At 43.0% G+C, this 243793-nt stretch overlaps 4 protein-coding genes across 4 annotated transcripts in view; all 4 read left to right on the top strand.

Annotated features, from left to right (window-relative positions):
- The first annotated feature begins 383 nt into the window (after positions 1-383).
- On the top strand, positions 384-83701 carry LOC137380766 (band 4.1-like protein 4B). The gene is made up of 8 exons (XM_068053096.1): positions 384-515; positions 2405-2706; positions 4273-4451; positions 33495-33616; positions 49502-49627; positions 71859-71926; positions 79974-80075; positions 83614-83701. The coding sequence occupies exons 1-8, from the start codon at positions 384-386 to the stop codon at positions 83699-83701; spliced, it is 1119 nt and encodes a 372-aa protein (XP_067909197.1).
- Positions 83702-83819: 118 nt separating this feature from the next.
- On the top strand, positions 83820-129585 carry LOC137380761 (band 4.1-like protein 4B). Its single transcript, XM_068053082.1, has 6 exons — positions 83820-83887; positions 84512-84635; positions 90018-90095; positions 96639-96686; positions 121230-121741; positions 129484-129585. Exons 1-6 carry the CDS (start codon positions 83820-83822, stop codon positions 129551-129553), a joined length of 900 nt encoding a protein of 299 aa, XP_067909183.1. The 3' UTR covers positions 129554-129585.
- Positions 129586-147399: 17814 nt separating this feature from the next.
- Positions 147400-204315, top strand: LOC137346777 (DOMON domain-containing protein FRRS1L). The gene is made up of 5 exons (XM_068010612.1): positions 147400-147699; positions 154690-154776; positions 200644-200804; positions 202948-203194; positions 204143-204315. The coding sequence occupies exons 1-5, from the start codon at positions 147462-147464 to the stop codon at positions 204313-204315; spliced, it is 906 nt and encodes a 301-aa protein (XP_067866713.1). The 5' UTR covers positions 147400-147461.
- A 28091-nt stretch (positions 204316-232406) lies between these two features.
- Positions 232407-243793, top strand: part of tmem245 (transmembrane protein 245) — a 238093-nt gene continuing 226706 nt past the window's right edge. Inside the window, exon 1 of the mRNA XM_068053069.1 lies at positions 232407-233001. Within this exon, the coding sequence (XP_067909170.1) occupies positions 232417-233001 (585 nt within the window). The 5' untranslated portion in view covers positions 232407-232416. The remainder of the gene's footprint in view (positions 233002-243793) is intronic.

Raw genomic sequence — 243793 nt, 5'->3', positions numbered from 1 at the left:
GGTGCCAAATTTTGTCTGATAATGGTCCTGTGAAGCACTTTGGGATCTTTTTATAATGCGAATGGCAGTATATTCAAGTACTAGTTGTATTTCCAGCATTTTTCAGTTTTCTTTTTGTAATTGCAAAGGGTTACTAATGTTTTAAACCTAGCATCTAAGGCTAGAGGGCCCTGGATGACTACTAAAGATATAGAGATTAAAATGAAACAGAAAAAGGAGGCTATGATATATGTCAGGTTCATAATTCAGGAGCGAAGCAAGCATACAATAGTACGGGAAAGAAGTGAAAAGGAAATGAGAGGCAAACAGAGTACATGAGAATAGGTTAACAGGTAACAAAAGGAAACACAAAACTCTTGTATAAATATATAAATAGTAAAAGGATGGTCAATGGAAGGGTGGGGATGATTAGGGAACTGAAAGGAGATCTTCTGGAGGTGAAGGGTATGCCTGAGGTAGTAAATGATTATTTTAGATCTGTCTTCAGTAAAGAGGAGGATGTTGCCAATGGCACAGTAAAGGAGGAGGCAATAGAGAAATCGGGTAGGATTAAAAATAGGCTGAGAGGATGTACTTAAAAGGTTGGCAGTGCTCAAAGTAGAAAAGTCGCCTGAATCACAGAATCATAGAATTGTTACAGCACAGAAGGAGGCCATTTGGCCCATCATGTCTGCACCGGCTCTCCTAATGAGTGTTTCACCCAATGCCACTCCCCTACCTTTGCCCTATAACCCTGCACATTCTTCCTTTTCATATAGCAGTCTAATTCCCTTTTGAATGGCTTCAATTGAACCTGCCACCACCACACTCTTCGGCAGTGCATTCCAGACCTTAACCACTCGCTGCGTGAAAAAGTTTTTCCTCATGTCGCTTTTGCTTCTTTTGCCAATTACTTTAAATCTGTGCCATCTCGTTCTCGATCCTTTCACAAATGGGAACAGTTTCTCCCTATCTACTCTGTCCAGACCCCTCATGATACCTCTATCAATTCTCCTGTCAGCCTTCTCTTCAAGGAAAACAGTCCCAACTTTTCTAATCTGTCTTCATAACTGAAGTTCCTCATCCCTGGAACCATTCTCGTGAATCTTTTCTGCACCCTCTCTACACAACACATCCTTCCTAAAGCCCAGAACTGGATGCAATAATCCAGCTGAGGCTGAACTAGTGTCTTATACATGTTCAGCATAACCTCCTTGCTCTTTTACTCTATGCCCCTATTAATAAAGCACTCAATACTGTATGCTTTATTAACCGCTCTCTCAACCTGTCCTGCCACCTTCAATGACGTATGCACATATACACCCAGGTTCCTCTACTCCTACACCCCCTTTAGAATTGTACCCTTTACTTTATGTTGTCTCTCCATTTTCTTCCTAGCAAAATGTATTTATCCGCGTTGAACTTGATTTGCCACCTGTCCATTCATTCCACCAACTTGTCTATGTCCTTTTGAAGTTCTACACTATCCTCCTCACAGTTCACAGTGCTTCCAAGTTTCATATCATCCGCTAACTTTGAAATTGTGCCCTGTGCACCAAGGTCTAGGTCATTAATATATATCAGGAATAGCAGGGATCCCAACACTGACCCCTGGGGAACTCCACTACATACCTTCCTCCAGCCTGAAAAACATCCATTAACCACTACTCTTTATTTCCTGTCCCTCAACCAATTCCGAATCCACGTTGCTACTGACTCTTTTATTCCATGAGCTATAACTTTGCTTACAAGTCTGTTGTGTGGGACTGTATCAAATGCCTTTTGGAAGTCCTTGTACACCACATCATCTGCATTGCCTTCATCGAACCTCTCTGGTACCTCTTCAAAATACTCCAGCAAATTAGTTAAACATGATTTTCTCTAAAATCCACGCTGGCTTTCTTTAATTAACCCACATTTGTCCATATGACTATTAATTTTGTCCTGAATTATTATTATGAGAAGTTTCCCCACCACCAATGTTACACTGACTGACCTGTAGTTGCTGGGCTTATCTTTACATCGTTTTTTGAAGAAGGGTGTAATGTTTGCAATTCTCCAGTCCTTTGGCACCACCCCTGAGTATAAGGAAGACTGAAAAATTATGGCCAGTGACTCCACAATTTCCACCCTCACTTCCCTGAGTATCCTTGGATGCATCTCATCCTAGTGTCTTATCCACTTTAAGTGCAGATAGCCTATCCAATACCACCACCTTCTCAATTTTAAACCCTTCCTGTGTCTGAATTACCTCCTCTTTTACCATTGCCTGGATTGTATCTTCTTCCTTAGTAAAGACAGGTGCCAAATATTCATTTAATACCTCAGCAATGCTCTCTGCCTCCATGCGCAAATCCCCTTTATGGTCCCTAATCGGCTCCATTCTTTCTTTTATTACCCGTTTACTATTTATATGTCTATGCAGCAGTGGCCACTGCAGTTACTACAGGAGCAGGCTCAGCGCTGGCAAGTGGGACAAGAGCTAAATGAGATGGGTCACCAGGGACAGTCCGGCAGGCCCCAGCGATTGGTTTGGGGAGGTTGGTGTTTGGGAGTTGTGTTGTTTGCTGGCAGGGGCCCCTCCGTGGGCCACAGATTGCCCACGGAGGAGGCCCCAAAAGCCCGTAGGGAGGTCGCCTCGTTTCACTGGGCGATCTCCCCGTGTGGTGAGACCACCCCTGCTGCTGGCAGCAGTGGCGTCGGTGGAAAGACGGCCTTAAGTGGCTAGTAATAGGCCACTTAAGGGTCTCAATTGGCCTCTGGGCAGGAAGGCCGTCGTCCTTTCCCACCCTCGACTTAATCGCCTTGCGATGAGAAGGTGACGGGGCCCCCTCCTCTCCTGTCACAATTCTATGGGCACCCCTGCCTCCTAGCCTGTCTCCTGGGAGTTTATTAAATCCACCCCGAAGTGTGCAGTGGTGTCTCCCAAGGTTTCTAAGTGGCTGTGTCAAGTAGGATACTTATTTACAAATCGCAGATAAATGCATGCTTTGGTAGGTTTACCAAGAAGTGTGGAGATGCCTGAAAAGGATGGACTCCTACTCCTGGAAATGAGAACTGTTGCACAAGAGAGCTTCAGTCAATGAAAATTGCTGGAAGGTGGGGGAGGAATTATGATCATAACAAATCTGATTAGGTTTGGCTACGTGGACTCGCATGAAATATCTAAACTTTACCACAGTATTACACCAGTCAGGGAGATAGATGTTTAAGGCAGCAGAGCATAGGTGAGCAGTAGTCCTAGTACTAGTGCTGAGTTCAAGGTACTTTTGTCACATTCAGATACTCAGCAGTCAAATACTGCAGAGAACATTTTGTCATCATATATTTCAGTCACCCCTGGCTCAGTGCTAGCACTCTCACATTGAGTCAGAAGGTTGTGGGTTCAAGTCCAACTACAGAGAGTTGAGCACATTATCCAGGTTGACACTACGGTGCAGTACTGAGGGAGCACTGCACTTTTGGAGATGCCATCTTTTGGGTGAGACATTAAACCATCTGCCCGCTAGGTGGACATAAAAGATCCCATAGTGCTATTCAAAGAAGAGCATGGGAGTTCTCCTGAGTGCCCTGGCCAAAATGTTGCCCTCAATCAACAACATTTTTTAAAAAAATACTTATTTGGTCATTATCTCATTGCTGTGCACAAATTGGCTACAGTGGGTCCTACGTTACAACAGTGACTACACTTCAAAAGTACTTCATTGGCTATAAAATACTTTGGGATGTCCTAAGGTTGTAAAAGGTGCTATATAAATAGAATTTTTTTTCTATGTGCAATATCATTGTTCAAAAGGAAGCATTATGGTTCAATTGTTGAGTAATGTAGGAGGAGGGATTTTAATGCATATGCCAAGTACAATCTTGAATGTTTTAGTAATACTAATTTTTTTTATAATACTTTGCAATTTACATTGATCAAATCTGCACATGACTTTGAAACCTGCCACCGCCATTTCAAATCTTATGACTAGTTGCATTTTCGTACCATGCTTTTCTAGAAATGTTCCTTGGTGATGTTGGAGTGACTCAGCTCTAGGTGCTGTGCAATTTGGGCTTGTTTCCACCTTATGAATGCATTTGATTGAGTAAGTACTGCTTACTGGAAGTGAAATAAAAACAAATTGGGATAAACTGAAAGGCTTGGTTCATAGGTTTGCAAAGGATATCTCGTTTAACTTTATATATGGCTATTGCCAGCTTTTAAAAAAAAAAAAATTTGGGCAAATAACCAACAAGTTCTATTTTATTTTTCATGATGTTTTCTTGACTTTAATGTACATAAAATTGCAGCCATCCTTTGGTAGCACCATTATTAAACAGCACCGATCTACAACAGTTCAATATAGAAGAGAATGGTGGGACACCATTTACTGGGGCAGCTGCAGGAAGGCGTCATCTCCCGAACCGTGGTCTGATCACTTTGGAGTTGGAAGACACTGACACTTACCCTGGGATGCCAAGTCCGAGCAGTAAGTTTCAAATACCATCTTAGAGTTAAGTTGAAAGATGAATGGAGAAGATAGTTTTAATTTGTCTTTAAATAATACTATCATCATAAGCATCATAACTGTGGAAATATTGTTCACTGCAAGTTCCCTGCTTGTACTAGAAGTTTGCTGCTGATGGCACTGCTGAAGCTGGCAACAGATTAGTATAAAACCATTGGTGGAAGTTAAAGGCAGTGAGCAGCAGTACCTCTGGGGCATTCAAGTTTGTTCCTTAAAACTAAAAGATAGACATCAATTTTTGGGGGGGTGGGCTGGGGAAGGGGGAAGATGTGGCTGCTGCTTTCTCATGGTGACCCCACTTTCCTATATATCTCCCATTGCTTAACTGTGACATAAATTAGCCAGCAGCATGGTGAGCAGTATCCATGAATTGGTTCTTGCTCACACATTGCTGCTACAGATGTGTAAATGGGCATGAGGCTTGCAAAATATTTAACAAGCAGCTCAACTCTTAGAAAAATGGAGATAGGAGCTGACTCATCCTTTTACACCCTGCTAAGGTTTTTATTTGGACCTTTGAGCAGTTACGAAGTGCAGCTGTACCCATCTATTTAATGTGAAAGTGTTGTCAAGACTACCCCAAAACTAAGCTGCTGTTATCAGAACTTTAGGGTCACTTGTTTGTTCAGATTTTATGAAGTGGGTGATTTAATTCATTTATATTTTGGACACATCAATTCCTATGGTACTTGCAGAGTTCTGTTGCAATAGTTTCTTCAATCACTAATTTTGGTTCAAGACTGATTAATGTCCTATTTGTGAGAAAAACTGTTGTACATAAAGGTGAAATTTTTGCTCTCCTGATGAAAACTATATGTCCTAGTACCCTCATTAACAAGATTCAAATCCAGTCAATTTATCCAAAATACAAGCAATTCATGCAATCATATAAATAAAACAGCACCATTCACAGATCCAAGATGCTGTAATTTTTGGCTTTCAAGAACAGGATCTGATATGATTTCATATGGTAGTGATATAGTTTGGAGATTTATAGACATTCCCATAATTCAGTAAGTGCCGTGTTCCACATTGATTTGAGAATGCAATTTGGAAATGTTTGCTTCAGAATCAGTAGCTAAAAGTCTTTCAAGAATGCAGCTAGTTTTTGATCCAGATTTCCACCAAAGGTCTCCAAGATGGAATATTTCAAAGACTGAGTTGCTGACCGTTACTGTATATTATTCCATTATTGATTACAAAGAACCCTTAAAGAATGTCCAAGGATTACCTGTGCAAATATAATAACATAGGACATTTTGGGAACAGGTCATTTGGCCAAACAAGTCTGTATAATTTCAGTTGATCTCAACACCTTCCTCCTTCTCACTATATCCTTCAATTTACTGCTTCTCCAGTTCAACATCTAGTTGTTTCTTGAACCCATTTATATTGTTCGTAGCAGTGATCTTTTCGAATAACTTACTTAATACGTATGCCTTCTGCCATTTGTCTGCAATGGTTCTGCTTGAATTCCCATTTATTTCATATTTTAAATCGTGTCTTCTAGGTTCAGAATCTTGGTCATCTCAAAGTCTTGTCTATTATGCATCAAGAATAATCCCAAGTTAATCTTTTCTTCTGATTTAGATTCTTAATACCTTGTATCATCATTTCCTCATACCATACCTTAAGGCCAATAGAATATGGTGTGGTGACAAGTACTCCACAGACTATGAACTTCTTGGAGAGGACGTTTAAAGGAAATTGATAAAATGTGTTCTGACTCGAGATTCTATCACCAGCACTTTTGACAAAAAGACAGGGTTTAACAAGTTATTGGCAATTTTGGTTAATTTAGAATGCTTCTACAGTGCTTCATTTTAATTTAAGCTTTAGCATAGCATTGTCATATGTAGTAATTTTAGTAATATTGATACCCAGTCAACCCTTGAAACCTTATCCCTCAGTAGATAAACTCTCCCATCTTGTTATCTAATTGTTTTTTGAAGAGTCGACAATTTTTTGCATCGTATTAACTTTCTGTAGGCTGTTCAAAATTTTTATCATTCTTCGAGTAAAGTAGTTTGAGTTCTAAATTTACTTATCACTGGTTTTATTACATTCTCTGGCTCTACATTTTAATACGATTCCATATGAACCACCACCTTTCTACACGGTGAAGAAAGAATTTGCATTTATATAGAGCCATTCCCATCCTTAGGATATCTTGAAGCACTTTATAGTCAACAAATTACTTTTGAAGTGTTGTTAGAAGGCAAACACTGCTGCCGATTGGCACAGAAGGTCCCACAATTGGTAAATAAGGTAAGTGACCAAATTATCTCTCTTTGGTAGTTGAAAGTTAAATATTAGACAGGAGAAGCTGAATCTCTCCTTTATATTTTACATCCATGTGAACAAGCAAATGAGGCCTAAGTTTAGCATTATTTTTGAAAGCCAGTACTCCTAACAATGCAGCATTGCAACATCGCACTACAACAGTTCAGTACTACAATGAAGTATTAACCGATATTAACTGAACTGACCTGATACTAAGGTTAAGGCTCCCCATTGTTTACTCAAAGCTCATGCTTTTTACATTTGGGATTAGCTGCTTTTAATTACAAATGGTTTATTGGCTGGATGTTGAAATTATTTCCAGGTGCTTTTCTAAATCTCCATGGTAATGCATTCCTATTTGTTGTATAATTATGCCCCATATTTTTTCAGTCTTTTTTTCAGAAATCAAAGTCAAGAACCAGAAGAGGCCATTTGGCCCACTGACATTTGTCTTTGTGTTCTAACTGTTCCAGCCGAGCAACAACTGTGTTGTGAGCACCCTTAAAGTGCGTGTTACATTTTTGTTTGTAATGTGTTTGACCAATTGCATAAGTAATCTAAATATTGCTTGTACAACTTAAGTGCCTATCTGACCTGAGTCTGCCCTTACTCCACTTCCCTCGTTCTGTTACACAGTATTAGATCTGGGCCTCCTGCTTACAGCTGGCTGGCCACCAGAATTCTGCTGCTTTATCTCACCTTTTCTTGTAACCAAGCATAATGTGTGTGGAAAGGGTAGCTGTATACTGTTCGACAGATAATTGAATGGATAAGGTGGAGTTAGGATTCTATCTGAATATCAGTCAGTCAATAGATTCTTTACTGCATGTTAAATTACCATAACAATCAACTTAACAATAAAACCTCTGCCCACATCACCAAATAGGTTTTAATTTTTCAAAGGGCTAACCTTGAAAGTAACAGCATTAGGTAAACTTTAGTTCAATGACGAGAGATGAAGATAAGAATCAATGGGTGCATTGCAATGTGTTAATAACAAAGGGCTTTAGCAGTACACAGTAAAGCTTTCCAGTTTAAATTGAATTTTGAGTGATAGAAGAATAGTAAGAGATGATGGAAACAGCAAAATAACATCAAATGTGAAAAATTAAATCCACAATTTAAAATATAATCAAAAACCCAAGGCAAAGAGTTCCTGAGGAGGTAAAGCATGAGAATGCAGATGCGCAGTTGTATCTCATTAGTTATTTAATGCTTGGCTTTGCCACATATTAAAACATTCACAGCATATTTAACACTCAATATATGCGCAACTTGTTTATTATGCTCAATACCTTCCATATTTGTTTATTACTATGTAAGTAAAAATCAGTTTTCTGAAACTCAAATTTTTAATGTCCTAACCTTACAGTTGCAGAGCTAAATGTTTTGTGAGGTATAAACGTGATGCTGGACAGAATCTTTATGCTGAAATTTTAAATTAAGGCAATAAAGGACTCAATTAAAACTTTAAAGGTCAGAGTGAGTATACCAGGAGTTTCACTGTGTTGTTAATTTGACAGTTTTAACATGTGGTGATGTTTATAACAATTTAGTGATGCAGGGTTGTGTTGACTTTTCTGCTCATCCATTGTCAGTACATACATCCCATCCTTTGGATAATAGATTGAACTGAGCTTCAGCTGCCTATTCAGGGGATGTTAAAGATCCTGAGCGACTATTCTGCTGTTTTAAACAACAGTCTTCCCTTGACCAACATCTCCAGCAAAATTGGTTCTTCATAGTTTGTAGGATGTTGCTGGTACAGAAAAGCTGCCCCTTTTGCCTGCATGTCAGTCATGACTTCAAAAGTAATTATGTGAAGATCTTTTAAGATGTTTTGATTTGATAAGTAATTTGTTTTACAAATCTTATACCCAGCTTAAGCAAGGCTGGCCAAGTATAACTTGCAGACACTCCCAACTGCTGTATAATTAAGCATCAACAGGTGTGCTTGCAGCAAACTGATACGGCACAGTACCTGCTTCCCTGTCGCTGACCTGATATTTTCCAGAGATTGGTCAAATTCCTTGGAATTGAAGCTGACAATGATAACAGCAGGATGGTTTATGACTTGACTCTGCCCAGTCTGGAATGTAAAGTGAGGTGGCTTACTGTTAAACTGCTAAGTTACCTGATCTCTAAACATTTAATGAGGTTGTGTAATGCTTTAATCCTCAGCTTTGCTTGTCAGTGGTAGAGTCAATTGTTTAAGAATATTCCAAGAAGTCAGTTAGGTGAACAGTGGCATCAGTCCTTCATGGTATAAACATCATTGGTGCTCATTATGCCAGCTGAAAGCCAATTGCTGAAATGTGGGTGAGAACAAATGATGGACACACAAGGAATGGAATATATAAAATAATATTGGAGACTTAGATATTAGTTGACGGTATAGCTTTACTTCGTAATGTAGATTTAAAACCTAGGTAAAATAATACCATAAATGTACAGAAATGGAGTGCATATTTTAAACAATTCCTTTTTTTTTAATACAGATTTTGTGCCTCTTGTTGGTTAAGTGCTTATTGTGCTGCTTCATTTAAAGTCTGTTAGTGCTGCAGATTTGATCCTCCTCCTCACTGACATTTCCTACCACTCTTCTAACAGCTGTTGTATAATGGGACTGTCAGGGATTTCTAGTTGGCCTTTTAAAATCAAATCTATATTATTTGAGAGAGGCTTTGTACTTCTCACTTATGGGCAATGACTCATCAGAAAATATCAGGTGCTCGCCATCTCTCATACCTTGTTTTAATCCTTTTTGTTTGCTAATGTGTGTGTTACATGGCAAATACTTATCCCACTTGTGGTTGAGATTTTTTATTTGATTAAGGAAGCCAGTGTGTATTCTTCGTCTCTGCTACATTCATTCACTGAAGATTAGGGGAATTAAAACAAAGGTGTTTGGGAGGAAAAAAATCAATTTTCTGACATTGCTATCAGAGTGATTGATCCATTTCAGGGTGATTATGAAGCCTTCTGCTATTTCTCTCCCATCTCAACCAAGTTGTTGCTGTTTCCCATCTATCACAATCTCACTTTGTCAAGACCTCGCACACCACACCACCCACCCATTTCCCCAACCACCACCCCCAGCCTCCAAAAACTTGCAATTACCCTCTGGGGCCTGAACAGCAGAGAAGGAGCTAGGTTTGCCTTTTATTTTAGAGTCACTTACAGAACAGAAGGCGACCATTTGGCCCATCGAGTCCATGCCCACTTTCCGTGGAGCAATCCAGTGAGCCCCACTCCCCCGCTTGATCCCCGTAGCCCTGCAAGTTTATTTCCTTCAAATGCCCATCCAATTTCCGTTTGAAATCGTTGATTGTTTCTGCTTCCACCACCCTCATGGGCAGCCAGATCATTACCACTTGCTGTGTAAAAAAAAGTTCTTCCTCACATTCCCCCTGCATCTCTTGCCCAAAACCGTCAATCTGTGTCTCCTAGTCCTTGTACCATCAGTTAATTGCTTCTGGGAAGTTTTGGAACTAAAGCAGCCAATTACAGAAGTGTAGCCTGAAAGACAGGCATACCAGGAACAAAGCAGGGTAGAAATTGGAGCAAGAACCAAGAACAGAGATCAAAACAGCTGAAGAGAGAAGTTTGTTCTAAAGAATATGGTTGTTAGTCAGGCAGTATAGCTTGTGTTATAGCAGAGGTACAGTAAGTAGACAGAAAAAATGCTGTTACCGATTGTTGAGCACTGGAATTAGTGTTACAGGCAAATGCTCACACAGAATTTTCTCCATTGTTAATCAACAGGGGGTGTGTACTGGAAGTGCACGCCATATGCAAAATGTTTTTGTTATAAATATATAGAACATAGAACAGTACAGCACAGTACAGGCCCTTCGGTCCACGATGTTGTGCCGACCCTTTAACCTACTCTAAGATCAAACTACCTACATACTCTTCATTCTACTATCATCCATGTACCTATCCAAGAGTCGCTTAAATGTCCCTAATGTATCTGCTTCTACTACCACCGCTGGCAGTGCATTCTACGCACCCACCACACTCTGTGTAAAGAACCTACCTCTGACATCTCCCATAAACCTTCCTCCAATCACCTTAAAATTATGCCCCCTGGTGATAGCCCTTTCCGCCCTCGGAAAAAGTCTCTGGCTATCCACTCTATCTATGCCTCTCATCATCTTGTACATCTCTATCAAGTCACCTCTCATCCTTCTTCGCTCCAATGAGAAAAGCCCTAGCTCCCTCAACCTTTCTTCATAAGACATGCCCTCCAGTCCAGGCAGCATCCTGGTAAATCTCCTCTGCACCCTCTCTAAAGCTTCCACATCCTTCCTATAATGAGGCGGCCAGAACTGAACACAATATTCCAAGCGTGGTCTAACCAGGGCTTTATAGAGCTGCAGCATAACCTCGCGGCTCTTAAACTCAATCCCCCTGTTAATGAAAGCCAACACCCCATACGCCTTCTTAACAACCCTATCAACTTGGGTGGCAACTTTGAGGGATCTATGGACATGGACCCCAAGATCCCTCTGTTCCTCCACACTGCCAAGAATCCTGTCTTTAAGCCTGTGTTCTGCATTCAAATTTGACCTTCCAAAATGAATCACTTCACACTTTCCCAGGTTGAACTCCATCTGCCACTTCTCAGCCCAGCTCTGCATCCTGTCAATGTCCCGTTGCAACCTACAACAGCCCTCCACACTATCCACAACTCCAGCAACCTTTGTGTCATCGGCAAACTTACTAACCCAGCCTTCCACTTCCTCATCCAAGTCATTTATAAAAATCACAAAGAGCAGAGGTCCCAGAACAGATCCCTGCGGAACACCACTGGTCACCGAGCTCCAGGCTGAATACTTTCCATCTACTACCACCCTCTGTCTTCTATGGGCCAGCCAATTCTGTATCCAGACAGCCAAATTTCCCTGTATCCCATGCCTCCTTACTTGCTGAATGAGCCTACCATGGGGAACCTTATCAAACGCCTTGCTAAAATCCATATACACCACATCCACTGCTCTTCCTTCATCAATGTGTTTTGTCACATCCTCAAAGAATTCAATACGGCTTGTGTGGCATGACCTGCCCCTCACAAAGCCATGCTGACTATCTCTAATCAAACTATGCTTTTCCAAATAATCATAAATCCTGTCTCTCAGAATCCTCTCCAATAATTTTCCCACCACCGACGTAAGACTGACTGGTCTGTAATTCCCAGGGTTATCCCTATTCCCTTTCTTGAACAAGGGAATAACATTTGCCACCCTCCAATCATCTGGTACTACTCCAGTGGACAGTGAGGACGCAAAGATCATCGCCAAAGGCGCAGCAATCTCTTCCCTCGCTTCCGGGAATAACCTTGGGTATATCCCGTCTGGCCCCGGGGACTTATCTATCCTCATGTCTTTCAAAATTTCCAGCACATCCTCCTTCTTAACATCAACCTGTTCGAGCATATCAGCCTGTTTCACGCTGTCCTCACAAACGACCAGGTCCCTCTCACTAGTGAATACTGAAGCAAAGTATTCATTAAGGACCTCCCCTACCTCCTCCGACTCCAGGCACAAGTTCCCTCCACTATCCCTGATCAGCCCTACCCTCACTCTGACCATCCTCTTGTTCCTCACATAAGTGTAGAACGCCATGGGATTTTCCTTAATCCTACCCGCCAAGACTTTTTCATGTCCCCTTCTAGCTCTCCTAAGTCCATTCTTCGGTTCCTTCCTGGCTACCTTGTAACCCTCTAGAGCCCTGTCTGATCCTTGCTTCCTCAACCTTAAGTAAGCTTCCTTCTTCCTCTTGACTAGCTGTTCCACATCTCTTGTCATCCTACCATCCCTTCCTTGCCTCATCGGGACAAACCTATCCAGCAGTCGCAGCAAGTGCTCCCTAAACAACCTCCACATATCTGTCATGCATTTCCCTGAGAACATCTGTTCCCAATTTAAGCTCCCCAGTTCCTGCCTAATAGCATTGTAATTCCTCCTCCCCCAATTAAATATTTTCCCATCCCGTCTGCTCCTATCCCTCTCCATGACTATAGTAAAGGTCAGGGAGTTATGATCACTATCACCGAAATGCTCTCCCACCGAGAGATCTGCCACCTGGCCTGGTTCGTTGCCAAGCACCAAATCCAATACATAAATGTGTAAAATACATAAATAAATTTATAGTGTGTGCATGCGTATCTGGATCTCCCATGATGTGCCCCAGTAAGTTGGAAGCGAGATGCAGTTCTTACCCATATGTGCCATGTTTGTGTTCATGTATCATTCTCTGTATATGTCCTCTTTTGGTTTTCCATTTGTTTCTGATGGTTGTTGCTTGGATTGGTGACAAAGGGAGTTATTGAGTTTCGTCATTTTTAGTGGTAGATGTGGAGAAGATATGATTGTAATTCTTGCTTCTTGCTTTGCATTGTCTGGTGTGTCATCACTTGATGCTTGACATGCTGCTATATTGTTCCCCTGTCTTTTCCTTGTGTGCTTTTATGTATGATATTGACCTGGATTTGATGCATCAGTACAAGTGTGTGTCTGATTTTACTGTTTTTCTGTGTGTTGATGAGAACAAAGATAATCCCTGGTTTCTTTTCTCTATAGCCAACACTAATTGTCTCCTTAAATGTCTCTTCCCTGGCGCCTCCACCCTCTTCTCCAATAACTTCTGAGGAGCTGATGGGCTTGTTTGCCACCAAAATTAAGACTGTCCATCTGCTGCTACCCCGTTCCCTTTACCCACCAAGCCAAACCTCCCTCCCTCCCTCAGCCCCATCCCCGCAGGTTGTCCCTGTTCTAGCCTTCAACAAGTGTCTCTCTCTAGTCCCCCCCATGACCTTTCCAGAGGATATCCATGAAAATAGATTGACTTGAACTTATATAGCTCCTTTCAATACCTGAGCATGTCCCAAAGTTCTTTGCAGCTAATGAAGTCCTTTTGAAGTAGTTAATGTTATGTTGGAAATACGGCAGCCAATTTGTGCCCAGGAAAGTCCTGTAAAGAGCAATGAAATAATGACCAAATAATCTGCGTTGGTGATGTTAGTTGAGGCATGTAGGATTAGTATAAATGGGTGGTTGATGGTCGGCACAGACTCGGTGGGCCGAAGGGCCTGTTTCAGTGCTGCATCTCTAAATAAAATAAAAAATAAATAAATATTGACCAAACACCTGCACTTCGAAATAGAGCCATGGGATCTTTAATGCCCAAGAAGGCAAATGGGGCCTCGGTTTAATGTCTCACCCAAAAGATGGCTGTCTCAGTACTTCACTGGAATGTCAGTCTAAATTGTTTCAAGTTTCTGGAGCAGGACTTGAATCCATATCATTCTGACTCATTGGTGCGAGTGCTACCACTAAAGCATGGCTGACACCTCCTGCTCTCTTGACGCAATTCCCTGTTGCGCATGTATTTTTTGATTTCAGAAATAGAAGTGGGAACAGTTCTGGAGAAGCCATTACAGCAAATGGTGGAGTTTCAGTTCCATGTCCGGTGTTTTTTTTCCCTACAACACGATTTCTGTGTTTCAACTTTTGTGCTGGTAAAGAAGACTTGGGAGACATTTGTTCAGGCCTGAGAGACAATGGAGGGCAGGAAGTTGTTGAGAAGGTAGAATCTGGGAAGAGGGTTGATGGTGCCACAATAAGAGCATCACAGTGATTACAGGGTCACAGAAGAATCCTGGGAATGACTGTGGGTTACCTGAAAAGGGATTAGAGGGGCTAGAGGTGGCAAAGTAAAAAGCTCAGGAGACATGTGCTGGAAAGGCACAGAGAGAAGAAGGATCCTAAGAAGGGAAATTTATTTAGTCACAGTACAAAGCAGGCTGGATGAGAACAGGATTAAACGGAGCAGTGGCAGATATGCTAAAATAGGCAGCAGGCAGGTGCAACAGGCATAAAAAAATTAAAAACATTGATAAAATGAATGATTGAAGAAGAGCAGCAGACACCAAAAGATGGCAGAAAAAATGTGAAAAATTTGTTTAATTATAAAGGAAGCAGGCTGGATAGAAATGGGAAGCCAAATGGAACTGAAAAAAACAGGGCAAACAGACAAGTGAACACAAGAACACAAGAAATAGGAGCAGGAGTTGACCATTGGGCCCATCAAGCGTGCTCTGCCATTCAAAACGAGCATGGCTGATCTTAAGATTCAATTCCACTTTCCTACCTGCTCGCCATATCCTTTGATTCCCTGAGAGACGAAAAAATCGGTCTATCCCAGCCTTAAATGTATTCAACGATGGAGCATCCACAACCCTCTGGGGTAGAGAATTCAAAGGTTCACAACCCTTTGAGTGAAGTAATTTCTCCTCAGTCCTAAATGATCGGCCTCTTATCCTGAGATCGTGCCCCCCTTGTTTTAGATTCCCCGACCAGCGGAAATAATCTCTGTGTCTACCCTATCCAGCCCCTTTAGGATTTTATATGTTTCAATGAGATCACTCCTCATTCTTCTGAACTCTAGAGAATACAGGCCCAATTTACTTAGTCTTTCATCATAGGACAACCCCCTCATCAGCGCATCGACTATATCTGCAGCAATCTCTTTTAGAACCCTAGGTCTTGGAGATTTGTCAGATTTTAGTCCCTTAAGTTTCTCCAGTACTTTTTCCCTGCCGATATGAATTTCCTTAATTTCCTCACTTTTTAGCTCCTGGGTTGCTGTCTCTTTCTGGTATGAAAGTTGTGTCTTCGACTGTTTTTGTTCAATGCCTCTGCCATTTCCTCATTCCCCATGATAATTTCCCCTATCTCTGCTTCTAAGGGACCAATGTTTACTTTAGCTACTCTCTTCCTTTTGAAATACCTATTAAAGCTCTTGCAATCTGCTTTTCTATTTTTAAAAAGCATTAAAATAACAGACAGGCGCATGGAAACAGTGGCGGGGGTGGGGGATTATTAATAAAGTACAAAAGAGCTAGGGTAGCAGAAGGTGCTACCGAGCTGCCTTGTGTCCAGAACTGTATCTATATTGTGACATAAAATGGTTTACATACAGATCCTCATCATATGTGTTTTCATTGAGATTCTGAGTGTTAAATGCTACCAAAAATTGTTATGACAGGAAATAAAGTTTCTGGGCATAAAAAGCACACATGTATAATACTTCAATATATATTTTGCATTTTTATTAAACGTGAGCAGTGGTTTAATTTCTACCAGTTTAATTCTACTGAAGCGTCTGCTCTATGAATTTGACCAACAAAATGACCACATGAGGACTTTCCAAGTACTAATTGCACAGTATCCGCACACTGACTATGAATAGATGGAAATATAGATGTTTTCCAGTGAAGTAATAATTTATTCACTCCCCTACCAAGAAGCATTTTGTCACGCTGAATCACATATCAGTACACCTCCTGACCTACAGTGGATTCATGATGATGCAATTCCATATGAACAGTTCTTTTATCAGCTAAAAACACTTAAAATTTGATTATGAATGACTTTAACAACAACATATATTCACCTAGCGCCTTTAACACAATTAAATGTCCCAAGGCTTTTCACGGAGGCATTATAAAACAAAACATAACACCGAACCATGTAAGGAGATTTTAGATCAGATGACCGAAAGCTTGGTCAAAGAGATAGATTTTAAGGAGTATCTTAAAGCTGGAAAGTGAAGTAAAGGTAGAAAGGTGGAGAGGCGGAGTGGTGTAGGGAGGGTATTCCAGAGCTTAACTCCTAGGCAACTGAAGGTGTGGCGACTAAAATTGGGGATGCTCAAGAGGCCAGAATTAGAGGAGTGCAGATATCTCAGACGGTTGTAGGGCTGGAGGAGATTACAGAGATAGGGAGGGGTGAGGCCGTGGAGGGTTGTGAAAACAAGGATGCAAATTTTAAAATCAAGACGTTGCTTGACCGGGAGCCAGTGTAGGTCGATGAGCATAGGGATGAAAGGGGAACGGGACTTGGTGCGAGCTTCTGGGCGTTACTCGCTTTACCGGCCTCTGAACTAGGAAAACATGCTCCATGCTGACTCCACCTGATGTACGTCATCGTTATCCCACCATGGGATCTCTGACTTTAACTCTGGACTCCTTTCTATTATTTTCTATTTCCTGTTTACTATCAGGATTTTGTGTATCTAATCTTTATCTAACCATGCGTATGTAATGTGAGCTTTCCCTGAGTTCATTTGCACATGCATTTTGTTGTAGCTCTGGACCCGAGTCCATCACTCTATTCCCATTTCTTTTTTTTTTAAACTTCTTTTCTCTTTACCCCTCCTAGACCCCTCTCGTCTATTATGCCTCCATCCACTTCTCCCCTCTCAGGTACTCTCCCCTCCCAATTCCCTACCCCAACCCTTTAGTGCATCTCTACCTTCCTGCTCTCTTGTTACTGTCCCAGACTTGACTTCCTCTTAAATAAGCCTACAGCTTCTCTCTGTGCCTCTGTTGGCATCTTCCAAAGGACTAATCGAGGCACTCGGCGCTGGCTCATTATGAGCAAAAAACCCTAATTGTCCCATCCTGAACTCTTGTCGCCCTTCCTGCCCTGTGGACTCTTGCAGCAGATCAGCTCACACTGCCCCTCTATTCATTTCCCTGCAGAATGTACATTCATTTGTGAACAAGACCCTTGCCATCCATTGTGGATGATTGCATTGAAATTTAGCCTTAATGGAAACCTGGCTGAGGGGCGATGACACCTTCCCTTAAATGAAGCCTCCCCACCTGGCTATATCTTCTACCACTTGTCCCGTCAAGACCATCACAGTGGCGGTGTGGTGCTTATGACCAGGTCACAGCTTGGATTGACCCCCTACTTCTCTGGCAGTTTCTCCTCCTTTGAGCATCTCACCTTGTTCCACCCCTCTCAACTCTCATTCAAAATCATTGTTCTCTACCACACTCCCAAGTACAGTAGAAAATGTTTTCATCGACTTATCACTGCTTTACTCCCTCAGCCTCCGCAACAAACAAGTTCTCACTCTCGGTGATTTCAACCTCCATCTCAACTCATCGTGTTCTCTCTCCTGAGTTCTCTGCCCTCCTGTCCTCCTTTAATCTCTCCATCCATGTAAACTCCCCAATCCATATTCACAGCTACCCACTGACCTTACCATCTCGTGATCTTGGTAGCCCCATCGTATAAATCACAGATAAGGCCATCTCTGATCACTTCCTTGTATCATTCTCCACCAACGTCCTCCTTTCTTATCCAACCCTGTTCCCTTCTGTATCAGCCCTTGGAGAAAACTATTCCCTAATTCACTTACAACTGCACTTCCAAAATTCCAACTGGGGTTTAAACTTTGCCCCTCCATTTGCCGCAACATTTCTGAAGCTACTGATTTGCTCAACTGCACCCTGACCTCCACCTTCGATGCCCTAGTCCCCAATAAAATCATAACTCTCTCTCACTCTGGCCGTTCCCACTAGCACCACCCTTATCTCTGCTCTTTTAAGTCCAAGGGACGCAGACTTGAAAGGATATGGCAGACAACTGATTTGGCCATCCACTACTTGATCTGGCTGGATCACATAAAACAATATCAGGTCCTGCTCTCATCTGCTAAAACTGCTCACAATACCACGGTCTCCTGGAGTGCAAAGATAACCCCCAGCTTCTTTTCTCTACTGCAAACCATCTTCTTAAATCCCCTGTCCCGTCTAGCAAAAAGTGCGAGGAGCTCATGGACTTCTTTGTTTCTAAGATTGAGAGAATCCGATCAGCTGCCTCTGCTGCATCCCTTCCTTCCACCAGCCCACCTGGCCAAACTTCCTCTAAAGTGTCTCCTGCCCTAGCCCTGAACTTGTATCTTTCTCTAGTTTCTCTCCTATTTCCCCTCATTCCTTCTCTGAGCTCATCTTGTCCATGAGACCCACTTCCTGCTCTCTTGACCCTCTTCCCACTAAACAACTGATCACCCAACTTCCCCTCCTGCTCCCCACGTTAGTTGATATTGTTAACGGTTCTATCTATTCAGATGTTGTCCTGCTTTCCTTTAAATCTCCCATCATCCTCAAAAAACCAACCCTTGATCCCTTCGTTTTGGCAAACTACCACCCCATCTCCAACCTCCCTTTCCTTTATAAAGTCCTTGATCATGTTGTCGCTTCCCAAATCCATGCCTATCCTTCCTGGAACTCATGTTTCAATCCCTTCAATCAGGTTTCTGCCCCTGTCGCAGTACCAAAATGGTTCTTGTCAATGTCACAAATGGCATCCTATGTGACAGTCAGAGGTGAACATCCTCCTGCATCCTTCTTGACCTGACTGCAGCGTTTGACACCGTTGACCACACCATCCTTCTCCAATGCCTCTGCACTGTCTTCCAGCTGGGTGAGACTGCTCTCCCCTGGTTCCATTCTTATTTATCTAATCACATCCAGAGTATCATTTGCAATGGCTTCTCTTCCTGCTGCTGCGCCATTACCTTTGGTATCCAAGAACAACAACAACTTATATTTATATAGTACCTTTAAAATAATAAAACGTCTCAAAGTGCTTTACAGGAGCGTTATAATACAAAGTGTGACACCAAGGCACAAAAGGAGATATTAGGTCAGATGACCAAAAGCTTGGCCAAAAAGGTAGGTTTTAAAGAATGTGTTAAAGGAGGAAAGTGTGGTGGAGAGGCAGAGAGGTGTAGGGAAGGTTTTCCAGAGCTTGGGGCCAAGGCAACTGAAGACGCAGCCACCAATGGTGGAACAATCAAAATTAGGGATGCACAACAGGCCAGAATTAAAGCAGACATCTTCAAGGGTTGTGGGGCCAGAGGAGATTACTGAGAAGGGGAAGACGAGGTCATAGAGGGATTTGAAAACAAGGATGAGAATTTTAAAATCAAGATCTTGCTTGACTGGGAGCCAATGTCAGTCAGCGAGCAGAGGGGTGATAAGGGAACAGGACTTGATGCGAGTAAAGTCACGGGCAGCAGAGTATTGTATGACTGCAAGTTTACAGAGAGTAGAATGTGGGAGACCAGCCAGGAGCACATTGGAATAGTCAAGTCTAGAGGTAGCGAAAGCATGGCTGAGGGTTTCAGCAGCAGATGTGCTGAGACAGGGGTGAAGGATGGAGTCAATGGCCAAGGATTTGAAGTTTGTGGCAGGTACCAAAGACCATGGCTTCAGTCTTCCTAGTATTTAGTTGAGGAAATTTCTGCTGATCCAGTACTAGATATCAGACAAGCAGTGTAACAATTTAGTGACAGTGAAGAGGTCGAGGGAGGTGGTGGTGAGGTAAAGCTGGGTGTTGTCAGGGCATATGTGGAAACTGATATGTTTTCGGATGGTGTTGTCAATGGGCAGCGTGCAGATGAGAAATAGATGGGGAACAAGGATAGATCTTTGGGGGACACCAGAGGTAATGGTGTGGGAGCAAGGAGAGAAGCCATTGCAGGCAATTCTTTGCCATGATTGGATAAATATGCGTGGAACCAGACCAGGGCTGTCCCACCCAGTTGGACTGTAGTAGAGAGGCAGGACGGTATGGTCAACCTTGTCAAAGACTGCAGACAGATTGAGAAGGACCAGGAAGGATAGTGTCATGCTAGACCCCCACCTGCCAAGAATGTGGCACAATAATTTTGTCATGAACATTGATTTTAAACTGTTACTAGAGTGAAGAAGACTTGTTAAACAGATCAGCCATGGCTGGAAAAGACATTTGCATATTAACAGACAGTGTTTGGAAGGACAAAGCAGCCATTCCCTGACATTCAATCCACAATGGACTTTTCATCACCAGATGTTGAAGGTGAGGGAACCCGCATTCCAGGTTGACTGCTAAGATGGCCGAATACACAAACGGACATGATCAAACCAGCTAGTCACATGACTAGCCTGCTGGACAACTTCAGTTTTTTGAATTTGTGCAAACCGTTTGGGCAGAAAGCTGTTTGCTCCTGGACTGAGAAGATCGCTCTCCTGTCTGCTCCCATCTCTTTCTCACAAGCCTCTAAATCCACTGAAGACACATGAACCCCCAAGAGAGAAAAGTCTCCTATAGTAAACAAGGTTTAAGAAGAATACTGGGCCCCAACGAAAAGCAAGATCTACCTACAATCAAGGATTCTACAGTGAGCTCGAAGACCCGTAACAAAACTCTTCAGATATTGCCTCAAACCTTTCCACTTTATTTTTCTTCTGCTCTTTTTGCATGTGTGTATTGCATATGCGTGCTAGCGTGGGGCGCCGCGTGTATCCATAGGTATTGACCGAATTAGAATTTAAGTTTAATAAATTTCTACTTTTCTTCTTTAAACCTAAGGAAGCCTGTTTGTGCTGGTTTCTTTGCCTTATAATTGGAAAGCGGTGAACAAGGATTCACCAAGGGGGAGCTAAACACACGGTGTGTTTAAAGTTAAACCTGTTACAGTAAGACCAGGTGAAGGCTGAAAGGGACCCCTAGACCTTTTTCTCACCTGGTCATAACAATAGTTTACCATGGTCACAGTCACATAGGATGCCTTTTATGACTTGGGTAAGGCCATTTCAGTACTGTGACAGGGCTGGAATTTGTTAAGAAATGAAACATAGAGTTGTGGGAAAGATGTGCATAGATTTGGGTGGTGACAACATGTTCAAGGGCTTTGGAGAGGAAAACGAGGTTGGAGGTGGGGCGGTAGTTTGCAAGAGCAGACTGGGCCAAGGGTGCGTTTTTTGAGGAGGGGGTGATAATGGCAGATTTGAAGGCAAAGGGGGACAGTACTCCTCTTTCTCCTATTTCTTATCTGGCACTGAACCATGCATGACAGGAAGGAGTAATTCCACATTGTCAAATAGTGCTTTCTGTATTTTATCGCCATCGTATCGTACATGATGGGATTCTGATTTCAGTCATCCCGTTCGGGATGTAAGGATATAATGAAGTGCTTTGCCATGTGGACAGAACAAAGAATCAGAAGGTCGAGTCACCCTATGCTCCTCCCCCGAGCTTCCCAGCAGCTGAGTAGGCAGCAAAGGAAAAGGTTCAAGAGACAGATTACGTGCTTGACCTCACATTTGGTGATTAATGCGAAGGGTAGATCTCATGACAGTCGACTCTTAATTTAAAGTTGCTTAATTAAAATGTTCTGGTTATTCAAATTTTTTGAGCATTAACTTCCCATTGTCCCATGTTATGTACTTGCTTAAATTTGAATTGTTGGATAATTCAAATTTTAATGAAAATTTAAACATAGAATTATCAGGAAAATTTCACTGTTATTTTCAATAAACAATAATAACCAGGAATAGAGAATGCAAAGGGCAAAGTTTAAAAATTAACAATGTACTTTCTAACTTTCTGTTATTATTTGATTTTAGGAATAGGCGTTAAGAGCTTCAGCATTTCATTCATTTTTCATACCAAGTGCTATTCTGAAGGTTTTCACCCTATAATGCAGTAGATTGTGCCATTGATAAATCAGCTAAGTAGATTTATATTCCTGAACTGTAGTTTTTCAAACGACAGTAGTAACATTTTCTGATTATTTCCATTAAAATGCTCACTTATTGTCCTATCGGTTCTGGGGTGAGCACAGTAACGATACCATAAACTAATCACAAATAATGGACCTGTACTGGTGATGATATGATGTGTTCTGACTGACAATATTCACCTGGCCTCGAAGTTGCCTGGAAAAAGCATGAAATTCTAATCCTCTAAGTAAAACAAATAAAAGCACTGAGTTTTGAAAAATGAAGAATGAGCATTGACGAGCACTGGTTTAAATAATAGCTCTAAAATGGACACCACTGACCTTGTTGCAGCAAAAATATGTCATACAACTGTCAGACTAGAAGAATGGAAACAAGTGATTGGTCCATCACTTCAGACAAGATTGACCTTCAGTACTGCAAAAGTCAACTCTCTTACAGAATGACATGTTTTTCTGAGGCATTGGATGCAATAACACAATTTTTATTTGGCTTCATGTTTTACCCTACAAAGCTTCCTAGCCCATGAAGACGACAAGCAAACTATGCCACCTATTGCTGAACACCATCTCTCTTGACTCCTCCACTGCCTCTGAAATGTCACATTGCTTGTCTGACCGAGTATTGGATAAGCAGGCATTTACTCCAGTCCAATGTTGGGAAAACTGAACCCATTGTCTTTGATCCTCACCACAATCTCTGTTCCCTAGCTACAGACTCCATCCTATTCCCTGGCCACTGTCAGGTTGAACTGGACTGTTTGCAACCTTGGTGTCCTTTTTGACCCTGAGCTGAGCTTCTGACCCCGTATGTCCATTACCAAGACCACCTACTTTAACCTCGGTAACATGCCCATCTGCACCCCTGTGACAGCTCATCTGCTGAAACCCTTACCCATGCCTTTATCTCTAGACTCAACAATTCCAATGCTCTCCTAGTTGGCCTCCCACCTTGCACCATCTGTAAACTTAAGCTTATCCAAAACTCTGCTGCCAGTATCCTAACTTGCACCAAGTCTCATTCACCCATCACCAGAACTGAGAGTTATACCTCTCAGAAAATGTTGAACAGGGTGGGGTTCTTTTCATAGAATCATAGAAATTTACAGCACAGAAGAAGGCCATTCAGCCTATTGTGCCCGTGCCAGCTGAAAAAGAGCTATTCAGCCTAATCCCACTTTCCAGCTCTTGGTCCATACCCTTGTAGGTTACGACACTTGCAAATGCATATCCAGTGCCTTTTAAATGCGATGAGAGTTTCTGCCTCTACCACCCTTTCAGACAGTGAGCTCCAGACCCCCACCACCTTCTGGGTGAAAAATGTTTGTCCTCAGCTCCCTGCTAATCCTTCTACCAATTACTTTAAATCTATGCCACCCTGCTTATTGATCCCTCAACTAATGGAAAGGATCCTTCCTATCCACTCTAGGCCCCTCATAATCCTATACACCTCAATTAAATCTCCACTCAGTCTCCTCTGGTGCAAAGAAAACAACAGCAGCTTATATCTTTCCTCATAGCTTAAATTTTCCCCGTAACTCTCATCTGTATCCTCTCTAGTGCAATCACATCCTACCTGCAATGTGGTGACCTGTAGACAGTATTCTAGCTGTGGCCTAACTAGTGTTTTATATAGTTCTCGTGTAACCTCCCTGCTTTTATATTCTAGGCCTCAGCTAATGAAGAAAATTATTTTGTATGGCCATCAGGGATCAGTGGACATGCACGCCCTATCTCCCTCTACATTTCTCAGTATCCTACCATTTATTGTCTATTCCCTTATCTTGTTTGCTCTCCCCAAATGCACGAACTCACACTTCTCCGGATTGAATCCATTTGCCACTTTTCAGTCCACCTGATCAGTCCATTGATATCTTCCTGCCATCTCCAGCTTTCTTCCTCATTATCAACCACACAGCCAATTTTTAAATCATCTGCAAACTACTTAATCATGCCCCCTACATTTAAGTCTAAATCATTGATATATACCACGATAAGCATGGGACCTAGTACTGAGCCCTGTGGAATCCCGCTGGAAAAGAGAAAAATACCTGTTGACCATTACCCTCTGAATCCTGCTACTGAACCAGTTTTGGATCCAACAAGCTCCTTTCCTTTGGATCCCATGGGTGTTTACTTTTCTGATTAGTCTGTCATGTGGGCCCTTGTCAAAAGCCTTGTTAAAATCCATGTAGACTACATCAAACAGATGACCTTCATCAACTCTCCTTGTTACTTTTTTGAAACATTCAATCTAGTCAATCAGCCACCATATTCCCTTAACTGCCCTTTCTAAATGACAATTAATACTATCCCTCAGAATTTTTTCCAATAAATTGCTCTCCACCTGACTGGCCTGCAGTCACTCAGTCTATCCTTTTCTCCTTTTTTAAACACCAGTGTACAACATTAGCAGTCCTCCAGCATCAGGGAGGATTGGAAAATGATGCTCAGACCCTCCACTATTTCCTCCCTTGCTTCTGTTAACAGCCTGGGATACATTTCATCCAGGCTTAGTGATTTATCCACTTTCAAAGATGCTAAAACCTTAATATTTCCCCTCCTAATTTTTATCCCATCCAATATTTCATATTCCTCCTCCTTAACTACAATGTTTCCATTGTCCTTCTGTAGTGAAGACGGCCGCAAAGTATTCATTAAGAACCACGCCCACATCTGCCTCCACACACAGGTTAGCTTTTTGGCCCTACTCTTCCTTTAGTCAGAGGACTGAGGGGTGACCTGATAGGAGTGTTTGATATTATGAAAGGTTTTGATTGGGTGGATGTACAAATGAGACCAAAGCTAGGGGCCATAACTATAAGATAGTCATTAATAAACCTAATAGGGAACTCAGGACAAATTTCTTTACCCAGAGAGTGTTTAGAATATGGAACTTGCTATATGTGGAGTGGTTGAAGCGAATAGCATAGATGCATTTAAGGAGAAACGACCTAAGCAGATGAGGCAGAAAAGAATAGAAAGATACGTTGATGGGATTAGCTGAAGAAGGATGGCAGGAGACTCATGTAGAGCATAAGCATGACCCTGTTGGGCTGAATAGCATATTACTGTGCTGTGAATACCTTATTCTGTAAATTCCTCAATTTAAAAATTCTTATCCTTGTTTCAAATCCCTCTGTGGACTTACCCCTTCCTATCTCTGTAATGTCATCCAGCCCTAGAACCGTTCGAAGTCTTTGCACTCCTCCAATTCTGGCCTCTTGCACATCTCTGATTTTCTTTACTTGAATATTGGTGGCCGTGCCTTCAGCAGCCCTGGCATTAAACTCTGGAATTCCCTCCTAAACCTCTCTCTACCCCTCTCTTCTACTTTAAACACTCTTTGACCAAGTCTTTGGTTACCTGTCCTAATATCTCCTTGTGGCTCAGTGTCCAATTATGTTTGATGATCGCACCTATGAGGTGCCTTCGGACATTTTACTACGTTGAAGGTGTTTAAGTACAAGTTGTTGTTGTTACCCTCTACTTGTGGGGTATTTCTCGGTGCCACCACACATTAATACCTGACAACCGAAAAGAGATCAGGATCACGTGAAGACTCGGGGACACCTAGCCACTGCTTCCTAAATATTAAGTTTAAAATTTGTATCTATACTATTGGAGTTCATGTGGTATTGATCATATAAAGTCTCAAGATATGCTCACTATTATCTGTGTCTCTCCTTTTATTCATTCTCGGATGTGGGCATGGCTGGCTATTGTCAATCCCTCGTTGTCCTGAGAAGATAGTGGTGGACCACCTCCTCCTCGAGCCATTTTGGTCCATGTGGTGAAGGTGCTCCCACAGTACTCTTTGGCAGGACTGCTATCATTTTAACCCAGTGATGATGAAGGAACAGCGATCTGTGTCCAAGTCAAGATGGTGTTTCCACACTTCTGCTGCCCCTGTCCCACTAGGTGGCAGATAACACAGATTTGGGAGGTGCTGCTGAAGAAACCTTGGAGAGTTGCCGCAGTGGGCCTGTAGATGGTGCATAATGCAGTCATGGAATGTTGATAGTGGAGCAGATGGACATTTAGATTAAAAAATGAGGTGTCAATCAAATGGACTGTTTTGTCCTGGATGGTATCGAGTTTCTTGAATATTACTGCCACTGCCTTAATCCAAACAAGCAGACCCTATTCCATCAGAATGCTGATGTATGTCTTGTAGACAATGGAAAGGCTTTGGGGCATCAGAAGGTGAGCCACTCATGCACAATACCCAGTCTTTGATTTGTCCTAGTAGCCATGGTGTTTATATGGCTAGTGTGGTTGAGTTTCTGGTTAATGGTTACCCCTTCCACCCCCACGATGTTGATAATGTAGTCTTGGCAATGATATTGCCAGTGAATGTCAGGGGATGTGGTTAAGCTCTTTTATTGGAGGTGGTCATCATTTGGCACTTACTTGCTACTTATCAACTCAAGCCTGGGTATTGTCCAGGTCTTGCTGCATGTGTATATGTGTATGGACTATTTAATTATATAGGTAATTGCAAATGGAGCTGAACACTGCAATCTTCAGCAAACATCCTAACTTTGGAGTTTGTGATTGAGAGAAGGTAATTGATGAAGTAGCTGATGCTCGTTGAGCCTTGGACCCTGCCTTGAGGAACTCCTGCAGCAATGTCCTAGGTCCGAGATGTTTGTCCTCCAATAACCACAACCATCTTCCTTTGTGCTCGGTATTACAGAATCACAGAATTGTTACAGCGCAGAAGGATGCCATTTGGCCCATCATGTCTGCACCGGCTCTCCGAAAGAGCAATTCATTTAGTGCCATTCCCCTGCCTTCTCCCCGAAACCCTGTACACACTTCCTTTTCATATAACAGTCATATAGTACCCTTTTGAATGCTTCAATTAAACCTGCCTCCACCACACACTCAGGCAGCGCATTCCAGAACTTAACCATTCACTGCGTGAAAAGGTTTTCCTTCATGTCGCTTTTGTTTCTCTTTACCCATTATTTTAAATCTGTGCCCTCTTGTTCTCGATCCTTTCATGATTGGCAACACTTTCTTCCTATCTACTCTGTCCAGACCCCTCATGATTTTGAATACCTCTAACAAATTACCTCTCAGCCTTCTCTTCTCTAAGGAAACCAGTCCTAACTTCTCCAGTCTATCTTCATAACTGAAGCTCATCATCCCTGGAACCATTCTCGTGAATCTTTTCTGCAATCTCTCCAATGCCCTCACAGTTTTCCTAAAGTGTGTTGCCCACAACATGCCTTCCTTGCTGTTGTACTCTTCGCCCATATTAATAAAGCCCAGGATACTGTATACTTTATTAACCGCTCTCTCAACCTGTCCTGCCACCTTCAATGACTTATGCACATATGCTCCTGCACCCCTTTAGAATTGTACCCTTTTGTCTCCATGCTTCTCCTACCAAAATGAACCACTTCACATTTCTCTGCATTGAACTTCATCTGCCACCAGTCTGCCCATTCCACCAACTTGTCTTTGTCCTTTTGCAATTCTACACCACCTCCTCACAGGTCACAATGCTTCATATCATCTGCAAACTTTGAAATTATGCCCTGTACACCAAGGTCTAGGTCATTAATATATACCAGGTAGAGCAAGGGTCCCAACACTGATCCCTGGGAACTCCATTACAAACCTTCCTCCAGCCCGAAAAACATGCACTAACCACTACTCTTTGTTTCCTGTCACTCAGCCAATACCGTATCCATGTCCCTTTTATTCCATGAGCTATAACTGTGCTTGCAGGTCTGTTGTGTGGCACTGTATCAAATGTCTTTTGGAAGTCCATGTACACCACATCCACTGCATTGCCCTCAACCCTCTCTTTTACGTATGCAAAAAAACTCCAAGTTAGTCAAACATGATTTTCCCTTAAATCCATTCTTTAACTAACCCCCATTTGTCCATGTGACTATTAATTTTGTCCCAAATTATTCTTTCTAGAAATTTCCCTATTACTGAAGTTAAACTGACTGGCCTGTAGTTGCTGGGCTTATCATTACACCCTTTTTTGAACAAGGGTGTAACGTTTACATTGTCCAGTCCTCTGGCACCACCCTCAAGTCTAAGGAAGACTGAAAAGTTATTGTCAGTGCCTGCGTGATTTCCACCCTCACTTCCCTCAGTATCCTTAGATGCAGCTTGTCCAGTCCTGGTGTTTTATCCACGTTAAGTACTGATAGCGTATCTAATATGTCCTCCTTATCAATTTTAAACCCTTCTAGTGTCTGAATTACCTCCCCTTTCACCATTGCCTGGGTTGCATCTTCTTCCACGGCAAAGACAGAGGCAAAGTATTCATTTAATACCTCAACTACGCCCTCTGCCTCCATGTGTAAATCCCCTTTATGGTCCCTAATCGGCCCTGCTCCTCCTTTTACCACCCTTTTACTATTTATATATCCATAGAAAACTTTGGGATTCCCTTTAATGTGAGCTGCCAATCTCTCTTTGCTTCTCTTATTTGCTTTTTCACTTTTCCTCTGGATCTTCTATATTCAGCCAGGTTCTCAATAGTATTTTCTACCTGGCATCTGTCACAAGCACACTTTTTCTTCTTTATCTTAATCTGTACCTCTTTTGTCATCCAGGGAGCTCTGGATTTCTTTGCCCTACCTTTCCCCTTCGAGGGAGCATAGCTTGACTGTGCCCGAACTATCTCTTCTTTGAAGGTAGCCCATTGGTCAGCTACCGTTTTTCTTGCCAACCTTTGACTCCAATTTATTTGCCCCAGCTCTGTTCTTAACCCGTTGAAGTTGGCTTTCCCCCAGTTAATTATTCTTACTCAGGATCATTCTTTGTCCTTTTACACAATCAGTCTGAACCTTATGATACAATGATCGCTGTCCCCTAAATGATCTCCTACTGATACCTGATCCACTTGGCCCACCTCATTCCCAAGAACCAGGTCTAGCAGTGCCTCCTTTCTTGTTGGACTAGAAACATACTGCTGTAGAAAATCTTCCTGAACACACTCTAGGAACTCTTGTCCCTCACTGCCTTTTACACTACTACTATCCCAGTCTATGTTTGGATAATTAAAGTGCCCCATTATAACTACTCTATCATTTTTTCACCTCTCTGTAATTTCCTTGCAAATTTGTTCCTCCAAGTCCTTCCCACTAGCTGGTGGCCTATAGACAACACCAAGCAATGTAACTACACCTTTTTTGTTCCTGAGCTCTAGCCGAATTGATTCTGTCCTTGACCCCTATGGGACATCCTTTTTCTCCAGCACTATAATGCTCTCCTTAATCAACCCCTTCCCCTTTTTTCCCTTTCCTATCTTTCCTGAACACTTTGCATCTGGGAATATTCAGTACCCAGTCTTGCCCTTCTTTGAGCCAGGTCTGTGTTACAGCCACAACATTATATTCCCACATGGCAATCTGCGCCTGTAACTCACCAATCTTATTAACAACACTCCATGCATTCACATATATGCCACTGGATAATTCACATTATCCAGTGAAGAGTTTTCCCCCGATCCCCATTGACTTCAGTTTTTCTATGGTGTCACATTCAGTTGAATGCTCCCTTGAAATTAAGTGCAGTCACTCTCACCTCACCATCTCTAATTCAGCTCTTGTATTCATCTTTGGACCAAGGATGTAATAAGGTCTGGGGCTGTGTGGTCTTGACTGAACCTAAATTGAGCATCAGTAAGTTAGTGCTGCTTGATAGCATTGTGGACAACTCCTTCCATCATTCTGCTTATGATTGGGGGGTGGCAGTAATTGCCGGGGTTGGATTTCTTCTGCTTTGTGAGGACAAACGTACCTGGGCATCTTTCCATATCGTCGTGTAGATGTCAGCATTGTAGTTGTACAGTTTAGCAAGGGATGAGGCTAGTTCTGAAGCAAAGGTCAATACTGTATCTCTCTTGTATTTGTAGCACTTTCCTCCCCCCACCCCCTCTGCCTCTCTCTGTCTCACTCTCCCTCTTCTGCTTCTTTCTCTCCTGCTTCGCTCTCTGTTCTGTGTTGATTCTCTGTTCTTTTTCAGATTGTTTTCACTGGAACGACGGAGGTGGAGGGGCGACATGATAGAGGTTTACAAAGTTATGAGTGGCATGGACAGAGTGGATAGTCAGAAGCTTTTTCCCAGGGTGGAAGAGTCAGTTACTAGGGGACATAGGTTTAAGGTGCGAGGGGCAAAGTTTAGAAGGGATGTGCGAGGCAAGTTCTTTACACAGAGGGTGGTGAGTGCCTGGAACTTGCTGCCGGGGGAGGTGGTGGAAGCAGGTACGATAGCGACGTTTAAGAGGCATCTTGACAAATACATGAATAGGATGGGAATAGAGGGATACGGTCCCCGGAAGTGCAGAAGGTTTTAGTTTAGGCAGGCATCAAGATCAGCGCAGGCTTGGAGGGCCGAATGGCCTGTTCCTGTGCTGTACTGTTCTTTGTTCTTTGTTCTTTACTGGTCTTTTTCTGTCCTATTTATCAGTGGGCGAGATACTGTCAATGATTAGAGAAGGGATCTAATCAAGATAGCAGGCAGCGTGCTATTTGCAGGTAGGGTAGGAGGGACGAATTGGGCTCACAGACTGTGTTTAGTGTGTGAGAGGAGGGATTCTGCCCTGGTGGGTGCATCAGGTTTGCCTTTAGGGCTGTAGCTGGAGAGCCAGGGAGGTAAAGGACCTGGAGGCTATATTTTCAGGTGACCGTTGGGGGCACCAGTGTGGAGAAAGTATACAGCAATTGGTAGATACAGTTGTTTGGGGGAAGCAAAGGAATGTGAAGAGGATGGAACATAGCATCAGCAGCACATTCCTTGAAGGCACTAATCTCAGGTGCTGGGAGGACTTGAACCTCACCAGCTTAAACCTAATGTCCAGGCATGACGCCCAGGGATAATGGAAATGGTTTGACACATCCTTCCTGTGCGGTGTGGTGTGGTGCTCAGAACTGCTCACAGCACTAAACAGGGCTTTGTTTCATGAAGCATGACTTCTACCCCTTTGTATTTATTCCTCTTGATATAAAGGCAAGCATTCTATTAGTCTTTAGATTTTTTTCTGTGTGCATTCATGACATTTTAATGATGCATGTACTTGGACCCATTGTTCCCTGTAACTTCTGTTTTCTGTGCACAACCTTCTTGTTGCACTGTGTGGGCCCTTTAACATTGATGCACAGTCATACATGCTTGCATCTTGAAGGGACTGTTGCTTGTGTGCGGCTTGTTTGTTCCCTGTGGAGCACATTTCTGATTGCTGTGCGGCCATGCACCCTCACAGGTTAGAGGAAATATTGCCTGGACCCCCTAGTCTCTTTGGACCTCCACTGTTTCTAGCTATTTACCATTTAAAAAGTACCTTGTTCAATCCTTTTTAGGTCCAAAGTGGATGACCTCACTTTTGGCTACATTGAAATCCAGTTTTGCCCATTCATTTAATCTGTCAGTATCTCTTTGTAATTTGATGCTCCTGTATACATTGCTTACAATTCTGCTCATCTTTGTGTCATCGGCAAATTTGGATGTGTGGCTTTCTATCCCATAATTTTTTTCATTCGTTCTTGGGATGTGAGCATCACTGCCAAGGCCAGCATTTATTGCCCTTCACTAATTGCCCTTGAAATTGAGTGGCTTATTAAGCCATTTCAGAGGGCAGCTAAGAGTCAACCACATGGCTATGGGTTTGGAGTCACAGGGAGGCCAGATCGAATAAGGACGGCAGATTTCCTCTCTGACGGACCTTTAATAAACCAGATGGGTTTTTACAACAATCTGGCAGTTGCACGATCATTAGTAATGAGACAAGCATTTAATTCAAAATTTATTAATTAGTTGAATTCAAATTCCCCAGCTGCTGTGGTGGGTCTTGAATTCATGTTTCCGGAGCATTAGTCTGAGCCTCTGAATTACTAATCCAGTAACATTACTAAAATGCTACTGTCCCCCATCTAAGTCATTAATAAATACGGTGAATAGTTGAGGCCCCAACATAGACCCTGGCAGGACACCACTAGTTACGCTAAAATAAAAGCAAAATACTGCGGATGCTGGAAATCTGAAATAAAAACAAGAAATGCTGGAACCACTCAGCAGGTCTGGCAGCATCTGTGAAAAGAGAAGCAGAGTTAACGTTTCAGGTCAGTGAAGAAGGGTCACTGACCCGAAACGTTAACTCTGCTTCTCTTTTCACAGATGCTGCCAGACCTGCTGAGTGGTTCCAGCATTTCTTGTTTTTACACCACTAGTTATATCCTGCCAATTAGAGTACCTGCCTCTGCCTATTATTCCTACATTCTGTTTCCTACCCCTCAACCAAGCAAAATACTGCGGATGCTGGAAATCTGAAATAAAAACAAGAAATGCTGGAACCACTCAGCAGGTCTGGCAGCATCTGTGAAAAGAGAAGCAGAGTTAACGTTTCGGGTCAGTGACCCTTCTTCAGAACTGACAAATATTAAAAATGTCACAGGTTATAAGGTCATGCATCTTCCTGTCTCTCAATCAGGAGAAGGCATTCAACAGAGCGGATCCTGCTTCAGGCACTCAGTATTTTAATTAGAGGCATTCCTGACTCTACATAAAAGGATGCAAGGAGTGGCTGCATCCTTGCTGGATGTGAAGCTAGGGCTTTCAGCTTACACTAGGGACATATTTCTCTTGATAGGAGATGTGGTGGACGTGAACATTTCAATGAATGTATTCAATGGCATTATGGACCGTCTGGCTCTGCAGTTTAAGCTGGTCCTTCACCAACTCCTTGCTGGTGAAGCTGTAGCAATTCATCTGAACAGCTGGCCATATCTTTGGGAAAGTCTACCTCAGTCCCACAGAAGAATTTTGGCTGGCAAACTCTGACTGCAATTGGAGGAGAGCAACTTATCAGCTGGTCAAGCCTGCTGTGTTGATTTCCTACCTGGGAGGATCTGACGGTCTCTCTGCTTTGATATTGGCTAGTCATTTTGGTATCTCTCTCAGGGTTGGTCGTTAAATCCAATGGAAGTAATTTGACTTATTCTAGGCCTGCAGATGGCATTGAGTTTCTAAAGGTTACGTAACCCATAAGGAGAGCAAACAATAAGTTATCCTAGAAAGTTACTTTTCGCCTCTAGATCTTGCAATTACATTATTACATAATGATTTTTAATCAGTATCTTTCTTTTCCGTTATCAAATTAACTTTAATTTCCCGAGTGTCGCATCAAAATGACTCCCCAGATTTTTTTTCAAAAAGTGGTCACTGCTCTTAAACTTGTTTTCCCTGACTCAGGTTTTTTCAGAGCCAACGTTATTAACCGGTGTCAGAATGTTTTATTATTATTCCTGTGATATTTACAAAGCTTGTCCAATATAGTCTGCTGTCATTGTGTACTTGTTTATTTATTTTTGTTTTTTTTTGTAGAACTGAGCTCAGCTGTTCTTCCACACTATGAGGAGATTGGCATGTGTTTTAAGCAGTTGGAAGTTGAATCCAGTAAGATGGCTGGGCAGTGGCCCTCATTGCACATCAACATGAATAATAAGGTAATTCCTTTTATTCCTTAATAATAAGGTTATATTACCTATAAGGAAACAAAAAAAGCTGTAACTTTAGTTACTTTTATTGATTTCTTGCTCTCAGCATATATCAACAGTTTTTTTGTTTCCTTATAGGTAATATAACATGGCCATACCTCAGTTGATCAACTGAACAGTTTATTCATTAGCTTCCTACACCCACCTGAGGATGTGGATGCTCTGTGATTGATTTGGCCTTTATATTGTCATTAGTCATGATTTGAGTAGTATTACTGTGCATAATGTAATTAAATTGCACAAGTCTAAACTTTCAGAAGAGTGATTACATTTTTGAACAAATTTTGTTCTTGTAGGTTTGAGATGAAAAGCACATAGTATAATGGAGATGAATAATATTTAAAGCAACCACATTAATTTGATGGACTGAGAAATAACAAATGGATATTAATGTAGATGAATGGAATCTCATGATATACACAGAGTGCCCATAAACAAAGATAGAAAAGAATTTAGGTGTACTTATCGATAATTCACTGAAGATATCCAGTCAATGTGAGGCTGTTGTTGTGGATAACTAAATATTAGGATGCATGTGGAAGACAATAGAATATTTTAAACTTGTACAAAGGGTTAGTATACCATATTTGGAATATTGTGTGCAATTCTATGCAGTTTTCATACCTTCAGAAAGATACTGAGGATGAAACAGAGGTGACGGGAAACATTCTCAGAGTGAGAGTTGGATTAATGGAGGATTATAGCTGAGAGGGGAAAGATCATAAAATTAGGCCATAATGATGTGAGAAAGGGACTTAAAGGTGATAATGAACATTTTAAAGTTAACACACTGGGGCACAAGGAGCTAGTGGAGGCCAATAAAGAGGTTGGGTGGTGGCATTTGCAGCATAGGCAATAGGTTGCAGAGATCTGAGTAAGTTTAAGTTTGTGTAGGGCGGAGTTGTGGAGGAAAGTAAAGATTGTGTTGGAGAAATCAAGCCTTGAGGTGATGAATGTGTTATGACCAGGTGAGAAAGAGGTCTAGGGTTCCCTTTCAGCCTTCACCTGGTCTTATTGTAACAGGGTTTTATTTTTAAAGACACTGTTTTTAGCTCCCCCTTGGTGAATCCTTGTTCAGCACTTTCCAATTATAAAGTAAAGAAATGAGCACAAACAGTCTTTCCTAGGTTTAAAGAAGAAAGGTGAAATTTTATTAAACTTAAATTTAAAACTTTAATTCAATTAACGCCTACAGATACACGCCCAGCCCACGCTATCATGCATACGTATACACACATGCAAATAGAGACAGAAAAGAGCAGAAGAAATAAAGTGGAAAAGTTTGCGACAATATCTAAAGAGTTTTTTGTTACAGGTCTTCGAGCTCACTGTAGAGTTCTTGATTGTAGGTAGTTCTTGCTTTTCGTTGGGGCCCAGTATTCTTCTTAAACCTTGTTCACTACAGGAGACTTTTCTCTCTTGGGGTTCATGTGTCTTCAGTCGGTTTTTGGAGTTCCATGAGAAAGAGATGGGACCAGACAGGAGAGAAGGTTTGCTTCAGTCCAGGAGCAAAGAGCTTTCTGCCAGTTCAAACTCTGTCTCTACAATTTAAAACTCCCAAGTTGGCCAGCAGGGTAGTCACGTGACTGGTATAACCACTTCTGGCTTTGTGTATTGGGTGGGTCAGGGAATGGTCCTTTGTTCCAAGCAGTGTCTGTTAATATACAAAAATGTCCTTCCAGCCAGCGGCTTGGCAACCCCTTGTAATAGGCCCTCTCTTCTTCCCAGCAACAATTTGAAATTTAATGTCCATGTGGCTAAATTAATATGCCTCATTCTTAGCATGTAGGGGCCTGCATGACAAATGCATGAGTTTGAGTAGAGAAGGGAAAAGAATAGGACTTAAACGTTGATTTTTTTTCTGGAGATGAAAGTAAGTGGTCTTGGTGATGGGCTGGATGTTGATTTTAAGCTCAGCTGAAGCTGGAACAGGGTACCAAAGTTTTGCACCTGCAACTTCAGTCTGAGTCAGCAACCACAAAGCAAAATGGAATCACTAAGTGAGGTATTAAGTTTCTGGTGGAAGTTGAACATGGCAGCTTTGGCATTGCTGATGTTGACGTGGAGAAAGTTCTGACTTATTCAGGAGTTTGATATCAGTCAAGCATGGTATGGTCATGGAACCAATGGCAAATATGGAGAGGCAGAGCTGTGTGTCAATAGGGTTTTATGGGAGCTAATTGTTAATGGTGTCACCAAGATTTATTCTAGGTTTCAAAACTTAGCAAAGTGGAAAGCAGCAAACATTGACCCCTTCTTTGGAACTGGTGAAAATCAGACCATAGCAAGACAGAGCAGTGTCCACACTGCCAATAGTGTCATGCACTATGGATTGCATGAGCATTGCAAAGCTGTTACAATATTTCAATCACTGTTACCGGTCTCATTACCAATTTGACATCAGGTCAGATCAGTTCACTGTTGAAAGTTTCATTTTTATTGTCCAGAAATATTTCTAGTGCCCATAATGAAGTTAGAAATTAAAATTCACCCACCTCTACAATAAAAGCTGCAAACTCTTCCTTTACCCATAGCTGCCTGACTTGTTAATTATATATGACCAACACTCAAGACTTGACGATAATTGGGGAAAATTAGTAGAAGACTGGGAACTTTCAGTCAAATTGGATGTGGTTCTTCTAAGTTTATGTCAATGCTGTGATGAACATAAGGGTTAATTTATGATTCCAGGAGCCATGTTCTTGGGAAGCACAGGTTGGAGATGGGCTACAACGCAGCAACATCAGTTCTCTGACCTGTACTCCATTTGAGCATAGCCCCCTCGTCACTGGATTGGAACATAGGATTAGACAATTTAACTTATAAATAATAGCCCTATTTTGCAGACCATCTCTGATTGCTCCTGAACTCTTAACCCTTCAACATCATGCAGGGCACTGGACTTGATGAGCCATATTCCAGTTTTAAAGAGATGAGGCCAAGAATCAGGACTAAAGTGGTGCCATAAGTGTTTTATGATGCTTAAATCAGATCTTCATCTTAATTCTAAGAATGCAAGAGCTTCTATCTGCATCTCAACATTCTGCATCGAGCAAAACAAAAATCAAGATGTGCCAGCACATAATTATAGACAGCTCTTCTCCTGCTTGTAGCTGTCTACTTGATACTATCATTACCTGGAACTCTCTCCTTGTGTGAGTAGAAATTTAACTCCAAAGTATCATTAGCCTCTGGAAATCTCTTGGGTACCACATTATGGCTTCTGTCTTTCTGTGTTCTCAACAAGCACTAGGGTCATTTTGTGAGATGTTTGATCCTGTTCCAGTTGTCCCTGGTTCCACCCTTCCATGGTTCCACCCTTCCTACTTTACAAAAAAAAAGAGGCTTGTAGAACTCAAGTTTGCTTACTTGTGATCTCCTGGACTCCTTTTGATTGCCTAAGGTGATCTGAGAGGAACTTTTTATCCTCCCCCATTCCTGCAGTTAGCCAGGGTTTAAATCTGGCTTTTCACTTCTCCAAGGAGATTACATGGCTCCGAGTGAGTAGGAAGTGCATATATTGGCCAGGATTTTATCTGGGTGACAGGGGTTTCAACCTCCAGCAGAAGTGCTGCTGAGAATCCTGCGTCGCCCCTTCTGTGGGAGGCTCACTGAGTCAAGTGCCAATGAGGCACTTAAGTGGACAGTCACGGAGCTTCCACAAGATCAAGGACCCAGGTGACTGATGTCCCGCCCTCTTTAGCTGTGCAGCACCATTACAGAGGCAATGGCTGCTGCCGGTGGAGCAAGGGCAGGGCTAGCTGTCAGCGGGTTCTTCCCTTCCCGATGCCAGGTTCCTCATTTAGGCACTAAATGCCTTTTAACGAAGGACACCCCCACCCCCGTCACACCCCCACCCTGGAGCTGGCAAGCAACGCACATGGTTTTTCTTGCTGTGTTCCCCGTGCAACGACACGCCTGCCCACCGCTCGGCTAATTGCAGCGGCAGCAGTGGCATTAGACCCTTAATTGGGCATTGTTCCCCACTTCACAGGCCTTCCTGTCCCAGACTTAATTTTGGCGGAGATGAGAGGGTGGCAGGGACTCCGCCACCATCCCACCCAATTACATGCTCTCTCCGCCTCCAAACCCACCTCGGGGGAGAACATAAAATTCTGCCCATTGTGAAGCATAAGGCATAATAGGTTGGATGAGTCAGTAGGTGTTTACCCGTCTGTCATTTTTTTAATGTTTGTAATTGCCAAAAAGATCGAAAGGGGGCAAAGTAAATGCTAGCTAATTTAATTTGAGCTGTAATTGCAGCAGTCTTCGACCAGTAGATACCCATAAGTGTGTGGTTCAAATCGGCCATTCAATTGAACTGAAATCTCCATTCCTCTTTTCTATTAAAACATATATTTGTATTCAGATGGTATGACCATTAAATATTCTTGGCATTTGCATACTGTTCTTAATGGAAACCATAACCAAAACCCCGACTAAATGATGACTATTGGTTGTTTTGAATTCTTGTGTATTTTAATATGTAATGCTAAAATTAACAAGCAGTTGCATGTTCTTTGCTGTTACATTTCCCTACAGCAATCCAGATTAACTTGTGATAAAAATGACTTGCCTGCTTTGTAGGATAAAACAAAAGATGTCCACCATGTTTCTGTTTTTTTTCCTTTCAGTTTAAAAGGTAAATAATGAGTTATGAGTTTGATCAATGTTTTTATGTTAATTGTAAAAATAATTTTAATCTTTTCTGCTTCCTTGATTCATCTGGAGAGGATGAGCAGTGACATGCTTTCAGGCCTAATAAGGGAAACTGGGGTTTAACTTCCCCCTCCTCCCGCACCACTGACAGCCTTCCCTTGAGGAAATGGTTGATGGGGGAAGTCTGTGGGAGAAATCCCAGGTGGGAACTTGTACCCAGTGACCTTTAGGCACAGAACTGCTTTCAACTTTAAAGGCAAATTTGACCTTCATACTAGTTTTTGATTAAATCAAACATGATTTTATGATTAATTTCATCAGAAACTATGATTGTTTATGGCATGGCCTCTTCCCTTTTGGAAAATAAAAGTATTGTAATACTGGAGTGCTTACCATTCTTTCAACTAATTTCAATCAGGCAACCAGATTTATTTTATTTTATTTTAACAAGTGAGGTCGGTTAATTACAATATTGTATATTTAAAATTGTTGGTAGTTCACAACATTCCATTTCAAAATGCATTGAAAACTCCAATGCCAACTTAGTCCGATAGGTAATCCCTTTCATAAAAGTGACCATGTTTACCTGAAATACTTGTTATACTTCTACAGGGTGTTGTGATAAGAGAGTTTTACTGTTAAGCTTTGCTAATTTTAGCAACATCATGGCTTATCTCAGGAACAGGCCTGGAGAAGTTAGTTCCATATTCAGAATAGAAGAAATTCTGTCAGTATAGTTAGGCATCCCTCTACTAACTAAAAGAAAGTGGGGCCTCTACAAACTTGAAATATTGGAATAAACTCACTGAAAAAATCAGGATCTGTTTATTTAAGAACAGTAGGGACCCCTGTTAAAATTATTAAAATCATGAGCTGTATAGTTTTAAAACAAAGTTAGGATCACTGCTGAGAAAGCTTTCTTCTTCTTTCTTTGGCTTCCTTGTCTCGAGAGACAATGCGTAAGCGCCTGGAGGTGGTCAGTGGTTTGTGAAGCAGCGCCTGGAGTGGCTATAAAGGACAATTCTAGAGTGACAGACTGTACCACAGGTGCTGCAGAAAAATTTGTTTGTCGGGGCTGTTACACAGTTGGCTCTCCCCTTGCGCTTCTGTCTTTTTTCCTGCCAACTGCTAAGTCTCTTCGACTCGCCACACTTTAGCCCCGCCTTTATGGCTGCCCGCCAGCTCTGGCGATCGCTGGCAACTGACTCCCACGACTTGTGATCAATGTCACAGGACTTCATGTCACCTTTGCAGACGTCTTTAAAGCGGAGACATGGACAGCCGGTGGGTCTGATACCAGTGGCGAGCTCGCTGTACAATGTGTCTTTGGGGATCCTGCCATCTTCCATGCGGCTCACATGGCCAAGCCATCTCAAGCACCGCTGACTCAGTAGTGTGTATAAGCTGGGGATGTTGGCCGCCTCGAGGACTTCTGTGTTGGACATACGGTCCTGCCACCTGATGCCAAGTATTCTCCGGAGGCAGCGAAGATGGAATGAATTGAGACGTCGCTCTTGGCTGACATACATTGTCCAGGCCTCGCTGCCATAGAACAAGGCACTGAGGACACAGGCTTGATACACTCGGACTTTTGTGTTCCGTGTCAGTGCGCCATTTTCCCACACTCTCTTGGCCAGTCTGGACATAGCAGTGGAAGCCTTTCCCATGCGCTTGTTGATTTCTGCATCTAGAGACAGGTTACTGGTGATAGTTGAGCCTAGGTAGGTGAACTCTTGAACCACTTCCAGAGCGTGCTCGCCGATATTGATGGATGGAGCATTTCTGACATCCTGTCCCATGATGTTGTTTTCTTGAGGCTGATAGTTAGGCCAAATTCGTTGCAGGCAGCCGCAAACCTGTCGATGAGACTCTGCAGACACTCTTCAGTGTGAGATGTTAATGCAGCATTGTCAGCAAAGAGGAGTTCCCTGATGAGGACTTTCCGTACTTTGGTCTTTGCTCTTAGACGGGCAAGGTTGAACAACCTGCCACCTGATCTTGTGTGGAGGAAAATTCCTTCTTCTGAAGACTTGAACGCATGTGAGAGCAGCAGGGAGAAGAAAATCCCAAACAGTGTAGGTGCGAGAACACAGCCCTGTTTCACGCCACTCAGGATAGGAAAGGGGTCTGATGAGGTGCCGCTACGCTTTACTGCCCTTGTAACTAAGGTAGTCTCCACCCCCTCCCATGAGGTGGTGCTCCTACCCACCCCACCCCTACTCTCCGCATGCCCTGTTTAGGTAATTTTCCAATATCCAACTGAGGTATGTTTCCTAATTCCCCCATTCCACCATGACTGAAGTTGTCTTTGCCACCCTGACTCCACCTTGCCTGCCTCTCTTCCTCTGTCTTTCATCTCCTTCATCCTCCATCTCCCTACATACATACATACATATGAATTAGGAACGGGAGTAGGCCATTCGACCCTTCGAGCTTACTCCGCTATTCAATAAGTTCATGGCTGAACTGATTACTCCACATTTCCACCTACCCCCGATAACCTTCCACCCCCTTGCTTATCAAGAATCTATCTACCTTTGCCTTAAAAATATTCAAAGAATCTGCTTCCACTGCTTTTTGAGGAAGACAATTCCAAAGGCTCACAACCATCTGAGAGAAAAAAATTCTCCTCATCTCTGTCTTAAATGGGCGACCCCTTATTTCTAAACAGTGACCCCTAGTTTGAGATTCTCCCCCAAGGGGAAACATCCTTTCCACATCCACCCTGTCAAGACCCCTCAGGACCTTATATGTTTCAATCAAATCGCCTCTTATTCTTCTAAATTCCAGCAGCTACAAGCCTAACCTGTCCAATCTTTCCTCGTAAGGCAGCCCGCCCATTCCAGGTATTAGTTGAGTAAACCTTCTCTGTACGGCCTCCGACGCATTTACATCCTTCCTTAAATAAGGAGTCGAATACTGTATACATTACTCCAGATGTGGTTGCACCAATGCCCTGGATAACTGAAGCATAACCTCTCTACTTTTGTATTCAATTCCCCTCGCAATAAATAAGGGGAATTACGTGTTGTACCTGCATGCTAACCTTTTGCGATTCATGCAGTAGGGGACCCAGATCCCTCTGCATCTCGGAGCTCCGCAGTGTCTCACCATTTAGATTATATGCTTTTTTATTCTTCCTGCCAAAGTGGACAATTTCACACTTTCTGCCTATCCTTTGCTTCTACCCTCCTTTCCTTTCTTTCACCTTGATCCAATTATCCCCCCACACTATAACTCTACTTGAAGCTGAAGATAGCACTTAGTCATGCTTCAGTGCAGAGGGATCTGGGTGGTCCTCGTGCATGAATCGCAGAAAGCTAGTATGCAGGTACAGCAGGTAATAAGGAAGACAAATGGAATTTTGGCATTAATTGCTAAAGGAATAAAATATGAAAGTGGGAAAGTGTTGCTGCAACTGTACAAGGCATTAGTGAGACCGCATCTGGAGTATTGCGTACGGTTTTGGTCCCTTTACTTGAGGAGGGATGTAGTTGCATTGGAGGCAGTTCGGAGGAGGATCATTAGATTGATTCCAGAGATGGGGGGCTTGTCTTATGAAGAGAGATTGAGCAGTTTAGGCCTTTACTGTCTAGAGTTTAGAAGAATGAGAGGAGATCTAATTGAGGTATATAAGATGATTAAGGGGATTGACAAAGTTGACGTAGAGAGGATGTTTCCTCTTGTGGGGCAATCTAGAACGAGAGGTCATAGTTTTAGGATAAGGGGTAGCAGATTTAAAACAGAGGTGAGGATAAATTACTCCTCTCAAAGGGTCGTGTGTCTGTGGAATTCACTATCCCAGAGTGCGGTGGATGCCGGGACATTGAGTAAATTTAAGGAGGAGATAAATAGATTTTAAATTAGTATCGGGTTGAAGGGTTATGGAGAACGGGCAGGAAAGTGGAGTTGAGGCTGAGATGAGATCAGCCATGATCGTGTTGAATGGTAGAGCAGGTTCGAGGAGCTGATTTGCCTACTCCTGCTCCTAGTTCTTATGACCTTATGACCCATGTGCAATGCTATGGGAGTTTGACTAGTGATTACAATTCTCATTGATATTCAGAGAAAGAAGAGCCATGACTAAAAAGTAATAATGCCAGTCTGGAAAAGGTTCACATAACAGTAATGGAAAATAAAACTCAGCAATGTCGTTGAGTAGAGACATTAGACAGTTGGAGGTATTAGTTCATCTACCTTGTACGTTACTATTCCTGGCTGTCAGTTATTTTATTTCATGTTTAGGCTTTTTTCCTGGGAATTTTGTTGAGATTTGAGCTGAGTACATTCACATCAAATTGAAATATCTACCTCTGTTTAGAGAGGCCTGAGCCAAAGGGCAGCAAGCACTACGCAATTTAGATGCAGAATAATTTTAACACAGGATTTATTTTTTCATGATAAATGGCAGAACAGTGTCAGACTATTTGTACTATATCTGAAGAATTCTCATCACTGTTATGTTAATATTGAAAGCAGTAAGGGGAACCCAAAAAAAAATACTGCTTGAAAGAGCAGGAGCAGGTCAGAGGCTGGGAATTCTGCAGTGAGTAACTCACCTCCTGACTCTCCATAGCCTGTCCATCATCTACATGGCACAAGTCAGGAGTGTGATGGAATACTGTCCACTTGCCTGGAGTGCAGCTCCAACAACACTCGCCTAACACCATCCAGGACAAAGCAGCCTGCTTGAATGGCACTCCATCTACCACCTTAAATATTCATTCCCTCCACCACTGGTGCACAGTGGCAGCGGTGTGTACCATCTACAAGATGTACCGCAGCAATTTGCCAAGGCTGCTTTGGCAGAACCTTTCAAACCTGCAAGCTCTACCACCCAGAAGAACAAAAGAACACCACTTCCTGCAAGGCTCCTCCAAGTCACACACCATCCTGACTTGGAACTATATTGCTGTTCCTTCACTGCTACTGGGTCAAAATCCTGGAACTCACTCCCTAATAGCATTGTCGGTATACCTACACCACACGACTGCAGCAGTTTAAGAACAGATGAACATATGAATTAGGAGCAGGAGTTTGCCACTTAGCCCCTCGAGCCTGCTTCCATTCAATAAGATCATGGCTGATCTGATTGTAACCTTGTCTCCACATTCCCGCCTATCTCGATAACCTTTCACCCGCTTGCTTATCAAGAATCTATCTACCTCTGCCTTAAAAAAATATTTAAAGACTCTGCTTCCACTATCTTTTGAGGAAGAGAGTTCTAAAGATTCACGACTCCATGAGAGAAAACATTTCTCCTCATCTGTTTTAAATGGGCAACCCCTTATTTTTAAATAGTGACCCCTGGTTCTAGATGCTCCCACAAGGGAAAACATTCTTTCCACATCCACCCTATCAAGACCCCTCAGGATCTTGTATGTTTCAATCAAGTCGCCTCTTAGTGTCCTAAACTCCAGTGGATACAAGCCTAGCCTGTGCAAATTGTCCTCATAAGACAACCCGCCCATTCCAGGTATTAGTCTAGTAAACGTTCTCTGAACTGCTTCCAACGCATTTACATCCTTCCTTAAATAAGGAGACGAACAGCACTCCAGATGTGGTCTCACCAATGCCCTGTGTAACTGAAGTATATCCTCCCTACTTTTGTACTCAATTCCCATCGCAAAAAATATAACATTCTATTAGCTTTCCTAATTACTTGCTGAACCTGCATACTAACCTTTTGCGATTCATGCACTAGGACAGCCAGATCCCTCTGCATCTCAGAGCTCTGTAATCTCTCACCATTTAGTTAATATGCTTCTTTATTCTTCCTGCCAAACTGGACAATTTCACATTTTCCGATACTATACTCCATTTGCCAGGTCTTTGCCCAGTCACTTAACCCATCTATATCCCTTTGTAGCCTCCTTATGTCCTCTTCGCAACTTGCTTTCCTACCTATCTTTGTGTCATCAGCAAATTTAGCAACCATACCTTCGGTTCCTTCATCCAAATCATTTACTTAAATTATGAAAAGTTGAGGCCACAGCACAGATCCCTGTAGCATATCAGTCGTTAAATCTTGCCAACCAGAAAATGACCCATTTATGCCTACTCTCTGTTTCCTGTTAGCTAGCCAATTTTCTATCCATGCCAATATGTTGCCCTCTACACCATGAGCTTTTATTTTCCACAATAACTTTTGATGTGGTACCTTATGAAATGCCTTCTGGAAATCTAAGTACAGTACAACCACTGGTTCCCCTTTATCCACAGCACCATATTACTTCTTCAAAGAACTCCCATAAATTGGTTAAACGTAATTTCCTTTTCACAAAACCATGTTGACGCTGCCTGGTTCCTTGAATTTTAACAAGTGCCCTGCTATAACGTCTTTAATAATAGCTTCTAACATTTCCCCTCTAACAGATGTTAAGCTAACTGTCCTGTAGGTTCCTGCTTTCTGTCTCTCTCCCTTTTTGAATAAAGGCTATTTTCCAAGAATCTAGGGAATTTTGGAAAATTAAAACCAACGCATTAACGATCTCACTAGCAACTTCTTTAAAGACCCCAAGATGAAGTCCAGCAGGACCCAGGAACTTGTCAGCCTGCAGCTCCGACAATTTGCTCAGTACCACTTCCCTGGTGATTGTAATTTTCTTGAGTTCCTCCGTCTCTTCCATTTTCTGATTTACAGCTATTTCTGGGCTGTTACTTGCATCCTCTATGGCAGGGTTGTCCAACCCTTTTGCGTAGGGGGCCACATTACAAATTTCGTCTTACATCAGGGACCGGTGAGACAATTTCGGAATGATAAAGGCATGAAAAATTTGTCTTACTATTGATAAAAATAACTAATGTACATTTTTGTGAAGAAGCTTCCAATGAGAAGATTAATATATTGACTTACTTTCGTGTCACTATGTTGGACACTGATTTAGTGAGATACCTGGAATTTTATGCTTGCACAAGTAGTCAATGTTTACCCGCACACTAGTTGTGGAGATGTGGAATATTCCGGATAGACATCCATCTTTCAGGAGTGGTCTTGATCATTCTCTCTGTCTTTCTGTCTCTCTCTCTCTGTGTCTCAGTGTGTCTCTCTGCGTTCCCCCCCTCTCTGCATTCCCCCCCTCTCTGCGCTCCCCCCCCGCGTTCTCCCCCCCGCGTTCTCCCCCCCGCGTTCTCCCCCCCGCGTTCTCCCCCCTGCGTTCCCCCCCCGCGTTCCCCCCCCCTGCGTTCCCCCCCTGCGTTCCACCCCCCTGTGTTCCCCCCCCTGCGTTCCCCCCCCTGCGTTCCCCCCCCTGCGTTTCCCCCCCGCGTTTCCCCCCCTGCGTTCCCCACCCGAGTTCCCCCCGCGTTTCCCCCCCCGCGTTTCCCCCCCCGCGTTTCCCCCCCGCGTTCCCCCCCCCGCGTTCCCCCCCACTGCGTTCCCCCCCACCGCGTTCCCCCCCACCGCGTTCCCCCCACCCTGCGTTCCCCCCCTGCGTTTCCCCCCCCTGCGTTCCCCCCCCTGCGTTCCCCCCCCTGCGTTCCCCCCCCTGCGTTTCCCCCCCGTGCGTTGCCCCCCTGCGTTGCCCCCCCTGCGTTCCCCCCCACCAGCATTCCCCCCCCCCGCATTTTCCCCCCTCCCGCGTTTTCCCCCTTCGCGTTCCACTCCCTCTGCGTTCCACCCCCCCCCTGCGGTTCCCCCTCTCTGCGGTCCACCCCCGCGTTTTTCCCCCCCCACCGTGTCCCCCCCCCGCGTTGCCCCCCTGCATGCCCCCTCTTCTGTTGTTGCCCCACCCTTCAGTTGTTGCCCCCCCCCCCCCACTTGCTGTTCCCACTCTCTGTGTACCCTCTCTTTCCCTCTCTCTGGCCCCCTTCTTTCTCTCTCTGTCCCCCCGCTCTCTTTCCACACCCCTGCTGTCTTTCCCCACCCCCGCTCTCTTTCCCCACCCTCTGCTGCTCTCTGTGTTGTTCCCGCTCTCTGTGTACCCCCTCTTTCCCTATCTGCCCCCCTCATTCTCTGTCTGTTCTCCCCTTGTTCTCTGTCTCTGTCTCCCCTTGTTCTCTCTCTCTGGCCCCCCTCGTTCTCTCTCTCTGTCCCCTCTCTGTTTCCCCCTCTCTGTTTCCCCCTCTCTCTGCTCCCCCCTCTCTCTGCTCCCCCGCCCTTCCCTCTGCTCTCCCACCCTTCCCTCTCTCTCTGTCCCCCCTCTCTCTCTCTGTTCCCCCTTCTCTCTCTCTCTGTCCCCCCTTCTCTCTCTCTCTCTCTCTCTCTCCCCCACTCCCCCTCTTCTCTGTCCCCCTCTCTCTTTCCCTATGCCCCCCCACTCCCCCTCCCTGTCACCCCTTCTCTCTGTCCTACCCCCCACTCTCTCTGTCCCCACTTTTCTCTCTCTGTCCCCCTCCCACTCTCTGTCATCCCCCCCCCCCCTCCACATTTCTGTCAGTCTGAAAGAAGAAGCAAATGGGTAATTTCTTTTCTCTGATGTACATATGCAGGCTAGCTGGAAACCTTTTGCAGGCCAGATCCTGGCCCATTGGCCGTATGATGGACAACCCTGCTCTCTAGTGAAGACCGATGCAAAATACCTGTTCATTCCATCTGTCATCTTCTTATTTTTCCTTATTAATTCTCCAGACTCACTTTCTGTAGGACCAATGCTCATTTTGTTAACACTTTTCTTTTTCAAGTATCTATAGAAATTCTTAATATCTGTTTTTATAATTCTAGCTAACTTTCTCTCATACTCTAATTTTTCCCTCCATATCAAATTTTTAGTGATTCTTTGCTGTTTTTTATATTCTGTACAGTCTTCTGACCTGCCACCCTGCGTTGCACAATTATAGGCTTTTTCTTTAAGTTTGATGCTATCTTTAGCTTTTTTAGTTCACCACAGATAGTGGGTCCTCCCCTTGGAATTTTACTTTCTCATTGGAATGTTTCCAATCTGTGTATTCTGAAATATCCCCTTAAATGTCTGCCACTGCATCTCTATTGACCTATCCCTTAACCTAATATAAAAGCAAAATACTGCGGATGCTGGAAATCTGAAATAAAAACAAGAAATGCTGGAACCACTCAGCAGGTCTGGCAGCATCTGTGAAAAGAGAAGCAGAAGGGTCACTGACCCGCAACGTTAACTCTGCCTTAACCTAATTTGCCAGTTCACTTTTGCTAGCTCTGCTTTCACGCCCTCATAATTGTCCTTATTTAAGTTTAAAATGCTAGGCTTGGACCCATTCTTCTTTCCCTCAAACTGAATGTAAAATTCAATCATATTATGATTGCTGCTACCTAGGGGCATCTTCACTATGAGGCCATTAATTTAATCCTATCTCGTTGCACAACACCAGGTCTAGTATAGCCTGCTCTCTGGTTAGCTCCAGAACCTGCTGTTCTAAGAAACTATCCCAAAAACATTCTATGAACTCCTCATCTAGGCTACCTTTGCCCAACTGATTTTTCCAGTCTATATGTAGATTAAAATCCCCCATGAATCTCACCATACCTTTCTGACAAGCTCCTATTATTTCTTCCTTTGTACTCTGTCCTACCATGTGGTTACTGTTAGAGGGCCTGTCCATCACTCCCATGAGTGACTTCTTGCCTTTATGATTTTGCATCTCTACCCAAACCGCTTCTACATCCTGGTTTCATAAACTTAGGTCATCGCTCTCTAATGTGCTAATATCATCATTAATTAACAGAGTCATCCCTCCATCTTTGCCAACTTACTGTTCTTCAATCAGTTCATCTGTTTTGTTTCGAATGCTATGTGCATTCAGATACAGAGCCTTTAGTTTTGTCCTTTTATTATTTTTGTAATGTCTTGCCTTGTCTGCTGATTTACGCTTAGATTTGTAGTCTCTATCCCTTCCCGTCACAGTCTATTATTTCCTATATTAATACCTTTCTCTCTTGCCTTGTCTTTACTCTTTGATTTACCACATCTTCCCAAACTTGATCCCTTGCCCTCGCTATTCAGTTTAAAACCCTCTCAACTTCCCTAGTTATGCGGCTCGCTAGAACACTGGCCCCAGAACAGTTCAGGTGTCGACCGTCCCAACGGTACAGCCACCACTTTCCCCAGTACTAGTGCCAGTGTCCCATGAACCAGAACCCACTTCTATCACACCAGGCTTTGAGCCGCACATTCATTTCTCTCATCTTGTTTGCCCTATGCCAATTTGCACGTGGTTCAGGTAGTAATCCAGCGATTATTACCTTTGAGGTTCTGCTTCATAGTTTGGTACCTCTTTCCTGTCCTGCCTATGTACGTACATGGATCACGACGACTGGATCCTCCTCCTCCCACTGTAAGTTCCTCTCTAGCCCTGAGCAGATTTCCCGAATTCTGGCACTGCGAACAAGGCAGTCTTCTGGACTCTCACTCTTTGCTGCAGAGAACAATGTCAATCACCCTCACTATACTGTCCCCTACTACCACTAGATTCCTTTTTGCTCCCCCCACTTGAATGGCTTCCTGTACCATGCTGCCATGGTCAGTCTGCTCATCAACCCTGCAGCCCCCAGTCTCATCCAAACAAGCTGAAAGAACCTCAGACCTTTTGGACAATCGCAAAGGCTGAGGCGCCTACACTCCTGCCCTCTGGGTCCCCTTACCTGCCTCAGCTGCAGCCACACTCTCCTGTCCCCGACCACTGACCAAATCAGAAGACCCTATCCTAATGCGTGTGAACACTTCCTGGTACAAAATGTCCAGGTAACTTTCTTCCTCCCTGATGTGTCGCAGTGTCTGCAGCTTGGCCTCCAGCTCAATGACTCTGAGTTGAAGCTCCTTGAGCCGCAAACACTGACTGCTGATGATGGATCACACTGGCATCCAGGAGCTCCCAAAAGCTGCAGTCGTGACAAATCACCTGTCCTGCCATACTTAATGAGTTTTAATTAACTACTTACTACTTTTATTCAATTATTTATTTTCCTTTTTATGTATTTTATTAAGCTTACCACTAGTTTCTGTACTATTTTAAACCTTAGCAATAGAATAGACCTGAATCACTTACCAGAAGGTGGCTCACCAGTACCACCTCACAGACAATTAGGGATGGGCAATAAATGCTGGCCTTGTCAGTGATACCCACATCCCTTGAACAAATAAAAAAGAAATTTGATTTATAAAAATCTATGGAACAAATAGTGAAAATGATGATTCTGTTTTTAATGGAATTAATATTCAAATGCCAACTTATAAATTAATGGGATATGTTTGTAACCACCAGGGTGAGGAAAAGAAGCTGTTAGAAAAGGGGCTGCATTCTCCTGCTTCACCCTCTTCTCTCCCTGATCAGATGAAGAGCAACATCATTAAAGCTCAGATGGATGCTGCACTGAAGGTGGGAGCCCAGGTGAAGTATTACATTCTGTGGGAAATATATTCCTATTATTGATTTTCTGTAATTGTCTATGGTGCAAAAGCAGTAGCTTGGTGATGTCAGACTCTTAGAACCAAGCATCTGAGATATTTACCACTGATTTATACACAAAAATAAAGTCTTGCATATCACACACATCCCTTCAAAACCATCACACTTGAAAGTATCACAGTAAAGGACATCACACGCGAAGGTAAAATGAAATGTAGGTTTATCTGTTAATTTACCAATCCAACATCTGAAATATTAATTGTGAAAAATATCAAAAGCTACTAAACAGTAGCTACTAATATTTAATTAAACACAAAAATAAGCAATCAAATGCTCGATTTTTTTTTTTCTCTTCTTTCAAAGGCTTAAGTCCCAAACTGGTAAGTAGCTGAAGCAGACCAGCCAATTGCACAAAGCATCAGAGTCCATGGCCTCAATATGAATCATTTCCCCACCCTACCCCATCCCCCTACCCCACCCGCGATGGATGGGGGGAGTTAAAACATTAGGATCAGAAAACTCAACCCCATTCCCCTTCACATTATAAAATGAAGAAATCAGGCTATGGATGAGACTCCAATAAAAAAATAACATGTGGGAGCTTAAGTAACATACCAAAGTTGTGGCCTAATGCACCAACGGCATGTGACTTAAATTTAATACTACGTGACTGGGAGGCCCGACCTGTGAGATTCCCAGAGCTGATCTGAGGCAGGACCTACCAGCTCCCCAGGGTAAGTGGTTCATTTAGCACTCGTTGCAAGGTAGAGCAGGCATACTTCACCAGGACCCCTCGAGGAAGTCTTTGGCCTCCACCAGCCCCAATCTCCAGTCATATTCTAGCCTGTGTGATCATAGGCCTCCCCATTTCCCCCTCTGATTAGCAGCCTCGCCACCACCACAACCCGCCACCCCCACCCCCAGCGTTCCCATACGCTAATTTCTCTGGCCTTCCTGACACCAACTGGGGCTGATGCTACCTTTCCAGTGCCAGGTCCTGAACCCATGCGTCCCTGGCTGTGGTCTCCTGTGTTTTCTTCTGCTTACTGACCAGGCTGTCCATTCGGCCAGCTGCAGATAGGAGGCAGCCCTACAATATGTTAATGAAGCACAGTCATTAAGATCAGCAGGCCTCCATGACCCTGACCTTGTCGGGCTCTTTGGCCAGTTTTGACCTCCAATGCACTCTCCCCAAGCTGGCTGGCTGTCAGTTAGGTAGGCTTACAACTCCAGGCCGCAGTCGGGGAACTGCTATTAGGAGGGGGAGTTGGCTGATCATGGGTCTGATCGTGGGTGGTTTACAAGTAGGCTTAAATAAAAACAAAGTGCTGGAAATCTCAGGTTAGGCAGCATCTATGGAGAGAGAAAAAGCGTTAACATTTCAAGTCGATGATCTTTCATCAGAACTGGAAAAAGTTAGAGATATTACAGGTTTTAAGCAAGTACAGAGACAGGAAAAGGAAGGGTGAGGAATCAAGTGAAGGTAAGAGGGATTAAATGACAGAAGGGATAATGATGCAAGGCGAAAGAGTATGGTAATTGACAAGTAGAGAAACAAAAAGATGGATCTAGAGGAGGTTTAAATGGGAAAAGCAGAATCATCAACAGCTGCTGTCCACAAAAAAAATATGGGCAGAGGTTATGATCTGAAATTGTTGAACTCAATATTGAGTCCGGAAGGCTGTAAAGTGCCTAATCGAGAAGTGCTGTTCCTCGAGCTTAGGTTGAATTTTGTTGGAACAGTGTAGGAGGCCGAGGGCAGAGAGGTCAGAGTGGAGTGGGGCTGAGAATTAAAATGACAGGTGACAACGTTACAGTATTTAAATTTAGTAACTGCCTCTGGAGGGCAGGTTAGTCACCTGCCTCTCTATTGGAGGCAGCTGGGGTCAGGTTTCCAATTTTTTTTTAACACTGCCTTCCCCCATCCCTGTCCTGTCCAGGGGAAGGGGGTTAACTAATTTTTGTTGGCAACAATTTGTTGGATTTCCTATTTTCCCCTCTGATTTGTAGCCTCACCAACCAGCCTGCTGCCCTCTCATCCCAAGTGTTTCCCAACCCAACCAGAGTGCATTGCATCCTGCCTGCTCTCCTGTCCCAGTTGTTTGCAACTGTTTTCTCACCCACTAGCCCAACTGCTTTTCCACTGGCCGAGTTGGTTGCTTGCGCTAAGTGCTACTTGACTGGCTGAGAGGTGAAAGAGGAGAATGGGATGCTAATAAGTGAAGAGGAAGAGCTATAAATGAAGGAGAATGAGAAGAGTGAAGAAGAGATTAAAGTTAAAAATAAATTGATAAGAGTTAGAAGTGAAGTCGAAGAGTGTGAATGAAACAAGTGGCATGGAGTGGAGAGAGATAAAAATGGTGCAAAAAAGTGAGTGTGTGCAGACAGCAACATGATCACAATGAGGCCACATATATCCATTCCACCCCATCCCCAAATAAAATACCAATCCTTCCACACAGTAGATTACACGGAAAGGATGATCATAATCCTAGCCATCAATCAGACTACCAGGGATCATATGGTCAGTAGGAATACATGCCTGCCACGTGGGCATGTAATTGCCTTTCTCTTGGGCAGTAAAAGATAAATATATTTTTAAGTTTTAAAAAAATGATAAATTCCTATTGCATCACAACAATCAAACATGACCAAGTCAAAATTTTGCAATTTGAAATTTATAGAAATTTAGAAAAATGATGCTATGCAGAGAAGGACTTTCATAACAAAAACAAGAAATGCTGGAATCACTCAGCAGGTCTGGCAGCATCTGTGGAAAGAGAAGCAGAGTTAACGTTTCGGGTCAGTGACCCTTCATCGGAACTGACAAATATTAGAAAAGTCACAGATTATAAGCAAGTGAGGTGGGGGTGGGGCAAGAGATAACAAAGGAGAAGGTGCAGATTGGACCAGGCCACATAGCTGACCAAAAGGTCACGAAGCAAAGGCAAACAATATGTTAATAGTGTGTTGAAAGACAAAGCATTAGTACAGATTAGGTGTGAATACACTGAATATTGAACAGCAGCAAGTGCAAACCTGAAAAAAAACCTGAAAAAAAACAGTGGGTAAGCAAACTGAACAAACTAAGATGAAATGAAATAAATGCAAAAAAAGATAGTAAAAAATGTAAAAAAGAATGTAAAAAAAAGGAAGAAAAAATAACTAAAAATGAAAGTAAAATGGGGGGCTGTCATCCTCTGAAATTGTTGAACTCAATGTTCAGTCCGGCAGGCTGTAGTGTGCCTAATCGGTAGATGAGATGCTGTTCCTCGAGCTTGCGTTGATGTTCACTGGAACACTGCAGCAATCCCAGGACAGAGATGTGAGCATGAGAGCAGGGGGGAGTGTTGAAATGGCAAGCAACCGGAAGCTCAGGGTCCTGCTTGCGGACTGAGCGGAGATGTTCCGCAAAGCGGTCACCCAGTTATAAGGCCAGTTTGGTTCACAATTTAGTTTAGTGATCCTCCCCGATATCCACCAAATAGCATCAATTCAAAATAATTCTTAAGAATCAAGCCTACTGGTGATCTCTGTTGATGAAAATATGCAAAATATAAACTCTGCACCTCATTTTCTGTAGTGGTTTGTCTCTTAATCAGAACAACCATCATTCATGATATTTCTGAGACTGAAATAGTGAAACCAAAGTTCCTTCACTCAGCCTGCTACTTCCTTCCACTTCAAGGTAACAAGAGGTGGTGTTGGAAGCAAATTGTATCCCTAAGTTATCAAAGTTCTTATTTGTATGGATAAGCTTATCGTGAACAAAGTGACTCCTGACCATGCAGCCCAGCATCGACGTCATCAGAGCGCTCCCAGCTTCACACATGTGCAGAATGGACTCTTGCTATCAATATGGTGCTGTGCATGTGCAGCCTACCTCAGCACCTGGCTTGCCAGGACTAATTCACACATGCATATGAAACCGTCATTCGCGTACTGCAATGTCTGCTCGCCGCTTGCCACTTCTCCTCCCTCGGCCGCTTGCTCCCTGCTTCATCCCACCCCAACCTACCAGTGGGCCACTCGCTTCCTGCCTCGCCTTTCTCCCTTGGCCACTCGATCTCTGCTTCATCGTGCCCGCCCCCCACCCCCCCACCCGACCTGTCAGCGACTCGCTCCCGGTCTCACCACTTCTCCCCCCTCGGCTGTTTGCTCCCTGCTTCACCCCAGCACCTACCAGTGGGTCACTTGCTCCCCGCCATGCGGCAATTTCCCCCTCTGCTCTACCTCTGCACCCTGCTGCCTCCTGCGATCGCTGTCTCTCTTCCTTGCATGGAGGAAGCGGGGGAGAGAGAGAGTGACCAGATAAGGAGGGGAGGGAGACTGTGAGCGGGAGGGAACGGGGACCAGAGCGGAGGGGAGGAAGTGGCGAGGCAAGTGGGGGAGAAGTGGAGAGTGGCTGAGATGGGAAGGGGGGAGCACGCGGCGAGCAGCAGCGAAGAAAAGTGTGGGAGCGGGGTACTTTTGGGGATGGGATGGAGGCGGCATTCACAGTCACTGGGGATTTGAGTTTCAGTTGTTTTTGTGATAAATTGAGCAGCACCATCTTTACTACTGGCGGCTGCCACAAACATCGCAGGCAGTGATGTTTCAGTGCATGACGCTGCATTTGCACATGTGCAAGTACTATGCCACCTAGTGGGTGCGTTGTCAGCAAATGCAGCCTATCTTGAAATGCTGTTTTAAATTGTACGAAAGTAAAAGTGCATCTTGTGTGGCACAATTTTATCTACCATACGTACTGACATTTTCAGTATTTCTTGATTATTCATTTTGACAGTCCTTTGAAAATAGATACATTTCAGCAAAGGTGTATTGCTAAGTACATGTTTACTGCAAACTGAAAAGCAAATTCTGTGAGTTTTCACTCATGAAAAAGAAGTTCACGACTTTGTAATTGTTAGAATGTGTTGGTATGTGCGTAGGTGTAAGTTAACTTTGTTTTGGTATCACCATACAGGTTGATAATTTTAGGTGAAATGCTGCTTCATTCACAACTCGGACAATATTTCACCCTTGAAATATGGGCAGTCTTGTTGATGAGGTGACATCGCTGATCTGTTATGAAAGATATCAGAACTGCTAATCATGACTTTTTAAAAGCAAAGTGATTATCAGAGGTGTTGTTATCTGTTGAAAGTGTGACAAAACAGTGGCCCGGAAAGTATGGCCACTCTATGATCTTGCTCACTGTGAGTTAGAAACCTAATTAGAACAGGGGTGTATTCCAAGTGTTATAACCAGGGATGCTGATCCAACGGCAATAAGGGTGTTTCTGGGATAACGGGGAAGGGGGCCCAAGATCTGACTATACAGGGCTGGGTCACAACGTCACTCAGTACTTTGAGAGAGGGCCCCAAAGTGTGAGAACATTGGGGAAGGAGTTCTTGGGTTTCAAAAACACTGTAAAAGACGTTCTGGGAATTCTGGAGCAATTCCTATGGTCTGGCTGTATTGGAGAAGGAGATCTCTGGGTCTGGGAGCATTTGGGATGGCCTTGTGATTAGACAATGCTGAGGAAATTTGAGAACATTGAGAGAGGAAGAAAGTTCTGAAGGTAAGTCCAGAAGTCAGCAGGACTTGGAAGGAAGTTTTGAAACTTTGGGAGGTCAGACTCCAGCCGTATTGAGGGGTTGCTAACATTTGGCAGTGTTGATAGAACAGTGTCTAGCAGCCTTATGGGGGAAGTGCCCAAGAGAATAAGACCTGAACAGACTTCAGCCCCTTGCAGACGATTAGGCTCCATGGCTTCCACTTAAAGCATTTATTGTACTATTACTGAGTTTGCTATCTTGTGGATTCTTTAATAAGCATAAATTTTGATAAACACATGCTTCATAAAATGCTCATGTAATTGTTTATGCAGTTTCCACATTTTTGCATTAAGATAATTTTCTCGCAAAAATTATGCAGAATTGGAAAGAGTTCTTTAACAGAAATTTTAACCATTTTGGAGGAATAGCTTGTGTTTGACATGGACAGTAGGCAATCAGGAGGAATATTGTCATTGAAACATCTAACCACTGAGTTAAATCATTTGGAAAAGCCAGCCTAAATCCTTTATTGCCTTTCAATTGGAAAAAGTACCTTTTTGATAAGGAGTCTTCTTTCTTTTCCATCAAAAAAGAAGCCGAGCTGCTTTAATTGCAGGTGTTCATAATAGAAAAGGAGCAATTGTTAGTACTTTTAAATTATCACCTTTCTTAAATGACAGCTTTGAGATTTCAATCTCCAGTTTGTCTCAGTCTTTTGGAAAAAAACAAAGGAACTGTCAAATCTGCATAGGATGAGCTTCATGCCCTTCTGTATCAACTCGTTGATACACAGATGCTAAGAAATTCTGAAATGACATTTGCTTGCAATGCATAGATATAGTTGGAAGCTTTGTCCAGATATCTATGGTAAACATAAATGGCTCAGAGTTTGCAATCATCCACTTACAGCTGTTCACAAACTTTTAGTGGGCATTTTTGTGGCAACCTGCAGTAATTAGAGATCCATTTCAGTGCTGCATCCTGTACAGGGGATCTGGGACCTGTGTGAACAGGGCAAGCCACAGCACGTTTCTTCAACCAATCAGATTGAAGAATCAGGAAGTGTAAGTTAGATTAAATAATCTAAATGTAAAATCATGTACAAAAGGCAAAATAAAAAGAGGGAAAGAAAAATGGCAATAAGATAAATATAGAAAGAAAAAGTAAAAAAAAGTTTAATTTTTAAAAATCTCCAACAGTGAGTAAAATTGGAAAGAATGAGACTCCACACTTGTAAAAGTAAGCTTCCAGTACCAGAGGGGTTGTTTGGTAATAATTAAGATTTACCACGCTATTAAAAATTCATTTGCACTTGATGGACGAGGCCTAACTTTTTCTGGAGTGTTTAGTGGCTATCTACTGGGTAAGGTCAGCAACTTGATGTCCTTCATGTATTTGAATATCAAATCTCTCAGCAAGGTATTGGTGTAGCAAAGCTTGTGGAGGGTAGAGTAAATCGAACAGCAGCTTCCTGGTTTCTGTTTTTAAATGCATATGTGTGGACACCAGAAATTGTTGAAATTTTTAAATGGTTTTTGATGAGGTGCCACACAAAAGGTTGTTAGACAAGATTAGGGCATCATTAGCTTGGATTGAGGATTGGTTAATTGACAGAAAACAGCGAGTAAGAATAAATGGGACATTTTCAGGTTGGCAGGTAATAAGCGGAGTGCCGCAAGGACAATGCCTGGGCCTCAGATATTTAAAATCTACGTTAATGACTTAGATGAGGGGACGGAATGTAATGGATCCAAGTTTGCTGACGATACATGGGAATGTAAGCTGTGAGGAGGACGCAAAGAGGCTGCAAAGGGATCGAGACAGTAGACAAGAAGGTGGCAATTGTACTATAATGTGGGGAAACATGAAATTATCCGCTTTGGTAGGAAGAATGGAAAGGCAGAATATTTTTAAAATATGAGTGTTACGGCCAGGTGAGGAGAGGGTCTCAGGCTCCCCTCTTGCCCCTTCCTCTTATTTGACTGCAACAGGATTTATTCCTTTTAAACAGTGGTGTGCTTACCACCTCTGTGAGTATTTTATCTTTACTACTGTGATTGTGCAAGAACCAATTGGACAGGTTTTCTTGAGCTTAAACAAGAAAGAGGTAAGATTATTACTCTTAACACTGTAACCCCAATTTAAAAATACTAAAAAATACGCTACACGTCCACGCACACATTCACATGAGAATCAAAGACACACAGATAGATTACAGAGGGAAAAATAGATTTGGTGATTGGATTAAAGTCCAGAATAAATGGAACTGAAGTATACAGTTTGTGAAATGGATGATCCGGTATTTCTCGGCTGAAGCTGTATACTTGAAGTCCTCACTGGTCAAAAAAAAAGGCAGAACTGTAGATGACTCTCTTCCCCTGGTTGCTGGCTGTAAGTCTGTAGGTTTGGTTGGTCCACAGTCACAGATGGTTTTCAAACTTGATGTTTTCTGAAGAGAGAGAAAGTGAAGCCCACAGCTTTCTGGCTTGCTGCAGTCTCAGTTTCTGCTTGTCTTCTTTGTCCAAAGGAAACAAAACCAACTCCCACCCCCACCCCCACCCCCCGCCCGAAATGGACAGACAGTCACATGGCTGCTTCAGGTTTCCTGGAACCTTCGAATAAAGTTCAAGGTTAGGAATTGGCTCCACATGCCCCAGGATGCCAATTTACATTTGGAGGGGGTTTGCTTTTACAAAGTCGGTATGTTAGGATTGCTGTGCTAATGAAGTTATTTTAGGTAATTCAGTCACTTAGAGCAAGCCGTTGTTCTGGGTCCATGCTGCTCAAACTTCTGGCTCCAGGTGGATCTTTTGAATATGAAAAGGTGTTTCAGATGCAAATTGCGGTGGCCATCTTGGCTGCCAGTTTTTTTCAAAAGTTACTGTAGGATTTTTCCATTAAAAGTCTATTGTAAGTTTCTAACTGATAAAATTAATCTTTCTCATTTGGCATATGGGGTTATCTTGACAGTAAGAACTGGTAAATGTTAGTATTCAGAGGGAGTTGAGTTTCCTTGCACACAAATCAAAAAGTTACATGCAGGTACAGCAGGCTGTTAGGAAGACAGGGGATTGGAGTGTAAGAGTGAGAAAGTCTTGCTGCAATTATATAGGGCTTTGGTGAGACTACACCTGGAGTGTTGTGTATGGTTTTGGTGTCCTTACCTAACGAGGGATTTACTTGCCTTAGAGGGGATGCAATGAATGTTCAGTAGATTGAATCCTTGGATGAAAAGGTTCCACTATCAGAAGAGATTGAGCCTGTGTGCTCTGGCATTTAGAAGAATGTGGGATGATCTCATTGAAATGTGTACATTTTTAGAAGGCTTGACAGATGCTGAGGTAGATGCTGAGAGGCTGTTTCCTCTGGCTCGAGAATTTACAACTAAGAGCCATAGTCTCAGAATAAAGAGTCAGCCATTTAGGACTGAGATGAGGAGAAATTTCTTTTCTGAGGGTTATGAATCTTTGGAATTCTCTACCCCAAAGAGCAGTGGACACTCAGTCACTGAGTAGATTCAAGATGGAGATCAATAGATTTTTGGACACCAGGAATGTGAGGATAGAACAAAAAAGTGGAGTTGAGGTGAAAGATTGACTATGATCTTACTGAATAGCAAAGCAGGCTCAAGATGCACTCCTTAATAACAGCAAGCACTGATTGCCTCACTGTTATTCCTACTGCAAAATCTGGGCCATCCAGTCAAAGCCCAGGCTTTTGCGAATGTCTGAGCCTTAACTTAAAAACTAAGCAAGGCATTAAAAGATGTGAAGTTAATTCAATGGGTAAGTAATGGCCCAGAATATGCTGGAGTGGGGTGGCTTGTGGTGGGTCAGATTTCTTTTTCCTTACCCTTCAGCTCAAAAATATTTTGTGGAATTGCGGAAAGTGCAAAATAATAACCTAGTGAGGTCATTGGGGCATTTAGAATCTTGCTGAGCAATGGAACCAACTGCATCTCCTGAAGCAATGTGATTTATAGACAGGGATAAAAATGGAGGAATAACAGAGAAGGAAATGGGGTGGATTAGAGTCAAATTAGATACAGAAAGAGAAATCAAGAGGAAAAGAAGGATTGGATTAAGAGAGGGAAAGAAAAGACAGAAGGAAAAGTAAGAAAAAAAAAATTTAAATTTTAAAACCTCTAGGAACAATTTACTACCTACAGAATTGAGACTACAAAATTTCAATTCCAGATCATAACAATTTGCTGCATTTAAAATAAATCTTCTCATCTCCCATTCTGGTTCTTTTGCCAGTTACCTTAAATCTGTGTCCTACGGTTACTCACCCTCCTGCCAGTGGAAACAGTTTCTCCCCATAATTTTGAATTTCTTGAACTTACCTTATTTTAGACTTTAGAAATTTTAGTTAATAAGAAAAAGAATGGCAGATTTCGTCAGTAGCCATTTTTCAGTTAGTTCATCAACAATGTGTGATAATGAAATGCTCACATGTTGATGTAGGGTTTTTCATAATGTTTGCATTATGTGTTTCCATTGTGACGTTAATACAAAGGTTTTCCATTTTAATAGTGTGACAAAAGACGTAAGGGTGCTACGTACAGGAAGTGCATCCCATATTCAGCACTTTTCATGATGATGTTAAGACCAGATGAGAAAGGTCTAGGGATTCCCTCTCAGCCTTCACCTGGTCTTAACGTAACAGGGTTTAATTTTAAACACACCGTGTTTTTAGCTCTCCCTTGGTGAATCCTTGTTCACTGCTTTCCAATTGTAAGGCAAAGAAACCAGCCAAACAGGTTTTCTTAGGTTTAAAGAAGAAAGATTGAACTTTATTAAACTTAAACTCTAATTCCGTTAACACCTACGGATGCACAACGCGCCCACATTAGCATGCATACGTGATACACACATGCAGATAGAGACTGGAAAGAGCAGAAGAAATAAAGTGGAAAAGTTTGAGGCAATATCTGAAGATGGTTTTGGTTGCTGTTCTTCGAGCTCGTTGTAGAGTCTTGATTGTAGGTAGGTCTTGCTTTTCATTGGAGCCCAGTATTCTTCTTAAACCTTGTTCAATGTAGGAGACTTTTCTCTCTCAGGGTTCATGTGTCTTCAGTGGGCGTAGAGGCTTATGAGAAAGAGATGGGAGCAGACAGGAGCGGTCTTCTCAGTCCAGCAGCAAACAGTTGGGGGTCAGAGGGTTAGATAGGGTGGATAGTGAGCGTCTTTTTCCTCGGATGGTGATGGCAAACACGAGGGGACATAGCTTCAAGTTGAGGGGTGATAGATATAGGACAGATGTGAGAGGTAGTTTCTTTACTCAGAGAGTAGTAAGGGCGTGGAACGCCCTGCCTGCAGCAGTAGTAGATTCGCCAACTTTAAGGGCATTTAAGTGGACATTGGATAGACACATGGATGAAAATGGAATAGTGTAGGTCAGATGGTTTCACAGGTCGGCGCAACATCGAGGGCCGAAGGGCCTGTACTGCGCTGTAATGTTCTAAAAAAAAAAGTCTCTCTGAGTTCAAACTGTCTGTACAATTCAAAAAAACTCCTGAAGCTGGCAGTAGGTTAGTCACATGACCAACTGTGTAACCACTTCTGCGTTTGTGGATTCTCTTGTCCTAGTAGACCCTGGAATGTCTCCTCTTGCACACAATGCCTGGTGATCAAAGTCTATTTTAGGATAAGTCGTTAAGGGAAGTAACCTCTCTTGTCCCTCTTGGTATGCAAATATCCTCCAGCCAAGTATCTGGCAGCTCTTGTAACAGGCCTTCTCTTCTTCCCAGCAACAATTTGAAATTTAATGTCCATATGGCGAAATTTATATGCTTCATTCTTGGCAGGTGGGGGCCCAGCATGACACCTCCACACCCAGCAGAATGAAATGCGAATTGTAAAAAAGCGCATTTCATTAAAAAGGGTCGAGAGAGAAAATATGATACAGGGAAAAAAAACACGCATCTCTCCCTCTCATTCATTCATAATCCTAAAATTTATTACAGCTTGTCTTTTCTTGGTTGCAGTCCTGCTTCAACTACCCCCCTTTTGGCACCCCAATAAACTTGTGGTTCTTTGGGAAGTTTTTCTTCAGTTTGCCTATTTGCATAACTGCTGAGGGTCTTTGTTGCTGTTGAGGTTGGCAAAGGGAGAAAGTTAGATTAAATTGGAATTTTTTTTCAGGAGAGTCTGTGTTGGGTGGGTCTATCCTGAACACTCTTTCAGTGCTTTGTTGAGTCATGCAAAGGCTTTTGACTTTAGTGGATGGGTGGGTCTGTTTTTCTCTGACTGTGGGGAGGATTCTTTGCTAATTTCCCTTTTGTCCTCTGGGACACGCTTGCCTGCAGGTATTTGTGCAGACTCTACTGCACTCCCCTGTGCACTTCGACATAGTTTCTCTGCCCCCTAGAGGTCTTTCTTTGTCTCTGCAGGTTCCTGTAAATGCTGTTAGCAACTCTGGTGGGGTGCTTCTAGTGTCTGTATTTACATAGGAGGATGTGTGGTCGAACATTTCAAATTTTTCAAGACTGTATCAGTGCCGTTTCCTGCTCCCACCCGGAACTGGAAAACTTTATCAACTTTGCTTCTAATTTCCACCCTTCTTTCACCTTTACATGGTCCATCTCTGACACTTCCCTTCCCTTCCTCCACTTCTCTGTCTCCATCTCTGGGGATAGGCTGTCTACTAATATTCATTATAAGCTCACCGACTCCCACAGCTACCGCGACAACACTTCTTCACACCCTGCCTCCTGTAAGGACTCCATTCCATTCTCTCAGTGTCTGTGTCTCCGACGCATCTGCTCTGATGATGCAACCTTCCATGACATCGCTTCTGATATGTCTTCCTTTTTCCTCAACCGAGGATTTCCCCCCACTGTGGTTGACAGGGCCCTGAACCGTGTCCGACCCATTTCCCGCACCTCTACCCTCACCCCTTCCCCTCCCTCCCAGAACTGCGACAGGGTTCTCCTGGTCCTCAATTTCCAGTCCACCAGCCTCCACATCCAAAGGATCATCCTCCGCCATTTCCGCCACCTCCAGCGTGATGCCACTACTAAACGCATCTTCCCCTCCCTTCCCCTGTCAGCATTCCAAAGGTATCATTCATTCCACGACACCCTGGTCCACTCCTCCATTACCCCCACCACCTCGTCCCCTTCCCACTGCACCTGCCCCTGCAATCGCAGGAGGTGTAATACCTGCCCATTTACCTCCTCTCTCCTCACTATCCAAGGCTCCAAACACTCCTTTCAGGTGAAGCAGGGATTTACTTGTACTTCTTTCAATTTAGTATACTGTATTCGCTGCTCACAATATGTTCTCCTCTACACTGGGGAGACCAAACACAGACTGGGTGACCACTTTGCGGAACACCTCCCCTCAGTGCGAAAGCATAACCCCGAGTTTCCGGTTGCTTGCCATTTCAACACTTCTCCCAGTTCTCATGCCCACATTTCTGTCCTGATGTTGCTGCAGTGAAAATCAATGCAAGCTCGAGGAACAGCATCTCATTTACCGATTAGGCACGCTACAGCCTGCCGGACCGAACATTGAGTTCAGTAATTTCAGAGCATGATGGGCCCACTTTTTATTTTTAGTTATTTTTTATGTGTTTATTTTATTTTAGTTTGTTTAGTTTTTTTTACTGTGCCTACCATGTTTTTTCATGTTTGTGCTTGGGGCCAGGCTGTTCTGTTTTCTGTCAATTAACACCCTTTCTGTACTAACACTTTGTCTTTCAGCACACCATTAACATACCGTTTCCCTTTGCTCCATGACCTTTTGGTCAGTTATTCTCTGTGACCTTGTCCTATCAACACCTCTTTTGTTATCTCTTGCCCCACCCCCACTTTACTTGCTTAAAACCTATTACATTTCTAGCCTCTGCCAGTTCTGATGAAGGGTCACTGACCTGAAACGTTAACTCTGTTTCTCTCTCCACAGATGCTGCCAGACCTGCTGAGTATTTCCAGCATTTCTTGTTTTTTCCAAATTTTTCAGGGTTGGCTGACTGGACAGTAGGGACTTTCATTTGGGATTCCTCCCGAACTTGCTTTAACCTGCCGTCTTGGTCACTTTCTCCCCGTTCCTTTCTAACCTTTTGCCAGCCTTGTGCCTGCCAGTCCCCTTTTGTTCTTGGCGGAGGTCCCTTACAGTCCACCAGCCCTCTGCTGGAGGGTCCTCCTAACACCGGTACAGGATGTAGGGGTGCAAGTTTCACTGTGGGTTGTGGTTTCCCCTCAACCTGACACATGTGGCAACTCCTGCAGTACTCCACTATATCTTTACGTAGTTTTGGCCGGTCAAATTGATGTCTTATGCGGGCTTTGGTCTTTTGTATACAGGCATGTACAGCCACTGTAGTCTCGTGGGTCCTTCTTAATATTTCTCTCCGGTACCTCTGCAGCACCACTAACTGGTGAACTACTGTCCACTCCTTGCTCTCGGGTCTGTGAGGAGAACTCCATTTCCTTATCAGTACCTCATTCTTTAAATAGTAGCAATCAGGGACTCCCTCTGCTTCACTTTCAGACAGGGCAGCCTGTGCTAACTCTCGCAATACTGGGCCGGCTTGCTGAGCCTCAGTTAGGGAAAATCCAGTTAATTCATTCCCTGGGTCTCCTAACTTTCTCAAGAAAGTCTCCGACAGACAGACCTCATGGTCATTTGTCTGCAGTGCGAATTCAGTCTCCTCTGGGGGAGCTGGTTTGTCCATGGCCTGATCCACTACACATTCAGGGAAACTGCTGGGGTTCGTCTCCTGCCATGTACTGTCTCTCTAACCTCCTGCAGTCTTTCTTTCACAACTGGGGTGGGGGGGGGCTACCACCTTAGAGTCATAGAGTTATACAGCACAGAAACAGGCCCTTTGGCCCATCATGTCCGTGCCGGCCATCAAGCACCTATCTATTCTATTCCCATTTTCCAGCACTTGGCCCATAGCCTTGTATGCTATGGTGTTTCAAGTGCTCATCTAAATACTTCTTCAATGTTGTGAGGCTACCTGCCTCTACCACCCTCAAATCCCCTCTAAACCTCCTGCCCCTTACCTTAAATCCAAGCCCCCTGGTTATTGACAACTCAGATAAGGGAAAAAGTTTCTTCCTATCTACCCTAGCTATGCCCCTCATAATTTTGTATACCTCAATCAGGTTGCCCCTCAGCCTTCACTGCTCTAAGGAAAACAACCCTAGCCTTTCAAGTCTGTCTTCATAGCTGAAATGCTCCAGCCCAGGCAACATCCTGGTGAATCTCCTCTGCACCCTCTCCAGTGCAATCACATCCTTCCTATAGTGTGGCGACCAGAACTGTATACAGTACTCCAGCTGTGGCCTAACTAGCGTTTTATATAGCTTCATCATAACCTTCCTGCTCTTGTATTCTGTGCCTCGGCTAATAAAGGCAAGTATTCCATATGGCTTCCTAACCACCTTATCTACCTGCTGCCTTCAGTGGTCTATGGACAAGTACACCAAGATCCCTCTGTACTTCCTAGGGTCCTACCATTCGTTGTATATTCCCTTGCCTTGTTAGTCATCCCAAAAAAGATCACCACTCACTTCTCAGGATTAAATTCCATTTGCCACTGCTCTGTCCATCTTACCAGCCCATCTATATCATCCTGTACTCTAAGGCATTCCTCCTCACTATTTACGACACCACCAATTTTCGTGTCATATGCGAACTTACTGATCATACCTCCTATATTCACGTCTAAATCATTAATGTACACTACAAACAGCAAGGGTCCCAGCACCGATCCCTGCGGTACACCACTGGTCACAGGTTTCCACTCGCAAAAACAATCCTCGACCATCACCCTCTGCCTCCTGCCACTATGCCAATTTTGGATTCAATTTACCAAATTGCTGTGGATCACATGGGCTCTTACCACCTTGACCAATCTCCCATGCGGGACCTTATCAAAAGCCTTACTGAAGTTCATGCAGCCTCACAGCTCCAGTGACCCGGGTTCGATTCTGGGTACTGCCTGTGCGGAGTTTGCAAGTTCTCCCTGTGTCTGCGTGGGTTTACACCGGGTGCTCTGGTTTTCTCCCACCTCCAAAAGACTTGCAGGTTGATGGGTAAATTGGCCATTATAAATTGCCCCTAGTGTAGGTAGGTGGTAGGAGAATGGTGGGGATGTGGTAGAAAATATGGGGGTAGTGTAGGGTTAGTATAAATGGGTGGTTGTTGGTCGGCACAGACTCAGTGGGCCGAAGGGCCTGTTTCAGTGCTGTAACTCTAAATAAAAAAATAAAAAATATATAATAGACTACATCAACTGCTTTACCCTCATCTACACACCTAATCACCCCCTCAAAAAATTCAATCAAATTTGTTGGACATGATCTCCCCCTGACAAAGCCATGCTGACTATCCCTGACCAATCCCTGCCTGTCCAAGTGGAGATTAATCCTGTCCCTCAGAATTTCTTTCAATTGTTTCCCTACCACTGATGTTAGGCTCACCGGCCTGTAATTACCTGTTTTTTCCCTTTGACCCTTTTTGAATAATGGTACCACATTCGCTGTCCTCCAGTCCTCTGGCACCTCTCCTGTGGCCAGAACGGATTGGCAAATTTGTGTCAGAGCCCCTGCTATCTCCTCCCTTGCCTCACATAGCAGCCTGGGATACATCTCATCTGGGCCTGGGGATTTATCCACTTTTAAGCCCTCTAAAACTGCTAATTCCTCCTCCCTTTCAATGCTAATTTGTTCGATATCACAGTCCCTCTCCCTGATCTCTATACCTTCATCATCCTTCTCCATAGTGAACACAGATGAAAAGTAATCATTCAAAACCTCACCTACGTCCTCCGGCTCCACACACAGATTGCCACTTTAGTCCCTAATGGTTATCCTCTTGCTCTTAATATACTTGTAAAACACCTTCACCCCACCAGATCATTACCCAGGAGCAGGTCAACTCCATCCACAGGCAAACTAGGGACAATCCCTCCGGTCACTGGTCCCGAAACCTGGTCGCACTCCAGGTGCACCCGGTATACAGTTACAGGCATACACTACCCTCCAGTACCATTCACCACCATTCTGGTGCTCACTGTACTGTCTGGGGAAAAGGTCAGGCCTTTTCCCAGTAAAAGGTATTTAGTGGCCCCTGTGTCCCTGAGAATTACTATGGGCTTGCTTGCCCCACTCAAGGGGTATGGGGTTACTTTCCCTTCAAACACAAAACCCTGATAGCCTTCAGGAATCCTATTGAATTTTCCTGCACTCGCAGTAGTAAGCTTCATGCGTTGCACTGTTACTGCAGTTAAAGCTACAGCTTGCTCTGTTGTGCTTTCCTCTAGGATTCCTTCTTCACTCTGCGGATGAGCCCTGATTAATCCTACGGGTTTTCCCTTTAGTTTCCAGCAGTCAGCTTTTAGATGACCTTCCTTATTACAATGGAAGCACAGAGGTCTCCAGGTCTCACTCCTGCTCATGGCACCTTCCTTTTTGGCTAGAGGAGGGTCCCCTGTGTCTCCTGCATTTCTTTCTCTCCTAGGACTGCTTGGGCTCCTATCACCTTCCCACCCTTGGTCCTTTTCGGATTTGTTGGGGTGACTAGGAAAGGTTTTCCCCTGGGAAACCGACTTATAAATTAAAGCAAACTCATCAGCCAGAACAGCTGCTTACCAGGCTCTCTGGACCCGCTGCTCCTCTACATGGGTCTTTATGGAGAGTGAGAGTGTTTTTAAATTCCTCTAACAGAATTACGTCTCTGAGATTCTCATAGCTGAGCTGTACTTTAAGAGCCCTCAGCCATTGATCAAATGCCAGCTGCTCATTTCTCTCAACCTCCAGGTAAGTTTGATCAAGTCTCTACTGGCCATTTTAGTTGCCTTACCAGTTTCTCAAAAGACACATAAGATGCTTCCACGTCTCCATCATTGAATTTGGGGATTACTTGAGATAGTTTTAACAATTCTGTGCCCATCCCTGAATTACACTCCTCCATATTGGCCTAGCAGACCTTGGAATGTCTCCTCTTACACACAATACCTGGTGATCAAAGTCCATTTTAGGATAAGTGGATAAGGAACGGAACCTCTCTTGGCCCTCTTGGCATGCAAATGTCCCTCTTGGTATGCAAATATCCTCCAGCCAGGTGTCAGGCAGCCCTTATAACAGGCCTTCTCTTCTTCCCAGCAACAATTTGAAATTTAATGTCCATATGGCAAAATGTACATGCCTCATCCTTGGCAGATAGGGGCCTGGCATGACAATGTAAAGATAGATCGCAGTGTCATTTGTAATTATATTAACACGAGCATATTTTATTTGTAATGTTATGAGTTCAAGATTACAAATTTAGTAAGTGAGTCTATTTAAAGCAATTGACTTTCTGATATTTTTGGTCTTAAAGGAACAGGCCCATTTACACATAGCTCTTGTCTAGCAGCAGAACAGTATGCTAATTTTACTGTAGATGGTAGGTTGCACTTGCCATTGTAAAACAGCGTATTATCCAGTTTACTGCGTAATGTTAGAATTCCACTATTCGTATCTAAATTTTTTGCGTCCAGTGGATGTTCATCGCACATCAAAGGTCACTGTTAAGTATGAAAAACAGTCTTTTTTTAAAAAAAAAGAAAAGCCATTATTTACTAGGAGCCTGAAGTTTACAAGCTGTTACAACTGTCCTCTAATTGACTTCCACAGTTCATAATTCACAACAGTTACCTGGACAACGGTCATAAAATTTCAGAGTAGATTAACAGAAATATGACACAACTGAAGACTATTCATGAGCAACCCCACAAGTGATCCACTTGTACGTGACAGCAAGAGGGTGTTACTGAACATTGTCTGTTCGGAAGTGTGTTTTACCCAGTGAACTGAACACCTGATAAAATCATATTAGTTTTTTTGACTAATACTTTTCACAGTAAGCTTGTATAATCTACTACTGTTGGATTTACACTAGAAATTAGTATCCAAGTGCACACAGTCTTGATGAAATTTGGAGAGAACCCCAATGATTGAACTGTCTAAAGATTTGGAACCTAAAAGAAAGAGACTTCAGTCTTAGAAGCTGCTCTGAATCTTTGTCCTGGATGATGTTGAGCTTCTTGAATGTTATTGGAGTTGCAATTATCCAGGCAACTGGAGAGTATTTCATTACATTCCTGACTTGTAGCAAGTAGATGGTGGACAGGCTTTCTGGAGGCAGGAGGTGAGTTAATCACCGCAAAATTCCAGCCTCTGATCTGCTCTTGTATTTATATAGCTGATCCAATTTAGTTTCTGCTCTATCGTAACTCCCAAGATGATGTTGGTGGGGGATTCCGCGACTATGATGTCATTGAATGTCAAGGGGAGATGCTTAGTTTCTCTCTTGTTGGAGATGGTCATTTCCTGGCGCTTGTGTGGTGTGAATGTTACTTGTCACTTATCAGCCCAAGCCTGAACGTTGTCCCAGTCTTGCTGCACGCAGACACGGAGTGCTTTATTATCTGAGGAGTTGTGAATGGTCTTGAATGCTATGCAATCATCAGCAAACACCCCTACTTCTGACTTTATGTTGGAGGGACACTGTCCCAAGGAACTCCTGCAGCAATGTCCTGGGGCTAAGATGCCGTCTTCCTTTGTCCTAGGTATAACTCCAACCAATAGAGAGCTTTCCCCCGATTCCCATTGACTTCAGTTTTTCTATGAGACCTTGATGCCATAATAAGTCAAACGCTGCTTTGATTCCAAGGCCATACACTGTCCTCTTCCCTCTGGATTTCAGCTCTTTCATCCACATTTGGACAAAGGCTGTAATGAGGTCTGAAGCTGAATAGCCTGGCAGAACCTAAACTGAGTATCAGTGACCAGGTTATTGCTGAGTAAGTGCCACTTTGATAGCACTGTCGACATCATCCTCCATCACTCTGCCTTATTGTCCAAATATGAAGGTGTTAAATCAGTTGCCTTATATCACTGCAGCAGAAATTGAAATGCTAATTTGTTACTCGTCCTGGAAAATCAGTTAACAGACCAGTTATCTTATGCTTTTGTGCAATGACACCCACCCTTGCTTCCTCATGCAGCTGGCTTTTTACCTTACTGTCATCCATGCCATTGTTACCTCTAGACTTGACCATTCCAATGCGTTCCTGGAAGGCCACTCACATTATTCCCTTCATAAACTTGAGGTCTTCCAAAACTCTGCTGCATGTATCCTTACTTGCGCCAAGTCCCATTCACCCATTACCCCTGTTCTCGCTGACTTGCACTGACTCCTGGTTAAGCAACACCTTGATTTTAAAATTCACATCCTTGTTTTCAAACCCCTCCATGGCCTTGCCCCTCTTATCTCTGTAATCTCTTCCAGCCCAACTACCCTCCGATATATCCGCGCTCATTTAATTCCAGCCTGTTGAGAATTCTTGAGTTTAATTGCTCCACCATTGGTACCTGTGCCCTTCAGCTGCCTTGGCCCTAAGCTCTGGAAATCCATCCCCAAACCTTTCCACCTTTCTTTCTTCCTTTAAGATACTCCTTAAAACCTAGCTCTTTGATCAAGCTTTTGGCCTTTTGCCTGTGGCTTGGTGTCAAATTTTGCTTATAATGTTCCTGTGAAGTGCCTTGGGGCATTTTATTATGTTAAAGGTGCTATAGAAATGTAAGTTGTTGTCATTCTGATTACAGCCAGAAAAATCTGTGTTGCTGGAACTTATGATGCTAGCACTGGTCTCCCATAATAAAAATGCACCTTGCGTAAATAACTAAAATGACAATGGAGAGACCATGGCCTTGGAGATAAAGTAATTTTCTATAGAATTAGTGTTCACAATTCCAGATTGGCAGCCATTTATAACTTTGTCATTCTTGATTTTGAAGAGCATATGGCTGTGGAGGATGAAGCTTGATTTGCCAGTGCATGACTGATGTGTGAAGAATATGTCACATTAATATTTTCCAACTGAAAGCCCACAAATAACTGCAATTGTTTCACTTGTAGTTGGGTTGCTTGCCTATGTGGAATGTGCTAGAAAACATTAATGCTAAATTTAAACAACTTCTGCTTTATCGTGACTTTTTTTTCTAGCAACTGTGTTAGCCAGTGAAGTTCTGCGCAGGTCAGTGGTGCGAAATTGCATTACTGCCTTGTATTGGGGGTTGTATTGGGGGTTACTAATGCTGCCAAAGTTTGGGCTGGCAGTGGGGTGCAATTCCTGAGGTGCTTCTCTGCACTTCCGTTTACCCGATGTTATGACCGACTGCTCCAAACAAAGCCCCCAATCAAAATATTGATTCTGATTGTGGTGGGAGAAACACACTATTTATTCAATTCCGTCCCTCCACAGATCGCCTAACATCTCATTTTAAACTTTCCAAATTAAAGCAAGACCCAGCCAAATTGTACCCTCTATTAACCCCTGAATGAGGCTAACCAAACCAGGTGTCTTTAAATCAACAAATTAACTGTTTAATTAGAAAAATTACATTTTTAAACACTACTAAGATATAAACAACATTTAAAATAGAAAAAATTAGAGTCCTTGCAAATTTACGCTCCTGCCGGATGTGAAACAATTCAAGGTTGCTTGAAGTCCTCACAGCCGTCCGATGGGGAAAAAAGGTTCTTCAACAGTAGAACAGTCCGTAGTCTAATCCAGAAGTTTAAATTGTTGCTCCTTCTCTAGCGATGAATTTCAACAATTAACAACTTGCAAACACTTTTTAATGAATCAATTTGGCTTTAGAATTTTTGAGGGATAAAAGATCGTCACAGTCTAACTTCCCTTCCTTCAGTTTAAATTATCAGAGATCTCTGTTTTGGCTTGACATTTTAGAACTTTGAGAGAGAATAATAAATAAAGAGACTAAATTCTCTTACTTCAGTTTAAGTGGTCTGAGAGCACTCCTTTCAGGTGCTAACACACAACTGTCAGTCTGTCCTCTGTTAGAACAGGCTGTTTGCACTATAAGCCAGTTTAAAATTAAATTGTAACAAATGTATCTCTTGATGCTCAGTCCAAGTGGCTGTATCCAAGGCAATGAGAATGCACCCCTTGAATTGCAGTCTCTGAATGGCTGTATCCTGGAGCAACAAAAATGCATTCTTTGCCTCAGCTTCTGGAGCCTGCTGCCTTAAAGCAGTACGGCTCCTTTTCCCAGCCTTAAAGGCACACCACATTTTTCCCCCCAAAAAAACTACAGGATCATAACTACACTTACTAAAATTGGATTGCCAAAGGTGACAACGTATTAGGTACATGAAGCATAACTATTATTCCCTTTATAATTCAGATCATTTTACCTGGATCTGGATGGCTGTTTTTTGGTCGGCACAGACATGATGGGCTGATTGGCCTCCTTCTGTGCCATAAACCTCTATGATTTGGACTATAACTGTAGTTTCATGAAAATTAGCAACTTCAAAACTAATCAGAGTGAGGAATGGGCTGTGTTTCTAGCAGCATGATTCATTGTGCTACATCCCATGACATAAACAGTTCAGGTGACTATACTATTTTCTGTTTAAGTTTTGGGTGCATGACGAGATGGCACTTTTGTGTATATGCTCAGTTGGTGCGTGATATTGCCACCCTGCTCCCTAGCTGTCCTCTGTTGACCCAGATAGACTAAATAATCCAGAGACACTCAATGTGGCAATTGTATATCGGTAGGAATATAGGTACTGCCAATTTATGGCTGGCAACTTAAATTAGTGTATTACTGTTTCTAATTGCTGTATTTCCTTTAACAGTTTAAGAAAGAGGAGCCAGTACTGAGCAGCCACAGTAAATCCTCAGGCACACCGGTAGATGGTGTAAGGTCAGTCAAAGTCTTTCCTTGTACCTTTGTGTCTTACTTCTCAGATCTTCCCACTGGAAATGTTTCTCAAAACGGAGAGTAGCCCAGCCAAATTTTGGACTTAATTCCATCTAATATTTAAGGGGTGCCACTTTTAGTTGGAGAATATATATTGTATAAGACCACATTTTCTCATAGTTTGATCACGCAACATGTCATTCTTGAAGCTAACTATAAGCAAAACATTTAATTCAGTAGTTTTCAAAGCATTTACAACCAACTCTACTGAAGAAATATAGTATCCCCATGCCTCTTAACTAAGGTTACTGATGCTGATAAGTCTGAAAACATTTTTACCTCCTTCCCATCTGTCACAATGATGAGATGGCAGATGCACAAAGTGCCACAACACTTGGGCTGCCTGAGCTCTGTAATATTGGAAATTGAGGGCAGAGACCTACTCTGTACCTGATATGCTTAACTCGTAATCAGGAAGCACATTAGAGCCCTGTGCACCAGGCTGGCCATATGGGAAATTGGAAGATTTCTCTAATATCCAGATATCCTGTGAATGGTTCCCTAATGTTGTATTTCCATGACCCCTTTTGCCATGATAATCCCAAAGGATCTTGTGCCCTTTTTGGTGGGAGTAAGCACCCCTGCCTCTCACCCAGCATTTCTGTGCATTGAGCTCTATTTAAATTAGAGATCATCTCTACAAGACCTGTTTCTAAATTTTTTCTCCTGATGGGACATTTCCTTGTGATGAGGTATTTATGCTCCGTTTTCCTCCTCCTCCAGTAACCAAATCACAGCTCTGATGTCCGTGGAGAGGGAGCAGAAAAGGGTGGGTGGTTGGGTGGAGGTGAAATTTTAGCAGTCAGTAAACTCGGAAGTACGGGATTTCTTCAGGTCATGCAAAATTTAATGGCAGGACCTGATTACCAACTTTTGGAATCAGTTTCCTAGCCACAGCCAGACTGAAAGGCTGGTTGGCTGTCGGGCTGGTAGGCCTGTGGCACTAGGCCACAGCTGAGGAGTGGACTGGAGGGAGGGAAAGATCATGATTCAGGATGTCGATCATTGGGGAGGGCCGGAGAGATTGCAGGCAGAAAGAATATCGGGGGTGGGGGCAGTGGGGAGGCCATGCAGAAGATCAGTGGGTGGTCATGGAAAATATCTGTTGAGAAGATTGCAGGCTGGGGATGATGTGGCCTGTGGAGGACAACAGGAGGACATTATCATGGGAAGCGTGGATCTGATAACAATGAGGTTCTAATCACTGGAGAGCTTAACAGGGTAGCTAGGTGGGCTCAGGGAAACACTCCTTCTGGCCATGAGCAGTGCTAGAAAGGCATTTTCCTGTTCCATCCAGCTGTTCTCACCTCCTTTCACCTGGCCAGTCTCCCAATTTCTGGGAAACCTGGCTGACCAATGTTAAAAGGTGGAACAGAGATAAAATCTTAGGCACCAAGCCTCATTAAAGTATTGTTATGATCAGGTAAGGAGGGGTCAAAGGGCTCCCCTCTTTTTTCTCTCCTTGTTTGATCACAACAGATTTATTCTTTTTTAACTGGATCTCACTAAGTAGGGCGAAATGTGTTTTAAATCAGTCTGTGTTTTGATGGCATTAGGTTGGTTATATTATTAATTGCCCCTATGTCCGTGGTGGGTGGAGGGAGGGGGGTACATTGGTGGGGGGGGAGGAGAGGGAAGGGGACATGAGGGAGAGAAAGGGGGGACACGGGGGTGAGAGAGAGGGCGACACAGAGGGGAGACATGGGGGTGTGAGGGGAGGACATGGGGGAGAGAGAGAAGGGAGACACGGGGGGGGGGGGGAGACAAAGATGGGGGAGCTATGGGGTGGGCATGGAGGGAAGAGCAAGGGGGTGAACACGGAGGGGGGAGCTAGGGGCCGACATGGAGGGGGGAGCCAGGGGGGGAAAGAGAGGGGACACGGAAGGGGGGAAAGAGTGGCGGACGTGGGGGGGACCGGGGGTAGGGGGGACAGGGGGGGTGGGAGGGATGAGGGGGGAACACGGGGGGTGAAGAGGGAAAACACGGGGGGAAGAGGGGACATATGAGGGGAAGGGGGGACATGGAACGGGGGGGACACGGAAGGGGGGATGAGGGGGAGACACAGAAGGGGGGAAGAGGGGGTGAGAGAGGGGGGGACATGGAGGGGGATCGGAGGAGAGAGCGAGGGGGAAGAGAGCGGGGGACACAGGAGTAGAGAGAGGGGGGACGTGGAGGGGGAGAGGGGGCACACAAGATGGGGAGAGAGAGTGAGACAGAGAGGGGGTACACGGGGAGAGAGAGGGAGGACAGAGGCTGGAAAGAGGGGGGAAATGGAGAGAGAGGGGGGTACGGGGGGAGATAGAGGGGAACACATAGTGGGAAGGGAGAGCGGGAAGAGAGAGAGGTGGAACACGAGGAGAGAGAGGTGGGAATCACAGAGGGAGGCAGAGAGAGAGGGGGGACACAGAGTGGGGTGAGGGAGGGGGGCAGAGAAGAGGGGAGGAGACGGAGGGGGAAGAGAGAGAGAGGGATAACAAGAGGGAGAGAAGGGTCACAGTGGGGAGAGAGGGGGACATGGGGGGAGAGAGAGAGAGAGAAAGAGAGTGTGACACAGAGGGGGGAGTGAGGGGGACACAGTTGGGAGGAGAAAGGGAACAGGGTGGAGAGAGAGGGGGAGAGGGAGGGAAGAGAGATGAACATGGTGGGGGTGTGGGGAGATAAGAGAGAAGGAGATCAAGATCACTCGTGACAGATGGACATCTATCCAAATTTTAAGCATCGCTATATCATGTGGGAGGGCAGACATTGACTACTTGTGCAAGCAAAAACAATGCCAGGTCTCTCACTAAGTAGTTTGGAAAGTGTTTTAAATCGGTCTGTGTTTTGATGGCATTAGGTTGGCTATATTATTAATTGCCCATGTCCATGGCTGAGTCAATAATTTTGTCAAATGTCCATGGTGCAACATGTTGGTGCCGATCCCTGTTCACAGTCTGCAGTCAGATGCTTACTACAGGCTCATGTAAAGAAAGGCTGGGTGGCCTGTGGAACTGCACTCTGGAAGGTGTCATTGCCTTCAGGAGAGGAGGACAGAAATGGAATGAAAATTGACACGAGTAAATGGTACTTTTGTTAAATGTGTCTGATGGTTCAGCTCGCAAATGCACTACATTGAGTGGTACTGACCCAAACAGACCAGAAGCTCCCAGGTTTGACCCCCAGTCTCTGGTGGGTTTACCCGTCTTAGTTTACAGTCAACAGCCTGCATGCATATAACATCTTTCACAGGTGCCGCTCAAGGCACTTCACAGATAGGTGTGAGAAAAATGGATGCCGAGACTTGAAAGAGAACTTGACAGGTGACTGAGAGGTAGGTTGAAGAGATGGGTTTTGGAAATGTTTGAGGAGAGGCAGAGGTGGGGGAGGTGGGGGGTGGGGGAGGTCCAGAAAGTAGGATCCAAAAGGTTGGGCTCTCTGCCAATAATAATGGTGGAAAAGGAAGAGAAAGGCTGGAGTTAGAGGAATGGATTTTTCAGGGAATGGAGGGAGAAATCTTGGCCTAGGGGATAGTGTGGAGAGGGAGAGGTCCTGCAAGGCCTTGGAACAAGACATTTAAGGCTTTGGGGAGCAGAAAACCATTGTAAGTCAGCAAGGTCGGGGTGATCGGAAAGTATGACTTTGTGTGTGACACAGTAAGCGCAGCAGGGGTTTGAACAAGTTAGAGTTAGGATGGGGTCCAACAAGGAGAGTGTTGGAGCAACAGAGAAGCAAGGCGATGAAGGCATGTAGAAAGGGTGGAGGTGCAAGTATGGTATTTATTATTGACGGGATACAGGGTCTGAAACTCAGATCCTAACATGATATCTTGATTGCGACCTGTTTGATTCAGTCTGAGACGGTGGCCATGAGGAGGTGATTGAGTAAGTAGCATGGGAGCAGGGTGCCGGAAACTATCTTTGGTTTTTAAGACTAGCTGGAGGAGATTACGACTTCATTCAAGATGGATGTCAGGCAAGGAATCAGACGCCACAGAGGCACTGGAGAGAGTGGGAGATGTGGGTGGGATGCTCGGTGCCATTGGCGTAAAAGTGGAAGCTGTCCCTGTACCTTTAAATGATGGTGCCAAGGGGCAACATGTAAATAAGGAATTAGGTGGGGCAAAGGATAGACCCATGGAGGCCTCCAAAGGTAATGGTGCCGGGCCAAAAGAGAAACCATTGCTGGAAATGCACAAGCTACATTCACATAACTAGTGCAACTCCTGCAAGCCATGGAGCCATGCAAGGGCAGTCGCACTGAGCTGAACCGTGGAGGAGAGGTATTGAGGGAGGATGGCATGATTTACCATGTAAAATGCTGTGGAGAGGATGAGGAGAGCTAATGCACCATGGCCACAGTCACAGATGATGTAATTTGTGACTGGTTAGGGCTATTTTGGTGCTGTTAAAAAGATGGAAACCAAACTGAAAGGACCCTAAGAAAGAGCAAAGCAAAATCTGGTGATGGATAGTTAGGCTTATCTTCCTGGAGCAGAGCGGAGAGGTGCAGACCTGTGGGGAAAATACAGACAGCGGAGCTGATAAATTGAGCCCAAGGATCGCGGCCCAGTCACTTACCTTCCTGGAGCGGAGTCAGACCTGTGCGAGAGCAGTCCAGGCGCGCTGGAGTTTGAAAACAAAGTGAGCAGTAAAGTCACAGGAAAGCTACAAGGTGATTGGTTGGTGAGTAACTGCTGTTAGGGAATAACTCTAAATAGCTGGGTAAGTAACTAAAAGTAAAGGGAAAGGTCAACAGTTTTTAAAAATTATAATAGGTAGTGTTTTTTTTAGGGAATCAAGGTCCCTTGTGTAATTAATCTAATTTTTGGGTAATTTAAGGGGATAAATTAAGGGTAACTCATGGCAGGGCAGCTAGGCTCAGCAGAGTGGAATGCTCCTCCTGTGCAATGTGGGAAGTCAGGAACACTTCCAGTGTCCAGGGCGAACATGTGTGCAGGAAGTGTTTCCAACTGCAGCTACTTGAAATCCGCGTTTCGGATCTGGAGCGGCGTCTGGAGACTCTGTGGAGCATCCGCGAGGCTGAGATCATCATGGATAGCACGTACAGGGACGTGGTCACGCCGCAGGTAAAGACATGGGATTATGATATTATTGCTATCACAGAGACATGGTTGAGGGAGGAGCAGGGCTGGCAGCTCAATATTCCAGGGTATAGAATCTACAGGGGAGGGGGTAAAAGAGGCGGTGGCATTGCACTGTTGATCAAGGAGTCGATTACTGCAGTAAGGAGGGATGATATCTTCGAAGGTTCCTCAAATGAGGCCATATGGGTAGAACCTAAAAACAAAAAGGGGGCAATCACTTTGCTGGGAGTGTACTACAGGCCTCCAAACAGTCAGGGAGTGATAGAGGAGCAGATATGTAGGCAAATCTCAGAAATGTAAAAATAATAGTAGGGGATTTCAACTTCCCCAATATCAACTGGGATAGTCTTAGTGCAAAAGGCTTAAAGGGGCAGAATTCTTAACACATCCCCTCTCAACTTGGCCCCTCGCACCTTAAACCTATGTCCCCTAGTAACTGACTCTTTCACCCTGGGAAAAAGCTTCTGACTATCCACTCTGTCCATGCCACTCATAACTTTGTAAACCTCTATCATGTCGCCCCTCCACCTCCGTCGTTCCAGTGAAAACAATCCGAGTTTATCCAACCTCTCCTCATAGTTAATGCCCTCCAGACCAGGCAACATCCTGGTAAACCTTTTCTGTACCCTGTAGTTAGGTACTTGATGGCCGGCACAGACACGATGGGGTGCTGTACTCGGGTGGAGGGAGGAGGGAATCACTGTGAGAGTCTTGCAGATGCAGAGTATTGAATATGAATTTGGGGGGGGGGGGGTGGTTAAGCAGGTTGATTGTGGCAAGGATATTGTGATGAATTGGGTATATGAGGGTGCAGTTTTAAGGGAGGTAGATAGAGTTTTTCCATAGACAGATGTTAACAGTAGGGAGGCCAACAGTTAACAGGCCAACACTTGCAGCTATAGCCCATGGTATCACCATGGTGGTTTGAACAGGGTAGTGGTATTAATTGTACCAACTAGGGATGTTTTAGTAAAGGGAAAGGAGTTACTGCCCATGGGCCATGTTGCTATCAGTGTCAGGATATCAATAAAGTCATCTACGTTGAGGTCAGGGATAACAAAGGCCTTGATTGCGAGTGAGCTAATATTTTGGAGGGAATACAGAGATAGATTGGTGATTGTTGATCCCTGGTAAGGTAAGGTCCACAGGGCATTTGGTGGGAGGGTGAGTGGAACAGGGAAGAAATCGGAAAGATTAACTCCTACATTTGCTGCAATTCTTCTCCAAGCCCCTGAAGTAGCAAGCATTCCTGCTGTGATTGTTACTGAAAGATATGTATGTAATGTGTTGAATCGTGTGTGGCTGTGATTACTTATGTAGCCAAATAACCTGCGATTATGGCTATCACTTCACATATGAGAAATAGTTTCTTTAAGAGTACATTTAAGAGAGGAGATAACAATTATTAAGCAATTTACGTAATACACCACACCATTTTCTTTTTCAGAGTTCTTCTTTTAATTTTAAAGAAAAGTAATTGCAATGAATACATATCAACTTAAGGTCAGACACTTGGGGCCTGAATTTTTCCTTCATTCACCAAGTGAAGGAAAAATGAAATGTATTTGCAATTTTTTAAATCCTGGGAGTGGTACTTTGAATTTAAACATTGTCTTGTTTTCTTCACATAGTTGAAATGTGATGCAATGGACCATATATGTTTATAGAGTCATACAGCACAGAAACAGGCCCTTCGGCCCACCGCGTCCATGCCGACAATAATGCCTATCTATACAAATCCCACCTGCCTGCATTAATTCCATATCCCTCTATGCCTTGCTCATTCAAGTACCTGTCCAGATGCCTCTTAAATGTTGCTACTGTTCCTGCCTCCACCACCACCTCTGGCAACTCATTCCAGATACCCACTATTCTTTGTGTGAAAAATTTACACCTTTGATCCCCTTTAAACCTCCTCCCTCTCACCTTAAATCTAGGCCCTCTAGTTTTAGTCACCTCTACCATGGGAAACAGACTCTGGCTATCTACCCTATCTATGCCTCTCATAATTTTATAGTCATAGTCATAGAGAGATACAGCACTGAAACAGGTCCTTCGGCCCACCGAGTCTGTGCCGACCATCAACTACCCATTTATACTATTCCTACATTAATCCCATATTCCCTACCACATCCCCACTATTCTCCTACCACCTACCAACACTAGGGGCAATTTACAATGGCCAATTTACCTATCAACCTGCAAGTCTTTGGCTGTGGGAGGAAACCGGAGCACCCAGCGGAAACCCACGCGGTCACAGGGAGAACTTGCAAACTCCGCACAGGCAGTACCCAGAACCAAACACGGGTCGCTGGAGCTGTGAGGCTACGGTGCTAACCACTGTGCCACCCCACTGTACCTCTATCATGTCCCCTCTCAGCCTCCTTCACTCAAGGGAAAACAGACCCGGCCTATCCAATCTCTCTTTATAACTCAAGCCCTCCAAAGCAGGCAACATCCTCGTGAATCTTTTCTGCACCCTCTCTAGCTTAATCACATCTTTCCTGTAGGGCGGCGACCAGAACTGCACACAGTACTCCAAATGCAGCCTAGCTAACGTTATGTACAACTGTAACACGACGTCCCAACTCTTATACTCAATGCCTCGGCCAATGAAGGCAAGCATGCCATACGCCTTCTTCACCACCCTGTCTACCTGTGTTTTCGCTTTCAGGGAACTATGTACTTGCACCGCAAGGTCTCTCTGCTGAACAACACTCCCCAGGGCCCTGCCATTCACTGTATATGTCCTGCACTAGCACTTTTTCAAGAAGAAAGTGCCCCTTTAAAGGTGGTTTAGCAATTATTAAACATTTTTACACAGGATCACCAGAAACATTCTATTGTAAGCTAATATTTTAAAAAGTGAACATTACAAATCTTGACTATCCTTTTTAACAATACTAGGTCTCTGGATCCATCGCAAGATGGTACACCAGTAAGTGGAGTACAGGAGAAGCAACGGCCGAAATCTTCACGCTTACGGAAGCTTACGAGACAGTACAGCTTGTGAGTCCTTTGGAATTACTTACCAGAAACTCTTAACAAGTCTGTCAATCCTGTTAAATATGGTTTGTTTCATCCACAGTCTCTGGGGGAAAAAAAAGAAAAATACTGAAGATTTGTATGTACAGATTAATCACATTGTCTGTTCAATACTTGAATCCTTCCAATCCCAAACGCTGGTCGTTGTGACAGAAGGTTACACTGCATGCATTATCCAGTGTGGAGGTAGTGCAATCAAGTGCTGTATACCATGCTAACAGAAGGATTAGTTCACTATATTGAAGAACTACATTTTAAGTAGGATTGGTGAAGTGGCAATGCTTAATTTCACACTCATGAGACACAATATCAAGTTGCCAGTCTTGGCTCTGAGATTAGTGGAAGTGCTGGCAATACCTTATAGCAAAAAGTGTGGGAATGAAAAGCAGTGATCTGCAGATATACTTTGGTGTCTACAGTACATCTGGATGAATAAATGAATGATTTTTTTTTAGATTCTTTGGTATGTAACTCTGTGATTGTCACACTTTAGTATCATGTGGCATAACTATTCCTCTCTATCTTTTGATTACATGTGAAACACCAGATTGTTAAAAACTATAACTACTAAGCACTCTGGGGTATAGAATCTGGACTTGTTGGTCATATCAATGGGAAAAAAATCACAAAGCTTATTTCAAAAAGAAAATTACAAATCACAGCTGCTAAAATGTGAAACACAGATCGGAATTTTATGTTGTAGCGGAGGCCCCGCCCACCAGCAGAAATGTCAGTGGCAAGCCCGCCTCTGCTGAGCCTGGAAGACATGCAGCGATTTTACGTGGCACAAGCCCTTAACTGGCCTTTGTCGGGACATGCACCTCGCTGAGGCAGGATGCCCTGCCTCCAAGAGCTACTGACCAATCAGCGGGCTAGCAGCTCCTCAGTCCCAGAAGTGGTGGCCACTGCTGGGACTGCAGCCAGCCCAGAGCAGCATCATGGAAACCTGAAATAAAGAAAGTGCTGGAAATACGCAGTAAGCCAGGCAGCATCTGTGGAGAGAGAAACTAGAGTTAACGTTTCAGGTCGATGACCTTTCATCAGAACTGCTGATATGTGAGTATTATTCTCTAAAGTATTTTTCTCAACAGGACATGAACAACTGTCATTCAATAACTGAACAAGAAAACATAATTTTCCAATTTGGTTATGATCATGAGTGAGTGACTCTGGTGTAACTGTGTAAAAGCTATGCATTGTGCATAATTCTGTTAAAATGGACTACTGAGCTATTTAAAATCCACATTCTTTGACAAAAGGTAATGGTTTTGTGTTCCAATATTTGGACCCATACGCAATAGCATGGATTTTGAACGTTTTTTAAATTTACTAATGAGATGTGGGCTTGGTTAGCAAGGCAAGTATTTATTGCCCATCCCTACTTGCCATTGAAAAGGTGGTGGTGAGTTGCCTTCTTGAACTACTGAAATCTCTGTGATGAAGAGAATCCCAAAGTGCTGTTAGGGAGGGAGTTCAAGGATTTTGGACCAGCGATGAAAGAACAGCGATATAGTTCCAAGTCAACATGTTGTTTGACTTGGAGGGGAACTTGCAGGTGGTGGTATTCCCATGCGCCTTCAGGCCTTATTCTTCTAGGCAGTGGATATTGCAGGTTTGAAAGGGGCCTTGGCTGTGGTAAACCTTTAGATGATGTATGCTACTGTGTGCCAATTTTGGAGGGAGTGAATGTTTAAGGTGGTGGATGGGGAGCTGATCAAGTTGGCTGCTTTGACCTGGATGGTGTTGAGCTTCTTGAGTGTTGAGTGTTGTTGGGGCTGCACTGATACAGGCAAGTGGAGAGAATTCCATCACACTCTTGGCTTGTGCCTTGTAGATGGGAGAGGGGCTTTGGGAATCAGATGAGTTACTCACCACAGAATACCCAGTCTCTGATGTGCTCTTATAATGACAGTATTTATGTGGCTACTCCAGTTAAATTTCTGGTCAATCGTGACCCCCAGAATGTTGATTTTGGGAGATTCAGCGATGGTATTCCTCTGTTGAATGTCAAGAAGAGTTGGTTAGATTCTCTCTTGTTGGAGGTGATCATTACCTGGCACTTGTATGATGCAAATGTTACTTGCCACTTAAAAGCCCAAGCCTGACTGTTACCCAGGGCTTGCTGCGTGTGAGCACATGTTTCATGATCTAAGAAGTTGCAAATGGAACTCAACACTCTGCGATGATCAGTGAATGTCCCCATTTCTAAACTTATGATTAAGGGAAGCAACTGAAGATGGTTGGGCCTAGGACACTACCCTGAGGAGCTCCTGTAGCAATGTCCTGGGGCTGAGATGATTTGGCCTCCAACAACAACAACAACCATCTTCCTTTGACAAGTAGGAGAAAGAAACTTTAAGAATGTAAAGTTCTACTACTGAAGATTTGATTTGATGAATAAGGGTAGAACATTCAAACCTAGAGTTTAGCAACACCCTCCCCCCACCACCGATGCATCACTGTCATTTCTAAGAGTCAGCAGAAGCGTCCACCCTCAAACGGTAGGTGCATTTAAATCCGGCATAATGACTTGGTGATATCATATGTCTTATTTTTCATAATTTCTTCTCCATTAACACTCAATGCCAATAATACTCGAATAAAACAGTACTCCAACATGCACAGCACTGCAGAGAAGGGGAAATTGATTTAAAGAATCATGTTATGAGTGCTTCCATTTTTAAAAAGTTCTTTTTGAGGACTTGGGTTTTAAAATTGCAAAGACTTCCATAGATGCTAGAACTTTCTTTTTTTCAAAAGAAAAGAGGTCATCAGAAGGTCTTTTGGACTGAGCTTGGTTTGAAAACAAACAATTACTGGAAGAATCAAGGAGTGCTAAAAACAAGCCCTAACTGGAAGTCTTCAGATAATTACCCAGCAGGGTTTTTTTTTTTGACTTGGGGAAAGATGTTTACAGAGAGTGACAGGTCAAGATATAGGGGTCAGGAGGCTTGACTCATGACATTGTTTTTGGTTTCACTTTGGACAGGGAGTTGGGATATGGACAATGGTTTGAAAAGGCATTTGGAGAAAACTTGCCAAGGGAGCAAACCCCAACTCAGCTTGTTCCATCTCTTTTTTTTTTAAAAACTGCCTGCTTTTCCATCTCTTTAAGAAGCGCTGAGAAGCAAGTGAAAGAAATGGCCTGAAACCCCTGTTGCTGCATTTTTCCTGGGAAGCCTCTCCAAACTGATCTTCAACGTCACCTGACAAGAACTGTTACAGGAAGATCCCAGTGACTGCCTTTATGTGTATTTGGGACACCAAACCAAACCAAAGGATATCTGACATCTTTCCATATCTTCTCTTTTTACCTCAAGGACTATCACGTATTTGGTCAAAGTATTCTTTTTGTCTTTTGTTTTTGTGATTAACGTGTGTGTGTGTGTGCGTCTAAGGTAAAAAGAGAACTTTTATATTTCACTCTGTGTGTTAATGCTTTGCTTCATTACTGGTTAAGACTTGTTCTATAATAAACTGATAATTTTGTTGTTTATTACAGAAACCTGGTTGGTGTATTTTATTCTCGGATAAAAGAGTATGTGATTGACCTTATCGATAACTGGGAAAAATTTAAATATATGTTATGACCTGTGGAGAAGTGGAACTAGAAAACCAGCGCACTCCTCCCACCTCAATCGTAACAATCATTATAGACGGATTCATAGAAAACTTATTTCTGAGCTAATTTTGAGAGCATGTATAGCCATGTGGAAGCAATTGGCTGTGAACAGATGTATAAGGCAAATTACTGATCTGTTGTTTTCTGGAGCAAGGTGTGTGAAACAAGGCTGAGAAGCAGAAGGAATTATGTTGCTATTTCTCTGCTTATTCTTCATCTGGCACATCTAAAGGGAGGTGGAGAATGGATTGCTGAGCAGCAGGGTTTATTTGACATTCAGGAGACGTAGGAGAGGAAACCTGAATGTTTCATGTTCTTTTTAAAAAGTTCTTTTAAACATTATAAGAGGCTGGTTTTCCAAACAGGTGTGGTGCTCCAATGTACTCTCACCTACTTTTCTTAGGGGGTGGGGGGTGCTGCAGCTAAATTCTGTAAATATTGCCATGTTCATCCCTGATGAAGTTTGATGGCAGGCTATAATTCACAGCACTAAAAGGTAATCCTGGCATATTGTTTGATTTCTCAGTAGAGAATTACATCATTTCTTACTGTGCTATTCATGTATAACCGCGATTATGTAGTACTTGCAACCCAAATTAAATTGCTTTCCATGTATATCTTCTTGTGAAGGTAGCTGTCTGGAGGCTGAATTTAAAAGTTACAGTCAGTTGTAAAGGCTGATTCTTAGTGAATTACATAGTTCCATATTTCTGCAAATTGTGGTGTCTTTTCTGATGGTAAATGAATGTGTTTATAGTAATTTTTTTTTGTCTGACAGTAATCACAGTGATGAGGATGACCTGCCTCCTGCCTTAGCTGCAGCCACTCGGAGCAGCCCTCCCCCAATCAATAAACAGCCCAATTCTGATGTTCAGCAGTTACAGTATCCTACCTGCATCAAGGTACAGACATTGTTTTGAAAAGGCTGTTGTGTCAAAATAATCTACTGTAAAAGCAACAAAATAGGCTTGTTAAGTATGTTAAGTTATTACTGTAATGTGAACTGAAATGTAATGTTATCCTCTGTCATACTTTAATTGCAACCTTGGCTTGAAAATTTAAGAGTGATGAGAAAGAACTTGCATTTATATAGCATCATTTACATCTTAAGGATACCCCTAAGGGCTTCATAGCCAATTAATTATTTTGAAGTGTAGTTACTGTTATTGTGTAAGAAAACTAGGCAGACAATTTGTACACAGAAAGGACCCACAATTAGTAATGAACCAAATAAATTTGTTGAACTACTTTGCAGCTGTTAATTGGTGTGGCACCAAGAGAACTCCCTTGCTCATCAAGAAATGTTCTATGATGTTTATGTCCACTTCAACAGGCAGACATGGTTTCCGTTTAATGTCTCATCCAAAAAACACCTTCAACAGTGCAGCACTCCCATAGTACTAGACTGAGATGTCAGCCTAGGTTATATGCTCAAATCTTAACTTTCTGATTCAGAGATGCAAGCAGTATCCCTGAGCCAAGACTTCTTAAACCGGTTACTGGCAGCTGTGCTACACAAGGAAAATATGTATGAATTCACAATTGGCATATACCCAACAGTGTGGAAAATTGCCCAGGTATGACCTGTACACAAAAAGCAGAACAAATTCAACCCAGACAATTACCGCCCCATCAGTCTACTCTCGATTGTCAGCAAGTGACGGAAGATGTCGTCGACAGTGCTATCAAGTGGCACTTACTCAGCAATAACCTGCTCATTGACACTCAGTTTGGCTTCCGTCAGGGCCACTCAGCTCCTGACCTCATTACAGCCTTGGTCCAAACGTGGACAAAAGAGCTGAACTCCAGAGGTGAGGTGAGAGTGACTGTCCTTGACATCAAGGAAGCATTTGACCAAGTATGGCATCAAGGAGCCCTAGCAAAACTGGAGTCAATGGGAATCAGGGGGGAAACTCTCCACTGGTTTGGAGTCATACCTAGCACAAAGGAAGATGGTTGTGGTTGTTGGAGGCCAGTCATTCTGTCCCAGGACATCACTGCAGGAGTTCCTCAGGGTAGTGTCCTAGGCCTAACCACCTTCAGCAGCTTCATCAATGACCTTCCTTCCATCATAAGGTCAGAAGTGGGAATGTTTGCTGATGATTGCACAATGTTCAGCACCACTCATGACTCCTCAGATACTGAAGCAGTCCGTGTCTGCATGCAGCAAGACCTGGACAACATCCAGGCTTGGGCTGATAAGTGGCAAGTAACATTTGTGCCACACAAGTGCCAGGCAATGACCATCTCCAACAAGAGAGAATCTAACCATCTCCCCTTGACATTCAGTGGCATTACCATCGCTGAATCCCCCGCTATCAATATCCTGGGGGTTACCATTGACCAGAAACAACTGGACCAGCCATATAAGTACTGTGACTACGAGAGCAGGTCAGAGGCTGGGAATTCTGCAGTGAGTAACTTACCTTCTGACTCCCCAAAGCCTGTCCACCATTGACGAGGCACAAGTCAGGAGTGTGATGGAATACTCTCCACTTGCCTGGATGAGTGTAGTTCCAACAACACTCAAGAAGCTCGACACCATCCAGGACAAAGCAGCTCACTTGATTGGCACCTCATCCACCACTTTCAACAATCACTCCTTCCAGCACCGACGCAGTGGCAGCGGTGTATATATAAGATACACTGCAGCAACTCGCCAAGGCTGCTTTGACAGCACCTTCCAAACCCGCAACCTCTACCACCTAGAAGGACAAGGGCAGCGGATGCATGGGAACACCGCCATCTGCAAGTTCTCCTCCAAGCCACACACCAACCTTACATGGAACTATATCGTCGTTCCTTCACTGTGGCTGGGTCAAAACTCTGGAACTCCCTTCTAGATAGCACTGTGAAAGTACCTACACCACATGGACTTCAGCGGTTCAAGAAGGCAGCTCATCACCACCTTGTTAAGGGCAATTAGGGATGGGCAATAAATGCTGGCCTAGCCAGTGAATCCCACATCCCATGAAAAACGTTACTGTAAAGTATGTATATTCAGTATCCTGATTTCTTATCCTAGCTACTGACTATTTCGATAATCAAACACCTGGGGTTTCTTATCTCATTGTAACCAATGCCAGAGCATAAGGTAAGTATTTAATTACCAAGCAGTAATTTAAAAAAACAAATTTTTCACTTTATTTTGAGGTGGGGGGAAGGAGGGTTGAATTTTTATCTTTTTAAGTTGAAGAATATCAGCATTAGGAAGAGGAACAACTTTCCACTTTATTTACCCACTGCTAGCAAGTGTATATTAAGTGTTTAATAAAGTTTCTTCTACTCTTTCCCTTTAAGGAAATTCCCTTGCGGGAATTAACCCGCAAGGACAGGGGGGTTAGAACGGATCGAAAGGTTTAAAAAAAATTCTCAGACTACCCGAACCCACCCACTTAGACTTTTAATGGAGGCGGGTGCAGAGCCAGGCAACTAATCCGCCCTTAGGAGGTGGGTCAATTACTGAAATCTTTTGAGGAGGTTGCATGCCTCCATTTTTACTGGTTATTTATTATTAACACATGAAAGTCAGGATTCTGCAGCCTCCTGAATTCCAGCAGGTAAAAGGAGGTGAGAAAGGCCGAATCCTTGAGCTAAGGGCTTTTACTGCACTGCTTCTGGGCCAGAAGGAGCAGGAGTGTTTCCCCAGGCCCAATAAGTTAACCGCCATGTGACTGGAACCCGTGATCAGCTAAGCCCCCACTCTCAGTAACGTCTTTCTGATTTGCCTCCACCTCCCCGGCAATGTCTGATTCAGCCCCCTCAATATCTGACTCCCCCTGCAATCTCAGATCTGCCATCCACTCCCCAGTTGCTTTTCTGCCGGATAGTCGGCCAGCTTATCAATCTGACTGGCAGTCAGGCAGGAAATCTATTGAAAAATGTGAAAGACATCCTGCAGTTAATTTCCATTTTTCCATGTTACTTGTCTTAAATTGATCCTCCCCGCTCTCTTCCCGGTCCCGAGAAAATGTCAGGGTCCTTCATTAAATAGAACTTTGTTCCAAGAGGGGAGACTTATGCTTTTTTTTTTAACATGACCATACATTGTGCTTTGCATGTGTCAAACCTTTTGTTTACAAGCACTTTTTTTCTTATTAACAATGGTCCTTAACCCAGGTGTTCTCAACCAGGGGTTGAAGACAAGGGTTCAAGGGGTCCACCAAAAATAATTATATGATATAGATCCTCATTTGTAAATTGAAAGTCCTATCTATGAGTCCCAGAATCAGTTACGCTGTGACTTCATCTCTCCCCAGCTACAGCAAGTGTCTTTTTCTTTAAAACATTTACCAAACTATACAGTTCCCTCAGTGATCTATCTCCAAATACCAGAAATATCCTCAGGAAAGCTGTTCCAATTGTTTTTGATACTCTAACACAAACCTTTCCCTGTTTTCTCTCTCACCGCCCCCCCCCCCCCCCCTCCCCACCCAACACTACATTGACAATTTTCTATAAATTTATCATAGCCCATCCACTTCTGCTTTTAAAAACGGATAAGAGTTGGATTAGTTGCATCCACTCTAAAACTTGATTTTAAAATGCACCTGTTTTTATCAGTCATTTTCTTTGGGAAGGAAATGTGCACATGCTCCTCCTTCCTTCATTCATTCATTCATTCATTCATTCATACATACAGCTCGCTGCTGACCATTTCCACACTTTTCATCTCTGTGTTCAGCAATCCTTGATCACAAGTTTCATTTTTTTATCACTGCTGACTTTTTCTTGTTTGCTTTTATTTGTCAATTGGTTTTAGTTCTTATTTCCCTAACCAGCTCCTTTTTTTTTATATCAGATTTCTCCTGTCTACTGCCTGTAGTTTTCTGAGCCCTGAGAAAACTGGCTGGCCAGCATTAAATTTAAATCAGGCTCCCAACTGCACTTTGGAAGCCTGATTTGAATATTATAATGAAGTGTCGCACCATGCAACCTGTCTCCATAAAAATGGAGACAGGCGTGTAAGCGGCTGGTTGCGGTTGCATTAAGTCATTTTGAATATTTAACCCTCGAAACTAACTCACCCGGCAGGGAGTTAATATCAATCCCTTAATCTTCCAGCTCCACTCAAAATGGAGCTGGGAATTTGCTGTACCTTTGCTTTACCTTCACACCCGCAGTGACTTAAGAATGCTTCAATAAATTTTAATTAAAATTAATGAGCCTTTTCATTAAATACTGGATTACACTTGCCAGTTTCTCACCATTTAAAATAAAATGTTGATACTCAGAGGGACCAGGGTGTCCTTGTACATGTATCACAGAAAGCTAACACGCAGGTACAGCAAGCAATTAGGAAAGTAAATGATATGTTATCCTGTACTACAAAGATATTAGACTGTAGGAGTGAAGAAGTCTTACTGCAGTTGTGTAGGGCCTTGGTGAGACCACACCTGGAGTAGTGTACAGTTTTGGTCACTTTACCTAAGGAAGGATGTACTCACCTTGGAAGAAGTGCAATAAAGTTTATTAGACTGATTCCTGGGATCAGGGGATTGTCCTGTGAGGAGTGATTGAGTAGATTGGGACTATATTCTTTGGAATTCAGAGGAATGAGAGGTGATCTCATTGAAACGTATAAAATTCTTAAAGGGCTTGATAAAGTAGATGTGGGGCGGATATTTCCCCTGGCTGGGAAGTCTAGAACCAGGGGTCACAATCTCAGAATAAGGGATCGGCCATTTAGGACTGAAATGAGAAATTTCTTCACTCAAAGGGTTGTGAATCTTTTGGAACTCTTTACCCACCAAAATACGGTCCCTTCTGAGGGGTGTGATGTGGATCACAATGTCCAGATGAGGAGGACTGTGTGTTGTTGAATATATTCAAGACACAGATCTGTACATTTTTCAGTAATAAGGGAATTAAGGACTATGAGGATAATGCGGGAAGGTGGAATTGAGGTAGAAGATCAGCCATGATCGTATTGAATGGTGGATCAGGCTCGAAGGCCAAATGGCCTACTCCTGCTCCTATTTCTTATGTCCTTATGTATACTTAAAATAACTTTCTGCCGTCCTGTTTGTACATGTATATGAATCAGATATCAGGTCTCTAACTTTTCTGAAAACTGATGCACACTGGGATATGACTTCATGTATGATGGTTGTCCTCTGGCAATTAGCTGAAGTGGCTATTCTTCATGTGTGATCTCGAAGTGAGTGTGAGGTTGATAGGAAACATTGCAGTCATGCATGATATGCAGTGCCTCCTTTATTCTACCTGTGAACTTTCTAGTTCTTTTACTAAACCTCATTTTTATAACTTTTGTCATTTTACAGAATAGTTTGGAAGAAGACCACACAGAGTTGGCTGCTCCAGGAGATCTACTGATGGACTTCACTGAAGCTACTCCTCTGGTTTGTGTTCAGTGTCTGGCATTTTAAATTATTCAGTTTATTCACTATTATACTGATTACAATATGTTTCCAGTTAATATAAATCCTAAAAGTAGCTGCTGGTTGCAATTACTGATTGCCCTTAGAAATAATATTTCGCCTTACTCTGAGTAAGCATGCTTTTTAATATTTGCGCAGTGTTCCCCACTATTTATTGACTTTCCTCTCATGATGGTGCATGCTGACATACAGTTTACCAAGAAGAAGCAATCAAAGTACATTTCCAGCAGTGGTCACTGGATAGTGCTCAGGAGCTGGACCCATAACTAACTTCCTCCTTTAACCCTCCCCTAAAAATCCCACTGATGCGAAGTCCAACTGTCGCATCTCTCCTCTGGTTGAATCTGAGTTTGATTAATTCAGCACTGACCAGGAATTGAATCTGGAACCTACCTGGCCTGTATTGCTCAGTGCTGCACTAAGTGGAAGGTTTAGCCACATCTCACCTTTTTGAAAAATGGAGTGTTACTACCTGTGCTCCTTCACAAAAATCAAAATGTTAACTTAAAATCCTTTTACATTTTGCTGTTTGTGTTTATTTTTAAATATTGTGTTTAAAGAATAAATAGAAATTATAGAATTGGACAGATTGCTTTGGAAGAGCTCCTGACGTCGATAGTACGAGGGTGCTTCAACCATGTGTTAGTCCAGTTTTTCATTTTGACAAGGGAAATGCTCCTTTTTAAAAACAAAAGTTTTACTTTCTCTTTTTTCATTTGAATCTTTTCCTGCTACACACCATGCAAATGCAAGATGGTGAGTGAGATACCTATCTTTTATTTTCCACTAATTTTATTCAGAAATCAACTTCTCGCAGGCATGTGGGAGAGATTAGGATTGCCTCTCAATCTGATCCCTCTCAGTTGGGTGAGGGAATCTGGGACACAACACAGTTTACCATTCCATGGTCCTGTGATTTGATGCTGCGCTGCCTACTGGAATTCAGCAACTGGCCATGCAAAAATTAAAAAAACTTAGAATGTGCAAAGGGAAATCGAACACTGGCAGATGCCGTTAGATGCCCTGCCACAGCAAATTATGGGCCATTATTTCAGTATAATGTCAATCAATATGCCATGTTTATATTAGCAGACCACTTCCTGTTGCTCCCGTTGTCTTAAAAATCATTGCATTTACCCTTCATTGCACGGCAGTTTCTATCACAAGCCGATTCACTTGAAAATAGCTTAACAACTTGAGCTGTTTTGTCACTAGTGACAAAAACCTATGGTATGTTCAGGTTTTTCTTGAGTCTGCCCTAGATATGCCCTCAGGTTCAGTGGTATATTTGCTGCTGTAAGCATCTTACTTTATGGGAGTTGACTCACACTGCCCTATATCTATTAATGCGTGTCTGGCAAGCAGCTATGCATTTTTGTTCCACATGGTGGCACAGGTTGAAACCACTTCTCTTGTTAATGCATGCAATCTTTAATTTATATTAAGAGTTTGTCACAAACTTCAGAGATGGTATTGGCCGAAACCTAAAAATATAAAAGCGCTATCAGCAAGTTGTTAAAATGCACCATAATTCTTTGCATTCTTTGCCTTTTAAAAAGAGCACTTTTTACCTCTGTGTTCAACTTTGTGGTAAGTACTCTGAAGAAAGGCATTAATTGTTTGGCAAGCTGTGATGTTGAAAAAGTTAAAAGATGCAGCACATTTTTTTTTACTCGTTCATGGGATGTAGGCATCGCTGGCTAGGCCAGCATTTATTGTCCTTCCCTAATTGCCATTGAGAAGGTGGTGGTGAGCTGCTTTCTTGAACTGCTGCGGTCCTTGGGGTGTAGGTACACCAACAGTGCTGTTAGGAAGGGAGTTCCAGGATTTTGACCCAGCATCAGTGAAGGAATGGCAATATAGTTCCAGGTCAGGATGGTGTGTGGCTTGGAGAGGAACTTGCAGGTGGTGGTGTTCCCATGCATCTGCTGCCCTTGTCCTTCTAGGCAGCAATGGTCGCAGATTTGGTAGGTGCTGTTCGAAAGAGTGTTGGTGAGTTGCTGCAGTCCATCTTGTAGATGGTACACACAGATGCCACTGTGCACATTTTGAGGAAGGCTTGATGACAGCAGTTTGAAGTAGAACTGACAGAAGAATGGGAAAAGTTTTTTTCTCAGCAAATATTGGCCCCTGGAGAGCTAATTAATCAGCTATGAGCTGGGTAAAGGTAGTAATCATTTATTAACAGTTTGTTAGTGGGATCTCCCATGATGTTATTTCTGCTAAGTCAGAGGATATGTTGTGTTATAAAGACAAGAGGCTAATACTATTAAAGTATGTGCTGGTAAGGTGTGTGTAACTTGGTGTGTCCTTTTAATCCGACAAGGGCTGATTGCTGTTCCTTATTGAGATCAATTCAAGGCTAAAAGCAGACCATCTAAATTAGAAGTCAATAAGAAATTACTTGTTTCTTTCTCAATATTTATGCATTTTTAAGTGAGGTCATGGATTTGAATTTCATTTTCAGGATATGGGCATCACTGGAAAGACTGGCATGCATTGCCTAACCCTAGCTACCCCGAGAAGATGGTGGTGGGCCTTCTTCCTGAACTGATAAAGGCATACCAGTTTGATACAACTGAACAGCTTCAGGGCCACTTAAGAGGGAAGTTAAAATTCAACCACATCATGTGGGATTGTTGTCAGGCCAGACTGGTTAAGGACAGCAGGTTTCCTTCGCAAGAGGAAATTAGTGAACCCATCCAGGGTTCTCAAACTACCACAATGGAACTTTAACTAATTTTTTTCTTGATTACTAGTCCATTAATATAAGTATTCGATTAGCGTACACAATTGGCCCATAGAAATGTGTGAAGGGAAGGATTTTTTTATTATTCATTCATGGGATGTGGGCATCGCTGGCTCGGCAAGGATTTATTGCCCATCCCTAATTGCCCTTGAGAAGGTGGTGGTGAGCTGCCGCCTTGAACCGCTGCAGTGCTTGGGGCGTAGGTATACCCACAGTGCGGTCAGGAAGGGAGTTCCAGGATTTTGACCCAACGACAATGAAGGAAGGCGATATAGTTCCAAGTCAGAATGGTGTGTGGCTTGGAGGGGAATTTGCAGGTGGTGGTGTTCCCATGCATCTGCTGTCCTTGTCCTCCTAGGTGGTGGATATCACGAGTTTGGAACTTGCTGCCGAAGGATCCTTGGTGAGTGGTTGCAGTGCATCTTGTAGATGGTACACACTGCTGCCACTGTGTGTTGGTGGTGAATGGGGTGCCAGTCAAGCGGGCTGCTTTGTCCTGGATGGTGTCGAGCTTCTTGAGTGTTGGAGCTGCACCGATCCAGGCAAGTCCATCACGCTCCTGACTTGTGCCTTGTAGATGGTGGACAGGCTTTGGGGAGACAGGAGGTGAGTTACCCGCCACAGAACTCCCAGCCTCTGATCGGCTCTTGTAGCCACAGCATTTATGTGGCTGGTTCAGTTATGTGTCTGGTCAATGGTAACCCCAGAATGTTGTTAGTGGGGGATTCAGCGATGGTAATACCACTGAACGTCAAGGGGAAATGATTAGCTTCTCTCTTGTTTGAGATGGTCATTGCCCGGCACTTGTGTGGCGTGAATGTTACTATCAGCCCAAGCCTGAATGTTGTCCAGGTCTTGCTGTATCTGGACACAGGATTTGAGGGGTCGCAAATGATGCTGAACATTGTGCAATCATCAGCGAACATCCCCACTTCTGAACATATGATGGAGGAAAGATCATTGATGAAACAGCAGAAGATGGTTGGGCCTAGGACACTAACCTGAGGAACTCCTGCAGTGATGTCAATCTTCTCAGTTCCAGGACCTCCAAAAACCACAGCCATCTTCCTTTGTACTAGGTATGATTCCAAGCAGTGGAGAGTTTTCCCCCAATTCCCACTGACTCCAATTTTGCTAGAACTCCTTGATGCCATACTCAATCAAATGCTGCCTTGATGTCAAGGCAGAATCCAAATTGAGCGTCAGTGAGCAGGTTATTGCTGAGTAAGTGCCACTTGATAGCACTTTCAACAATCCCTTCCATCACTTTACTGATGATCGAGAGTAGACTGATAGGACAGTAATTGGCCGGGTTGGATTTGTCTTGCTTTTTGTGCACAGGACATACCTGGGCAATTTTCCACATTGCTGGGTAGATGCCAGTATTGTAGCTGTACTGGAACAGCTTGGCTAGGGGTGGGCTAGTTCTGGAGCACAAGTCTTCAGTATTATTGCCAGAATGTTGTCAGGGCCTTTAGCCTTTGCAGTGTCCAGTGCCTTCAGTCATTTCTTGATATCACATGGAGTGAGTCGGATTGGCTGAGGACTGGCATCTGTGATGCTGGGGACCTCAGGAGAAGGCCGAGATGGATCATCCACTCAGCACTTCTGACTGAAGATTGTTGCAAATGCTTCAACTTGTCGTTTGCACTAATGCACTGGGCTCCCCCATTGTTGAGGATGGGGATATTTGTGGAGCCTCCTCCTCCTGTCAGTTGTTTTATTGTCCACCAACATTAATGACTGGATATGGCAGGACTGCAGAGCTTAGATATGATACGTTGGTTGTGGGATCACTTATCCCTGTCTATTGCATGCTGCTTCCACTGTTTTGCATGCAAGTAGTCCTGTGTTGTAAGTTCACCAGGCTGACACCTCATTTTTGAGGTATGCCTGGTACTGCTCCTAGCAAGCCCTCCTGCAGTCCTCATTGAACCAGGGTTGGTCCCCCAGCTTGATGATAATGGTAGAGTGGGTTTGACATGCATCAGAATTTTTCTTTAGGTTAATTAAGAGTTGGACAATGCCTTTCTGTAATCTGAACGATAATGGCATGATACAGAAACTTTGTCTTTGTTTAAATAAGCAGTGGCCTTGGGTGTCTATTTTGCAGTCTCCCGAGATCTGGAATGCACTGCTTGAAAGGGTGCTCGAAGCAGATTCAATATTAACTTTCAAGAGGGAATTGGATAAATACTTGAAAAGGAAAAATTTGCAGAGCCATGGAGAAGGAGCAGAGGAATAGGACTAATTGGATAGTGTTATGAATGAGGCGGGAGGAGTACACTGTTTATTCCAGTTCCACTTCACCACGGGTCACAACATATATTTACATTTTTTTCCCACCTATGGATACAGTCAATCATAGACTCTCTTTTTATCCCTGAATAAAACACACCAACCAGGTTTCATTCATAAACAACAAAATTATCAGTTTATTATAAAACGTCTTAACCAGTAATGAAATAAAGCATAAACACAGATTGAAATATTAAAGTTCCCTTTTTACCTTAGGCACTCACACATACATACTCCATTTAACTGGAAAAATAAAGGGATTTTTGTTTTTAGAGCTCTATTACAGACCACAAAAAAAACACTTGGGCTGAATACTTGCTGATTCTTGAAGAAACAGCAGATGAGATATGTCGTGTTCCAAAACTGGTAGACAGTCTGGCCTTTGAGTACACATAGGTCACTGGGATCTTTTTAGAACAATTCTTTTCAGGTGGCATTGAGAACTAATTTAGCAGGCTTTTTGTTTCAAAGACAGGAGACGAGATGAGTTGACACTGTCTACTTCTCAGGGTCTTTTAGAGAGATGCTGGAGAGCTGAGCTGAGTTGGGATCTTCCCTCCTTCCATGGGAGTTCTCTTCTCTCCTTGGAAGTTCTCTCCCTTTTTATACAGTTCAACTCTAACTCAAAACCGACAACAGGAGGTCAACCTTTTGACCTCCATCAATCTTGACCTGCCACTTCTTTGTAAACAACTTCTCCTGGTGTCCAAAGTTCTCTGTTGTTTATTGAGCTGGAAGTCAGGTGGTTTCCCGGAAAAGCTTGTTTTGTTGCTGGAAGTTAAGTAGTTTCCCGGAAAGGTTTGTTTTCCTCACAAGACCTCTCAGTGCCCCTTTTTAAAAAACATTTCCAGGGACCATTTTTTCAAAGTCAACTGGCCTTTACATGACTCCCTTTGAAAACCTTCAAGTTTAACATTTCTTCAATCTTTCAAAAATCAATCCTCAAAAAATATATTTAAGAAAACACAGAAGCACTTTTGTAACAATAACTCGTTCAAAGAAGTGGCACAGGCATGATTAGTGAATGTTCTGAGCCTCTTCTGATAGTTTTCCAAATATGAATTACAAGTCTTGATTTGGCTGGTTTGTTAAGTACTGGCGCAGAGGGAGGTAAGAATTTGAGGTGAACTGTTGCAGTACTCATTAAACCAAGAACAGCAATAATGGTACCTATGGGTGTGAGCTAAGTTATCTATCCCGACCTATAAGGAAACAACATTGGAGCATAGGGGAATAAAAATAATAAATAAATTACGGAATATTTATATTTTAAAAATCTCATTCACTCGTTATTTCTTACCAGTTCAATTGTAAGGACGCAATAGGAATTAAAAGGGATTTGTGTGGAATTTACTTCTGTCAATGTTTTAAATTCACTATACCAATGCTATTGAGTCTGTAACTGCAGCACTAACCTTGTTTGTTATGATGTTTTTGAGTTTTCTATTATTTTGCAGATAAAGACTGTACCAGCCCATCCTTTTTCACCTGTCGCACAATTTCCAGTAAGTACCTTGCAATCAAAACGTTTTGCAGACTTGGTAAGTTTTTTTTAAAAATAGAGTCAGCAAATATTGTATTGAATATTCTGGGATATATTTGTAGTGTGCTTTATCATCTTTAGTCATAACTTCTGCCAGCAAGTGTATCCAGGTGTTATTTGATAAATCGTAAAAGAGCTCAATACGTTAATACCAGCATACAAACATACAAATTAGGAACAGAAGTAGACCATTTGGCCCCTCTAACCTGCTCTGCCATTCAATAAGATCATGGCTGATCTGTGTGTCTCAAATTCCACACTTCCATCTACCCCTGATAACCTTTGATTCCCTTGCCTAACCAGAATCTATCTACCCCCGCCTTAAAATTATTCAATGACCCTACCTCCACCACCTTCTGAGGCAGAGAGTTCCAAAGTTGCACAACCCTCTGAGAGAAGAATTTCTCCTCATCTCTGACCTAAAAGGGGTGACTCCTAATTTTAAAACAGTGCCCCTTAGCTCTGGACTCCCCCACAAGAGGAAACATCCTTTCCACATCCACCCTGTCAATACCGTTTGGATCCCATATACTTCAATCAAGTTTCCCCTCGCTGTTCTGAACTCCAGTGAAAACAAGCCCAGTCTGTCCAACCTTTCCTCATAAGACAACCCACTCATTCCAGTTATCAATCTAGTAAACCTCCTCTGAACCGCCTCCAAGCATTCACATCCTTCCTTAAATAAGGAGACCAAAACTGCACACAGTATTCGAGATGTGGTCTCACCAATGCCCTGTATAACTGAAGCATAACATCCTTTAATTTCAATTCCTCTCATAATAAAGGATAGCATTCCATTAGCTTTCTTTATTACTTGCTGTGCCTGCATACTAACTTTCTGTGACTCATACACGAGAACACCTAGATCCCTCTGCACCTCGGAGTTCTGCAGTCATTCTCCATTTAAGTAATACTCTACGTTTTTATTTTTCCTGACAAAGTGAACAACTTCACATTTTCCCACATTATACTTCATCTGCCAGATTTTTGCCCACTCACTCAACCTATCTATATCAATTTGCAAGCTGCTTATGTCTTCTTCACAACATACTTTCCTACCTATCTTTGTGTCATCTGCAAATTTAGCTACCATGCCATTGCTCCCCTCATCTAAGTCATTGATATAAATTGTAAAACGTTGAGTCCTCAGCACAGACTCCTGCGGGACTCCACTCTTCACATCCTGCCAATCAGAAAAGGACCCATTTATGCATACTCTCTGTTTTCTGCCAGCCAATCAATCTTCTATCCATGCTACATTTTGGAAAGATGTAAAGGTATCAGGGTTTTATTTTTTATTTTATTTAGCGATACAGCACTGAAACAGGCCCTTCGGCCCACCGAGTCTGTGCCGACCATCAACCACACATTTATACTAATCCTACACTAATTCCATATTCCTACCACATCCCCACTGTCCCTATCTTTCCCTAGCACCTACCTATACTGGGGGCAATTTATAATGGCCAATTTACCCATCAACCTGCAAGTCTTTGGCATGTGGGTGGAAACCGGAGCACCCGGAGGAAACCCATGCAGACACAGGGAGAACTTGCAAACTCCACACATGCAGTACCCAGAATTGAACCCAGGTCGCTGGAGCTGTGAGGCTGCGGTGCTAACCACTGCGCCACTGTGCCGCCCTGGGTTGTAATGGTGGGTGATTTTAACTTCCCCTATATTGACAGGGTCTCACTTAGTGCTAGGGGCTTGGATGGGGCAGAATTTATAAGGAGCATCCAGGAGGGCTTCTTGAAACAATATATAGATAGTCCAACTAGGGATGGGGCTGTACTGGTCCTGGTATTGGGGAATGAGCCCGGCCAGCTGGTCGAAGTTTCAGTAGGGGAGCATTTCGGGAACAGTGACCATAATTCCATAAGTTTTAAGGTACTTGTGGATAAGGATAAGAGTAGTCCTCGGGTGAAGGTGCTAAATTGGGGGAAGGCTAATTATAACAATATTAGGCAGGAACTGAAGAATTTAGATTGGGGGCGGCTGTTTGAGGGTAAATCAACATCTGACATGTGGGAGTCTTTCAAACGTCAGTTGATTACAATCCAGGACCGGCATGTTCCTGTGAGGATGAAGGATACGTTTGGCAAGTTTTGGGAACCTTGGATAACGCGGGATATTGTGAGCCTAGTCAAAAAGAAAAAGGAAGCATTCGTAAGGGTTAGAAGGCTGGGAACAGACGAAGCCCTTGAGGAATATAAAGAAAGTAGGAAGCAAGGGGTCAGGAGGACTAAAAGGTGTCATAAAAAGTCATTGGCAAACAGGATTAAGGAGAATCCCAAGGCTTTTTATATGTATATAAAGAGCAAGAGGGTAGCCAGGGAAAGGGTTGGCCCACTCAAGGACAGAGGAGGGAATCTATGCGTGGAGCCAGAGGAAATGGGCGAGGTACTAAAAGAGTACTTTGCATCAGTATTCACCAAAGAGAAGGACTTGGTGGATGATGAGTCTAGGGAAGGGAGTGTAGATAGTCCCAGTCATCTCATTATCAAAAAGGAGGAGGTGTTGGGTGTCTTGCAAAGCATTAAGGTAGATAAATCCCCAGGGCCTGATGGAATCTATCCCAGAATACTGAGGGAGGCAAGGGAAGAAATTGCTGGGGCCTTGACAGAAATCTTTGCATCCTCATTGGCTACAGGTGAGGTCCCAGAGGACTGGAGAATAGCCAATGTTGTTCCTTTGTTTAAGAAGGGTAGCAAGGATAATCCAGGAAATTATAGGCCGGTGAGCCTTACATCGGTGGTAGGGAAATTATTAGAGAGGATTCTTCGGGACAGGATTTACTCCCATTTGGAAACAAATGAACTTATTAGCGAGAGGCAGCATGGTTTTGTGAAGGGGAGGTTGTGTCTCACTAATTTGATTGAGTTTTTTGAGGAAGTGACAAAGATGATTGATGAAGGAAGGGCAGTGGATGTTATCTATATGGACTTCAGTAAAGCCTTTGACAAGGTCCCTCATGGCAGACTGGTACAAAAGGTGAAGTCACACGGGATCAGAGGTGAGCTGGCAAGATGGATACAGAACTGGCTCAGTCATAGAAGACAGAGGGTAGCAGTGGAAGGGTGCTTTTCTGAATGGAGGGATGTGACTAGTGGTGTTCCGCAGGGATCAGTGCTGGGACCTTTGCTCTTTGTAGTATATATAAATGATTTGGAGGAAAATGTAGCTGGTCTGATTAGTAAGTTTGCAGACAACACAAAGGTTGGTGGAGTTGCGGACAGTGATGAGGATTGTCAGAGGATACAGCAGGATATAGATTGGTTGGAGACTTTGGCGGAGAAATGGCAGATGGAGTTTAATCCGGACAAATGTGAGATAATGCATTTTGGAAGGTCTAATGCAGGTGGGAAGTATACAGTAAATGGCAGAGCCCTTAGGAGTATTGACAGGCAGAAAGATCTGGGCATACAGGTCCACAGGTCACTGAAAGTGGCAACGCAGGTGGATAAGGTAGTCAAGAGGCATACGGCATGCTTGCCTTCATCAGTCGGGGCATAGAGTATAAAAATTGGCAAGTCATGCTGCAGCTGTACAGAACTTTAGTTAGGACACACTTAGAATATTGCGTGCAATTCTGGTTGCCACACAGAAGGACGTGGAGGCTTTGGAGAGGGTACAGAAGAGGTTTACCAGGATGTTGCCTGGTCTGGAGGGCATTAGCTATGAGGAGAGGTTGGATAAACTCGGATTGTTTTCACTGGAACGACGGAGGTGGAGGGGCGACATGATAGAGGTTTACAAAGTTATGAGAGGCATGGACAGAGTGGATAGTCAGAAACTTTTTCCCAGGGTGGAAGAGTCAGTTCCTAGGGGGCATAGGTTTAAGGCGCGAGGGGCAAAGTTTAGAGGGGATGTGCGAGGCAAGTTCTTTGCACAGAGGGTGGTGAGTGCCTGGAACTTGCTGCCGGGGGAGGTGGTGGAAGCAGGTACGATAGCGACGTTTAAGAGGCATCTTGACAAATACATGAATAGGATGGGAATAGAGGGATACGGTCCCCGGAAGTGCAGAAGGTTTTAGTTTAGGCAGGCACCAAGATCGGCGCAGGCTTGGAGGGCCGAATGGCCTGTTCCTGTGCTGTACTGTTCTTTGTTCTTTGTACTTGATGGGCCGAATGGCCTCCTTCTACGCTGTAACAATTCTGTGACGTTACTCACTACACCATGAGCTCCTACTTTGAGCAATAACCTTTTGTGTGGCACCTTGTCAAATGCCTTCTTTGTTTCCTAGCAACATAACTTGTCGTGTCTATAAATATACTTCTGTACAGCAGTTCTAATTTCTGTCAGTGTGAAGCTCGCACTATTAGATTTTATTTGTTATTTGTCAATTTCTCATAGCATTTCACACAGTGAATGAAGATGAACTGTAGTCCTGAGGTGAAATGGGCTTAGACAGGGGAAGCAGTAGGTGGAAGGAAGAATGGTGATGAGAGGGAGAAGGTGTGGTGTGGGTGAAACAGGCAGGAGAGTTGGGAGAGCAAACATTTTTCCTAGTAGCTTTGAAGAGCTGTTCGGAAGTCTGATTGAATTATTAAAATATAGGGAGCACAGAGCAACCAAATAATGGTCCTACGCATGGAGATAGAAAAGGGACATCGAGGTTCCTGGAAACAAACTCAGAAGTGTCAAAAAAGCAGAGACAGGGACTTCAGAATGGGTAAAGTACAGATTTAAGAAGAAAAGCGGGTGCTTAACTTATTTACCTTTACCAAGATGGCTGATGCACTGTAACTTAAGAAATTAAAACACTGCTCTGCAGAGCTACTCGGTGGCCTAAGTGGAAGTGCGGACAAGTTTAACCAAGCTTCATAATGGCAACAATTGCAGCATCATAGGGGGTTAAATTGGTTAGCAGCCAAAAATGGGCACCGGGATGTGTGCGTGATTGGTTGGCATCCTTCCATCTAAGAAAGATGATGGACATGCAGCGTACAATCCATGTGTGTCTTCTCGTGGTACACCTTTGCTGATGGTTGTGAAGGCTAGCCCTTGAGAGGCAGATTCTGCCACAAGTACCGCACGTGAAGCTGCCAAGGGACACTGTGAGTTGTTGTTTTTGACGTTGGCGCCTGTTGCCAAACTGCTATCGCAACTGGTCGTCGGTGTCTCGCCATTTCCGTCTTTCGTCAGCTCGTGATTCCCAGGTGCGATAGTTGACATTTAGGGCCTTCAAGTCACACTCGCAAGCTTTGGGCTTCGCACTGGTCATCTGGCCCCAGCTATCTCACTATACTTCTTTGGGTATGCGACCATCTTCCACCCTGTGGACGTGTCCAATCCACCGAAGCCACCTCTGTTTGATTAGTGCCAACACATTTGGGTGCTCTGCCTTTGAGAGGGCTGCTGCATTTGTGATTTTGTCCTGCCCATAATGTGCCATAAACAGCAAAGATGAAAAATATTGAGCTTCTTTCCTGGTAGCCATAAGTTGCCCATGTTTCACAGCCATACAGCAAGGTGCTGAGAACACAGGCCTTATAAACCATCAGCTTGGACCTAGGGGTCACCTTGGTGTTATCCCATGCACGTTTTGCAAGTTGGCCAAAGGTGTTAGCTGTTTTCTCTGTGCATGTATCAAGCTCTGCATCAAGGGACAGATTGTATGTCACTTTGGACCCAAGATAGCTGAATATGCTAACCACTTCCAGTGGGGTGTTATTTAGAGTGATCAGGGTGAAGATGGAACACCTTGTCCCATGATCACAGTTTTCTTGATGCTTATAGTCAAGGAGAATAAGTTACAGGCATAGGAGAGACAGTCCATGAGTCTTTGTAGCTGAGTTCCACGTGATTAAACCACACCCATTCAGTGTAATGCAGGCAGCACGCCAACTTCATGCTGCCTGCTCATTATCATGTTTACTGCGTGCAGCCAGTGCTCACTGTGCTGTTCATTGGATGCACATGTCAGCAGGGAGCCCAATATTGTGAATGCCTAGCAGCGCTTAAAGCTAGCATGCACAACTTAAAGTCACCCTACACCTCTTAAAGGGGGGGATGCATTGTGACTGGAATGGATGCAGGGAGTCATTCTACAAATGACCTGGGAAAGAGTGTAGACCAGCTGACCATGAGAGTATGCACCCAAGTTTTCAGACGCTATGCTGGAGGACTTGGTTGAAGAGGTGGAAATGAGGAGAGATGTCCTGTTTCCTCAGAGAGGCAGCGTTCAGAAAGCAGAGGCAAATAATAGCTGTAGAGGTCAATGCCAGGGGTATAGCTTTGCCTTGGTCCAAACATGGACAAAAGAGCTGAACTCAGGGGGTGAGGTGAGAGTGATTGCCCTTAATATCAAGGCTGCATTTGACCGAGTGTGGCATCAAGGAGCCCTAGCAAAATTGAAGTCAATGGGATTCAGGGGGTTGTTGAAAGCCAATCATCTCAGCCCAAGGACATTGCTGCCAGAATTCCTCAGGGTAGTGTGCCAGGCCCATCCACCTTCAGCTGCTTTATCAGTGATCTTCCCTTCATCATAAGGTCAGAAGTTTGGATGTTCGCTGATGATTGTACAATGTTCAGTACTATTCGCGACTCCTCAGACACTGAAGTAATCTGTGTCCATATGCGGCAAGCCCTAGGCAACATTCAGGCTTGGGCTGATAAGTGGTAAGTAACATTCACACAACACAAGTTCCAAGCAATAACAATTTCCAACAAGAGAGAATCTAACCATCTCCCCATGACATTCAACCATATTACCATTGCTGAATCCCTCCTGTCAACATCCTGGGGGTTACCATTGACCAGAAACTGAACTGGGCCAGCCACATAAATGGTGGCTACAAGAGCAGATCAGAGGTTTGGAATTCTCTGGTGAGTAACCCACCTCCTGACTCCCCAAAGCCTGTCGACCATCTACAAGGCACAAGTCAGGAGCATGATGTAGTACTTTCCACTTGCCTGGATGAGTGTGGCTCCAACAATACTCAAGAAACTCAACACCATCCAGGACAAAGCATCCCGATTGATTGCCATCCCATCCACCACCTTAAACATATACTCCCTCCACCACTGACACAGAGTGGCAGCAGTGTGTACCATCTACAAGATACACTGCAGCAACTCACCAAGACTCCTTTGACAGCACCTTCCAAACCTGTGACCTCTACCACCTAGAAGGATAAGGGCAGCAGACGCGTGGGAACACCACCACCTGCAAGTTCCCCTCCAACCCACACACTATCCTGACTTGGAAATACATTGCCGTTCCTTCACTGTTGCTGGATCAAAATCCAGGACTCCCTCCTTAACAGCACTGTAGATGCACCTGCATCAGATGGACTGCAGGAGTTCAAGAAGGCAGTTCACCACCGCCTTCTCAAAGGCAGTTAGGGCTGGGAAACAAATTCTGGGCTTGCCAGCGACATCCACATCCCATGAAACGAAAAAAAGTTCCAAGAACATGGATGCAGTGCAGTAAGAAGTTTAATGATCTCACACAAGTGGTCATCAAGGTCAGTGAATGTATCTTCAAATGCTATATCCTACAAACTGCACTGCTAGGCTCAACCACAGATAAATTCACCATACACTGCTCACTCACCTACCAACAATCTCCATCAATCAGGATTCATACCTAATATTCATATGTTTCACCTCACACAGTTAGAACTGCTGCAAGCATCAAACCCACATCTCACAGCTTGCACCCACCAACAACTATTCAACCATGACAGCCACATCACCCAAAAATATTATATGTTAGCCACTGACAAGCTTCTCTCTCTCTTGCAGGATGAGGTGGTGCACAACTGGAGGCAACAGGAGCTAGCCAGAGGGGTACAGGTGGACTTGCACGTTCTAACCTTCTAACTCCCATGGTGCAGGCCCATGCAGAGGCCATGGCCGCTGACAGGGCTGAAGCCTCTGAAGATATGGGTATCCACATACCTAATCCTCCTTCTCTCATCCCACTTCTCCCTCATCTCACAATCTCTTCTGACTGACAAGCTGCTGATGCTGAAATTAAGCATGCATTTCTTACTTTCTCCTCTCCCCTTACCACAACCTCACCCTTGTGCCTTTTTCTTTTCAGACATCCAAGAACGGCAACCTTCCAGGCAGTGGAGAAAGAGCAAAAAGTGAAAATGAAGACACATTGTCACTCAATTTCATGGTCATAGCCACCAGCTCAGATACTGACATTGCATGTAATTTAGAAGATAGGATAAAAGTAGGATCTGCACATGGTAAGATGCTGGCAAAAGTGCGCTACAGCCAGGAAATGAGGAAAGGCTAGTGCTGATGCTAGCTTGCTGGAGGAGAAGATTGCACACTAGTTCTGCAGCAGAGAACTCAACTGATAACTGTGATGGACCAGGCATTGCTTAATTAGGAGCCAGTGGAGGGCAGTGAGCACAAGGGTGATGGGTGAACGGGACTTGGAGCGAGTTAGGACAGACAGCAGTTTTGGATGACCTCAAGTTTACGGAGGGAGGCTGGCCATTGGAATAATCAAGTTTAAAGGTAACAAAGGTGTGGATGAGAGTTATAGCAACTGATGAGCTGAGGAAGGGGGGAATTTGGATGATGTTACAGAGGTGAGAACAGGTGGTCTGGATATGTGGTCAGAAGCTCATCTTGGGGTCAAATATAATACCAAGATTGCGAACACTCTGGTTTAACCTCAGAGTTTCCAGGGAGAGAAGGATGGAATTGATGGCTAGGGAATGGAGTTTGTGGGAGGGACTGAAAACAGTGGCTTCCCAATATTTCCGATTTTCCAGTACTGGATGTCAGACAAACTGTGTGACAATTCAGAGACAGTGAAGGGGTCGAGAGAGTTGCTGGTGAGGTAGAGCTGGGTGTTGTCAGGGTACATATGGAAACTGATGCCATGTTTTAGTGTAATGTTGACAAGGAACACCATAGAGATGAGAAATAGGAGGGGACCAAGGATAGATTCGCAGGGGATACCAGAGGAAATGCTGAGGGAGCGGGAAGAGAAGCCATTTCAGGTGATTTTCTGGCTGCGACTGGATAGATGAGAATGGAACCAGGTGAGTGCAGTTCCACCCAGCTGGATAATTATGGAGCGGCATTGAAGGAGGATAGTGTGGTCAACCATGTCAAAGACTGCAGGCAGGTCAAGAAGCTGGTAGTTTGCAAGGACAGAAGGGTCATAGAATGATTACAACACAGGAAGAGGCCATTTGGCCAGTCATGTGCATGCTGACTCTCTGTAAGAGAAACTCAGCTAGTCCCGCTTCCCAGCTTTTTTCCCATAGCCCTGCACATTTTGTTCTCTTCAGGAACTTATCCAATTCACTTTTCAAAGCCATGATTGAATCTGCCTCCATAACACGCATTCCAGATGTTAACCGCTCGCTGTGTAAAAAAGTTTTTTCTCATGTCGTCTTTTGTTCTTTTGCCATTCACCTTGGAGCGATGTCCTCTGGTTCTTGACCCTTCCACCAATGGAAAAGTTTCTCTCTATCTACTCCGTGTAGACTCCTCAAAATTTTGAACACCTCTATCAATATCTCCTCTCAACCCTCTCTAAGAACAGCCCCAGCTTCTCCAATCTATTCATGTAACTGAAGTCCCTCATCCCTGGAATCATTCTCCTAACTCTTTTCTGAACCCTCTCTAATGCCTTCACATCCTTGCTAAAGTGTTGTGTCCAAAATTGGACACAATACTCCAGTTGAGGTTGAACCAGTATCTTATAAAGCTTCACCATAACTTCCTTGCTTTTATACTGTATGCCTCTATTTAGAAAGCCCAAGATCCCATATGCCTTATTAACTGCTTTCTCGAATTGCCCTGACACCTTCAACGATTTGTGTGTATATACCTCCAGGTTCCTCTGCTCCTGCACCTCCTGTACAGTTGTATCCTTTTATTTTATATTGCCTTTCCTCTTTCTTCCTACCAAAATGTATCACTTCACACGTATGTGCATTCAATTTCATCTGCCACGTGTCTGCCCATTCCACCAGCCTGTCTAGGTCCTCTTGAAGTCTATCACTATCCTCCTCACAGTTCATAATACTTCAAAGTTTTGTGTCATATGCAAACTTTGTAATTGTGCCCTGTACATTCAAGTCTATGAGATTAATATAGATCAAGAAAAACAGTGGTCCCATTATGACCCCTGGGGAACCCCACTATATACCGATGTGCAGTCCGAAAAAAATCATTCACCATTACTCTCTTTCCTATCACTCAGCCAACTTTGTATCTGTGCTGCCACTGTTCCTTTTATTCCATGGGCTTCAGCTTTGCTGACAAGCCTGCTATGTGGCTCTTTTATCACATGCTTTTTGAAAGTCCATTTACATCGTATCAATTGCATTACCCTCATCAGCCCTCTCTGTTATCTCATCAAAAAACTCAATCAAATTAGTTAAACATAATTTGCCTTTAACAAATCTATGTCGGCTTTCCTTAATTAATCCACATTTGTCCAAGTAGCTGTTAATTTTGTCCCCGGTTATTGTTTCTAAAAGCTTTCCCACCACCAAGATTAAACTGACTGGTCTGTAGTTGCTGGGCTTATCCTTACACCCTTTTCTGAACAAGGATGTAACATATGCAATTTTCCAGTCCTCTGGCACTACCCCTGTATCTAAGGAGGATTATGGCCAGTACCTCTGCAATTTCCACCCGACTTCTCTCAATATCCTCGGATGCATCTAATCCAGTCCCAGTGACTTATCAACTTTTAAGTACAGCCAACCTTTCTAATACCTCCTATTTATCAATTTTTTTAGCCCATCCAGTATCTCAACTATGTCCTCTTTCATTATGACTTTGGCAGCATCTTCTTCCTTGGGAAAGGCAGATGCAAAGTATTCATTTCATCCCTCAGCCATGCCCTCTACCTCCATGCAAAAATCCCCATTTTGGTCTCTAATCAGCTCATTCTTTCTTTTACTATTTATTTGCCTATAGAAGACTTTTGGATTCCCTTTTATGTTAGCTGGCAGTCTCGTCTCATGCTCTTTTTATTCATCTCTTTTTTTCAGTTTTTCATTTCCCCTCTGAACTTTCTATATTCAGCTTGGTTCTCACTTCTGTTGTTCACCTGACATATGGCATACCTTTTCTCTGCTTTATAGAGTCATAGAAAGATACAGCACTGAAACAGGCCCTTTGACCCACCGAGTCTGTGCCCACCATCAACCACCCATTTATACTAATCCTACATTAATCCCATTACCCTCTCACATCCCCACCTTCCCTCAATTCTCCTACCACCTACCTACACTAGGGGCAATTTACAATGGCCAATTTACCTATCAACCCGCAAGTCTTTGGCACATGGGAGGAAACCGGAGCACCTAGAGGAAACCCACACAGTCACAGGGAGAACTTGCAAACTCCGCACAGGCAGTACCCGGAACCGAACCCGGGTTGTTGGAGCTGTGAGTCTGCGGTGCTAGCCACTGTGCCGCCCATATCTTGTTTTACTATCTTGTTATCTGGTTTTCTATCTTTTTCGTCGTCTGGGAGTTCTGGCTTTGGTCGTCTTACCTTTCCCTCTCGTGGGAATGTGCCTCAATTGTACCCGAATTGTCTCTTCTTTAAAGGCAACTCATTGTTCCATTACAGTTTTGACAGCCAATCTTTGATGCCAATTTACCTGAGTCAAAACTGCTCTCATTCCATTGAAATTGGCCCTTCTCCAATTAATTATTTTTCCTCTGGATTGTTCCTTATCCTTTTCCATAGCTAGCCTGAATGTTATGATATTCTGATCACTGTCCCCTAAACGTTCCTTAGCTGACACTTGAACCACTTGACCCCCCCTCATTCATCAGAACCAGATCCAGCAAGGCCTCCTTCCTCATTGGACTGGAAACTTATTGATCAAGAAAATTATCCTGAACACACTTCAGAAACTCTTCCCCTCTTTGCCCTTTACACCATAACTACCACAGCCTATATTTGGATAATTCAAGTTCCCCATTATGGCTACTCTATAGTTTTTACACCTCTCTGTAATTTCCTTGCAAATTTATTCTTCTATATCTTTCCCACTAGGTGATCTGTAGAACACACCCAGTAGTGTAATGGTACCTTGGTTGTTTCTTAGCTCTAACCAAATTGATTCTGTCCTTGACCCCTCTAGGACATCCTCTCTCTCCAGCACTGTAATATTCTTAATCAAAACTGGCACCTCTCCTCCTTTCTTCCCTTCCCTATCTTTCCTGAGCAACTTGTATCCGAGAATATTTGGTACCCAGTCCTGTCCTTTTTTGAGCCATGTTGCCGTTATTGCCATAGCATCATATTCCTAGGTGGTTATCTGCACCTGCAGCTCATTAACTTTATTTACCACACTTCATGCATTCATGTACATGCACAACAAACCTAATTTAGCCTTTATTGCATTCCCTCTCACTATGACCCCACCTAATGTCTAACTATTACTTACAGTAGTGCTATCTGTCTCTACCAATTCTTTGTGCACCTTGTTTTTCCGCTCATGTTACCTCATGGTTCCCATTCCCCCTGCCAACAGCACAAGCAAACTGCCCTGCAAGGGCATTGGTCTTTGCTGTGTTCAAGTGCAACCCATCTGGCCTGTATAGGGCCCATCTCTCCCAGAACCAGTCCCAATGTCTCAGGAAACTAAAACCCTCCCTCCTGCACCATCTCTCCAGCCACACATTCACCTGCTGTATTCTCCTATTTCTATACTCACTAGCACATAGCACCGGGAGTAATCCAGAGGTTACTAACTTTGAGGTCCTAGCTCCCTAAAATCTGTCTGCAGGACCTCTTACCTATGTCATTGGTATCGATATGGACCACAACTGCTGGCTGTCCACCCTCCCGTCACAGTGTACTCTGCAGCTGCTCAGTGGCATCCTTGACCTTGGCACTAGGGAGGCAACAAACCATCCTGGATTCACATGTGCGGCCGCAGAAACGCCCGTCCGTTGCCCTAACTATAGAATCTGCTATCACTATTGTTTTCCAGCCCCGCTGTACAGCTGAGCCAGAAGTGGAGCTGTGGTGTTAGCTCTGCTTGCACTCCCTAGCATTTAGAAGTGAATGCCAGTTGGAGAGCAAGATGCATTCAGGGGACTTCTGCAGTACCTGCCTGGTCCTCCTTGACTGCCTGGCAGTCACTCATGACATCTCTGCTTGCACACTCTTAAACTGCGAGATGACCACATGCAGAAACGTGCTTTCCATAAAACTCTCTACGTCATGGATGCACCACAGTGACACCAGCTGCTGCTCAAGCTCCGAAACACGGAGCTGGACCTACTTCAGCTGATGACATTTAGAGTCAATAGGCCTGGATTTACAGGCCCTTTGGGACTGGGAGGGAGTGGAATATTGGGACAGAAGGCATAGGAACATAAGCCTGATGTCTTCACATTGCTGCTGGATATTCCTGATTGGCCGACATGGTGGGAGGACATTGTGCCTGAACACAGTGGGAAGGTAATTAATGAGCCAATTGAGAGCAATTTTATTGGGCGGTTTTCAATTTTACAAACGTGCATGGGAACCATGGGCCTTCAGAGCCTCACTGGTAAAAGGAGCCAGCGAGCAAGTTGGGAACAGTGCTTGCTTCATCCGGAAACCATAGTGAGAGGCAACGTGGCATGCCATGGAGGGTGAAGGAGCGCGAGCACTGATAAATGATAGCAGGAGGTAGGGAAAGGTGCCAGCACTGCGGGGGCTTGCTACAGAGTCCCATCTAGCCATTAGCACTTGAGCACAAGAAACAGAGGCTGAGGGCTGTGGGGGAGTGCATTTGGATAGGAGGCCTTGAGAACTGAGAGAGGCCACCTGCCATGAGCCTCATTCACCCAGGCTTTGATGCCTCCCCTGAGGAGGAGGAGCAGCAGGGAGGGAGATGCAGCCACAGGCAGTGGGAGAGCAGCTTTCTTAGGGTCAACAGGAGGGCCTGCCTCAGAGTGAGTACGCAGGAGAAGGGTGCAGAGGGGTAAACGACCAGCCTTCTGAGTGCAGAAGAGCCTACCCTCCAGGCAGCGTTTACTATCAGAGGCTTAGCGACCTTCAAATGTCTGAGTGACAGTGTCGCCAAAGACTGCAATTCTTCAGGGAGACCATCACTGATTTGTGTGTGAGCTGAGCCCCATGGGAGTTGATGGCCACCCAGTGCACCATGGCGATGAACTTCTACACCTCTGGATCTCTCCAGGGATCCACTGGAGATATGTGTGGGATCTCCCAGTCTGTGGCTCATCTGTTCATCAAGATGATGACTGATGCTCTGTTCAAGAGGGTCCATGAATATGTTAATTTCCACACAGATCCGGACATTCAAGCTGAGATAGCCATTAGGTTCGGGGCCATCGCTGGATTTCCCCAGGTGCAGGGTATGTTCGACTACATGCATGTGGCCATTAAGGCTCCCACAGACCAGGCAGTGGCCTCATCAACAGGAAGGGCTTCTACTCTCTCAATGTACAACAATCCTTCAAGTCTGTGCACGGTTCCCTTGAAGCAGCCACGCACACACATACTTTGGCAATCCCAGGTGCCACTTCGGCCTCCCGCACACCTTCAGGGATGGATACTCTGAGACAAGGGCTACCTACTGAAGCCATGACTACTAATACCTGTGAGGAACCCATGCATGGATGTGGAGGAGAGGTGTAACACCTACCATGAGGCAACCTGAGTGACTGACTATCAAGCAGGCCATAGGGCTTCTGATGATGCGATTCAGATCACTTGATCAATCTGGGGAAGCCCTTCAGCATGCCCCAGCAAGGGTCTCACATATCGTAGTGGTCAACTGGGCACTGCATAACCTAGTGCTGCAGAGTGGGAGGCGATGCCTTCTCCGACAGTGAGGATGTGGAGGAAGCTGCTGACCAGGTGGTGCAAAATGCGGGATGACAGGTAAGGCGCAGTGAGATATGTGCAAGAGGGGCTCAGGACGCGCTGATGCACAGACATTTCATATGGCCCTTACTACCAGTTGGATCCATACCTATAAAGCTTTACTTTTCAGCAGCCCTGCTGTCACCTCCTTCATTGACCATTCCATCACCCTGTGCCCAATTGCACATTGCACAGCGGCTAGGGTGATGCGTTGACCACACATGGCTTGGTCCCTCACAACCAGCCCCTTGAGAGAGCCATGGTATAACTGCTAGTGTAACTGAGTCGTGAGACAAGGAAGAAGAAGTAGCACCAATACATTAATCCTTTATTAAACAGCAAAAGAAACATATGGCTTCACAGTTTGGCACACTCTTTGCCTGTGAACCCCTAGTGGCAGCTAGGTGCTCTTTTTAAATCTTTGACGCGTACTCCCATTTGGTACTACCCCTGCACTTGCAGCTGGGGTGGAAGCAAGCTGCTGACTTTGCTGCCCCATGGCTTGGGATGACCTTGGTGGCTGTCCTCTGGTATGCCCCAGCAAGCTGAAGACCTCCTACACAGGTGCAGGATCCTCCTCTGTTGTCGCTGCTACTTGAGGAACTGGTGTCACTGGCAGAGGGGCTAAGGAGCCCTTTCCACATGAGGAGTACCATGAGAGGAGCCCCCAGATGCAGAAGGCAGCCACTCCTCCTCCCTTACAAGACACACTTGTACCCTCCTGCTGACCTGAGAAGAGTGAGAACCTGGTGGAGACTCCAGACACCTCAATCCCCTCTTCCCTTACTAATGCTGGAGGAGGCGATGGCATGCAGGTCTGCACAGATCTCCAGCATCCACTGAGTGTCTGCTGGATCTGGCTGTCCATGAGGGTCACCAACCTTTTGATGGAGGAAGCCAAACGCACACCTGTCAGAGATATGGCAGCACTCACGGATGGACTCCTCCATCATCTGTTCATGGGTGCGCATTGCTTCTGGAATCTCCACCAGATGTTTCCTTACCTCATGCTGCAGCTCCAGCATTTGCCATGTTGCCAGCGACTCCAGAGGCACATCATCAGCCTGGGACTTAGTATCACCCTGGCCTCTGTCAGTCCTCTGACTGTCAGAGGCCTCGGATGTCACAGCCTCTGTCACCTGCTCAGGCACGTCAGTGTTGTGCTCACCAGGTTGTGACCCTAAATCTATGTGTAAACGGAGACCCATCGATGTGAGAGTATCTGCGCTTTTGGAGGGTGCTAGGGAATGGTGTGACGGTGTAGCATCTAAGATCCCCCCCTCCTCCTCAGAGATGGGCGGCTGTCCCCCAGTCACTGCAGCACTCTTCTTCTGTCTGACCTGCATGAGAGAACAGATAGATTAAAGGGTTATGCGCTTCCCACTGCTTGTGTGGAGCTCCATATGTGCAGCGGTGGGCACGTGAGCACCATGCGTCATGTATTCCAGAGGCTCCCTGGTGTCTCTTCACTCGGCCACTCACTTTTTTGGGTCTGCACTCTTGTCTTGCCATCAGTGATGGAGTGGCCGCCATGCTGCCCTACCAGTTGCAATGCTGCCTCCTCCATAGGGATTAGGATGGCCAGGAATGGAACCCCTCCGCCGGTCTTGGCCTGTTCATTTAAGTTATGGGCTATTTTCTCCTGTAAGCACAAAGATGAACATTGTTAGTTACCCCATGAAGACAAGAACAACGCCTTTGCTGGTGGCAGCCCAGTGGTCCCTGATGGGGACACACGAATGTCTCTTGAATGTGGCCATTCTCGAGGGACCTTGTTGGAGTCATCAGTCACAGATTGTCACCTTTCACCGAGATGCAGTCATGGCTGTGATATGCTGATTCCTGACCCCATTGCCACTGACTGGGTGGTCACTCTTTCTGCACTAAACTCACCCTGTCGTGTTGCCACATGGAAGCTCCAAAGGGAAAAGAGGTATGGAGTACTCATCTTGGCAAAACAAATAAGGTCATTGACAAGCTTGTGAGACTCTATCCAGGTTCTGGGGGTGACCCCACAGCTGCTGACCTATTCTGCAATCTCCATCCAGGCTTGCTTGGTCAGTCAGGCCGGTCTCATCCTCCCATCACTGGGGAAGAGGACCTCCTGCCTTGCCCTTGCAGCCTGGAGGAGAGGCTGCAAGGAGGCATCACTGAACTGTGGGGCCACCCAGGGTCTTCCTTCTGACATTCGCTATGATGCTCTCTTTCCACTCTAGAGGTTTCCTAGCAGTCCGCATTACAGTGAGTCCTGGCAGCCCTTTAAATATGGCGCCAACTCCTGCTGTGGCGTGACTTCATGCCATTTCCACCGCCTTTCTGCCTGGCCCGCTCCCTCAGTAATCGACCCTCACACTTGCCGACTCTTAATTGGCCGGCTGCTGGCAGATTGCATACGGCCGGTTCGTCCCTGCCCTAGCGAAGTGGCTCCCACATCCAGTCCCTACTGCGGGACCGACAGCTGAGCTGCAAAATTCAGTCCGTAGAGTCATTATGACACAGAAGGAGATCATTCAGCCCATCAAGTCCATGCAGACTCTCTGGAGAGCAATCCAATTGGTCCCATTCCCTGACTATCCCTATACCCCTTCAAATTTATTTCCCTCAAGTGCTCATCCAATTTCCTTTTGAAATCATTCCTTGTCTCTGCTTCCACCATCCTCATTGGCAGTGAGTTTCAGGTCATTACCACTCACTGATAAAAATGTTCTTCCTCAATACCCCCCGCATTGCTTGCCCAAAACTTTAGATTGGTGTCATGCAGTCTCTGTGCCATCAGCTAATGTCTGTCATAATCTTGTACACCTCTATCAAATCTCCCCTCAATTTCCTTTGCTTCAAGACGAACAACACCAGCTTCTCCAACCTAACCTTGTTGCTAAAATTCCTCATTCCTGAAACCATTCTGGTAAATCTCCTCTACACCCTTTCAAGGACCCTAATATATTTCCTAAAGTGAGGTGACCAGAACTGGACGCAATACTCTTAGTTGTGGCCTAAACAAAGCTTTACAAAGGTTCAACATAACTCCCCTGCTTTTGTACTCAATACCTCTATTTATGAAGCCCAAGATCCCATATGCTTTGCCAACTACTCTCTCAATATGTCCTGCTGCCTTCAAAGAACTATGCACATGAACCCTCAGGTTCCTCTGTCCCTGTACACTCTTTAGTACTGTGCCATTTAGTCTATATTGCCTCTCCCTATCCCTTCTGCCAAAATGCATCACCTCACACTTCTCTGTATTAAATTCCATCTGCCACTTGTCTGTCCATTCTGCTAGCCTATTGTTACGGCCAGGTGAGGAGGGGGTCTCAGGCTCCCCTTTCGCCCCCTCTCTGGTTTGACCACAACAGGATTTATCCCTTTTACTCAGTGATTGAACTTACCACCTCAGTGAACGCTTGCTCCTGTTCCTCTAATATATAATTGCCAAAGAACCAATCAGACAGGTTTTCTTGAATTTAAACAAGATGCAAGTTTAATATCCTTAACACTCTAAACCGGTTAAAAATTACTAACGTACACTACGCATCCACACACAAATTCACACAAGAGTCGCACGCACACAAATAGATCACAGAGGGAAAAACAGAGTTGGGTGGTTGAAGTAGAGTCTTGAATAAATTGAATTTAAATACTGAATCTCAGTCCCAGAGTTCTTAGTTGAAATTGTAGTCCTGAAGTCCTCGCTGGGCCATATGCACAGTTGCAGGTTTGCTTCTCAGGCAGAAGAGGGGGTTTGATCCTTGTCCCCTAGTTGTTAGCTGTGCTGGTCTGTAGGTTTGAGGTTTTAGCAGTTGCAGCCAAGGCTTCTCTGGATCCTTATTGGAGGTAGAGAGCGAGCTGCCTCCTTGATGACTTTCAGTTACTGTCCTACTTCTGAGTGACAAAGCTTAGCTCCTGAGCCACACAGCAGTCACATGACATTCCCAAACCCCTTTGTGTTTTAATGAGGTCCTTCTGGAATGTTCTCTGAAACTTAAGGCTCTTCCCTCAGGCTGTTCAGACACACTTGGTGGGGGGATGGCTCTTTCACAGTCAATAGGTGTTGATGGCTCTTGATAATCGTGTTGATAAAGCCATTTCAGGTAAGTTAATCAGAGAGCACCCCATTATTCTGGCTAGATTGACTCAGTCATGTTGTCTGCGGTCCACTCTGTTGATGATCCATATGCAAATTGCAGTGGCCATCTTGGCTGCCAGCTTTTTTAAAAAGTTATTTGTAACAATTTCCAGTAAAAGTCTCAGGCAAGGTTTCAACCGATGAAATTAGTATTTTTGATTTGGCATGAAGGGTTTTCATGACACTATTCATGTCCTGTTGCAGTCTATTGGTATCATCCTCATTGTATGCTATACATACAAGTTTGGTATCATTGGTAAATTTTGAAATTTTCCTCTGTGTTCCAATTATCCAAGTTATTTCTATAGATCAAAAAAGCAGTGGTCCTAATACTGAACCTTGGGAAAGACCATTGTTTTTCAGACTGAAAGATGGTAGACAATCATTTATGACAACTCGCTGTTTTCTGTCCTTAAGTCAATTTTTTATCCAAGCTGACACTGACCTCCTATTCCATAAGGCTCAATTTTGTTGGCCAGCATTTAAAGTGGTACTTCAAATCTATATAGGCAACATCCATTGCTTTCCCTTCATCAACCTTCTGCTACTTCATCAAAAAATTCTGTTAGATCACTCAAGCATGGTCTGCCTTTTACAAATCTATGCTGGCTATCCTTAATTAACTCCAAGTACCTGTTGATTTTTTTCCCTGATTGTTTTTTCTGAAATCTTACCCACCACTGATATTAAACTGTAGTTACGAGAAATGCCCTTTGACCCTTCTGTTCAACAAGGGTGTTGGATTTGCCACTCTCCAAACCTCTGGCATCTCCTCTGTATCTTGGCAAGATTGGAAGATTGTGGCAAGCCCTTCTGCTATCTATACTTCCACTTCCTTTAGCAACCTGGGATGCAAGCTATCTGGACCAGGTGATTTATCCACTCTAAGCATTGCCAGTCTTTCCAGTACATCCTACCTATCAATTTTCACCCCACCCATTACCTCTACCATCTCCAACTCTTCCAATATTTTATCAGCATCCTCTTCCTTAGTAAACACCAATGTAAAGTACTCATTTAAGTATTCTATTTGCCCTATGCCTCGAAGCATATATCATCCTCTTTGTCCCTAATCTGACTCACCTACTTCACTTATTATTTACATGCCGGTAGAAGATTTTTGGGTTCACTTTTATGTTAACTGCCATTCTATTCTTATATTTTCTCTTTGCCGGTCTTGTTTTTCTCTTCATTTCCCTTCTCAACTTATTGTATTTGGCCTGGTTCTTGTTTGAAGAATTCACCTGACATGCATTATACACCTTTTTTTTGTTTCAGCATATTCTCTATCTCCCTCGTCATCCAATGAGCCCTGGCTTTGCTTTCCTTACCTTTGCCCTTATTATAATGTACCTAGCCTGTACCGGGAACATTTTCTTCTTAAAGATCACCCATTGTTCCGTTATGGTTTTTCCTGTCAATCTTTGGTTCCATTTTACCCTGGCTAGATCCCCTCTCATTCTTATGAAGTTAGCCCTCTTCTAATTTAGAAGTTTTACTTTAGATTGTTCCTTGCTCTTCTCCAATGCTAATCTAAATCTCATGATATAATGGTCACTCCAGTGTTTCCCCACAGACACTAGGTCCACTTGGTCCACCTCTAGCTTAGATCTAGCAATACCTCCTTCTCAGTTGGACTGAGAATATACTGATCAAAGGAAGTTCTCCTGAACACAATTCAGAAATTCCTCCTCCTTACCCTTTACTCCAACATCGATATTGGGTAATTAAAGCCCCCCAATATTACCATTCTATAGTTTTTGTACATCTCTGTGATTTCCTTGCAGATTTGCTCCTCTATCACTCTCTCACTATTTGGAGGCCATCGAATACCCCCAGTAGTGTGAATACCCCCTTTTTGCATCTCAACTTTAAATGGATTCTGTCTTTGCCCCCTTAAGGATATCCTGCCTTTCTAACACAACAACGTCTTTCTGAATCAGTACTACCATCCCACTTTCCTTTTCCCCTTCCCTATCTTTTCTGAACACTTTGGATCCTTGAATATTAAGCACCCAGTTCTCACCATTTTTAAGCCATGTTTCCATTATTGTCAGTACATCATATTCCCACATGGCTCTTTGTGCTTACAGCTCACCAGCCTTATTCAGCACACTTCGTACATTTACATGTATTACATTGTAAACCTGTCTGTGCATTACTCATAGTCCTTCTTAGTCTGCTGCTATCTAATATGGTACCACTTCCTTCTCTAGTACTATCAAACACTTTCACTCCATTATGCAAATTATTCCTCTTTTCTACTTCTATATGCTGGTGCCCATCCCCCTGCCAATTTAGTTCAAACCCTTCCTAATCACACTAGTGAACCTCCCTGTGAGCACATTGGTCCCAGTCTGTTGAGGTGCAACCTGTGCCTTTTGAATAGGTCCATCCTGTCCCAGAACTGGTTCCAATGTCCCAAGAATCTGAAGCCCTCCCTCCTGCACCATGCTTCAGTCTATGTGTTGATCATCCTTATGTTCCGATTTATACTCTTGCTGGCATGTGACATTTGGCGTAATTGAGAGATTACTACCTTCAAGGTCCTACTTTTTAACTTCCTCCCTAGCTCCTGAAAATCTGATTGTTGGACCTTGATACCTACTCTGTCTTTGTCGTAGGCACCGACATGTACTACAACTTCTGGCTCACTCCCTGCCCACTGCAGAATATTCTGCGCACTCTCCCTGATTTCCTTTACTCTAGCACCAGGGAGATAAGGACAGTAAGATGGCTCCTAGATAGTCAGCTCCCTAGGGAGCTCCTCACTGTTCACGTCTATCCGTGGTCATCTGCTGTCATCCGTTACTCTTTCTCCCCCACTAAATCCTCTCTTCTGATGTTCAAGTTCCCCTGATTCTAACAGTGGGTGCATTCTTAGCCCAAACTTCAAGTTAAAACTGTTAGTTTAAACAGCCTCTGTCTGATGTTACCTTGTGAGCTCTGGTAAAGACCTGGAGGTGTTTTTTTTCTCTCAATTCTGGCTTCAAATTTGTGGCTTTACTGGACATCAAGATCATGTTTCTGCACTGGACTACATTGGAAAAAATGTAAGACTCTGCTTCCATCCATAATCTGCTGCCTTTTTTTGTTTTTCTTATCTGTGAACTGTGGAAAAGATCTGGAAAAATATCGGTCGAGATCTTCTTTGAAACTTAGCTTCAAATTTCTCGACTTATTTCAACATCAAGAGGATGGTTTTGCTCTGGACTACACTGGTTATAACTGAAGACCCAAATGTGTCTCTGAATTGCAACCAACCAGCACCAGGGAAGCAACACACTATGCAGGACTCACAATGATGGTTACAGAACTGCTTGTCTGTCCCCAAATTATGGAATCTCCTGAAATGACTGCATTCCTACTCTTTAGTGTTCCCTGCTGTGCAGTCCCTGGCCTATTGGTGCCATGGTCTGGACTGCACTCCTTCAAGGTGTTGTCACTCCCAGCAGTCTCCAATGCTGGGTACCGTCTTGAGAGAAGCATGCACCCCGAAGACTCCTGCACCTCCTGCCACTTCCTACACTTACGGATGGCCACTCATCTACTATCTTGAACTCTCACTGCCTGTGGGGTAACCACCTCCTGGAACGCAAGATCCAGGAATCTCTCATCCTCCCTGAGACTCCACAGTGACTCCAGCTGCTCCTCAAACTCGGAAATCCTGAGCTTGAGCTCAAGTGGCTGGAAACACTTCCTACACTCGTGGTCCCCAAAGACACGTGAAGTGTCCTGAAGTTCCCACAGGTGGCAGGAATTGCAAGTAAAAGATCTCAGCTGCCCATCTGTGATCTAAGAAAAAATCCCCCTTCCCTTGTTTACAATCTCATTAGTGCCTTGTATAACCTATTAATTTTAATTAATTCCTTTGGACCTGCTCTGTGCTAATACTCTTATTAATTCACTCATTGTTATATATACCCCGATTAAAATGTTATTAATTAAGCTAAGCTGTAAACCTAATACAGTACTTTATAGTTTCCTAGTTTAAACCATTGTCGTAGTTTAGAGAGAAATAACACCCTGAAAACTCATCATCCAGTCACTTCCCTGTTGTCCTCTGATGTCACTCCTTGCTTTTTTAGGAAAACACATGGAAGGTCCGTGCTTTTTCCCCACTCTGATTTATCAGACGCCGCTGCTGCTTCCAATTAGATCTGCTCTTCCTCCACTCTGATTCATCATCTTCCTGCACATATGTTGTCCTGGACACGAGGACACATGGAACATGATGTGCACTCCACAGGACTGAGATGCCTTTATTTATGAGGCTATTAACTGACATAACTAAAATAAACTTAAGATTTAAATAAATACAGACTTACCAACTACTCACCAATCAGCTGTTTCCATTGTGTTGACATCATTTTATTTTATAGACAGTTAACTTGTATGCTTTATTTATTTATTTGCTGTTTTATTAATTCGTTTAACTGGTTAAGTTATAAATTTAATACAGTATCTTATCATTTTCCGGTCCTAGTTTAAATCACAAGTTTAAAAAATCTTAATATTCACCAACCAATTACCTACCTGCTGCCCTCCGGCGTCACTCCTTATTTTTGTTTTGTTGATCTGTTCTCGCAATGCTCTGTCTCTCTCTCCACCACTGATTTATTTCTGCTGTGCTCTTGGACCTCCCACTGTTCATAAGAACATAAGAAATAGGAGCAGGAGTAGACCATTCAGCCCCTCGAGCATGCTCTGCCATTCAATATGATCATGGCTGATCTTCTACCTCAATTCCACTTTCCCGCCCACTCCCCATATCCCTTAATTCCCTGAGAGATCAAAAATTGTGGATCTCAGTTTTGAATATGTTCAACGATAGAGTATCCACAACCCTCTGGAATAGACAATTTCAAAGATTCCCAACCATCTGAGTGAAGAAATTTCTCCTCATCTCAATCCTAAATGATCAACCTTTTATTCTGAGGCTGTGCCCCCAGATTCCCCAGCCAGGGGAAACAGCCTCTCAGTGTCTACCCTGTGAAGCTCCTTCAGAATCTTGTAGTTTAGTTTAGTTTAGAGATTCAGCACTGAAACAGGCCCTTCGGCCCACCGAGTCTGTGCCGACCATCAACCACCCATTTATACTAATCCTACACTAATCCCATATTCCTACCACATCCCCACCTGTCCCTATATTTCCCTACCACCTACCTATACTAGGGGCAATTTATAATGGCCAGTTAACCTATCAACCTGCAAGTCTTTGGCATGTGGGAGGAAACCGGAGCACCCGGAGGAAACCCACGCAGACACAGGGAGAACTTGCAAACTCCACACAGGCAGTACCCAGAATTGAACCCGGGTCGCTGGAGCTGTGAGGCTGCGGTGCTAAGCACTGCGCCACTGTGCCGCCCAAAGAGATGTTTCAAAGAGATCATCGCTCATTCTTCTAAACTCCAGAGAATATAAATTCAGTTTGTACCAGAGTGATCCTCTTCATTGTAATGAATAATGGAGCTTCCACTGTAATATCTTTAGACATGGTTAGTTACATTGTAATTTTTCACTGTTATTGTCTATTGTTTCCAGGTTGAATTAGCAGACAGCTTACTGCAGTGCTATGACTTTCCACCATCTCCAGGAAAATCCTCATCAGTAACGCCTTTGCATATAGTTAGAGCTCCAACTGATCCATCAAAATCTTCATCAGTGACATTTGTACGTGCAACTAGGCCTCTGACTAATCCAGGAAAATCATCGGTGACAACTGTGCATGCCATCAGACATCTGACTGATGCAGGAAAATCTTCAGTAACAACTGTGCATGCAGTCAGGCCTCTAACCAATCCAGGAAAATCTTCATCAGTGTTGCCTTTGCATGCTAATAGGCCCCTGACTGATCCAGAAGTATCATCATCAGTAATGCCTTTGCATGCAGTCCGATATCCAAGCGATCCAGGAAAATCATCAGTAACACCTTTGTATGCAGTTAGACATCCAACTGATCCAGGAGTTTCTTCAACAGTAATGCCTTTGCATGCAATTAGGTATCTAAGTGATCCTCTCCCACCAGTTCAACACACCACATCTCCAATAGACAGGTAAGGGGGCATATTGTTTTTTTAATGGGCTGCTGTAGCATCTTGTTTTCCAACATATTTTACATTTAATCCCATAATTAAATACATTATGATTCAACTCAATTAGCATTTATCATATCAGATACAGACAAATCCCTCTTGCAGGTTTCAAATGAAAAAACATTTGGAAACCTGCATAATACACCCAAATGGTAAAATAACCATGTCGGGTTTTCAAAATGTAACTAAGCAGATTACAGCTGACATAAATTCTAGAGTACAAAATCTGTCTTGACTATGTAATGCACTCCAGAGATTACATATGGCCTAAGAAAAACATGAAACATCTAGTTAAGAAAAATATTACAGAACATAATCAAACGAATCGCAGTTAATATTAATAAGAAAAGCTAAGGTTTTTTAGGGTATTAGCATGGGTGGCAGGATGGAGCACAGAAGACCCCAATCAGTTTTAAATTCAACAGTCATACACCAGTGAATGAATAAGAGACAAATGCATTTAATATCATGTTGGTGTGGACAAATTAATTGTCCAACTTCACGCATTGGGGATCTCTGGATTAATGCTACATTTAGTGCTCTATATCTGTATACTTCTTTAAAAAAGTGATTCCCTTCTTAACTTCATATTAATTCATTGGAATTGCATACAATTGTTGTACATGCAACCTTCACTTCACTATTGAGAAACTTCTAGTACTGCCCTGCCTCAATCCTTACAGTTCGTAGGCCAAACAAAATGGTCAGTCTTGGTTTCCATATCTTCGAGCAGCTAACTCCATGCTGCTGGAGCTCGAGTCTCTGTTGGAGATAGTGAGATGCAATATTTCAATAGCAGCTTTATTGTGTTTTGTCATCACCTCATCCAGGTGACCAGCCAAACCGTCATGTTGGAAATACTCAGGCCTGGCAGCATCTGGGAGAGAGAAACAGTCAATGTTTCAGGTGGATAACCTTTTGTCAGGAGTTATGATCTGAATTTGATTCGGCACTTTACAGGTTTCCAGACTTAACATTTGAGTTCAAAATTTCAGATCATAACCACGTCTCCCATTTTTGGGGTAGGCGACAGCTGTTGGTGCTGGTTCTGCTTTTCCACCCTATCGCGAAGCTTCCTTTTGTTTTTTCCTACCCTACCCCCTTTCCCTGCCTCTGTACTTGCTTAAAAGCCTGTAGCATCTCTAACTTTCTCCAGTTCTGACCTGAAACATTAACACTATTTCTCTCTCTACAGATGCAGCCAGACCTGCTGGGTATCTACAGCATTTTCTGTTTTTATTTGATTTCCAGCATCTGCAGTATTTTGCTTTTGTAACTTTCATTCAAGTTTGACTTAATCCCACCAATGTTTAATGGGCATTGTGTCAGCCTTTCTATAGAAGAGCATTCCTCGGTAACTCGACATCTGTGAATGGTGGACAATGGATTTTGTTAAGCTATTTCCGCTTTAGATTTGGACATTCCATCAAGACAATTTTTTTGGAGCTATACTTTTATATTATTAAAGGCATTCAAAAGCCAATTGATCCCCTTTGGTGAAAATTAGTTGGCCCCTTACTCTATCAGGTGACATACCCATATTTCATAAGGCCCCTATGGCATTTTTTATTCATTCTTGGGATGTGGGCATCGCTGGCAAGGTCAGCATTTATTGCCCATCCCTGAATGCCCTTGAGAAGATGGTGGTGAGCTGCCGCCTTGAACCATTGCTGTCCATGTGGTGTAAGTATACCCACAATGCTTTTATGGAGGGAGTTCAAGGATTTTGACCCAAAAAGCTAACGAATGGGGATACATATATATGTACATATGAATTAGGAGCAGGAGTAGGCCACTCGGCCCTTTGACCCTGCTCTGCCATTCAATAAGTTCATGACTGAACTGATTACTCCACATTTCCACCTATCCCCTATAACCTTCAACCCCCTTGCTTATCAAGAATCTATCTATCTCTGCCTTAAAAATATCCAAAGACTCACGACCCACTGAGAGAAATAAATTCTCCTCATCTCTGTCTTAAATGGGCGACCCCTTATTTTTAAACAGTGACCCCTAGTTCTTGATTCTCCCACAAGGGGAAACATCCTTTCCACATTCACCCTGTCAACACTCCTCAGGATTTTATATGTTTCAATCAAGTCGCCTCTTATTCTTCTAAATTCCAGCGGACACAAGCCCAGCCTGTCCAATCTTTCCTCATAAGACAACCCGCCCATTCCAGGTGTTAATCTAGTAAACCTTCTCTGTACGGCCTCCAAGGCATTTACGTCCTTCCTTAAATAAGAAGACCAGTACTGTACACTGTACTCCAGATGTGGTCTCACCAATGCCCTGTATAGCTGAAGCATAACTTCCCTACTTTTGTATTCAATTCCCCTCGCGATAAATGATAACATTCTATTAGCTTTCATAATTACGTGCTGTACCTGCATACTAATCTTTTGTGATTCAAGCACTAGGACACTCAGATCCCTCTGCATCTCAGAGCTCTGGAAACTCTCACCATTTAAAAAATATGCTTATTTTTTATTCTTCTTGCCAAAATAGACAATTTCACACTTTCCTATATTATACTCCATTTGCCAGGTCTTTGCCCACTCACTTAACCTATCTATATCCCTTCGTAGCCCCCTTATGTCCTCTTCACGTTACTTTCCTATCTATCTTTGTGCCATCAGCAAATTTAGCAACCATATCTTTGGTCCCTTCATCGAAGTCATTTAGATAAATTGTAAAAATTTGAGGCCCCAGCACAGATCCCTGTGGCACATCACTCATTGCATCTTGCCAACCAGAAAATGACCCATTTATGCCTACTCTGTTTCCTGTTAGCTAGCCAATCTTCTATGGCTAGCTTGGTAACAAGCCAATATGTTACCCCCTATACCATGAGCTTTTATTTTCTGCGATAACCTTTGATGTGGCACTTTATGAAATGCCTTCTGGAAATCTAAGTACAATATATCCACCGGTTTCCCTTTATCCAGAGCACATGTAACTCCCTCAAAGAACTCCAATAAATTGGTTAAACATGATTTCCCTTTCACAAAACCATGTTGGCTCTGCTTGATTACCTTGAATTTTTCTAAATGCTCTGCTATAACGTCTTTAATAATAGCTTCTAACATCTTCCCTAAGACTGATGTTAAGCTAACTGGCCTGTAGTTTCCTGCTTTCTATCTCCCTCCCTTTTTGATTAAAGAAGTTACATTCACTATTTTCCAATTTAACGGAACCTTGCCTGAATCTAGGGAATTTTGGAAAATTAAAACTAACTTATCAACTATCTCACTAGACACTTCTTTTAACACCCTTGGATGAAGTCCATCAGGACCCGGGGAATTGTCAGCCCCAGCTCCAACAATTTGTTCAGTACCACTTCTCTGGTGATTGTAATTTTCTTGAGTTCCTCCCTCCCATTTCCTGACTTACAGCTAATACTGGGATGTTACTTGTATCCTCAATAGTGAAGACCAATGCAAAATATCTGTTCAATTCATCTGCCATCTCCTTATTATCCATTATTAATTCCCCAGACTCACTTTCTATAGGACCAACGCTCACTTTGTTAACTCTTTTCTTTTTTAAATATCTTTAGAAACTCTTACTATCTGTTTTTGTATTTCTAGGTAGCTTTCTCTTGTACTCTAATTTTACCTTCCTTATCATCTTTTAGTCATTCTTTGCTGTATTTAATATTCTGTCCAATCCTGACCTGCCTCCCATCTTTGCACAATTATAGGCTTTTTCTTTAAATTTGATACTATCTTTAACTGTTTAGCTAACCATCGATGGCGAGTCCCACCCTTGGAATTTTTCTTTCACGTTGAAATGTATCTATTCTGTGTATTCTGAAATATCCCCTTAAATGTCTGCCACTGCATCTCTATTGACCTATCCCTTAACCTGATTTGCCAGTTCACTTTAGCTAGCTCAGCTTTCATGCCCTCATAATTGCCCTTATTTAAGTTTAATATACTGGTCTTGGACCTACACTTCTCTCCCTCAAACTGAATGTAAAATTCAATCATATTATGATGGCTGCTACCAAGTGGTGCCTTAACTATGAGGGCATTAATTAATCCTATCTCGTTGCACAATACCAGGTCTAGTATCGCCTGCTCTCTGGTTGGCTCCCGAATGTATTATTCCAAGAAATTATCCCGAAAACATTCTATGCACTCCTCATCTAAGCTACCTCTGACCATCTGATTTTACCAGTCTATATGTAGGTTAAAATCCCCCATAATTATCGCTGTACCTTTCTGACAAGCTGCCATTATTTCTTCCTTTATACTCTCTCCTATAGTGTGGTTAATGTTAGGTGGCCTGTACACCACTCCCACAAGTGACTTCTTGCCTTTATGATTTCTCATCTCTACCCAAACTGCTTCTACATCCAGGTCTCCTGAACTTAGGTTATCCCTCTCTATTGTGCTAATACCATCATTAATTAACAGAGCTATCCCTTCACCTTTTCCTAGCTTCCTGTCCTTCCTAAATGCCATGTACCCTTCAATATTCAGGTCCCAATCTATGTTGTCCTGCAGTCATGTCTCTGTAATGGCTATCAGATCGTACTTATTTATTTCTATTTGTGCTCTCAGTTCTCTGTTTTGTTTCGAATGCCATGTGCATTCAGATACAGAGCCTTTAGTTTTGTCCTTTTATTATTTTTGTAACCTCTAGCCTTTATCTGTTGATTTACTCTTAGATTTGTATGCTCTGTCCCTTCCTGTCAGTCTGTTTATCATTTCCCATATTAATACTTTTCTCTCTTGCCTTGTCTCTACTCCTTGATTTACCATATATTCCCAAATTTGATCCCTTGCCCCCACTATTCAGTTTAAAACCCTCTCTACTTCCCTAGTTATGCAGCTCACTAGAACACCGGCCCCAGCATGGTTCAGGTCTAGATCGTCCCAATGGTACAGCTACCACTTTCCCCAGTATTGGTGCCAGTGCCCCATGAACCAATGAAGAGGAGATCCTCTAAGACAAGTTGAAGACTTTCAATAGTGGGGCCAGGTGAAGCAGGAATGCTTCTTTAGGCCCCACAGTGAAAATCTGAACCTATGATCCCCTGGGCTCCTCCCATCCCCATGTGACATGACCCCAATTTCCCCCCCCACATTGACTGAATGCCAATAGGCAGCCTCCAGGTGTTGTGAATATGACTTGCCTGAAGCTGGGCAGTTCCCAGTGGGATGTAAATAAGGCCTAGCCATTAAAATTAACCAAAACCTTCCATGGAGACTCAGGCGCGAACTCTATTGGCTCCGTCCTATTGCCCAGGAATTAAAATCCACCCCTATGTAAGCCCAGTTACATCAGAATGTATAGCTGCCATATGTGCCTTCCTACTCTGCAAGTATTGGATAAGTACTTGAAGGGAAAAATTTGCAGGGCTATGAGGAAAGGGCACCTGTTCAAATGGCCATACTTCAACTGTGCGCCTACATAGTGAGTGTTGGTGAATTATTCAACTGTGGAAGGCATTACAGTTAGATCCGATCTCGCCCAACATCCATGCCCAAACCTCACAATTAAAATCGGCCATGAAAGATCAGACACAGGAGCCCCAGGAGAGTTTAATTCTTCCTAAGTGACTCCAACTCCCTGAGATCAGCCATCATGGGACAGACCAGGAATTGAGTCTAGATCTTCTGGTCTGTATGGCTCAGTGCTACACTGAGTGGACTTTATCTACTAGATCATTGCAGGCATTGTCACGTACTTTTCAGGAAATCTACCAACCTGTAAATATTACAACACACTAATACAAGATATTGTATTCTAATGAACAATATTTCTCAGTAAATCCTGTCTGGTGACCTTACACTGTGGTCAAAAACCATAATGTTTAAAACCTAGCTCCTCTAGTCATGTGATGTAAAATAAAAAAGGCCCACTGGCCGGAAGCAAACACTATTGCATGCTACCTAAATACATACTGCTTTATAAAAAAATTAATTATATCACAAGCAAAATGAAATTGCTACGAAACATTTAAATCTAGCACAAGATCACTACAAAAATGCATGTAGAATATGGAACTTCATATGGGATTCCTTCATAGACCATATATTTAAAGACCATGGAAAGAATGATAATGGACTTAACCATAAACTACAGAAACTGTAAATGAATTGAAAAATTTGCATTTTTGTATATAGTGATTTTAATTTGTAAAGCCAGAATCCTTCAGCCTTGTAGCTGAGGCTGTTTTCTCTCAAACAGAGAAGACTCAGAGGTGACTTAGTCGAGGTCTTCAAAATGATGAAGGGTAGATGTAGAGAAGATGTTTCCATTTCTGGGGGAATTCAAAACTAGGGGCTATCAGTATAAGATAGTCACTAATAAATCAAACAAGGAATTCAGGAGAAACTTCCTTACTCCAAGCTGTGAGAATATGGAACGCACTACCACATGGAGTGATTGAGGCGATTGGCACAGATGCATTTAAGGGGAAGCTAGCTAAGTACATGAGGGAGAAAGGAATAGATGGATATGTTGTTAAGGGAAAATGAAATAAGGAGAGAGAAGACTCGGGAGCAAAAACACTGGCTTTGACTTGTTGGGCTGAATGGCCTGTTTCTGTATTGTAAAATTTTTATAGTGTACTCCTGGCATGTTCTAGAATTTCAATTTAAAAACCTGTGGGGTGCTATATATTGAAACCAAACCTGATGCCTTATGAATAGTTCAGAGTTTGAGAATGGATTTACATGACTCTTGCAGAAAATTCTCTGGTTCTTTTTATCACTTAAAGTGATAAACCTTGTAATAAGGGGGCGATATTCAGTACCACCACATTCAGTAATGGCAAAGGACATCAGATTCAGTCCAATTTTGTGTGAATCCACTGTACATGTGCCTGCAAACTCTGAAAATAGACCCATGTAACCAGGGGGTGATGATGATAAAAAGAAATGCAAATACTGAAAATCTGCAATAAAAATTATAAATTAGTATTGTAATGAGCCTGTACCCAAAATCTGATTATTTTTGTCTTTGATGATGTTTGGAATTGGCAGACAGGAAAAATCTTACCTTTTTTTTAACCAGTTTGCAGCAGATTGCTTTGGCCAATATAAAAGGATCAAAAGTTTTTTTAAAAGTTTTTTTAATCTTCAAGTATCAGCACAACATCTGTATGTTTTTAAAGGCACAATGCATATGTGAGAACTTTTTTTTAAACAACAAATAGTTTGTACTAAACATTACATTTGCATTGAAAAATTAATTTTAAATATGAAGAATGCAAAATGTTTGCTTGGCCACATGCTGGCTGGTAAATACCACATTGGCATACAAGGGATTTCGTTTTATCAAGGTTACAGCTAAGGCACATTTTGTTGGGTAGAAGCAGCTATGCTACATGTTGGCACTAGTTTCACAAATGGATGAGCCCAAAATTTGTAAAATATATATTTAAACTTAAAGTGTTGGTAAACACTCTGTTTTCTGCCATTGCTCCCTGTATCATCATCAAAGTAGTAGCGGAGTTATGAGTGCTGTTGTTCAGGGTTTGTTAACTCTTGCGCTGCTGATTAAGCAAGAATTTTTGACATACCCCAACAAATCAATTATTAGCATTCTACAGGAATTTATAGTTATGTGAATTAACAAGCAATAACTATTACTGATAACAAAATCGCAGTAAATATTATTGTTATACAACATTTGGGCAATGTTGGAGGAAAATGATGTGTAACAAGTTGATTTTCCATTGTTTACAGTGCCGATAATTCGAGGCGTGAATTGGATCGGGAGAAGATAATGAAACGTCTTTTGATGACGGAACTGTGAAAGCGCAGCTTCGATCAGCTGGGAGAACTGGACCAGGGCCTCTGTGTGCCTTTTGTCTGCTTACATTCCTTTCCTTGAATGTCAAACAAAGCAGCATCAATGTGCGCAGTCCGTTACACTTCATTGTGATTCATAAAAATGTATTTATTTTTTATCGTACTGATGTTTACATTACTTTCCTGCTTTAATCAGGAAGGAGATGCTTTACAAGGGTCAGCATAAACTTAGTTTCTGATACTGCCTCTGTAATGAGTGTCGCCAATGAAAAAGTGTGACGGTTTGCTTCGTTGAAAAGGCCATTCACAATAAGTGCTGTACACTTTAATTGTAAGAAAACAGTCTGGATATATTTGCACTATGCTTTGGAGAATATTTTGATAGGACTATGGAAAACAGTCATTTTGTATAACCAGAGCTATTTCTGAGCCATTACATTTTGCTGGTCGAGTTTTATTTGAAAGACAATAAACTTACAGTAGTATTTTTTAAAAAAACTTCAGCAAAAGTTCTGCAGCCACTTTAATACAACTAGACGTGGGATTGCTATACCCAAAATTCAGATTTGTATTAAATAAAGTTATATGTCCCCACAAAATACTCCCACATCTAAGTATATTTTAAATCAAGACAAGACCTTGACCAAATGTTTATGCCTAATTGATACAATTGATAGAATCATAGAATGCTACAACACGGAATGAAATGTTTGCCCCATCCTGCAGGTAGAAAAACAAAAGTAATTCTTTGTTTCAAAAGGAAAATTGACAAAGGGCCTTGTATTCATTTAAATCTATTTTCAAAGAATTTGGCAGAATTGTATCGACAATGTTAACATTTTACTGTAAAACTAGACATTTTTGCCATGCAGTATTTTCTTGTACAGTTCATGTACATCATTTTGACTGCTGATGTTCAACTAGGGGCGGCACAGTGGCGCCGTGGCACCGCAGCCTCACAGCTCCAGGGACCCGGGTTCAATTCTGGGTACTGTCTGTGTGGAGTTTTCAAGTTCTCCCTGTGACTGCGTGGGTTTTCGCCGGGTGCTCCGGTTTCCTCCCACCGCCAAAGACTTGCAGGTGATAGGTAAATTGGCCATTGTAAATTTCCCCTAGTGTAGGTAGGTGGTAGGGAATATGGGATTACTGTAGGGTTAGTATAAATGGGTGGTTCTTGGTCGGCACAGACTTGGTGGGCCGAAGGGCCTGTTTCAGTGCTGTATCTCTAAATAAAATAAAAAATTAGCGTTATGTAAATGGTAGTATAATGGCACAAACGTTATATTAAAATGATATTTTTAGGAAGCAAATCTAAAGTTTTTTAAGTTAAATATTACTCACTTTCTATAGTGCGCTAAACAATAGCTTGAGGAAATTATACCTTACTACATGATTAATGTTTTATACATACGTGATTAATGTTTTGCGGAACTGTTTAGTCCTACAGTAAGGCTCGTATGACGGTTTCGGTTTGTCAGCAATGTTTCCGATAGAAAAATGTACTAGGACTGGTTTGGTTTGTAGAGACTTTATTCGAGATTTTCCTTGGGAGGAGGGATTTTGCTATCGGCCTTCGTAACTCTAATGGCAATCCCAGAGAGGCTGTGTAATCATGGTTCTCACCGAAGTTTAAACAGTCGTCAATTGGGAGAACCTCTAAGGAAATTCCCAGCGCTGATGTCTTGTAGTAAGATAACTTAATTTGCAACATTAGATTATCCCGTTTCTCAAATATATGGGTAATATTACAGTATTAAGTGACTTGCATGTTGAGAACAGTAGACCTCCTAAATGGCTCATTCATAATTTTCCAGAACGGTATCGACCAGATCTTTCTGATGATGTCTGCAGTTACTAGTTAGTGACACTGATGCCAAAAAATTGTGAAAGATGCTGTGATTAAATGCTCTATTGTAAATAATACGCTTTTAAATCAAGGTTTATCTAAAGAAATTAGGATGGTTTTTAAAGTTATGTGTTTTCAGAGGTGGAATTGATTCCTTCATCTAAAATAGAAGACAGTTACAACAATATGGTAGAAAGTTGAGAGCTGTCACTTTGGGATTTAGTACAGTGTGTGGGCCATTGAGGCAAATATTCAGGTGCTTAATACAAAAGTGTGGAGGTGTACATTACCACAATATGAAATAATTTACCAGATGTCTGGTACAAAATCTATATTTAAAACATCAATTTGGATCCCATGGTATTTTATGAAATGTTTTTAACTTTCATGGGAACTGAGTCTATTTTTAAAGAAATCCTTTAATGAATTTCAGGAATTTGTTTCCCACAAGCTGCAATACCATGTAATCCAAAATGGTGGAACGGTAATCATTTACTCCAGTTAATATACATATGTAGTTCAACACTACCATGGGATTAAGTTTTAGGCAAAAAACCTTAATCATAAGGTTTGGAACAAAATCAAACAGCAATGATGTTGGATATTTTATGATTCAGATGCACAATAGACATCATCAGAACAGTTAAGTGCAATGGCCATTTACCACTATGATTGGTAGCCTTCTGACAATAGTGTTATTGCCATTTAATAAAAGGGTACTGCAAAGAGTCAAGTACTGGCTAAAAAAACCCCAGCTGTAGAGGGATTCTATGGAGATGAAAATAACATCAATGCTGGATCCTTAACTAAAAACAGAAAATGCTAGAAATGCACACATCAAACAACACAGAAAGAGACTGTTGCATACCAATATATAAATGTTACAATACAGAAACAGGCCATTTGAACTAACCAGTCTGTTGGTATTTACCTTTCACATGAGCAAATAGTCTAATCACATTTACCTACCCTGCTGTCACATTTCTTCAACTCCTTTTACTTCATCCAATTTAATTTAGGAAGTTGGCATAATTTGTGCCTTGACCACTATCCCTGGAAGTCAATTGTACAGTCTCACTACTCTATAAAGAGGCCCTTCTGCCCTCTGTTCTAAGTCTCTTACATTTAATCTTCGTCCCTTGATTTTGATCCCTCAACTACTGAGCTACTTCTATCTGCCACATCCCATCCTTTCGTAATTTTAAACCCTCTATCACCCATAATCTACATTTTCCTAAAAAAAAATCAAATATTTCTTCATATTTATGTTACCTTATACCAGGCAGAATCCTCGTGAACACACCTTGTACCTTCTGGAAAGCCTCAGCATCATTTCAATAGTGTGGAATCCAATACTTCACATTGCTTTTATATGTTTAGTTTAGTTTAGTTTAGAGATACAGCACTCTTGGCTTTTATATTCTGATAAGATATTGAGCCTGAACTGTCTGACAAAGGACCCCAGCCAAAATATTTACATATCTTTATAGGATGTTAATTGAACTAATCTGCATAGCCAACATTTTTTATTTTGGAAGAAATGCTGTTCTCATTTGTACTTCTCTTCCAGATATGAGTGGGAGGGTGGTAACAGTGGAGCCTAGTCCTTTCTGCACCTAACATCTGCACAGTTATACTTTCCAGCAGGGATAATGATTTGGAGCAGGTAACATACTAGATTATTTTCGCCTTTCTTTAGTTTGGGGCTACTTGAAGGCATTTGCAGCACAGCCTGGACCAAAATGAGCTGACTCAAGACCAACCAGAGATTGAACATAGGACCTTTCTGGTCTGTATGGCTCAGGATCTCACCATGCATTGCATTCACCCACTCAGTTATTGTGAGGAAATTCTTTTTAAATTATGATGTGAAATTCTGTGCAACAAACTATTAACAATTGGACCGAGTAGATTTTAATTTTGCAGAGAAGAAAGCAATTCTCTTTTCTATCTGTTGTGGAAGAAGTCAGCGTTTGGTAGAAAATGACCCATACAGTAGTCTTGCCATATTTTACCAAACGTTGAGTAAATAATATAAATATATATAAATAAATTGTATCAGTACAGCTAAGTCAAGCTCATGCATTGCAGCACAGTCAGTTTAGAAAGCAAAGTATCTTTTAAAATAATGTTTACTAGTATACATTGTACAATGCATATAATCCACTGAGAACCAGATTAATGATAAACAAGTGAAGGCCACTTAAAATGCAGAAGAAAATGGACTCAATCTAATAAACTGCATTTTTTGCTTTTGAAAAGCATTGTGCCTGCCTGCAAATACTACTAGTTTATGTCACCAAGACAAGGTCAGCAACATTCTTGCTTGGTGAGGTGGAAGATACTGGGCTGAAGTCCCGCTCCAGCATACTAGTACATAAAGGATAGTTTTAAGAATTTTCACACCAGGCACGGAGCTTTGCCTACTCAGAATTCTTATCAGGAATTTGTGTAGACAGATCAATGATCACAGGCGTTTCCCATCGGGCCTGCAAATTTGTAAAATTTACCTGATAATCTCAGCTGGCACTTCTGTGCAGTACTGTGAGAGTGTCAACTTTCATCTGTGGTCATTAAATGTGCAGTTCTGGTAAATGTAAAAGATCCCATGACACTATTCAAAAATAAGCAGGATTCTCCAGGAGTCCATGTGAACGTTCCCTCCTACCACACCAAAAAGATTAATCAGTCCGCTCAGTCCGCAAGCATGACCCCAAGCTTCTGGTTGTTTGCCATTTTAATTCACCAACCTGCACCCCTGCCTGCATTTCTGTCCTTGGCCTGCTGCAGTGTTCCAGCTTGAGGGACAGCACCTCATTTTCCGATTAGGCACTCTACAGCCTTCTGGACTGAACATTGAGTTCAATAATTTCAGAGCATGACTGGCCCTTTTTTAATTTTTATTTTATTTTGTTTTGTCATTTTTTTTAACCATGTGCCTGCCTTAAACTTGGTTTTTCATGTTTGTGCTTTTGGACACAGCTGTTTATTATTCTGTCATTAACATTCTCTCTACACTAATGCTTTGTCTTTCACCATACCATTAGCACACTCCCTTTACCTTTGCCCCATGATCTCTTTGTCAGTCAATCCCTCCTGCATTCTGCCCTATCACACATCTTCCCTTTTGTTCTTTCCCCCGTCCCCCCCCCCCCCCCACCCCCGCTTCACTTGCTTTAAACCTATTACATTTCTAACCTTTGCCAGTTCTGATGAAAGGTCACGGACCAGAAACATTAACTGCTTCTCTCTCCACAGATGCTGTCAGACCTGCTGAGTATCTCCAGCACTTTGTTTTTTATTTCAGATTTCCAGCATCTGCGATATTTTGCTTTTATTTTAATTTGTCACTGACCTCATTTTCTGTTTGTGAGATCTTGCTGGGTGTAAATTTGCTGCTGTGTTTGCCTAATCTTCAAAAGTAATTCATTCACTACAAAGCACCTTGGGATGTCCTGATTAGACACTATGTAAATGGTTATTTTTCTTGTTACTTCTTGATGGTTACCCTAAAAGACTCTATCCTGTCTTTTTGAATGTAAACATATTTCTGCAATGCCCTATAGAGGACATTTATCAGCTTTAAGGTTTGTCATTAATCTGGATTGCTCAGAAACATCCCATGATCTCCATTTTTAGGTATCCTTGTTGAAGGTGCACAGCATTGACAAATTGCTATCATATTTATCTTGTATGTACACACCGCTGATCGAAAAACTATTGACTTAGAGAGGATATGATTGCAATCTGTCAATGCTATATCTCACCTGAGTTATGAATGACATGGTTGAATGAGCAGTGCAACTTCCCAGATTCAGATTCCTTCTCAATAAGAAGAAATACTTTGAATAGACACTATTAACCAAAGTGTGCCCACTTCCATGGCAACTCTAGTTTAAATTTAGACATTGAACTTTTTTAGTTTTATAAGTTTGTAAATCGTGACTTAATTCAGGCAAAGCATTGTGTTTTCTGTTACTTTGCCACAACACTTGTGATATTTCTCAAATAACTAATTAAATTCTGCAATGATTTATAAATTTTGTATCCCCCTCAATGCCTACAACATGAGAAGATCTCGAGGTCTTTAGTATGAACTATGTATCATAATAAACATATCTCTGAAAAGGATTGTGCTTCACTTTGGTGAATAACATGATTTATTGTTGCCATATAATTGTGAATATTAACCTAATTTTTAGAATCATAGAATGGTTACAGCACAGAAGGAGGCCATTCAGTCCTGCATGTCTGTGCAAGCTGTCTGCAGGAGTACCTCACCTACTCCCACACCACTGCCTTTTCCCTGTAGCCCTGCAAATTAATTCTCTTCAGACAATTATCCAATTCTCTTTTGAAGACCTCGATTGTATCTGCGTTGACCACACACTCAGGCAGTGCATTCCACATCCTTACCACTTACTGCATAAAAAAGTTTTTCTCATGTTGCCGTTGCTTCTTTTGCCAATCACCTTAAATCATTGACCTTTGGTTCTGGATCCATCCGTCAATGGGAACAGTTTCTCCCTATCTACTCTGTCCAGACCCTCATGATTTTGAAGATCTCTATCAAGTCTCCTCTTATTCTTCTCTTCTCCAAGGAGATCCTGGCTTCTCCAACCTAACCACATAACTGAAGTTCCTCATCCCTGAAACCATTCTCGTGAATCTTTTCTGCACCCTCTCTAATGCCTTAACATCCTTCTTAAAGAGTTGTGTCCAGAACTGGACACAATATTCCAGCTGAGGCCAAACCAGTGTTTTATACAGGTTTATTGTAACTTCTTTGTTCTTGTACTCAATGCCCCTATTTATAAAGCCCAGGATCCCGTATGTTTTCTCAACCTGCCCTGCAACCTGAAATGATTTGTGCACATATACATTTAAAGTCCCATCTGTACGATTGTTGCAGGAATTTTTTTTTCCTGGCTGAATCATGTTTTTTTTATCCAATTTAAGCCCATTTTATACTTTAACACAAAAAACCCTAGAAAAAAATGTTGAAACTGAAGCATCACTAAAAATAAACATCCAAATTAACACCTGAGTGCAAAAGTATGACAAAAAATAGATATAAGGTTGCTGGTAATTATACCAGTGGATAAGCATGCTGGTGTGTTAATTAGTGGGATTATTGTAATGCAGAGTAAATGCAGGCAAAATCTTAGAGGAGTCTAACACAAATTAGCTGATGACAAAATTAAGGCATGGATTAATATTAATGTGGAATTTTTTTTATTTCTCTAAGTGTTCAGAACCAATCTAGTATTACAGCATCTTGGCCTTGTGATACTGCAGGTATTATTTTACAGTGGTAAACCACTTTGGATTGGTACCGTTTATACCACTGGCTCTACATTGCTAGCCAGTCTAGCAAAGTAGAGCACTGCACACATGCAAATATCAATTATATTTTTAAGTTAGTGAAGCGCCAACAGAACAGTTGGATATTTATTAGCTTACAGGTATCAAAAATTAAGTTTAGATACCTCTCGGGCTATCCAGTTAAAATGTAGCTGGTGTAAAGCCTAAATGGTATGTGACTAGGTACTTCTATTGCCTGCATGAATTGGATGCACCATCAAATTGGTGACTTTACTGTTGAGTTATAATGCCATTTTTGCATAGAAAGACAATTGCATTGTATTGATGTAAAAACTGCAGCTTAAGGTGGGCCATTAGAACAATTGATTTTAAGTATTGCTTTTGTTTTGTGCTGTGGGTGAGTTAAGTATTTTTTATTTTAAAAAGTAGGATTTTTCTTAAAATTTTGTAACAATGGTAGCCTTTGAGAGATGATTGGATCTGAATGATTCAGGCAGTATGTAAAGTAGTATTGATATTTTCAGAATGCTACCTTTACTTTTGAGTTACATCATTGACTTGTTTTTGAAGTAACAAAATACAAGATCAATAGAAATGTGAAGCAGAGTGTTTACAGTGAAAACAGGCCTTAATATTTGTTAACATTTTAAGTATTAACATTTGGTAAACTTTGTAGTTTAAGTATTGTAAAACACTGAGTGCATTTTCAGCACACATGGTTATCACTGAAAGATAATTTTGAGCTCCTCACAAGCATTTTGATATTTCTCAAGTTGTGTTTTAATGGAACATACACAAAATTGTCAATGAGACATAATAAATGCTCAGAATATGTTCCCTTACTCTTTCTACTCCTCCCCTGCAGGCATTGAGGCATTTTGGAACAGTTCCACTGATGCTGAGAGCCCTCCACTGCAAAGCCCAAGTGGCTGTTATTTCTGTGGAATTCTGTATTGAATATGTCAGCAGGCTTTTTGACCATGGATGGCATAATAGCTGAGCCTCACCCTGTCCTTACCTCATGTGCACACACAAACACATGTCTTCCTCCATCCAGGGTCACAGTACCAAATTGGAGTTGGGACAGTGGTTTCTGATCTTATGCCCCCATTCCCCCTCCCCTACCCCCAACCGTCACCCCAGATCCTATTCTGGGTGCTCTGAGGCCATTTGTGGATATTGGCTGTCAGCCCAGACCAAATGTACACATCCAGAACCTTCCTGAGCACATGGCCTGGTATTTACCCACTGAGCCTTCAGGATTGCTCTCAACTATGGTACATTATGTTTTTAATAAGTAGGCCACAAATTTCCGAGTTGAAAAGTTCTCAGTCATTTAATTTTGGGATTCACCTCTTCTCTTTGGCCTCCTTGTCTCGAGAGACAATGGGTAAGCACCTGGAGGTGGTCAGTGGTTTGTGCAGCAGCACCTGGAGTGGCTATAAAGGCCAATTCTAGAGTGACAGACTCTGCCACAGGTACTGCAGATAAAATTGGTTGTCGGGGCTGTTACACAGTTGGTTCTCTCCTTGCGCTTCTGTCTTTTTTCCTGCCAACTGCTAAGTCTCTTTGACTCGCCACGCTTTAGCCCCTCCTTAATGACTGCCCGCCAGCTCTGGCGATCGCCGGCGACTGACTCCCACGACTTGTGATCAATGTCACAGGACTTCATGTCGCGTTTGCAGACGTCTTTAAAGCGGAGCCATGGACGGCCGGTGGGTCTGGTACCAGTGACGAGCTCGCAGTACAATGTGTCCTTGGGGAATCCTGCCATCTTCCATGCGGCTCACATGGCCCAGCCATCTCAGGCGCCGCTGGCTTAGTAGGGTGTATATGCTGGGGATGTTGGCCGCCTCGAGGACTTCTGTGTTGGTAGTACGGTCCTGCCACCTGATGCCAAGGATTCTCCGGAGGCAGCGAAGATGGAATGAATTGAGACGTCGCTCTTGGCTGACGTACGTTGTCCAGGCCTCAGTGCCGTAGAGCAAGGCACTGAGGACACAGGCTTGATACACGCGGACTTTTGTGTTCTGTGTCAGTGCGCCATTTTCCACACTCTCTTGGCCAGTCTGGACATAGCAGAGGAAGCCTTTCACATGCGCTTGTTTAATTCTGCATCGAGAAACAGGTTACTGGTGATAGTTGAGCCTAGGTAGGTGAACTCTTGAACCACTTCGAGAGTGTGGTCGCCGATATTGATAGATGGGGCATTTCTGACGTCCTGCCCCATGATGTTCGTTTTCTTGAGGCTGATGGTTAGGCCAAATTCATTGCAGGCAGCCGCAAACCTGTCGATGAGTCTCTGCAGACACTCTTCAGTGTGAGATGTTAATGCAGCATCGTCAGCAAAGAGGAGTTCCCTGATGAGGACTTTCCGTACTTTGGTCTTGGCTTTTAGACCTTATATCACAGTTAACAACTGGTCCCTGACCAAACAATTTTGTAATTTAGAAGAATTGATCCTACTCCTTACTGTGCACAATGTTTTCCTTTAGATTAATGATTGTTTCCACTTTAGTAGAGCACCATAGTGAAACAAGGTCATTGTCATGTGACTGCATAGGAAGGAATCTCATTCAACTAAATCCTTAAGTTGAAATAGAATATTTCTGCAGAAAAGTTTGAAATTGAGTTTCCTTAAAGACAGATTCTAACATGATATATATATATATATATATATATATATACTTTTAGCTACATTTATTCATATTTACTTTATTCTTAGATCAGTATATTTTTATTGTTTTCATTGGAAACAAACACCCTTGAGGGACGATACTTGAATAATTTTCAGGTATAAATTGTAAAATACCAGTATTGAATTGTCAATCACAACAGTTGTATCTGACTGATGAATGTTCGGTGGATTGTATTTTTAAAATGATAATTGGGTACAGTAATTTGTTATTCTGTGGTGCCATTATGAAATTTCTCACTGTTAAATCAGGAAGCTTGTTCCTCCACGCCCCCCACCCCCACCCCCAATGTGATGTTAGTCATGTGATGCTTTTATGATTATCGTTATTTAGCACTTCAAGGTTATGTCGAGGACTGCCTGCAATTCCTGCATCAAATATTGTACCAACCCTACTAAATTTGCATTGTGGTACATTGCTGCTAATAGTATTTATTTAGGTGTGCTAATCAATGCTGAATATGCACACAATTGTACCAATAAAATGTTGACAAAAACAGAATACTGTCATCCCATTTTGTTTGAGTATCCTTCATGTAGCTTTACTTTTAATATTGAAATATCAACCCTGAATTTCTCAATTCATATTATAACCAGAAAACTTAGTTAAGTCACTTGCTCACTACCAAAGCACTGTATTCTGAATATTTCATTCCAACTCTGGTGCTGAGAAAGCAAGGAGGAAAGGTGAACCCTGATTTTCCCCCACACCTCTCTAGTACAATTCACTGCCATTGGAGACTGAGATTCTTTCCACTAATTTCCAAATAATCCTGCACAGCAATGCCTAACAAGTAGGATGGTCTTGTTTGAGCAAGCAATGGGAAATTTACTGGTACACTGTGCTAGTAACGTGTGCTGTTTAGTTAGATCCAATATAGCAGCCACATCAATTATCTGTTAACTGATTACGTTACGAAGCAAGTATTCTGGCTCTGTCTGTATTTATGTTTCCTGATTGGATTTTCTGTCTTCATAGAAGGAACAAATTCAAATTTTTGACATCGGATGCCCCCTTGATTATTATTTTGAACTTTGAAATGAACAACAATTAGCTTGACTTAGACATGGATTATTTTTGCTTTGATTATGGATTCAGTACAGGAGTTGTTTGAATGACGGTATCCCTTTGAGGATAGCCAAATATAATCTTTCTTTGTCTGTTTTTAATTTCATGATAACATGTTAATGATTTTTTGTATTATGCTGAATATGTACCTGTATGAATGAGGCTAAAAAAAAAATTAGTCTTACCCATATAAACATGCCTATGAAATGAGAAACTTCTTCACTCAAAGAATTGTGAATCTTTGGAATTCTCTATCCCATAGGGCTGTGTATGCTCAGTCATTGAGTATATTCAGGTAAGAGAGCAACAGATTTTTGGATGATAAGGGAATTGGGGAATAGTACAGGAAGGTGTAGCTGCAGTAGATGATCAGCCATGATCTTATTGAGTGGTGGAGAAGGTTCGATTGACAGAATGGTTGACTCGTGCTCCTATTTCTTATGTTCTTACAATTAAAAATCAAATTATATTGAGGCACTGATTTATCATTCCAATCAACTCAGTATAAGGACAAATCTAATGAAGTCCACATTAATTTAATGGGATTTAATTTAATTTGGAGATCAGGTCCAAAAGTAGCCTCAACAAGGGTTTTTTTCCCCCCAAACTCTTAACAAACTGAAAACAAAACTTTTCTTGCAAAGGGTAGTTATTTAAGCTGTGGATACTATTCCTGGCATACACCTTTCCTTTCAGGTCTGTTAGTTGAATTGGCCACATGGCAACATATCTCTCCAAAAGATGATGTTTAAACATTTTTAATAACTTCCAGGACTATTACCACTGGATCAGAAAGATTGAAGAGGTTTTTAAAGCTATGAATAAGTCTGATAGAGTGAATGTGAAGTGACCATTTCCTCTAGTTGAGTCAGTAATGATGAATCATCAACTTTAAATTGCCATGAAGTGAGGAGAGATGTTTGGAGAAATTTATTTTTGAAGAGGGTTATTGAAACATGAAATGCTTTCCCACAGGGTGTGGTCAAGGCAGGGACATTACATCTCAAGGGGAAAATGGGATAATTATTTGAAGCCGAGGAAGTTACAAGGCTATGGACAGACCACAAGGCAGTGGGATTAGTTGCAGATTATTCTAGCAAAGAGCCAGCACGGACTCAAACAATCAAATGGTTTTCTTTTGCACTGTAAGCTTCTAGGGTTCTATATAGTTCCTTTTATATCTTTTTACCTTTTCCTTGATTAATACTAATAGACAATCTATAAAAAAATTACATTGACCCCCATGTTGGTCCTTGTCACGATTTGAGAGGTTCGCTTACTTAGAACTTTTGTAATTTTGTAAGAAAGCAGTCTTAACATATAGCGTGGTCTTATGTTTTGTATGAAAGAGGTTGGAACTAAATATGCAAGTTAGCCCTAACCAATTTTTAATCAATTTTGAATTAGAAAATAATTGACTTAGGGAAGGGAGTGTTCAAATTTTGAAATATCCCGTTACAGAAGTTCCGACATAGCATCGTTTCACACAGCTGTTCATGAGTACAGATTTACTTATTTTTGTAAGGGAACAATTTGCTAATTTCCCTTCACCTTTTCTCTTGATTTTCACATAACCCCAAATTCAGAAAAACAGTCTGTTCCTAGGTCTTTCCCATTATCATTCTCAGCAGCTTGCTGATGATTCTCCTGCTGAAATTTGCTTTCCTGTTACAAGCAAATATCCAGTCTCTGCTTCATAGGGAAATAAAGACAGAAAATGCTGGAAATACTCAGCAGGTCAGACGGCATCTGTTGAGAGAGAAACAGAATTACCATTTCAGGTCAATGACCTTTCACCAGAACTGGAAAAAGTTAGAGATGTAATAGGTTTTAAGCAAGTACAGTGACAGGGAAAGGGGAGCTGGGGAAGGAACAAAGGGAAGGCCTATGATGGGGTGGAAGGCAGGAGAGATTAAATAACAAAAGGGATGATGATGCAAAGCAAAAGGAGATTATAATTGGACAAGTAAAGAAACAAAAGATGGTTCTCGAAGAGGTGTAAACGGAAACTAGCAGAACCATTAACAGCTGCTTTCTGAAAAATGGGAGCAGTTTATCATAACCATTGCTGAAATTGTTGAACTTAATCCTGAGTCTAGAGGGCTGTAACATACCTAATCGAAAGATAAGGTGCTGCTCCTCGAGCTTACCTTGAGCTTCATTGGAACAGGATAGAAAGCCGAGGTCAGAGTGGGAATGGCCCAGTGAATTAATGGACAGGTGACCAGAAGCTCGGAGACACACTTGGCGACTGAGCAGAGGTGTACCGTAATTCAATCACCTAATCTGCATTTGATCTCCCCAAGGTAGACACAGTATACTAAACTGAAAGAAATACCAGTAAATTGCTGTTTCACCTGGAATGAGTGTTTGGGGCCCCAGAAGGTGAGAAGAGAGGAGGGAAAAGGGCAGGCGTTGCACCTCCGTTTGCATGGAAAGGGGATAGGGTGTTGGGGTGACTGAGGAGTGGACCAGGGTATTGCAGAGGGGACAGTTCCTTTGGAATGCTGAAAGGGGGAGGGGAAGATTTGTTTGGTGGTGGCATCACGCTGGAGGTGGCAGAAATGGTGGGGGATGATCTGTTAAATGGAGGCTGGTGGGTGGGAGGTGAGAACAAGGGGAACCCTATTGGGGCTCTGTGAGAGAGGAAATTGGAACAGACTTAGTCGAGGGCCCTGTCAACCAAAGTGGGTAGAGGTGGGGGGTGGAAGCGGAATCATTGGTTGAGGAAAAAGGAAGCCATATTGGAAACATTGGTATGGAAGGTGGCATTGTCAGAACAAGTGAGATGGAGACAGAGCAGCTGGGAGAATGGAAAAGAGTCCTTACAGGAAACAGTGTGTGACAAAGTGTAGTCGATGTAGCAGTGGGTGTCAGAGAGCGTATAGTGAATACTGATCAATGGCCCATCCCCAGAAATGGAGACAGAGAATTTGAGGACGGGAAAGGAAGAGTTCAGGTCTAGACCAAGTGAAAGCAAGGGAAGGCTTGAAATTGGAAAGAAAGTTAATGAAATTTTCCAGTTCGGGGTGAAGACAGCCATCAATATATCAGAAAAAGAGGTGAGGGAGGGGACCTGAGTACGACTGGAACAAAGAATGTTCTACATATCCCACAAAAAGACAGAACACAAGAAATAGGAGCAGGAGTAGACCATATCGAGCCTGCTCTGCCATTCAAAATGATCATGGCTGATCTTAGGATTCAACTCCACTTTCCTGCCCATTCGCCGTATTCCTTGATTCCCTGATAGACAAAAAAATCTATCTATCCCAGCCTTAAATATATTCAACAATGGAGCATCCACAACCCACTGGGTTAGAGAATTCCAAAGATTCACAACCCTTTTGAGTGAAGTAATTTCTTCTCATCTCAGTCCTAAATGATTGGTGCCTTATCCTGGGACTGTGCTCACGTGTTTTAGATTCCCCGACCAGTGGAAATAATCGCTCAGTGTCTACCCTATCCAGGCCCTTAAGAATATTGTATGTTTCCATGAGATCACCTCTCATTCTTCTAAACTCCAAAGAATAAAGGCCCAATTTACTTAGTCTCTCATCATAGGACAACCCCCTCATCCCAGGGACCAATCTAGTGAACCTTTGCTGCACTGCCTACAATGCAAATCTATCCTTTCTTAAATGTGGAGACCAAAACTGCACACAGTATTCTAGATGTGGGCTCACCAAAACCCTGTACAATTGTAGTGCTACGATCCAATGAGAAAGGTGTCTAGGGGTCCCTGTCAGCCTTCACATGGTCTTACCGTAACAGGGTTTAATTTTAAACACACCGTGTTTTTAGCTCCCCCTTGGTGAATCCATGTTCACTGCTTTCCAATTCTCAGGCAAAGAAACCAGCACAAACAGGTTTTCTTAGGTTTAAAGAAGAAAAGTTGAAATTTATTAAACTTGACACCTATGGATACACAACGCGTCCACAGTAGCATGCATATGTGATACACACATGCAAATAGAGACAAAAAAGAGCAGAAGAAAAAATAAAGTGAGAAGTTTTAGGCAATATCTGAAGAGTTTTTGTATTACGGTTTTTTGAGCTCACTGTGGAGTCCTTGCTTGTAGGTAGATCTTGCTTTTCGTTGGGGCCCAATATTTTTCTTAAACCTTGTTCGCTGTAGGAGACTTTTCTCTCTTGGGGTTCATGTGGCTTCAGTGGATTCAGAAGCTTGTGAGAAAGAGATGGGAGCAGACAGGAGATAGATCTTCTTAGACCAGGAGGAAACAGACATCCTCAGTTCAAACTGTTAGTACAATTCAGAAAAAACCCAGGTTGCCAAGCAGGTTAGTCATGTGACTAACTGGTCTGACCACGTCTTGGATTGTCTCACCTTAGACATCTCTGGAATGCTCCTCTGACACAATGCCTGGTGACCAAGGTCCATTGTGGGTTGAACGTGTCAGGGAATGGTCCTTTGTACTTCCAAGCACATTCTGTTAATATGCAAATGTCTTTTCTGTTTAACAAGTCCTTTCTTCATTCCAGTAACAGTTTAAAATCAATGTTCATGACAAAATGAATGTGCCTCATTCTTGGCAGGTGGGGGCCTGGCATGACAGTAGGAATACTTCCTTATTCCTGTACTCCAAACCCCTTGCAATAAAGGCCAACATGCCACTTGCCTTCCTAATTACTTCTTGTACCTGCATGTTGACTTTCTGCATTCCTGTACAAGTACACTCAAGTCTCTTTGAACATCGACACTTAAAAGTTGGACACCTTTTAAAAAAAAATTCTGCATTTCTATTCTTATGACTAAATTGCATAACGTCACACTTCCCTACATTATACTCCATCTGCTATCTTATTGCCCACTCACTTACCCTGTCTATATCTCTTTGCAGCCTCTCTGTCTTCCCCACAACTTACTTTTCCTTTATCATTGTATCATCAGCAAACTTAGATACATTACTCTCTCTCTCTTCATCTAAGTCATTTATATAGATTGCCAATAGCTGAGGCCCCAGCACTGATCCTTGCGGCACTCCACTATTTACTGCCTGCCGACTTGAAAATGCCCCGTTTATGCCCATTCGTTGCTTCCTGTCTGTTAACTAATCATTTATCCATGCTAATATATTACCCCCAATTCCATGAGCCCTTATCTTGCCTATTAAGCTTTTGTGTGGTATCTTCTCAAATGCCGTTTGGAAATCCAGGTATACTACATCTACTCGTTCCCCTTTAGCTACCCTTCTAGTTGCATCCTCAAAAAACTCTAATAAATTTGTCAAACAGGATTTCCCTTTAGTAAAGCCATGTTGACTTGTTCTAATCATACTGTGCTTTTCTAAGTGCATTGTTAAGAGTTCCTTAATAACAGATTCCAGCATTTTCCCAATCAACTGGCCTGTAGTTCCCTGTTTTCTCTCCCTTTCTTGAAAATCAGTGTAACATTTGTCAACTTCCAATCTGATGGGACTGTTCCCTAATCTAAGGAATTTTGGAAATCATAGATAGGGCCCATATTGGTTCCAATAGCAACCCTTTTTATTTAGAGGAAGTGAGTGTCAAAGGAAAAGTTGTTCAATGTGAGTACAGGTGTAGATCCAGGCAGAGGAAAGTGGATAGGTACTCGAGGAAGGAGCAGAGCATGCTCAGGACATCCTGGTGGAGGATGGAGGTGTCGTGGGATTGGAAGTCATGGTGCAAAGAAAATAATTAGGGCTAGTAAACTGGAATGGCGAATGGTGTTGGAAGAGACTGACAAGGAGAGAAAAAAAATCAAGATAGAAAGAAATTAGTTCTATGGGGCAAGATTATGTTCCCTAATCTAAGGAATTTTGGAAATCATAGATAGGGCCCATATTGGTTCCAATAGCAACCCTTTTTATTTAGAGGAAGTGAGTGTCAAAGGAAAAGTTGTTCAATGTGAGTACAGGTGTAGATCCAGGCAGAGGAAAGTGGATAGGTACTCGAGGAAGGAGCAGAGCATGCTCAGGACATCCTGGTGGAGGATGGAGGTGTTGTGGGATTGGAAGTCATGGTGCAAAGAAAATAATTAGGGCTAGTAAACTGGAATGGCGAATGGTGTTGGAAGAGACTGACAAGGAGAGAAAAAAAATCAAGATAGAAAGAAATTAGTTCTATGGGGCAAGATTAGGCAGAAACGATGGGTCTACCAGGCCAGTCCAGTTTATGGATCTTGGAAGGGGGGGGGGGGGGGGGGTGAAAGTAGGCTGTGCAGGATTGAGAGATGAGGAGGCTGAAGGCTGCTGAGAGAAGAACTTCAGAGGAGATGAGGTGAGCGACATTCTTGGCAAGATGACTTGATGGGGTTATGAACCTGGTGCAGGGAGGAGGTGATGTGAGAGAGTTGGTGTTCAGACTCTAAGGTAGAGGTTGGTTAACCAAATGAGAATAGTGCAACCTTTGTTTTCAGGTTTTAGGACCATGTTAGGGTTGGACCTGAGCAAACTGAGTGCTGCAAGTTTGGAGGAAGATAGGTTGTCGTGAGGGTAACGGAGAAACTGAGGTCCCTGATATCACGCTGACAGTTCCCAATGAAAAGATCCAGAGAATGTAAGAGGTCAGAGTGTGGGGTTATAGGTGCAATGAGAATGCTGAAGAAGGGAGAAAGGGTTCACTGCCGGCAGAAGACTCCCGGCCAAAGAAATGATATTCATCGTGCTATGGATGAGATGATGATCACAGTGGTACAAAAGATTGCAGGAGCAATCTCAATGCTTTATGGTGATGTGTTTTACTGCTGCAATAAGCTGTGTTGCAACAGAAAATGCTAAGTCTTAGCGTTAACATTGCAAGTCAGCAGCAGTGCTTTGGGGGGGCGGGAAGAGGGGGTGGATCATGCGCACTGATGGCCTGCAAGGATGACATTGCTAAGGGTGCGTGTGTGTGCAGCAGTGGGACCTGGAGATTCGGAGAGAAACCATTTAAAAATAAACTCGTCAGGGGCAGTCCCCATCCTCAGGCAGATCTCCATACTCGCTGCCGCTGCCATGGCAGGCATCTTGCTGCTTGTCGCCTCTCTGCTTCTCTGCCCTGCTTCTGCAAATCCAGCCGAGGAAACGTTAGCGGGGAGTCCGGGAGGGCGGCAGCCGGAGGCTGGGAGGATGGGCCTGGAGGAGCTGGAGAAGAGCGGGCTACAGCTAGAGGAAGCCGGGACAGAGCAGCACCAAGAATCCTACAGCACATTCGCCGCTGAATTCTTCGAGACGCGGTACTGGGGGGATGAAGGTTGGTGCAATCGTTTCATTGTAACAAAACTGACCGAAGAGCAGGGAAATTGTTCTTGCTGATATCACTGCTGCATTGTGTAGTTTATTCCGATATAAATTCCCAGTCACATTTCAGGATCTGTGTGTCCACTTCTATTTTGGGAGGCATTAGCTGTGACCAGTTTCAGCACCAAGGGGAGCGGATTTTTTGTTTCTCAGCTGGACTCAGCCGCTGCTCATTGTTCGGTTGTTTGGCCTTGAGGTTTCAGTGAAAGGTTAATGTTAGGTCACTTTGAGATTGATATTCCTGTAATCATTTGTTACAAACCCTAGGATACTCATGTACGTCTCCAAACATGAAGCCTAGGCCTCATAGACTCATGCATCATTACAGGTTCACATATGATGTAAAGGCTCGGGTTGTTTGAACTTTAACAATATTATAGCTTTATGTATTAATATCAAGTAATTGTAGCAAAATTATGAAATGTGGATTAATATTCATTCATACGAGGTGATTTGGCCTTTTTGTCATCCTCTACTTTTTATGTTTTTTTAGCTATTAGTTTGCATCACTAATTACATCTGTATCAAGAAATGTCACTATCGATTTCGTAAAGTCCATATAGTAACTAAGTAAAGACTCTGGAGACGTACTCTGCTGATAGCTGTGTTTGTGAGAAGTCTAAGCATCTTATTATCTCAATTTTATATTTGCTATATAATACCCATGGTTTCAAAACCCATAAAATAATAAAACACTTCTAATGCTTCATTCAATTTTTCTTTAAAAAGGACTCAATGCCAGGAATGAATCAAAGTTGTGTGCACAGGGGATGTTTAACATAGCAATTCTTCTGTAGGTATGTGGGTAACAGCACAAAGTTATGCTGCCTCACTCTACCCAGACAAAATGTAGCCCCTTGTGCAAACTCAAACACTTGTACAGGTTTGCTCACTGTCATCCTCCAAGTGACCTTGCTCTGAAACTTGAGTTAAACCAGAGATTCTGTAGTATAACTGATACAAAATATTTAATATCTTAGTCATACCTTCATCTTTCATAACTAGATTTACCTGTTCATCTATAGCATAAAATTAACATGGTGCCAATGCCAAGTTTGCCCATTCTGAATAAGTATTATTTCAAACAATTATTTGTGTGATAACTCACCTGACCTATAAATGTGTTTTCTCATTATAATAGATAATTACTCATATTCAGCTTGTAACAATGCAAATATCTATGACCTGGATGAATGTTAATTCCTTATAGCAAAATTTGTGAAATACAGATTATATATTGAGTTTTTTCTTTGCCACAATAAAGGCTATTAAATTCTTCTAGTTTGCATTAATCGAGGGAGAATCTAGGTGATTTAAATGACTATGAAGTTATGAACTCCAAATCAATTGAGCAGAAAGAATAGCAAATGGATCAGTCATGAGAAATTCTCAAATACGAGATGAATAGACTACAAATAAATATATTCCTATTAGACAAAAATAGTGCAAAGGATAGAGTTTCATGGATAAATAGTCGCTGGACTAGTAATCCAGAGGCCCAGATAACTCCTTGGGGACAGGGGTTCATATCCCACCATGGCAGCTGGTGGAATTTAAATTCAATTGATTAATAAACTCAATTAATAAAATATGGAATTGAAAGTTAGTCTCAGTAATGGTGCCTTGAAACTATCATCGATTGTCGTAAAAAACCCATCTGGTTCACTACTGACCTTTTGGGAAGGAAATCTGCTGTTCTTACCTGGTCTGGCCTACGTGTGACTCCAGACCCACAGCAATGGGCGGCACAGTGGCGCAGTGGTTAGCACCGCAGCCTCACAGCTCCAGCGACCCGGGTTCAGTTCTGGGTACTGCCTGTGTGGAGTTTGCAAGTTCTCCCTGTGTCTGCGTGGGTTTCCTCCGGGTGCTCCGGTTTCCTCCCACATGCCAAAGACGTGCAGGTTGATAGGTTAATTGGCCATTATAAATTGCCCCTAGTATAGGTAGGTGGTAGGGAAATACATAGGGACAGTTGGGGATGTGGTAGGAATATGGGATTAGTGTAGGATTAGTATAAATGGGTGGTTGATGGTCGGCACAGACTCGGTGGGCCGAAGGGCCTGTTTCAGTGCTGTATCTCTAAAACTAAAAACAAATGCTGGCCTTGCCAGCAACGCCCACATCCCATGAAAGAATAAAAAAGATTAAAATGAAACAAGAAACATATGATAAAACTAGGGCTAACAATACTAAAGAATATCATGAGGACCGAGAAATTTTATTCGGAAGGTGAATAGGGAAGCTAGAAGTGGCAGAGGAATATGAAAAACAAACTAGTGTATAATATAAAACAATGCAGGAGGAAATTTTGTAAGCATATTAAAAGTAAAGGAATAATTAGAGGGTAGGATTGTTCAAGGATGAAGATGTAAATCTAGTTATGGAGAATAAAGATATATAGGTGATATTAAATAAATATTGTGTGTCAGTGGAAGTGACAATATCAGTGGACCAGAGGAGGATATGAACAGTTCTTCGGGATAATTGAAGAAAAGGAATTGGTTCTGAAAATAATGGTATAACTCAAGTGATGTCACCCAGACCAGATGGCATGGATTCTAGGCTGTTGAAGGAGTTCAGCGAGGATATAGCAGGAATTCTGACTAAATTTTTCGAAACTTTCTTTGATATGCAGATAGGATTGGAGTGTAGTTTGAAGTAGTGTCTTAAAAGAGGAAAGCAAGGTGGAGAGGTGTAGGGAGGGTATTCGAGAGCTTGGGAGTGGAACGGAAGGCGCAGTCACCAATGGTGGAGTCATTAAAATCAGGAATTCACACAAGGCCGGAATTAGAGGAGCTCAGATATCTTGGAGAGTTGTGGAGCAGGAAGAGATTACAGAGAAAGGGAGCAGTGAGGCCATGGAGGGATTTGAAAACAAGGATGAGAATTTTAAAATCAAGGCCATGCTTAACCAGCCTCACAGCTCCAGTGACCCAGGTTCAATTCTGGGTACTGCCTGTGTGGAGTTTGCAAGTTCTCCCTGTGACCGCGTGGGTTTTCGCCGGGTGCTCCGGTTTCCTCCCACAGCCAAAGACTTGCAGGTTGATAGGTAAATTGGCCATTGTAAATTGCCCCTAGTATAGGCAGGTGGTAGGGGAATTGAGGGAAGATGTGAGAGGGTAATGGGGTTAATGTAGGGTTAGTATAAATGGGTGGTTGATGGTCGGCACAGACTCGGTGGGCCGAAGGGCCTGTTTCAGTGCTGTATCCCTAAATTTAAAAATAATTAACCAGGAGTCAATGTAGGTCAGTGAGCACAACACAAAAGTCAGTGACGTGGTGAGGGGTGTGGGTGGTCCCCACTGTTCAACTCCCACCTGACCGCAGCAAGTGTTTTAGTTATTAGGGTTTTAGCCCCTTTGTGTTTTATTTGTCAAATAAACAGATTGCGACAGGTTTTCTTGTAGGTTTTAAACAGAAGATTAATTATTTATTGAGCAATAAACCTTATCCCGAAATTGTCAAACTGCACTCACTCAAGTATTCACTCGCACACACATGCACTCTCACACACACATAAGACAGATAGAGTAGAAAAAGGATTAGTGGTTTAAAGTGAGGTGGGTTTCAGGGTTCACGGTAAACCTGTTGAATATTATCAGAATTCAATCTCTCTTTAACGTTGCAGGCCTGGGGTGTTTGTAGATTTCTCTGTTGGTTGAAATTTAATTTGAAGACCGGGGATCACTTCCAATTCTCTGCTGCACATGTTGAAGTATAGAATTCACAGCAATGCACCTTCCTTTTGGCTTGCTGGATTTTCTCCCAGCTGTCAGCTGGACAGGTTTGGTGATGCTTTGTACTGGGTCTTTCTCTCTCTCTCTTTCAAGAGAGCTACCTTTTAAGCTAAAAGTCTCTCACATCTTGCTTCTGTTGGGAGACACAGATCTTCCTCACTGTGGTGACTGACAATGGCCCAGGATTTAGCTACTTCACACCTTCTTGTAGCAGAAGAACCCATTCAATTCAAAAATGTCTCTTGATGGGTGTAATTGACACCTCTTAGCTTTGAAATGTATCCTTCTGTCCCTGCCAGACAGTAAGACAGTTTGAATATACACTGCCAGGTCTTTTGACTTTTGGCAGCCATTTTGAAGCCCATTGTCCACTTTAAAAAAAAAAGAAAAGTCCATTTTTATAACTCTTCAGGTTGTGTTCTTATATTTTCAATCACTGCACTTTATGTGAGCATGACATTTGGAAGGGTGATAGTAAAAGAATTCAGGAGGACATTGGCAGGTTTGCAGAATAAGCAGACTGGCAGCAGATGCAATTTGGGAGCTTAATGGGATTATATTTTGGGAGGAAAAATAAGGAATGCGAGTGTACAATTCAAGAAAAGATTACAAAGTTGTGAATTAACAAGACTTGTGGGTTAAAATACATAAAATCCAAGTGCAGTTAGATAACAAGATCAGTAGCATTATGGGATATATAGGGGCATATAAGAACTTTGAGATAATCAATTTGTACAAGGTAATAATGAAGCCACAACTTGAATACAGTATAGAGTTTTTGGGCACCCCATAATGAAAGGATATTAAAATCATACAGAGGGTACATTATAGAATCACCAGGATGATATTAAGGATGAGAAGAGGTGATGATGAAGAGAGACTGGAGATACTGGAACAATTTCCAGAGAAGACTGAGAAGATTTAATAGAGCCTTTAAAAATCACCAAGGGATTTGCTAAGGTGAATAGGGAAGATTATATCTGCTAGCTGGGGAATCTGACATCAGTTTAAAATTGTGACAAAGAGAGTGAGGAGAGAAATTTATTTATGCAGAGAGTTGCTGAGCTGAGAATATTTTGCCACACCAAGTGGTTGTGGCAGATATCCTTCTAACAAAAAATTGGACAAATATTTGGGACAGAAAAAAGGTATGAGGGGGTGGGGGGAAGGGGCCTGAAATGTTAACTTTGCTTTTCTGTCCACAGATGCTGCCTAACCTGCTGAGTATTTCCAGCATTTTCTGTTTTTGTTGCAGATTTCCAGCATCCACAATATTTTGCTATTATATTAGTCGCCAATAATGTAACCTGCCACTTCTCTCCCAGGAATACGCACCTTGAAGAAGTTCTGCTCTTCTCTCCGACAGTATTTCCATTTGTCTCTTCTACCTGTTCACCTTCATTGCTTTCAGGTTACTACCAAAACTCACTTTCACAACCATACCTCCTTCCTCAGCAACTATCTCCAGCTCCAACTTATTCCACATGGATTCCAACTGAATTTCCACCCTTCGTCTTTCGGATCCACCCATGATTACAGATATCTCCTCAACATTCAGCATTCTTTGAGCCATTATTCTCGCCACATCCTAAGATTCTCTCTCAACGCCATGTGCCGCCACATGCACACTCTTGACTTCTCTCTTAAGCAACACCGACTCACTCTATCTCAAAGCTGTCCTGGTCCACAGTTTCATTTCATCTTTTGCCTTATTTGGAACTTCTAACAAAAAACTTTTTATATTTCTTTCAGATGTGAAAGATTGCAAACTTCAACAACTCATGGGTGCAAACACCCATCTGAATCCTTCTTCCCCTTCCCTTCCCTCTGACCCCATCTCTTCCAATCTTACCCCTTGCCCTGCATTCACAATACCCTGACCTTCCCCTTTCTGACTCTGAACGATCTGTCCTCAGCAAAGGCCTCAGCTTCATCCCCTTATGTCCCCATGAGCTAGACATGACAGTGAGCTCTTCTTCCATTGGCTCCACGCCCACTTCTTTGGTCAGGGTCATCCCCCCCACTCAGCGGACTCTATTACTCGTCTCCAGCCATGATCAGCCAAGATTATAATGAATGGCGGACCAGACTCAAAGGGCCGAATGGCCTACTCCTGTTCCTATTTTCTATGTTTCCAATATTCTTCCTACACTTGGACCCCTCCCTCTGGCCTCTTACCCTCCCTCGATCTTTTCATTGAGAACTGTCAGTGTGACATTGGCCATTTTAATTTCTCTACTCCCCTCACTAGCTCTAACCAATCTCCCTCTGAACTTGCAGCACTCTATTCTTTCAGGTCCACCCTTAACATAGTTATCAAACCTGCTGACAAAGGTGGTGCTGTTGTTGTTTGGAGCACTGACCTTTACCGAGCAGAGGCCAAATGCCAACTTTTCAACACTTCACCTACCTCCGCCTGGACCATGATCCCATTACTGAACGTTAAGCCATTGTATCCAGGACTGTCACTGACCTCATCTCCTCTGAAGATCTTTTCTCCACGGTCTCCAACCTTATGGTTTCCCAACTCCATACAGCCTGCTTCTGCCTCCTTCCCAAAATCCAAAAACAAGACTGCTCTGGTAGACCCATTGTTTCAGCCTGTTCCTGCCCCACTGAACTGATTTCTTCCCATCTCGATTCTATTTTTTACTCCCCTTGTCCGGTCTCTTCCCACCTACATTGCTGACTCTTCCGATGCCCTCCACCACTTCAACAGTTTCCAGTTTCCCAGCCCTCACCAGCTTCTATTCACTTCTTCCAGTTTTGAAATGTTAACTCTGCTTTTCTCTCCATAGATGCTGCCTGACCTGCTGAATATTTCCCCATTTTCTGTTTTTGTTTCAGATTTCCAGCATCCGCAGTATTTTGCTTTTGTATCAGTTGCCAATAATGTAGCCTCTTACTGTGAATTTAACTCTGTGACTTTATATCAAAAGAAAAAGGAAAATAGTTGCTCATAAATCTATTTCGTGACAGTGCAAATTCAACAGTGATTTTCTGCTGCAGAAGTCTCATTTATAAAAGTTGAATTTTTGGTGTTATTAAATGAACATACAATTAGATGGTAATCTTTGTTTATGATAGTGAGATGAAGTAAAATTAACTGTTATCCGGCAAAAAATTGTTTGTTGAACCAGTCACATGGTGTCAGATATGTGAGTTTTTTGGTCTTGATTATGGTATTTTCTATTTTTGTGTTGCAGGTTATGCTTTCCCATCCCCTCCTCCAGTGGACCCTTTTGCAAAAATTCGGGTAGATGATTGTGGAAAGACTAAAGGCTGCTTTAGGTGGGTCCCAGAAGTGCAGACTTATTTTCTAAGTGCCATCTGATGAAGTCATGATCAAAATAAATGAGTTTATTATAACAAAATTTCCAAACTAATGTTTTGTTGGGAAACTCATAACAGAGCTGAGTTCAATCAGAATTCAACAACAGTCAAGAAATTCGTAACAACTGCAATTTTTTTTAAACAGTACGTCATAGCTGTTCCTCCATAAATCCCATAACATTACAGATCAGCTACGTCACATTGCATTCCTAATCTTAAAGCTCAGCCTCCTCCTGTAGTCCCTACCAACATAAATACCAGTATCTAGCCAATTGGATTCATTCCATGCCTGTATTTCTCTTTCTGTACTCTTCTAGCCATTTTTTCCTTTTCTCTCTGCCTTCTTCTGTTTCTCCAGCTCTCTTGTCTTTCCTTTTGATGATATGATGGGTGGCATGATGTAATGTGGTAAAGAGCTGCATTTAAGGTAGGTTTGAGGGGAAAATATGGCTTTTAGTGGCTCCCTCCACATCCCCTCATTTAACTACTCATGCTTCTTCCCACTCCCTCACATTTATTAGATTCCCACTACTTCACCTTACAGCTATTTTTCCCACTTACTATCATCCTCTCACTCCATCACTCACTTTTCCTTCCCCTTTGGAATACCTGCTCATTCCTTATATAATTCCCTCTCCTTTTCTCTGCTGTCACTCTCCTCACCTTTAAACCTCCTTCTACTCCCCCACTGACACTCAATCTGCTAAAGACCCTCTCACCCTCCCTCAACCAGTGAATTTCCTACCTCCCTTCCTATGTGTCTACCTCAAATAGGCTTTGCTTTCAAAATTCAACTTACTGTTTAAAGTAAAAACAACTTAGATTGAGGAAAGACACCATCTGTCTGCTGTTGTCTCTGTTCCGTAGGTATCAGCAATTAGATATCTGACTCACAGGCGTAAGAAATTAATAATTACATTTTCCAAGTAGGAGTGTTATTTGACTTCAAAATTCAACTGCTGTCTTAAAAACAAACTAATACTAACAAGAAGCCTCTCTCACTTATTGCTCTCTTTAGCCCCAGTGTTTCTTTGTCTCTTGCCCTCATCTGAATACACTTTCTAATGTTTATAGAATCAAAACAAAAGCGACAACAGACATGTAATCAGAACATTTTCATATATTCATTTTGTCTCTAACACTGAGTCTTTTTTAAAATCAACATAAATTTAACAAAGCTTTTGAAATTGGTCATCTTGTTTTTCAAAATGATTTTAAGAAAAGCTACTGAGTAAAAAGTGCTGGAAGCTAGAGAAACATGTTCATCAGTACAGCTGGCTGAATGGCACTCATGTATCATTGATTATTAAGTATACTGCACATGGTCAAACTGTACAATCCAAACTGAGTTCTCAGATACAGCTCTGGCAAAACATATTACCTCCTAGTTCAGGTTTTTGGGCAGCTGAGGCCTTCAAGCAAAAATGATAAAGGCATTAAAAGACAGAAAAGACAAATGAGTGGATACATTTAATCATGTCATTGTTAAATATGTATTTTCTATTTTGTTTGAACCCTTATTTTGGACATTTGACATTTCAGTTCCTGTGGGAAATGCAGCATAATTTATTTAAAAGCTTTTTGACTGAGTTATGGGAAGCTGAGCTGAGATTTATAGAAATCATAGAAAGTTTAAGGCACAGAAAGAGGCCACTTGGCCCATCGTGTCTGTGCCGGCCAAAAAACGATGCACCCATTCTAATCCCACCTTCCAACTTTTGGTCCTTAGCCCTGCATCTTATGGCACTTGAGGTGCATATCCAGACTCCTTTTGAATGAGTTGAGGGTCTCTGCCTCAACTACCCTTACAGGCAGTGAGTTCCAGACAATCACCACCCTCTGGGTGAAAAAGGTTTTCCTCACCTCCCCTCTAATTTTTCTCCCAATCACTTTAAATCAATGCCCCTTCTAGGCCGCGATCCTTGGGCTCTATTTATCTGCTCCTCGCTGCGTGTTCTTCCAGCAGGTCCGCTCCTCTCCGCTGCTCTCCCGGAAGGTAAGTTAGCAGACGTGGACTGGAAGCAGCTACCCGAAGATAAATCAGTGACAGAGCAGCGGAAGGCATTTGAGCAGGAGATAGTGTGGGTTCAGAACAAATAAGTTCCCACAAAGAAAAAGGGTGAGATTCTCAAATCTAGAGCTCCCAGGATGTCAAGGAGCATACAGAGTAGGATAAGGCAAAAAAGGAAGCTTATATTAGATAACAATGCATGTGCGTAAACACACAAAGGTTGGTGAGCTACAAGCACAAACAGCAGTATGGGAATACGATGTAGTGGCAATAATGAAAAGGTGGCTTAAAAACGGTGAGGACTGGGGACATAATATGCAAGGATATAAAGTCTTCAGAAAAGATAGAGAAGGTAAAAGGGAGGTGGGATGGCAGTCCTGATTAGGGAAGTAATTGCAGTGCTGGAAAGGGAGGATGTCCTTGAAGGGGTGAAGACAGGATCCATTTGGTTAAAGTTGAGGAGCAAAAAGGGTATGATCACGTTATGAGGGGCATTCTATATGAGACAGAGGAGCAAATCTGCAAGGAAACCAGAGATATTGAGGGACTTTAATTACCCAAATGTTGATTAGGATAATGTTAAAGGGTAAGGACAGGGAGAAATTTCTGAAGTGTGTTCAGGAGAACTTCCTTGATCAGGATGTTCTCAGCCCAACTAGAAAGAAGGCATCTGGTGCTGGGAATTGAAGTGGGCCAAGTGTCTGGGGGAGCACTTGGGTAAGAGTGATCATCATATCATAAGGTTTAGATTCATAATGCAGAGAAGCAAGGAACGATATAGGTAGAACATCTAGATTGGAAGAGGACTAATTTCAACGTGGTGAGAAGGGAACCAGACAGGGTAAAATGGAACCAAAGACTGACAGGAAAAATTGTAACGGAACAATGGGTTATCTTTAAGGGAGAGATGCTTCAGTTACAGGCTAGGTACATTCCAACAAGGACGAAAGGTAGGGGATCCAAAAACAGAGCTCCTTGGATGACAAGGGAAATAGAAATTGTGATTAAACAAAAGAAGATGGTGTATGATGCATGTCAGGTGAATGGCAGTCAATATATAAGGGAACCCCAAAATCTTCTACTGGCATGTAAATAGTAAATAGTAAGTGGATAGTAAGAGGTGCAGTGGGGCCTATTCGAGGCACAGGGCATGGCTAGAATACTTAATGAGTACTTTGTGTCAGTGTTTACTAAAGAAGAGGAACCTGACAAAATATCGGTAGAAGCGGAGAGAGTACAGGCAATGGAGAGGGTAAAGATTGAAAGGGATGAGATACTGGAAAGGCTGGCTATACTTAGGGTAGATAAGTCACCTGGACCGGATGGCTTCCATTTCAAGTTGCTAAAGGAAGTGGGGGTGGAGATAGTGGAAGGGCATGCCATAATCTTCCAATCTTCCCTAGATATGGGGGAGGTGCTAAAGGATTGGAGAGTGGCAAATGTGACACCATTAATCAAGAAAGGGTGTAAGGACAGTCCGAGCAACTACAGGCTAGTTACATACGAACAAGAAGCAGGAGTAGGCCACTCGGCCCCTCGAGCCTGCTCCACCATTCAAAAAGATCATGGCTGATCTGATTGCAACCTCAACTCCACATTCCACCTGCCCCCCATAACTTTTCACCCCTTGCTTATCAAGAATATCTACCTCTGCCTTAAAAATATTCAAAGGCTCTGCTTCCACTGCCTTTTGAGGAAGAGAGTTCCAAAGACTCAGGACCCTCTGAGAGAAAAAAATTCTCCTCATCTCTGTCTTATATGGGCAATCTCTTATTTTTAAACAGTGACTCCTAGTTCTAGATTCTCCCCCAAGAGGAAGTATCCTTTCCACATCCACCCTATCAAGACCGCTCAGGATCTTATATGTTTCAATTAAGTCACCTCTTACTCTTCTAAACTCTAGCAGATACAAGCCTCGCCTGTTAGTTTAACATCAGTGGTGGGTAAGGTTTTAGAAACAATAATCAGGGAAAATATCAATGGATATTGAGAGAGGTTCAAATTATTTAAGGATAGCCATGGATTTGTAAAAGGCAGATCCTGTTTGACTAATGTAATTGAATTTTTTGATGAAGGGAATGCAGTGGATGTTGTTTATATGGATTTTAAGAAAGCATTTGATAAGGTATCACATAAAAGGCTGGTGAAGAAAATTCAAGCTCATGGAATAGGAGGGTCAGTGTCCAGTTGGATAAAAATTGGCTTGTGGACAGAAAACAGTGAGTCGCGGTAAATGGTTGCTTTTCAGACTGCAGGATGATCGACAGTGGTGTTCCCCAAGGGTCAGTGCTGGGACCATTGCTTTTTTTGATATATATAAATGACATGGCTCTTGGAATACAGAGTAGAATCTCAAAATTTGCTGATGACACCAAACTGGAGGTATGGCAAACAGTGAGGATGATATGGACCGCCTGCAACAGGACATAGTTAGGCTAGCAGAATGGGCAGAGAGGTGGCAGGTGGAATTTCATACAGACAAGTGGGAGATGATGCATTTTAGCAGAAGGAATAGGGAGAGGCAATATATAGAGTGTGCAGGAACAGAGGGACCTGGGAGTACATGTGCATAGATTTTTGAAGTGGCAGGACATATTGAGAGAGTGGTTAGTATAGCATATGGGCCCTTGGGTTTCATAAATAGAGGCATTGAGTACAAAAGCAGGGAAGTTATATGGAACCTCATTAAGCTTTGGTTAGGCCTCAACTGGAGTATTGTGTCTAGTTCTGGTTACCATACTTTAGTAAGGATGTGAGGGTCCTTGAGAGGCTGCAGAGGACATTTACCAGAATCGTTCCAGGGATGGAGGGTTTTAGTTACAAGGTTAGGATGGGAAAGCTGAGTTTGTTCTCCTTGGAACAAAGGATATTGAGAGGAGATTTAGTAGAAGTGTACAAGATTATGACAGGCTTAGATAAGTTAGACAAGGAAAAGCTGTTCCCATTAACAAATGGTACAAGAACGAGGGCACACAGATTGAAAGTTTTGGACAAAAGATGTAGGGGGAATATGAGGAAGCACTTTTTTACACAGCGAGTGGTAATGACCTGAAATTCGCTGCCCACAAGGGTGGTGGAAGCGGAGACTTCAAGAGGAAGTTGGATGGCCACCTGAGAGAAATAGACTAGCAAGGCTACGGGGATTAAGCCGGGGAGTGGGACTGACAGCATAGCTCTGTGGAGAGCTGGCATGGACTCGATGTGCCAAATGGCCGCCTCCTGTGCCATAAATGACTCTAACCAAGAGCTAAATACTGCAAAAGGTGTGGAGGAGTGTAGTGTGTGTAGGGGTGAAATTTAAAAGGAAATTAGGAAAGCAAAGAGAATGCATGACAAAATCTTGGCAAGTAAAATCAAGGAAACCCCAAAGCTGTTTTATAAAAGCATGAAGAGCATTGGGATAACTAAGGAAAGAGTAGGGCCTATCAGAGACCAAAACGATAAACTCTGTGTGGAGGTGGAAGTCGCGGGCATGGTTCTCAATGAATACTTTGTGTCTGTCTTCACAAAAGAGGGTGATGATGCAGACATTGTAGTTAAGGAGGAGGAATGTGAAATATTGAATGGGATAAAGATTGTGAGAGAGGAAATATGAAGCTTGGAAATATTGTGAATTGTGAGGAGTATAGTGATAGATTTCAAGAGGATATAGACAATCTGTTGGAATGGGCAGACAAGTGGCGGATGAAACTTAATGCAAAGAAACATTTCCAAGTTTGCAGATGACACAAAGCTGAGGTGGGGAATGTGAGCTTTGAGGAGGATGCAAAGAGGCTCCAGTGTGATCTGGACAAGTCGGGTAAGTGGGCAAATGCATGGCAGCAGTATAACGTGGATAAATGAGAGGTTATCCACTTTGGTTGTAAAATCAGAAAGGCAGATTATTATCTGAATGGTGATAGATTGGGAAAGGGGGAGGTGCAACGAGCCCTGGGTGTCCTTGAACACCAGTCGCTGAAAGCAAGCATTCGGGTGCAGCAAGCAGTTAGGAAGGCGAATGTTCTGTTGATCTTCATTGCAAGAGGATTTGAGTACAGGAGCAAGGATGTCTTACTGCAGTTATACCGGGCCTTGGTGAGACCACATCTGGAGTATTGTGTGTAGTTTTGGTCTCCTTATCTGAGGAAGGATGTTCTTGCCACAGAGGGAGTGCAAAGAAGATTTACTAAGCTGATTCCTGGGATGGCAGGATTGACGTATGAGGAGAGATTGGGTCGACTAGGCTTATATTCACCAGAGTTTAGAAGAATGTGAGGGGATCTCATAGAAACCTATAAAACTGTAACAGGGCTAGACAGGCTAGATGCAGGGAGGATGTTCCCAATGGCTGGGGAGTCCAGTACCAGGGGTCACAGTCTCAGGATACAGGGTATGCCATTTAGAACCGAGATGAGGAGAAATTTCTTCACTCGGAGAGTGGTGAACCTGTGGAAGGCAGTGGAGGCCAAGTCATTAAATATATTATATTTATTAATGCGAAAGTGATCAAGGGATATGGGGAGAAAACGGGAACAGGGTACTGAATTAGATGATCAGCCATGATCTTTTTTGAATAGCGGGGCGAGCCCGATGGGCAGAATGGCCTACTCCTGCTCCTATTTTCTATGTTTCTATGAAATCTGAAGTGATTTAGTTTGGTAGGTAGAATGAGAAAGGCTATATTAACCAAAGGGTGCAATTCTAAAGGGGATGCAGGATAAGTGAGACCTGAGGTATATGTGCACAAATCGTTCAAGGTGGCAGGGCAGGTTGAAAAAGTGGTTAAAAAGGCATACGGGATCTTGGGCTTTATGAATAGAGGTATACAGTACAAAAGCAAGGAAGTTACGATGAACCTTTAGAAAAGACTGAATCAGCCTCAACTTGAGTATTGTGTCCAATTCTGGGCACTGCACTTTAAGAAGGATGCAAAGCCTTTAGAGACGGTGCAGAAAAGATTTACAAGAATGGTCTCAGGGATGAGGGACATTAGGTATGAGGATAGATTGGAGAAGCTGAGGTTGTTGAAAAGAGGTATTCTACATCATGAAGGGTCTAGATAGAGAGAAACTGTTCCCTTTGGTGGAGGGTGCGAGAACCAGAGGGGACAGATTTAAGGTGACTGGCAAAAGAACCAAAGGCGACGTGAAAAACCTTTTTACACAGCAAGTGGTTAGAATCTGGAATGCACTACTTGAGAGTGTGGTGGAGGTAGATTCAATTGTGGCTTTCAAAAGGGAAATAGATAAGCACCTGAAGAGAGAAAAAATGCAGGGTTATGAGGAAAGGGCAAGGGAGTGGGACTAGCTGAATTGCTCTTGCAGAGAGCTGGCGCAGACTTGACAGGCTGACTGGCAGCCTCCTGTGCTATTACCATTCTATGACTATAAATTGCCAGGCCTGGATGAAATGTATCCTATGCTGTTAAGAGAAGCATAGGAGAAAATAGCGGCAGTTCTGACCTTCATTTTCAAATCCACTCTGACTATAGGTGTGGTGCTGGAAGATGCTAATGTTGTACCATTGTTTAAAAAGGGAGGAAGGGATAGACCGAGTAATTACAGGCCAGTTAGTGTAACCTTGCTGTTGGGCAAGATATTGGAACAAATTCTGAGGGACAGTATGAAACGCCACTTAGAAAGGTACAGATTAATCAAGGACAATCAGCATGGATTTGTTAAGGGAAGGTCGTGTCTGACTAACCTGATGGAATTTTCTTACAGAGGTAACAAGGAGAGTCGATGAGGGTAACGCATTTGATGCAGTTTATATGGATTCTAGCACGGCTTTTGACAAGGTCCCACATGGTAGACTGGTCAGAAAAGTAAAAGCTCCTGGGATCCAAGGGAAAGTGGCAAGTTGAGTCCAAAGTTGGCTCAATGGCATAAAGCAGGGGTAATAATGGATGGGTGTTTTTGTGACTGGAAGGGCTGTTTCCAAAGGGATTGCGCAGGACTCCGTACTAGTTCTCTTGCTGTTTGTGGTGTGTATCAATGATTTAGACTTAAATGTAGGGAGTATGATTAAGAAATTTGCATTTGAAACAAAATTTGGCTGTGTGGTTGATAAGAAGAAAGCTGTAGACTGCAGGAAAATAGGCTGGTTAGGTGGGCAGAAAAGTAGCAAATGGAATTCAATCCAGAGAAGGTTTATTTTATTCGTTTGGGGGATGTGGGCATCAATGGCTAGGCCAGCATTTATTGCCCATCCCTAATTGCCCTTGAGAAGGTGGTGGTGAGCTGCCTCTTGAACCCCAGCAGTCCTTGGAGTGTAGGTACATCAACAGTGCTGTTAGGAAGGAAGTTCCAGGATTTTGACCCAGCGACAATGAAGGAACAGCAGTATAGTTCCAAGTCAGGATGGTATGTGGCTTGGAGAGGAACTTGCAGGTCGTGGTGTTCCTATTGTTATGACTGAGGGGCGGGAGGAGTGCACTGTTTATCCTAGTTCCACTTCTCCACAGATCACAACGTATATTTAAATTTTCCCAGTTACCGATATGGTCAATCATTATTCTGTTTCTCCCAGAATAAAACACACAACAATGTTTCTTTAATAAACAACAAAATTATCAGTTTATTATAAAAACAAGTCTCAACCAGTAATAAAGTAAAGCATAAGCACACAGATTGAAATATTAAAGTTCCCTTTTGACCTTAGCCCCTGACACTCACACACATGTACAAACATACACCGGTTAACCGGGAAAAATAAAGGGATTTGTGTTTTTGAGCACTATTACAAAAAAAAGACAAAAAAAACACTTGGGTTAAATACTTCCTACTTCTTGAAGAAGAAATAGAAGATATGGAAAGATGTCCTTTTGTTTTAGTTTGGTGTCTCAAATGCATATAGATGGCTGTCGCTGGAATTTTCCTAGAACAGTTCTTTTCAGGTGACGTTGAAGATCAGTTTGGGTAGACTCCCAGGAAATGCAGCAATAGAGGATTCAGATACATGCCTTGCAGGAAAAATGTGCCAACAGTTTAGTCTGCTTCTTACACTTGCTTCTCAGCTTCTTGAGAAATGGAAAACTAGCAGGCTTTTTCAAACTGCTGGAACAGACTGAGTTGGGGTGGTTTGTTCTTCTTGGCAAGTTTTCTCCAACTATCTTTTCAAACTATTCTCCATATCCCAACTCACTGTCCAAAGTGAAACCATAAACAATGTCATAAGAGACAAGCCTCTTGACCTCTATATATCTTGACCTGTCACATCTCTATAAACATCTTCCCCAAGTCAAAAACAACCCCTGCTGGGTAATTATTTGAAAATAGGTGCCTTCCAGTAACTGTTTGTTTTCAAAGCCAGACCTTTCAGTGACCCTGGTAGAAACCCATCCATACTGTTTTTACAGTTTACCCAAAATAAACCAATGTCTAGCTCTAAAATACATGAGTCATCAAAAAATACTTAAAAATATGGAAGCACTCATAACACCATGCATCTCCTGCCCTTATCCTTCTAGGTGGTAGAGGTTGTGGGTTTTGAAGGTGCTGTCAAAAGAGCCTTGGGGTGAGTTGCTGCAGTGCATCTTGTAGATGGTACACACTGCTGCCACTGTGTGCCTGTGGTGGAGGGCGTGAATGTTGAAGGTAGATGGGATGCCAATCAAGCCAGCTGCTTTTCCCTCGATGATGGCGAGCTTCTTGAGTGTTGTTGGAGCTGCACCCATCCGGGCAAGTGAAGAGTATTCCATCACACTCCTGACTTGTGCCTTGTAGGTAGTGGACAGGCATTGGGGAGACAGGAGGTGAGTTACTCGCTGCAGAATTCCCAATCTCTGACCTGCTCTTGCAGCTACAGCATTTATGTGGTTGGTCCAGTTCAGTTTCTGATCAGTGGTAACCCCCAGGATGTTAATAGTGGGGATTCGTTGATGTTAATGCCGTTGAATGTCAAGGGCAGATGGTTAGATTCTGTCTTGTTTGACATTGTCATTGTCTGGCACTTGTGTGGCACGAATGTTACTTGCCACTTATCAGCCCAAGCCTGGATGCTGTCCAGGTCTTGTTGCATCTGGAGATGGGTTGCTTCAGTGTCTGAGGAGTCGTGAATGGTTCTGAACATTGTGCAATAATCAGTGAACATCCCCACTTCTGACCTTATGATTGAAGAAAGGTCATTAATGAAGCAGCTGAAGATGGTTGGGCCTAGGACACTACCCTGAGGAATTCCCGCCTTGATGTCCTGGGACTGAGATGATTGACCTCTAACAACCACAACCATCTTCCTTTGTGCTAGGTATGACTCCAACCAGCAGAGACTTTTCCCCCTGATTCCCATTGACTGCAGTTTTGCTAGGGCTCTTTGATGCCATACTCGGTCAAATGCTGCCTTGATGTCAGGGGCAGTCACTCTCACCTCACCTCTTGAGTTAAGCTCTTTTGTCCATGTTTGGACCAAGGCTGTAATGAGATCAGGAGCTGAGTGGCCCTGGCGGAACCCAAACTGAGCTTCACTGAGCAGGTTATTTCTAAGCAAGTGGCGCTTGATAGCACTGTCGACGACCCCTTCCATCACTTTGCTGATGATCAAGAGTAGACTGATAGGCCGGTAATTGGTAGGGTTGGGTTTGTCTTGCTTTTTATGGACAGGACCTACCTAGGTGATTTTCCACATTGCTGGGTAGATGCCAGTGCTGTAGCTGTACCGGAATAGCTTGGCTATGGTCGCAGCAAGTTCTGGAGCACAAGTCTTCAGTACTTTTGCCAGAATGTTGTCAGCACCCATAGCCTTTGCAGTATCCAGTGTCTTCAGCCATTTCTGATTGTTCAGAATCTCGGCTTGGAGCCCCCAATTTGTTACAGACAGGCTCTAAGGATGGTTCCCACTTTTCACCTCCCAACTGACTGCACTCGTGTTTTGGTATAATGTTGAGATAATCACTAAGTGTTTTTTAGGGTCAAATAAATAAACAAATGATAGTTTTTTTTAACTATGGGGAAGCCTATGTATTTTTGCACAATTCCCTAAATGATTGCAACCGCTCACACATACACAGAGACAAGAACAGATAGAGTCAAAAGGATAGGATGTAGTTCAAGATGTAGTAGGTGTTTGTGCTATATGGTAAACCTGTGGAATTTTCTCAGGACAGTCTCTTTTAAAGGTACAGGCCTGGTGGTGGTAGTGTTGAATTTGTTGAGGCGTTGTAGATATTCTGGTGGTTAAGACTTCCACTAGAAGTGGTGGTCACTTTCAGTTCTCTGCTGCAGCAAGTTGAAGTGCAGATTAAGCAGCAGGGTTTCTTCCTTGTTTTGGCTGGATCTCTTTCCACAGCCTCTCGCTGTACTCGACTACACTTCCTCACACCCTGCCCCCTTTAAGAACTCCATTCCATTCTCCCAGTTTCTCCATCTCCAATGCATCTGTTCTGATGATGCTACGTTCTACAACAGTGCTTCTGACATGTCTTTCTTTTTCCTCAACCGAGGATTCCCCACACTGGTTGACAGGGCCCTCAACCGTGTCCAACCCATTTCCTGCACTTCTGCCCTCACCCCTTCCCCTCCCTCTCAGAACCGTTACAGGGTTTCCCGTGTCCTCACTTTCCACCCCACCAGCCTTCACATCCAAAGGATCATCCTTGGCCATTCCACCACCTCCAGCGTGATGCCACCACCAAACACATCTTCCCCGTCCACATTCCAAAAGAATCGTTCCCTCTGCGACACCCTGATCCACTCCTCCATCACCCCCAATGCCTCGTCCCCTTCACTTGGCACCTTCCCATGCAATCGCATGCATCCTCACCATCCAAGGCCCCAAACACGCCTTCCAGGTGAAGCAGCGATTTAGTTGCACATCTTTCAATTTAGTATACTGTATTCGCTACTTGCAATGCAGTCGCCTGTACTTTGGGGAGACCAAACGCAGATTGGGTGACCGCTTTGCACAACACCTCTGCTCAGTCCGCAAGCATGATCCTGAGCTTCCAGTTGCTTGCCATTTTAATTCACTATCCTGCGCCCATGCCAACATTTCTGTCCTGGGCCGGCTGCAGTGTTCTAGTGAACCTCAACGCAAGCTCGAGGAACAGCAACTCATCTTCTGATTAGGCACTCTACAGCCTTCTGGACTCAACATTTAGTTCAACAATTTCAGAGCATGACTGCTTTTTTTTGTATTTTTTTTTAACCATGGGCATGTCTTAAACATGTTTTTCAGATTTTTGCTTTTGGACAGAGTTGTTCATTATACTGCTATTAACATCTCTCTGGACTAATGCTTTGTCTTTTAACACAACTATTAGGACTCCTTTTGCCTTTGTTCCATGGCATCTTTGTCATTTAATCTCTCCTGCCCTATTACACATCTTCCCTTTTGTTCTTCTTCCCCCTCCCCATTTCACTTGCTCAAAGCCTATTACATTTCTAATCTTTGCTAGTTCCGATGAAAGGTCATAGACCTGAAACGTTAACTCAGTTGCTGTCTCCACATTTGCTGCCAGACCTGCAGAGTATTTTCAGCACTTCCTGTTTTTATTTCAGATTTCCAGCATCAGCAGTATTTTGCTTTTATTATTAGAATAATTGGACTGGGTTTGCGACAACTTCTTTGCAAAGAAGATTGGCTTTCCTTCCTGCATGATGCAGACGCCTAATCCCTTCTGGGACGCATCAACCTCGAGCGTGGTCTCTTTGGTTGGGTCGAAATACTGTAGCATGCTGTCTTGGCAGCTGGTCGTCTTACTGCCACAACAAGGGATGTCGTTACACATTAGTTCCCTAAGCTGCTCGCTTGGCGAAATTGGGGATGATCTAGGCCAAAAAGTTGACAGCCCTTGACCTCATTCTGAGTCCTGAGTAGTTGGCATGGCTCTGACATCTTCGATCTTATCTTGGTCTAGGTATATTCCTGTGGCAGAATATATCTGCCAGAATATATACTGAGATTCAGCCTCAGGCTAGATGGGAATGAGGTTCACAAGGAGGAGGTGTTAGCAATTTTGGGCCAGATGGGATTTATCCTAGGATTCTCTGGGAAGCCAGGGAGGAGATTGCAGAGCCTTTGTCCTTGATCTTTATGTCGTCATTGTCGACAGGAATAGTGCCGGAAGACTGGAGGATAGCAAATGTTGTCCCCTTGTTCAAGAAGGGGAGTAGAGACAGCCCTGGTAATTATAGACCTGTGAGCCTTACTTCGGTTGTGGGTAAAATGTTGGAAAAGGTTATAAGAGACATGATTTATAATCATCTTGAAAAGAATAAGTTCATTAGCGATAGTCAGCACGGTTTTGTGAAGGGTAGGTCGTGCCTCACAGACCTTATTGAGTTTTTCGAGAAGGTGACCAAACAGGTGGATGAGGGTAAAGCAGTGGATGTGGTGTATATGGATTTCAGTAAGGCGTTTGATAAGGTTCCCCATGGTAGGCTATTGCAGAAAATACGGAAGTATGGGGTTGAAGGTGATTTAGTGCTTTGGATCAGAAATTGGCTAGCTGAAAGAAGACAGAGGGTGGTGGTTGATGGCAAATGTTCATCCTGGAGTTTAGTTACTAGTGGTGTACCACAAGGATCTGTTTTGGGGCCACTGCTGTTTGTCATTTTTATAAATGACCTGGAAGAGGGTGTAGAAGGGTGGGTTAGTAAATTTGCGGATGGAGTTGTGGATAGTGCCGAAGGATGTTGTAGGGTACAGAGGGACATAGATAGGCTGCAGAGCTGGGCTGAGAGATGGCAAATGGAGTTTAATGCGGAAAAGTGCGAGGTGATTCACTTTGGAAGGAGTAACAGGAATGCAGAGTACTGGGCTAATGGGAAGATTCTTGGTAGTGTAGATGAACAGAGAGATCTTGGTGTCCAGGTACATAAATCCCTGAAAGTTGCTACCCAGGTTAATAGGGCTGTTAAGAAGGCATATGGTGTGTTAGCTTTTATTAGTAGGGGGATCGAGTTTCGGAGCCACGAGGTCATGCTGCAGCTGTACAAAACTCTGGTGAGACCGCACCTGGAGTATTGCGTGCAGTTCTGGTCACCGCATTATAGGAAGGATGTGGCAGCTTTGGAAAGGGTGCAGAGGAGATTTACTAGGATGTTGCCTGGTATGGAGGGAAGGTCTTACGAGGAAAGGCTGAGGGACTTGAGGTTGTTTTCGTTGGAGAGAAGGAGGAGGAGAGGTGACTTAATAGAGACATATAAGATAATCAGAGGGTTAGATAGGGTGGATAGTGAGAGTTTTTTTCCTCGGATGGTGATGGCAAACACGAGGGGACATAGCTTTAAGTTGAGGGATGATAGATATAGGACAGATGTCAGAGGTAGTTTCTTTACTCAGAGAGTAGTAGGGGCGTGGAACGCCCTGCCTGCAACAGTAGTAGACTCTCCAACTTTAAGGGCATTTAAGTGGTCATTGGATAGACATATGGATGAAAATGGAATAGTGTAGGTCAGATGGTTTCACAGGTCGGCGCAACATCGAGGGCTGAAGGGCCTGTACTGCGCTGTAATGTTCTAAAAAAAAAATATCGACCCAAAGAAGTTGATGTGCCCCACGTTGAGCTGGCACTTCTTGCTATTAAACACAAGACCCCCACGATGAGCAGCCAGCATAAGCAGATGCATGTTTTGGTCATGCTCTGCCATGATCTTCCCCATCACCGCAGTATCATCGGCTATACAGATACAGCCCAGGACGTTTTTCGTTATCCTGTCCATGTATTGTTGGAAAATATCCTGGATGACACACAGACCAAACGGGAACCATTTGAAACTGTATCTCTCAAATGGCGTTCTAAAAGTTGTGAATAGCTGGGACTTCTTGGCTAAGTGGACAGACCAGTAGCCATGCTTCACGTTGAGCTTTGAAAAGTACATAGCACCAATAAACTTAGGATTCAGCTCCTCCAGGGTGGGATTTTATGCAGGCATCTCTTGAGGGCTAAATTCAGTCGTCGCAGGTCTAAGCAAATACTGAGATTGTCATCTTTCTTCAGCACGCAGGTATTGTAGCTGCACCAATCGGAATGCTGGTGCATTCAGCAGATGACTCCATTGTGCTCCATCTCATCCAGCTCCACTTCAAAACTAGAAAAATCTATAACTAGGCGTCACTGTTTAAAAATAAGGGGTCGCCCATTTAAGACGGAGATGAGGAGAAATATTTTTTCTCAGAGGGTCGTGAGTTTTTGGAATTCTCTTTCTCAAAAGGCAGTGGAAGCAGAGTCTTTGAATATTTTTAAGGCAGAGGTAGATAGATTCTTGATAAGCAAGGGGGTTGAAGGTTATAGGGGGTAGGTGGAAATGTGGAGTAATCAGTTCAACCGTGAACTTATTGAATGGCGGAGCAGGGTCAAAGGGCCGAGTGGCCTACTCCTGCTCCTAATTTGTATGTTCAAGCTTCTCTTGAATGTACATGCTGCACATCTTTGGCACGTCAATAGTAGGAACTGCATCCTCCTTCACGTGCTATGTGGCATCACCCTTAAAATCACCAATTGCATCAAACCTATCTGAGTAGTTTCAGGTCTCTAACTGACTCAATGCACTCGGTGTTGCAACCTTCCATTCATTTCAGTGTGGTGCTGACCTCATGTATTGTCACAATTCGTAAATCTCGGCATCTTGGAAGTTCTGCGACGGCTGGTCCCGTTGTGTCTATAAAACATTTGTGGTAGCCATTTGGAGCTCCCGTAGCTGCACTGTTCCAATGCACTTGATTGGAGAACCATTGTAGGCAGTCAGCCTAGTCATGGTGGGTTGTACCATAGATTCCCATTTCTTTAAGTGCATGTCCTTCAGTCTTCAGTATACTGATGGTGTTACAACCGAGGTGGAAGGAGTGCCTGTTTATTCTAGCGCCACAACATATATTTAAATTTTTTCCCACTTACCAATATAGTCAATCATAGACTCTATTTTTAGCCCAGAATTAAACACCAACCAGGTTTCTTTAATAAACAACAAAATGATCAGTTTATTATAAAACAAGTCTTAACCAGCAATGAAGTAAAGCATAAACACACATATTGAAATATTAAAGTTCCTTTTGTTTATCTTAGCCCGCTCATGCTCACACACATACACTGGTTAACTGGAAAAATAAATGGACTTTAGTGTTTAGGGCTCTATAATAGAAATGAAAATGCTTGGCCTGAATATTAGCTCATTCTTGAAGAAAGAGCAGGTGAGGTATGTTGTGTTCCAAAACTGGCATACAATCTGGCCTTCGAGTACAGGTAGACGGATCACTGGGATCTTTTAGAACAGTCCTTTTCAGGCGGCGATGAGAATTAATTTAGCAGGCTTTTCTCCAAAGACAGAAGATGAAATGAGTTGATACAGTGGACTTCTGAGGGTCTTTTAGAGAGGTGCTAGAAATCTGAGCTGGGTTGTGGTCTTCTCTCCTTCCTTGAGAATTCTCTTCTCTCCTTGGAAGTTCTCTTCTCTCCTTGGAAGTTCTCTCCCGTTTTATACAGTTCAACCCCAACTCAAAACCATTCAAAAACGAAACCGACAAGAGGAGGTCAACCTTTTGACCTCCATCAACCTTGACCTGTCACTTCTTCGTGAACAACTTCTCCAGGTGTGCAGAGTTCTCTGTTGTATATTGAGCTGGAAGTCAGGTGGTTTTCCAGAAAGGCTTCTTTTCCTTACAAGACCTCTCAGTGCCCCTTTTTTTAAAAAAAACATTTCCAGGGACTCTTTTTTTTCAAAGTCAAGTGGCCTTTATCTGACCCCCTTTGAAAACCCCAAAGTTTAACATTTCTTCAATCTTTCAAAAATAAATCCTCAAAAAATATATTCAAGAAAACACAAAGGCACTTTCGTAACAATGGGCAGAATATTTGCACTTGCTCCAGTAATCCCGATCATGGAGAATGCATCTGATTGCATTGACATGTTGATCCAAATTAACTATGTGGAATGCTTGCTCGCTGTTTGCACGAGTGCACTCTTCACCCATGTCCTCCTTGCAATCTGTCTGTCTGCTGACCTGATGTACTTGCTTGGGCTTTTGTCATGTGTTGGCATATCTTTTGTTGTGTTTGCCATCCTGTCTTGCATGTGATCTGCCACCATTCTTGTGTGCAGTATCTGAGCTCAGCCTTCTGCACTGCCTTGCCCTATGTCCTCGCATGCCACCAGTTTTGCACTGGTCCTGATATGCAGGACAACTGCGAATTGAGTGAATCAGGCCACATTTGCCACAAGGTGTAGCAGACCTCTGAGACTTGGTTACCATACCAATTGTCATCGATACCCCCAATGCTTGTAACTGTTGGCGCCCAACCATGATGGCTTCAAATTTCCTTCCGTTATTGAGTAGTGCATCTATGTGACATTTCTTCTTTTCTAGCAGGTCTTTTTGAAAGGCCTGGGGTAGATGTGACTACTAGTTCTCAGACCCGTTCTGACAGTTCAGTATCTACGAAGTTGCATTCTTGAGCTTTGTCTCGGCACCTTGCAACAAAGGGGTCAATGGACTCATCTTGCCTTTGCCGGTAGGTTATAAGCTCAAGGCTATGTACTCGGAAATTTATCTTTATCTTCAGTTGCTGTTCCAGGAATGTCCACATCTTGCTCGGGTCCTTCTGATCCTCAGCTGACAATCCTGATGTATAGATCCGTTGTAAGCCCAGTGCGATCTTAATTTTGGTAACTTGTTTCTCTGGTTCACTCACTTGATCCAGGAAATGGTTCCATTTGCTGTCGGAACAGTCTCAATTCAGACGCTACGTCTGATGCCTACCAATCTATAACTGGTTGAAAGCTATTGTCTGGATGATTTTGTTTACCCAACATAGGTCTTTTCACAGTTTTTTTCCACAAGCACACTTGTTTTTTTCTTGTTTAGACAGAATCGTTTTCTGCAGGCCTGCCACTTTAAGAGTGAGACTACTTTTTTTTTTAAACAGAGGGTTTTTTAAAAAAGAGGACTGCAGCTTGCAGTACCAGCTGCTGCCACAACCGGGCTTTCTCACTGTGCTGTGGATGTCCAGTGGCGCGGTGGAGATCTTCCCTCTCTTTTTGGCTCAGGCCCTGCCCATGAAGCAAAAGAAAGGGAAAATTAAAAAGTAATGACTTCAGCTACTGCTTTTCACATTTTTTTCGACCCACTGCCAGACTAGTTGAAAGCTCCAATCTCCTGGCTATTGCCAACTGTACTCAGAGTTTCAACATCTCCCGGGGACCTGTCTATTGCTTAGCTCGCTGCACTGTTGTGGGGTTTCCTGCTAACTGTTCTCCTGCTGGATCTTCAGCCTCTCTAGGTAGGCAGCCTGCTGTTCATTGTTCGCTCTCAGGGCTGAATTTTGTATTTCCCCTGCTGGGAGCGGCAGCAGGCGAGAAAAATGCGGGCTGTGTACCGCTACACCACCTCAATCTTGAGTGCGGTGGCTCATTTAAATAGGCAAGGGGCAGCCTCAGCGACACTGTGAACAGTGTCAGCTGTCTCTGCGCAAGCGCTGGCTCCATTTTTAAAGGGCTGCCAGCCTGCTCAGAGAATGCAGATCTCCCCCATCCCCCCACCCCCACTACACTGAAAATAAATGTTTGCCCTACCCCCCCCCACTACACTAATATTGTAGACTGGACCCCTACCCCCCCCGCCCCCCCCCCCCCACCAACACCACCACACTAAAAGTGCAGAGTTCACCACTCTTCCCCCCCCCCCCCCACAATAGAAATGCAGAGTTGACCCCGTTTTCCCACCCACACTAAAAATGCAGAGTTTACCCCGTTTCCCCTCCACCCCCACCACTACACTAAAAATGCTGGGTTTCCCCCTTCCCCACTGTGGTGGCACCAGCTTTCCCTGGACAGGAAAGTGAAGGTGCATGACTGCCACCCGTCACACTGGAGATCTGGAACTGCTGGTAAGATCGTTGCGGGTTCGGTTTTAATGCATCAAACACCCCTTTTTAATATCTAAAGTCAGGTCCCATCGCCGAGCGGCGGGGGTGCTGGCACGGAGCTTTGCCACCACCGGGAAGATCGGGCCCAGCAATCCTGGCGTCGGGCTCAGTGGTGGGCCGTGGTTGCTCTAGTCTTCCTCACCCCCCCACCACAGAGCCTGACGTTGGGAGCTGAACAAAATTCAGCCCTTGGTGTGCTCTTCAGAAAAAAAAATCAAACATTGCCATGCTGTAATATTTGGTGGTCTTCAGAAAAAATAGATCCCAAACGTCCCCATCATGTTAAATCACTTGCCTTTTTGGAATGTGAACTATTGTAAGATTCACAGTAATATCCAAAGAAAATGTGGGTTTTATTATAACTTATCTAGAACATAGATATGCAAACAGTTACTGCACGAGCACACCTGCACACACCTGTTGGGCTCCACCCACAACTAACTGGTTCATGTGTGACGCATCATCACTTCCTCCTTTGGTCCACTCTTTATGAGGTCCCACAACAGGTGATGTGGGAATGTCACTGGATTAATAACCCAGAGACCCAGGCAAGTACTCTGGGGACACAGGTTCAAATTACACCATGGCAGCTAGTGGAATTTAAATCCAATTAATTAATGAAAAAAATCTAGAATTGTAAAGCAGTCTCAGTTTCATAGTCACCATTACTATCATCAATTGTCATAAAAACCCATCTGGTTCACAAATGTTCTTCAGGGAAGGAAAACTTCCGACCTTACCTAGTCTGGCCTACAAGTGATTCCAGACCCACTGCCACATGGTTGACTATTAACTGCCCTCTGAAATGGCCTTACAAGCCATTCAGTTGTACAAAACCGCTGCACAAAAGTTGAGGAATAAAACCGGACGGAACATCCGGCATCGACCTAGGCACCAGAAACGGCAAACCCAGCCCTGTCGACCCTGCAAAGTCCTCCTTACTAACATCTGGGGGCTTGTGCCAAAGTTGGGAGAGCTGTCTCACAGACTAGTCAAGCAACAGCCTGACATAGTCATACTCATGGAAACATACCTTACATCCAATGTCCCAGACACCACCATCACCATTCCTGGATATGTCCTGTCCCACCAGCAGAACAGACTCACCAGAGGTGGCAGCACAGTGGTATACAGTCGGGAGGGAGTTGTCCTGGTCGTCCGCAACAGTGACTCTGGACCCCATGAAGTCTCATGGCATCTGGTCAAACATGGGCAAGGAAACCTCCTGCTGATTACTACTTACTGTCCTCCCTCAGCTGATGAATCAATACTTCTCCATGCTGAACACCACTTGGAAGAAGCACTGAGGGTGGCAAGGGCACAGAATGTATTTTGAATGGGAGACTTCAATGTCCATCAGCAAGAGTGGCTTGGTAGCACCACTACTCATCGAGCTGGCTGAGTCCTGAAGGACATATCTGACAGACTGGGCCTGCAACAGGTGGTGAGGGAACCAACTAGAGGAATAAACCTTCTAGACCTTGTCCTCAACAACCTACCTGTTTCAGATGCATCTGACTATGACAGTATTGGTAGGAGAGACCACCGCATAATCCTTATTGAAACAAAAGTCCCGTCTTCACACTGAGGATACCCTCCATCATGTTGTGTGGCACCACAACGTTGCTAAATGGAATAGATTCAGAACAGATCTGGCAGCTCAAAACCAGGCATCCATGAGGTGCTGTGAACCATCAGCAGCAGAAAGATTGTATTCATCCATAATCTGTAACCTCATGACCTGGCATATCCCTCACTCAACTATTACCATCAAGCCCAGGGATCAACAGTGGTTCAATAAAGAGTGTAGGAGAGCATGCAGGAGCAGCGCAGGAATACCTAAAAATGAGGTGTGAGCCTGGTGAAGCTACAACACAGGAATACTTGCATGCCAAACAATGGAAGCAGCATGCAATAGATAGAGCCAAGCCAACGGATCGGATCAAACTCTGCAGTCCTGGCACAATTAAACAACTAACCGGAGGAGGAGGCTGCACAAATATCCCCATCCTCAGTGATGAGGGAGCCCAGTAGATCAGTGCAAAAGAAAAGGCTGAAGCATTTGTGGCCATTTTCAGCCAGATGTGCTGAGTGAATGATGCATCTCAGCCTCCTCTTGAGGTCGCCAGCATCACAGATGCCAGACTTCAGCCAATTTTATTTACTGTACGTGATATCAAGAAACAGCTGAAGGCATTGGGTACTGCAAAGGTTATGGGCCCTGACAATATCCTGGCTGTAGTACTGAAGATTTGAGCTGCAGAATGAACCACGCCCTAGAAAAGCTGTTCCAGGTGAGCTACAACACTGGCATCTACCCAACAACATGGAAAATTGCCCAGGTGTGTCCTGTCCACAAAATGCAGGACAAATCCAATCCAGCCAATTACTGCCCCATCAGTCTAATCTTGATCATTAGCAAAGTGATGGAAGGGATCCACAACAGTGCTATCAAGCGGCACTTAAACAGCAACAACCTGCTCACTGATGTTCAGTTTGGGTTCCAACAGGACCATTCGGCTCCTGCCTCATTACAGCCTTGATCCAAACATGGACAAAAGAACTGAACTCTAGATGTGAGGTCAGAGTGATTGCCCTTGATATCAAGGCAGCATTTGACCAAGGTATCAAGGAGCGCTCGCCAAATTGAAATCAATGGGAATCGGGGGTGGAAAACTCTTCACTGGTTGAAGTCATACCTAGCACAAAGGAAGATGGTTGTGGTTGTGGGAGACCAATCACCTCAGCCCAGGACATCACTACAGGAGTTCCTCGGTACTGCCCTAGGCCCAACCATCTTCAGCTGCTTCATCAATGACCTTCCCTCCACCATGAGGTCAGAAGTGGGAATGTTCACTGATAATTGTACGATGTTCAGTACCATTTGCAACTCCTCTGATAAGGAAGAAGTAAAACCCAGACAATGTTCAGGCTTGGGCTGATAATTGGCAAGTAACATTCATGCCACACAAGTGCCAGGTAATGACTATCTCCAACAAGAGAGAATATAACCATGTCCCCTTGACATTCAGTGGCATTACTATTTTTGAATCCCCCACTATTAACATCTGGGGGTTGCCATTGACCAGAAACTGAACGGGACCAGCTCCAAAAGCACGTCAGAGGCTGGGAATTCTGCAGCGAGCAACCCACCTTCTGAACCCCCAAAGCCTGTCCAAGGCACAAGTCAGGAGTGCGATGGAAGACTCTCCACTTGCCTGGATGAGCACGGCACCAACAACACTCAGCAAGCTCAACACCATCCAAGGCAAAGCAGCCCGCTTGATTGGCACCCCATCCACCACCTTAAACATTTACTCTCTCCACACAATGGCAGCAATGTGTACCATATACAAGATGCACTGCAGCAACTTACCATGTCTCCTTTGACAGCACCTTCCAGACCTGTGACCACTTCCACCTAGAAGGACAAGGGCAGCAGACGTGCAGGAAAACCACTCACTGCAAGTTCCCCTCCAAGCCACACACCATCCTGACTTGGAGATATATCGCCTTTCCTTCATTGTCACTGGATCAACATCCCTAACTGGAACCCCCTCCCTAACATCTCTGTGGGTGTACCCGCACCAGATGGTCTGCAACAGTGAAGAAGGAAGCTCACCAATAGCTTCTCAAGGGCAATTGGGATGGGCAACAAAAGCTGGTCTTGCCAGCGATGCCCACATCCCATGAAGCAAATAAAAAAAAACTGAGCCATAGCTCGTACCTAAATACAAGATTTGGAAGATTTTCTGCTCTCTGTCCTATCTTGTATTGATACATCAGTCATCGTTAACATGCAACTGATTTGCGTCTGCATACTGTTACGACCGACTGCTCCTTTCAAAGCCCCTAATCAAAATATACGATTCTGATTGTGGTGGGACGAACGCACTGTTAATTTAATCCCATCGTTCCACAGATTGACTAATATATCATTTAAAACTTTCCAAATTAAAGAAAGACCCAACCAAATTGTACCATCTATTAACCCCCGAATGAGGCTAACCAAACCAGGTGTCTTTTTAAATCATAAATGAACTGTTTAATTAGAAGACCTAATTTCTTAAACACTATGAAGATATAAACAACAATTAAAATAGAAAAAATTAGAGTCCTTGCAAATTTACAGTCCAATGTTGCTCGAAGTCCTCATAGTATGTTGCTCGAAGTCCTCACAGAATGTTGCTTTCCTTCTCCAGCGAATTTATGACTTGCAAACACTTTCAACAGAATCAATCTGACTTTAGAGTTTTTTGAGGGACAAAAGATTGTCACAGTCTAACGTCCCTTTCTCCAATTTAAATGACCAGAGATCTCTATTTTGGCTTGACTTTTTTTAGAATTTTGAGAGATAATAATTAAACAGACTAAAATCCTATTCCTTCAGTTTAAATGGTTGAGAGCTCTTTCTCAGGTGTCTGAACACCACAGCTGTCTGTGTCTTCTGTCTGTTAGCACAAACTGTCTTCAACTCATAAGCCAGTTCTAAACTTAATTGTAACAACCAAGGTCTAGGTCATTAATATATAACAGGAAAAGCAAGGGATCCAACACTGACCCCTGGGGAACTCCACTACAAACCTTCCTCCAGCCCGAAAAACATCCATTTACCACTACTCTTTGTTTCCTGTCACTCAGCCAATTTCGTATCCATGTTGCTACAGTCCCTTTTATTCCATGAGCTACAGGTTTGCTCACAGGTCTGTTGTGTGGCACTGTATCAAATGAAGAATAAAAAAGAAGCATATTATCTAAATGGTGAGAAATTGCAGAGCTTTGAGATGCAGAGGGACATGGGTGTCTTAGTACATGAATCACAAAAGGTTAGTATGCAGGAACAGCAAGTAATTAGGAACGCTAATAGAATGTTATTGTTATTTGTGAGGGAAATTGAATACAGAAGTAGGGAGGTTATGCTTCAGCTATACAGGGCATTGGTGAGACCACATCTGGAGTACTGTGTACAGTATTGGTCTCCGTATTTAAGGAAGGTTGTAAATGCATTGGAAGCAGTTCAGAGGTTTGCTAGACTAATACATGGAATGGGCGGGTTGTCTTCTGAGAAACGGTTGGACAGGCTAGGCTTGTTTACACCGGAAGTTAGAAGAGTAAGAGGTGACTTGATTGAAACATCTAAGATCCTGAGTGGCCTTGACAGGGTGGATGTGGAAAGGATGTTTCTTCTTGTGGGAGAATCTAGAACTCGGGGTCACTGTTTAAAAATAAGGGGTTGCCCATTTAAGACAGGGATGAGGAAAAAAAAATTTCTCTGAGGGTTGGGAGTCTTTAGAACTCTTCCTCAAAAGGCAGTGAAAGCAGAGTCTTTGAATATTTTTAAGGCAGAGATAGAAAGATTCTTGATAAGAATGGTGTTGAAAGGTTATCGGAAGTATGTGGGAATGTGGAGTTGATGTTACAATCAGATCAGCCATGATCTTGTTGAATGATGGAACAAGCTCGAGGGGCCGAGTGGCCTACTCCTCCTAGTTCATATGTTTAGTACATATTGTTATGACCACTCGACAAAGCCCCCAGTCAATATATATAATTCTGACTATGGTGGGAGCAACGAACTGTCAATTCAGTCCCGCCACTCTACAGGTCGCATCATACATATCTTCAAGCTTTCCAAACCAAAGAAAGCAGCAGCCAAATTGAAACAATCTAGTAACCCCTGAATGAGGCGAACCAAACCAGGGATCTTTAGATATCAACAAATTAACTATTTATTTAAAAAAACTAAAATCTTAAACGTTACTAAGATAAACCAATATCTAAAGACCTTATAACTTATTTAAAGAATCTAACTCCCACATTCATATACATATACCCAAGCTAATGGTAATTTGGTGTTTAATTAGCTGCCCAGAAAAATAGAAATAACAATAAAGTCTTTGCAGATTACGCTTCCTGATGAATGGTCGTCTGATACAACACAGTCAAAGTCCACTTGCAGTCTTCCAAGGTCTGATGAATCCAGCGATAGGAATTCAGTTCAGCAGTTCAGTTCAGCAATTCAGCGATGAACACAGTAGATCAATAATTGGTTACTTCCTTCAAGGAATTAATCTGGCTTTAAGTTTTTAGAACTTTGAGAGAGAAGCTACACAAATTGCCTTAGAGAGCTCTCCTTTCTCCCGACAGTACATGCTGGCACAGTATGTCTGTCTGTCTCTGAACAAAACCAGTTAGCCAGTTTTCAAAAACAAAATGGATACATTGTATGTCCTGTTCTCCCTCTCTGTATAGTTGTTGCTAAGCAACCAGAATGCACCTTCACTCAGTCTCTGGAGCTGGCTGCCTTAAAGAACTACTGATCTTTTACAGCCTTAAAGGCACACCGCAATATTTCCCGAGGAGAAAAAAATAGGATCGTGACAATATCCATAAGGCCGCAGGTAGTGCCTGTTGTTGTGCCTAACACGCACTTACTCTTAAAGAATCCACAGAATCCGATTGGTGAACGGTATATCAATATTTTATTCACACACTAAATCATCAAAGTACAAGCTCTCACTACTTGTACAATATCAAAACTCATCAAAGTACAAGATGTCACTACTTGTACAGTATACTACCCGTCAAGACACGAGGTGATCAGTCTCGGACTTGCGGCTGCTCTTCTGTTCTCTGAGCCCCTGGCTCAGGGTACCTTCTCGAGTGTTCTTCCCCGGGGTTCTCGTACCTTCTTCAGTTTCAGTCAGGGGTTAAATCTTGTTTTTAAGACCCGCCCCTTTTACTTACTCATAGGGGTCTGGTATAATGACATAATGATAATTCCTTATTTGGCTCAGTGAGAACCTGTTCAAAACTTCACAGTTTCCTATTGTCTATTATGAGTTTAATCATATCTGGTGTCCATGACGACCCCTATTTTCTGGGATCCTCCTCAATACCTTTTCTATCATCATATCTACAACTCCTTGGCCATCTGTGTGCTGTGGCCTCTTTTACCCATCCTCCCATCAACACACTGTTCATTATTGTGTTACTGGCCCCTTTGTTTTAATTAAGTTCTTATGTGTTTTTACTGGGTCTACACTGTCCTTCCGGGACAGCACTTCAATTGTCTGACCTTCACCCTTTCACTATCGGTCTCAGTTAGGCATTCTACTTATAGCTAGCTTTCCTTCTGTTAATCATATGTCATAATATGATCTATTATTCATTCTTCATTTAGGTTACATAGTGAGTAATCAAAGACAGTTGCATCTTTTATTAACTCCTCAATTATTGTCTTTGTATCTGTTTGAGATAGTTACGATTCCTTATGACAAAGTCTCTTGCCTGTTTTCTCACAGATCTCATTGTTGTACTTTTAAGCTAAGATATCCCATGGTAACCTTAACCATCCTCAGCAGCCATCCTCACCCCCAATACTTTCTGTTTATCTCATGTTATCCAAACTTGGCCATTTTCTACACATAGATTCCAACAAAATCGAATAAAGTTCTTTGAGGAGGTGTAGCAGCTTTTTCGGGAGCAGTGTGTGAGCGAGTGAGCAGCTGGGAAAGTCAGTTTGAAAGTAAATTTAATTTCCTTTTGTTTTTCGGCGGAGGCCAGGGGGCTGCTGGGTAAGTAAAACACTATATATTTGGGCGGTTTCTGAACCTGAGACACCACACTTGTAGTGTCTCCCACCCGCCCTCCTCCTCTAACCAAAAAAAAAAAGGGACTCGGTGGGGTGTTTATAAGGTAAGGCTTTTTCGATTTCTCTGGTTTTATTGTGATTGGTAAAAACTTTTCGTTCCTTTTTCATTTAACTAAGTTTAAACTTAAGATTAAAAATGGCAGGAGATCTCAGACCCGTATCATGCTCCTCTTGCTCAATGTGGGAGCTCAGGGACATGGCTGATGACCCTGACTCCTTCACGTGCAGGAAGTGTGTCCAGCTGCAGCTCTTGTTAGACCGCATGACGGCTCTCGAGCTGCGGATGGACTCACTTTGGAGCATGCGCGATGCTGAGGAGGTCGTGGATAGCACGTTTAGTGAATTGGTCACACCGCAGATTAGGATTGCTGAGGGAGAAAGGGAATGGGTGACCAAAAGGCAGAGAAAGAGCAGGAAGGCAGCGCAGGAGTCCCCTGCGGTCATCTCCCTCCAAAACAAGTATACCGTTTTGGATACTGTTGAGGGAGATGGCTCACCAGGGGAAGGCAGCAGTAGCCAGGTCCATGGCACCGTGGCTGGCTCTGCTGCTCAGAAGGGCGGGAAAAAGAGTGGAAGGGCTATAGTCGTAGGGGATTCGATTGTAAGGGGAGTAGACAGGCGGTTCTGTGGTCGAAAACGAGGCTCCCGAATGGTATGTTGCCTCCCAGGTGCACGGGTCAGGGATGTCTCAGATCGGCTGCAGAACATTCTAAAGGGGGAGGGTGAACAGCCAGTTGTCATTGTGCACATAGGCACTAATGATATAGGTAAAAAACGGGATGAGGTCCTACAAGCAATGTTTAGGGAGTTAGGAGCCAAGTTAAAAAGTAGGACCTCAGAGGTAGTAATCTCAGGATTACTACCAGTGCCACGTGATAGTCAGAGTAAAAGTGAAAGAATAGTCAGGATGAATGCGTGGCTTGAGAGATGGTGCAGGAAGGAGGGGTTCAGATTTTTGGGACATTGGGACCGGTTCTGGGGGAGGTGGGACTATTACAAATTGGACGGTCTACACCTGGGCCGGACTGGAACCAATGTCCTTGGAGGTGCTTTTGCTAACGCTGTTGGGGAGGGTTTAAACTAATGTGGCAGGGGGATGGGAACCAATTGAGGTCAGTTGACAGTGAGGAGGTAGTAACAAAAGCCTGTAAGAAACTAGATAATGAAGTCAGTGTGACAAAGGGGAAGAGCAGGCAGGGAGCAGATGATGAATATAAAGGGACTGGTGGTCTGAGGTGCATTTGATTTAATGCAAGAAGTGTAGTTGGTAAGGCAGATGAACTTAGGGCTTGGATTAGTACCTGGAAGTATGATGTTATTGCTATTACTGAGACTTGGTTGAGGGAAGGGCATGATTGGCAACTAAATATCCCAGGATATCGATGCTTCAGGCGGGATAGAGAGGGAGGTAAAAGGGGTGGAGGAGTTGCATTACTGGTCAAAGAGGATATCACAGCTGTGCTGAAGGAGGGCACTATGGAGGACTCGAGCAGTGAGGCAATATGGACAGAACTCAGAAATAGGAAGGGTGCGGTAACAATGTTGGGGCTGTACTACAGGCCTCCCAACAGCGAGCGTGAGATAGAGGTACAAATATGTAAACAGATTATGGAAAGATGTAGGAGCAACAGGGTGGTGGTGATAGGAGATTTTAATTTCCCCAACATTGACTGGGATTCGCTTAATGTTAGAGGTCCAGATGGAGCAGAATTTGTAAGGAGCATCCAGGAGGGTTTTCTAGAGCAGTATGTAAATAGTCCAACTCAGGAAGGGGCCATACTGGACCTGGTGTTGGGGAATGAGCCCGGCCAGGTTGTTGAAGTTTCAGTAGGGGACTACTTTGGGAATAGTGATCACAATTCCGTAAGCTTTAAAATACTCATGGACAAAGACGAGAGTGGTCCTAAAGGAAGAGTGCTAAATTGGGGGAAGGCCAACTATACCAAAATTCGGCAGGAGCTGGGAAATGTAGATTGGGAGCAGCTGTTTGAAGGTAAATCCACATGTGATATGTGGGAGGCTTTTAAAGAGAGGTTGATTAGCGTGCAGGAGAGACATGTTCCTGTGAAAATGAGGGATAGAAATGGCAAGATTAGGGAACCATGGATGACAGGTGAAATTGTGAGACTAGCTAAGAGGAAAAAGGAAGCATACATAAGGTCTAGGCGGCTGATGAAAGACGAAGCTTTGAAAGAATATCGGGAATGTAGGACCAATCTGAAACGAGGAATTAAGAGGGCTAAAAGGGGTCATGAAATATCTTTAGCAAACAGGGTTAAGGAAAATCCCAAAGCCTTTTATTCATATATAAGGAGAAAGAGGGTAACTAGAGAAAGGATTGGCCCACTAAAGGACAAAGGAGGAATGTTATGCTTGGACTCAGAGAAAATGGGTGAGATTCTAAACGAGTACTTTGCATCGGTATTCACCGAGGAGAGGGACATGACGGATGTTGAGGTTAGGAACAGATGTTTGATTACTCTAGGTCAAGTCGGCATAAGGAGGGAGGAAGTGTTGGGTATTCTAAAGGGCATTAAGGTGGACAAGTCCCCAGGTCCGGATGGGATCTATCCCAGGTTACTGAGGGAAGCGAGAGAGGAAATAGCTGGGGCCTTAACAGATATCTTTGCAGCATCCTTAAACACGGGTGAGGTCCCGGAGGACTGGAGAATTGCTAATGTTGTCCCCTTGTTTAAGAAGGGTAGCAGGGATAATCCAGGTAATTATAGACCGGTGAGCCTGACGTCAGTGGTAGGGAAGCTGCTGGAGAAGATACTGAGGGATAGGATCTATTCCCATTTGGAAGAAAATGGGCTCATCAGTGATAGGCAACATGGTTTTGTGCAGGGAAGGTCATGTCTTACCAACTTAATAGAATTCTTTGAGGAAGTGACAAAGTTGATTGATGACGGAAGGGCTGTCGATGTCATATACATGGACTTCAGTAAGGCGTTTGATAAGGTTCCCCATGGCAGGCTGATGGAGAAAGTGAAGGCGCTTGGGGTCCAAGGTGTACTAGCTAGATGGATAAAGAACTGGCTGGGCAACAGGAGACAGAGAGTAGCAGTGGAAGGGAGTTTCTCAAAATGGAGACGTGTGACCAGTGGTGTTCCACAGGGATCCGTGCTGGGACCACTGTTGTTTGTGATATACATTAATGATTTGGAGGAAAGTATAGGTGGACTGATTAGCAAATTTGCAGACGACACTAAGATTGGTGGAGTAGCAGATAGTGAAGGGGACTGTCAGAGAATACAGCAGAATATAGATAGATTGGAGAGTTGGGCAGAGAAATGGCAGATGGAGTTCAATCAGGGCAAATGCGAGGTGATGCATTTTGGAAGATCCAATTCAAGAGTGAACTATACAGTAAATGGAAAGGTCCTGGGGAAAATTGATGTCCAGAGAGATTTGGGTGTTCAGGTCCACTGTTCCCTGAAGGTGGCAACGCAGGTAAATAGAGTGGTCAAGAAGGCATACGGCATGCTTTCCTTCATCGGACGGGGCATTGAGTACAAGAGTTGGCAGGTCATGTTACAGTTGTATAGGACTTTGGTTCGGCCACATTTGGAATACTGCGTACAGTTCTGGTCACCACATTATCAAAAGGATGTGGATGCTTTGGAAAGGGTGCAGAGGAGGTTCACCAGGATGTTGCCTGGTATGGAGGGCGCTAGCTATGAAGAGAGGTTGAGTAGATAAGGATTATTTTCATTAGAAAGACGGAGGTTGAGGGGGGACCTGATTGAGGTGTACAAAATCATGAGAGGTATAGACAGGGTGGATAGCAAGAAGCTTTTTCCCAGAGTGGGGGTTTCAATTACTAGAGGACACGAGTTCAAAGTGAAAGGGGAAAAGTTTAGGGGGGATATGCGTGGAAAGTTCTTTACGCAGAGGGTGGTGGGCACCTGGAACGCATTGCCAGCGGAGGTGGTAGATGCGGGCACGATGGAGTCTTTTAAGATGTATCTGGACAGATACATGAATGGGCAGGAAGAAAAGAGATACAGAAGCTTAGAAAATAGGCGACATGTTTAGAGAGAGGATCTGGATCGGCGCAGGCTTGGAGGGTCGAAGGGCCTGTTCCTGTGCTGTAATTATCTTTGTTCTTTTGTTCTATCTACTGGATTTAGAAATACAATGAATGTGGTATACCTAGACTTTTAGATAGCTTATTGAAGTAGATTAAGGACTACAGAATTTGGGGAAAAAGTAGCAAATTCCACTAAACCTGGTTAGAAGGGAAGAAACGGAGCAGGAGTTAATGGCAGTTTCCCATGGTGGTTGTAAGTGGTTAGCGGTGTCCCACTTCCAACCACAGGTTCTGTTCTGGGACCTCTTCCGTTCACTGTGTACATCAATGATTTGGATAGACAGCTAGAGGGAGTAGTGTCCAAATTTGCGAACAGTACTACATTAGAAGGCATAGTAAATAATTCTGAGGACCAAACGGGCTGAAGGGGAATAATTATAAGATAGTGGAATGGACAAAGAATGGCCAATAGAATTAAATGTTAATAATACATACTTTGAATGGGAAAGTTTGGGAGATGTGGAAGAGCAATGGTTCACTAGATATTAAAAGCAGCACCTCAAGTGGATAAAGTCATTTAAAAAAAGTATTAATTTTATGGCAAGTCGTCTTCTTCTTTGGCCTCCTTGTCTCGAGAGACAATGGGTAAGCGCCTAGAGGTGGTCAGTGGTTTGTGAAGCAGCGCCTGGAGTGGCTATAAAGGCCAATTCTAGAGTGACAGACTCTTCCACAGGCACTGCAGATAAATTTGTTTGTCGGGGCTGTTACACAGTTGCCTCTCCCCTTGCGCTTCTGTCTTTTTTCCTGCCAACTGCTAAGTCTCTTTGACTCGCCACACTTTAGCCCCGCCTTTATGGCTGTCCGCCAGCTCTGGCGAACACTGGCAACTGACTTCCACATGGCAAGTGGTGTCGTGTATAAACATCAAGATTTAATGAATTTACATAAAAGCTTAGTAAAATCACAGTCGGAAAACTGTCTGCAGTTTTAAGCTTCACGCTACAAGAATGATGTGAAGCAGTTGAGAGGATACAGAGCAGATTCATTTGGATGGTGCCTGATATGAGGAAATACAAGATTTGAAAAATGGGGGCTACTTTCATTAGAAAACAAAAAGATTGAGGTGATTTGATAGAGGTGTTCAAAATTATGAAAGGATGCAATAAAAACAGACAGTTTCCAGTGGTTGGGGAGTCTAGAATGAGTGGATATCCATATACGATTGCATGCAAGAGATTCACAGCAGGAAACCTTTTACAGTGAGATTGCGAAATGCACTACCATGGTTAACAATTGAAACAGAGACCACGCCATCATTTTAAAAATAGATTGGATAGATAGTGGAAGAGAAAAGGTTATGGGAATAGGGAGGCACAGGGTATCAAGACAGACTGGTTGAGCTGAATGGCATGTTTTTGTGTTGTCATTTCTATGTAATTTCTATGTAAAGCACTGGCAGCTAAACTTTTAAAGAGTCGGGGTTGGGTACTGGGGAAGCCTTAAATTTTCACAGATGGTAAAATTAAGAAGCTTAAAATCTTTACCAAGTGGGTTTGGGAGCTGGGAACTTATAGAGGAAGAGCAATTTTTAAAAAAATTGTTGGGGTCTGATCTTTGGGCCTAGAAATTCAATTGCATCTAAAAAGGGTCACAAAGGGGCACTGCATGTGTGTGTTTGTGTTCTCCAAAGCAACACACAATATTCATGACTATTATAATGAATCAGGCGTGCAGCCAGCATTACCCATATGTTATGATCCTGTAGTTTTTTTCCCGGGAAGTATGCAGTGTACCTTTAAGGCTGGAAAAGGACTAGTACTGCTTTAAGGCAGCAAGCACCAGGGACTGAGTCAAAGAATGCATTCTCGTTGCCATAGGATACAGCCATTCGGAGAAAAAGGACAAAGATACAATGTTTCCGATTGACTTTTGAAACTAGCTGAAAAGACTGGCTTTTGAGATACAGTTAACGGACACAGACAGACAGCCGAACCAGTATGAACGGAACAGAGATCTCTGATAATTTAAACTGAAGGAAGGGCAGTTAGACTGTGACAATTTTTTTATTCCTTGAAAATTTTAAAGCCAAATTGATTCATTAAAAAGGGTTTGCAAGTTGTTAATTGCTGAATTCATCGCTGGAGAAGAAAAGCATCACTTCAACTGCTGAACTAGACTACGGACTGTTCTACTGTTGAAGAACCTTTTTTATTCCCCATCGGAGGGCTGTGAGGACTTCAAGCAACCTTGAACTGTTACATGTTGGAAGATTCCACTTCGGCAGGAGCATAAATATGCAAGGACGCTAATTTATTTCTATTTTAAATGTTGTTTATATCTCAGTAGTGTTTAAGAATTTAGTTTTTCTAATTAAATAGTTAATTTTTTGATCTAAAGACACCTGGTTTGGTTAGCCTCATTCAGTGGTTAATAGATGGTACAATTTGGCTGGGTCTTTAATTTGGAAAGTTGAAAATGATATGTTAGGCAGTCTGTGGAGGGGCAGGACTGAATCAACAGTGTGTTCCTCCCACCGCAATCAGAATCATGTATCTTGATTGGAGGCTTTGTCTTGAGCGGTTGGTGGTAACACATACTATTCATTGATTGCATGCCTATTTTGAGGCTGGATATTAGGTGTTAGCACCTCTTAAATGGGAGGTGCACTCTCACTGCAGACAAGTGGGAAACAGTTCTGTGGACAGAAATGGCTGCAGCAAATACTGAGAAGGCACCAAGATTTTTCAGTGCCGCCTTAGAGGTCCTGGTGCAGGCAGTGGACATGAGGAGGCAGATCCTGTTTCCCCTCAGAGGTAGAAAGCCCTGCAGGCAACAGTTCCACCGCCAGTGGGAAGGCATTGCAGAGGAATGCAACGTCGGGTGCTTAGCTCCCAGGATATGGCTGCAATGCCGAAACAAGTTCAGCGACCTTACCAGAGTTTGTCAAGGTATCCCCTTCAATCTCGCTACTCCCAATAGTCAGAAACTCCCCTTCCCTCTCCTGCAATCACTTCCTTCTTCTCATACTCACCACTTTTTCAGCTCTCACTTACATATGCCTCACATCTGATGCACTGTATACAAGCTATTCCACCATAATGGGCACATTTTCTAAGCAAGTCACAAGACTGTAACTAATGTTATGGCACGAACGCTCAGGACAAAGCCCCAATCAAAATATATGATTCTGATTGCGGTGGGAGTAACGCACTGTCAATTCAGTCCCGCCACTCCACAGGTCGCATCATACATATGTTTAAGCTTTCCAATTCTGAAGCTCCCTGTGACTGTGGGTGATATGCTGAAGATTTCAACTGTCTAATCCCCAAATTGCCCATGACTTCTTGAAATATCCTAGACATGAAATTAGTACCTTGATCCGATTGAACTTCAAGTGGTAACCCATATCTCGTAAAGAATTGGGTTAACTTTTCTACTACTATTTTAGCAGTAATTGTCCTCAAAGGAATGGCCTCTGGAAATCGAGTAGTCATGTCCATGATAGTAAGTATGTATTGATGTCCCCACTTTTGTTTTTGGCAAGGGTCCTACACAGTGTACTAACACCCTGCTAAATGGTTCCTCAATCACTGGTATGGGAACTAGTGGTGCCGGTTTTATGGTAAGTTGTGGTTTTCCCACCATTTGATAGGTATGGTATGTCCTACAAAATTGTCTCTCATCCTTTTCAGGTTGGAAAGACGTAACTAGTGGAATGCCACAAGGATCAGTCCTAGGGCCTCAATTATTTACTATCTATCTAATGATTTGGAGAAGGGAGCAGAGTGTAATATATCCAAATTTGCTGATGATACAAAAATAGGTGGGAGGGCATGTTGTGATGAGGACATAAGGAATCTGCAAGGGGATATAGATAGGTTGAGTGAGTGGGCAAAAACTTGGCTGATGGAGTTTAATGTAGGAATGTGTGAGGTCATGCACTTTGGTAGGAAGAATCAAAAGGCAGACTATTATTTAAATGGAGGGGTCTTCAAAAAAGTGCAGCACAGAGGGACCCGGGTGTTCTTGTGCATGAAACACAAAAAGTTAGCATGCAGGTGCAGCAAGTAATTAAGAAGGCAAATGGAATTTTGGCCTTTATTGCTGGAAGGTTGGAGTTTAAAAATAAGGAAGTCTTGTTACAACTGTACAGGGTGTTGGTAAGGCCACACCTGGAGTACTGCATACAGTTTTGCTCCCCGTATTTAAGAAAGGATATACTGGTATTGGAGGCAGTTCAAAAGAGATTCACTAGGCTGATTACTGGGATGAAGGAATTGACTTATCAAGAACGGCTAAACAGGTTAGGCCTTTTTTCATTAGAGTTTAGAAGAATGAGTGGTGATCTTATTGAAACGTACAAGATTCTGAGGGGGCTTAACAGGGTAGTTGTTGAGAAGATGTTTCCACTAGTGGGGGAATCTCGAACTAAGGGACATAGTTACAGAATAAGGGGGCACTCATTTAAAACTGAGATGCAAAGGGATTTCATCTCTCAGCGGGAGTGAATGTCTGGAATTCTCTACCCCAGAGAGTTGTGGACGCTAAATCACTGAAAGTATTTAAAGAGGAGGTAGATAGATTTTTGAAATATTGGGGAGTTGAGGGCTATGAGAAGCTGGCACAAAAGAAGAGTTGAGGTCTGGGGCAGATCATCCATGATCTTATTGAATGGCGGGGCAGGCTTGAGGGGCTGACTGGCCTACTCCTGCTCCTATTTCTTATGTTCTTATGTTTGTAAGACCTGGCCAGTAATAATGTTGGCTTACATTTGGTCTTCCGAATTCCCCTATGTCCTGCAAAAGGAATGTTGTGTGCTAACCTTAATAATCCTTGACGATATTTAGGTGGTACCACTATCTGTTCCACAACTATCCAGTCTTCATCGGCAGGCCTGTGAGGCAGTTTCCATTTCCTCCTCAAAACCCTGTTTCCCATATAAATAGCCTTCTGGAACACCTTTCACCTCAGCTTCCATCAGAGCCATCTGATATATCTCTGGATCAGCTTGCTGTGCTGCAATGATAGACAATCTGTTAAACATCTCATTTGGATTATCTAAATCCCCAAATAAGGTTTCAGATACTTGGCCCCTTTTACCTCCAGTAATGGATCCTGTTTAGCCACTGCTGAGATGACTATATGCACAGGAAATATTCCTGGAGTTTGTTTCTGTAATTGCTCCATTTCCGTAATTTCACTTGGTTCCTCTGTAATTATAGGAGAAACTGATACTTTTGATCCATCCAAATCATTTCCTAGGGGTAGATCACTTTACTGGCAAACGGTGGACAACACCTACAGTTACTATCTCAGATATTAAATCACTCTCTAGGCATACTTTATATAAAGGTATGGGTATATACTCCCCGCCAATTCCATTAACTGAAACATTTTAGCATTCAAGGCGCTCTCTGGTGGAAACGTTCTATCTTTCCCCAGCAAGAGTGTTTGGATTGCTCCTGTGTCCCTGAGTATAATGATAGGTTTTCCTGCCTCTCTTATAGGATATGGAGTTACTCTCCCCTTTGACGGAAATTCATTATAACGTTTGGGTATTTTATTCTTAACCTCTACACTCCTTTTAGTTTTAGTATCTGGTTTCACATCTGTTAAAACTATAGCCTGGTCTGCTATACTCTCATTTAGAGTCCTTTCCTCTGCACTAGCATAGCGTATCCTGACAAGTCCTATAGGTTTACCTCACAATTTCCAGCACTCTAAGTGAAGATGGCCCATTTCATGGCAATGATAACACTTTGGCTTGCGAACCTCACTTCTACCCTCAGCACCTTCTTTTCTGGCCTGAGTAGGTGATCCTGAGGCATTCCCAGGTGTTTCTTCTTGTCCATGGCTACTTGCCTTCCTTTCACACTCCCACTTTCTATCCTTCTTGGGTTTATGGGGGCGGAGGACAAAAGAGGTTGGCTTGCCTAACTTTCAAAACTTTCAGGTTATCTATATGAGTTCTCACTACTGAAGGAATGGAGTTTTTAAACTCTTCTAAGGGAATCAATTCTCAAAGGTTCTCATATGTGGTTTCTATCTTTAATGCCTGTATCCAATGGTCAAAATTAATTTGCTTCACCCTCTCAAATTCTAAATATGTCTGCCCAGCCAATCTCCGTAAGTGCCGAAACTTCTGACGGTAAGCTTCAGGGACTAACTCATACGCAGCGAGAATAGCCTTTTTTGCCATCTCATAATCTGCAGAAGCCTCTACAGGAAGCATGGCATAAACTTCATGAGGTCTGGCAGCATCTGTGGAAAGAGAAGCAGAGTTAACATTTCAGGCCAGTGACCCTTCTTCAGAACAGTTCTGAAGAAGGGTCACTGACCTGAAGCGTTAACTCTGCTCTCTCCACAGATGCTGCCAGACCTGCTGAATATTTCCAGCATTTCTTGTTTTTATTTCAGATTTCCAGTATCTGCAGTATTTTTCTTTTATAAACTTCATGAGCTCTGCCTACCAATCTGCTTTGCATAAGCAGTGTCTAGCTTTCTTTCATCCATTTCATCTGTTCGGCTATTTTTTCAAAAGATATGAAAAATGCCTCTACACCCTTTCCTCGAATTTAGGAAGAGCCTGTATAAATTTAAACAACTTTTCACTTGGGTCCTGAGCTAAATTCAGATTCTTCCTGACCTGAATTTTCCCTGGATTCAAGACTACCCCTTTGTCTTAGTTCCGTCTCTTTTAACTTAAATTCCCTCTCTTTCAACTTAAATTCCCTCTCATTCTCCCTTTCCTCCAATTCAAGTTTTTTTTCATTTCTAACTGAATCCTAGCCAATACCACTGCATCATTCTCTGACCTACTACTTTCTAGTTCCTCATATTAGAGTCATAGAGTCGTACAGCATAGAAACAGGCCCTTCGGCCCACCGCATCCATGCCGACCATAATGCCTATCTATATTAATCCCACCTGCCTGCATTAATTCCATATCCCTCTATGCCTTGCCCATTTAAGTACCTGTCCAGATGCCTCTTAAATGTCGCTACTGTTCCTGCCTCCACCACCTCCTCAGGCAGCTCATTCCAGATACCCACTGTTCTTTGTGTGAAAAAATTACCCCTTTGATCCCCTTTAAACCTCCTCCCCCTCACCTTAAATCTATGCCCTCTAGTTTTAGTCACCCCTACCATGGGAAACAGACTCTGGCTATCTACCCTATCTATGCCTCTCATAATTTTATATACCTCTATCATGTCCCCTCTCAGCCTCCTTCGCTCCAGGGAAAACAGACCCAGCCTGTCCAATCTCTCTTTATAACTGAAGCCCTCCAAACCAAGCAACATCCTTGTGAATCTTTTCTGCACCCTCTCTAGCTTAATCATATTTTTCTTGTAGTGCGGCGACCAGAACTGCACGCAGTACTCCAAATGCGACCTAACCAACGTTATGTACAACTGTAACATGACGTCCCAACTCTTGTACTCAATGCCTCGGCCGATGAAGGCAAGCATGCCATACGCCTTCTTCACCACCCTATCAACCACTGTTGCTACTTTCAGGGAACTATGTACTTGCACCCCAAGGTCTCTCTGCTCAACAACACTCCCCAGGGCCCTGCCATTCATTGTATATGTCATGCCCTGTTTTAACTTCCCAAAATGCATCACTTCACACTTGTCTGCATTAAATTTGATTTGCCACTCCCTTGCCCACTTTCCCAGGTGATCTATATCTTGTTGTAACCTTAGACAACCTTATTCACAATCCACTCTACCACCAATTTTGGTGTCATCTGCAAACTTACTAATCATGCCCCCTACATTCACATCTAAGTCATTAATATATATGACAAACAACAGAAGGCCCATCACCGATCCCTGAGGCACACCACTGGTCACCGGCTTCCAATCTGAAAAACAACCCTCCGCTACCACCCTCTGCTTCCTATCACCTAGCCAATTTTGTATCCAATTTGCTAGCTCACCCTTCATCATCATCATCATCTTCTTCTAATTCCAGATGTTCGGCCATTATGTCAATTATCTCTGCTTTTTTGGCACCTAATTTCAATTCTAACCCCAATTTTGCTGCCAATTCTTTAAGTTTGTTCTTAGTTAAAGTTATTAAGTCACTCAGGGAAACACTCTGCTTTCCCAAAAACTCTGCTGCAACCACTAATGCCCTTACTGTGGTATAGACTGTACCTTATTATACAAGATACCTGGTTCCTTTTATTTCTTTGTAATTGGTGTTAGATTTAGATCTCAACAATAGAGTTTCCAATTGATATGCTAATTAATATGATGCCAGATGCAAGACCCCAATTTGTATGTTATCCCAGAAATGAGCAATTAATATGATTCCAAATGCGAGCCCTCCAAATTAGTCTGATTTTGATCCCTGGTGCGCGCTGTCTAATTAAATATGATTCAATCGCGAGCGAGCCCCCGATTAATATGTTATGGTACGACCGGTCAGGACAAAGCTCCCAATCAAAATATAGGATTCTGATTGTGGTGGGAGCAACACACTGTCAATTCAGTCCTGCCGCTCCACAGGTCGCATCATCCATATCTTTAAGCTTTCCGAATCAAAGAAAGCAGCAGCTGAATTGGAACAATCTAGTAACCCCCGAATTAGTTGAATCAAACCAGGTATCTTTAGATATCAACAAATTAAATGTTTATTAAAAAAAACTAAAAATCTTAAACACTACTAAGATCAACCAATATCTAAAGACCTTATAACTTATTTAAAATTCTAACTCCCGTATTTGCATACATATACTCAAATTAATATTATTTTTGCTGTTTAATTAGCTGCCCGAACAAATAGAAATAACAATAAAAGTCTGTGCAGATTTACGTTCCTGACAAAATGGAATCTTCAATGTAGAAACAGTCCAAGTTTGCTTGAAGTCTTCGCAGTCGTCCAATGGGGAAAAAACAGGTTCTTCAACGATAAGAAACTCAGCAGTCCAGTTCAGCAGTCGAAGTGTTACTCTTCTTTTTCCAGCGATGAACTTAGCAGATCAACAACTTGCTATTTTTTTAAGGAATTAATCAAGCTTGACTTTTCAGAATTTTGAGAGATAAATAAATAAACTAACTTCTCTTCCTTCAGTTTAAATTTATCGGAGAGCTCTCCTTTCTCCCTTCAGGTGCTAACACACAGCTGTGTCTGTCTCTCTCTGAACAAAACAGTTTTGTTGCCAGCCAGTTTCAAAATCAAATGGCAACATTGTATGTCCTATTCTCCTTCGCTGTATGGTTGTATCCAGGCAACCAAGGTGCACTTTCACTCAGTAACTTATGAAGCTGGCTGCCTTAAAGAAGTACTGATCTTTTGCTGCCTTAAAGACACACAACAATATTTTCCGGGAAAAAAAAAGATCGTGACGCGAGCACATTTCTCTGCAGGAGAAGGCCGTCCACAACTCCAGCTGCCAGTGGAGGAGGTGGAGCCCACCTGCACACACTCTTTCCTCACGCCACCTCCTTTAAAGAAAAAGTGCGCAGTCATGGCCTGTGCAGTCATGGCTGTGGTGACTGGCATTGCCAGAGGAGACATCGCGTCGTTCAAATCTTATCACCTTTTTCCCTTAATATTTTTGTCGCACCAGCACACTTTGTATAACAACTGAAGATGCCAGCCATTTTCCTTTCTGCTATCCCTTAACACTAACCCTGCCCCTCTCTTTCATTTTTGTTGGGGAAATTGTGAACATAATTCTGCCACTGGAGGAAGAGGAGGTTAGCCTTCCTGAGGATGCGGCAACTCAGATAATGCCACCATGAGGCTAGGTTAGAGGAGGGGTGTATGAGCTAGGATGCCACAGATGGCAACTCACTGCAGGGTGAGATCACATACTGTCTCTGCTGCAAATAACTTAGATGCTGACTTTGAGGTTCCAGGCTACCAAAGAAGGTTGATGGGCATATACCAGGAAATATGAGATGCACTGGACAGCCTGCCAGTGAGCATGCACATAATACAAAGAAAAATTCTCAGGGGAGGACCCACCATCCGTGGTTAACTAAAGAAGTTAAGGAAAGCATTAAACTTAAGGAAAAAGCATATAATTGCGCAAAGATAAGTGGTAGGTCAGATGATTGGTCAGAATATAAAAAATGGCAGAGAATGACTAAAAGGTTAATCAGGGGAAAGAAATTAGAGTATGAGAGGAAGCTAGCTAGAAATGTAAAAACAGATAACAAGCCTTTCTACAGGTATTAAAAAGGAAAAGAGTAAGTAAAGTGAGTGTTGGTCCTCTGGAGAGTGAGAATGGGGAGTTAATAGTAGATAATAAGGAATGAAATGATCAAATATTTTGCTTCTGTCTTCACTATAGAGGATACAAAATCATTCCAGTAATAGCTGTAAATTAGGAAGTGGACGGAAGAAAGGAACTGGTGAAATTACAATCACCAGGGAAGCGGTACTGAGCAAACTGATGGAGCTGCGGGCTGACAAGTCCCGAATTTAGGGAGCTAGGTAGCAGATTAAAGAGTAGGACCTCAAAAGTTGTAATCTCTGGGTTTCTCCCGGTGCCATGGGCTAGTGAGTATAGGAATAGGAGGTTAGAGCAAATGAATGTGTGGCTGAAGAGATGGTGCAGGGGGGAAGGCATTAGTTTCCTGGATCACTGGGTCTGTTTCTGGCGAAGGTGGGATCTGTACAAGTTTGGATGGATTGCACCTGAACTGGAATGGGACCAGCATCCTTGCTGGGAGGTTTGCTAGTGCTGTTGGGGGAGGGGGGGAGGTTAAACTAATTTGGCAGGGGGATGGTAGAGTAGGGGCTGATGTACAATCAAATATAGAAGAGAAACTAAGTCAGTCTGGAGGGCAGAATAAATATAGACCTGTTAAGGTTCAAGCGAATAATGCAAGGCTGGATTTTATCTATTTTAACACAAGGAGTCTTACTAGTAAGGCAGATGAATTGAGGGCGTAGATTAACACATGGGAATACGATATTATTGTTATCACTGAGACATGGTTGAGGGAGGGGCAGGACTGGCAGCTCAATATCCCAGGGTATAGAATCTTCAGACATGGTAGGGGAGGGTGTAAAAGAGGAGGTGGCATTGCACTGTTGATTAAGGAGTCAATTACTGCAGTAAGGAGGGATGATATCTTAGAAGGTTCCTCAAATGAGATCATATGGATAGAACTTAAAAACTAAAAGGGGGCAGTCACTTGGCTGGGAGTGTACTACAGGCCTCCAAACAGTCAAGGAGAGATAGAGGAGCAGATATGTAGGCAAATCACAGAGAGGTGTAAAAATAATAGGGTAATAATAGTAGGGGATTTCAACTTCCCCCATATTAGAGGAGATACTATTAGTGCAAATGACTTAAAGGGAGCAGAATTCTTAAAGTGCATTCAGGAGAGCTTTTTCAGCCAGCATGTAGAGAGTCCTATAAGAGGAGGGGTGATACTGGACTTAATCCTAGGGAATGAAGCCGGACAAGTGGTAGAAGTGGCAGTGGGGGAGCATTTCGGGGATAGTGAGCATAACTCTAAGCTTTAAGGCAGTTATGGAAAAGCACAAAGATGGACTGGAAATAAAAGTCCTGAATTGGGGGAAGGCAGATTTCAATGTGATAAAACAGGATCTGGCCAAAGTGGACTGGGATCAGATTCTTGTCGGAAAGTCTACGTCAGACCAGTGGGAGTCATTCAGAAAGGAAATAGTGAGAGTTCAGGTCCAACATGTTCCCATAAAGGTGAAGAGTAGGACCAAAAAGTCCAGGGAACCCTGGATGTCAAGGGATATAGAAGATTGGATAAGGGGAAAAAAAAGGCTTATGGCAGATTCAGAGGCCTGAAAACAGTGGCGGCCCTAGAGGAGTATAGAAAGTGCAGGGGGGTACTTAAAAAAGTAATTAGGAGAGTGAAGAGGGGACATGAAAAAACACTGACAGACAAGATAAAGGAAAATCCCAAGGCAATTTATATGTATATTAAGGGCAAGAGGATAACCAGGGAAAGAGTAGGATCCATTAGGGACCAAAGCGGCAATCTGTGTGTGGAGCTGGAGAACATAGGTGAGATTTTAAATGATTGCTTTTCATCTGTGTTCACTATGGAGAAGGACAATGTAGGTGTAGAGATCAGGGAGGGGGATTGTGATATACTTGAACAAATTAGCATTGAAATGGAGGAAGTTTTAGCGGGATAAATCCCCAGGCCCAGATGAGATGTATCCCAGGCTGCTATGTGAGGCAAGGAAGGAGATAGCAGGGGCTCTGACACAAATTTGCAAATCCTTTCTGGCCACTGGAGAGGTACCAGAGGAATGGAGGACAGCGAATGTGGTACCATTATTCAAGAAGGGTAGCAGGGATAAACCAGGTAATTATAGGCCAGTGAGCCTAACGCCAGTGGTAGGGAAACTAGTGGAAAAAATTCTGAGAGATAAGATTAATCTCCACTTGGAGAGGCAGGGATTGTTCAGTGATACATGGCTTTGTCAGGGGGAGATCATGTCTAACAAATTTGATTGAATTTTTCGAGGAAGTGACTAGATGTGTAGATGAGGGTAGGGCAGTTGATGTGATATACATGTACTTCAGTAAGGCTTTTGATAAGGTCCCGCATGGGAGATTGATTAAGAAGGTAAGAGCCCATGGGATACAGGGTAATATGGTAAATTGGATCCAAAATTGGCTTAGTGGGAGGAGGCAGAGGGTGATGGTCGAGAGTTGTTTTTGCGAGTGCAGGCCTGTGACCAGTGGTGTACCTCGGGGATCGGTGCTGGGACCCTTGCTGTTTGTAGTGTACATTAACGATTTAGATGTGAATTTAGGAGGTATGATCGTAAGTTCGCAGAAGACATTTGGTGGTGTTGTGGATAGTGAGGAGGAAAGCCTTAGATTACAGGACGATATAGTCGGGCTGATAAGATGGGCGGAGCAGTGGCAAATGGAAATTAATCCTGAGAAGTATGAGGTGATGCACTTTGGGAGGACTAACAAGGCAAGGGAATATACAATGGATAGTAGGACCCTAGGGAATACAGAGGGTCAGAGGGACCTTGGTGTACTTGTCCATAGATCACTGAAGGCAGCAGCACAGGTAGATAAGGTGGTTAGGAATGCATACGGGATACTTGCCTTTATTAGCCAAGGCATAGAATATAAGAGCAGGGAGATTATGTTAGAGCTGTATAAAACGCTGGTTAGGCCACAACTGGAGTACTGTGTACAGTTCTGTTCACCACATTATAGGAAGGCTGTGATTGCACTGGAGAAGGTGCAGAGGAGATTCACCAGGATGTTGCCTGGGCTGGAGCATTTCAGCTATGAGGAGAGACTGGATAGGCTGGGGTTGTTTTCCTTGGAGCGGAGAAGGCTGAGGGGGGACCTGATTGAGGTATACAAAATTATGAAAGGCATTGATAGGATAGATAGGAAGAAACTTTTTCCTTTAGTGGTGGAGTAAATAACCAGGGGGCATAGATTTAAGGTAAGGAGCAGGAGGTTTAGAGGGGAGTTGAGGAAAAAAAATTTCACCCAGAGGGTGGTTGGAATCTGGAACACACTGCCTGAAGGGATGGTAGAGGCAGGAATCCTCACAACATTTAAGAAGTATTTAGATGAGCACGAGACGCCATAGCATACAAGGCTACGGGCCAAGTGCTGGAAAATGGATTAGATTGGATCGGTGCTTGTTGGTCGGTGTACACGTGTTGGTCCAAAGGGCCTGTTTCTTGGTTGTATAACTCTATAAACATCATTCATGCACACTAGGTGTGGCATATTTAGGAACCTGCAATTGTGAAAGCTTTTCACGGTTTAATGTGATTTATATTTAAAGTGCGTTTAAAGAAACAGAAAATGTAGCATAAGTGTCAATGAATATAAATTTTTAAAACGTTTGAACAATTGCAATGAAGTACCATAACACTGGTTGCACCTAAAAATCTGGTTGCAATGTGAAGAGACCTGAGGAACATGAGCAATTGAAGAATACTCGCATTTGGGATTGTCGGGGGGGGCGGGTGGCAAGTTTTATGGGTGAATATTTGTTTGGGTGGATGGTTTGATGGATGGCCATAAAAGATTGGGAGGACTCGAGTGTAATACAAATATATATAGAGATACAGCACTGAAACAGGCCCTTTGGCCCACCAAGTCTGTGCTGACCATCAACCACCCATTTGTACTAATCCTACAGTAATCCCATATTTCCTACCACCTACCTACACTAGGGGCAATTTACAATGGCCAATTTACCTACCAACCTGCAAGTCTTTGGCAGGAAACCAGAGCACCCAGCAGAAACCCACGCAATCACAGGAAGAACTTGCAAACTCTGCACAGGCAGCACCCAGAACTGAACCCCGGTCGCTGGCGCTGTGATGCTAACCACTGCGCCACTGTGCAGAACTACCTTATTCTTAAAATTCTGTGATCTTTTAAACTGCCTAATTGGTTTACGCTCAGAGTACATGTGTCTGTGGGCACAAATGTCGAGGAAACTCCAGGGCTAGGTTTCTTGTTCCACCACCTATACTGATAATCTGTTCCACGTATTTGCCACCGTTTTAGTTAAAAAAAAACTTCCTCCACATTTCCCCTTTTCTTTTGTTGTCCTATATTTGTAAATGCTTAAATTCTGTACATGGCAGAAAAGCTTACTTCCATTCAATTTGTACAAATCTTCCATAATTTTAAACACTTCTATCATATCCCTTCTCACTCTTTGTTCAAGAGAGAAAACACCCAGGGTTCTCAAGAAAATGATATGCAAAGTGAAAAACTTAGTAACTGATAAGTTGTTTTTGAGAATCTGCGTAATAGTTATAAAAATGTTACCTTTTGTGGAGTAACAATATTTAACCTTGATGCACCCAGTTAGCTTTTGTGATATTGGAGAATATAATAACATGTCACTTTGCTCCTGTGGTTTTCTGTAGTTATGTTTTGCAATGTTTTAGTATTGAAGATTTCTAAATTAATTTTTGCTCTATCAAGGAAAAGCAATTCATACAGTGAAAACTGTAAAGTGATTAATACATTTTTGATCCAACCTTGCACAGTAGGGTGCAAATATGTAGGTGCACAACCTACATGTCAGCCAGGGTTTGCAAGTGATTATGCACCATGCAGCTATGCTGTTTTACAATAACTTGAAGTGTGGTGCCTTAGAAGATATAAATGTAGCAAGTGCTCCAATTTACATCTACTTTTCTGTCCATAAAATGCCAGTGCTGGTTTGTTCACGTGAAAGAATGTGGTTGCAAATCATAGCAAGAAATTACAAAAGGTACCTGATAGGACAAGGTAATGCATTGTTGCAATGACATTCCTACATTTTTTACTCTAATTCCCTACTTTCCAATTGTAGGTATGGAAAACCTGGCTGTGATGCAGAGACATGCGATTACTTCCTCAGTTACCGCAGGATAGGTGCTGATGTGGAATTTGAGCTGAGTGCTGATACTGATGGTTGGGTTGCAGTTGGATTCTCATCTGACAAATTAATGGTATGCCACCACCCCCATACACAGCAATTCAATTATTCCCATATTATATTCATTTAATAGACATCTGAATGCAGAAATAAACAAGTACATGAATGTGATTGTGTAGTTTCTTATTTATTATTAATGAAGGGACTTTCATTTTACATTTCAACTTCAGCCAAAAGGCAAATGCATTTGGATGAATTATGACAAAGTTAAAATTGATGAATGAATTAACATGACTAAATTTATGTATAATTTTGTCTTTCCAAAAAGTAAATCCACTGACTCAACTTACCTCAAATTCTTCTAAATCAAAGCAAGGTCCTGAACCTAGATAATGTATACTGATGTCCTAGGCTTAAATTGTGATACTTAGGAGACTACTGACCCGATATTTTTCACTTCTGTCTGAAGGCGTTAACTTTTCTTGAAGTAACATTCCATGGATGCAAGCATCCTCCTGTTATTATGCCCAAATGGCCATTCTGTATGTGAGAGTCCAGGCAGTGAGTGCTGGTAGGATATTTGACTATGGGGGGCAGCATCACGTTTGAACAGTAATATCCTGACTTCACCTGACATATAGCTGTGGTCTGTGGTGCCAGTAGAGAACAGATTAACACCAAAATGTAGACTAGCTTCCAGATCCCGGGTGGAGGGCAGCAGCAGCATGCAGGTCGCTATATCTCAGGGCTTTCGGGATCTTTTTGCTGCCATCTGATCAGCCATTTCTGCTAATCACTGGATACATAGAGCCAGCGCCCAGTGGAGGGGCAAACTGCATGAGGCTGCAATTTTTTCAGGACAACAGCGCATGCCAAACATTGAACCTTCTCACCTAGAGCACCACATAGGAGGCAACACCAGATGCCCATGCAAAAGCTCCAATGATGTAGCTAGCAACCACAGAAGAGGGTAATTTCCATCCCATTATTCTAGAACTTGAGCAACTAATTATTCTAGAACTTGAGCAACTAATCACCTCTAGTGATAGTGGCTCTTGAGTTGCCCCAGGTGAAGAACCAGAATAGGAGAAAGAAAGGGATATTCCAGGGGCATTATGGTGTGAGGAAGAGTAGGTTGGCTTATGGTCCCTTTTGTGTTTCTTGTATTAAAGGATAACATATTGTGCTCTGTTATTCATGTTGAATACAGTCAAACGGGAAAAAATGCACTTATTTTCTGGTAACAGAAGATGGTGTCAGCATCTACAAGTATGAAGATGTGTTCATGCCTTCTGCAGCTTATCAAACCTTCTCCTCCCCCTTCTGCCTGCTTTTAATTGTTGCTCTGACTTTCTACATACTAATGGGGACTCAGTAACTAAGTCAGTACAGGAAAATATTGACTTAAAAACATATTTGACTATGGAGAATTTCAGCAGGAGTGAAATGAATACACATGTACCTTAAGACAAAATAACACTTTTATACACAAGGACAATATCATAATGATGGTGGAATTATTATAAAAATATTCAAGATTTTTCTCTACATATTGTGGTACATTTCCACTTGCAGTATTGCACCCATTTAAGCTAAGACATTACTGATTCTTAAAACAATGTTGCATAGATAGATTCACTGCTGACCTTATAGTGTCAGTATCTCTACTCTTTTCTTTCAACAGATTAGCATTAGTAATACTAAGTACTGTCTTTGATTTATTTCAGAGAACGTTTGCTTACTGCACTATGTGATGTTTCTATCTAATGCAATTTTGCTTTACTTTTGTAAACATAAAAAAAAATTGTGAATTTTCTCCGCTCCTGAGAGCGGTAATTATGTTGGGGTACCAGTGCTCACCCAAGTGGCAATTTTTCACATGACCCTAAGCATGGAGTGTCCCACTACCAATCTTGGTCCTACCTTCATCTGACATCCTCGTATGATTCCCAGCAACAGTCAGGGAGTATATATTTGGAGTGGAAACACATAGGAACAACTGTTCCTATGAATTCCCACTCTGAAGTACTGCTCTGACTACTGCTGTGCCCTGATTGTGTTATTTTTTTTCCAAGCTCATGAACTCTGAGGCCAATTATTAAGTTCCAGTCATTATGCTTTATTTTGTAAACCGATAAGTTTGTTTTGTAGATTTGATTGAGGCTAAGTTACATGCATAGATTGTTAACTGATGCATCTTCTATTTTTGCTTGCAGGGGGGTGATGATGTAATGGCCTGTGTGCATGATGACAATGGTAGGGTTCGAATCCAGCACTTTTACAATGTTGGACAGTGGGCCAAAGAGATAAAAAGAAATCCAGCCAGGGATGAAGAAGGTATTTTTGAGAACAACAGAGTGACTTGTCGATTTAAACGACCAGTGTATGTCCCCAGAGATGAAACCATTATTGATCTCCACTTGAGCTGGTATTACTTATTTGCATGGGGTCCTGCCATACAAGGTAGGTCAGTTTTTCATCTGCTGTAGCAGTGTTTGGAAAAATCACAATTGCATAATATTTATCAACAATAACTTGATATTTTTACCTGACGTAGCTAATTGATTAATAGTGTGATAGATAAGTTACAATAAAGTACAACAGTCATTCAAATCTTAAGTAATTTATAAATTTTAGGTATTAAAATTTAACTCATCTACAGATGTAACCATTAAGAACATCTATAATTGTGTTTATAGTCACTTTAAAACATATCTCAATATAAGGGCAGTTGAGTTAGATATTACTATAAACATTATTGTATGATGTGAGCAATGACCGTTATATTGTCACATGTTGCTCTAGTGATCTACTGTATCTAGTTGCAGTTCTGTGCAACTACAGTCCTATACTTCTATTCCATATGCATCTTTCAATAATGCCCCTGTCCATTCTTGTGCTATATGCTGAAAAACTAACAATACTAAAACAGGCATTACACATCAACTCAGTCATTGCTGCTGTTATGATGTTGCATCAACATTAATGAGCGCTACAGTACTGTTTAAGAATGTAACATAAAAAATAGCAGGTGTAGGCCATACGGTGCCTCAAGCCTGCTCCGCCATTCTGTAAGATGAAGGCTGATCTACCTCAATTTCACTTTCCAACCCTATGCTTTGAAAGGATAGAAATGTCATTGTGAACACCAGAAAACCTTAGCAATGGTATTACAAAATGGTATATTCATGAGCCAAGCTTTCATACCTGTAAGAGAAAGACAGGTTATATAGTTTCAGCCATGACTTGTTGATGTGCTTTGATGTAAAATCGCAACCAAAATTTTTCAAAGGGAGTAACTTGATAATACCATGAAGCTATATAAATGCCCTTGAAATAATAATGTGCAATTTTACCTGATTAATCTTTTTGTTATTTTTACTATTTTATATGCATGTGTTCACCTGAAAGGCTCAATCACTCGACATGATATTGACTCTCCACCAGTATCTGAAGATGTTGTCAGCATCTACAAGTATGAAGATGTGTTCATGCCTTCTGCAGCTTATCAAACCTTCTCCTCTCCCTTCTGCCTGCTTTTAATTGTTGCTCTGACTTTCTACATACTAATGGGGACTCCGTAACTAAGTCAGTACAGGAAAATATTGACTTAAAAACATATTTGACTATGGAGAATTTCAGCAGGAGTGAAATGAATACACATGTTCTATTTGGAATAGATTTTCCAATGAAGCCCCGACTGAATGTATACAATTTGACAATATATACTGGGGTAATGATCCATAAATGGTCAAATGATAAATACTCATGAAAAATAAGAATTTCAGCTCCAAGTCTCAGTAAAGCAAGTCTGTGGAACACTGGTAGATCGGCAGAACTGTACAGAGTGTCTGCCTGGTCCAGGATCAGCACACTTTTTTTAATCATTAAGTCAGCATGTGCAGAGTGTGCCAAGAAATCTGTACTAGAAGGACTAATAACATTACTCTGAACATAGGTTCCTAGCTAACATGCTACTTAGATTGGTTGTTGTACCTGTATTTTGTAAGTTTTTTTTGTTTTATAGGGTTTGATGAAAATGCATTGTACCAGACATTGCCATTTTTAGCACTGAGTTTTGCCAAATCAAAAAGTGAGAAGAGTGTCTGAACAAAAACAAGCTTTTTTAATTGGGTAAATAACTAATCTAGAAGCTGTTTATATCATTTTTATTTGTAGAGGATTCAAATTATGGTGAGTATAAATTTACGTCAAAGCTTTTACTTTGTTTAAAGGGTAAAATAGCAAATAGGTTACTTACATAATATAATTCCAGAACCAACTAAACAGTTGTATCATAGGAATATTAATGGTCCAATAGTCATCTACTTATATTTCTCAATTGAATCTTTCCCTAAAGGCTTCCAGTTAACGAAAAGAACATGTGCTACACTTGGTTTGCATTGCCTTAATGGTTGTATTTGTGAAAACTAGACAGATTATACTACAAGACAGAGAGAGGCAAAAATTGGTGACAATATTATTGATTTTTAGTAATCTTCAGTATAGACTATGCGTGTTGTAAATGAAGGTCTTATATTGTTTTTGTGCCAGAAATAATAGACCATTCTGAAGGATGTCTCTTCTACCCACAATCCCAAAATTGCAGTATTCTGAAGAATTATATTAGGAAACATTGAGCGGGTTGTGGAATCTTGAGAGGAGATGGTGGGGGAGTTGGATCTCTGACAGGGGAGGAGGAATCTCTGAAAGATGGAGGAATAGGGGAATCTTAAATCATTGATGGGAGGGTGATTTCAGAGAAGTGAAGGAGATGGATCTCATATACAGTGAACGGGTGGGTGGTCTCAAAGCCCCATGAGAGAAAGAGAGGAACTGGAAAATGAGTAAGGAATAAAGATGTGGAAGAATAATAGTCTGCATTTTTACTTTCCTACAATTTTGTGAAGGTTAAGTCTACAATGAATTTTAAAACTGTTTGCTGCACACAAAGAATGAAGAATTTAGGAAGGAGAAAAACCATGTTACTTAGCCACATGTATGATATTTTCTCCAAACATTATCTCCTCGATGCTTTACCACCAAAACTGTATTCTCTATTGATTCGGGAAATCTGTCCATTTCAACTTCTATTTGAACTTTAGCCAGGCAGGTATTCATTGTGCAAGGTGGCAAATTACTCTATAACTTAACAGTTCAAAATGAAAAGTAACTACTTATAAAATAAATTACTAATTACTCCAGGGTGAAGGGCTATAATCTCATGATCCTTCAGTTTCCTTATAAAAATCAGACTAATGAATCAATGTAGATTTAAAATAATTATAAAGAATTCCATTACCTGTTGATGGCCTCCCAGTTCAGCTATCATTGATTTATTTTTCTGCTTCCCAAAGCTGGGTGCCCAAAAATAACATGCTAGCACCGAATCAGATGTTCTCAGTTTCTCCTCCTAGTCAAACTTTTATTCCAATCTATAATTCTACCAGGAATATGCGTCTGCCAGCTAATCTGATAATTGAACACGCTGTTATTACTGAAATTGGATACAACCAATGTTTATAATTTCTTGATTAAATCTGCGTTTTATTGTCCTAACAAAACTAAGGTCAAATGAGAGAGGATATTCAGTTTATTTAGCTTAGGGCTGTCCAACATACGGCCCACAGGCCAGAATCCGGCCTGCTAAAGGTTTCTATTCGGCTTGCCAATCCTGTTTGACTGACAGCGGGCTGCCCAGGAGGAGCGAGCACTGATTGGTTGTTTGTGGGACAGGCCTGCTGGGATCGGCTGCCCCTGCTGCTTCCGGGCAGTTCAGGGAGTGAGCGGGAATGGGTGCTGCACAAGAGAGGGAGAGAGAGGCCGAGGGGAGAACGGGAATGTCAATCAGTCTTTTAAACCAGCATTGGCCTGGGAACAGGGGGAGAGAGAGACACAGAGGAGAGAGAGAGAGAGATAGACACAGAGAGGAGAGAGAGAGATGGAGAGAGAAAACATGCCCTTCGATTCATTGCGCTGTTCAGCAGCACATATTGCTGCAAGCAGCTTTTTTCAAGAATGAAAAGCTTCAAAACAAGATCAAGATCACTCCTGACAGATGGACATCTATCCGGAATATTCCACATCAAGTGTGCGGGCAGACATTGACTACTGGTGCAAGGAAAAACAATGCCAGGTATCTCACTAAATCCGTATTCAACATAGTGATGAGAAATAAAAACAGAAAGTGCTGGAAATACTCGGCAGCATCTGTGGAGAGAGAAGCAGAGTTAATGTTTCAGGTCTGTGACCTTTCATGTGATGAGAAAGTAAGTTAATAAATTAGTCTTCTCATTTAAAGCTTGTTCACAAAAATGCACATTTTTGTTGTTTTGATTAATAGTAAAATAAATTTCTCATGCCTTTATCTTTACAAAATTTGCTCACTGGCCCCAATGTAGGAGAAAAATTATAATGTGACCCCTCACGTGAAAAGTTTGGACACCCCTGATCTAACTCATACTCATACAGAAACCTGTGGTCCTCCTCATAACATCTTACACATTCACTCACCTTTTACATTATATTTTCTATTCATTGTATATTATTAACCAATTAATAAATACATCAACTCATTTCACCATTTTCTTTATTATCACAATGATGTAACCAGGCTTCTGACTAAACAGGACTGGCCCAAATGCAGCTTCCTCAGCCTCACTGAGGAACAGGTCTAATGAAGTTATGTTCAGCAAAGATGCTTTGACTGACCTAAACAGTATGCTCCATGAAGACCTTCAAGGTCAATAAACCATGTCAGTGGAAGCAAAGGCTACCATAACTCTGAACTTTTGTGCAACTGGTACCTTCCAGGTATCCAGTGGAGAGGCATCAAGAGTCATTTGTTACGCAGTCAACTGTTGCCTTTGTTAAGTTTACTATTCCTATGCACACAGCTATTTAATATTCAACAGTGTCAGCTGCAGTTGTCATATTGGTCTGTTTCCCAATTGACTGCCTACTTAGAGAATTTCTTTGATTTTAAGACAGTCCAACTTGTCTACACTTTAAGGTGAAGGAGCAATTGAAGGCTGGGTCCTTGGAGAAATGAGGTATGTAGTGCTCCCTGTACTAAAGAATGAAAATATAATAATGTATATGCCAGAACAAAGGTTCTGAAGGACAGAAAGTGCTCTGAAGCAACACTTCTGAAACAACACTTCTGAAACTTAGCCTGCTCAGCTGTATGGCGGAGAAGGAAATCATCATATTCCATACTGAAGGTTTGTAAAATTATCATCTTGTACTGCATGTTGTACAGGATTGGAATCTACATAGGCTTCACCATTATGTAGTAAAGCAGTGAGAAGCCCAGATTGACAAAGAAGGTGCAGAGACAGCAATATAAAACCATCTCCTGCAGCCAGCGTAATGCAGAAGGAGGTTATTTGCTGGCTATTTTCCTAATATCAGTACTAGGACAGAATTATTTCAGGGTAGACAAATATCACAGCAGAATAGTACTTTTTTCAGACTTTTAGGTCATAGGTGGTTGTTAATTTGGAGTACACTTGGAAAAAATTAACAATTCTATGCACAATAAATTGCAGACTGATAGTGAAAATGATCTTTTATTTACAGTTTGTGCTTATGTTGTCAAATTGCATGTCCTTCCTCGATTTAAGTGATTCATCAGTTTAATATTTCCTCATGTGTACCACCTGTGATTTCTTTATTCTATATATGGTTGTTGTCTATGCACTTCAGTTACAACTGGGATGTCCAGTTGCTGGCCACAGGCCAAGTCAAAGCTGTTCACAACTTCAAATGGCCCAAGGAGCTTTATTCCAATTTCCTTTTCTAAATAAAATGCACTGCTGAATCAGCTGACCAGGATATGAAACAAACAGCAGGACATTTTTCAGAATGGGTGTACGTAGGGCTGACATCTACCTTGCACTTCTGTTAGTGAACTGCCTTCAGCATTCACAATACTGCAGTTCCCAAGTAGATGGAGAGTTGAGGTGTGGTTTCCAGCCATCTCACTTCTGAGAAATCTGAAATGCCCTAAAGTATGTCAGCACCCCTACCGTCAAAAGACTATGAAAGCCAGCAACCCCCACCCCACCTTCCCTTCATCAGTGGGCAGTATCTGTCACACTTCTTTTCACCAACCCCAGAGAAGTGACTAACACTGCTGTTTCTAACACACATGCCTTCTTAAATTCCAATGCTGCTACATCTGACTCATACTCATCTGAGTTTGAATGCTGCTGTGTCTCCCTGTCTAAAGTTGCAGAGACAAATAGCAGAGAGAGGTGAAAGGAAAAGAATAAAAAAAGGGGAAGGAAGCCAAGTGCGAGAGTCCATAAGGCTGTGTTGCCTGCCTGAGGTCAGGGTTCAGGACATCTGCTCGGGGTTGGAGAGGAACATGAAGTGGGGGGGGAGGGAGAAGAATCCAGTTGTTGTGGTCCATGTGGGTACCAATAACATAGATAGGACTAGGAAAGAGGTTCTGCATAGTGAGTATGAGTAGCTAGGGACTAAATTAAAAAGCAGAACCTCAAGGTAATAATCTCTAGATTATTACCTGAGCCATGAGCAAATTGGCGTAGGGCAAATAAGATCAGACAGTTAAATGCGTGGCTGAAAGATTGGTGTGGGGGAAATGGGTTTTGATTCATGGGACATTGGCACTATTACTGGGGAAAGTGGGCGCTGTACCTTTGGGATGGTCTACACCTGAACCCCGCTGAGACCAGTGTTCTGGTGAGTATAACTAGGGCAGTGGAGAGGGCTTTAAACTAAATAGTGGAATTGAGGGATCAAGTGAGGGAAGATGTGATAATTTAAAGTAAGAGGAGAAGGAAAGACAGCAACATAGCAATAAGGATAATGATAATCAGGGTGTGACAGGCAGTGACAGTGCGTACAAACTTAAGAGTGAGCCACCAGATAAGACTAGAAGTTAAGAGTGGGGGGAGTGTTCGGGAGAGGTGAGATTTAGAAATCCAAAGAGAAAGGCCAGGGCATCGGATCAGTATAGCATCGTGGGTAAAGACAAGCAGAATGGGACAGGAAAGGACAGAGAGTTTAACAGAAATTGTACATCAGCAAATGAGATCATTGAAGGGAATAGAAGCAAAAAAATTAAAGCTTCTATATCTGAATGTGCAAAGCATCTGCAATTAGATGAACCAGTGGCACAACTAGAGGAACATGATTTAGATCTAATTGCCATTACATAGACATGGTTTTTATCAAGGTTGGGAAATAAATATTCCAGGGTACACAATATTTCGGAAAGACAGGCAGAATAGCAAAGGAGGAGGGGTAGCACTGTTGGTAAAGGATGACATAAGGGCATTAGTGAGAAAGGATCTGGCCTCAGAAGATCATGAAGTGGAATCAGTATGGGTGGAAATAAGGAACAACAAGAAAAAATAACATTGGTGGGAGTAGTTTATAGGCCACCTAACAGTATTATACCGTTGGACAGAGCATTAAACACAAAATTATTGGAGCTTGTAAGAGAGGCAATGTAATGATTGTGGGGGACTTTAATCTTCATATAAACTGGAACAATGAAATTGGCAGGAGTGGTCTAGAAGATGATTTTGTAGAATGCTTTTGGGACAGTTATTATTTTTTATTATTTTATTATTTATTTATTAGAGATACAGCACTGAAACAGGCCCTTCGGCCCACCGAGTCTGTGCCGACCATCAACCACGCATTTATACTAATCCTACACTAATCCCATATTTCTACCACATCCCCACCTGTCCCTATATTTCCCTACCACCTACCTATACTAGGGGCAATTTATCATGGCCAATTTACCTACCAACCTGCAAGTCTTTTGGCTTGTGGGAGGAAACCGGAGCACCCGGAGGAAACCCACGCAGACACAGGGAGAACTTGCAAACTCCACACAGGCAGTACCCAGAATTGAACCCGGGTCGCTTGAGCTGTGAGGCTGCGGTGCTAACCACTGCGCCACTGTTCCACCCCTCTTGGAGCCAACGAGGGATAAAGCTATCTTAGATCTAGTATTGTGTAATGAAGCAGGGTTAATAAGCAATGTCACAGTAAAAGATCCGCAGGGAAACAGTGATCATAATACCATTGAATTCCGTGTCAAGTTTGAAAATGACATGCTCCAATCACAAACAGGAATCATAAACTAAGCCAATTACATAGGCATGAGGGAACAACTGGCTAAGGTAAATTGGGTAAATAGACTAAATAGTATGGCGGTAAATGAACAGTGTAAACCTTTAAAGAAATAATTCAAAATGTTCAACAAAAATACATTCCTTTGCAAAACAAAACCTCGGCCAGAAAGACCCATTTGTGACTCACTCATGAAGTTAAGGATAGTATTAGATTTTTAAAAAAGGCTTATAATGTTGCAAAAAAGAGGAGCAAGTCTGAGGATTGGGAGTGTTTTAGAAACCAGCAAAGGGCCACCAAAAAGTTGATTTAAAAAGGAAAAAATAGAATTTCAGAGTAAACTAGCCAGTAACATAAAAACAGATTGTAAGAGTTTTGATAGAGTCATAGAGAGATACAGCACTGAAACAGCCCCTTTGAACAATGAACAAAGAACAGTACAGCACAGGAACAGGCCATTCGGCCCTCCAAGCCTGTGCCGATCTTAATGCCTGCCTAAACTAACACCTTCTGCACTTCCGGGGCCCATATCCCTCTATTCCCTTCCTATTCATATATTTGTCAAGCTGTCTCTTAAACGTCGCTATCGTATCTGCTTCCACCACCTCCCCTGGCATAAAGTTCCAGGCACTTACCACCCTCTGTGTAAAATACTTGCCTCGCACATCCCCTCTAAACTTTGCCCCTCGCACCTTAAACCTATGTACCTTAGTAACTAACTCTTCCACCCTGGGAAAAAGCTTCTGACTATCCACTCTGTCCATGCTGCTCATAACTTTGTAAACCTCTATCATGTCGCCCCTCCACCTCCGTCGTTCCAGTGAAAACAATCCGAGTTTTTCCAACCTCTCCTCGTAGCTAATGCCCTCCAGACCAGGCAACATCCTGGTAAACCTCCTCTGTACCCTCTCCAAAGCCTCCACATCCTTCTGGTAGTGTGGCGACCAGAATTGCACGCAATATTCTAAGTGTGGCCTAACTAAGGTTCTGTACAGCTGCAACATGACTTGCCAATTTTTATACTGTATGCCCCGACTGATGAAGGCAAGCATGCCGTATGCCTTCTTGACTGCCTTATCCACCTGCGTTGCCACTTTCAGTGACCTGTGGACATGTACGCCCAGATCTCTCTGCCTGTCAATACTCCTAAGGGTTCTGCCATTTACTGTATGCGTCCCACCTGCATTAGACCTTCCAAAATGCATTACCTCACATTTGTCCCGATTAAACTCCATCTGCCATTTCTCCGCCCAAGTCTCCAACCGATCTATATCCTGCTGTATCCTCTGACAACCCTCATCATTATCCGCAACTCCACCAACCTTTGTGTCGTCCGCTAACTTACTAATCAGACCAGCTACATTTTACTCCAAATCATTTATATATACTACAAACAGCAAAGGTCCCAGCACTGATCCCTGCGGAACACCACTAGTCACATCCCTCCATTCAGAAAAACACCCATCCACTGTTACCCTCTGTCTTCTGTGACTGAGCCAGTTCTGTATCCATCTTGCCAGCTCACCTCTGATGCCGTGTGACTTCACCTTTTGCACCAGTCTGCCATGCGGGACCTTGTCAAAGGCTTTACTAAAGTCCATATAGACAACATCTACCGCCCTTCCCTCATCAATCATCTTCGTCACTTCCTCAAAAAACTCAATCAAATTAGTAAGACATGACCTCCCCTTCACAAAACCATGCTGTCTCTCGCTAATAAGTTTGTTTGTTTCCAAATGGGAGTAAATCCTGTCCCGAAGAATCCTCTCTAATAATTTCCCTACCACTGACGTAAGGCTCACCGGCCTATAATTTCCTGGATTATCCTTACCACCCTTCTTAAACAAAGGCCCACCGAGTCTGTGCTGACCATCAACCACCCATTTATACTAATTCTACATTAATCCCATATTCCCTACCACATCCCCACCTTCCTATACTAGGGACAATTTACAATAGCCAATTTACCTATCAACCTGCAAGTCTTTGGCTGTGGGAGGAAACCAGAGCACCCGGTAGAAACCCATGCGGTCACAGGGAGAACTTGTAAACTCTGCACAGGCAGTACCCAGAACCAAACCCGGGTCGCTGGAGCTGTGAGGCTGCGGTGCTAACCACTGCGCTGCCCAGGTATATCAAAAAGAAGAGAGTAGCTAAAGTAAACATTGATCCCTTGGAAGCAGAGACAGGAGAAATTATCATGTGGAATGAGGAAATGGCAGAAGCATTGAACAAATATTTTGTTTCTGTCTTCACAGTAGAAGACACGAGTTCCATACCAGAAATAGACAGTAACCTAGGGGTGAAAAAGAGTGAGGAAATTAAGGAAATTCATATCAGCAGAGAAAATGTATTGGAGAAACTTCAGGGACTATAATCTGATAAATCTCCAGGACCAGATGGCCTACACCCTAGGATTCTAAAAGAGATAACTGCAGATATAGCAGATGTGCTAGCTGTGATTTTCGAAAACTCCTTAGATTCGGGAATGGCCCCATCAGATTGGAATTTGGCACATGTTACACCGCTTTTCAAGAAAGGAGGGAGAGAAAAAACAGGCAACTGCGGGCCAGTTAGCCTAACATCAGTTGTTGGGAAAATGCTGGAATCTATTAAGGAAATTTTAACAATGCACTTAGAAAAGCACAGTATAATTAGAACAAGTCAACATGTTTTTACTAAGGGGAAATCCTGTTTGACAAATTTATTAGAGCTTTTTGAGGATGTAACTAGTAGGGTAGATAAAGGGGAACGAGTAGATGTAGTATACCTGGATTTCCAAAAAGCATTCGATAAGGTGCCACACGAAAGGTTAATTGGCAAGATAAGGTCTCATGGAGTTGGGGGTAATATATTAGCATGAGTAGATGATTGGTTAACAGACAGGAAGCAACGAGTGGGCATAAACGGGGCATTTTCAAGTTGGCTGACTGTAAATAGTGGAATGCCGCAAGGATCACTGCTGGGGCCTCAGCTATTTACAATCTATATTAATGACTTAGATGAAGAGACAGAGAGTAATGTATCTAAGTTTGCTGATGATACAAAGGTAGGTGGAAATGTAAGCTGTGGGGAGGATACAGAGGCTGATGTAGACAGGTAAGTGAGCGGGCAATAAGATGGCAGATGGAGTATAATGTAGGGAAGTGTAAAGTTATGCACTTTTGTCATAAGAATAGAAACGCAGAATATGTTTTAAAAGGTGTGCAACTTGTAAGTGTCAATGTTCAAAGAGTCTTGGGTGTGTTTGTACAAGGAATATAGAAAGTTAACATGCAGGTACAGCAAGCAATTAGGAAGTCAAATGGCATGTTGGCCTTTATTGCAGGGGGACTGGAATATAGGAATAAAGAAGTATTGCTATAAATGTACAGGGTTTTTGTGAGACCACATCTGGATTACTGTGTGCAGTTTTGGTCTCCACATTTAAGAAAGGATATACTTGGAGGCAGTACAGTGAAGGTTCACTAGATTAGTCCCTAGGATAAGGAGGTTGTCCTATGATGAGAGACTAAGTAAATTGGGCCTGTATTCTCTGGAGTTTAGAAGAATGTGAGTGATTTTATTGAAACATATAGGATTCTTAAGGGCCTGGATACGGCAGACACAGAGAGATTATTTCCACTGGTCGGGGAATCTATAACACGGGGGCACATTCTCAGGATAAGGGGCCGATCATTTAGCACTGAGATGAGTGCACTGCTGATCAAGGAGTCAATTACTGCAGTAAGGAGGGATGATATCTTGGAAGGTTCCAAATGACCATATGGGTAGAACTTAAAAACAAAAAGGGGGCAATCATTTGGCTGGGCGTGTACTACAGGCTCCAAACAGTCAGGGAGAGATAGAGGAGCAGATATGTAGGCAAATCTCAGAGAGGTGTAAAAATAATAGGGTAATAATAGTAGGGGATTTCAACTTCTCCAATATCAACTGGGATAGTCTGAGTGCAAAATGGCTTAAAGGGGGCAGAACTCTTAAAATGCATACAGGAGAGCTTTTTGAGCCAGCACGTAGAAAGTCCTACAAGAGAAGGGGCGGTACTGGACCTAATCCTAGGGAATGAAGCCAGACAAGTGGTAGAAGTGTCAGTGGGGGAGCATTTCGGGGATAGCGACCATAACTCTAAGATTTAAGGTAATTATGGAAAAGGTCAAAGATGGACCAGAAATAAAGGTACTGAATTGGGGGAAGGCCGATTTCAATAGGATAAAACAGGATCTGGCCAAAGTGGACTGGGAGCAGCTACTTGTAGGAAAGTCTACATCAGACCAGTGGGAGTCAAAGAGGAAATAGTGAGAGTTCAGAGCCAACATGTTCCCGCTAAGGTGAAGGGTAGGACCAACAAGTCCAGGGAACCCTGGATGTCAAGGGATATAGAGGATTGGATAAGGGAAAAAAAAGGCTTATGGCAGATTCAGAGTGCTGAAAACAGCAGTGGCACTAGAGGAGTATAGAAAGTGTAGGGGAGTACTTAAAAAAGTAATTCGGAGAGCAAAGAGGGGACATGAAAAAATAATGGCGGGCAAGATAAAGGAAAATCCCAAGGCATTTTGTAAGTATATTAAGGGCAAGAGGATAACCAGGGAAAGAGTAGGGCCCATTAGGGACCAAAGTGGCAATCTTTCGGTGGAGCTGGAGGACATAGGTGAGATTTTAAATGATTGCTTTTCATCTGTATTCACTATGGAGAAGGACGATGTGGGTGTAGAGATCAGGGAGGGGGATTGTGATACACTTGAACATATTAGCATTGAGAGGGAGGAGGTATGAGCTGTTTCAGCGGGCATAGAAGTGGATAAATCCCCAGGCCCAGATGACATGTATCCCAGGCTGTTATGTGAGGCAAGGGAGGAGACAGCAGAGGCTCTGATACAAATTTTCAAATCCTCTCTGGTCACTGGAGAGGTACCAGAGGACTAGAGGACAGCGAATGTGGTACCATTATTCAAGAAGGATAGCTGGGATAAACCAGGTAATTACAGGCCGGTGAGTCTAACATCAGTGGTACGGAAACTATTGGAAAAAATTCTGAGGGACAGGATTAATCTCCACTTGGAGAGGCAGGGATTAGTAAGGGATAGTCAGCATGGCTTTGTCAGGGGGAGATCATGTCTAACTAACTTGATTGAATTTTTCGAGCGGTGACTAGATGTGTAGATGAAGGTAAAGCAGTTGATGTAGTCTACGTGGACTTCAGTAAGGCTTTTGATAACATGGGAGATTGGTTAAGAAGGTAAGAGCCCTTGGGATCCAGGGCAATTTAACAAATTGGATCCAAAATTGGCTTCGTGGCAGGAGGCAGAGGGTGATGGTCGAGGGTTGATTTTGTGAGCGGACGCCTGTGACCAGTGGTGTACTGCAGGGATCAGTGCTGGGACCCTTGCTGTTTGTAGTGTACATTAATGATTTAGACGTGAATATAGGAGGTATGATCAGTAAGTTCGCAGATGATACGAAAATTGGTGGTGTCGGAAATAGTAAGGAAGAAAGCCTTAGATGACAGGACAATATAGATGGGCTGGTAAGATGGGCGGAGCAGTGGCAAATGAAATTTAATCCTGAGAAGTGTGAGGTGATGCATTTAGGGAGGACTAACAAGACAAGGGAATATACAATGGACGATAGGATCCTAGGAAGTACAGAGGGGCCTTGGTGTACTTGTCCATAGATCACTGTAGGCAGCAGCACAGGTTGATAAGGTGATTAGGAAGGCATATGGGATACTTGCCTTTATTAGCCGAGGCACAGAATATAAGAGCAGGGAGGTTATGATGGAGCTGTATAAAACACTGGTTAGGCCACAGCTGGAGTACTGTGTACAGTTCTGGGCACCACACTATAGGAAGGATGTGACTGCACTGGAGAGGGTGCAGAGGAGATTCACCAGGATGTTGCCAAGGCTGAAGTATTTAAGCTATGAAGAGAGACTGGAAAGATTTAGGTTGTTTTCCTTGGAGCAGAGAAGGTTGACGGGGGACCTGATTGAAGTATACAAAATTATGAGGGGAATTGATAGGTTAGATAGGAAGAAGCTTTTTCCCTTAGTGGGGGGGGGGGGGGGGGGTCAATAACCAGGGGGCATAGATTAAAGGTAAGGGGCAGGAGGTTTAGAGGGGATTTAAGGAAAAAAGAATTTCACCCAGAGGGTGGTTGGAATCTGGAACACACTGCCTGAAGAGGTGGTAGAGGCAGGAACCCTCACAACATTTAGGAAGTATTTAGATGAGCACTTGAAACGCCATAGCATACAAGGCTACGGGTCAAGTGCTGGAAAATGGGACTAGAGTAGTTAGGTGTTTGATGGCCGGCACAGACACGATGAGCTGAAGGACCTGTTTCTGTGCTGTATAACTGTATGAGGAGAAATCACTTCACTCAAAGGATTTTGAATCTTTAGAATTCTCTACTGCAGAGGGTTGTGAATGTTCCATCGTTGTAATACATTTAAGGCTGGGATAGACAGATTTTTGGTCTCTCAGGGAATCAAGGAGTATGGCGAGAGGGAGGTAAAGTGGAGTTGAATCCTAAGATCAGCCATGATCTTTTTGAATAGGGGAGTAGGCTCGATGGACCATATGGTGTACTCCTGCTTCTATTTCTTGTGTTCTGAGTGAAAGAAATGGAGCATCTGGAGAAACAAAAGTGAAAGAGACAAACTAAAGGAGGTAGAAATGATACGATACAATAACTCTGAGAAGCACAAAATAGATTGGGAGTTGGATGTGGTGATTCTGCCTCATCTGAAAGCAATTTAGTCATACATGGCCCACTCACTAGTTGTGACATGTTGATCTGACCTAGTGCATCAAAAGGTTGGACACCACTGCTCAACATCCTAAAATGGTTAGTTGTCTGTAGCGCAGGCTGGCTTCTGCCTGCATGTGCAACTAACCTTGATGTACCTTCATCAGTGCCAGAGATCCTTTTGGGCAATGTGCAAGTGTTTGAGATGTCCTCGAAGCTGTTTTTGCACGCACTGCACTGGCAGAATAGCCATTGTCACTCAACTGCTTATGTGTGGCTGCCTGGATGCTGCTGCTGGAGCCTGTGGAAAAGAATTTCTTCACTCATTATGCTGGCAACATAACCAGGCTGGCAGGGGACGAATGTATTTCCCATAATTTTTTCAAATGTTAGAAATGTAAACTGTCATTGCAGTTCTTTTCAGCTGGTATCCAGTGTGAAATGTGCATTATTGCAGCTCTATCATGATTGATTAGTTTTTGTAGAATCATGGGGCTGAATTTTCCCAGCCATGTGGATACAGGCTTGGAGGTGGGGAGCCAGAAAAACAGGGGGCACCGCATTGGGACAGCTTCCTGGCACATCCCTGCCTCTGGAGGCGTTTTCCAGGGACAGGCTGGGAACAAAATCAGCAGTTCATTTCATGGAGGCGGGCAGCCAATTCATCCAATTAAGGCCCATTTTCTGAAGGTGATGGCAATTTACCACCATTGGAATGGCTCCCCGAGTGCGGAGCCAGCCAGCTCCTTGGACGTGGACTCTCGCCTGTAGGGCAGCAGGCCACGATGAGCTGCATTGAATGGCTGCAACAGGGGTAAGGCTCACAGGGGTCCAGGAGCAGCCACAGACATTCTTCAAGAGGGGTTAACCCTGCACTAAAGGGCCCCCCACAGTACTGTGCCTTATACATCAGCTGAAGATGGAGGCCTTCATGAGCACCTCCATTTTGAGGTGCCCCTAGGTCTCCCTGTTTTCTAGTCGCGGTCACCTCTCTCAGTGGAGCTGCCGACCTAACTTCGATGCGGGCCCTCCTATTGGGCCTCCCGCCTCCTTAGTTGAATAGGGATCCCGGAGACGGCTTAATTGGCTGCTTCTGGGAAAATCGGAACTGGCGTCCCACCATGGCCACTTCCCAAATTCCCAACCTGGAATTGAGGCCGACGTCGGGATCGTGACCTAACAGGCAAAATTCAGCCCATTGAGTCTAACAGCACAGAAGATGGCCATCCAGCTCATCGTGCTTATGCCAGCTCTATGAATAAACTATTGAATTTGTGCCACTCTCTTGCTCTTTCCCCATCGCCCTGCAAAGTTTTCCATTTCAAGTAGATATCCAATTCACCTTTGAAAATTACTATTGAATCTGCTTCCACCATCCTGTCAGCCGGTGCATTCCAAATCATCATAACTTGCTGCATAAAAAATACTTCTCCTTATCTTCTCTTTGGTTCTTTTGTCAACTATCTTAAATCTCTGCCCTTTGATTACTGACCCTCCTGCCAATGGAAACAGTTTCTCCTGATTTACTATTATCAAAACCCTGCAGAATTTTGAACACGTCAAATCTCGCTTTCACCTTCTCTGCTCTAAGGAGAACAATCTCTAGTCTCTCAGATAACTGAAGTCCCTCATTCCTGGTATCATTCTAGTAAATTTATTTTGCACCCTCTCCAAGGCCTTAACATCCTTTTTAAAAGTGTGGTACCCAGAATTGGACACAGTACTCCAGCTGAGGCCTAACCAATGATTTATAAACACTTAGCTCCACTTTCTTGCATTTGCACCTTATGCCTCTATTTATAAAAACTAAGGATGCCCTAAAGGCTGTAACAGCCTTTACAACTTGTCCTGCCACCTTCAATGGGTTGTGTATATAAACACCCAGGTCTCAGCTCTTGCAGTCCTTTTAAATTTAGTGCCATTTATTTGATATTGCTTCTTCCAAAATGCATTGTCATGTGATTAAAGTTGACTGTATCCACATTCCTTTTGGTACAGTTAGGAATGGTTAAAGTCTGTTTCTTTTCACAATTAACATTAAGGAGGAAATTGTGGCCGGTGGTAGATTCATTAATACCACCCTGCTCAAAACTGTTACATTTCCCTGTAGTAAATTATATGTGACAGAATTAAGATTGTCTGTATATGTTTTTCCAGTGAATGTAATAACTGAAGCTTTAAGTTTATGGCAATGAATGTTTTTATAAAAACTACAGTTCTGAAAATCTGTCGCTGAGACTGAACAATTCTTTTGTTATATTTCCATGTAAAATTATGCTGTTACTGCATGTTACTGACAATTGATTCTTGTGAAATTGTTTATCTAACTCTAAGTGGTAGGTTTCAATATTGCATAGCTATTTATAAAAAATGTGGTAGACACTGTTGATGTACACAGCTGGAGAATTTTAAATCAAAATATAATGCATAATGCATGATGCAAACTAATAAAATAAACTTGAGCTGTGTGTTTGATCATTTGCTTATGAAAAATCCATAAAATACAAACCATAATTTAAATATTCAAGCTTTAGGTGTGCATAAGAAATTTGATCAACAGGGGCTGCTTCAGAACATAACATATTTTTGCTTTGAATTTTTAAAGGCAATATTACAACTGAAATGATTAATATTGTGCTCATTTGGGATTATAAAAATGGAATGCACATTTTGGGAGATAAGTATTTGCATCAAAATTATGTAGGACATTTGTTTCCCAGTTTTAACTAAAATTTGGAAGTGGGGCTCTCTACAGAAAGGAAGAGAATTATTAATTCCGACGCCAATACCAAATGTTCATCCCAAGTATCTTATCTAAAACTCATGCATTGCAAATTTTCAAGCACTGTAATAACTGCAAATAAGAAAACCAATACTCTGATTATTTGAACCATTTAATAATTCAACACTGTTGATATTGTAAAGTATAATTCTGAATAAACGAAAAGGAATTTATCTATAGTGCTTTACGTTTTTTGCTGTCCTGTCAGTGTCAGCTGTGGCTCAATTGATAATACTCCAGCCTCTGAGCCAGAAGGTTGTGGGTATTTCAGCAGCGGGGGATGGGCACTTCACCACCTCCCAGTAAAAGCCCCCCAGCGGCAAGTGCCATCCTTGCTGGAAGACTCCCCCTTTCCCTACCTTTGCGATTGACCCCCTCCTCGCTGTAGTGGCCCCAGTGTCCCCTGACCCTACTTACCTGTACTCCTGAGCCTCCTCGATGGCTGCTGCTCCAGGAACTGCTGCAGTCCCAGCAGCGGCAACTGCTCTCAGTGGCGCTGCCAAGCTTGGAGGCGGGGCGTCCTGCCTGAGGGGTGGAAGCCATGACCTCAGGCAATTAACTGCTTGGGGACCATAAAATACAGTTGTGGCTTCCAGGCCGGTGGGCGGGCTCGACCCTGACTTCCAGCTGGTGGGCAGAGCCTCTTCATTTAATTCTGGCCCAGGACTTGAGCACAAAATCTAGGCTGACACTCCAGTGCAGTGCTGAGGGAGTCCTGCACTGTCAGGTGCTTTCTTTTGGATGAGATGTTAAACGAAGGCCCCATCTGCCTTCTTAGGTGTACGTAAAAGATCTCATGGCATTATTTTGAAGAAGAGCAGGGGAGTTACCCCTGGTGTCCTGGTCAATATTTATCCCTCCATCATGAAAACAAATTATTCGGTTATTATCATATTGCTGTTTGTGGGAGTTTGCTGGGTGCAAATTGGCTGCTCCATTTCCTAAGTTACAACAATGACAACACTTCAAAAAGTACTTCATTGGCTGTAATGTACTTTGGGACTGCTGGGGGTCATGAAAGGACTAGATAAATGCAAGTTCTTTTCTGTTAGACATTATAGATAAATTTAACTATTTAAAAAAATTATTTTTCTATTGAATTGAACAGAACTCACAATAACATCAGGACCTTTCAGGTCTTAAAAACACGGGGAAACTTTAGAATTGTCGCCTCAAAGAACTTCCCTTTAGAGTGAGGTTTCATTCCCCAGGATTTGTATTAGGTTTAAATTTTACATGGATTTACTTACACTTTCTCATCTGATACATAACTCTTGTGGTTGGCCTAATATTGTTATTTAGTCTATTCAAATATTAGTAGAAACTTTGAAGGTGCATCAAGTTCCAAAATCCTAAGAGTTGCAGATTTAAATTTCACAGGAAATTATAAAATTTAATTTTACTTCAGTTACATGCAGATCCCGATATAGTGTGTGTTAGATCCCATTAGTTGCACAAAGAGAGATGAAGTCCGACTGTAGCTTTAAGAAACTTTATTGCAGTACTTAATTGTTACATCTTCAGAAAACTTAACAATGAACTGAACTAAACCTAAAAGCAACACATACACTGAACTAACACTGAACTAACCCCACCCCCACCGAACTTAATCTTTGCGCCAAATCAAGCCTCATTATAGTTATTCATACAAATCAGTAACACCTACTCTTTGTTCCCAATTGGTCTACAAACTTCTGCAGTTTCTTGGTGTCGGGGCCTTGTCAATTTGTTTGAACTTCTTACTCCAGTTTCCCATCCCCTTATCTCCTTGTGAACCGTTAGGCTGATTGTTGTACAATAGGCTACTAATAAGCAGTCTGCAGCTGTCCCGTTAGTTTTTGCTTGTTAGTCTGTTCTGCTGATAAGTTGCCTCTGCAGTCCTGAAGTTATAAAGTCATTTCTGATAAGCTGTCTCTGCAGCTCCGAGGTTATTTTGTTAGTAGGCTATACTTAATTGATTAGTTCACTTTAAATGTCCCCAATAGTTCTGTTCCCACAGTGTGTGTGTGTATATATACACACACACACAATAGTGGAAAGCAATAGAATGGTATGTTTACGTTGTTGATTAAATTTTGACCATATGAAATATGCTTTTTGCATCTGAAAACTTTAAAGAAATTTGATATTACTATTACAATAATAGTAAAACTGACTACTTTTGCTGATGAAAACTAATACTTTTCTCAACAATACAAATGCAACTCATACAGAATTACTTGCATGAGAGTGACATTACTTAAGGATTGGACAATGAAAGTGGCATAGATGTAATTTTTTTTAATCGTGTAAAAAGATCAAATAAACTTTCTAGTTTCACTCCAAGAGTAGAAGAACAAAGAAGTCTTGCTACAATTGTATAGGGCTTTGGTGAGACCACACCTGGAGTGCTGTGCGCAGTTTTGGTCTCCATATCTAAGGAAGGATATGCTTACCTTGGCGGCAATACAGCAAAGGCGCACCATACTGGTTCCTGGCATAAGGGTGTTGTCCTATGATGAGAAGCTGACTAAATTGGGCCTATACTCTCTGGAATTTAGAAGAATGAGAGATAATCTAAATGAAACATACAAGATTCTGAAGGGACTTGACAGGGTAGACATAGAGAGGTTGTTTCCCCTAACTGGGCAGTCTAGAACACAGGGGCACAGCCTCAGGATAAGGGGACGATCATTTAGCACTGAGCTAAGGATAAATTTCTTTACTCAGAGCATTGTGAATCTTTGGACTTTTCTACCCCAGAGGATTGTGGATGCTCCATCATTGAATATATTCAAGGTCGGGATAGATGGATTTTTGATCTCTCAGGGAATCAAGGAATATGGGGAGCGGGCAGCAAAGTAGAGTTGATGCAGAAAATCAGCCATGACTGATTTGAATGGTGGAGAAGGCTTGAGGGGCCATATGGTCTACTGCTGCTCCTATTTCTTATGTTATGTTCCAATTTACATCTGTTAACATGATGACATGGTTGATTAATATACTATATCTACAGTGAGGAAAATATTTTAATAGAAACAAAATTCTTTATTTCTATTCTCAGACATACTTCATTGGCGATGAAGTACTTTGGCATATCCTGAGGTTGTGAAAGGCACTAAATAAATGCAAGTCCTTCATGATGAGTCTCATTTTGAAATGCATTATGCTACATATAAAGACTAGTGATAGACACACAGTTGGTTCCAGTTAAATTATATCTTTGAGGGATCCCAAATAGCGGTATAAATGTTGTATCTGATGGTAACTTTTATTCAGAGAAAGGACTTCATAAATAAGTAAATGTGCACTTACTAAATCTTTATCACTGCAGAAGGAGCTTCAATGTGCAGCGGAATTGCTGGTGCACAGGAAGCACTTTTCTGGGCCATCTGCTCCACCTGCTCACTTGTGCTCAACAAGTCAGCCATTGCAGACACTTCTAAGTGACTATACATAATATGTGGGATGTTGCCTTCCCTGCTGGTACTTGAAAGGAAAAACTGCATCTTCGAGAGGTTCTTCCTTTCAGGGTGTATGCCTGGAAGCCCAAGCTGTCTGATGAACCTAAAGGGGAGAGAGTCAAGGGTTAGCACATAGTGGCAGGGATAAGTAGTAGCAGATCAGTGGCAGTGAAATTCACCACTAAGTTTTCATGCTGAATGTGTGAGTGAGAGTTAAGTAGGAAGAGAAAAGCAAATGAGGATGTGCAACCTACTATGACTGCACTATTGAAAAAGGCTTTCAGAGGTAGTGCAGCATGAGAGGAAGAAGTGACAAGTATAGCTGAGGAGGAAGTAGTAGTGAGGGCAGTAGCAGGTTGAGGATGTGAGTGCAAGTGTAAGGAGCTACAGTGGTGCCCTATTCTCATGGGAGGAGTGGGAACGGAGAAGGACTATTGGTGCTGTGCTAAAATAAGGTAGTTCAGGGCTATAATGAGAGTAGGGGATATATGAAGGGAAATTTTACCTTGGCAGTCCTGGAAACATCATTAATTTTTTATCTGCACAACAGCGAGATTCTGCAAACAATGCTTGTTGTACCTACCTGCTTTGTCAACTCTTTCCATTGCTACTGAGAAATTAGTTTGGTTATTGGTCTACAAATGGAGGGGAACACAACCTCCTTCCTGTTGTTCAATTGCTCTATGAAGACCTTCAGCACTTCAAAGAATCTGGAGGCACTAGGTGAAGCCATACTCCCTGCTACTCCAGAAAAGTGTCATTCATGATCCACCATTGAAAAGTGTACCTCACTTTTAAGGAGCTTCAAGCTCCTTTAAGTAGTGGCTATTCGCTGGATTTCCTATCTTCCCAACCGGCAAGCTAACTATAACATGCACGATCAGTACCGGGAATGAAAGTGATTGCATCGGTGGGTAATGCCGACACCGTGTCCACTGTACACTTGACTTGCATGACACAAAAACTAACCTATCCGTGTCTTTGCCTCCTTGTGCTAACCAGCGAAATAACCTTTCATAGTTTACCCTCTCAGAATTTTGGAAATCACCATTATATTCTTAACTTCCTCTGTTCCGATGGAAAAAAAGTCCCAATTTTCAAATTTTTCTTTGTAATGATAACCTTTCATTCCTAGTATCTTGAATACTTGCTATACCCTTTCCTTGGCTCCAACATCCACCTTATAACATGGTGCCAAGAAATGCATGCAATATTCCAACTGCATGTAAATCTAGACAACTGGCAAAAGCTGACCAACAGCTTCCAAAAAGCTGACACAGTCCCAAAGAAGCTTACAGATCAAGAATCACTATAAATAAAATACCTTGCACTTGTATAGCATCTTTTATGTCTTCGTGACATCTTAAAAGGCTTCACAGCCAATGAATTACTTTTAAAGTGCATTCACTGTTGTAGTGTAGACAAACAGCATAGCCAAATTGTGCACAAAGTACCACAAAAAGCAAATGAGATAATTGATCGGAAAAAACCTGCTTTTCATGTTCCCTGCTCTTCTTTGAAGGGTTTCGTGGGTTATTTTATGTCCACCTGACCAGGCATAATATCTCCATCTGAAAGACATCACACCAACAACTGGGTATGCGGCAGGTGGTGAGGGAACCAATAAGAGGGAAAAACATGCTTGACCTCGTCCTCACCAATCTGCCAGCCGCAGATGCATCTGTCCATGACAGTATTGGTAGGAGTGACCACTGCACAGTCCTTGTGGAGATGAAGTGCCTCCTTCACATTAAGGATACTCTCCATCGTGTTGTGCGGCACTACCACCATGCTAAATGGGATAGATTATGAACAGATCTAGCAATGCAAAACTGGGCATCCATGAGGCGCTGTGGGCCATCAGCAGCAGAATTGTACTCAACCACAATCTGTAACCTCATGGCCCAGCATATCCCCCACTCTACCATTACCATCAAGCCAGGAGACCAACCCTGGTTCAATGAAGAGTGCAGGAGGGCATGCCAGGAGCAGCACCAGGCATACCTCAAAATGAGGTGTCAACCTGGTGAAGCTACAACCCAGGACTACTTGCATGCCAAACTGCGTAAGCAGCATGCGATAGACAGAGCTAAGCGATCCCATAACCAACGCATCAGATCTAAGCTCTGCAGTCCTGCCACATCCAGCCGTGAATGGTGGTGGACAATTAAACAACTAACTGGAGGAAGTGGCTCCACAAATATCCCCATCCTCAATGATGGGGGAGCCCAACACATCAGTGTAAAAGATAAGGCTGAAGCATTTGCAACAATCTTCAGCCAGAAGTGCCGAGTTGATGATCCATCTTGGCCTCCTCCTGAAGTCCCCAGCATCACATATGCCAGACTTCAGCCAATTCGATTCACTCCGTTTGACCTCAAGAAACGACTGAAGGCACTGGATGCTGCAAAGGCTATGGGCCCTGACAATATTCCAGCAATAGTACTGAAGACCTGTGTTCCAGAACTTGCCGCGCCCCTAGCCAAGCTGTTCCAGTACAGCTACAACACTGGCATCTACCCTGCAATGTGCAGAATTGCCCAGGTATGTCCTGTACACAAAAAGCAGGACAAGTCCAACCCGGCCAATTACCGCCTCATCAGCCTACTCTCAATCATCAGTAAAGTGATGGAAGGTGTCATCAACAGTGCCATCAAGTGGCACTTGCTTAGCAATAACCTGCTCGATGACGTTCAGTTTGGGTTCCGCCAGGGCTACTCAGTTCCTAACCTCATTACAGCCTTGGTTGAAACATGGACAAAAGAGCTGAGCTCAAGAGATGAGGTGAGAATGATTGCCCTTGACATCAAGGCAGCATTTGACCGAGTATGGCATCAAGGAGCCCTAGCAAAATTGAGATCAATGGGAATCAGGGGGAAAACTCTCCGCTGGTTGGAGTCATACCTAGCGCAAAGGGAAGATGGTTGTGGTTGTTGGAACTCAATCATTTGAGCTCCAGGACATCACTGTAGGAATTCCTCAGGGTAGTGTCTTAGGCCCAACCATCTTCAGCTGCTTCATCAATGACCTTCCTTCAATCATAAGATCAGAAGTGGGGATGTTCGCTGATGATTACACAATGTTCAGCACCATTCGTGACTCCTCAGATACTGAAGCAGTCCATGTAGAAATGCAGCAAGACTTGGACAATATCCTGGCTTGGGCTGATATGTGGCAAGTAACATTTGCGCCACACAAGTGCCAAGCAATGACCATCTCCAACAAGAGAGAATCTAACCATCTCCCCCTGACATTCAATGGCATTACGTTTGCTGAATACCCCACTATCAACATCCTAGGGGCTACCATTGACCAGGAACTGAACTGGAGTAGCCATATAAATACTGTGGCTACAAAAGCAGGTCAGAGGCTAGGAATCCTGCAGTGAGTAACTCACCTCCTGACTCCCCAAAGTCTGTCCATCACCTACAAAGCACAAGTCAGGAGTGTGATGGAATGCTCTCCACTTGCCTGGATGGGTGCAGTTCCAACAACACTCAAGAAGCTCGACAGTATCCAGGACAAAGCAGCCCGCTTGATTGGCACCCCATTCACAAACATTCAATCACTCCACCACCGACGCACATTGGCAGCAGTATGTACAAGATGCACTGCAGCAATGCACCAGGGCTCCTTAGACAGCACTTTCCAAACCTGCGACCTTTACCAACCAGAAGGACAAGGGCAGCAAATGCATGGGAACACCACCACCTGCAAGTTCCTTCACTGTCGCTGGGTCAAAATCCTGGAACTCCCTTCCTAACAGCACTGTGGGTGTACCTACCCCACATGGACTGCAGCGCTTCAAGAAGGCAGCTTACCACCCCTTTCTCAAGGGCAATTACGGATGGGCAATAAATGCTGGCCTGGCCAGTGACGCCCACATCCCATGAATGAATAAAAAAAATCAGTACTGTAGTGAAATGTCAGGTATTCAATTTTGTCATGAGGCTTGAAGCTACAACTTTCTCATTCAAAGGCAAGAGTGCTACCAATAAATTAAGCTAAATATAGGCCTTTAAACTTTTGAAGACAAGGCTCCTGAAAATATGTGGGCCTATGATTCCACCGATTGCGCTTGCCAGAAACCTCCACCGTTAAAGAACAAACAAAGAACAGTACAGCACAGGAACAGGCCATTCGGCCCTCCAAGCCTGCGCCGATCTTGCTGCCTGCCTAAACTAACACCTTCTGCACTTCCAGGGACCGTATCCCTCTATTCCCATCCTATTCATGTATTTGTCAAGAAGCCTCTTAAACGTCGCTATCGTACCTGCTTCCACCACCTCCCCTGGCAGCAAGTTCCAGGCACTCACCACCCTCTGTGTAAAGAACTTGCCTCGCACATCCCCTCTAAACTTTGCCCCTCTCACCTTAAACCCTGGGAAAAAGCTTCTGACTATCCACTCTGTCCATGCCGCTCATAACTTTGTAAATCTCTATCATGTCGCCCTCCACCTCCGTCGTTCCAGTGAAAACAATCTGAGTTTATCCAACCTCTCCTCATAGCTAATGCCCTCCAGACCAGGCAACATCCTGGTAAACCTCTTCTGTACCCTCTCCAAAGCCTCCACGTCCTTCTGGTAGTGTGGCGACCAGAATTGCACGCAATATTCTAAGTGTGGCCTAACTAAAGTTGTGTACAGCTGCAGCATGACTTGCCAATTTTTATACTCTATGCCCCGACCGATGAAGGCAAGCATGCCGTATGCCTTCTTGACTACCTTATCCACCTGCGTTGCCACTTTCAGTGACCTGTGGACCCGTACGCCCAGATCTCTCTGCAGACTTTTTTCTGCAGACACTGGCAGACTTTTCCAGGGTCAGAGTGGGGTTCCCTACTTAGCATAGCACTAGGAGGTGCTCATCATGGCAGAGAAGCCGGAAGTCCCAGTACAACTTGTTAATTCTAGTCTCTACCCAGAAAGAGCTTTTAAATGGCCTCAATGTTCTACTTGGTAAACAGCCCACTTTTAACAAGTTTAAAAAAAAAAAATTCTGGCCTCCTTTCCTTTAGGGTACAGGCCATGATCCAGCTTGCAACCCCAGGTGTGGCCCACTACCATCATTTTAATGGTTGTATATCTGGTCTCACAAGCCATACCAATGCCAAACCTCTACAGGTGCCTCTGAGGGTTGGGGATATAGGACTCCCTACGTTAAGAGTACCTGCTCACTCCTGAGTCACCAATCTTGAGAGTAGACAGATGTTTCGACTACCAACCCCGTGTGAAATCTCCCATACATAATGGAGACCTGGCCTATTTTCTGGTAGTATTGAACTGGAACAGCCAAGGACTTTCAGTCCCAATGAGTTGGATTGATGGCACAGTGGATTATGGGCTTGTCATAGCTTCTACTGCAGGTATATCTAAAATTTAATCACTTTAATTACAGGAAAGGAAACCCAAAATAGACAAAAATGCAGTTTGCAGCAGCAGTGGATTTGGGACTTAAAGGGAAATGCAAGTGCTGAAGGTACAGGCTTTCCTCTCTAGAGGAATCTGGAGGCACCCACAGGGAACAAAATTGATGCCTCATTTGATGGATTTTTTTAGCACTTTGGAGCCGTTTATGTTCTCCATTTCAAGATAAAAATAATTTTCTTCTGGAAAGGTTACAGATGTTTAAAATATGAACTTAAAAGTAGCAGGGACTTCAATCCAAATTTTTATGTTAATATATGAACTGAAATCTTTTACGACACACACCTAGAATAATCTTAGGAAGCAATGTATTCTAGGTACACAAAACAAAACTGTCTCACTATCCCAACTAAAATAAAAGCAAAATACTGCAGATGCCGGAAATCTAATAAAAACAAGAAATGTTGGAAATACTCAGCAGGTCTGGCAACATCTGTGGAGAGAGAAGTAGAGTTAACGTTTCAAGTGTTAACTCTGCTTCTCTCTCCACAGATGCTGCCAGACCTGCTGAGTATTTCCAGCATTTCCTGTTTTTATTTCACTATCCCAACTGTCCTTGTCCTCAACCCCATCCATGATAGTCCAAAGGCAGGCACAGGATTACACAAATTAAGGGTATGTTGATTCAACTATTTTAAATAAACAATTTTTATTTTAAGTAGCTGCAGTAGATATAAAGGCAAGTGAGAATCAATGAAACAAAACCTTAGAATTGAGTCCTGATGAGGGGTCATACTAAATCATGAAACTGCCTCTTCTTTTATCTGAACAACTTGCTGTGCATTACAAACACAAAGCTAGACGTTACTGTTGTTAATGACAGATGAATGCTTAATATGCTCAAGACATTCCTCTGCCTGCTGTTACTTTACTCCTCTACTCAAATAGTTTTGTTTTCTTGTAAAGGGAATAAAAACATTCAAATGGCATTACAATCATTTTTTTTTAGAAAACTAAAATGCTCAGAAATACACTTTGCAGGAATGGGAGGGACTGGATTTGTACTCTCAGTGAACCTGAGTGACTGTTTCCAATTTGAGGTTTACAATCTATTAAATGCTTACTGATTATTGATGTAGTTTATCTTATTTCTGGTGGATGTTGACCTCTTTAACAATAATTGTACAAGCTCTCTGCTTGGTTACTACATGGCAACAGAGGGGCTACCACTACAAGCATGTAAAAGAAACTGAAAATAAAGTACAGAATGTTACTAAATGCGGCAACTCACCCAAAAACAGGCCAAGGTTGTGTATTACACATTACATCTGAAAACTGTAATAAAATCCTAAATATGGGAATCTCAGTGCAATATTTCAAATTAAGCAAATCTCATTACTCCTCCAACACCACTGCCTGTTTTATTTCTAATCCTTGGCAATTCCACAAATTGCATGATAGGAATGCTCAAATAGTCAGTTAATAAACAGACAGCAGGGAACATCCTCCTTTTCTCAAAGTTGGCTACAATTAGTCTTTCAGAAAATACATTTTAGAAGACAACTGTTGGGCATGCTCCAAAAAGGTTTTTGAGTTTTTTTAAAAGCTGCATTTTAGCACTGTGTTAATCTTCCAAACATTTTTTAAAATAATAAAAGCAACATACTGCAGATGCTGGAAATCTGAAATAAAAACATAGTGCTGGAAATACACAACAGGTCTGGCAGTATCTGTGGAGAGAGAGAAACAGTTAACGTTTCAAGTCTGTGCCCTTTTATCAGAACTGGAAAAGGTGGCGGGAAAGAAGAACAAAGGGGAAGGTTTCTGATAGTAATTTAATCTTTCCTGCCCTCTGCCCTAAGATGTCATGGAATAAAAAGCAAAGGGAATGGTAATAGCCATAGGAAAAGACAAAGCATTTGATTTTGTTGTATTCTTTCTTGGGATGTGAGCATCATTAGCAACACCTGCATTTATTGCCCATCCTTAATTGTCATTGTGAAGGTGGTGGTGAGCCACCTTCTTGAACTGCTGCAGTCTATGTGGTGTAGGTATACCCACAGTGCTGTTTGGGAGGGAGTTCCAGGATTTTGACTCAGCGACAATGAAGGAACAGCGATATAGTTTCAAGTCAGGATGGTAAATGACTTGGAAGGGAAATTGAAAGTGGTGGTGCCCTTGTCCTTCTAGGTGGTAGAGGTCACCAGTTTGGAAGGTGTTGTTGCCTTGGTGAGTTGCAGCAGTACATCTTGTTGATGGTACACACTGCTGCCACTGGTGGAGGAGTGAATATTTCAGGTGGTGAATGGGGTGCTGATCAAGCGGGCTCTTTGTCCTGGATATTGTTGGAGCTGCACATATCCAAGCAAATGGAGAGTATTCCATCACCCTCCTGACTTATGACTTTTAGGTGGCGGACAGGCTTTGAGGAGTCAGGAGGTGAGTTACTCACCACAGAATTCTCAGCCTCTGATCTGCTCTTGCAGTCACAATATTTATATGGATGGTCCATTTAAGTTTCTGGTCAATGGTGATTCTCCTCTCTCCCCGCACCCCATCTCCCCATTGACTGCCAAGATGTTGATGGTGGGGATTCAGTGATGATCATGCCATTGAACGTCAAGGGAAAATGGTTAGATTTTCTCATTTAAAAAACAGAAAATTCTCGAAACACTCAGCAATAAGGCATCTATGGAGAAGATCTGTGGAAAATTAACGCTTCATGTCACTGATCTTTAATTAGAACTGCGCGCCTTAATTCAAAAGGGTCTCGTGATATTAGGGGGAACATAAGGTTAACCAATGCACGCCGAATTGAAAACGCTCAAAACTGGTGTCGAGAAATCTTAACGTTAAAATACCAAGCTCTGTTCCACAGCAACAGAAAACCACCAATACAACTGGAATCAAGTCCCAAGCTGAGTCCAGAAGAAAACGGTGGGATACTCCTTGCAGAAAGCTATTGGCGCCGCTTGAGCATGATGCTGCAGGATTACAAATTCCAAAGCAGAACTAAACTGTCACTCCATCAGCTGTTTCACTATCTGGCTGAAATTATCAAAGTTTTACACGGGCTGACGGTGGTACTGTTTGCGAAGGATGCCGGGGATTGTAGTTCTCAGTTGTCACCCCGCCCCTCTGTGCCAGCACTGGAGCGGAACAGAGAACTACAACTCCCGGGATGCCCCAATTCCCGGCATGCTCCTCCCCGTTACCCGGGCAAAGGCAAACATGGCGGAGGAGGAGATTGCAGCGGCAGGGGCCGCAGTGTCGGAAGGCAAATCTCCACCTCCTCTCTTCATGAGGTCGTCGAGTGTAAGCCTCTTCAGCGATTGCGTTCAGCAAGGAGTTCAGCAACTGTTGCCGCTCAAGTTTGATAAGAACATCAAGCAGGCGTTTTACAACATAGGCGCGCTGATATTCGTGGCTATCTCCTGCGGTGCGGCCGTACTGGTTTACTTCATTTTGGAGGCGTTTCTTCGGCCGTTGCTGTGGGCCGTGCTCTGTGGTACCTTCCTCCACCCTTTCAAGACTACCCTTACTAACTTGGTGAGGAAATGGCTGAGCGGCCTCCAGGACTCGCGCACGCCCATCGTCTTGGGTACCCTCATGTTGCCCGTCTCCTTCATCAACCGCGGGGTGGAGACGTTGGGTAACCAGGTGCTGCTGAAGCGCAAACTGCTGCTGGTATTGGCGATGGGCGCGCCCGTCCTCTATCTCCTATACTGCTTCAGCACCTGGGTCGGACTGCAGCTGCTACTCACCTACACCGGACAGTTTATCTCCTTAGTGCTCGAGTATTTAAACACGTTGTGGGTAAGCTGAAAAAGACTGATTTCTTCTTTATAATTAACATTGATAAGTAATCATAATGCCTATAAATACAAGTTGTTGAAAAGCAAAATACTACGGATGCTGGACATCTGAAATAAAAACAGTGTTGGAAGTATTCAGCAGCTCTGGCAGCATCTGTGGAGAGAGAAACAGAGCTAATGTTTCAGGTCGATGACTGTTCATCAGAACTGTTCTGATGAAAGGTCATTTGACCTGAAACGTTAACGTGCTTTGTAGTACTTTCTGTTTTTGTTTGTTGTTGAAAATCTACCAGGGATAGCGAAGATTCCTGCTCACTCATGACCTAGGAACTACCATTTGTGAAGAGCATTAGCAGGGATTTGAATAGTGGAGTTGCATACAGATTGTGGTGCTTTGTTTGATTGCCTTTGGGAATCAGATGTGTATGAAATTTCCCTTCAGGGATTCTTTTCTAATGGTTGGCAGAGCTTATAATGGGATGTCTCGTTTGGCTATCCATTCGATTGCCTCTTGAGATGCTGTGAAGAACCTCCTGCAAGAGATCTTTGTGGGCATATTGATCTGCATTCCATAGTCTGGGACTCATGACCATAATCGCACTTTGGGTTGGTCCCCGTCTTCCTCTTGTGGAACAGGTCGCTGCATCGTTCATGCCCAATGTGGAATTGGTTGAGTGTTGTCCACTGTCTTCAAGGGAGGTTGAAACCAGAGACCTCTGCTTTTTGGTCAGTGATGAGGTGTTCGCACTTTGTACTGCATGCGCCCCATGATTCTGACCATCCGAATAGTAGTTTGATACCAGTTGTACAAATGTTAGTTGCTATTTCCCAGAATGGCTGCATGATTTTAAGTGCTTTCTTAGTGGGTCTTCATGAAAGGGAGTGTCGGCGTTTGTGTTTTCTTTCCCATCTTGTGGTGTGTATTGCCCTTACTACCATTTGTCACAATATACAAACTGGGTGGCTTTATTTTAATTATAAAAAGTCAACAGATGAAACTCTCCGCCAAACATTGAGACAGCACCAGGAGCCACTCAGTTGGCGTGGACTTAAGTGTTGTTGACCCATTAAGTGTTGATGATCCATCTCGGCCTCCTCCTGAAGTCCCCAGCATCAAAGATGCCAGACTTCAGCCAATTCGATTCACTCCATGTGATATCAAGAAACGGCTGAAGGCACTGGATGCTGCAAAGGCTATGGGCCCTGACAATATTCCGGCAATAGTACTGAAGACCTGTGCTCCAGAACTTGCCGCACCCCTAGCCAAGCTGTTCCAGTACAGCTACAACACTGGCATCTACCCTGCATTGTGCAGAATTGTCCAGGTATGTCCCGTACACAAAAAGCAGGACAAGTCCGACCCGGCCAATTATCGCCCCATCAGCCTACTCTCAATCATCAGTAAAGTGATGGAAGGTGTCATCAACAGTGCCAATCATCAGTAAAGTGATGGAAGGTGTCATCAACAGTGCCAATCATCAGTAAAGTGATGGAAGGTGTCATCAACAGTGCCACCAAGTGGCACTTGCTTAGCAATAACCTGCTCAGTGATGCTCAGTTTGGGTTGTGCCAGGGCCACTCGGGTCCTGACCTCATTACAGCCTTGGTTCAAACATGGACAAAAGAGCTGAACTCGAGGTGAGAGTGACTGCCCTTGACATCAAGGTAGCATTTGACCGAGTATGGCATCAAGGAGCCCTTGCAAAACTGAAGTCAATGGGAATCGGGGAAAAACCCTCTGCTGGCTGGAGTCATACCTAGCGCAAAGGAAGATGGTTGCGGTTATTGGAGGTCAATCATCTGAGCTCCAGGACATCACTGCAGGAGTTCCTCAGGGTAGTGTCCTTGGCCCAACCATCTTCAGCTGCTTCATCAATGACCTTCCTTCAATCATAAGGTCAGAAGTGGGGATGTTCGCTGATGATTGCACAATGTTCAGCACCATTCGTGACTCCTCAGATACTGAAGCAATCTGTGTAGAAATGCAGCAAGACCTGGACAATATCCAGGCTTGGGCTGATAAGTGGCAAGTAACATTTGTGCCACACAAGTGCCAGGCAATGACCATCTCCAACAAGAGAGAATCTAACCATCTCCCCTTGACATTCAATGGCATTATGTTTGCTGAATCCCCCACGATCAGCATCGTAGGGGCTACCATTGACCAGGAACTGAACTGGAGTATGCATATAAATACCGTGGCTACAAGAGCACGTCAGAGGCTAGGAATCCTGCAGCGAGTAATTCACCTCCTGACTCCCCAAAGCCTGTCTACCATCTACAAGGCACAAGTCAGGAGTGTGATGGAATACTCTCCACTTACCTAAATGGGTGCAGCTCCCACAACACTCAAGAAGCTCGACACCATCCAGGACAAAGCAGCCCGCTTGATTGTCACCCCATCTACAAACATTCACTCCCTCCTCCACCGACACACAGTGGCAGCAGTGTGTACCATCTACAAGATGCACTGCAGCAATGCACCAAGGCTGCTTCGACAGCACATTCCAAACCCACGACGTCTACCAATTATAAGGACAAGGGCAGCATGGAAACACCACCACCTGCAAGTTCCCCTCCAAGTCACGCACCATCCTGACTTGGAACTATATCGCCGTTCCTTCACTGTCGCTGGATCAAAATCCTGGAACTCCCTTCCTAGCAGCACTGTGGGTGTACCTACCCCATATGGACTGCAGCGGTTCAAGAATGCAGCTCACCACCACCTTCTCATGGGCAATAAATGCTGGCCTGGCCAGCAACGCCCACATCCCATGAATGAATTAAAAAAAAAAAAAGTTCTCATGGCGTTCAGGCTGCATGTCCAAAATCTTTGTGTGGTGGCTGCAGGGCCATGAGATGGAGCAGTATTTTGCAGCAAAGTGGATTAGGGTCACTTTTATAGTGTGAAGTGTTGCTGCATGGGAAGATTGTTTAAAGTTTCAGTAGCACGCCTTCATGCTAGACTATGTCATGTGCCGATGACAAGTCTATAAAGGCAGCTCCAGACTACAGCTGCTTCTCGAACCCTGTCTCAGTGTTGGTAATGAGTGTCGCGACCTAGTCAGAGCAGCCTTTTCCTTCTCTGAAGGCAACCTGCTCATTTGGGAGGGCAGCTTTATTAAACTATTATTTGATTAAGGGCAAGCTGTTCAATCACATTGTAGACCCTAGACAGAAGGGCAATGAGATGGTAGCTTTTGGGATCATGGACTGGTTTTCCTGGCTTTAGGATGCCAATGACTTTGGAATGGCACCAGACTTCTGGGATTACACCAGTGTGAAGGATGTTGGAGATGACTTTGGCAAGCTACATCCATCCATTTGGGTCATGTTCTTGAGGAATTCTGTATGGATGTCATTGATCCCAGCAGCCCTCCCAGACTTGGTGAATTGATAACAACCTATACGTTGGCCCCATGTGTGCTAGTTTATCAAGAGCTTGCCAGCAAGAAGGGAATGGAACACCTGAAAGCATGAAACATCAAATATGTCTTCAGTCATTAAATAAATGAGAGAGTGAAGACTGTCGGGTAGATTCACCGTGGTTGATGGAAGGAGTGGATTTGATGAACAGCGTGGTTATTTTTTGTTCTATGTGTTACACATGTATGCATACTGTTGCCATAATCTTGATGTTGGAACACATAGTGCAGATCAAATAAATATTTCCAAGTTGAAAGAGTTAAAATCACATTGCCCAAAATTTACTGAACAATTTCCTACAGTCTGTCATTTGCACTGTAAACCTTGTACCACACAATTGATGTATTCATTAAGTTGCATAGAATTATAAAGAATCTACAGCAGAGAAATAGACTACTTGATTCAACTGATCTATGCCAGTGTTTGTATTCCTCACAAGCCTCCTCCTACTCTAAACTTTTTCTTTTTATCCCTCCCATATCCCTCTATTTCCTTCTCTCTCATATATACATCAAGCCTCCTTTTATTGCATAAATACTATCTGTTTCAACCATTCCATGTGGCAGCAAGGCCAAATTCTCCCTACTCTCTGTATAAAGAGATTCCTGTCTTTGTTTCATCAGTTACTGGCTACCTTCTATATATACCCTCTTGTTCTGGACTCCTCCTCAAGTGGAAACAGTTTCTCCACATCCATTCTATTGACCCCTTCATAATTTTAATGGCCTCTATCTGGTCTTGTCTTAGTCATCCTTTATTTCAGAGAGAAGAACCCCTGCTGGCTCAATCTTTTCTGACAGTTGCGTCCTCTCAATTCAGGTTACATTCTAGAGGTGAGACTAAGAAGGTCTCCTGTTTGATCCTTTGCTTCATGTGAGTTAACTTTAGTTGCTGTTGATCTCAATGTTCCTGGGCTGAGGAGGAAGAAAATCAGTCAAGACTGTTTCTGATACCCAGTGATTCTTGCTGATCTGGCTTAGCTCTGGGAATCCCTCAGTCATATCATGTAATCTGCTGGCATTTGTTGTCAGAACTAAGGCATAAAAAAATAAAAAAGATAACCATCTTCAGGAGAGGAGGGAAAAAAATTGATAAGATCGCAATTACTTGTCTGTACAGAAATACCAGAAGTGCTGCATATATGACATTGAAATTTAACTGAACTAAATAGGTTATTACAGGTAAGAGTTCACTTAACTACTCATTTCTAAAGACCTTATGTGAAAGCTGCATACAAAGAGTTGACAGTGTGATGTTATTCATGCTACAGGCTAATTTAGTATTGCAGAAAAAGCTTGCATAAATTCTGTGCACAGATGTACTGATTTCATGCTTTTAAAATCAAATCTCATAAGAATAAAAATTCTTAAAGTTTTGATTGCATGCTTATAGAAACATAGAAAATAGGAGCAGGAATAGGCCATTCAGCCCTTCGAGCTTGCTTCGTCATTCATTATGATCATGGCTGATCATCCAACTCCGTAACCTGTTCCCGCTTTCGCCCCATATCCTTTGATCCCATTAGACCCAAGAGCTATATCTAACTCCTTCTTGAAAACACACTGTCTTGGCCTCAACTGCTTTCTGTGGTAGCGAATTCCACAGACTCACCACTCTCTGGGTGAAGAAAATTCTCCTCATCTCAGTCCTGAAAGGTTTACCCCGTATCCTTAGACTATGACCCCTGGTTCTGGACTCCCCCACCATCGGGAACATCCTTCCTGCATCTACCCTGTCAAGTCCTGTTAGAATTTTATAGGTTTCTATGAGATCCCCCCTCACTCTTCTGAACTCCAGCGAATATAATCCTAACCGACTCAATCTTTCCTCATACATCAGTCCCGCCATCCCAGGAATCAGTCTGGTAAACCTTCGCTGCACTCCCTCTGCAGCAAGAACATCCTTCCTCAGATAAGGAGACTAAAACTGCACACTGTATTCCAGGTGTGGCCTCACCAAGGCCCTGTATAATTGCAGCAAGACATCCCTGCTCCTGTACTCGAATCCTCTCGCTATGCAGGCCAACATAACATTTGCCTTTTTTACAGCCTATTGCACCTGCATGCTTACCTTCAGCGACTGGTGTACGAGAACACCCAGGTCTCGCTGCATATTCCCCTCTCAGTTTATAGCCGTTCAGATAATAAACCTGGTATAATCTGTGATTGTAATTCGATTTCTCGGGAGGAAAAATCTTTACCCATACTATTTTAAGGGATTTGGAGCACAAGTTAAGCTCCACAAATAAAGATAATACAATGTTTAAAAGCAAAATACTGCGGATGCTGGAAATCTGAAACAAAAACAAGAAATGCTGGAATCACTCAGCAGGTCTGGCAGCATCTGTGGAAAGAGAAGCAGAGTTAACGTTTCGGGTCAGTGACCCTTCTTCGGAACAATGTTTGTTTGCTTGGTACAGAAACCTAAAAGCTAAGATGATTTATTTCAAAAGATACAAAGAATAACAAATGTAGTCTCGAGTTGTACAAAATTTAAGTTAATGTCAGGAGGGGTAACGCCATTAACATATTGTTTGCCTTTGCTCCGTGACCTTTTGGTTAGCTATGTGGCCTGGTCCAATCTAGACCTCCTTTGTTATCTCTTGCCCCACCCCCACCTCACTTGCTTATAACCTGTGACTTTTCTAATATTTGTCAGTTCCGATGAAGGGTCACTGACCCGAAACGTCAACTCTGCTTCTCTTTCCACAGATGCTGCCAGACCTGCTGAGTGATTCCAGCATTTCTTGTTTTTATTCCATTATACCTCCACTGTTCTGTACACCACACTTGTCCACAACTGTTAGATCTCTCTAATTGTTTCTATCTCTGTGTGAAAATATTTGGTTTGTGCTCGTCATTTCCATAGGTTCAACTCTTTGTATTTGTTCGACTTGTAGAAAATAAGTGTTGCAGTTATTTAGAATGTTTCCAAATCATGTCAGTGAAGCTGCAGAATGTTGACTCAGTGGTTGAATATAGTGCAATTACACACATTATACCCTCTGCATTTTATTTTATTTTTTTCCAAAATATACTTTATTCATAAAAATCTGTAAAAATTACATTGCCAAACAGTTTCCAAACAGCACCAAAAAATACAAACATTGCAAGGGAGATCAGTTTCCTTCAATACTGTCATGTGTTTCTTCCCAACCCTTCCGTTTCACAATTGTCATGTCAATTACAGTTTTACATTTACAGCAATTGAGAATATTAACGATACAGTTCGAGGGGTTTCCCATTGATCCAGCCCCTCAGTCCAGCTTGGTGGGGGAACCTTACACTGTGGTCTTTCCCCATTGAGCCTTTGCTGCGGCTGCCCCAAGCTTTAGTGCGTCCCTCAGCACGTAGTCCTGGACCTTGGAATGTGCCAGTCTGCAACATTCGGTGGTGGACAACTCTTTGCGCTGGAAGACCAGCAAGTTTCGGGCAGACCAAAGGGCGTCTTTCACCGAATTGATAGTCCTCCAGCAGCAGTTGATGTTTGTCTCGGTGTGCGTCCCTGGGAACAGCCCGTAGAGCACAGACTCCTGTGTTACAGAGCTGCTTGGGATGAACCTTGACAAAAACCACTGCATCTCTTTCCACACCTGCTTTGCAAAGGCTACCCTCTGCATTTTATCAGTTGTTGAATGCTGTCACCCGCCATCAACATGCTGACTCTGCCTTCTGTTAATCACAGGAGTTCAATTGACAAACACATTACAGCTACTCTAGTTTGCGCCGTCGTGCACAGTAAATGGGATTCAAAAAGTTGACAATGCTAAATCTGAAAACAATGGATTTCTTGGTGAAGGAAAAACTAAAGGAATTTTACTGGGTAACCATTACAGTGCAGAAAATGTTACGATGTAATACAAATTTGAAGAACTTCTTGGTATTTTACTGCAAATTACTGGTGAATTTGTAGTAGCGAAGACTTTCAGTTCGAGCATGATCACGTCAATGACCTGGGGTGCCTGGGCAGTTGGCATAAAACCAGACTCATGACTGAGAGTGATCAGAAAGAAATATTCTTAACCAGATCTGTTGTCCTGTTACTTCAAAATATCCATTTTCTCTTGGTAATTATAGCAAATATTGTAAATGCTAGTTATCTGTGATGAAATAAACCGTTCATTGCATCTTTTCCTCTGTGGTCAATCTAGGTGGATTACCCTCACCTGGTTGCATTCTTATTTATCCAGTTGTAACCAGAGAAACAGCAGCAAAATGGCCTTTCTTCCCACTGCCACATCATTACATCAGGTGTCTACGAGGATCTTTCCTTGGCCCACTTCTAGTTCTCATCTACATGCTGCCCCATGATGACATCATCCAACAACACAACATTGGGTTCTGCATGTACACTGGCAACACCTGGCTTTATCTCACCGCCAGCTCTCTCAACCCCACCATTGTCTCTTATTTGTTACACTGCTTGTCCGAGATCCAGTGCTGGATGAACAGAGATTTCCTCCAATTAAATATTGGGAAGCTCAAAGCAGATACTCCGTTCCTTGCCACCAACTCCATCCCTCTCTTTGGGAACTGTCTGGGACTGAACCAGGCTCTTCACAACCTTTCGTGTTCTATTTGACCTAAGATGAGCATCTGACCAGATATCCGTTCCGTTACCACGACTGTCTACTTCCACCCCCAGAACATCATCCGATTCAGGCCCTGCCCCACACATTTGCTGCTGAAACCCTCATCTGTTTCTTTGCTACCTCTAGACTTTGCTATTCCAATGCTCTGCTATCCAGAACATTACATATGGTCTTCCACCATATATTAGCTTAAGCTCATTCAAAACTTTGCTGCCCATAACCTAACTCACACCAGGTCCCTATTACCCATCACCCCTGTGCTTGCTGACCTAAATTGGCTCCTGGTTCGGTAATGTCTAGATTTAAAAATTCACATACTTGTTCTCAGATTGCTCTGTGGTCTTGCCCCTCCTTATCGCTGTAACCTCCTCCAGCCCTACAACCCTCTGAGATCTCTGCACGCCTCCAGTTCAAACCTCTTGCGCACCACTGGATAATTATTCCACCAGTGATGACCATGCTTCCAGCTGTCAAGACTGAGCTCTGGAATTCCCTCCCTAAACCTCTTTGTCCCTCTCTCTCTTTAAGACATTCCTTAAAACCTACTACCAAACTTTTGGTCATTTGTCCTAATAAGTCATTATATGGCTCTGTGTCGATGCTTGTTTGATGATGCTCCAGTGAAGTACCTTGGGATGTTTTATTCTGTCATGGTGCTATATAAATACAAGTTGTTGTTCTATTACCTTTTATGAATGTTGTACATGAGCACAATCGTTGAATCCTCTGCTATCAACATCCTGGGGGGTTACCATTGACCAGAAACTGAACTGGAGCAGCCATATAAAAAATACTGTGGCTACAAGAACACGTCAGAGGCTGAGAATTCTGTGGCGAGTAACTCACCACCTGACTCCCCAAAGCCTGAAGTAGTGGTAGTAGGAGACAGTATAGTGAGGGGGATTGACACTGTTCTCTGCAGCAAAGAGCGAGAGGCCAGAATGTTGTGTTGCCTGCCCGGTGCCAGGGTTCGGGACATCTGCTCAGGGTTGGAGAGGAACTTAAAGTGGGAGGGGGAGGATCCAGTCGTCGTGATCCCTGTAAGTACCAACGACATAGGCAGGACAAGGAAAGAGGTTTTGCATAAAAGCAAAATACTGCAGATGCTGGAAATCTGAAATAAGTGCTGGAAATACTCAGCTGGTCTGCCAGCATCTGTGGAGAGCGAAGCAAAGTTAACGTTTCAGGTCTGTGATCTTTCATCAGAACTGGCAAAGGTTAGAAAAGAATTGGGTTTTAAGCAAGTGAAAGGGAGGGGGGTAGGGGAGAGAACAAAGAGGAAGGTGTTTGATAGGGCAGACGGAGATTAAATAACAAAGCTGTCCTGGGACAAAGGCAAAGAGAGTGTTAATGCTTGTGGTGAAAGACAAAACATTAGTCCAGAAAGAGTGTTAATCGCAGAATAGCGAGCAGCTGTGACTACATGAAAAGCAGGCACATGGTTAAAAAATAAAATATTACAAAAAAGGCCAGTCATGCTCTGAAGTTATTTGAACTCAATGTTCAGTCTGCAAGGCTGTAGAGTGCCTAATCAAAAGATCAGCTGCTGCTCCTCGAACTTGTGTTGATGTTCACTGGAACACTGGAGCAGGCCAAGGACAGAAATGTTGGCATGAGAGCAGGCAGTAGTGTTGAAATGGCAAGCAACTGGAAGTTAGGACCGAGTGGAGGTGTTCAGCAAAGCGGTCTCCCAATGTGGAGGAGACGGCATTGTGAGTACAGTATACTAAATTGAAAGAAGTACAAGTAAATCGCTGCTTCACCTGAAAGGAGTGTTTGGGGCCTTGGATAGTGAGGGTAGAGGAGGTAAAAGGGCAGGTATTACACCTCCTGCGATTGCATGGGAAGGTGCCGTGGGAAGGGGACGAGATGTCGGAGGTAATGGTGGAGTGGACTAGGGTGTCACGGAGGAAACTATCCCTTCAGAATGCTGACGGGGGGGTGGGGGGGGGGGGGGGTGGGTGGAGATGCGTTTGGTGATGGCATCACGCTGGAGGTGGCGGAAATGGCGGAGGATGTGGAGGCTGGTGGGGTGGAAAGTGAGGTCAAAGGGGACCCTGTCGCGGTGCTGGAAGGGGTGAGGGCAGAAATGTGGAAAATGGGCCAGACACTGGTGAAGACCCTGTCAAACGCAGTGGGGAGGAATCCTCGGGGGGGGGAAAAGGAAAGACATCAGAAACGCTGTTGTGGAAGGTTGCATCCTCAGAGCAGATGCGTCGGCGACGGAGAAACTGGGAGAATGGAATGGAGGCCTTACAGGAGGCAGGGTGTGAAGAACTGTAGTCGAGGTAGCTGCGGGCGTTGGTGGGCTTATAATGAATATTAGTAGGCAGCCTATCCCCAGAGATGGAGACAGAAGTCGAGGAAGGGAAGTGTTGGAGATGGACCATGTAAAGGTGAGAGAAGGGTGGAAATTGGAAACAAAGTTGATAAAGTTCCAGGAAATGGCACCGATACAGTCATCAATATACTGGAAGAAGAGTTGGGGGAGGGGGCCTGAGTAAGACTCCAACAAGGAATGTTTGACATATCCCACAAAAAGACAGTCATAACTAGGACCCATGTGGGTACCCAAAGCAGCACCTTTTACTTGAAGGAAGTGAGTGGAGCTGAAGGAGTTGTTTAATGTGAGAACAACTTCAGCTAGACAGAGGAGTGTGGTGGTGGATGGGGACTGGTTGGGCCTCTATTCAAGGAAGAAGTGGAGATCCCTCAAACCGTCTTGGTGGGATGGAGGTGTCGAGAGATTGGGCGTCCATAGTGAAGAGGAGGCGGT

This window comes from Heterodontus francisci, chromosome 2, assembly GCF_036365525.1.
Source record: "Heterodontus francisci isolate sHetFra1 chromosome 2, sHetFra1.hap1, whole genome shotgun sequence".
Lineage (NCBI taxonomy): Eukaryota > Metazoa > Chordata > Chondrichthyes > Heterodontiformes > Heterodontidae > Heterodontus > Heterodontus francisci.
Note: the sequence above shows the minus strand (reverse complement) of the source record. Positions and strands in the feature narration are given on the sequence as shown.

Bases quoted from the DNA above. Each gene is read 5' to 3' on its own strand.
- LOC137380766 (XM_068053096.1), top strand. From the start codon at position 384: ATGGTCAATGGAAGGGTGGGGATGATTAGGGAACTGAAAGGAGATCTT. The intron at 4,452-33,494 runs GTAAGTTTCAAA...TTTTTTTTGTAG, and splicing joins TGGGATGCCAAGTCCGAGCA to AACTGAGCTCAGCTGTTCTT. The intron at 71,927-79,973 runs GTCAGTCAAAGT...TAACAATACTAG, and splicing joins ACACCGGTAGATGGTGTAAG to GTCTCTGGATCCATCGCAAG.
- LOC137380761 (XM_068053082.1), top strand. From the start codon at position 83,820: ATGTGGAAGCAATTGGCTGTGAACAGATGTATAAGGCAAATTACTGAT. The intron at 84,636-90,017 runs GTACAGACATTG...GTCATTTTACAG, and splicing joins AGTATCCTACCTGCATCAAG to AATAGTTTGGAAGAAGACCA. The intron at 121,742-129,483 runs GTAAGGGGGCAT...CATTGTTTACAG, and splicing joins ACCACATCTCCAATAGACAG to TGCCGATAATTCGAGGCGTG.
- LOC137346777 (XM_068010612.1), top strand. From the start codon at position 147,462: ATGGCAGGCATCTTGCTGCTTGTCGCCTCTCTGCTTCTCTGCCCTGCT. The intron at 154,777-200,643 runs GGGTCCCAGAAG...TTTTTTACTCTA, and splicing joins GACTAAAGGCTGCTTTAGGT to ATTCCCTACTTTCCAATTGT. The intron at 200,805-202,947 runs GTATGCCACCAC...TTTTGCTTGCAG, and splicing joins TCTCATCTGACAAATTAATG to GGGGGTGATGATGTAATGGC.